Source organism: Myodes glareolus, chromosome 24 (genome assembly GCF_982192425.1).
Source record: "Myodes glareolus chromosome 24, mMyoGla1.1, whole genome shotgun sequence".
NCBI lineage: Eukaryota > Metazoa > Chordata > Mammalia > Rodentia > Cricetidae > Myodes > Myodes glareolus.
Genome location: NC_142049.1, coordinates 35,479,109 through 35,767,466, shown reverse-complemented (window position 1 = coordinate 35,767,466; position 288,358 = coordinate 35,479,109). Strand labels below are relative to the sequence as shown.

Here is a 288,358-nt window from a genome sequence, read left to right as displayed (position 1 = left end):
CTTTCTTTCCTTCTCCTCTTTGCAGACTGGACACTAGTTAGATTTTAGGGGGTGGGGTCTCCAAACAAGAGAACAGATGAATCCCCACAGCTCCTGAGCATTTCCAGAAATTCCCCCACAGTTCCCTTGTTAGAGAAACAGTGCACTCTCAGTGAGAAGTCACCTCACACAGACGGAGGAAAACCTCTTTTCTGAGTCAGGCACCCAGCCGTGATGGAGAAGTCTTGTCAGCCAATTATCTTTAAGAGGTGGGACCAAGTTAGGGTGTGACTTTCTGGGATCCAGAGAAAATTAATAAAGATTAAAAAAAAGGATGCTTAAAAGAAATTCCACACTAGCTCAAAATTGAGAATAATAGATGGTTATTTATTTAGGGGTCAACTCACAAATCAGAATCCTCTACTGGAACGGAGAAAAGAAGCCAAATCCCACAGCCAGAAAAGAGACTGGATACATGCGTTATGTCAGCATAAATAGTATAAGAGGCTGCACACCAGTGGGAGGGTAAATTGAGGGCTATTGGCTGTATGATTTCCTACAACACTTCCCCCTTTTGTTTAAGAGAGTTCTAAGCCCAATACAAAATTATATACAATAATAACAAATATATTCAATAATTATCCTATCCTATTGAGTTTAAGTCTTGTATAACGAACAACTTGGCTAAGTCATGAGAGGAAAGTAACTACAATTATTTAGTCTTCAACCCCATCAAAGACCCAAGAAAGGAAATAATATTACTTACTTGAGTAAGCAGGAAGTGCAAACAAGCAACTTCCAAAATGTGCAACAAAAGACAGAGACAACTGGCTACCTGGGCAATCACCCAAAGTCTCATTTGCAACGTTGAAGCAACCAACTTTGGCTAAGGCCTAGAGTAACTGACAGACCATTTTTAGAGGCAGGAAATTTTTCTAAACCATCTTACCCTGTCTTGGCAATATTTGACAATCCTGCTTATCCATTTCTGAATACTATGTACCTTGTCAGTGGTTGAGGCATGGGCAGTTCCTTGCTCAAGGCCAGTTCTGCCAAGAAGAAAACAAGCTCCAAGGGGAGTGCCTTCAGTGCTCAACATTCTCTCGAGAATAGATCGGTGCTGCCAGGAGCAATTGTGTCTCACTTCAACAAAACCCTAAATTATTTAAATGCCATATTCTACAGCTCTTTGAAGTGGTTGAAGATTACTTATCTATGCAGAAGACAATCTGTATGCATCTAAAGAACCTGATTAGTCTAACTATAAGTATGACAAACATAGATGACTATTGATCTATAATTCTTAATACCTATGTAACTTTAAGACTTCATATTAGAATATTATGCAATAAACAACTGTGCAATAAATGAGGACAATGACCTCAAGATGTAAAAAATGTGTAAGTTTCTTGACCAGAGATAGAAATATACACTGCAATATGATAAATAAATCCTAAAATTGTATCAATTTGCAAAAATGTTTTAAGCAGAGGTAGAAGCATGCATGCATGCAATATGACAAAATAACTTTGCCTAGGTATACAAATATGGTGGATGATAATAGGAACATATTCAATATAATTTAAGTTTGTATCAATATACAAGAATATATACCAATGTAAATTTCTTCTAAATAGTATCTCACAAGTATTCACTCTATTACTCACTATTATTATTAGTGTGAGTAAGCTCACACTAATCTATTATCCCATCCAATTTTTCCTTTTTTTTTCAAAGAGATCCCTGAGCCTACAAAATCTGCCCCCCCCAACTCCCAACCCTATAACCATTATAGTCAACCCCTAAATGATGTCCCTAACCCTGAAGACAAACTTTGGTAAGGCACCATATTCTAGAATTACTTCCAGCTTTCATGGGGGTTATGTTCTTTCTATTGCATCCTGTGAAAGTAAAATGATAGTTAAGTTCCAAGATTACTGTCTGGTATAATTGCAAATAGTTTCTGAGTATTTGGTAGGGTTTTTCTGAGGTTCCTATTTGGAGTTATGGCCAGAAAGTTGTAAAAAAAAAAGTGCACCATTTCAGCTAACCAAGTTGGAACCATTTTGAGCAGCTGGTACCCCAAAACAGGCCTTATAATAGTGTATCAGTAGTGTATCATGATGTCATATCAACCAGGTGGAGTTTTTGTTGTGGGGCCCCATCTTCTTTCTGGAAAATTCAAAGATTATGGCAGGAAAATTCATTGTTCATTGTGGAAAGCCTAAGCATTATTTATATAGAAACATACAGGCATATCTATTCAATGAAAGGTATGACAGAGACAAAAATAGATATGAAGAAAAGTAAATTTCTTTCTAAATTCTTTTTTATTCTGTTCCATACAAGACAGCTCTTGACATGAGACAAAAACTCTGAATTTTTCTTTTAACAACATGCTTGGATATAGAGAAGAACAGAGCCATTGTCCAACTTCAAAACCAGCTCTATATATTAATATATTTATACATATATATATAATATATGTGCATTTGTATGATTTCCTACAGCAAAAGATTCTCTTTGAAAAAGAGAAGCCCCTTGAGAAGGAGAATGACAACTCATCCACAATGGTGACAACCAAACAGGTGGTAAGGAAACCATATAGGGTTGGGACAGGGTTCTGCTCTTGCTTTTACAGAAAAATACACATCGTCAAAAATTCAAGAGACCCTGTATGTTTGGATGCTGACATAGGGAAAAATAACTATCCAGTAAGGAACATCAAGAAAAAGTAATATGACTTATGAGAACAGGTGATCAATGTGTGTGTGTGTGTGTGTGTGTGTGTGTGTGTGTGTGTATAGAGCTGGCTTTGGAGTTGGACAATGACTCTCTACTTCTCTAAATCCAATCGTGTTGTTAAAAGAAACATTCAAAGTTTCTGTCTCATATTGGGAGCCATCTGGTATGGGACAGAAGGAAGACTCTAGGAAAAATTTTACTTTCTCCATGTCTATTTTGTCTTTATCATATTCTTTATTGAATATATGTCTATATGAATAATGTTTAAATTTTCCACGATGAACAATAGCGTTTTCTACAGATCCTTTTCCTACAGTAATCTTGAAGTTTCCAGGAAGAAGATGGGGCCCTGCAGCAACAACTCCACCTGGTTGAGATGAGATTGTGATGCTGATAGCACTGCTATAAGATTGATTTTTGGATACCAGCTGCTGAAATGGTGCACCTTCTCATGACATTCTGTCCAGAACTTCAAATAAGAACTTTGGGGGAAAAAATCCTATTGACTGCTCAGAAATCATTACTGTGCTAGACAGTAATCTTGAAACTTAACCATCACTTTATTTTTGCAAGATCTCATAAAGAGAACATTGCCCCCATGATAGCTGGAAGCAATTCAAGTGGACGATGTCCCCTCTCCCCAAAAATTTTGTCCTTAAGGTTGGGAACACCGTTTAGGGGTTGCTAAATATTATTTGTATCAGGTAGAGGGTTGGGGTGGAAACTATGTAGGTTAAAAAAGGGGGGGATAATAATAGTGGGTAATAGAGTGAATACTTGTGATCTATTATTTATGGATAACCTACATTGGTATAGCTTTTGTATATTGATACAAGTTCAAATTATATTTGTTATTTCTGTTTACAGTATTTGTACACCTATGTGAAGTTTTCTATTAGATTGTATATATGCATGTTTCTACCTCTGTTTAGGACATTTTATATATTTGATACAACTTTTAGGATATATTTTTATTGCATTATATATTATTCTTACTTCTGAACAAGATGCTTATACATTGTTTACATTTTGAGGTCATTATAATCATTTGCTGCCCATTCGTTTACATATTATTTAATATTCTGACATGAAGTCTTTGTCCTTAAGTTATATAGGTATTCTACCTAGATATGTAATCTTCAACCACTTAAAGGATCTGTAGAACATGATATTTAAATAACTTAGGGTTCTGTTGACATGAGACATGATTGTTCCTGACAGCACCAATCTATTCCTGAGAGAATGTTGAGCACTGAAAACAATCCACTCAGAGTTTGTTTTCTTCTCGGCATAATTGGCCTTTGGACAAGGAACTGCTCATGTGCCTTGATCAATGACAAAGTACATGGTATCCAGACTGGATAAGCAGAACACAAGGAAAAGGACTGCCAAACCTTGCCAAGACAGGGTAAAACAGTTCTGAAAAATTTCCTGCCTTTGAAAATGATCTGTCAGTTACAGTAGGCCTTAAGCCAAAGTTGGTTGCTTCAACAATGCAAATGAGATTTTGGGTAATTGCTCAGGTAGCCAATTGTCTCCGTCATACACTGCTCTCTTTGGAAGCTGCTTGATTGCGCTTCCTGCCTACTCAAGTAATATTATCTCCCTTCTCAGGCCTTCAGTGGGGTTGAAGATTAGATAGGTGTGCTTACCTCCCACTATGCTTTATCCAAGCTTTCTTCCAATGCAAGATTTATACTCTTTTTTTCAGACTCAGAATTTTTAAATTTTTATTTATTAATCATGGTTATGTGACTGTATAATACATACATGCTGACTCAAATGCTGTGACTAATATGTGGAAGTCAACGAACATTTTTGTGAAGTTAATTGTCATCTCTCACTTTTATATGGGTTCCTAGGATTGAATTCAAGTCATCAAATTTTACCAACAATTGCATTTACCTATTATGCTACCTAGACTCAGTAATTTTAAGGTGTAGCAAAGTCGTCATCAGCATTATTTATTTATTTATTTTCCATTTAAAAATTTACACTTCCTTCCCTCCTCCCATTCCCCTCCCGCTCCCTCACTCACCCTTCTCCCTCCACCTCCCTCCTTAAGAGAGGGCAAGGAACCCTGCCCAGTGGGATGTCCAAGGCCCTCCCCACTATATCCAGCCTAGGAAGCTTTGCATTCAAATAGACTAGGGTCCCAAAAAGCCAGTACACTTAGTAGAAACAAGTCTCAGTGCCTTTATCAATGGCTTCTCAGTCAGCCCCCATTTTCAACCACGTTCAGAGAGTCCAGTTTGATCGCATGCTCATTCAGTCCCAGTCCAGCTGAATTTGGTGAGCTCCTGTTAGAACAGGCATACTTCTCTGTCTCTATCTCCATCTGTCACTGGACAAAGATTCTGTGGTGATATTCGAGATAATCATCAGTGTGGTAGTGGGGCAAGGCCAGTTTAGGCACCCTCTACTCTGCTGCCCAAGGACCTAGCTGGGGACATCCCCATAAGATTTAGACTCTTTTAAATAGAATGTTTATTGAAACATTTATCATGTGTTCCTTCTTTAATATTGTTTATGTTGTTTGCAATTTTATACTTGATATCTGTTCCTATAATATATTTTTATTGGTTTTGGATCACTCTTGTTTAGACAAAAGGGGGAGGTGATGGAGAAACCTTGTTAGTCAATTATCTTTAATAGGTAGGTAAAAGTTAAGGTGTGGCTTTCTGGGACCCAGAGAAAATGGGTGCCCAAGTTCTCTCTCTCTCTCTCTCCCTCTCTCTCTCTCTCTCTCTCTCTCTCTCTCTCTCTCTCTCTCTCTGTGTGTGTGTGTGTGTGTGTGTGTGTGAGTGTGTGTGTGTGTGTGATTCCCGTGGGGCACAACTGAGCATGGACTTCTCTTTCCTGTTTCATGAGTTTTCCCCTTGTAATAAATAAAAATATAACTATTTTATCCTTTAACTAGCCTGGTTATTTCCCGAATCGAGCTAATTTCTACATGGCTCCTTGAGGCTAATGCCCATGGAAGAGTTGACCCCAACAGAAGATTTCATTAGTTTGTCTATACGTTAAGCTTATGCATTTTACGTACAACGCCGTCATCCCTTTTGGGTATTGACCCAGGTTACACTTGGACCCATTTAAACAGGGACAGGAGACTGCAAGTCTGGCTGCTTAGGCAGACAGGAGATTTAACCAGCAAAGATATTACATTTTGTCAGAATTATTTTCATTATACCAGTGTTGTTTTTCTTTGACTAGCTGTTTCCCAGGTTCATCTTGCCCACCTGGCAGAATTGTTTTATCCTGGTTAGAGCAAGGAAACTTAATGGCAGGTCTAGGCTTAATGACGCTGGTGACCCTAAGCTGCTTCCCTTGAACTGTTCTTTAGTGGTATGTCTTAAGTAAGGGAGTCAGGTACTAATGGCTGGGTGTAAGTTGGGCCTATCTTCTTTGTTTTGGGAATGGAGTCTAATGACTGGTCAATCCTGGTAAATAAACATCTGCATCCTAGCACCCTGGATTTTTCTTGTGTTGTTACAACATACCTGCTTAGTAGACTATGTTTGGGTTGTTGTGGAGTGCTCTCTTAGCTAAATAAATTACACTTGTGTGAGTTAATGTCTCCTAAGCAAATATATTAGTTAATCTATTATAGTAGCAATTCTGTCACTGAAGTTTCTCCTACATGCTGGATTCTAGCAGAGCTGGGGAGGCAAGAGGCAAAATATAGTCTCGTTTTAATCCCTCTGACTATATTAGTACAGGTCTTCAAGTATGATTATTGAATTCCCAGAAGGTCACTTACCAGTCTGGTATTTCTAACTATTCTATAGTATTTTGATAAAACTTAAAACCCAAACACCTTTAAATAAGTTTCCTTTAAACATACATTTTTCTTTTCTTTAACCTAGCTCTTAGACTTACTCACAAGAAGCATACCAATAACTCTGTTGATTTAGGTATGGTTTGACAGCAATATATTGAACTTTGACCTTAGAAATTTTAATATCATTTATAAAGTCTCATCTTTTATGCACCTTATGTAGTTTGACTAAATCGTTGTAATTGATTTAAACTTCCTGGCTTTCTTTTCCATTCTAGAGAAACTTCCAATTATTTTGTTCTTTACTAAAAATATTTCCATTCTTGCATCGTCTAACATTTTCTTCTATTTACCAGTTTTCTTTCTTAAGACCTTCCTTAAGACATAGGAACATTCACAACTAAATTTGGCATCTCTTCTGAGAATCCTTTTTTTTGCAGATGGTGGGAGCTTATTAAGCAATGTCTATTCTCTCCTTGTTAGGTCCCAAGGACAAACAAAAATTTGCTTTTGCCAAAGGTCACCCTGCAGAAACCAATAAATTTATTGACCTTACTTATAGAGCATGCTACTCTAGGAGTGTGAATGACCTGAAAGTAAGGATCCTGGACAGTCTAATGCCTGATACGGCCTCCTCCTGGCTGCATAGAAAGCATCCCTTCTTCTAGTCTTCTCCAGCCCATGTACTCTAACTCTTCCACAAGGCCCCAAGGCCATAAGCCATTACAATTGGCTGTGAAGAGTGGCTGTATACGCAGAAGAAGGTCCAATGACCCTGCCTTTCTCCCCCCGTCTCTGAAAGAGCAGCAATAAATCATGAGCCCAGCGTGGTGATACTCTATAAGAATACACAGATGGTCTTATGACTCTGGCAGTTGTTTGTCTTAGAGGATAGCACTGTACCTTAAAAGAAAACTGAATCCAAACTGCATAGGGGATAATGTAGCTTGTGTATGTATTGGTAAATCATGGGGGTTGTGTAAGTGCCCTGAGAAATATTCTAGAAAACACAAGACAGTTAAAAACAGCTGTTCTCTTTCATCCAGCTGAGGGAATGGTCTTTCACATCTACCATAGCTTTGCTTTTGGTTTTGGAGGTGTGTGATAGGGAAATCAGAAATACATAGAAAACCTTATTAGATGTATGTCTACAAAACCCAATAGAATTCAACCAAGGAAGCCCTGTTAAAACTGTGATGCTGAAATTACTACTGTGAGCTTAGGCATATTATTCTATTTTATCCGTAGACTGACTGTCAAAAGCTTTTCTATTGCATTAGTAGTCATATTGGTAGTAGTAGTATCAATAATCTAAAGCACACAGAACGTAGAAGAAAGAAACCCAAGAACCTGGGAAGATAGGATGTTAGCCTGCCCTTTGCCTGTTTGTGTCATTATAACTGAAGGAACAACCAAAGCAAGAGTTTCCAGAACTTGATGCGACACAAGAGCAGAGAACATGCAAGGAACAAAAGAGTCTAGAGACAGGGAAGAAACATTATTTCCCAAAGAAAAACAGACCGTGAAATGGTGGGAAGACACAGCAAGCTTCAAGTCCCAGCACAGCCCAAGTCTCCAGCATCACAACTGTAGGAAATAAGATTCTTGCTCTGTAATAACAAATCCAAGGGATTAGTGAGAACGAAGCAGCTTTAATACATTGCTCTGTAGAAAGTGACGCTGGCATAGGGAGCAGGCAAAATGTCTGGTGTGCTTATTTGGCATAAGATAGTTATTTTGATGTCCCCACCATGAGAAATTTCTGTCCTCTTTCCCCATTGGCTGGAACTTGTATACTCCCACATTCCCCTATGCACTTGGCTTGGGACACAAAGATTTATCTATTGAATAATGTGAGTCTTGAGATCCCTCCCTTTTCTTATTGTGGACTCAGTCATTGAACAGACTTCCTGTAGCTTTCCAGCGCTCAGAATTCTGGGGCAAGTGGACACAAGCTGCTAGCTAGGGGACCTAGGGAATCAATGGGCCTAGTGCTTCTTGCTTATCTGTAACTCCGATGAACTCTAAGTGCCCCTCATAATAGAATTGGATCACAGAAATTTACTTCATAAATGCCTAAGCAGGTGATACCTCTTTGCGTCTAGCTGTTTCAGGTTCCTCCTGGCAACAGCTTATCTAGTATTTGGCAATCCATTGCTCAGGTCCCTGTTGGGATCTGTGTTTCTCTAAGTCTTGACCCCAGGTCACTGCAAAGTCAGATAAGTGGTCCAGATCTAGGCATCCCAGTGTCAGCTCCCATTGGTAGCTGGGTAGTGTTGGAATCACATAGCTGGGAAAACTGGGAAGCTCTTTCTCGCAACCAGCACATATACTACTGTCAAACAGTTGTCCGTATCGACAATAAAACCCACCTTGGAAGTCTGGCTTTGCCTCCCAAGTTTGATGTAAAAACACTTGGCAGGACCGTACTTGGAGTCCACTCTCAAGCTGTCATTCCCAGGTTCACATTAGATATCTGGGAAGGTGAAAACATTTGGAGAAGAGGATTAGAACATGTGACTGAATTTCTCTGTCAGGCCATATAAATCTTTCCTTCTTCAGGTTTCCTCGGTCTTGTTATCACGGCAGCAGAGAGTATCTGCCACAAGGAAACAGTGGCAGAGGCGTGCAGGCCCAAAATGGGAAAAGAGAAGAACAGAAGGAGGAATTTCTCAGTACCAGAAAGATGCATTCCTAAGTCTTACCACAAAGGCTGGAGCTGCGATCACGCCGTGGTGCTAGCTTTTTCGTTTATTGTCTACGGTGACACACTGATCATATTTCCAACAACCGTAGTGAGTTTCTTTTCTGGGGCTTTAGGACATTCTTTATGACTGTCTTAGGGGGCTGTTGCTGGGTCTGAACTGAGGCCCCCCACAGCCATGTTTTGCATCCTTGGAGCCGGCTCCATGCTGTCCTTCTCTGTGAGCAGCATTGCTTCATCAAAGATGACCTACTTCTGAGATCTGGGCAGCCAGCCAAGACACAGGAACGCGTGACTGAAGAGGAAAGAGCCTCATTTCTCTGTTTCATTTGGGGCAAACTGTGAGTGGTGTCTAGACGAGAGAGTGCACGTTTCTCTACTGTCTTGGGCTAGAGTGACGGTGAGCTCTGATCTGCACACTGCCTGGCAGGGCATGCCCAGAGCTGAATCCACCATGCTCTTCCCTTGGTCTTTCTCCTCCCTTCCCACCCTGGTCACAGTTCACCTTCCTTTCAAGTCAGTGCCTACCGTAATGTTATTTTTCTTCTCCTGCTTTCCCTCTTCCTATCAGACTCCATAGTTGCCCCTTCTCTTCCTTTCCCTCCTCCTTCCTCGTTGTCCTTCCCTTTGATTTATTTTTAAACTTTTCTTCTTTGATACTTCTGTTTGTGCCTTAGAAATCTACTGTGATATGTGGATCTTAAAGGAAACGTAGACTCTTTTTTGGAGGGGCAGAAATAGTTTTTTTTAGACAAGTGTAGTAAATAGGATGTGAGTTTAATGGAAAGAGAAATAACATTTTTGACAATCTTATTTTCCGCAACAATCCCATCCACCAACTCCTGCCACCTTCTCACCATCCCTCCCCCCACGCTACCTTCCATCAGCTCCTCAGAGAGGATGAGCCCTCCCATGGAGAGTCAACAAAGACTGTATCACTTGAGGCAGGACCAAGCCCCGCCCCCATCTAGGCTGAGCAAGGTATCCCTCCATAGGGAATGGGCTCCAAGAGAGTCAGTTCATGCACTAGGGATAAATACTGCTTCCACTGCCAGTGGCCCCACAAACTGTCTAAGCCACACAACTGTCACCCACATTCAGAAGACCTAGTTGGGTCTTATGCTGGTTCCCCAGCTGGAAATCTGGGGTCAGTGAGCTCCCAGTAGCTTGAGTCAGCTCTTTTTGTGGGTATCCCCCACATGGTCTTGGCCCTTTTGCTCATAATATCGTTTCTGCTTCTCTGTGACTGGACTCCAGGAGTTTGGCCCAGTGCTTAGCTGTGGCTCTCTGCATCTGCCTCCATCAGTCACTGGATGAAGGTTCTATGATGACAATTGATGCAGGCATCAATCTGCTTACAGGGGAAGGGCAGTTTAGGTACCCTCTCCTCTATTGCTTAGCTTCTTAGCTGGGGTCATCCTTGTGGTTTCCTGGGTGTTTCTCTAGTGCCTGGTTTCTCATTAACCCCACAATAGCTCCCTCTTTCAAGGTATTTTCTTCCTTGCCCTCCCTCTCTGTCCTTTGCCCTATTCTATCTTCCCGATCCCTCATGTTCTCCTCCCCTTTCTCTTTCCCCAGTCCCCTACCACCCTTTCCCCTCTCCCCATACTCTCCCCAATTTACTAAGAACAACTTATCTACTTTCCCTTCCAAGGGAAATCCACGTAAGTTTCTCTTAGGGCTCTCTTCTTTCCTGTCTTACCTGGGGTATCCTTTGTTTTATGTCTAATATCCACTTAAAATTATGTACATACTGTGTTTATATTTCTGTGTCTGGGTTCTCACTCATGATGGTATTTTTTAGCTTTACCTATTTGTCTGCAAATTTCAAGATGTCATTGCTTTTTAGCGCAGAGTAGTACTCCGTTGTTTAAATGTATCACATTTTTTTTATCCATTCGTTGGTTGAGGGGCAGCTAGGTTGTTTCCAGGTTATGGCTATGAGAAATAAATAATGTTGCTCTGAACAAAATTGAGCACATGTCCTTGTGGTATGGGTCTGCATCCATTGGGTACATGCCCAAGAGTGGTATCGCTGGGTTTTGAGGTAGATAGATTTTTCCCAATTTTCTGAGAAACTGTAAAACTGATTTTCAAGGTGGCTGTTTGAGTTTTTCACTCCCACAAACAATGCAGGAGTGTTCCCCTTAGCCCACATCCTTTCCAGCATAAGCTATCATGAGTGTTTTTGATCTGAGCCTTTCTGACAGGTGTAAGATGGAATCTCAGAGTTGTTTTAATTTGTTTTTCCCTGATGTCTAAGGATGTTGAGCAGTTTCTTAAGTGCCTTTCAGCCATTTGAGATTCCTCTGTTGAGAATTCTCTGTTTAGATCTGTATCACATTTTTAGTTGGGTTTCTTGATATTTTAATATCTAGTTTCTTCAGTTCTATGTATATTTTTGAGATCAGCCCTCTGTCTGAAGTGGGGTTGGTGAAGATTTTTTTCCCATTCTGTATGCTGTCATTTTGTCTTGTTGACTGTGTCCTTTGTCTTACAGAAGCTTCTTGGTTTCAGGAATTTCCATTTATTAATTGTTGCTCTTAGTGTCTGTGCTACTGATGTTGTATTCAAGAAGTGTTCCCCTGTGACAATGCATTCAAGTGTACTTCTCAATTTCTCATCTATGAGGTTCAGTATGACTGGATTTATGTTGAGATCTTTGATCTATTTGGACTGGAATTTTGTGCACAGGGATAGATATGAATCTATTTGCATTCTTCTACATGTTAACATCCAGTTATGCTAGCACCATTTGTTGAAGATGCTTTCTTTTTTTTCCATTGTATAATTTTAGCTTCTTTGTCAAAATCAGGTGTTCATAGATGTGTGGATTAATATGAGTCTTCTATCCAATTCCATTGGTACAACTGTCTGGTTGTGTGCCAATATCAAGCTGTTTTGTTACTATAGCTTTATTATAGAGCTTGAAGTCAGGTCTTGGGGTGAGTCTGGAAGTTCCTTTCTTGTATAGGACTGTTATTGCTATCCTGGGTTTTTTGTTTTTTATAAAAAGTTGAGTATTCTTTGAAGGTTGGATAAACAACTTTGCTGGGCTTTTGACGGCGATTGCAATGAATCTGTAGATTGCTTTTGCTAAGATTGTCATTTTTACAATGTTGATCCTAACTATTCAAGAGCATGGGAGATGTTTCCATTTTCTGATATCTTCTTCAATTTCTTTCTTTAAAGACTAAAAGTTCTTGTCATACAGGTCTTTCACTTCTTTGGTTAGAATTACCCAAATATATTTTATATTGTTTGTGGCTATTGTAAATGGTGATGCTTCTCTGATTTTTGTCTCAGTTCATTTATCATCTATATATATGAGGGTTACTGATTCTTTTGAGTTTATCGTGTATCCTGCCACATTACTGAAGGTGTTTATCAGTGAAGGAGTTCCCTGGTAGAATTTTTCAGGTCACTTATGTAAGTTATCATATCATCTGCAAATAGCAAAATTTGACTTCTTTCTTTTCAATTTGTATCCCTCTTGATCTCCTTATTGTTTTAACTAGAACTACAAGTACTATATTAAATAGATATAGAGAGAGTGGACAGCCTTGTTCTTGATTTTAGTGGGATTGCTTTGAATCTCTCTCCATTTAGCTTGATGTTGGCCATTGTCTTGCTGAATATTGCCTTTACTATGTTTAGCAATGTTCCTTGTATCCCTGATCTCTCCAAGACCTTTAACACGAAGGAGTGTTGGATTTTGTCAAAGGCTTTTTCAGCATCTAATGAGCTGATCACGTGGGGTTTTTTTCCCTTTCAGTTACTTTATATGGTGGATTACATTGGTGGATTTTTATATGTTAAACCACTCCTGTATCTCTGGAATGAAGCCTACTTGATCGTGGTGGATGATTTTTCTGATGTGTTCTTGGACTCTGTTTGACAGTATTTTATTGAGTATTTTTACATCAGTGTTCATGAGTGAGATTGGTCTGTAATTCTCTTTCTTAATTTCATCTTTATGTGGTTTGTATACCAGGGTAACAGCCACCTTATAAAAAGATTTTGGCAATGTCCCTTCTGTTTCTATTATGTGAAACAAATTGAAGAGTGTTGGTATTAGCTCTTCTTTGAAATTCCAGCAGAATTCTGTGCTGAAGCCATCTTTTTCTGGTCATTTTTTTTTTTTTGGTTGGGAGACTTTTGATGACCGTTTCTATTTCCTTATCAATTATTTGTCTATTTAAATTGCTTATCTGTTCTTGATGTAATTTTGGTATGTGGTACCTATTCAGATAATTTTTCAAGAAATGTAGTGACGAAGGATGCTTAAAAGAAATCCCAAACTAGCTCAGAATTGAGAAAAATAGGTGGTTATTTATTTAGATGTAGACTCACAAATCAGAATCCTTTATTGGAATGGAGAACAGAAACCAAATCCTGCAGTCAGAAAAGAGGCCAGAAAAGAGACAGGACGCATGCTCTACTTCGGCAAAAATAGTGTAAGAGGCCACACCCCAATGGGCGGGTAACTACTGGCTGTAGGACTTCCTACAGGAATGTAGACTCTTTGAATAGGCATATTTCTCTAAATCCAGTGAAGTCAGTCTTTACTTGTACTCCAGGATGATATCCAATAACTTAACAAAGCAGTCTATCAGGGTGAAGATAGGGAGAGCCATGCATGATGAGAAATTATGGCCATGAGACTGGGGATACATCTCAATATTTGTGCAGCATGTGTGAGGTCCAATGAACAATCCTAATCCCCAGCAGTATACACACATGTGCATATGTACACACACACACATACACACATCACACCCCCACATACACCCCCCCACACACATAAATATCTAATTGAGTACACACACACACACACACACACACATACACACACACACTCAATTTGTAACAGTGAAGATTGTAGGATACCCAAGTAGATACCAAAGACAGAGCATATAGAAATGAGCATGCCATGTCTATCATTAACAATGTAAGTTTACTTCTATGGTCTGTCTCCAGAGTTCAGTTAGCTTTCATTATTTCACATAAAGAAGACAGCATGGATGCATGCAGTCGGTAAGTGAGCTAGTTGATGCCCAATGATTTGATCATGATCTGAAGCAGCAACTATCTATTTTATTCCTAAAAATTTGCACTTGAATTATGGCAAACAAGAGCTGAATGGTATTCCAGTGGAATCATATTGTCTAACAGGTTATCTAAGGCCTACATTACATCATTTGAATGACTTTATATGGTGAACTAAATCAGACTATAAATCATTAACAATACTCATGTGATATAACCTTTATTTATTTTTGCAATTGGGATAGATATAAGATATGAGGTGAGTTTAGGTTTCCATGAGTAAGGTATCCCAAAAGAAAACATCTCTGAAAACCTGTCATTAGTTTCTGTATTGTAGCACATCAGATACCTTCTCTGTCTGTACTAAGGAGAGTGTAATGCCATGCTCTGTTGAATTAAAGGACTTTCTTAATGAATTCAACACCAGGTCTAAGGGGCTAGGCACTTTATCTAGGACCCATAGCGTTATTGGATTCTGGAGAAAACGTCATGATAAATCTCCTTCAGCTATAACCTCTAAGTTTTACAAAGTGCAAAAATTATCAAAGCCAATCTCAAATACTCAGGCTACTTGATAACGTGGTCACGTTAGGACTCGATAAGCATTTATGATGTACATCTCTCAAGAGCCCATTGCAATGCTTGTCTTCTGTCAAGCAGGTGACTAATTAAATTTGTGGATATTTGACTAGACATGCTAAACGCAATTGGCCAGATGGATCAATCATTTCCCATCATCGCTTACAACATCCCCTCCAACTTTGTGGCTGCATTCTCTTTCCACAGGCTGTGATCCCAGAGTTGCCAGAGTACATCTATATACCATGTATTGATTCATTAGAAAAGAGAAGGGAACCAAGAGAATGAGAAGAAGGTAGAGGAAAAGCAAAGCTGAGCATTTAGAATAGCGAACAGTTACTACTCAAAACATGCGATCAGTTCTGCGTGTAGCTAAGTGGTAGAATGTACTTTCGGCAAGAACGAGGCCTTGGACCTGATCTTCAGCATTATCAAAAACCTAAAAACAATGCTGTTAAGGCAGATTTCCAGGTTAGAGGGTGAATTAGAAGCCATGTCAGGATGAGAGACCGATTACAATTTGGGAAAGAACAGGGCTAGGACATCTTATCATTCTGTCATCTGCTTCTCCCGTCCCTGAATTGATTTGATCAACACTTGAGCAAACCTCTCAGCCTTTGGACTCAGGAAGCTTCCAAGCAATCAGTCTACCCTTGGGGCAACTACAACCTCCAAGACAGAGCCTCTGTGGTAGAAGTGTTTTAGCTCAGTGAACTGTTCTAAAAGCCACCTTACCAGAAAATACACTGAAGCTGGACCAGGAGTGCTTTTATAAGAGTCCCCATCCCAGGAACCGATGCCAGGATCACCGTCAGCACCCAACAGGGGAAAATGGAGCTGTGAGAGCTAAGCTCAAGTTCTTGATAGAACTTTGGGCACTGTGTAGCCAGCAAGGATTTCTGATCGTGCAGGAAAGCAGCATCTGTGGCTGGGCAGAATTTGTCTTGGTGGAACCACGGCCCAATACACAGAGTCAAGAAAACTCCACACATGAGAAAATAGGGCATGGGGGGGTCATAAGAGAATGGGACTGGTGAAAAACAACACAGAGCGAGCCTGGAACAGAACCCGGAGACAAAGTAGCAGGAATGCTATGTCCATCAAGAAAATAACGCTTAGGACAGTGATTTCATTACCTTACTTCTCACCCGGCTCCCATCCCATTGCTATAGCTATTTCTTATTTACATTGTAGGGTAGAACATTCTAATAGTCAACACCAATCCCTACTGTTCGCACCTATTACTGTTTTACCCCTTCTATTCTCCTTCTTCCCTTACCCTTCCCATACCCACGCTTCTTATCGTTACAACTCCCTGAAGTCAGAGGTTGATTTATGGTATCTGCGTGTTTATCTTTACCCTCCCTGTTAGTCTACCATTAAAACTGCCACAAGTTCATCCCATTTTCCTCTTTGCCTCGATTATTCTCACTTCTACGCATGCCCCTTTCTCTACTTCCCACTGAACAAACTATCACTTCCCACTAGTCTCATTCAGACTGCTTCTCTTTTCTTTTTCTCCCCCCCACTAATAATAACATATTAGTGTGTACAGTACTGCCTGAATCCCTTTACACCTGAAACTAAGTGCTATTCCATCCATCAAATTAACCAGAAGGAAAAGAGAAAAAACGCAAATTGATAAAAGATGAAAAGGGAGTCCATAAATAGACCCTAAGAGAATCATGAAGACATACTGTAGGATTTTTATATTCAATTTAAGTGGAAAATCTAAAAGGAATGAATGAATTTCTATAGGCATGTCACCTATAAAAGTTAAGCCAGGAGGAAAAAAAAACAATTCAACCACATCTCTAATAATCAATGATATCGAAGAAGTAATTTAATATCTCCTAAATGAAAAAAACATCCCAGGGACAGTGTGCAATTTTACTAGGTCTTTGAAAAATTAACACTAATAGTACTCAAATTATTCCATAAAATAGAAAGACAAGGAAAACTCCCAAATTATTTTATATATAACAGTATTGCCCTGATACCAAAATGAGACAAAGATATATAAACAAGAGTTTTTCAGAAAATCTTTTATTTCTTCCCTTCAACTCTACTTTTTATTAATTTGAGTCTAATCTCTTTTTCTTTTTGCTTTAGCTAACAAAACGTCTGCCAATCTTGTTTATTCATCCAAAGGACTTTTTGTTTCATTTGTTCCTTTTCCTCTCTCATTTATATTTTATTATTTTCTGCCCTAACCATCATTACTTCTCTCCATCTACTAGATGGGGTTAGGGTTGGTTTTGTCCTGATTCATCAATGACTCAAGGATCATCGTCATGTTGTTTGTAACGTTGAGGTATTGCTGGCATTTTGCTTTGTTTTGTTCTATGTGGGAACTTAGAATATGAAGTCCTCTTCTATGACTGCCAAATTCCTGTGGATTTGGACATGTTGTGTTTTTATTTGATTCCAGGAGCTTGGAAAGTTTCCTCGATGACATCTTCATCATTCCACCACGTGCTCCTGAATCTCCATGAGTTTTTGTATTTTCTATACATCCTCTTACTGGTTAATCAGATCTCCCCAATGAACATAATCTCAAAATTTCTCGATAAAGTAATGGTAAGAAAACACTCAAAAGATTATCAATCATAATTAACTTGTCTTGATTCCAGAGATACAGAAGTGATTCAACATTTGCATTCTAATAAACATAATTCGCCACATAAACAGACTCAAGGAGAGAAATCATATGGTCATTTTCTCTAACAATACTTTATTGGTTCTTTGGGAATTTCACATCATGCACCCTAATCTCACTCACCTCCCAGTCCCTCCATAACCACACCTCACCCCTGGAGCATCTCCCTACACAGAGAACCCTCCAAAATTAATTCAAAAAAAAAAAAAAAAACAAAACCCACCGCACTCCTCCACCTTTCCCACCTCTTCAACACTTTTTCATTCATCCTGCTGCCATTGGGAGCTGCAGTGGTCCAAGTAGCCCCACCCACAAATGTTCATTGCATTGATTCCTTGGTCTGGATCAAGGCCTCTGGCCTCCATTGTCTCTCATCCAAACTTCTCCAGGATATCCTGCCATTGCCTCAAGTCATGGAGATTCCGTGGCCATGGTCTGTTCACTTGTTCTAACAGGTAAGCTATTGGGTATAAGTTAGGGTGTGTTGGGTCTCTTGAGGACAGGAATTCGCACCCCCACTCGATCTGTTTTGCACCCTTGTGGTTGGTTGTTCTGAAAACAGGAACAAAAACAGGAACAATCTGTTGTTCTTAGCATTGTTTCTAAGGATGTTTACCCCTAAGCCATGTGAATTACAGTGATGAGCTTCCTGCTTTTGCTGGCTCAGCCTCCCCTGCTGAGGGCTATATATACTGTGTGAGAAAGTGGAATAAAGGCTTGTCTGCAGAACCTGAAGCTGTGTTGTGTGTTAATCCTGACGTCCCTCGCTCAGAGAACTACAGTTGCCTTGCTGGCATGGCAAGGGTGGGTAAACCTAAAGCCCAGAATGTAGGCCTGGGTAGTAGCTGTGCTGGTTGGTTCAGGCCACTGGGCCTGCCCCCTTTCAGGCTAGAGACAAAGCCAGCTCTCTTAACTCGCACACCATCGGAACCAATTCTCCCAAGCCTGTGGTGAGGGGTAAGGTCATCTTTCCCAAGTTTGGGGGTTGGAGGAATGACAGATTTCCTATGAGAGTTGAGACCAGCTCTCCTGCTGCACTGTCCAGTAAGGAACAGGGCCAGCTATTCCCAGGGCAAGTGAAGGGCAGGGCCAGCTCAGCACGGTCCTCAAATTTCAATGTGTGTGGCTCCTGTGGCCCTCATGATCACATGTGTTACGGACATCAACACAGACCTCAGTTGCAGCAGGGTCACACACCCAGACATAGCTTTAGGCAGCAGCTCAGACCCAGGTATCACTATGGCCCCTGGTCTTAATGCAGGCCACCTAGATCAGTATAACCCTAGCAGCCATATGACCCTCAGACACAAACATGATTTTGGTGGCTCACTGGATCCTGGGCATCCAAACAGCCTTCAGTGATAACAGGATCTTTGGACAACATCTCAGATCCTGGCTGCTGCAGGGCCATGGACCCAGACTTGACTTCTCCTGCAGCCTAGGCCTGGATGCTACCATGGCCCTGAATGTCAGTGCAGTCCACTTAGACAAGGATTGCCCCAGTGGCAGCATGGCTCTTGGACACCAACAAGGTGCCAGGTGTCAGTCCAGACCTATGGCATTGGCATGGTCTTCAGTGATGACAGGAGTCACAGACATCAATACAGACACTAGCTGCAATAGGACTATGGACCCAGACATGGCCGTACACCAGAGTCTGGGATACCAATGTCACAATGGACCTAAGTAGCAGCAGAGTGCACTCAACTCAGCATGGTCCCAATGGCAGCTTGACTCTCTGTCACCAACCTGGAGTCAGGTGATTGACCAGACCCTGGGCATTCTTGTGCCCTTTGGTGGCAACATGAGCTATGGATGTCAACAAATATTTCAGATGCAGTAGGATCATGGACCTAGACATGGTCCTTGGCAGCAGCCCAGACCCAGACATCACCCTTGACCTGGGTGACAAGGAGACTGCCCACATCAATCTACTCTTCCCTGCCTTCACTTCCTCTGTTCTGACCCTTTCTATAGCAAATGAAGCATTTTGCTTCTCTTTCTTTCAGTTTCTCCACCATTTGGCACCTTCCCACATGGCATCTTGTTTGTGGCTTGTGGATGTCTTTTACCTGCCTGAGCTGAGTGACCTCATCTGGTTATTTTAACTGAAGCGGAAAAAGCCTTTTACAAAACCCAACGTTCCTCCAGGATAAAAACATTGATAAGGCTAGGGAGGAGGGAACATATCTCAAAATATTAAAAGTCATATGTAATCAACCTATAGTTGCCATGAAATTGAATGGAGAAAAGGTTGATGTATTTCCTCTAATATCAAGAACAAGGCAAAGTTGTGGACTTTCACCACTTTCATTCTAAAAGCGCTAGAAATCTGTCCTAGTTAGGGTTTCTGTTTTGGTGATAAAACACTGCAAGCAAAAGCAAATGTTTGGGGAGGAGGGTGTTGACTGCGGTCTCTGTCTTTTCTGGTTCCTGCAGTCATTAAGTCCCAAAGAAATCACACAGAGGTCTACATTAATTATAGACTGATTGGTCTAGTAACTCAGGCTTTTTATTTACTTTTATTACTTATATTTGCCCATAATTCTTGTCTGTGTTAGCCATGTGGTTTAGCACCTTTCTCGGCGAGGCAGTCACATCTTGCTTCCTCTGTATCTGGGTGATGACTGCAGACAGAATCTTCCCTCTTCCCATAATTCTCATTGCCACACTGCTACTTCCTACCTGGCTACTGGCCAATCATCATTTTTTTAAAAAATAATACAAGTGGCAGGATAAAAGACTATTGTCCCACAGCAGAAGTGTCTATTTATTCTTACAGTTTATAGTAAGCCCATCATCCTGGAAAAGCAGGACAGGATCCTAGAGGCAGGAAATGTTGCAGAGACCACGAAGGAGTGTTGCTTTCAGGTTTGCTCCTGATAGCCTGTGGTTCCTCCTTTCTTATAGCACCATAGGACCATGGCTTAGCTATGGTGTCAATCACAATGGGCTTCTCCCTACTCCCATACCAATAACTAATTAAGAAAATATGCCATGGGCTTGCCCAATAGGCCATTCTGGTGAGGGCACTTTCACAGCCGAGCTTCCTTCTTCTCAAAAAGATTGCAGTTTGTATCAGGTTGACATAAACTATCCCCCAAATCAAGGCTAAGCAATATGACGAGTACACAGAAGGGAAACGAAGTAGCCAAAATGTCTCTGTTTGCAAAGGATATGGGCATATACATTACAGTTTCCATAGAATCCACCAGGAGGCTCTCAGACCTACAAAACACTTTTAGAAAACTGGCAAGTTATAAAATTAACATACCCAAATCAGAAGTCTCCCTGTATACCAAAGATAAACCCACTAAGAAAGAAATCAGGTAAAGAACTTAATCAGCCAAAAACATACCTTGGAAAAAACCTAAACAAGGAAATGAAAAATATAGACAGTGAAAATTGCAAAAAGAAATTGAGGCTGACCCTAGAAGATGGGAAGATTTCCCATGCTATTGGATTAGTAAGATTAATACTGTGAACATGGTCACCCTACCAAGAGCAATATATCCATCAATATAATCACCATAAAAATTCCAACATCATTCTTCATAGAAACTGAAGCAACCATCTTAAAATTCATATAGAAACAGAAAACACTTCAGATAACCAAAGCGACCCTAAAGAATAAAAACACTGTCAGAGATATCACCATTCCCAGTTTCAAATTATACTACAGAGCTATAGTAGTAAAAGCAGTATGGTACTGAAACAAGAATAGACACATTGATCAGTGTAACACAATTGGGGAATCAGACAGAAGCTAATGTACACTCAGTCTACTAACTTTTGGCAAAGATTCCAAAATTGGAACAAAAAGCCAATATCTGACAGATGGTGTTGGGAAAACTGTATGTCCATATTTAGAAGAATAAAGCTTGATACCTTTTTCTCTCCCTGCACTCAAACTAATTCCAAATGGATAAAAGATCTTAATTTAGACTGAAGACTCTAAAACTTCTAGAAAGAAGATGAGGTAGTCCTTTCAGGATATAGGCTCATATATCATGACCCCACAATCAACAAGTATGACTATGAAATTAAAAGCTTCTTACTACAAAGGAAGCTATTATTACGCTGCAAAGGAAGCCTAAGGAAGGCACAGAAAGAGGATTAGTATCTACAATGTAAAAAAAAAATCAAAAATGTAGACACCAGGAAGAATCAACCCAACTAAAAAGCGGGCTAAGGAATGGAATAGGGAGTTTCCAGACGAAGAGATACAGTTAGCTTAGCTAAGCAATATTTCAAAATGTGTCCATCATCCTTAAGGAATGAAAACTAAAACTACTTTGTGATTTCATCTTACTCTAGCCAGAGTGGCTAAGACAAAGAAAACAAGAGAAAGTATTGGGGATCAGGGAACCCTCATGCAATTCTGGGTGGAAGTGCAAACTGATACAGCCACTATGGAACTCAGTGTAGAGGTTCAAAAAAGGAAAGAAATTAATGGAGAGAGATAGGGAGGCAGGGAGAGAGAGAGAGAGAGAGAGAGAGAGAGAGAGAGAGAGAGAGAGAGAAGAAAGAGAGAAAGGATACTAGAACTAAACCCACCATATGAGACAGTTATACCATAGCTGGTCATATACTCAAAGAACTATACTCCCTAATACATGTTAATCAATATTCTATTCATAACAGCTAGAATAGAGAAACAGATTAGATTCCATTAATTAGATTTATTATTAACTAATAAATGAATAATGAAACATACCTATACACAATAAAATTTTACCCATATCTAAAGAAAACTAATGAAGTTTTCAGATACATAAATGGAACTAGGAAACATTATATTGACCGAAGTAACCCAGACCCAAAAAGATAAACACCAACACATTCTCATTCATGTATGGATTCTAGCATTAAGTCTTTAGATTTGTGGGTTTCACTCACAGTAACAGAAGAATCAAGACAATCAAACAAGGGCCATTGGTGAAAGACAGAAGGAGGCTCTTAAGGAAAGAGGAATTGTGGGTGGATAATAGGTAGATTCAGTAAAAATGCACTGTATACATGTATGAACATCTCAAAAATTAAAAATATTATAATAAAAATGTTATCCCAGTTAGAAAGGCTAGATCAACAAATCAAGCAATGAGTACTGGGAAAATGTGGGAATAGGAAAGTCCTCACTGACTGTTGCTGGGACTGAAAAACTGGGAAACCACCCGAAAAGTGTGAAGAATTCTCAAAAGTCTAAAATGTTTTTCTGCTATGTGGCCATTCCTTAACATATGCTCAAATGTGCTACTCCACAGATCCTTGCTCAGCCATATCCATTGCTACTCTATCCATAATAGCTAAGAAACAGAGACAAATGTCCTTCAACTGATGCACAGATAATGGAAAAGGGGGTCATATACACATTGGCAGACTATTCAGAAGTAAAGGAAGATTAAATGATGACATTTGCAGGTAACTACATGGAACTAAAAGGCAGTGCATTGAATAAAGTAACTGAGACACTGAAAGAGAACTAGAACATGTTCTCTCTCATCTGTGGTTGCCTGCTTTAAATCTCCAGATGTGGACATATGCCTGGAGTAATCGCACAAATCAAGAAAGTAAAAAGTGATTTGCGGGACACTAGAAAGGGGAACCCAAGGAGACAAGTGGTATGAAAAGCAAAGTGGCGAAAACTGGGGTATGAGATGCAGTTGAAAAAAGATAGGGTAGTCAATAGAGACAGAGAGCGAAGGAGAAGTAACATTAAGGATATGTTTTTAAAAAGCCATAGGGGGTCATACTGTTTTATCTTTACTTAAATTACATACAATACAGGTATATGTGCCTAAACTATATATAGTTTCAATGAAGCTGTTCTACTTGAGGAAGTAATCCTTCTAGCAAGAGCCACGGACTATGTGGCCAAGATCCCAGTGTAGCACACACCTTTAATCCCAACACTTGGAAGATAGAGGCAGGTGGATCACTGTGAGTTCACGGCCAGCCTTGTCTACAAAGTGAGTTCCAGGACAGCCAGAGCTACTACACAGAGAAACTCTGTATCAAAAAAGGAAAAAAGAGAGACCGAAAGATTGTAAGAGCCAGAGGACCAGGATGGCTGATGAGAAACAGTGTCTTCTACACCTGGCAGGCATGTTCTACCTATGAAGTCTCAATAACAATATGGTTACCTGTTCAAGACCCTGCACGATGACGACACCAGTGGATATGCCAGAGTGGACAGGAAAAATATCACACAGTCCCACCCTTCAATGAAGAGTGACAAGAAATCAAACAGCCAGAGGATGGTAACCAGTTTTTCTTCTGATAGGTGACCCAGTCCATTCTAAGTAGTCAGATCTAGACACGTGCACATATGGATAATATTAACTGGACTCATATGCACATGTGGATAATAATTGAAGTTGTGATTTTAAGGGAAGAATCAGAGGACTTAGCAGAGTAGAGGATCAGTGGAAATGATAGAAATATGTTAGTCATGTGTGAAATTCTAAAATATAAAAAGTTTTTAAGAAAGTGAGTAAGGAAATGTGTACTGGGAACAAGTTTATTAGACATTTTCACAGCTTTGATACAATGGGCCTTATGAAAGAAGCCTAATTCACCTACTATGGGTTAGATCATTTGAATCGCTTTGTCACCTAAAACGCTGCAAAAAATAAATCTCCAAATGCGGCAAATAGATTTTCTGCCCACTCCCCTATAATAATTTTCTCTGTGGCACAGTAAGCCAGATCAAACTGAATTGGAAAATTCAGCAGCAGGTTATTTGAGCAAAGAAACTCCTGGATGGGTTCTGCAGTTCCAGGGACTGAGGCTAAACAAGCCATACCCCATCCCTAACTGTGACAGGGAGACATTATAGGTTGTAGGCAAGGAGCGATCATCTGTCTGCCACAAGCTCGGTCTGTGCCCAAGTGTGGTCAAAACTTGGGCACTTTTAGGTGGAGACTTGGGTAGCTGGCAACTTCAGAGGAAATTAGTGGGATTTTAATTTTATTTAAATAAGTAAATCTTGCCTGAAGATCTGAGAGTAAAACATTTCCATTGGTCAGCCTTACAGATCAGGTAATGGTAACACACACCTTTAATCTCAGTAGCCTTACTAGTTTGCCATAGAAATCAGTCAGTGCATGTCTTTAATTCAAAGGGTGCACACCTTTAATCCCAGAACTAGACAGGATTATAAAATTAGAGGAGACAGCTCTCAGACACAGTCTCATTCTGAGATTCCTGGAGACAGGATCGCCCATTTCGAACTAAATGGCTGCAGGTTCAGGCGGGTACCAAAACTTTCATCTACAGAGAGAGAGACAGACAGACAGAGAGAGACAGAGAGACAGAGAGAAATGGGATTTTCTGGATCCTGCAGGGCAGAGTTGGAGGTTCTAATTGAATAGAGGCTAGCTCCACAAAAAGGAAAGCTTTAGTTAGCAAATACCAATTCCATATGATCTCTTCAGACTATCTACTTATAATCAACTCATTATAAGAGTGGTATTAAATTGCTACAAAACATGACAAAGATAATTTTAAAAAAACATTGTAGAATAACTTTCCTCATGAATATAAACACAGAAAACTATTTACATTTAGTAAATATGATTCTGTATTATCTAAAAGTAATAAGGAAACAATCATAAACAATGACCAAGCAGGCATGGGTTAATATTTGAAAGTTATCATTTTAATAAGTTAAAGATGGAAACGTATAAGGTTGTGTTAGTTGGCATAGAATGAGTATTGACAAAATTCAACCTTTTTCTCCCCATAGACAGGAGCAGGTGTGGGAAGTCCTTCTGTATATATGTTGCTTTTATTGGTTAATGAATAAAGAAGCTGCTTTCAGCCAATGGCTTAACAGAATATAGACAGGCTGGAAAAGATACAGAGAGAGAGTAGGCAGAGTCAGGAAGAAACCATGGAGCCACCAGAGGAGAAAGATGTGAGCTGCTAGCAGGAACCTTGCTGGTAGACCACAAGCTTCAGGGTAAAATATAAAATAATAGAAATGGGTTAATTTAAGATATAAGAGCAAGCTAGCAATGTGTTTAAGTTTTTGGTCAAGCAGTGATTTAAATAATATAGTTTCTGTGTGACTATTTCAAGTCAAGGAGGTCAGGAAACAAACTAGAGGCCTCCACCAACAAGGAGCTTCCTCAACTTCTTGAAAATTTCTAAAGATCTCGCAGCTAATTATTATACATAACAATGTAGACTGAATACATGCTCTGGAGACTAAAGACTAGACCAAGATGTTTGTTTCCATCACTGCTCTTCTGAATAATACAGGTGATGCTAGGCAGCGCAAGGAAAGTTTGGGAATAGAAGGCACACACAGAAATAAGCAGTCCTGTTTCCAGAAGGGAATGCCATCTTTTAATATGTAGTCATTCTGTCAATTCGGTTCCTCCAAGGAGTCCAGATTAATATAAAAGATACTAAATAAATGGGGCCAGCCATCTCTGGCTCAAACTTCTCTTTACCTCCCATATACTTGAAAGGAGTAGTCTCAAAAACACATAGCTGTGTGTCTTTTATAATACAAAGTGCTAGAAGTCACTGCCCCTCACTGATCATGGCAGACACCACTACCCTCTTCCCCTATGAAATGTGGGAACTCGCTTTCTTTTGCAGTTTTCCCCATGAGGGAGCCTTCCTCAAGCACCTTTGGCCTCCTTGAGTAATTCCTGCTAAGCGAGATAGTGGTGGGTAACCCTACCGCTCTGTTTGCATTGCTGCCATGCCTTGCAGTTTTTTTTTCTGTAATGCTCAGGATTTTCCTCAGGCAGCAAGATTAAAAAGATCCACTCTCCAGCCATCCCCTTCTCCCTGTTCCTAGCGAGCATTTGAGACTCTAGCTCAGCCCACAAATCCTAATCTGAGTTAATAGGTTTCTATCTTCCCAGACACATAAGATCTGCATAAATGTAGATGTGTATATTTTAAGGAACTAGGTGACAGATGTAGAAGGAAATTACACAGACAAAAATGAAATAAGATACTATTTAACCATTAATATCGCCAACAAAGAAATCGAGTGTGAGAAACAAAAAGTTGGAGAGCCATATAGATGACTTTCAGTGAACAAGCTGTCTCTCTTTGCTGAATAAACACCATAAAATCTTCTTGCTCTCCAGACATTTATAATACAGACCCAAACATATAACTCCAAGATGGACGTTGTCTATCAGGTTAGTGGTTCTCAGACTTTCAGAAAAAGACAAATTAAAAAGTTCAACTTTAGAACTCCTACTTTTAGTCACTATTAGTTAACCATGGGAAGAATTTGCTTCTACACTTCTGTGGTTGAGTAGAACAAGGCATCCCTTGCTTTCACGGCTGCCTGGTTCCAACATCAAGTTCCCCCAACAATAATAAAATACTAATCTTTAAAAAGTATGACAAGAAGGAGAAAATCTCAGGGTGATCATATTTTGTTTACTAAGAACTCAGGACACTGAAGCGCATATATTTTATGTATTGATTGAGGTTACTGAAACTTTGAGGCAAAGAGACTGGCATCTTGGGACGTTTTTCTGAAAATTATAGCAATAAATGTTAACGTATCCATGCCAGGTGATAATTAGAAGGTTTCCTTGCTCATGCCAAATTCTATTGGAGGCTTTTGGATCTCAACACACTACTTACATATAACATTGTGCTCTGTACATATCACACAGTATGCTACTTTTCTGGTACATCTATGATAATACACACTTGGGTGTTATTATTGTCCTACTTTTCTGTCCCCATGTTGGAGAGGCACCTTCTGATTTTGACAGAAAAGCTGCACTATGCAACAGTCGAACAGACCCTTCTCTGCAGGCTGTGCAGCCTCCCAGTGCTTCAGCATCTCCTACCGAAAAAGCAGGATCGTTGTGTTCCCAGTGTCTTTCTTGTGGTACAAAGCAAACCTTTCCTGACTTTGGCAGCACATGCTTCCAGTGGGAAGTAAACCTAGAACAGTTGCGAGAAAGGACTGCCAAGAATGACTAAGTGGGAAGGCACTCTATTCCAAGTTTCCTCTTCCTTTGCATTTTCTCCCAACCAGGGGACATTTCATCACACTTGCCAACTCACAGGGAGAAGATGGATCCAAACTGCTAAAATCACCAAGGAGAAGAATCAAGGTAGAATAAAAGGGTGAGCAATCCATTGGTAAGATCTGAATACATTTAGGACAGTGGAGATATAGCTAGAGGAGAGAGAGAGAGAGAGAGAGAGAGAGAGAGAGAGAGAGAGAGAGAGAGAGAGAGAGAGAGGGAGGGAGAGAGAGAGGGAGAGAGAGAGAGAGAGAAAGAGAGAGAGAGAGAGAGAGAGAGAGCTTAAGAAGCAAAACAGAGTGGAGTGGGCTTAAAATGTAGCTGTAGATTCTTGCTGTGGGGGGAATTGGAATCCTAATCTCAAGGAGTTGGAGGGGACATCATATTCCCTCTGCAAGATCTTTAATTAGAGTTGACAAATCAAGCCCAGGGAGGCACAAAATCACCAAAGGGACCTGTGCCACCAAATTCTTAATAGTCATCTATGGTCCCAGCTCCAAGTCCAAGCCCCACCACACACTACTGCTAATGGATACCTAAGCCCTCTAGCTCCTGCATAAAGCTGCTCTTGACTTCTGTGTACACTGATGGTGGACCATGGCTGACTTTCAATGCCTGTGATTTACGCGGTCCTTGGCTAGAACTCTGAGACAACACACGAGACCTTGAAGGGAATTCTTGGAAAAACCCTTCCTGTCTGGAATTTTGAAAAGCTCCTTCAGAGTATATCACAGAAATATACTTTTCCCTTTCCGATAGATAGTTTAGTTTCTTGGCCTTGGTGCCTAAACTAGTGATTTTTAACAGTCTTTCTGCTCTACTAGCTGAAGAAACACAACACATTCCTCATCAAACAGCAGAAAATCCCACATGGTGGGGGAAGGGTGATGAAGCGCTCTTTGATAGGACTTTTAGACTTACCCCATAACTCAAGTGCTGTTCGAAATCAATCCCAACTGTGAGAGAATGTATGTGTTCATTTCAAATTGTGAATCTGATGCGAGAACACATATATTTTTACCTTGGATGGGGTGGATGTTCATGTGTGCTTGCATGCAACTGTGTCTGCACACAGGTGTGCATTCATATGGAGGCAGAGGTCCAGGTCAAGAGTTTCCTCTAGTCGTTCCCTAACTTGGTTTTCGAGACAGGGTCTCTCACTGAACATGAAGTTTACCAATGGGACTAGGCTGGCTGGCCAGTGAGTTCTAAGCTTCCCCTTCCTACTTCTTCAGCTCTTGGATTACAGATATGCACCACCACGTCCAGATTTTTTCTGTGGGTGCTGGGAACCCAAACTCAGGTACTTATGTGTACCTGGAAGGCTGTTCATTAGTGGAGTCATCTCTTGAGCCCTTGAACATGGATCTTATTGCAGTGTCCAATATGAAATACACAGTATTAGGTACACAATAATAAAAATTCAATAATGAAGAGACAAAATATTTGTGGAATGAATTGATTGATAAACATAAAAATTGGTTGTTATTTAAGGGGGAAAGCCCAGCCCTGGAGCTAACCAGGCAATGCTTTCTCAGCCCACAGCCAAAGACTCAGGTATAGATGACTAATAAAACCATGGAATTCACACCAGGTATCCAACACACAGATTCTGGGCCATTTCTGTTCATGCCTTGTTTTGTTGTTACTGTTGTTTATCTTCACATTTTTACAGTCTAGATGACTACCTATACTAAACAGAAGCGTCTAGTTAAGGTGGGAAGTTGCACTGTGAGATAATTCTAGGATGCCATTACCACACTTAAGCAGCCCCAAAACTAATTGGCCAGAACTCATTGCAGTGTTTGAGGGGTTTCCTAGGGGTCTGAGGTTGTGAATGCCTACTTGTCCAGGTCTCATTCAGTCAGAAGCTAGGCTCTGACAACCTCTGCTCCCTCGGGGTCCCAAATCCGCTCCCTTATTTCCTCTCCCTGAAGTTCATTGGTGTGTTTACTAACTCCACTAATCCCTTCATGTGGGACATAACTCAAATATCAGAATCTTGCCTTGTACCAGAGGTCTGTAGAATAGAGTCTGTCCTGGTAGAGTGAGGGCTCAATTAAATATTCCAGGATGAGCTAAAGGGGGGCTAAAAATCTGAAGGTAAAGACACCTACTCACAAACAGGTTCCGTCTATCCATGTTTCTTTATTCGTCTCTCTTCAATCCATTATTTCTCATTGTTCCACCCGTTACTTGTTCTCCTTGTTCTACATTGTTCCTTAGTTCTACCTATCACAAATGCTTACAGTCCCATATACCCTTAAAACCAGCAATTCCCCAGCCCTAATAAGTTCCAGGACTGGAAATCTTTTGCCCCATAGAAAATCAGATAAGGGTTTTCACACACACACACACACAGAGAGAGAGAGAGAGAGAGAGAGAGAGAGAGAGAGAGAGAGAGAGAGAGACATGCATGTCCAGTGAACTCCTTAATGGGGAAAGTTAGTTAAGAAAGAAATTAAATCATCAGGGAATTCTAGAGGGGGAGATTAGTGTGTTATGCTACCTTTTTAGGTGGTAGATAAAAGATTTATTTTCAGTAAAATTATGAATAGGGCACGGATTGTATTTTAAATCAGCGGGCTACTTTTTTCCCTCCCAGCATGCATAGAATCAGGTAACTAAGCAACCTACACAAAGAGTCGTGGAGAAGCTAATGGCTCCTGAATCTGATAGCACATACACCAGACACTGCAGTTTCTGTGGGACATACACAGTGAATTTCTTGAACTAAAATCATCACTAAACTGAGGTGAAAGTGAGCATAAGGAGTAAAGAATCTTTTAAGTGGGGTAAAGCCAGAGCAGCAGCTTGGGCAGGTAGTAATTCTGTGTCCTTGGAGATCTTTGAATAACCAAGATGCAATAAGAACACTAAATACTGACCAAATGCCTGCTGACAGAGGTAATTGCAGGAAGGCAGATTTCTGCCTTACCTAGGGAAGAGGAATGGCCTAACAGTGGGAAACGGTTTTCATGTAGCACAAAAGCTTAGGAACCAGTTCCAAGCTGTGGGAATTAATCCCCAAATAAGTAGCAGAAAGGGTGTCAGCTACAGAAAAAAAAATCAGCAAAGGACAGCCATTTTATTCACAAAGCAATAACTCTAGAAAGCCTTGCTTTTTGGCTTAGCCTTTACAGGATCGAAAAGATGGCTGAGCAATTACTGTCTAATGTTGTGGCTTGTTGCAGTAGTTTCCCTGGCATGTAGGCTTCCCCTAGCCTTCCCAGTCCATTAGAGCATTTATGTGTAATCACATCTAAGTGCAAAATATTGGGGATTTTAGGTTGTTTTGCTTTCAAATTTCAGTCCTTGCACATCTCTCCCCTGTTTGCTTCCTACACCCCCTGAATCCTCTGCAACCTTACACAAGTTCAGTGATTCCTGTGGTCCTTTTCCCCTGTCACGCTGGGACAGCTGGATGCTGAGATGCACCTGTAGGAAATCACTTGACACTGACTTCTCTCACTGTGGGAAGAGGAAGATTTATGGACATGTTAGATATCTTTACATTCTGAAATAAGTAGCATCAGACAAGTAATTTGGGGTTTGTTTGTGTAAGAAATCAGTAAAGTTTGTGTAAATCACTATCAGTATTATGATTTCCAGATTAATCAGTCTCTAATACAGGAAATACATAAGTACATCTCACACATATCTATTGATTATGTTGTTAAAAACCAGGATGTAAACTTTCTTGGTAACTAAATGGGAAAATACTTTTTTTTTTTTTGATGCACAATAGGAGCTGAGGATGGTGCTAAGCTGTTGATAATCAGGATGGAGATATATGAGGTTGATCTCATGGGGATGGTTGACAGCAATGACTACTACAGCCAAACCTTTGGATGTGGGCTTTGAGAAAATAAATGAAGGCTAGATAAATTAGAAAGACAAAACAAAGACTATTCGGAACTTGCTGTAGCAAGAGTCAGACATTGCAATTCCACTGGGCAGAGACTAAAGGCAGAGCGGAGTGGGAGCTTACTATTATGGAAAGATTGTAGGTCTAGGAGTGACCTTATTGGCAGCTGTTGACTTGGGAAGGGATTAGGTAGGCTAACTAGATGAAGGCTATAGAACTGATCAAATACATGTAGACGGTTGTGGGCTTCTCTCAGCTGGAAGCAGGGACAACATAACGGAAGCTTCTATAATTAATCAAGCCATGGCCAATGTGAACTCATTGTTATGGAACTAGTGTTCAGCTTCATTGACTGTCAACAGTACATGAACAGGCTCCCTGAAAGCCTGGCACACGGCAGGATTTCTTCAGGTGTGAGTGGGTGTATGTGCGTATGTGCATGTGTGTAAATAGAGCCTGATGAGTCTATTCAGTGATTTGTTTGTTTGTTTGTTTGTTTGCTTTGAGGTGGGGATTATCATTATTTGGCCTGGGCTGAACTCAAACTGGTCAGGTCACTCAAACTGGCCTCAGAGTCACAGTTAACACCCTGTTTCATCATCTCCAGTGCTAGAATTAAGAGCCTGCTCCACTGATTCTGGCCACGTGCTGTGTGTGGCCCTCTTGGGGTGTTTTGGCTGTCATTTAAGGCTCTAGTCTTCCTACTCAGAAGTCCAGGGAGACAGCTCACAAGGCGCAGGGTGACAATGAACCCCACTCTTGGGTAAAAATCTGTTTATCTTTGTAGATCTCCCATTCCCACCCATTGATATAGTGGTTGATCATAGTTATTATGAAAGGCGTGACAAGAACAAAGATAAACTCTTAGGTATAAATAAAAGTAAATCAGTCCGGGGTATAGTTTTCCTTATAATACCACACCTACCTAAGTTTCAGGAAGTGACTTTCCGGTACTTCCTGTTTGTTCTGATGGTAGCTTTCATCTGTGTTTATCGATTGATTTATGAGCATGTGTACAAGCACTGAATGTGTGCGTGGTGTGTATGGTGTGTGCCTGTGTGTATGAAGATAGACATCAATCAGGATGTTGGGCATCTTCCTCTATCACTTTACATCTTGTCTTTATGAAGAGATCTCTCTCCCTGAACCAGAAGCTCCTTCTTTTGCCTAGACAGTCAAAGAGTTCCCAGGATCTGGCCATGATTCTTCCCCCTCCTCAACTTTGTCATGCTGGGATTTTGTGTGGGTGCTGGAGACTTGAGCTCAGTTTCTGTTCTCTCACAGAAAGTGATCTTACCTACCAACCTTTCTTTGGTGGGTAACTGATCATAGTTTGCCCACATAAATGATTCCCACACCCATGTGCATGTGGGCAACACTAATTAGACTTAGTCGCTCATAAAAATATGTACGGAGAGAGATGTGTTGGGGACAGGGGAAGTTGGAGGAAGGATGTGAACATGTGTGTATGATTAAGATATAGTGTATTGTGTATAGACACCGAATTTTCAAAGCATAAAAATATTTTAATTACATTTCTTTATTATCTGATAACCTAAAAATGTAAAGTATCATATATACTAATGGGCCACCAGGGATATTTTGCATACAGCTAAATCAGGTTAATATACCAATATATCTATGACCTCAAATGTTGACCATCTAGATGAGAGGTACGCTACACTATATTAAATTTCTTCTTGAAATTGATGGCTATAATGTTCCAGAAGCATTCTAAGATATTGGGCAGGGTTGTGACCCAGTGCGTCTTCCAGGCTGTTCCGTAGCATCTCCTACTCCTAACCTGGAACCATCGTCCAGTTCTCTGCCTTCTATGTATCTGACCCTTCTCAGTCTGGAATCCACTCATTCAGATAGAAAAGACCTAGAGCGACTTCAGAAACGATGATAGACCAGAAGCTTTGGCCATGTTACCTCAGAAAGGAGAGAGGCAAGGATAAGCAAAAACGTGACTCAGTTCCAAAGAGAGAAGGAAAGAGGATGGTACCATGAGGAGCAGAGCACAGTTGACTCTGGTTCCAACCATGCAACTGCTGGGCCAGGACACAGAAGAGACACATCAAATGGACATTTTTACTTTGTTCTATTAACAAATGCTTTAGTTGTTTATTTTCTTTATACGCTTGTATATTGGAAATCCTTATTTTTCTTTGGAGGGAACTGTATTTTTCCTTTGCTTCATATCTATTTTTGCTCATGTTTTGATTCTGTCTTCTCAGTACTGTTATTATGTTTATTGCTATGGGTTCACATTCTTACACTCACCTAATTTGATTACAAGCGCTCTCTTCTTGCAAAACTTCTCACCATGGCCTTCTTCTCTACTCTTTCTCTTTGTCCTTTCATTGATTTCGCTTTGCTTTTGCTCTTACCCCTCTGCTTGCCCTGGCCCTCTCTACCTCATCAATTTCCTATTTCCACATTTACTCTAAATAAACAATTAGCTTCATGGCACATTCCATTAGTTACTGCCATCTTCTGATTTAAGGTAGCTATATGTTCGTGGGCTTTTATTGTTTTGAAGTGGACATATCTGTCTGGCACAATCTTGGTAATGCTGCTGCTAGTGCAGTGGGTTTCTCTTCTCTGAGTGTTCCTGGGGACAGAGCCCTCAAGAGCAGGCTGCTCACTAAGAAGATACAAAACTAAGCCTGGAAGATATATCCAAGCTAACAGATGTAGACTGCAGTACAGACACTCAAGGACAATTGAGAAGCAGGGTGGTGTGACTTCTCTAGAGAGTGTGGCTTCTCCTCTACTTAGTTCAAAACACTGACTGGATCAAAAGCTAGAGTCATGTTTCGAAGCCACTAGAAAAATGATCAGTAATGTTAAAACTGACAACTATAAATAAGCTCATGAGTAAAGTAAGGAGATTGTTTAAGGATGTGAAGAGAAGGCCAATAACATAGAGAAGAAAGGCAGGCAAATAGATGAGAAAATCTGCAATATAAATGAGACAATCAGCAAATTAAAGGAGAAATGCAGCAAGGCCCACTTCCACTGCCTTCTAACAACCTAATTCTGTTGTCTCTATCTCTGTGTTGAAAGCCTGCATGCTGCACAGATGAAGGGCACACCCTGTCTCCCTCCATCACCTAACTTCCACCATCTCACCATCAGGCAGGACATACTTAGAAATCCTGTCTATTCTTCAGGCAAGAAGCTATGCCTCTGCCAATCCTGGCACTCCATCTCCTTGCTGCCAACTCACATGGAAGCCTTGGTGCTGAGGTTCCCCTGAATACAGTGGGATTCCCTCAGAAACCCCACCCACAAATCCGGATCAACTGGATGGTGTAGGAGGTCCTTCTGACTTTGTGTTACTTTCATTGGCTAATAAAGAAACTGCTTTGGGTCTATTGATAGGGCAGGAAACTTAGGTAGGCAGGGAGACAGAACTGAATGCTGTGAGGAAGAAAGCAGAGACTGAGAGACACCATGGATCCACCAGAAATAGATGCTGGGAATTTTCGCCGGTAAGCCACTGCCATGTGGCGATACACAGATTAATAGAAATAGGTTAAATTAATATGTAAGAGTTAGCCAAAAAGAAGTTAGAGCTAATGGGCCAAGCAGTGTTTTAATTAATACAGTTTCTGTGTGGTTATTTAAGGACTAAACTGGCCAGGCAGCCAGGATGAACAAGCAGGCCCTTTCACTGCAACAATTCGATCTATGATTGAACTTCAAGCATTGTGTAACTGAACCTAATTCAGCCAAACTGATATAAAAGCAACCAGAGATCCAAATGCTTATTTAATACAGAAATTCATATCAAAAGGTGCAAAAAAATGGACAAATTCCAAAATAAAATGACATGATAATACACGTCTCCCAAAAACAACCATCCAAAAGTAATGATCCAAAGGGAGAGGACCTTCAATAAAACTCCAGACCAACATTTCAAAATAACAATTATAAATATGTTCCACGAAATCAAGAACACAAACTCTTGTTTGAAATTAAAAGGACTAGAAACAAACTCCTGAATAGAGAACAAAAGGAAATAAGCAAATAGAAATACAAAAAAAAACTAAAATTAATCTGGGAAGAAAAGTTCAATGAGTCAAAATAAAAACTCAGTGGAAAGTCTCACGAATAAAGGGGTCAAATGGGAAAAATAACACCAGGGCATGGAGACAAGGCAGAAGGACTGGAACATTCAGGATTAGTTGGTTAACATAAAGAAACCCAATGAATGAAGTCTACAAAATCCATGGGAGACACGAAAAGACCAAATCTAAAAAGATATGGGTCTGGAAAAAGAGCAATTCCATGGCAAAGGCATAGAAAGTCTTTTCTGTAAAAATCAAAAAATGAAGACAGCCCCTCCTCAGAAGGAGTCCATTTGCCCAACAGTTAAGGCAAACAATTGTCAAGTGGGACTTCATTAGCTACACGCTTCTGCACAATGAAAGGAACAATCAACAAGGTAAAGAAGAAGCCTACAAAATGAAAAGGATCATGGCCAGCTACGAATCTGACAGAAAATTACTACCCAGAATATACAAAGAGCAAACAAAATAATATTGTCCGAGAGGAGTTTTGATGAGGGCCCAATGAGGATGGTGTTGAACCAAACCTTGAACCAGACCAATGACTCATTGCAATGAACATTTTGCTGGTGGGGCTGATTGGACAAAAGGGTACTCTGTGTGATACACTGCCATTTCCAATGCCACTAGGATGAATGTAGAGCTGTTGGAAAGGTGGAGGAGGGAGCAAGGTAGGCTTCTTGTTTGTTTATTTTGTTTTGAATTAATTTGAAGGAGGTTTATTGCAGGGGTAAAGGACAGATATATAGTGACTGAAAGGTGAGCAGGATTGGGGTATGTGAAGTGAAATTGCCAAAGAATGAGTAACGGTTTATGTTTAAAAATAAAAATCACATGTTCTCCTTCATCAGAGGTTCCTAGCTCCAAATTTTCAGATGATTTTTTCTTAAATTCACTGAGGTGGGAAGATCCACCCTAAATTGTGCATGACCGTGCCATGGACACAGAATACAGTGCAAAAGTGTGTGGAACACAAACAGTAACAGCACCTTTTTCCTTCCTGTGGATACAGTATGGCCCATCGCCCCAAGATCCTTTGGGACTAAATGGGTTTGTGTTACGAACTTGACTGAGTTGAGAATGAAAACACCTCCGGGCGTGTTTGTCAGAGTTTTTACAGACATGTGACTTCATAGGCACCAGACCACCTTGAACACGAGCGGTAGCGCCGAGTGGGCTCAGGCTCCTGAGACTAACTAAAAAGAAGACAGGAAGCAGAGCACCAACTTCGTCTGTTCCGCTTCCAACTCTCGACACCTGCGATCAGCTGCCTCCTACTCCCGGAGCTCTGCATTCACATTCACGGTCACGACGCACCTTCAAACGGCAAGCGAACACACACTCTTTTCTAGCTTGTGCCTGCCAGGTATCTCAACACAGCGATAGGAAAAGTAACCAATATGCCAGCTCAAGATGGTTAGGTGCATGAGGCTTTGTGGGGAAGGCAGAGAGTATTTGGTGTGTACGATAACCTCTGCTCCTACTGCTTTGTTTAGCTGTGGACTTGAAGCAGCTCTAAAGTTAATATCTACAGGTCACGTCGTGTGTATAAAGGACCACAAGCACAGCCTAGGTAGAGCTATGCAGCTGTGAGAGGCTCAGCAGGAAGAGAAGCCCAAAGACCATTACACATTCGGAGTAATCTGGCTCAGCTTTATTTCTGCTGTGTTTGGCTTATGCACAATAGTTGACGTATTAATCATGGAGCTGATTTAGTGTGAAGAGCTGTAATTTTCATAAGGCCTTCATTTAATCTTTTTTAATCTTTTAATCTTTTTTAAAAAGATTAATGTAGTCGCGGGTATGAAGAAGCAGATATTGGAAACCCATGACTGCAATGTTAAAAAAATCTTCAAATTGACCCAAGAAGATTCAGAAAAAACGTGTGGAGACATAAAATTGCATTTATTGAAATAACCTCATGACATCCTTTGCCTTTTGCTTAATAGGAAAAGGAGGAATGAGAAAAAGACCTCTTTGGAAAGTTTAATTCTGCTGTATTCGTCAGGGTTCTCCAGAGACACACAATCAGTAGAACAGCTGATTTGATTGACAGGTGTTGGGGGTGACCGGAAGTTGGATAGATGACAGATGAATGGAGGTATTATGAGGAACTGGCTTATGTGCTTATGGTAGCTCAGAAGTCTAACTATCCAATTCTTACATTTCTGAGGGCCTGAGAACCTTGTGATTTGGTGTTTGATGGCTGGAGCACTTAACATTTAAAATTAACCACCACGTTTATTTTCTCATGCTGCCTGTAAGAATTATCCATTGTGGGGTTCTGGGGTGTGGTGGTTTAAACGAGAAACACTTAGACACTTGGTCTACCATTGTTGGTGTTGTTCCTGGAGGTTATGGAACCTTCGTGATGTGCGATCTTCCCGGAGGATGTGCATCACCAGGTGAAGGCTTCGAGGAACTTCATCCTCATTCCCAGTCTTGCTTGCTTCCCCTGCCTCTTGTGTGAATAGGAAAATGTGCCCTCTCAGCTCCCAGCACCTGCTGCCGTCCCACGCTGGCCCCACCGTGATGGGCCCCAAAGCCAAATGACCTACTTCTTCCTGAAGTTGCTTCTGATCAGAGTGCTTTACCATAGAAACAGAAAACATTACCAATACATTTCTATTTGCTTTTTTTTTCCTGCAGACACTGACATTTAGTGGAAATTCTTGAACTATAACCTGTGATGATGTAAGAGGTATTATATATGAGTGACCCACAAAACACTGTGTTCTGTTTATAATAAATACAAAAAGAGATGATGAAGAAAATTCCTCAGAAAACTTTTATGTATATTGTAGCCAACTAAATATTAGAACCCACACAGTAGAGCTAAGGTGGCCCTCAACAGACAATGTCTTTTGCAGAGGACTAGAGTTGAGTTCTCAGCACTCCCAGCAGGCAGCTCACAACATCTGCAATTCTAGCTCCAGGGGAGCTAAGATCCTCTTCCATGGACACCTGAGGTACACACACACACACACACACACACACACACGTAGCACAATTAACATAAACCCAGAGACACAGATTGGGGTCCCCAAGGTCAGAAAAGCAAAGAAGCCAGCTTTGGTTCTTACCTCAACCTCAGTCCGAAATGGCAATCCTGCCTCCAGGAATCTCAGAATGAGACTGTGTCTGTGAGTTGTCTCCTCCCATTTTATACTCCTCTGTAGGGTTAGGATTAAAGGTGGAGATTAACCCACTGGGGTTAAAGGCATACACTGCCTGGTTTCTGTGGCAACTAATGTAACTACTGGGATTAAAGGTGTGTGGCACCACTACCTGGTCTGTAAGGCTGGCCAGTGGGGCTGTGTTACTCTCTGATCTTCAATGGCAAGCTCCATTTATCAAAGTATAAATGATATGCCACTGCGATTTTATGTAGATAAAAGCACAGCCCATGCACCACGGATACCCCATTGTTTTAATCTTAAGAAGATGAAAGGAAGAGGGTAAATTCATTTCTCATCAAGGATATTATTTAACATTGTTCCAGAAACAAGAAAGTGATCTGTTGTCTGAAAGAGAGCTGTGCATCATTTCACGGCGGGGGGGGGGGGTGTGTGTGCCGTGGAGCTCGGTCTCTGTGAATGATGTGCTATTGCCCTCTGGAGCTCCAGCTATAATTAAGGAACTGCACAAGCTGGAGACCATTAAGCATTCTATAATGGAAAGTGGGGAGAGACTCGCAAGACCCTGCTCGTCCCTGAGGAGCTGTACCTACTTAATGGTTTCTGAGAACGGAGAGAGGGAGGAAGGGAGGAACTGACAGAGTGAGGCGGGGAGGGAGGATTATCCTCACTGCTGTGACCCATGTTCCTGTAAACAGCAACTCACCCATGTTCCTGTAAGTGTTGTCATTCAACTCCTTGTTGGACAAAGCTATATTTAGGTGAAATCATTTGTGACATCTGTCACCAGTCTCCCCAGGAGAAGTTCATACATGAGGAGGAGACAGCACATAAAATATAAACTCTACTTCTTTTCTAATATCGGTTGGATGGTATTTAGCATTTCTACTAGCTAACTTTAAAGTCATATAGGAAAAAGTGGGGAAATAGTTTAAAAATATGTAAAAAGGTAAGGAACGAGCGTAGCATCAGCCAGCGTTAGTTTGGAGATAGCTCGATCTCAAGGTGCCAGGATGACTGCTGTGACCTAGTGGGGCATGCGTGTGCAGAACAGAGCAGCACACACTGAGTGTGCAAACAAGGGGGGATTAATGGATGAGAAGCACAGACTTCTACAAATGAAATTAGGAAAGCAGGAGAAAGTCAGGAAAACAGGTTTAGATCAATAACTTATGCTTTTCAGAAAATCTAAAACCTGAAAGTTTACAAATGATAAACAAGCCATAAGCTAACCAAAGTAAAATATAAGAGCTCTGTTAAAATATCTTGACTTGGAGACTATCTTTCAGGGGGTAGTTAAACCAAGAAGGCAAACACACACAACGTTGGAAAGGGAGAGGGGAAAAAGAGGAAGACAGGGAAGGAGGACAAGCTTCTGTACATTTGCAGGAAGAAAACATTAGGTGGTGTTCAAAGATGCATGACTGATAAGGCTACATACATGTATGGAAACAGCTAGCATAAAAGAAATAGATACTCTTCCACAAGCTTCAGGATATACTGCTCACTGGCCAGACTGCATCTGGAGTTTAGTTATTCTTCACACTGAAAGATACATTACAGAAGCAGGCATGTCCACAGAGTGTAAAGAGCTCCCAACCTCCAAGAGGGGAGCTGGGCCTTGTAACACTGTGTGATCCTTCCTTGACATTAGCCTGCAGGTGTCTTTGCAAATGTAAGAAATGACACATGCACACTACAAGTCCTTGAAGAATCCGTGTAATCACAACACCTTAGGGATAGTCTTATATCTCCATTGCTGCAGTTTGTGTAAAGTGCCCCAAAGCCCACATGTTGAAGGATTGGCCTTGAGGTAGATGGTTTTGAGGTGATGGTGCCCTCAGCTTTTCAGAGATGATAGGAGAAGATAGCATTTCAAGCATCTCAAGTGTGACTGTAAGGAACAAGGCATGGCAGACTTTGTTGACCCCTCATGGGAGGCCTTGCCCTTTCTGGAGAGTGGATGAGAGAGCAGGAGATAGGGAAGCAGGGGAGGGGAGGGAGGGTGGGCTGTGATGGGTATGTAAAATGAATAGATAGCTTCAAAAAGAAGAACAAATCACGGTTGCTCGTGGGGCACAGGACCCCTGCCTTGACAAAGTTCCTAATACATTCCCATCATTCCTTTCCCCAGAAGGACAGGTAAAGACTCTTTGTGGCTGTCATTCAGGGTCTAAGGTTGTGGCATTTTGAGGCAATGATGAGTCCAGACCTGAAGAACAGGTGTGGATCTGGCCAAGGAAGGGTGAGTGACAAGAGCCAAGCACATTGGTGGGCTAGTGTTCTGCGGAGCGATAGGGAATGCAATCTGCTGTCCTTGCCTGCCATTGTCGTATGCAATTATTTATGAAGCAGACTATTGGGCCCAGAGGGGAAAGACAGGCTACTGTAATCTCATTAGGGACAGGCCATTGTGATCTCATAGTGATCTCACTGGAGACAGGCCATTGTGATCTCATAATGATCTCATTGGGGACAGGCCATTGTGATCTCATAGTGATCTCACTGGGGAAAGGCCATTGTGATCTCATAGTGATCTCACTGGAGACAGGCCATTGTGATCTCATAATGATCTCATTGGGGACAGGCCATTGTGATCTCATAGTGATCTCACTGGGGACAGGCCAATGTGGACAGATCTCACTGTGATCTCATCGTGGATGGGTTATTGTGATCTCATTGTGATCTCATTAAGGACAGGCCATTGTGGACAGGCCTCATTGTGATCTTATTGCAGGCAGGCCATTGTGATCTCATAATGCTTTTCAGGGGCTTTGCAAAGCATCCCTGCTTAGACAGGTAGCTCAGAGTTCTCATGAGAAAACAAGATGTTGATCAGAATAGTATGTAACAGATGTTGATCAGGATAGTATGCTGCAGGGGTTGATCAGGATAGTATGTAGAAGGTGTTGATCGGGATAGTATGTAGAAGGTGTTGATCAGGATAGTATGTAGAAGGTGTTGATCAGGATAGTATGTAGAAGGTGTTGATCACGGTAGTATGTAGAAGGTGTTGATCAGGGTTGTATGTAGATACTCACTCTGATGTCCAGATTCCAGGATTAGATTTTGTGTGTGTGTGTGTGTGTGTGTGTGTGTGTGTGTTTGTGTAAGAGAGAGAGAGAGAATATGTGTGTATGAGTGTGCATGAAAGAGAGTGAGATCAGGAGAGAGAAAGAATATGTGTGTTAGGTAAAGAGAGCCATTGACATTTTGAAATAGTTCCTTTTCATTGATATTTATTTATTTATTTGCTTTCAAGACAGGTTTTTTTTTCCTGTGTAATAACCCTGTCTGTCCTGAAACTCACTTTGTAGACCAGACTAACTTCAAACTCACAGAGCTCTGCCTGCCTTGCCTCCTGATAGCCAGGATGAAAGATGTGTGCCACATCCAGTTTCCTTCTTATTTTTTAAAAAGATAGAAATCTCTGTAGTTGAAAAATCTGTAATTATGGTAGAAATTTCTGATTGTGCTTCATCTTTTTTTTTCTCTATGTCACTATTGTGTTTGTTTTCCTATTGCCATAGGATTCAAGACCGTTGCAACATAGGAGGGAGAAAACGTGACTTAACTGTGGACATACAGCGTGAACAGCTAAGACGCATTAGCCTGTGGGCAAAGGGGGAGGCCATGGTGGAAAATTCTAAGCGGAGTCTGATTAGAAACGAAGAGAGGGAGGATCCTTGTGAAAGCCGAGTTGAGCCAGCACAGGGCAGGACTGGTTGAGAAGACAGTTCAGAGGAGATAGGCTTAGTCAAGAGAGCATCTTTATCATAATTCAGTGGCAAAAGCAGACTGGCACTCTGGAGAGAAGTTCACGGAGCAGAACACAGCAAGTGCAGAGGATTTAGACTATTGTAATCAGGGAGGAGGAGAAAACTAGGCAGAGGCAGAAGAGCACCTTTTGAAGCCCTGGGCATTGCTGCAGAGACAAAGGCGAACAAAAGGGTTGTGTTGATACATAGGAAGAGTTTTATTTGATCAGACTGTGATAATGACCTGCGGGCTATCGGAAGCTTGGAAAACATGAAATCAGTCTTGTCAAACCCAGAGAAAGTCAGAATTAAGAAACAATATAAGGAGCCCAGCATTCCTGCCTCAGATAAACACCACAAAAGGAACTTCCTAAAACCCAGCAAGAGATTCTTTGCATTCTGCACCTATCCCTCCTTGGCATGTCTTCTGTCTTCTTCAAATGCACCGATGTCTGTAACAAAGTTTATCATTAGTGTTCTGGAAGGGTGCAGTGGTTCAGAAACGATATTTTCACAGCAATGGTAGCTCCACCAGTGAGCTGACACCAACCCGTTCCTCAGGTCTCCACAGCCAGTGATTGCTGCTTCCAGGAGACACGAGTGCCTCCGGCATTGCTCACAAAAGCTTCCCTTGCCTCAGTTTTCTTGGATACACACACACTTTACTATGTATACATAGTCCCCTAGCAATGCTATTTTTGTATTCAGTTAACTAATGTTTGGAGATTCTCTCATTTATTATTTACTCTGGTCGCCGTAATAGAGAGATGGTACTTCAGGGGTAAATGCAATCTACCCATCTATAGAGGATCTGGAGAAGCAGCTGCTACATGATATGTATCTGAAAAGTGATTGTCTTCAGGGAGGAAGCGGGGGGCTGGAACGCCCACCTTCCTGCCATCTCCTGGGGCCCCCAGGCTCCTAGGAGGATGAGACCCACGGAACTACCTCCTATGTAGCAGTGTGGGGAAACCTGGTTGTGGGAGAATCAAAGTGGCATTATTAGAAATGAACAAATTTCTAGCCTTCGCTTCTCCTCTGCCTCCACCACCTCACACTACTCTGAGAGCACAGCATAGAGCCTTTCTCGTTGTAAGTGCCATTTGCACTCTGTACACACATCTGTTTTTTTAACTAGGTGAAAAGAAAAGACATTTGGAGGTATTGCAAAGGGGATTCTACATGGACCTTGGTAAACACTTACTCAGTAGTGGTTGAGGGAATAGTGTCCTTGCTGGAGCCAACAGTCCTCTGGGAAGAGGCAAAGCCTGGAGCCCTATGGTGGCACGCATGTATAAAAGGTAGTCAGTGCATATGGTTCCTCCTTATTACCACATAGCAGAGCAGAGGGGTTAACGCAGGTAGTGGACATGTGCATTTATCAAGAGCAGTGCCTCCAAAATCTTTTAAAAGTTTAAAAGTTTAGTTTCCTGGTTCACACAGAAAATATTGTGAGAAACAATTAGTCTCCTGAGAACACAGCTTTGATGGCCTCCAGGTACGCTAGTGGCAGAGTAGAGGAACCAGCTTGTATTCCTGAAGCTCAGGGGCTGAAGTCAGAACTCATATTTAAAACATGCCTCAGAACTGGCCCATCATGTTGGAGCATGGACCGTCTCAGAATTCTTTAAAGAATAACCGTATTTTCATTGCCAGGTATGTTCACTTGTGGAAGTCAGGTTTCTACTCAGAGACTGTCACCATAGCCAGCACATACGAATTGTATCTGTGGCCAATAGCATCATGCCTAAGTTATCCCTCGCTGCTTAGAAGACAAAGTGGATGTCCAGCTGGGCTCTCCATACAGTGTTAAATGTCCTTATAAATTGCATGAAAGCGAAAATAATTACTAGAAGGATCACAGGATCCCACCCCTTTAAATGAAATAAATACCTGTACTAACTGTGACCCAAAAGACCCAAAAGACCCACGGAGGTCTCAGTGGACTGGATGATGCTAGGTTGCTCTCTGTCCTTCCTGCCATGCTTTGAGAAGATACAACAGAACTTCCTGTACAGGCCAACTACCACAGGCACGCTATGATGTAACTATTGTTGTTGAGTTGCATACACACACACAGAGAGAGAGGGGGAGGTGATGGGGGGAGATAATGATTGGAGTAGCCTAATGTTAATAAGTTTGGTATTTTTCTATTCTGCTTTCCTATTGTTATACTTCTGCTGGCCTTCCCTGTCACCTGGGTACCCTGTCTCTTTAAGAGACAAGCCCCGCCCATCCCCAATCTTCCTCCCACTTACCCTCCCCTCTCTTTCTTCTGAAGAGGTAACCGCTACCTCTCTCTTCCCCATCCCCTCCCTTTTCTCCTCTCTTTCTCTATCGCTATTCCTCTCTTCCCTACATAATACCCTTACCCTTATACCCTTCCCAGTACCCATTAAATAAGCTCTATACCCAAGCTCTCTCTACATGGCCTATCTGTCTGTCTCCCACCCACCACAGTCTCCCGCCCACTAGGGGACCTATGAATCTTCCACCTATCCTCAAATTAACCTTGAAATGATCAGTACCTCTTTGATCTTTAACCTATGTTCTTCAGCTTCAGAATCCGTGTCTTCTGCTCAGACCACTGGAGCATTTATTCTACATTGTGGAAAGAACGCTTCCTGCTACTAAAATTAAAAGTCAAGCCAGCAAAGGTGTAGCTCAGCGGTGGATCACACGTTTGTCATGTTCAGAGGACTACGTTTGCGCAATAGCTTGTTAAAAATAGCACAAAAACATTGACAGGGGCTGGAGAGATGGCTCAGGGCCAGCGCCTGCTCTGGATTAACTCACAACCGTCTTATATTCTAGTTTCAGATTTGACACCCTTTCCAGGGGTATGGTCAATAGTCAGGATGTGGGTCTCTTTTCTTCACATTCCAGAGGGTGGGAAGGTGTTGGGCAAAGAATTCAGTTTTGGTCGGACATATTGCATGACAGGGTAACTACAATTAATAATAATAAAATAATAATATTTCAAAACTACAAGGAGGGAAAGCTTCAGAAGCCATGGGCTGATGTGAACTACCAGAAAAGTTATGGAAGCCCAGAATACTGAGCTACTCGGGAGTACCACAGACATGGTGGCATCACGTAGACCCATGACCCATAAAAGTGGGGGAGGGTATGAATTTGGCACTGAGTTCTTGGTTTATGATCTCCACTACTCTTGTCCTTGCTGGATGATGGTTCAGTGACTAGGCAATCTTACTGTGTACTCAAAACCCTTCCTTCTGCCAACCCCGCACTGAACAAATGGCTCCTGGATTTTTAGGATCTGAAGTCTGGAACTCCACTAGGCAGATGTCGCCCAGTAACCTAGTACGATCACATTGAATCAAAGTGGGTTATATGGTGGTTTGAGGGAGAGATGCCCCTCATAGGCTCAGACATCTCAATATTTGATCTTGAGTTGCTTGTGCTGTGTGAGGAATTTCTTGAGCCTTTAGGAGATACGGCTTGCTGGAGGAAGCACATCACTGTGGGTGCGTTTGGGGTGTTTATACCGCTGTTCTACTTCAAGTTTGCTTTCTCGGCTTCATGTTTATGGTTGAAGATGTGATCTCTCAGCCTTCTACCCCAGCCACTTTATGCCATTCGAACCGTGGCCTGAGACCCTTCTCTTCAGCAGTAATAGAGCTAAAGTTGTCAAAAACCAGAACCAAGCCATTGTAGTCACAATGTGATCGGCTGGCTTACAAGGCAAGTATAAATCCCAGTATCAAAGGATGTCAACAGTTAAAGTAGAGAATATTGATTTGAAAAACGTAGGCTATACTGTGGGAGAGGGTGGATGTTGATGAGAGTGGCAATGTTGAACTCTGCCAAGGCCAGTGATACATCTTCACTCTTGTACCTCAACAGTGTCTTAATTATCTTCTGTCATTATGGACTCGCCCTTTAGAATCATAAGCCAAATGAAACTTTTTCTTCTATAGGTCACTTTTGGTCATAATGTTTTATTACAGCTGCAAAGAGGAACTGACATACTGCTAATCACCGAACCACACTTGTCTTCTACAGAATGCCATAAACTTAAGTAAGGTACTAGATACTGGGTAGAAGTGATGTACAAGAAAACAGTAAAATTTTAAATAACTAACATCACCCACAAATTGGGGGGAGAGCTGTTTTGCTCAGATGCACAGAGGAGAGCAAAGAAATTAGAGGATTGGAAATCTAGGAGGCATAGAGTTCAGGTCATATGCAAAGTGAGAGAGGCCTTGTCAAGTTTGAGCTTGGAGTCTTTCAAACTCTTTTGTAAGTTTGTAGATATTTTATTATTTTTTTTGAAATCAACAAAATGGGTAAATTCTGAATTTCTTCTCTGTAAAATATGGGCCTTTAAAAAGCAAAATAAAACAAGATCTGCTGGTGCATGCCCATAAGCCTAGCATTTCAGAGTCTGGGACAGGAAGATGGTGAGTCCACATCAAGCATAGGCCCTGTCTCAAAAAATAAAAGCTTCCAAATAAACCAGGTACAGAAAAAAACAAACAACATATATGGAAGCTATATAACTTGAACTCATAGAAGTGAGCCTAAAATTATTTCTGTCAATGATTGAATTATTGATTGGGGGAATAGGGGAATGTTGGTCCAAGGATCCAAAGTTTTGTTTAGACAGGAAGAGTAATATTTTGAGATATGTTGTATTCGTCTGGTGTGGTTGATAATAAAACAGATTTCAAAATGGCTAAAGAGCAAATTCTGGAACGTCTTACCACAAAATCTGATTAGCTATGTTGGCAGCAGTCTTGCCCATCAGCTTGACAGCTCTGGAATCGACTATCACACATACCCCTGGATGAGTCCATGAAAGACTTTCTAGGAAGGGTAAACTGAAAGATGAGAAATCTGCACACTGTTGGGTCTGCTCCTATTAAGAACACTCTCTGAAACAATTCGTGTTTGGTGCTGAGAGTGGTTCAGAGAAGAGCAATGGTAAGAATGAGTTTTCCTCCTGGCTGGCTCTCCAGTTTCCAAAGTTGATTAAAAGAAATTCTTTGGGTATGATGAAATATACTCAGAGTTGAAGGTGTAAGCTTTTCAACGAGCTATGTAAGAAAAATGAATCTAGCACCCCTGACTCATCTCCTGTAAGGAGTGAGGAGTGTAGTAGTTAACTCTATAAAGGGCTAAAACTTGCTTGTGTGAAAACAAGAAATGTGACCAAGGAGGACATTACAGTTTGGATGAAATGACGGCAGAAAGTATGAGCTCAGAAACAAACTTTGCTAGCTTCAGATGTGTATAAATAATCTTTAACCTTTTAAATGTGTCCTGAGAATCTTCCCTCCAGTAGACATGTAGGGCTGAAATTGTCAAAAGCCAGACCCAATCCGTCGTCATGCCATTAGCTGACTTACAAGGCAAGTAAAAATTCCAGTATCAAAGGATGTCAGCAGTGAAAAAAACATTTAGAAAAGAGGATGCCTTGGAATGGAGACATAGGAAGAAGCAGATGAGGCCAAGTGTGTTGAACTCTGCCAAACCAGCAGAGTTTGCTGCTCTACCTCAAGTATATATTAATTACCTATCTGTTTCACAACTTAGCTCACATGGACCTTGATAACTCATCTGCCACAAGGTATCACTATGCTACCTTATTATATTATGTCCATAATTTGAGGACATTATGCTGATTGGACCATATAAGCAGGAGGCAGCAACTACTCTCAAATTCTTGGAAAAGCTTGTGTGCCTACAAGGAATGGATATAAATCTGGACATATTGGCATATGCTCATAATCACAGCATTGAGGAGGAAGAGACAAGGAGTTCCCTAAATAGTTAATTCCACTTTCAATGAGATACTCTGAAAATGGAGAACGAGGAATTCATGTGAAGGTCAGAGTGAAAGCAGATGTGAGTGGGTGCAACAGAAGGAATCATGGCTACCAAAGTGTTTGAGTCCATCAGAAAGTTCGGCCTGGCTTTAGCCGTGGCAGGAGGCATGGTGAACTCCACCATGTATAATATGGATGCTGGGCACAGAGCTGTCATCTTAGACCGATTCCGTGGAGTACAGAACGTCATGGTAGGGGAAGGGACTCACTTTTTCATCCCTTGGGTACAGAAACCAATTACCTTTGACTGCTGCTCGCAACCACGGAATGTACCAGTCATCACTGGTAGCAAATATTTGCAGAACGTCAACATCACACTAAGCATCCTCTTCCAGCCGTTGGCCAGCCAGTTCCCTCGTTATCTACACCAGCATTGGAGAGGACCATGAGAGGGTGCTGCCTTCCATCACCACAGAGATCCTCAAGTCGGTGGTGGTTCGCTTTGATGCTGGAGAATTGATCACCCAGCAAGAGCTGGTCTCCCTAGAGATGAGTGATGACCTCACAGAGAGAGCAGCAACATTTGGGCTCATCCTGGATGATGTGTCCTTGACACATCTGACCTTCGGGAAGGAGTTCACAGAAGCAGTGGAAGCCAAACAGGTGGCTCAGCAGGAAGCGGAGAGGGCCAGATTTGTGGTCGAAAAGGCTGAGCAGCAGAAGAAGGCAGCCATCATCTCTGCTGAGGGCAACTCCAAGGCAGCCGAGCTGATCGCCAACTCCCTGGCCACGGCAGGCGATGGCCTGATTGAGCTGCAGAAGCTGGAGGCAGCTGAGGACATTGCTTACCAGCTCTCTAGCTCCTGGAACATCACCTACCTGCCAGTGGGGCAGTCGGTGCTTCTCCAGCTTCCCCAGTGAGGCCCCCCTGCTTGCACCTTCTCAGGTCATGGCCTCTATCATTCTGAATACACTTTCCTTCTGCCCCACCCCAGAAATCACTGTGAAATTCCATGATTGGCTTAACGTGAAGGAAATAAAAGCAGAATCACTTCAGATCTACAATTACCAAAAAAAAAAAAAAAAGAGAGAGAGAAGAGAAAAGGAAAGAAAATGGAGAACAATAGAAATAAGAGAACTGGTATCCATTTCTGACTCACAGACACCTAAGCATGAATGCATGCATGCACATATACAACCATGTACATATTATTATACCACATATGTACATATGCACACTGGTCATAAGAAGAAGAGGAAGGAAGGGAGGGAGGGAGAGAGAGAGAGAAGGAGGGGAGGAAGGAAGAAAGGAAGTGTAGTGATATTTCATTTGTATCTTAATAAGTAAAGCTTGACTGAAGATCAGAGCATAAAAGAGCTTCACTGGTCACTCTTACAGATCAGGCAGTGGTGACACACACCTTTAATCCCAGTAGCCACATTTGTTTGCCATAGATACCCAGCAGTAGTGGTGAGTGCCTTTAAACCCAGAGGAATATAAGACAGAAGAGACAGCTCTCAGAGAGTCTCATTCTGAGGATTCCTGGAGGCAGAATTACCATTTTGGACTGAGGTAGAGTTAAGAGCCCATGGCTGTTTTGCTTTTCTGACTTTAAGGTTGAACCCCAATATCTTTCTTTGGATTTTTATTAATCATGCTACAAGGAAGGAAGGAAGGAAAGAAGGAAGGAAGGAAGGAAGGAAGGAAGGAAGGAAGGAAGGAAGGAAGGAAGGAAGGAAAAAAGGAAGGAAGGAAAGAAGGGAGTAAAGAAGTAAGCATGGACAAAAGGAAGGGAGGGAGGGAGGAAGGGAGGAAGGAAAGAAGGAAGGAAGGAAGGAAGGAAAGAAGGAAGGAAGGAAAGAAGGAAGGAAGGAAGGAAGGAAGGAAGGAAGGAAGGAAGGAAGGAAGGAAGGAAGGAAAGATTTTAAAAAAGGAAGAAAGGAAGTGACCAAGAAGTTAGGGCCCAAGTTAAAGTAGAAAGCCTAATGCTTTCTGGTCATATAGATGATTCAAAGCCAGGCTGTGAGTCTAACTATGGACTATATCCGTGTCACTCTCCTCGAGAGTGCTGGTGTTTGAGGCACAAATTTCACGCACATAAAGGTTACTTTGACACTGGCTATAATTCTTAGTAACCCAATTTCAAATTTCCTGCTCTTTATTTGTAGAGGATACTGGCTTTCATTCAAAGTGCTTTACTCTGTTGTTGGCTCCAAGGTACTCTTAAGATGATAAATTTCGACATTCCCAAATAGTTTTACTTTTCTCAGAGAGGAAGTTGGTCCAAATTACCTACTTTTCCATTGTTGAAAGAACAAATAAGCTTCATGGTTAGTCTATGCATATCTGGACTCTCAGCATCAGCTCTGATACTTGTGTTTAAAAGAAGGAGATTATCTGAGTGATACTCCATGAAGTCATTGGAAGTTCCTTGGACAACCTTGATCAATAACTCATGCCCCTCCCCCAAGGGGGAAGGTAATTTCTGCTATGATGATATCATGCACATTAGAGGCTCATGAAATGAAACTGACCTGAAAGTCTCCTCCCTAACGTCAATTTTTCATGAAACCAAGGAAGCTTCCAAAGGAGGGAAGCAACCACAGTTTTACCCAGGTATATTGTGTATGGACCACAACAGAAACAAACATTGTATGATACCCTTAGGAGTGCATGTCTCAGTTTTCCATTGCTATGAAGAGACACCATTACTAAAGGAATTAAAAAAAAAAACATTTAATTTAGGGCTTACCGTTTCAGAGAGTGAGTCATGACCATCATGACCAAAACCGTGGTCCCAACTCCATGACAGCAAGCAGTTATCTGAGCCATGAACCCACTGGCAACTGGTGTGATTACCAGAGACACAGCCCCAACTACACAAATTGGAGGAAAAGATAGGTAGACAATAAGTAAGAACATACTTCAAAACACAAAGAACAGTACAGCACCTCCAAAACCTAATGGTTTTGCAACAGCAAGACTTGAACACACCAACACAGATGAAGCAGAAGAAAATGACCTTAAAAATAACTTTGGGAAAATGATTGAGGCCTTTGAAGATGAAATAAAAAATTTTCTCAAAGAAGTAAAGGAAAAGAAAAACCAAAAAAAAAAAAAATTGGAAGAAATCAACAGATCCCTTAAAGAAAACAAAGAAAAAGCAAACAGGTGAAAGAAATGATTCAAGACTTGAAAACCAAAAAAAGACAATAAAGAAAATACAAACTGAGGGAATCTGGAAACAGAAAATATGGGTAAATGATCAGGAACCACAAATGCAAGCAAAAATCTCAAAATGCAAGAGATGGAGGAAAGAGTCTCGGGCATTGAAAATGCAATAGAGGAAAGAGATTCATTGGTCAAAGAAAATGTTAAATCTAATAAAAGCCTAACCTCAAATTTTCAGGAAATATGTAACACCATGAAAAGACCAAACCTAAGAATAATAGGAATAGAAGAAGGAGAAGAAGTCAAACTCAAAGGCACAGAAAATATATTCAACAAAATTATAGAAGAAATCTTTCCCAACCTAAAGAAGAACGTGTCTATGAAAATAAAAGAAATGATATACTATAATCCCCCAAAAATAAAATCATAAAAATAGGTCATCTTAGTATTTTCTTCTTTGTGAATGCAGTGGCATTTCTTCCTAATAACATGAATTCAGTACCTTGGAAAATAAAGTTTCTATGGCATCTTCAAATATTCCAGAAGCAGTAATAGTTGGACAGTGATTTATAGAAAGTATTATAAATAGTTTTAGAAATATCCTTAAAAAATTTCCCCAGTCTCTTGGCCTCAAGTTGGGAGAAACTGTAGAAGTTGGGTAGGCTTCCAGAACTTTGAATAAGATTATCAGAAATCTTGATTGATTCTTCTTTCCATGACATAAACCTTGCCTTATTCTAAATGTTTCTTCTCTGATCAACCCCTTCTCTCCATGTTTTCCTAAATGCTACTGATTATCATGGCTTAGGAGTTGGCCAGATGAGCCATCTCTGTTGTTGCATCTAATATAGAGGTGCTATGTGATCACATAGTTAGATGCAATACATCAATAAATGGAAGAATGAATACATGAGAGAAAAAAGCAAGGATCACTTACTTCTAAGTCTGAACCTAATTAAAAGACTGAAACTACATTTCTGGTGACTTGAAAAGTAATTTGTCACTAAGATAATACGCAAAGACTTTGAGATGATCATGAGTGAAGTACGTTGCCCAAGTATGTGACTTATTTCATGCAAGAATGTCTTTGCCGGGGACACTGAAACTCTAGACAATAACATCAATTGATGATCTTTCTTAAAAGCACATTTGGTGTGGGAGGTCCTTCTGTATATGTGCTGCTCTTAATGGATAAAGAAGCTGTTTTGGGTCTGCACAGGGCAGAATAGAACTAGGTGGGGAAAACTAAATTGAATGCTGGGAGAGAGAAGGCAGAGTCAGGAGAAGCCAGGTAGCCCCGCCAGAGACAGATACTGGACAGAATCTTGCTGGTAAGCCCCAGCCATGTGGTGAAACACAGATTAATAGAAATGGGTTAAATTAAGATGTAAGAGCCAGCCAATAAGAAGCTAGAGCTAATAGACCAAATAGTGATTTAATTAATGCAGTCTCTGAGTGATTATTTCCGGGCTGACCAGCCCAGAACAAACAAGCGGCTTCCTTTCTACAGCACACATTGAGCAACTTCATTTGAGCTGGGATAGTAAAGGGGTAGAGAGGCTTCCATATAGCCAAAGAGCCAGGCTGGTTGTGAAAAGAGCTAAAAGCCACAGTCAAAGGAGTCACTTGGAGAAGAGGAGGCATCGTGGGAACATAATAGAACTGACAGCTCCTCTACTGTCTCCTGCCACCAATGACACATAGATAAGCTATGGATGCTATCCTGGATCTCACCTTCCACCCTGTGATGGTTATCAAGGTTCATGGGAACCTGAGCTTTGAGGAGTCAAGAGTAGCAGAACGTTTAGGTGAATGTGTATCTGACTTTGTTGTAGGGACCTATGTGACTTTATGTTACTGAATCCACATAGCAAGAAGGGTTGTGTGTAGACGGCTTTGTGAATGAGATGTGCCATATGTATAAAGAGAAGCTTCCTCTCAGTACTGTAGTCACTGTCTTCCTGGCATGAGGCGGGCAGTGGAGTATGCATAGGCACTGTGGAGGAAGATTGTGTGGGTGCTGTTTGTTAACTGTCACTGGGACAATAGAGCCTGCAGCTCCTGGGTACTTATCTAGTAATCAACCTTTTCAGTTTCCAAGCCCTGGTTTCATGCTTTCTGTGCTAGCTTTTAATCTGTGGGATTAAGATACATAACTTCACAGAACATCACCACAATCCATCTATCTGGAAGATGTTTCAAAAGTCTATCTTCTAAAAGGCGGGTGTGGTGGCATGCACACCAGCTTTGGAGGCCGAGGCAGGTGGATCTCTTTGACTTTGAGGTCAGTCCAGTCTACATAGAGAGTTCCAAGAGAGCCAGGGCTACATAATGGAGAGACCCTGTCTTGGATAGTTTTGCATCAACTTGACACAAGGTAAAGTCATCCAAGAAGAGTGAACCTCAATTAAGATAATACCTGTATAAGGTCAGGCTACAGGGTAGTCTGTATGAAATTTTCCTAGTGATTGATGGGGGAGGGCCCAACCCATTGCAGGCAGTACCATCCCTGGACTAGTAATTTTGGGTACTATAAGAAAGGAAACTGATGGGGGCTGGTGAAATGGCTCAGTTGTTAAGAGTACTAACTGCTCCTCCAGAGGACCCGGGTTCAATTCCCAACACCCACATGGCAGCTCACAGCTGTCTGTAACTCCAGTTCCTGAGAATCTGACATTGTTAAACCAATGTGCGTTAAATAAAGTTTTTTTTTAAAAAAAAAAAAAGAAAGAAAGAAAGAAAGAAGACTGAACAAGACATGAGGAGCAAGCCAGTAAGCAACACCCTTTCACGTCCTCTGTATCAGCTCCAACCTTAAGGTTCCTGCCAAGCTTGAGTTCCTGCTATTACTTCCCTTGATGGCGAGTGTGATGTGGAAGCATAAACCAAACAAACCCTTTCCTTGCCAAGTTTCTGTGGTCATGAGCTAGAGTCTCAGGTTGAACTCTGAGCTTTGTAAAGCCCTGTGTTCTGTGTAAACCTAACTTCCAGAGTGAAGCGGTCACCTCCCTCAGGCAGATAGAACAGAGCTGGCTTACAGGTTTACCAGACATCCTGGGCCTTCCTCTGCTATCTACATACTCTGGGACCTTGTGCAGGTCAACGGAAAGGGCTGGCCAGTTGTCCCCAGTATTTCTGTCCCACTGCTCTGCGACTCCAGACAAGTATGCGTGAATCACCTCACTCACCACCTACTCCTTTTCATCCATCTCGTCTCCCCTCTTTCCTTCCCTTCTTTTTGTCCATTCCTTGCTCCCTACTTCTCTTCTTCCTCTGCCCTGCTCTCCTTCCCTTCTCTGTCTTCTTGTATTTGTCCTTTTTCACATCCCATTTTATCAGCAACATGAAGCTCTCCTCAGAATCTGGCACAACTTTGAAAAAGTATAACAATCTAAAAGAAAATTACGAAAGAAAGAGAAAAACAAAAAAGAGCCGGATGTCCTGGTTTCTGGTTTGCTGTGCTCGGTTAGTTTGATTAGAAGATGTCAAGCTTGTTGCAACGAAGTAAGTTTATCCCAGGGCCTGGCAATTTCTTCCTGAGGTAACATATTTGGGCCAGGGTATAACATTTATCACCTTTAATTCCTATTATTAAAATCCCTTTGGAATTTATAAGTTGCTGTATTTGGCAACTGTGAGGAATGATTCTGTCATCTATGATATTGGTCCTTGTAAGTCTTTAACCATTGGCCTGGGATATTTTCTGCAGATCTGGCCCACTTCATGTATGCCTTAGTTAGGGCTATGCTGGGATCTAATAAGATGGGGATCCTGACTATTGAAATTCTATTTACTTGAAGAAAAAGGGAAGCCTTTATTGAAATCTGCGTATTCATTAAAATTAGGATATTTAGGTATTTCATCATACTTTCTTTAAAAGTTGTGATTCTCCCTAAAACTTACGCATAGAATTGTGATATGATGTAGTAATTCCACTTCTTGGGGTATATCCTGACGAATTTAAAGTAGAGGCTTCCTTAAGCTGTTTGAAAGGATATTTTACAAAAGACAGCAGTGAGAGTCAGTCTTACTAGTGTGTTCTGTCAGTGGAGGAACACACAAACCAAACATGACACACATGGACAAGGGAATATTATTCAAGTTCAAAATAGTAGATGATTTTCACACGCTGCATGAACTTCTGTCAGCATGCTATAAAACAAAAATGTCCGAAACCCCATATATATGCATGTATGGATGGATGATATATAAAATACATACATATATTTGTATATCAATTATATTTATGTAAATTAAAATCTAAGGTCTCTGAATGAAGGCAGAGATCTTTCTGAGTTCAGCTTATTTTAACATAACAATTTCTACTCCTGTCAATCTGACTGCAAACATCACGATTCCATTTTCGTTTATGACTGAATTAAATTCCAGAGTATATTAATAGTATCTTTTTTATCCATTTATTTCTTGATGGACATCTAGGCTGGCCCACTTCTTGGCGATTATGACTAGTGCTGAAATGAATATGAATGAGCCGCTCTGTGGTAGGACTTAGAGTCCTTTAGGCATATTCTAGCAATGGTCATATGGTAGTTATATTCTTAGTTTTTAAAGAAAACTTTATATTTCCAAAGTGGCTGCAAATTCTGTAATAGCTGTGCCAGTTTATATTCCCCTCGACAGTATATATAATATCAAAGGCTCTTCCTTCCATGCATTCTTGCAAGTTTATATAGTTTGTTTTCTTGATGATAGCCAAGTTAATGTATTGGTTCCAATGTGTTGTTTTCCAACAATTATTGGTCATCAGTGTTTCTTTTCTGGAGAATTGCATTCAGTTCTTCAGTCCATTTGCTGATTGGATTACTGTGGATAGTTTAGTGTTTCATTTTATATGCATTTATATATTCTAGATATGACCCCTCTTTTTCATGATTCGTTGGCAAAGACTTGCTCCCATTCTACAATCTCTTTTGATGTTTGCTGTGCTGAGGTTTTGTCATTCCAACCAATCCCATTTGCCAGCACACGGGATGACTTCCTGAGTTGTCAGAATCTTTCCAGGAAGTCCTTGCCTGAGCTTGTGTCTTGAAGAACTTTGCCTACGTCTTCCTCTTGTACTTTCAAAGCTTCAGGTCTTACATTAAGGTCTTTGATCCATTTTTATTTGAATCTTGCACAAGATGCAATAGAAAGATCCTTTAGGATTGCTTTAGGATCTGTGGTGTTCTACTTTATAGAGGTTCCCATAGGCCCAAAGAATTATGTGTGTTCTACATCTATTAGATGGAATATTCTGTAGATATCTGTTAAATCCAGTTGATCTGTAGTATTGTTTTGCTTTGAATTTTCTTTATTGGTTTTTACCCAATAAAGGAGTGGTGTATTCTAGTATCCCATTATTATTATGTTAGTATTCATCTGACCTTTCATAACTTTAACATTTCTTTTATGACACTGGGATAAGTGTTTGCTAATGCTAACATTACAGCTTCTTGTTTGATGTCCCCATGTACTAATTTATAGTGACTTTCATGAGCTTTGCTTTATAATTTTCCTGGGGTGGGGTAGGTGTAGGAATTTAACCTAGAGCCTTGTCCTTGCTAAGAAAATGCTACCATCAAAACTTACACCAATGACTCTAACACCAAGCACATGACCATCTTTTGCTTTGTATTTTTGACACCTGGCTGTGATAAGGTCTGGAGACTTCCTGTCTAGAAATCCTAAAGGGTTCTTATATTTAAATGTCAGTGTCTTTCTCTTGGTTTGGAACATTTTCTATAATTTCATTCAATGAACTTTGCCTTTGGGATTTAGTGAACCTTCCCTGTCTCTGCATTCATAAGTCACTGGAAGCAATATCCAAGTTTGTGAAAGTTTTGGCCATATTCATTATTACTTTTTCTTTAGTGTTCCCTGCTGTATGTTGATAGTTTGGTTTTTAAAAACATTGGTTGCTTCACTTCCAGAATTTCTGTTTCATTTTTTTTCAGATTCTTAATTTCAATTTAATTCTTACTCTATGTTTTTGAGGCTCTTTTCCAAACTGCTGTTTAATGTATTTTATTCATTTTCTCAGCTCTTTCTGAATTAATCACCTGATGCATTCACCTGTTCGTGTGAGTCCTCTCTCTGATCCCTCATGCTCTGAAAAGGATTCTGCTGGGTAACATGAGGTCCGGGCTCATTGGGGTTTCTGTCCCACCTGGTCCCCCAGCCATTTAGTCCCAGAGAAAATCACACAGAGCTCTCCATAAGTTATAAACTGATTTGCCCATTACCTCATGCTTTAAATTAGTTCTTATAACGTATACCAGCCCATTATTCTAGAATATGTTAGCCACACGGCTTGGTACCTTTTTCAGCAGAGCAGGACACATCTTGTTTCTTCCATGATCTGGGAAGGACTGCAGAAAGGGCTTCTCGCTTCCCAGACTACTCCTGTTCTCATCTGCCCACAGCTGGTTTACCTGCCTATACTTCCTGCTTGGCCAATCAACATTTATTTAAAACATGATTGACAGAATACAGACAATTCTCCCGTACCACTGCTGAGATTGCAGGGATGCCACCCGTCCCATGTTTATTCTTTTCTCATGCAGTCTGACTCCTGTTTCTGTCCTCTGACAAGGTGCCACATGCTCATTGCTGAGTTACAGAATCTTCCTGTCTGTGTACAATAACACTATCAGTGTTTCTTTAAAGAGATCAGGTCTGGAGATCTCCTTTTTCTGCCATCTTGCTGATGTCATATTATTCTCTCCACCCCTTTTAATATACAGCAGTGTTTCATTACCTCTTCAGAAAAAGCAAAATCTCTAAATAAAAATACATTTATTTACTCTGTCATATAGGGCTTCTCATGCTATGGCCTCGGCAGGCTCTTTGATTCCACTCTCCCTGGCAGGGTGAACAGCAATGCCTGACCTGAACTTTACTGTTCTAGTCACATCCCCAAAGTGAACATCTCTCCAGCTCCTCAGGCCCTTTCTCTTTTTCCTGGTGAAGGGTGTTTATTTAGCACAGTGTCCTTATACCTTAAGAACTGAAGAAGAAATTATACATTGAATGGAGTCTTGCCAGTGAGGTTGCTATCTGTGGTTGGTTAAACAAGAACAAAGGAAAATGTCAGTGTTTCGTCAACAATGAGTTTCTTCTTTCCCTTGTCCATTTGATGACGGTTCATCATTTCCTGGGTGAATCTAGATATACATCCGAGATATATTTTTCTTGGTACTGTGATGGCTAGCATTACATCTGAAGTTTAGACTTACTCTTCTTGAGAGACCAAAAGGTAAAAATTGCCTCTGACATATAAGCCCCTCATTTATACAGGCTATGTGTGCTCTAGCTTCCCTCTTCCCCAGATGTTGAAGATGATTCTTAAATTGACTGATCTCATAGAATTTGCTAGTCTGGCAAGATATTAGGTCATAAGATTGCTATTTCTGCTTTTATAATCAATCTTGCTTCCTCTGCTCACAAAGACGATGAGGACAACTGCAAGACATGTGTCTTAAAATTAGAACCTGCCTACATGTAGGCAGAATACATGCAATCTTGTGGGGTTTGTCAATAATCCACAGGCTGATACTGCTAGGGCCTGGGAAAGAAATAGTGTCAGCACAAGGCTCCCCCAAAACATGTTCACAGAACAGAGGAGATTTATTTGCTACAGAACAAGGGATAAAAGTCAGAGACAGGAGAGGAAGGACAAGGGAGGAGGGAAAAGGAACAAAGAGAAGGGAAAGGATTTTTGTCCCAGGGAGATAAAAGACATCCTCTGAATAGAGAAGAAGCAGTCTTGACCTTAGGCTAACATGATATTGTATAGCAGTTTCCTCTGAGATTGAAATAAACCACACTTCAGGAAAGCTCCTTAAACCAGAAAGTAAACAACTCAAAATAGCTGCAGGAAGTCCCTGAAACTGGCCAGATTCACTAGACTGGTCCCTCTCAAGAGCAAGCAATAAATATTGTTAAGAGTCATCTTCAGACAAGCCAAGTTTCAAAGATTTTGAAACCAGACCAGCTTCCTAGAAGAAGCAGAGTCCAGCCAAGCTGCCTGGAAGAGGTTTAGGCCAACTGAGTGACTTTCTGACCCACTGAACTGTCAGTAAGCTGTGCAGTGTGCTTCAGGTTCCCCACTTTTATCAGCTGTCACCTGAGCTGGGTTAAGCTTTGTGGATACAGCTGTTTTGGGGTCATTTATGTTCCTGTAAGTAACCCCTCAGACATACTCCTGTAAATAACTCCACAAAACTCACTGGTTTTTTGGACTTTGTCAGTATCCATACCTGGTTGTGAGCTCCCTCTCTGGGTTGAGTAGACATGTGTACTACTTCTCCCTGTGAAAAATATTGTCACACAATGCATTATGGGAACCTGATTAGCTCTGAAGCAGACTGGGTAGCTAGGGAGCTCTCTATGTTTGCAACTGCTTAGCTCAAGACGTCTATACTGGCTAGCCTTTGTCAATTTGACACAAGCTAGAGTTACTCGAAAAGAAGAAACTCAGTTGAGAAAATGCCTCCATAAGATTTGCTTGTAGGGCATTTTCTTAATTTATGATTGACAGGGAGGGTCCAGCCCTTGGTGGGTGGTACCATCCTTGGGCTGGTGGTCCTAGGTTCTGTAAGAAAGCAGTCTGGGTAAGTCATAGGGAATAAGCAAGAAAGCAGTACCCCTTTATGGCCTCTAGATAGTTTCCTGCCCTGCTTGAGATCTTTTCCTGATTTCCTTTGATGATAAACAGAAATATGGATGTGTAAGCCAAATAAACCCCTTTCTTTCCATTTTCCTTTTGGTCATGGTATTTCATAGCAACAATAGAAACCCTAACTAAGATAACATCCATCATGTTATCAAATCATGTAACTCTCCCGAAACAGAGATTTGATTCTTGTGGATCACTTGCTTGTACAGTGCTAAGTCTGCCCAAATGTGTGCTAAGTCAGCTTCTCATGGCCTCCTATGTCCTTATTACTCAAAACATGAATTCAAAATCTTGATTTATGTCTTGAAATTGGTCACAGTGGGAGCACTCACACATGGAAACTGGCAAGTACTGAAAATCTGAAGAGCTCTCAGAGAATACTAATGGTTGGACATATGTCAGCATGCTCATACAGAGCCTGCTCATACAGAGCATATGGAGATTATAATCTACTGTCTTTAGTTACGATGTGGTTAAAGTAGCGAGGAACATTGCAAAGAATACATCATTAATGATGATTCCAGAACGACATGCCAAGAACAGGAAGTAAGGTCACTCTCCACGTGAACTCTGCCAACTCTATAATTATTTCTTCAAGCCAACTTTCTTTGGGCTACATAGTGTTCCATCATTTGGATGGTTGAAAATTTTTCTATAATTGAATTATGTATGGATTTTCTTAATGAAAATGATATTACAATAAAGATGTAGCAAAAGTATATATCCATAGCAGGGGTATAAAGATTATCAAAATTCTAACTACCACTTGTCAAATAGCTCATCCAGAAGGTTACAGGCATTTAAATTCCCTATAGCCATCTCAGTTCACTAAAGCATATCAAATACTTGGAATTAGGGCAGACAGAACAATTGCCAACCACCTCCGGCCCCTCTCTACGCAGATTCTGCTTTCCAATTAACCTGGGAGTAGTCTGAGAATCTGGCAGTCTCTGTTGTCCCTGGCCTTCATCTACTCTCGTTTCTGGCATTGGCTTTACAAAGAGTTCTCCCTAAACTCTCTTCTATAATTTCCCAGCACTCTAATTTTAAGAGCTAGCTCCAAACATGTGACTTATTAGATGTTAGCAATGGGTTACATGTATTTGAGTCGGTGGCCAAGGGGCTTCAAGGAAACACAAACCAACTCAGGCTATTTTTGAGACTATTGGTTGCTCTCCACAAACTGATGGTGAGGTCCTAATGCTGATGACAACACTTACATACCTCATTAAACACAGAGAAGCTAAGCTTCCCCACGGATAACTGGTGTTTGTGGTACTGGAAGGCAAGCTGCACAGCAGAGGAAACTGTAAGCACCAACCCAGCTAGTTAACTCTCCTTCCAGAGGCCCCTGGATATGGCAGCAGCATCCTCCCAGCTATTGGCCATTTGCACTCCTTTCCAGAAGCCCAGCCTATAGCAACTGAAGCAATCATAGATAGACCTAGAGATGGGTATCTCTGTGATAAGACAAAACAAGGTTCAGCTGCTTCCAGGATGTATGGTCTTGGGTGGGTCTATAGCCTCCTAGGAATATATAGACAGCCATGCTGTACTGGGAATTGATAAGAAGATAAGAGTGCATACATAAAGAGCTATTTCACTGGGAACTTTATTTTCCATCTACATGAATTCTGGGCATGCCTGGAAAGCTGAGCAGGTACAAGTCCAGAACTCAGTGCTGTGCTACAGGTCCTCATAAGCATCCATCAACCAGATGCAACCCTGAACATACACACCAGGCAGCAAAGCTCAGATTTCAGGAAGGGGCTGACGTGGGTATGCACAGATCAAAATGACAATGGCAAGGATTCCCTTCTGATGCCGACTTTCTAGGAAATGGTAAGGCCTGAACATGAGGTAGACCTTTCAGTGTTATACTTTTCTTTTGAAATATCCTTCCTCAGTAGAGAGGTCTATGGACTCCTCTCTGCCGACCTTGAAGACTTGGGGACTCTCTCTTCTCTACTTTGCATGACCCCATACACAACATGTAGGAAGTATCTTGGACCACCATATGAGAACACGCCCTGAACAGTCCCAGAACTATATTGAAAAAGCCCTCTGCTTGCTCAAATTCTGTTCTACTACTGTCATGACTTTCTTAGCTGTAGTCTTAGCTTCCATCTGATGTTTGAAAGGAAAAACAAAAAGTTTGATGGAATGGTGTAGGAGGTCCTTCTGTCTTTGTGTTGCTTTCATTGGTTATTAAAGAAACTGCTTTGAACCTGTTGATAGGACAGAACTTAGGTAGGCTGGGAAAACTAAATGGCATTCTGGGAGAAGAAAAGAGTCAGAGAATCACCATGGACCTGCTGCCAGAGTCAGACTTGCTGAATCTTTGCTGGTAAGCCACTGCCACATGGCGATATACAGATTAATAAAAATGGGTTAAAGTAATATTTAAGAGTTAGCTAATAGTTAGAACTAATGGGGTAAGCAGTGATTTAATTAATACAGTTTCTGTGTGGTTATTTCCAGTATTAACCAGATCTAACATATGTTCTCTGTGCTGAAATAAAAATGAATAATATGAGCAAAGGAAATGATAAACATAAAAATGTCATATTGGCAAACAGTTTCTTATTTTAATAAGGAGGCATGCAAAACTGTAAACATTATAGAAATGTAAACAAGCAAACTTTGAGTAGGTAGCCTACTACCTACTCAAAGATGGAGTATTTCTTTTTTTTAGGTTGACACAATAATGTGTGTATTTGTGTGTGTGTGTGTGTGTGTGTGTGTGTGTGTGTGTGTGTTTCTTAGTTGGGGTTCTATTGCTGTGAAGAGGCACCATGACCACAGCAACTCTTATAAAGGAAAGCGTTTAGTTGGGGCTGGCTTACGGCTTCAACGGTGTAGTGCATTAATGTCACGGGCAGGAAACATGATGGCATACAGACAGATTCGTTGCTGGAGAAGTAGCTGAGAGTTCTACATTTTCATCCACAGGCAGCAGAAAAAGACTGTGTGCCACATTGAGTATAGCTTGAACATATGGGACCTCAAAGCCTGCCCTAACAGAGACACATTTTCTCCACACTTCTTCCAACAGGGCCACACTTACTTCAACAAGGACACACCTCCCCAAAATGGACCAAGCATTCAAACGTATGAGTATATGGGGCCAACATATTCAAACAATCACAATATAATATAATATATATTATATATTTGATTATAATTATAACACTCTGCATTCTCTTTCCTTCCTCCAGCCCCTCTTAAGTTGCCTCCCTCTAATCTAGTCCATGGCCTCTCATTCTCAAATTGATAACTTCTTTTCCATTATTATTGTTATACAAACACATACACACACACACCTACACAAATATATAAATACAACCTAGCGAATTTGGTTTTGTTGTATGTGTATATGGTTTCAGGAATGACCATTTTTAATCAATTAGGGGGCTTATCCCCAGGAAAGGCTAATTCTCACTCTCTTGGCCGTCATTAGATGCCTCTGGCTCTTTGTCTAGCAGTGGGACCACTTGAGATGTTCCCCTTCCATGTCACAGTGTCTGTTTATATTCCCACTGTTTTCCCCTTGTTTATGAAGCTGTTTCTATAAGAGACTGTTTCACCGAGACGTCCTGTTATTCTGGCTCTAACCATTTTTCTACCCCTTTTCCACAATGTTCCCTGAGCCATAATTGTATGTAGGAACTATGTTGCAGGCAATTTGCTAGGGATAAGCTCCTTACAATCCTTAGCTCTCGGTGCTGCATTCCGTTCTAGTCTTTTGTGGTGGTTGCCCTTTATGTAAAGAGACAGATGGTGTCTGTCTATGGTGACAGATGATATTTTTATCTATGTGTTAAGGATGAGATTTAGAATGTGGTTAGGAATTTTGCTGGTCAAGCAAAGTGACAGTAGTGGACTCCTTTTTAAGATCCTTGACCTCATTAGCCCAAGGAAATTAGCTAAGGTTCTAATACCAGGCATGATTTCCATACCATTGAGTAGGACTTTAAGTCAAGTTAGACAGCTGTCAGTTAGCACTAACATATGAACGCCACTTTCATTTTTGTGGATATCTGACCATGATGGCCAATGTTGTGGCTCACAGTCCTCCCAGGTGGGTGAGACTATGAACTGTCTTAAATTATCCTGAAATGACACCAACCTACAAACTTGCTCTCGAACTCAGGCCACCCTCCACACTCTATTGCATACTATATACATCCCTCCCCCACAGGTACATTTGTACACTGAATGAGACACATACTGACGCACGTTCCTGTGCACATACCCCAACACACTCAAACACACATATTCTCAAGTGGGACATTCACACTTATACACAAGTTCCTGGACTCTTATGTATCTATTCACATCCACACTCATATATACATACACATGTATACACAACCATAAATAACACACACATGTTCACCCACACACCCACACACACACACACAAAGCCTTTGTAGTTAAGTATATTCACAGAATCCCTTGTCTACTGTTCAGTAATCTCTGCCTCTTCTCTTGCAGGCTTTTCCTCACCCTGGCCCCTACTACACCTGTTCCATTGAACATGCTCACTTCACATTGCAGACCTTTGGCTTTACTCTGCTTTTGTGCATATACATTACTCTGCACTCCACTTAGATGTCATGGCCTTCCTGCATGGTTTTTTTTTCAAAGTTTATTAAATTATAAAAGTTTCCATTTCCGCCCCCCTCCCAACACCCTTCCACTCCCCTTCTCCCTCTCCTCCTCCCTCTCCATCCCTAAGAGCAGTCAGGGTTTCCTGCCCTGTGGGTAGTTCAAGTTCCTCCCCCCTCCCTCCAGGTCCAGGAAGGTGAGTATCCAAACAGACTGGGTCCCAAAAAATCCAGTATATGCAGAGGAAACAAGTCCCAGTGTCATTGTCAATGGCTTTTCAGAAAGACTCCGGGCCAGCCACATTCAGAGAATCTGGTTGGATCACGTGCTCGGTTTTATAGTTTCCTTCTCCTAGCTTTTGGAAGATTTTTCCTAACCTAGTTTCTTGCCCTGCTCCCGTCTACCCCAGCCTATGACCAAGACTCTGTGGGGTATATCAGCTGCTCTCCCTTACAAAATGAGAAGATTTTATAATTCCCACCATCTTGAGTGGGAATGAGATGCCACTGCAGCTGGCACTCTGTTCCAAACAGTTCCCCGAACCTCTTTAGTTTGATTTGAAAATTATCCCCCAAAGCCCAGACAAGACCCAGTAACCATGCAGGACAGAGAGAGCCATTTTCCCCTGCTCGCTAAGACTGTGCTCTGCACATTCTCCAAGCTCCCCATCCCACTTGGGATGTTTATTCTTAGCTCATGCTCCCGCCTTCACAAGCTTGCCTGCGAGACCTTGGAAACCTTCTTGCTTAGAAGGAAGTTTCTATGTGCACATGGAGCCATGGAGATGGACTTCAGTAATGAGAAGTGGTTCATGGGGCGGAGGTCCACAGTCAATTCCATGAAGCACGGAGGATGAAATGTTTCTCCGCTCCATTTGGAAGGCCAATGTGATGAATAGAAAGGACTTAGATGTTCACTGACTCTGGGGAGTGGGTGGTTATGTCTAATGCATACTGGAGACAAAGAGCTTTATTAAACACACCATACATTTTTTTAAAACAAAAAGAAGTATACTAATATAAAACAAAACTATCACATCAAAGTTAGGCAAGACAAACCAAAAGAAGGAAAGGAGCCCAAAGGAAGGCACTAGAATCAGAGACCCCCTTGTCCATACCTTCTGGAGCCTCAGAAAAACACTGAGTTGAAACTAGAATACCTAAGCAGAACACCTGGTGCAGTCCTGGGCAGGTCCTACGCTTGCTGCTGCTTCTGTCTCTGAGTTCACGTTAACTTTATTCAGTTGGTTTAGAGGAACTTCTTCTTCTCGTCCCCTCTGTTTCCTCTGGCTCTTACACTCTTTCCGCCTCCTTTTCCAAGGGATTCCCGGAGCTCTGAGGAGAGAGAGCTGACAGAGGCATCACATTTAGAGCTGTGTGTTCCAATGTCTTTCTCTGTGTGTGATGTCTGGCCGTGGTCTCTTTAATTGTTCCCACCTGCCACAGGAGGAAGCTACACACTGACCTAGGAATATAACAGAATATCATTAGGGTCATTTGATCACTACTTTTCTTTTTGTTGTTACTACTATGTAATTTCTTTACATAAAGAAATGTAATTTCTTTACATAAAAAAAATACTATGTATTTCTTTTTGTTGTTACTACTATGCCAGTAGTATTTGGTTTTGCCCTAGGTTTCTGGGCTATCCCGTATCTCATTTTTCTTTTGCTGGTCACTCAAGCAGTATCAGGTATGAGTTCCATCTCGTTGAGTGAACCAAAGTCCAGTCTACAAACACATGGGCAAGAACGTCTAGAGAAGATTCACAGCTGGAGTAAGAAAAGGATTGCATGTCATCCTACACCCAAACTGTCTAAAGTCTTTGGCCTTAAAGTGAGCATTTCTGTCCTTCCACTAATTTAGATATTTTTTAAATGTGCATTATTCATGGGCTCCATAAAATATGAAATATTTGCACAGATTTGGTCAGATCAGAGCCCAATGTAATGTCAATAAGAATATAAAGTGATATAACCACTGTTTGAGACAGTATGAAAGGACCTTAGACAGAAACAGAATTTTTATGTTCTCCAATAATGCCGATTCTGAGTATCTACACAAAAGAATTGAAATGAGGACCCCGAAGAGATAGGTGCACACTCACATTCTTCTCAGCATTGTTCACAATAGATCAAAGGTAGATGTAGTCCAAGTATCTGTCTACGGGGAAAAAAATGGCTAAGAAGAATGGCCTCTATATACGTAAGGCTCTATTATTTATCTGTAAAGAGGATCAGAATTCTGATGCATACTACAATATGGATCGACCTTGAGGACACTATTCTGAGGAACCTAGTCTAAGGGAGAACCTCCCAGACTTCACTGCAAGCCTGGTGCTCAAGCCAAGTCTCACCCTTGAGGACATCTGTCTAGGAGCCTGGTTAAGCTGCCTAAGCCATAAATCCATTAGCGTGAACCCCAGCTCGGCAAGTAAGAATCTCAGTCCAGATAGCATCTGACTTCTCTGTCCTAGACCTCAGTCCACGGTGATTTCCTCACGCAAATATGTACTCTCAGCTCCGGTAGATTCTTTCCAGCACTTTCTTACCTATATGAGGGAGAAATGTTCACACCTGGGCCACGAGAATCTGTAGCTGGCTTCAGGTTATCTGAACTATTGGAAGTGCTTGCTCCAGAAGACCAGCCCTCTCCTGTGTTGACTCCTCCTATCAGCTGAAGAAGGAATTCTAGCTCAGAATTGAGAATAATAGAGGGTTATTTATTTAGGGGTAGACTCACAGATCACAATCCTCTGCTGGAACAGAGAACAGCAACCGAATCCCGCACCCAGAAAAGAGGCCAGGGGCGTGCTTTTACATGGATATAAATAGTAGAAGAGGCCATGCCCAAGTAGGCCGGTAACTTAAAGGCTACTGGCTGAAGAAATTCCTACAGCAACCAGCAGCAGACACTCCGGGAAGCTGTTAGGGGCACACTGCCCCCCCCCATCCTGTGAATCCAGCAATACTTGGTACCCAGGAATTAAACCTAGCTCGAAGTTCTTCATTCTTCAAATGCCCCCTCCCATTCTGTCTTGAGACTTGGCAATGAGTCTGGATAAATCTTTCTTAATCATATGTCTACTGTCCCTGATAAATGGGCCATGGACAAGAAACAAGTGCAGCTTAATATGGAGGCGTTTGGAAGCAGAAATGGATGGCAGTGAGCCTTAGCTGGGTCATTGCCCATGCTTTATGACCGAAGATTAACCTTAACTCATGGGGCTTTGGCTATACTGTGGGTAAAGTGAATTTGATAAGCACTTAATACAAGCGGATATTTGAGGAATGCCCCACCTCTCCACCTCGGTGTGAAGCTCAGAGTAGGAATTAGACTGAGGTTACCTTGAAGGAGTATGGTTTGCAATGCAAATCTCTTGTCCTGGGTGGAGAGGCAAATCCTCTCCTGACCCACAGGTGAAGCTTCCATGTACACATGGGGATAATGGGCATCACCAGGCAGCTAGTGATGCCAACGAATTTAGCTTCCTATGGCTGTACCAGCAGAAGGTCCGGGAATGCTCACAATCTAAGAAAACGGCTTTATTGTGGCCATGGTGCCTGAGTCCCGACTAAGGATGAATCTTGATAATGAATACTGCTCGGTGGTGAGGGAAGATCTTCAACCAGTCACAGAGCACTTGATGCCCTGTCCTCCGCTGGCTGGAAACCTGTGCTGAGCACCTCTTAAAAGGACTAGGAATTGTATGTAATTGATGGGGCAGGGTAGCTACAACTAAGACCTAAAGGTGAACAATGCTTGTGAAGAAGGAATAGAAAGGGAGCAAAAACAGGTTTTCAAAGTGGGAAAGTGGCAACCCTAGGAGAAGCGGAGAGATGGAAGAAAAGTGGAAGTGAGCAGTGACCGGACCTAGTTTATATTGTGGTTTGGGAATGATGCGCATTTGCAGGGACTCAACCAAGAGCCGAGCCTGCATCGAGCTAGTGCAGGCACAAGACATGGTGAAGTGTGGTCACCAATGTGCACAATTCCCGTGAGTCCTTGGTGCCGGGAATGGTAGTGTCTGTTCACACGCGATGCCCGGAGCAGCTTCTTTCTTTTACACGCAGGTTGTACTTGAAGCTGCCTCCCGAGACAAAGTATTGCAAGATCCTAGCAATTCACACTTGGTGTGAACCTCGCATCGAGAATTAAAAGGCTGCTTGCTGGCAACACTGGGTGGAGAAGGAAAAGCTAGTGAGCCTGAGGATGGGGCAGGAGTGCCTTACCCCACTGGAGGGAACTAAGACAGCATAACAAAGGGCCTGGGGACCAGGCTGGCATTGAGATCACAGAGGAAAAAGAAGCCATTCAGCAATAGTCTCCCAAAGATGGCAGCTGGAGAGATTGTGCTGCCGAGTGTGGGATGAGAAGGTGTGATTGTCTTCTTGCCAATGTTCAACTTGACTCGGGGTTGCTAAGTCCCCTTCTGGGGAACACAGAGGTGTGTACACACCTATTTGCATGGACATGCTGGAGTCAGTTTTACCATAAAATATCTGTTTGTTTGCCTACCCTGTCGCTCAGGGTAAGATAGTGGGTGATCTTGCTGCAGCTCTGTATACCTCCCTGGGATCTGCTGGATCACTATGTCAGGAAGGGATCCCCTCTTCAAGTACAAAGGGCTCACAATTCTGGAAGTGCAGTCACAGACAGGATGGTAATTTGGGGGCCACCAAAGTAGCAGCAGAGTAGTTGAGGGGAGTGTTGTAGACTCACAATAAGGGCTGCCTTCCTGCTTGGGTGAATAAACTCCAAGGAAAAGCCTTATAGAGCACTGGTAGATAAAGAGATTTGAAAGGTTCTTGCCTGTTCCGAACCCACAGTGGACTAGTTGCCTTCTTACTTCTTCCTGCTTTCCTTCCTTTGCTTGGACAGAGGAGACACAAAACTGGTGCATTCTCAGATCAAGCTTATTTCTAGAGGAGACATTCTTTTTTTTTTTTTTTTTTTTTTTGGTTTTTCGAGACAGGGTTTCTCTGTGGCTTTGGAGCCTGTCCTGGAACTAGCTCTTGTAGACCAGGCTGGCCTCGAACTCACAGAGATCCGCCTGCCTCTGCCTCCCGAGTGTAGAGGAGACATTCTTAAGCATGGAAAACACCATATGGACCCTGTGGGTCGATGGGCATAGGAACTTATTTATGGTCACAAAACTGCAGAAGCAAAAGAAAGGCGATGGAGAGTCATGGGCTATAACCAAAATTCCTAGGAGCCGTCCAAGACGGGTTGGGTCACAGTTTCAGTGAGGCTCCTTTTAATGTAGTCAACACACAGGCCCGCGCCAGGGCTTTCAGAAGAGGACACGTGCCTGGAGTTCTCATTTTATTTCACAATGAGTACCATTCTCTGTCTAGCTACTTTGAGTACCAAAAATCTAAATGTAGGGAGAGTTACTAGCTAGACCTTAGCCACCCGTGCTTTAGGAATGGTTATGGCTTCTTTGTCTGAACTACTGGAAATCAACAGAATTTTTGGGTCTGGCCTACCTCACTCAGTAAAGCGTTTTCTATATCCATCCATTTGCATGCAAAATTCAAGATGTCATTGTTTTTTACCGCTGAGTAGAACTCTAATGTGTATATGTTCCACACCTTTATTAACCATTCTTCTATTGAGGGGCACCTAGGCTGTTTCCAGGTTCTGGCTATTACAAACAGTGCTGCTATGAACATAGTTGAACAAATGCTTTTGTAGTATGATAGGGCATCTCTTGGGTATATTCCCAAGAGTGGAATTGCTGGGTCCTGAGGGAGGTTGACTCCCAGTTTCCTGAGAAACCGCCACACTGATTTCCACAGTGGCTGCACAAGTTTGCATTCCCACCAACAATGGATGAGTGTTCCCCTCTCTCCACATCCTCTCCAGCATAGGCTATCATTGGTGTTTTTGAGTTTGGCTATTCTGACAGGTGTAAGATGATATCTCAAAGTTGTTTTGATTTGCATTTCCCTGATCGCTAAGGAGGTTGAGCATGACCTTAAGTGCCTTTTGGCCATTCGAAGTTCATCTGTTGTGAATTCTCTGTTAAGTTCAGTACCCCATTTTTTAATTGGGTTCATTAGAGTTTTAGTGTCTAGTTTCTTGAGTTCTTTGTATATTTTGGAGATCAGACCTTTGTCTGATGAGGGGTTTGTGAAGATCTTCTCCCATTCGGAAGGTAGCCTTTTGGTCTTACTGACAGTGTCCTTTGCTTTACAGAAGCTTCTCAGTTTCAGTAGGTCCCATTTATTCATTGCTTCTCTTATTGTCTACGCTCCTGGGGTTCTGCTGAGGAACTGGTCTACTGTGCCTATATCTTGTAGACTACTTCCCACTTTCTCTTCTATCAGGTTCAAGGTGGTCGGATTAATGTTGATGTCTTTAATCCATTTGGACTTGAGTTTTGTCCATGGTGATAGATATGGATCTATTTTCATTCTTCTACAGGTTGACATCCAGTTATGCCAGCACCATTTGTTAAAGATGCTTTCCTTCTTCCATTGTATACCTTTAGCTCCCTTGTCAGGTGTTCATACATTTGTAGGTTAATACCCGGGTCTTCTATTCGATTCCATAGGTCGTCTTCTCTGTTGTTATGCCAATACCAAGCTGTTTTCAATACTATTGCTCTGTAATAGAGTTTGAAGTCAGGGATGGTAATGCCTCCAGAAGTTCCTGTATTGTATAAGATTATTTTGGCTATCCTGGGTTTTTTGTTTTTCCATATAAACTTGATTATTGTTCTCTCAAGGTCTGTGAAGAAGTTTGATGGAATTTTGATGGGAATTGCGTTGAATCTATAGAATACTTTTGGTAGAATTGCCATTTTTACTATGTTGATTCTCCCAATCTAAGAGCAGGGGAGATCTTTCCATTTTCTGGTATCCTCCTCAATTTCTTTCTTCAAGGACTTAAAGTTCTTGTCAAATAGGTCTTTCACTTCCTTGGTTAGAGTTACCCCAAGATATTTTATGCTATTTGTGGCTATCATGAAAGGTGAAGTTTCTCTGATTTCCCTCTCTGCTTCTTTATTCTTTGTGTATAGGAGGGCAACCGATTTTTTGGAGTTGATCTTGTATCCTGCCACATTACTAAAGGTGTTTATCAATTGTAGAAGTTCTTTGGTAGAGTTTTGGAGGTCGCTTATGTACACTATCATATCGTCTGCAAATAACGAAAGTTTAACTTCATCCTTTCCAATTTGAATCCCCTTGATCCCCTTATGTTGTCTTATTGCTATTGCTAGAACTTCAGGCACTATATTGAAGAGGTATGGAGAGAGTGGACAGCCTTGTCGTGTTCCTGATTTTAGTGGAATGGCTTTGAGTTTCTCTCCGTTCAATTTGATGTTAGCTGTTGGCTTACTATATATTGCTTTTATTATATTTAGGTATGATCCTCGTATACCCAATCTCTCCAACACCTTTATCATAAAGGGGTGTTGAATTTTGTCAAATGCTTTTTCAGCATCCAATGAAATGATCATATGGTTTTTTTCTTTCAGTTTATTTATATGATGGATTACATTGATAGATTTGTGTATGTTGAACGAGCCCTGCATCTCTGGGATGAAGCCCACTTGATCATAATGGATAATTTTTCTAATGTATTCTTCGATTCGGTTTGCCAGTATTTTATTGAGTATTTTAGCGTCAATGTTTATGAATGAGATTGGTCTGTAATTCTCTTTCTTGGTTGTGTCTTTGTGTGGTTTTGGTATCAGGGTAACTGTAGCTTCATAAAAAGAGTTTGGCAATGATTCTTCTGTTTCTATATTGTGAAATACATTAAGGAGTATAGGTATTAGCTCTTCCTGGAAGTTCTGGTAGAATTCTGCATTGAAACCATCTGGTACTGGGCTTTTTTTTGGTGGGGAAGTTTTTGATAACACCTTCTAATTCTTCGCGACTAACAGGTCTATTTAGATTGTTCACTTGGTCTTGATTTAACTTTGGTAAAGGGTATTTATCTAAAAACCAATCCATTTCTTGTACATTTTCCAACTTTGTGGCATATAAACTCTCGTAGTAAGATCTAATGATTCTCTGAATTTCCTCTGTGTCTGTTATTATGTCCCCCTTTTCATTTCTGATCTTATCAATTTGAGTGTTCTCTCTCTGCTGTTTGATTAGTTTGGCTAGGGGTTTGTCAATCTTGTTGATTTTCCCCAAGAACCAACTTTTTGTTTCGTTGATTTTTTGAATTGTTTTCTGTGTTTCTATTTTGTTGTTTTCAGCCCTCAGTTTGATTATTTCCAATCTTCTACTCCTACTGGGAGAGTCTGCTTCTTTTTTTTCCAGAGCTTTTAGGTGTGCTGTTAAGTCTCCAATATATGCTTTCTCCGTTTTCTTTAATTGGGCACTTAGTGCTATGAACTTTCCTCTTAGAACTGCTTTCATTGTGTCCCATAGGTTTCAGTATGTTGTGTCTTTATTTTTATTAAATTCAAGGAAGACTTTAATTTCTTTCTTTATTTCTTCCTTGACCCAAGGATGATTCAGTAGTTGACTGTTCAACTTCCACTTGTTTGTAGGCTTTCTGGTATTCGAATTGTTATTGAATTCTAACTTTATTCCGTGGTGATCCGACAAGACACAGGTGATTACTAATATTTTTTTTTGTATCTGTGTAAGCTTGCTTTGTTACCGAGTATGTGGTCAATTTTTGAGAAGGTTCCATGAGCTGCAGAGAAGAAGGTATATTCTTTCCTTTTTGGGTTGAATGTTCTATAGATATCTGTTAAGTCCATTTGATTCATTACCTCTAGCAATTCTCTTATTTCTCTGTTGAGTTTCTGTTTGATTGATCTGTCCATTGGTGAGAGAGGTATGTTGAAGTCTCCTACTATTAGTGTGTGTGGTTTGATGACTGTCTTGAGTTCTAAAAGTTTTTCTTTTACATAAGTGGGTGCTTTTATATTAGGGGCGTAGATATTCAGGATTGAGACTTCCTCCTGATTAATTGTTTCTGTTATGAGTATGAAATGTCCATCTCCATCTCTTCTGATTGATTTTAGTTTGAAGTCAATTTTGTTAGATATTAGAATGGCCACACCAGCTTGTTTCTTAGGTCCGTTTGCTTGGAAAACCTTTTCCCACCCTTTTACTCTGAGTAGATGTCTATCTTTGTGGTTGAGGTGTGTTTCTTGTAAACAGCAGAATGTTGGATCCTGTTTTCTTATCCAGTCTCTAAGTCTGTGCCTTTTTATAGGTGAGTTGAGTCCATTAATATTAAGTGATATTAATGACCAGTGGTTGTTGATTCCGTTTATTATTTTGTGTGTGTGTGTGTGTGTAGTAGAGTTTGTGTGTTTCTCTTCTTTGAGTTGTGGTTGTGAAGGGTCGCTAGATGTCTGGGTTATTGTAGGCAGTGATGGCAATGTTGGATTCCTTGGGTTGAGATTTTCCTTCTATTACTTTCTATAAGGCTAGATTTGTGGCTACGAATTGTTTAAATTTATTTTTATCCTGGAATATTTTGCTTTCTCCATTGATAGTGAACAATAGCTTGGCTGTGTATAGTAGTCTGGGTTTGCATCCATGGTCTCTTAGTTTCTGCAGTACCTCTATCCAGGATCTTCTGGCTTTCATGGTTTCCATAGAGAAGTCTGGTGTAAGCCTGATAGGTTTACCTTTATAAGTCACTTGACCTTTTTCCTTTGCAGCTCTTAATATTCTTTCTTTAATCTGAATGTTTTGTGTTTTGATTATTATATGGCAAGGGGACTTTTTTTTTTTGATCCAGTCTATTCTGCGTTCTGTATGTTTCTTGAACCTTCATAGGAATATTGTTCTTTAGACTTGGAAAGTTTTCTTCTATAATTTTGTTAAATATATTTTCTGGGCCTTTGATCTGCAGTTCTTCTCCTTTTTCAATCCCTATTATTCTTAGATTTGGTTTTTTTATTGTGTCCCATATTTCTTGAATGTTTTGTGATGAGAATTTGTTGGATTTGCTGTTTTCTTTGATCAGAGCATTTATTTTCTCTATGGTATCTTCAGAATCTGAGATTCGTTCTTCTATCTCTTGTATTCTATTGGTTATGCTTGATTCTGTAGTCTCCGTTCGTTTACCTAGGTTTTCCATATCCAGCCGGTTCTCGTTTTGTGTTTTCTTCATTGCCTCCATTTCAGTTTTCAATTCTTGGACTGTTTCCTTTACTTGTTTGATTGTTTTTTTTCTTGGTTTCTCAGGGTATCATTCACGGATTTACTTAGTTCTTCAAACTTTTTGTTATATTTCTCATCCATTTCTATACTCATTTCTTCAAACTTTTTGTTATACTTCTCATCCAATTCTTTAAGGGAGTTATTCATATCCTGTTTAAGGGACTCTATTGCTTTCATAATGGCACTTTTTTCCACTTCTTCTGGGTTAGAGTGTTCAAGTCATTCTGTTGTAGGGTCGTTGGGATCTGGTGTTTTCATGTTGTTTTTCAGATTGTTGGAGGAGGTCTTGCCTTGGCGTCTGCCCATCTCTTCATTCAAATGCTCTCTATTGGTACTTCTGTTAGCGGGTCAGGTTCCCTTGTTGGGCAGGGAATTCACTGATAGAATGCCTACCTTTCCTCAGGCAGGCTATTGAAGCACAGGCACTCCCTCTTTCCGGGATGCACCTACAGAGCAGGCCCAGCATGCAAGGCAGCTGAGCTGGGGAAACTTTATGGCCCCAGTGGGAAGGGAGAAATATAGGAATTTGTACCTGGATGGAAGCTGGGATGGCAGGCGGGAGAGTTTAGCAGGGTGGAACCAGCACTGCTGGGTGACCTGGGAGTCTATGGGGTCGGGGAAAGTCCGTGTTCCTCCTCGCCGGTCCCCTGCCACGGGCCTGAAGCAAACTCACCCTTCCGATGGCCCTCTGGCTGGAAGCTGGGATGGCTGGCAGGGGAGCTAGCAGGGTGGAGCCAGCAGTGCAGAGTGACCTGGGAGTCTATGGGGTCGGGGGAAGTCCGAGCTCCTCCTCACCGGGCCCCTGCTGTAGGCCCGAAGCAAACTCACCCCTCCAATGGCTCTCTGGCTGGAAGCTGGGATGGCTGGCAGGGGAGCTAGCAGGGTGGAGCCAGCAGTGCAGAGTGACCTGGGAGTCTATGGGGTCGGGGGAAGTCCGAGCTCCTCCTCGCTGGGCCCCTGCCATGGGCCTGAAGCAAACTTACCCCTCTGATGGACCTCTGGCTGGAAGCTGGGATGGCTGGCGGGGGAGCTCAAGCCTAGTGCTCTTAACATCCGAGCTATCTCCCCCATGTTGTTCTATCTTACTGTTGTTGTCATTATTGTCTCATTAAAAACTTAATTAGACCTCTCCTGTCTTTTACATGTCTTCAGGTAGACCAACATTCCTGAGGGTTAAATTTCTCACCAGGTAATAAAGGAAGCCCAAGTAAAGTATCTTTTAAAATAGTGATAGTATATAATGTTTCAGGTAACTTAAAATGTCAGGTCTCTATTTAGAGCCAAGAATAAAATTCATTTTTTTTTAATAAAAAAAAGAGTAACTTTGCTTTCATGCCTCTCAATAGAGCCCTGGTGCCTCCACCTTTTCATGTAGTAATTTAAATCCTAAGAGGGCCTGTCCTTTGTGTGCTAAATAAATAAATAAATGGATAGTAGTTTCCAAGGTAAACCCTAAAAAATGGACTCTTTCTGTAACTGTCTTCATGACAGTTAATTCCTTTAACACAAGAGAATCAGAGAAACCTGGGAGGGTTTCAGTGAAGCTCGAGGTCAAACCTGTCTCCAAGATGCTAGGACTGGAGTCAGAGGCCATGTGTGCCTTCTAAACTCCAGTGCTGGCGTCAGAGGGCATATCAAGAGCTGACCGCCATCCTTGTGGAACACGCACTTCCAGGCACAGGAGCCTACACTTGGCCCTTTCCAGCAGTGTAATACAAAACGTTCAAAAGTTGAGGATCAAGGTGTCCGACAAGCGGCTTTTTGTTTTTTCCTAAGCCTGTCCTCCTGGATTCCAGATGGCCGATTTCCTCCCACATCTTTCTTCTAGTTTCTCTCTGGGCATCTATGGTTCCCCATGGTGTTCTAATCCATAGTCAGGTATTTTATATATATGTTTGTGCAAACCACTGCACTTCCCATGGTCTTTTCTATAAGAGGGTGACTATATTGAATGAGGACGCTTCTTGATTATACGGCAGCCTCATTGTAACCAACTCTGTCTCAGTCCATGTGCACCCCGAGGAGGGCAAGGTTGACAAGAGCAGCGCACTCTCACAAGACCAAGCATTTTGAGAAGTGCCTAAGCCCAGAGAATGACAGGTGAGTGCAGGGATGATAAGGAGAGAGGCTGGAACATCCCAAGTCTCAGGAATGTGACTGATCACATGTCTAGAGGGAAAAGACTAAGCATGAGAATCCATGTACTTGTTTTGTCCCATGGCTTGGTTCCTATAAAGCCTGCTGGCTAAAGATAAGAGGAAAGGCAGTGGTTTTTGAGGATGCTAATCTGCTACCTTCTCCAGTCACTGACCCTCTAAATAAAGACTATTTCTTGATGTTTCTGTCCTCCCACAAAGTCCCAAAGAATCACACAGAAGGTCTACATAAGTTATAAAACTGATTGGCCCATTAGCTCAGGCTTCTTATTAACTCTTATAACTTATATTAGCCCACTATTCTTATCTATGTTAGCCACATGACTCAGTACCTTTTTCAGCAGGGAAGGTCACATCTTGCTTCTTCAGTGTCTGGACAGGACTGGGGAGGAATGAGTTTCCTCCTTCCCAGAATTCTCCTGTTCTCATCGACCCGCCTCTACTTCCTGTCTGGTTGTCCCACCTATACTTCCTGCCTGGCTACTGGCCAGTCAGCATTTATTTAGAACATAATTGACAGAACACAGAATTGTCTCGCACCAAAAGACCACCTTTAAGATGTAGGTCCTGTCCCTGTTCATTGATTTTTGTGATAAATAATCATCACAAGCCTTCTGTTTATGTCCATAGCAGTCCCCTTGACAAAGCTTCAAGAGCCTGAAGTCTTGATACATCCCAGCAAACACACACACACACACACACACACACACACACACAAATGTGCACGTGCTTGATAACACATTCATTTTAGCAACTTTCCCTTCATCAGTACCCCACTGTCTAGCAGCAATGTTCCCTTAGGCGGGAGTCCCTCGTTCCTGCAAATAGCATTTCTCCCAAACTGGCCAATCCTCCTATCTATCCACCTTTTCTTTGCATCAGCTGCTTTCTTACTTGCATCTGCTCCTCCAGGAAACCAATTAACCAATAATGTTATCACAAACAGAAACTCCACTTCGGCAAAGTTTGGGGCCTGTGTAGCCCCTCAAACTCTTCCCAGCAGCCGCAACAGAACACACACTGTGTTCTAGGACATGATGCTGTACAGCATGCAGCCCTTTTGCAGCACTCAAGGCTGTTTGCTGAGGGTTGTCCTTTAGGTGTCTGTCTATGGAGAAAGTGCACATAATAGTAGTGAAGGCTACTGGCACAGCAGGGAGAACCAGTTTTATGTTAACAGTAAAGGCAGATTCCCTGAGTCGTTTCCTCCCTTCCATCTGCAGATGGCATGGTGTGATAACTAATTGGAGATTACTTTGGGACCGTCTTCGCAGAGTCTATTGTCCAGAGTTAGATGCCCTTGGTTTAGAAGGAAGGGTGAAGTCAGTATCATTCTCACTGTGCAGCTGTCAGTATTTTGTCTTCTCGTGGCTCGAGGCTCCCCATGCAAAGAATTGTCAATAAGAAACCCAGTGCACCTCACAGTCACTAATTTTTTTTATGAGAATGATAGCAAATATTATTATTAAAGTGAGAAATGATATACTAAAATGTAATATAATCTTTTCTGTGAGACATCAGAAGAAAATTAGGATTCTGAGGAGGGGGAAAAACGAGAAGGGAGGAGTAGGCAGGAAGGAGCAGAAATCTGTGACGGAGGCTCCCTGATCAAGCATCCTTGACCCAACTGCAAGGGGGAAGCTAAGGCTCTACTCCCCTGTGACCATCAGGCTGGAAGCACAGACGAATGAAGAAGGGAAAGAGGAGTGTGGGATCGTGCACTATTCTGAAAAGATCTCTTACTTTTGAAGAGATTGGAACTTTTGCTACACCTCACAGCCAAAATGAATAATCCAACTTGAGGTCACTTGAGACTCAAGACTGCTGTTCTACTCTGTGTCCAGCCTGTTTGTTTAACCTGCCTGAAGAGAACAAGGCACAATCAACCCCATTTGACTTGAAATACTCACATAATCAACTTTTAAAAAGTAAGTAAATGCATAGCTACAGTCTTGAGGTTATTTACTCTTCCATGCCCCTGACCCAGGTAATACATGTGTATTAAAAAGCAGCAAATACAGAAACTGAAAGCAATATCCTAAAATCTAGCACAAAGGTTGAAAGCATCCATTTGTGGATATTGGTTGATAAACAATGGGATATGTTATCTGGGCCAGTTGAAGCCAGCCAGTGACTTATTATTTCTATAAAGTGGTCCGTTCCTTCTTTGGTTGATGCTTTTTATGCTGTTCAATAAAGACTGACTGAAACCCTTTATTATGGACAGAAGATAGACAGACACACATAGGGATGAGACACAGGAAGAAACAAATTCACATCACTGCCTTCAGGCAGGCACAGATTCAGGCTCACACAGCAGACAGGGAATGGAAGACATAGGGAGAATGAAGTAGAGAATTCAAATCTCGATTCACTCTTAGCTAAATGATTCCAAAGGAAACTTCTTTTAGGTCTTTTCTTAAGGCTACACCAATGCATTATCAGTAACTTGAACTTAATCACTAACACATTGTAATCCAAAACCAGTGAAGGCAAAGGGGAGAATGAAAACAGTGACAATGGGCAAGTCTTGCTCACTAGGGCAGACACTGGGGATGGGTAATAGGAGGACCTCTAACCTTCTTTCCTCAGAACAAAGGACAGTTTGGTGAGATGATGTCATCAACCCTCTGTCTTCAGTTCCATTAAATCCTGCACCTCATGGCACAGTTGAATCAGCCCCGCTGAGCTTTCTTTTCACAAAGTCCCCTCCCACAGAGGCACAGTATCCAGAACTAAGTACAGGCAGGTGAGCAGCTCTTGGTATTATACAGGCTCGGACTAAAGATGACTTTGTAATAATAGAAGAAGATAAGCAAGCATGGAGCCCTTATAAATATATTATCAAGCTGCAGTGGATTTATCTCTGCTTTTAAAAAATGATTGAGCTTTTCTGGTTCAGAATAGTTGGAACAGAACACATCCTGAAGCTTTATTTTCCAAACAATACCCCTCCATGCTCTGCTTTTTTCTTTATGGTTTAAAATCCCAGAATAAGGAAAGTAAAAACATTTAGAAATTTCTTGTTAAGGACAGAACTCCTTACCAAAAGATTCTAAACTGGGAAGATAGTCCCTAATCAAAGTAGTGTCAGGTCAGGGTGCCTAATCACATTGCCCTTACTTGGTAAAGGTAGAGAACATGGTCCCTAATCACAGTAGTGTCTCACTTGGTGAAGGTAGAGGATGTGGTCCCTAATCACAATATGTCTCACTTGGTAAAGACAGGACTCAGTCCTTAATCACAGCAGTGTTTCACTTGGTGAAGGCAGAGGATGCAATTTGCTCTCCTGAAGTAATGCACACACTTCTTGAGCTTAAGTCTGACACTCAAAGTGGAAGAGGTATCGGTGGGCAAGCGGGCAGGAAATAGGCTGCATACAGGCACGCGAACAGACAGCGTTGCTAGCTGAGAGGGTCACCTGTGCTTTGCAATATTTTATGAGATGTTCATTTATGGCTAGACAAAAAAATAAGGAGTTTCTCCACACTAGTCCCTATTGAGCTGTGGAAAGACAGGAGGCAGGTGAGGTACTGACTTGGGCCAGGATGTTAAAGGATCCTCTCTGCACACACGTATTCTTGTTGTTGATGGTTGTGACTTTGTAACCGGGCATCCCTCCATCACCTGGAGGGACAAGCTCTGTAGGAAGGATTGCATCGATCATTTTTGTTTTTCTTAAGAGATATTTGTCAGGTTCTTACTTTAACATTACTGGAGGGCATCAGGTGCCCTTGAGAATCTGGAAAGTCATATGGGTGATGGTTCCAGAATCTGTGTACTACTGGACAAGTCCTGGGCCTATGGAATCAGTTTCTGGATACTCAGACTTCAAATAAAGTTCCGTGTTTGTTCCACTTGCCAGCTGATTTCTGTCCCAGGAACAAGCCTAGAGAAAGCTTCTAGGCTCTGTTGGTATACTAGTTTTATGCTAAAACAACACACCTGAGAAAATACATGGGGCATGCATGATGTCTTTAGGGAATGTGTATTGTTTGACATTGAGTGTAGACACATAAGGGACCTCAATTCCACAGACCCTTGGAATGGCAACACCTTTTCCAAGGCAAAGCCTTTTCATGCCCCCCTCCAAGTGAATGTTGGCATTGTTTGTAGAAAGTATTGACTACAGCTTTCTTGTTCCAGCTATTTCAAGCCCGAGACTGTTCCCCTAAAAGCCCTCCTACTGAGATTAGCTAAACCTGTCTTCTCCTTCAGCTGTATACAATAAATCTACCTCCTCAATTCAGAAGCATAAAGTAACTTGCTCTGCAGACCAGCCTGGCCATGAGCTTAGAAATCTGCCAGCCTCTGCCTACAGAGTACTGGGATTAAAGGCAGGCTCTAAGTTTATTTTTAATTCCTTTTCACAAGCTGGAAACTTCACTGGATGGGATCGTGCCCTGAGGTCACCACTCCCTTTATTCCATGTCTTAATCCATTTATCTCCTTGAACACAGGATTTAGCTTTATTCCACTTCTTGGTGCCCCTTTTCTCATTCTGTAAAATTTTGAATTTTAGTTGCTCAGCTTGCTCCTTCTCATTATAAACCTTCATCAGAGTTAACACTAATAATTGTATAAAGGAGTCTTTTAATGAACTGTGGTTCCTTTGAGAAGAACACACATGTACTCTTGGGTATGCATTTTTGCCCTGAGCACATTTCGCTATGCTTTTAATAAAATCCTGATTCTGATTCATATCAGGTAGTCCTGACTTCTCCTCCCTGATTTAAAGTTATGAATCTTGGATTTTCCTAAGGTTCCCAAAAATCAAGAGAACTCAGAAGACCGGGGCTGGTTGTGTAGAACTGTACTTTTATCCCCTCAAAGGCAACATGATGCCTTTCTGCTGAGGTTCTGTAAGCATGATAGGTACACGCTATAATCCTTCCCGTCATTAACACTTAATGTAGCTGGCCTTGTGTTGGGTTGTGAACTGGGGAATGTATTGCTCATCTCTGTAATCTGCCACGGTCCATCCCTGACAAAATGCACACATTCCAGGGTAGGAGCATGAGGATTAGAATTATTAAGCAAAAGGAACATAGATATTAGAGAAATAAAAGACAGAAACACAGAACAGCAGGAGGAGGGAAATTCAGTAAATACTTCATGTGGGAATCCCCTCTATTTGTTATAAATATGTTTTATGACCATTGGTTAAGAAAGAAGCTGCTTCGGCCTATAGCAAGGCAGAATATAGGTAGGCAGGAAAACTAATCTGAATGCAGAGAGAAAGAAGGCAGAGTTAGAGATGCCATGGACCTGCCAAAGGAGAAAGACGCCAGAACCTAATTGGTAAGTCTCAGCCTCATAGCCATACACAGATTAATAGAAATGGGTTAATTTACGATGTAAGAGCTAGCTAGAAATACCCCTGAATCATCAGCCAAACAGTGTAGTAATTAATATACTTTTGTGTAATTATTCGGGTCTGTGTGACTGGTAAATCAAAAAGCATCTCCATGTACAAATACTGAACCACCCGCGTTTCTTTTCCACATGCTTATATACTTCACCCCAAAAGGGAAGGAAGGAAGCAACAGACTTCATTAACATGATATAAGGAATAGACAAAGTATCCTGCAGGCAGCTACTCCCTGGAACCTCCTGCCAATCTCCTTTGAAGGAGCAGAAATAGCAAGGTGGAATGGATTCACCTCTATACTCAAAATACTAATAATTAACCACCTGTTCTCAACAACTTTGAAAGAACAAATATAAGTTCGAACTCTCTGACCTTTGGTCAAGGTGGGACAGGCTCCATCTGTGGGCCTCCACAGTAAACTAAAGGTCTATCTCATAAGAGAGATCAGAGAAGTTAAATTTAATGACGAGAAAGAGGCAAGAAGAACTGAAAGAAAATTATTATTTTTATGAGGAGGAATTAGAGATGAAAATAAGTATGTTGATAGTATGAAAAAGAAAACATCATTAAAGAGAGATTAGAATATAAAGGAGAGAGAAAGAATTGGGGTATTAGAAATGAAATGAAGGAAGGGCAAGGTGATTTCTTTTGCAAAGGCCATGTCTGTAAGGGCCATACAAAAGTGAAAAATAAATCCAGTTTTACTTAGTGGATTAAATAACTGCCTTTAGCTTGGCTCTCTCCTGAACCCCAGTATATTATATTAAAGTAATGAATTGGGGTGATGAAGAACATTTGATGTTCAGGGTAAGAGAGTGAAACCATACCAAGAACAAAAGAAAAATGCCACTGAGAAGTACAATTAGCCAGGAATGCACTTCAGAGAACCCTAGAAAGCAGAGGTCTGGGGGAGGGTGCAGTGGTTGCTGGAGGACCTTTCCCATAAATCAGCAGGAGAAGTGGATCCAGGGGCCTGAACATTGACTGTGGGAAGCAGAAGAAGTGGACTGTTATGGTTGTAGGGTGTGTTTCCACTGAGAATGGAGGAATCCCTAGCCTTTGCCTCAGGTGAGTTCCGGAGCATGTGTCCAGGTAAAGATACCCTCTTCGGCTACAGACTAGATACTCTGGTCATTGTATGACCCAAATAATCCATGGTAAAGACTCAAATAGACTCTTATTTGTGAACTCTGCTGTAGTAGTGAGGGGGCTGCTTGTTCTTTCTGGCCACCTGGCTAGCTTACACCTGAAATAATCACATAGAAACTGTATTAATTAAATCATTGTTGGGCCCATTAGCTGTAACTTATTATTGGCTAACTCTTACATCTTAACTTAACCCATTTCTATTCATCTGTATATCGCCATGTGGCAGTGGCTTACCAGCAAAAATTCAGCATGTCTGTCTCTGGCTATGGCTCCATGGCATCTCTCTGACTCTGCTTTCTTCCTCCCAGAATTCAGTTCTGTTTTCTCCATCTACCTAAGTTCTGCCCTATCAGGCCAAGGCAGTTTCTTTATTCATTAACCAATACAGGCAACACACTGCCCACATCACTCTGCCCTAGATTTGATAGACACTGTCAGATGGCTTTACTACGTTCAATTAGATTTTGATGTTTGATTTCTTGTTCAATATTTTATTTTTATTTTTATTTTAATGAGTGAAAAATTAAACTACCAGATGCTTGAATCACTGTGGGTTTTCCTCAAAAAGCTAAATAAGTATAGATCTACATGACTCAACCATACCACTCTTGGACTCTTTGTCTATTGAAAACTGCTCCTCCATGGTCATCTCTACTCTATTCCCAGTAGCCAGGAAATGGAAACAGCCTAGATACCTGTTGACTTATGAATGGATAATAAAAATGTTTCCACAATGAAGCATTATTCATCTATAAAAAACAAACATCCCACACTTTCTCTTATTTGTGGCTGCTAGCTTTTTGTAAGAGTGTGTACTCTCAGGTATAAAACATGCGCTTTTCATAGGTTCCCAGCAAAGGGTATATGATTTGTTCCTTTTCTTCAAAGCTTCCTGTCAACTGCCTTGCTGACTTTCTACTCGTAAACACAGGCTCCGTAAGTGATTACACTCAGTGCATATGTGGTCACCCATGCGAAGTGGTTTGGTTTTCCTTAAGTAAAAAACATGCTGATCTTGTCGTTTTGATCTGTCTGTAAAACTATGTCAGAGCCTTTGAGGAGCTGCTCTTACCCTCCTCAGCCTGACCACTTCAACCTGTGCCTTAAACCTGCTCCCCACCAAGCCTACTCCATCTCTGTCCAGCTTGGAATACCTTGCTTGCCTTTTGAATAGACCAGCCTAACAGTGACAACCACTTCGCTTTCCAGACACGTGACCAGATGACTCCAGGCACTCTCAACAGCAGCTCAGCTGTCAGCAAGCAGAGTGCACCAGGTCCTGCAATAGGTCAGGGGGTCAGGGAGCTGGAGAAACAAGCTTACTGGTGCTGTGTAGCTTTGCAAGGTCAGGCAGGCGTCAACGATCTCACTCCACTGTGACACGGTGTGTCCTGAAGCTGCAAGGGACAGCGATAGTCTCAGTGTTGGAATTGGAGCATCCTCATAATGCAGTGAACTGATGTGGCTCCTTCATAGTGATGAGACACCAGGAGCTATGGGACAAGGTTAGGTGTGATGTCTCATGCAGGGATAAAGGGGACGGACCACATAAAATTGTAAATGCATGGCGGGGATTTCTTGAACTTCCATTTTCTTTCAGCTTTATGGAAAAGTGCTCACTTAGCATGTTTGCTTTCCTGGTGAGACACAGAGAACATGCTTATGACAGTTGGTTTCAGTTGTCAACTTGACACAATTTAGAGTCACCTATGAGGAAAATCTCCATGGGGAGCTGTCCAAATCATGTTGACCTGTGGGCATGTCTGTAGTGGAAGTGGGGAAGCACTTATCTTTATTTCTTTAATCACAGTATAAAGCCACAGACGGGGATCTTTACCTGTACAAGAGTCAAGAAATTAGGGTGAGGGCAAGAAATCATGTGTGGAATCAACGTTCTCTGCTCTTGACTGCAGGTGTAACGTGACAAGCTACCGTGAGCCTCTGCAGCTTTGACTTCCTCACAACATGGGTTTTGAGCTGAAGGTGTGAGCCGAGCAAATCATTTCTCCTTTAAGCCACTGTGGTCAGGGTATTTGATCATAGCAACAGGAAGGAAATCTAAGACAATATGATCCTCTGACATTTCACAGAGTGCCTTAGGCTGACGCCTTGTCGATTTCCTTTCTGCCCACCAAGATCCCACGCCTTCCTGTGAGAGAACTCGTAAGAGCAAAGGAGAGCAGAGCCTGCTTGGTGGGTCACTCTTCCGCTCTGCCAATGGCTTGACTCTGGGTGGAGTCTTTCCTGGTGCCTCAAATCTGAAAAATTCACCTTTCTGCCACCTGCAGACAAGGGCCCTTTTCCCTGTAGATCCCCAAGTGGCACGATGTTCTCTGTAACCGCCTGCTTGGAAGCTGTTCTTCATGTTAACAGAGACATTTCTGTGTGCATGCTGGGATATCTCATTCCATCAGCAAATCTTCAGCTATCCTACATGAGGTTCAAGGCCCGGAAATGATCCTTGAACAAACAAGAAACCGACAGGCAGCTCATCTTCAGCAAACCTCTTGCATAAGAACAAGTTTCAGAAATGGATCTTTGTATTTTCCGGGGTGCTGGTGGTCAAACTCTTTCTCTGCAGACAATTTTTACTGTCTTTCCACCCCAAATGGGATCTCAATTAAGATGTAGCCCACTCACATGCGAAAGGATTTCTGCCTTTACTGAATCTTTGACTTTGACCTGGCCTTGGATAGGTACGGAGCCCTACACATTATGAACCATTTTCTAAGAAGCGTTCAGTCACTTCTCAGAAACTCATGTCCCCGGGCCACACTACACAGGAGGGGCTCATGGCAAAAGCCTAACTGTGGAGTTGAGTGAGACTTCTATGAAAACAGAGAGGCAGGTTATCTCTGACTTGAAGGAAACTACTTCCTCTAACTTGCCAACTTCTCCCTATACAGTGACTTTTCCAGAAACCTAGAGGCATTTGTATATGTGTGAGAGAGAGAAAACAAGAGAGTGCATATGCTCTGAACAGTCACTTTCTTGCCTGCTCGGCAGCTAGTTTCCTATTTTCCCTCTTCGACATAACCTGAAACAATACGGATGAGTCTGGCTGGCTGCCTTTCATTCATTAAAACGTTAATTTCAAGAAGCTTATGAGTTTCCTGGGTGAGGCAGGTACTGGTTTTAGCACTAAGGATGCTGAAGTGAACAGTACACAGATCCCTGCCTGTCTGTCACATGATCAAAGCAAGAACCAAGGAACCTGCTTATAAGTTAGTTATAGAGTTTGTTGAGGGATGGCCTCTCTAAAGTTGATCAGTGTCAGACAGACGGAACAGTGGATGAGTGTGTAAGGGATCCTGCGAAGTACAGAAGGAAGAACCCAAAGACTATAAGGCCGAGCTAGCATCTGCATAGAAGCAGTTTCCTAACGCTAGTGGACTGCCATCTGTGGAGGGTCAAGGAGAACTGGCATGCTCGTGGCGAGTAGTCCTAGGACAAGCAATGAAGGAATCCTGGGAAAAGCAGTAGAATCTGGTCACATTTTGAGACTGAGTCAATAGTATTTCAGCCAGACTTGGATGAGAACAGAGTCAGAGGCAGTGGGGGAGGAAAGAGATTGGGATTCAGATGTGTGACTTGTTTGCTTCAAGTGTAGTGGGAGTGAGATTTCACACTAGCAATAGGCCGCAGATGTGGCCATATCCAGATGTCATGCTCACTTCCCGTTTAATAGGGAGCTTGGAAGCCTACCGAGAGCTAATTCCTTGCCAAGTTCAGTCATCCGCATTCCTTTTGTATGAGACTCGGATGAATATTCTATTACTTGAAGTTATTCTGTTCATTGAGCGCTTGAAGAAATGAAAAGGAAGTCTGGCCAGTAACTGTTGGGAAAGTAAGACATCTCAGCTGTCTCCATCCCAGAGAGACTGAAATTTCAGGTCTTGTCCTAGGGCCTAGACTTCTTGTCTTCCAGATGAAGGGAGGATGGGTACATGAAGCGCTGTGGGAACTTCTTTCGATTTTAATAGGATTTTTAGAAGATCTATGAGAAAATAAATCTGTAAGACATTTTTTTTGTGTGTGTGCATGGAAAGGAGCTTGAAACAGATTTTAACAGGCAAAGAGACTTAGAATCATCATGCTATACTCCTTGTTCCCACTTGCTCTACTAAAACACCCAAAATATTCCTTCTAGAATTAACACTAAGAACACATCTCTCCTTCCCAAGGAGCTTGCCATGGCTCTGAAGTTTCCAATTCATAAAATTAATTTCTCACCGTGATTTGCAAACATTCTGTTTGATTTCTCGGGGCAGGTTTACCCACAAAATGAGGTGCACAACCACAGCCAGGAATAAACTTGGGGTGTGATTTTTGTTGCTTTACGTGCCCCTTCGCCAGTGAGTAAGCATTCCTGCGCAGGAGATGTTAGCAGTCACACAATAGTGAGTAGGTTGGCCTGATTCCCGTCGTCGTGGGGTTTACAACCTTGCAGGGAGAATTTCAGCTTTATCACGTGTGTTTGGTGACACAAACGAGACAGACGGAGATGACAGGGAAGGATTCTTTCTGCAACTGCCAGCTAAGATGAGAAGCTTGGCTGATCACATTGGTCAGGGATCCAGGGGGTCTCAGCAGTCTAGATTACTAACAAGACCCACCTGAGGCTTACCTAGTAGGTAAATAGGGTTTTAAGCCCATGAAATGTCTCCTACACCTAAAAAAGAAAAAAGTGCGTGCCCCGTGAGCTCAGAACCTTCATCTACACATTTTCTGACCAGCATGGGGAAGAAGTGTTCATCAACTTGGGTAGATACGTCCCCTCCTCACTACTCTCTAACAAATATTTAGTATTTCTTTCATTATAGAAGTGAATATTAAGCTACTGTGGTATTAACAACACTGATGGATTCGGTGCATGCTTGCTTATAGTTGAATTTAATAAAAATGAATAGTGCTTTGCTCTAAGCATGTCCCATAACATTTGGGATAAACTTACACCAAAATTATTCATGGTCCCTTTGAAATTTAAATGTAACTGGTCGTCTGACACTTTGTCTGGGACCCCCAATTTCTGGGTACTCTGTCCCACGGGCAGTCAGTCATGGCCAATCATATTATAGTTGTTGTAATTATCGTGAAATATTATGTGTACAAAATTGCAACAGTTAATCAACCAAGAGCGATATTATTTAGCTTTTTAATGAGGCACATTTACTGCCGCGTGGCAATTTTATTTGTCTTTAAGAAGCTATTTTACTGTTACAACATTATTGCTTTCCAATGTCGTGTGATGTATTTTATTTCACACACTTAGAAACATGAATCTGAGGAACAGCGAGATAAGCCAGTGAGTAAAATCCCGAGCTGCGCAAGTCTGGGGACCCGAGTTCAATCCCCGGAACCCCTGTCAAGGTGGGAGACGAGAACAAACTCCACAGTCGTCCTTCGGCCTCCATGTGCCTGCAGGGACATGCGTGCTTCGCTCCCGACACGGCATCCAAACACGGCAACTGATGATGAGGATAAAGGTAATAATAACAACTTCAAGAAGAGCAGGAGTCTGGGACGGAATGAGCATCCCAGAAGGATAAACTCCCGCAGTGCGTCTACCCTGCAGGCAAGAGCCTGGCCGATTCTCTCAAGTCACCCTGACATTGGTTCTGGCGTGTACCTTGGATTCAGCCAGAGGCTGTAGGGCCCTGCTCTATCCCAGAGAACCAGAGCCCCAAGTTTCATAGGCCTAACTTGAGCAGCGAGACAGCAGGCCCTGGAGCCTCATCAACCGAGGACGAGCAGTCTTAGAAGACTTCTGGGAAGCTCTGAAGGTGTTTGCTTCCCTGAGGTCCCACAGGCCTCCCCACCTAGAGCCAGGAGCTGCCTTAGAAGCTGTGGTGAGCACCAGGCAAAGCTGTATGAGAATGAGAACAAGGCTGGAGACTAAGCTGGAGGGATATTTAGACAGGACATTTGGAAAAAGAAAAAAGCCAACTTTTTCCTGCTTCTCAGCTGATAGAATACATGCAGGGGCATAGGACAATTATTCTAGAAAAAAAATTGAGAAATTATTCCATAGAAACTCTGCCACCTGTGCTGTGCCTACACCATAGAGAGGTCTACAACTCTGGAGAGATCTCTGTGTGTAGTTTCTGGAATCCTGCAAGAAAACCTCTCTCCCCTGCTTCTCTGACCTCCACACCCTTTACTGTTCCTTTGTTTGGCTCAAACTAACTGCCTTCTCCCAGTGCCATAGGTGTGGCTATTCTGATCAGCTCACCTTACTTCCTCTGCCCATTCCAGGCCCTTCCAGCTCATTTCTAGTGCGACCCCACCCAAATCTGCATGCCATAGATGATACACTAAGCTTGGGACATGTCCTGTGTGTCAGTACCATAGTAAGCTTGGCCAAAACAGCCAGGAGTTGACCAAGCACCTAGTCTGGAGTGGGGAAATGAAATGAATTAAACAGTTGATACTCCAGGAATCTTGATTCAGAAGTACTGTGAATGCTGAGAGCAGGATTTGAAATCGTTTTCCCCAGGGAAAGGCCCATCAGCTGCCTATCCAGACCTGGAAATGGGCATACAAGTAACATACAGACCGAGCAGGCTATTTAAGATCGGATATTTAAGAACACAGGCCCACACCACCATACTACGACTCACACCACCAACTAATGAAGAAAGAGGCCGTGAATTTGAAAGAGAGCTAGGTGGGGTATATGGGAGGGTTTGGAGAGGGGAGAGGGACGTGAGAAATGATGTAATTATAACATAATCTCAAAAAAATAAGAAAAATTGAAAAGAAGTTATGTGAATCCTATGAGAAATAGTTTATTTATTCTAAAATTTCTTTTTCACATATACTTTGTATGTCTATGTTCAAACAAAATTAAGACTTGCAAAGTGCACATGGAGTCACGAGGGTCTCCAGCACTGTATGGTGGGGAAAACTCAGAGCCCGGCCTGCTCAGGTTCAAACGACAGACTGACCGAGTGAGCTGAGGTCATTCTTGAGAAGCAGCAGCCGTGAGCATCACCCGTTTACAAAAATCAATGAAGTGTACACATTCTCCACCAGCTACTGTGAGGGACAAGGGTAGTCCATCAGTACAACCAGGAAGAGAGACAAGTGCTTATGGTGAGCAATAATCAGGCCACGGAGGAAGCAGGGCTGAGATGTAGACAGGCGTAAGTTTGTCACACCGAGGCGTGCAGTTAGCGAGCATGTCAATACCACATTCTCACCTAAAGGAATAACGGCACTGTCTCACACACAAAGCTTATGCCTGCGACTCAAGAAGGCCATATCACTATCTTCTGCATTTTATATCATTTAGTTAAAGGCATAAGTTAACCTCCCCATGCTAGTGTGGGGGGGACTGGGGTGATATACTATGTTTTTTTTCTTCTTTCTATGGCCAAAAGTGCCTGACAAGAAGAAAGACTGATGTTTGTTTAGCACATCATGGTTTTCGAGGTAGCAGCATCCATCCTGTCAGAGACGACATGGTAGAGTTCAAAGTGGCGGGAGAATGTTGCTGGGACTTCTTTGAATTTCAGCAGATTAGGAACTAGAGTTTGGACCAGAACCAGCGGGGATGCAACCAATACTCACATCATTCACATTTTTCCATCTTGACTCCACCTCTTAAAGGTTCCACAACCTCCCCACACAGCACCCCCATTAGAAGTCCAAGTGTTCAAACCCATGAGCCTTGTGGGGACTTTTTCTATTCAAACCGTAGCTGGGGGCAGTTGAGAAAAGCAGTCTAGAGGTCTGCATGCTTCTCATTTCTGGGGTCCTCCGTTCACAACCTGGGTTCGCTCTGCTCTGCTGAGTGCGCCGAGAGTATACGGACCTTTTTAAATGGCAATTGAAATAAATGTTGGAATTGCACTTTGTATGTATATTCAAGAAAACGTGTGGATGTTATCTCAGAAATGGTATCCTTATTTAAGGAGATCTTTCTGGTGCCTGAGACTGGGATCTTCCACTCTGGTGGTTTCTTAGCCAGAAGACAGGTAGGGAAGCTAGGAGGGGAAGTACTGAAGGAGGGAGGAGGGGCTCAGCACCGCTTCTGCCACATACCAGCAGGGAAGCTGTAGACAGCAGCCCCACGTGGCCAGCCCTCTGAGAAAACCAAGCCAAAAATAGCTCAGAGCCTCACACTTCATGGAGGGCAGAGGCACGATTTTTCATCCTGTGTCGAGAGTGGCGTTCCAGGGGCCCCGAGCACAGCAGTGAAGAAATCAAAGCAGCCCAGAGGCTTTGCCTGATTTTAATATGTGCACCAGACAACGCCAAATGTTTGGGTGCTCTCTTAACTCGATCGCCTGTCCACAAAGTCTGCAATGTGCTTATGAGAATCGTAAGACAGCCCTTGGGAACATTTATCAGAGGAAGGTTTGGGGGACAGGGAGTCTTCCCCAGAGGCCCCAAGACATTCTGCTTTGTGAACACGGGTTCCCCAGCAGACAGCGCTTGAGAGCACAGATACCCCTGGGATAGATAGGCAGCTGTATTTTTAGGTGTAGTCAAAACTCCAGTCCCTTTGTTCACATGTTACATTGTAATATTCGATTTCCTTAGAAGCAACAAAGCAATGTGTGTCAACCTCAGCAAAAAAAAAAAAAAAAAAAAAAAAAAAAAAAAAGTCATAGTTTGATCCAGGGCATGATTCAATAAGAAAGAAACCAAGGGGTGAAATTACCTGGTGGAAGTGAGAAGGGAACACAGAACACACAACAAACCCGCTTAGGAGTTTATTAGAGGCGGCATGCACAGGCCCAGTGAAGGTCGGTGTGGAGAGACAGAAACGGAGAGATCGCTGAAGATGGTACATCCAGCTTTTAAGGGCTGCCTAATGCATGCGCACAAGGGGTTGGCATGGTTACGTGATACACAGATGAAGGAGCTCACGCATGTGCGCAAGGGATCATGCAGCTGTGTCATACATAGATGATGAAACCATGCTGCACGTGGGTCATGCGGGGTCCTTTAAGATTCTCAGGGCCGGTAGGCACTTCTGTCTGAGGGCTTGTCTCCTCGTATGTGGCCCTGGAAACCGGAAGTGTCAGCCATGTTATATGGCTATATAATGAAATGAAACGAAAAACTGGGATAGGCATCTAAAAGTGAGCCCCTCTTTGCCTTCATAAAAGAGCCATGGATCTTTAAAAGACCTGGCCAGGCCTGATGGATGGCATGGGTGTATAAAGAGCTGGCTTCATCCCTCACCTGCGACGGAGCAGTACCAGCAACTAAGCATGACCAAATCAGCTACCTCCCAGAGCCTCATTCAGGGCTTTAAATTGGCCCACCCCAAGGTCTACCCCATCTATACTCTGCTATGGAGTTTGTAGGGTTGGTCCTTCAGAACCATAGCTGCAGGATCTCCATGATTGTGGGCAACGGCAGGATATCTAAGAGGAGTTTTGGTGAGGGTTCAGTATGGATGGTGTACCAGAAGACAGAGACCTTGAACCAGGCCAACAACTCAGTGTGGTAAACATTTGTAAGTAATGCAAAATGGGCGAACTGGTACACTGTGTGACACACTGCAGCTTCCAGTGCCACCAAGACAAATAAATAGGCGATGGGGGAGGAGAGAGGATGGAGGAGCAAAGTGGGTTTTTTTTTGTTTTGTTTTGAATTAATATTTTCAAATTTTCTTTTGTGGGTGGATGCTACAGAGTTGAGTGGCATATACAGAGGGAGTAGGAAAGGAGCGGGATTGGGTACATGATAGGAAATTTAAAACTATCAATAAAGATTTTGTTAATAGAAAAGAGTGGACCAGGGACATTATGAATAAAGTGAAGGAGGGCGTGCAGTCTAGCTCAGCTGTCTGACTTGCGTGACTCAGCTATTATCATAGTATATAGAAACCTGAGGTCTCTATATAGATCATCGGCGTTCTTTCTTTTATTAGGCCCCACTTGTAAACACAAGCTTAAGACCTGGAATACAGAACTAGGGTTCCTGTCTTTTAGGTGTAGGTGGTCACAGTGGCTATGATGGCCCTAAGTCAGGGAGAATATTTGGGCCTGTGGCACAAGACAGGTTTGACCCATTATCCAGCAACCCAGAGGAAGCATAGTGCAAGCCTTCGTTTCCCTCCAAGGCACCTAGCACATCATGGTAGGAGATGCCTCATGCCAGGTACACTAGGTCTAGGTCAGCAGCTGTGACAGTGGCTCAGGCCAGGGGATGGATACCAGTCTTATCATCACCTCTTTTTCATAAGCCTAAAGGGAATGGTTGTCCTGGAAATAGGCAACCTCTTTTTCCTGCAAAATCTTGAAGTGGAATTTGATAACGATGATGGTCAGGCCTGTCTCCCTCAGGACCTTCCAGTGTTGATAACTTCCGGATTGCTAAAGCTCATGAAGTTGAGAGGCAGCCCAGTCAGGCTTCTGAAAAAGGGCTGAAAATTCCAGGGGAAAATATAGTTCACACCAGAGAGAAGCATTATCGTCCACCTCCCTTCTTCCAATGCAACGAAAAGACATCTCAGTGTTTTACTGTTTGTGAGACTTCTGACTACCGCATCTTTGCCAAAGATGGCCAGCCATATCATGCAAGCTCTTCGCTTGCTATAGTCGCAGAGGACAGAGCAAGCCCTTCAGAACACCGTTGGGGCTCTCACATCTCTTCCCACTGTGGAGTCACGTTCACCCCTACTTAGAAGGCTGTAGGGATCTGCCAGCTGCTGAGCCCAGGTCCTTGTTCTGAGTCCCCTGTGCATGAACTGAGATCCGAGGGGACGCCAGTGTTGTCCAGAAATGAAGAGAGCGTGGTGTGCCCAATGAAGATACTTCTGCGGGTATGCTGGCGTTTCTGGCTGCCATATACTGTACCTCATTGGCCATTTCACCAGAGAGGAAGCTGGAACCAGCAGATACCCAGGAAGACCCCGAGAAAGTCCTGCGACAGTGTGTGGCAGAGCTGGGCTCTCCCTGAGCACCCCACTGCCTGTAGGAAAGTTGTGTGTTGCTGGGAAGCCAGCCTGCAGGTCTTCCCCCTTCTCATTCATGGCGCAACTCACGCAAAACACGTTTCAGTGGCAGATGGTCTGAGAATTTATCTCCCTATAAAATTAGCACGGCAACAAATGTGTCTGCCCTGCCTCGGAAGCTCAAAATAACCCATTAGAACCCAGGTGGCCATAAATCTCTGTCCCACGTTATGGCTCACAGGAGTGGGAAACACATCAGGCTTGAACTTCGCAGAGAAAAGTCCCGCTATTTTTAGCCCCCACTTTTTCTCAGAGAAAAACGACATTCTTCCAGCCTGCAGACTCTGGGAGAGCTGCCCCAAACAGTTTAACTAGCCTCCCTAGACACACTCCCAGGCCAGACCTTGGACCCACGTGCAGGCTTTATGTCCTCTCTAACCATTACCTCCTCATGGCTCAGCTCGTCCATTTTTCACTTGTTGGCTGCCTTCTTTTTACCCCTCCCCTTTTCCCACAGAGGGGACCATATTCTTCATGGTTCATTCAGAGTGGTTTTCATGATTGCCGTAATTCATTTTCATCTTTGACATTAAATAACAGTGTCATCCCACAGCCCTGAACAGATATATTCTTGGGGTCTATTTATACATAAAGAAACAAATAAGCCAATAAATAAATACACAAATTCCACCAACTTCCTTGTGTGCTGGCTTTTCTAAGGACACATTACTAAATAGTGCCTTCTAGAGCCATTTTCATAAAAGAAGGTTTCGTGTGGTATATACCCTGTCATTTTTGAAGTTTTAAAAATTTATCCAAAGTCCCCTTGTAATGGTTTAAGTAAAAATGCTGCAGGTCCCCGAGTGGCGTCAGGCAGTGGGCAGTGGGTCCCTAGACTACGGCAGGCCAGGAAGGCAGCTGGGTCCCAGACAGGAAGACACCTGGTGGGTGAGAGACTGAAACAGATAGGCATACCATGCAGAATGAAGTTTGGATATTTATTTAGTGGGTTATAGAAGAGAAGAGAAGGGGAGAAGGAAGAAGAGCAAAGAGAGTGGGAGAGAGAGAGAGAGAGAGGGAGAGGGAGAGGGAGGAATGGAGAGAGAGAGCGAGAGAGAGAGAGAGAGAGAGAGAGAGAGAGAGAGAGAGAGAGAGAGAGAAGCAGAGGGGGGAAGGGGAGAAGGGAGAGACAGAAGCTGCCTCTTTGAGAGAGAAAAGGAAAAGGACTCCAGCTGCAGGCAGGAAGATCTGCCTGTCTCAGTGGTGGATGGGGGAGGGAGTGGGTGGGGCTTGTCTCTTAAAGGGACAGAACAGAACATTACATTCCCATCTCTTTTTTTATATATAATAAAAAGGCAGGAGGTTAGGTTAAAGGAATTGGGCAGCAGATTCTCAAGACTACTTCCTGCTTATTTGTGGGCATCGTCTTGGTGGGGGGAACCTGAGAAGGCAGGGTGCTGGTCATATCCTGGCATAGCTGGTCTCTTTGCTCCTGTCTGGTGTTTGTGGTATAGGAATGTCTGGTGTCTCTTATACCTGTTTAAGGTATTGGCAGAACAGAGGACAAGGTTAAGTTAACAAAAAAATATTTTAGGACCAGGGAATTGAGAGGGGTGTATCTGACCTTTTTAAGGTAGATCCTTCAATTTGCTCCCTGGAACTCACAAGAATTCTTTGTGTTTGTGAAAACGTAAGTTATATACAGTACAGACATATTTATATTAGACAGAAACATAGCATCGTATTTATATTAGAATGACTGTGACAGATATTTTTGCATAATGGAAGTATTTTAAGACTATGAAAGGCAGCATGAGAGAGAAATTTGATACCTTGTATTTGTCCTTACACCTTTATAACTTGTAGGTATACATCTTAATAACTTGTATTTGTAATTTACTGAAATTTGTTTGGTGAGGCTGTCCTTTTAAACTGACAAAACCTCTCAGCTGTCAAACTACATCAGAGATCTTTGAAAATGATAAAATCTTACTTGAGTTACTGATTAAAAAATGACAGAAAACTTACTTGGTTGGCGCCAAGAGCTACTCCTCATGGTCCTCCATGTTTGCTGAGGGTCATATTTGTCTTTGGCTGTTTAGTGCAGGGACTGCCAGGCTCAAGAAGATCATGTGGGCTAAGAAATCTGTAGAAAGACAAGCCTACCTGAACCTGAGCAGCTAGGCTATGAATTCCAACAATTCTTTCCACTGACTGGTGATCTTCAGTTTAGTTGAAAGGCAGTTTGGCCCAGTGGTCAATGTTTGGCAGTTGAACCAAATTGCAGATGGACATTGTGTTGGTGTGCATTTGTCTTCTCTCTTCTTTGGAGGAATTAGAGTGCTGCTGCTAGGAACCAACCTGTCTCTATTTGTTATGAAAAGTTTTTTTTTAATAATTAAGCATTTAAATGCCATATTCCCCAGATCTCTAAGCAGTTGAGGGCTGTCTACTGGGTACAGCTACAGTATCGAGAAGCTGGACAGTGAATGTTGCCTGATCATTTTTACGTCCTTTAGTATAGAAAAGCAGAAATATCAAGTATGTAAAACTAAAAGACAGCTCTGTCTAAATCAAACCATTGGCCTAGAAATGCTAATTCCTGTGGTCAAAAAAAATGAAAACAAAACAAAAAACAAAGCAAAACACTAATTCCAGAAGTATTTGAGAAGATGGCCATGGTAAAAGATGAGTGACATTAAGACTGAGCTGTTAAACAGAGCCAATCCCTTCTCCTCTACCTGAGCACAAAGGGTGAAAAATGATGAGAGCAGAAGCACTTCAATTCGGTGAAGACTTGGAGGACTGTATGCTAGTTTAACCAAGAACCAAAGGAACTGAGAACTCTAGTTGCAAAGCAAACCTAAACGGAGTCTAAAATTTGCCTTGGATGGAAACTGTGACTACACTCACGGGATCCACCGCGGGTGGCCATGAGCACACAGCTCAGGTTAATTCACTGGTTCCTTTGGCAACCCCGGAGGCCTAGTGTATACTGATTGGGACTGGGTTTGGTTGAGAAGGGTTTTACCCATTCCATCTGGTGTCTGAGCCATCCCGCCAAATGCCCAGTGAGGACTGGCAGCTACGCTTCTGCCGACGGAGGCCAGAAAAAGCAACAGCAGTGTAATTGTGCTGCAAACACTTGCCACTTCATTATCCCAAACACTGACCCCGAGCCGGGTCTAAAGCAAGTTCACATTGTTCCAAAGAGTGTTTATGTCTTTAAGTACAAACACAAGACAGGATTCATTTAGTGAAAAGCAGGAGACTGACATATTAGACCTAGCTACATTGACACGGGAAGGAACGGTGGCAGGCAGGCAGAGCCTCTGCAGTTGTCTAAGACAGATGTAAGTAATGTCCGTGCACCAGGGAGTTCCACATTATGCAGAGCAGAGGGACCTCCCCAGAGATCTATCTCCCTTGTGAATAAGATGAAATGGTGGGCCGGCAGAAGGCTAGCAGGGGCGACTGCCTTCCTTACAATCTACTCCATTGCAGTCCAGCAATTCATCTCAGTCAAAAGGAAACCAAACTGGTGGTACCAAGTCCCGATCCACAAATGCACAGGCCCTTGAGTGTGACATGTCTCCTCTAGGTGTACTTTGCTGCAATGGCTGGGTGCATGCTGAAGAAGTGGGTATACCCAGGCCTGTAACTTTTTTTCTGTCCACCTGTCCTTGACTTCTCCCTTTCCAGTCAGTCATTCGTTATAAGGAAAACCATCTAAGTCAAATGATTTTTAGATTTTAGTTTACGTTTTAAAGCTATACCCCTTTGCACAATAATTCATTTTAATTTTCAGTTGACTCTACATCCACAATTTTGTTTTTAAGTCTCATTCCAAATATTCTATCATTATTAGGTGACTGCTAAAACCTGATTTTTACTTAGGAAAATGTAATCATGGTGCTAAGGATGTTTCAATATGAAACCAGACTATGCAGAATACATATATTTATAGCAAAGGGGATTATTAGTCTGGTTGACAGTCACAGGAATAAAAACTTACAAAGGCTGTCTGTTGCTCAGTCTAAAACATTAGAAACCTCAGCATGAAGGGACCTCCTCGGTCTAAGGCAGAAGCCTGGAAACCTCTTAAAGTTCTGCTGGCAAACCTGGAACCTGATGTCTACAGAGGTAATGGCAGAAAGCTGACCCTATTTGGGAAAGAGCAAGTGAGAGCTTGGATTGGAGAACCCATTGCTTGAGTCCCTGGTGGGGTGCTGGAATGCCATCGTGGGGAGCACATGGTGGAGCTCCCTTCATGAAACAGGAAGCAAAAGACAGTAGAGCCTGTGTTCCTACACTCTCCTGGGGAATGTCCCGATGATCTAAGATCCTCCTACTAGGCTCCCTTCTCTCAAAGGAGCCCCACTTTTGAAGCTGCTTTGGGAGACAGTCAGAATTCAAACTATAGCTTGCCTTCACCTCCAACAAAAGGATGACAAGACTGAGTGCTGGGAAATAGAACACACCTAAGGCAGGAGGAGAAAGGCATTGATGTGGACAGCCCAGCGAACTTGAATTAGCAATGATCCCTAGACCATTATTAAACACATATCATGGGGAATTATTCTACTCTGAAGAACTCAGGTTCTATTCTAAGAAGAGCTAATAGCCTGGAGGGGTTAACAAGAATGGCTCAGTACAAGGAAGGAAAGGACACAGCTCAGCATGAAAATCGGACTGCGGTGCTGGGCATGAGAGATAGAGAGCACCCTGCACAGGTCAGGGCATGGAGCCGAGACAATTTGGAGTCTTAGGGTCTCAGGCAGGCGTGATCTGTGATGCTGGAGTGCTGCAGGCTTTGAAAACAGTGTGACCACAGAGGACTCATCACTCAAGTACTGTCTGCTTTCAAAAACCATGAAAAGAAGGTTGGTTTGCTCTTTTACTGAATATATTCAGAATATTGGGAACCCATTTCGACACAAAATCATACTGAGAGATCTCAAATAGGAAGGACAGATGTGGCACAATCAGACTTCATTTTATTTTACATATTTTATGATAGGAATGTTTTGCCTCCACCTGTGTCCATGAACTATGCTCATGTCTGGTACCCGTGAAGATCAGAAGAGAGCCCCAGATCCCCTGGCTATGGAGTTACAGAGAATTGTGAGCTGCGCTGACATGTGGAGCTGGAAATTAAGCCCAGGCACTCTGCATGCTCTTAGCCACTGAAGAATTTCTCCAGCCCCACAATAAGGTGCATATCACAGTTTCAAGCATATGTTTTGTTTTAATTGCATCTAGACCAATGGTTCTCAACCGGTGGGTCATGTCCCCTGTTTGTCAGAACCCCTTTGTGTTGAACGACCATCTCGCAGACAATCAGAAAACATGGATATTTATTTATATTATGATTCATAACAGTAGCAAAATTACAGTTATGAAGTAGCAATGAAAGTAATGTTATGGCTGGGGATCACCATAACCTGAGGAACTATATAAAGGGTTGCATCATTTGGAAGGTTGAGAACCACTGATCTAGACTTAAAGTTGAGATCCTCCTGCCTCAGTCTGCTGAGTACCAAGATTACAAATGTCCATCATTACACTGGCTCAACTATATTTCATAGAACTATTTTTACATGTGTGTAGTGATAATTAACAATAAGGAGCCATACTTTGCCTATTATTCCTGAGAAATGATTTTTTGATTCGGCACTGGGTTAGGTAAAGAACCTCAGGAAGCTGATGGAGACAGGTTCAAGTGTAGTAGATTTACTGGACTACCCTTGGAAGAACCGGAAAGAGCATGGAAAAGAAGCAGGATTGGGTAGAGAAATATGATCATGCCATGACAAAAAGCTCAGTCTTTCCTACCAAGATTTCTGTGCTGTTCAGAATGGAGGAAGAGAGCGAGGCCTTGGCATGCCGAGGTAGACTCCCATTGGGGTGTGAAGTGTGCTGGGAGAGCAACCTGAGCAGCAAGGGCTGGGTCTGGTTGGCACATGATCTATAATGGAAGTTCAACTTTTATTATGATTTGTGGTGTTGGACTGGAATCCAGGGTGTCATGAATGCCAAGCAAACCCTCTCCTGTCATATCCTTTACACTCAGACCCTCAACTTTTCACTGTTCTTTGTTTTTCTGTCTAAGAAGTTCTGTGCTAGAAATAAGGTAACATTTTATATTGTCGACTTGGACTAAGTTTTCAAATGGAAAAGGGGTTCAAAAGAAGAGTTGACAGCTTTGAATTACCATGTTGGATCCTGAAGTGAACATAGATCCCTTTTGTGGCACTCATACCTATTTTGTGGGAACATTGTGCTGTTTCCAATGATGAGGCTGTAAAACCCTATGCTTATGGAGATGGAAACCTACTATATTCCATGAATTTGATGGACAGGCCCACAGACATGTCAAATAAAGAGTCTTCATTCTTGAGTAGTCTCAATGTATTTTTCTTTTAGCCCCCTCTTTTTTTCAAAGATGGGGTGTTTCTATGTAGCTCAGGTTGACCTCAACTTAAAATTCTCCCGCTTCAGTGTCTTGAATAGCTGGTATCATACATGTGCAACACCATACCCAGATTTTTAAAAATTAAATGTATTGAATTTATTCTCTGACAATATCCACGTATCAAGTATATTCTGATTACTACAATCCCATGCCCCCACCCCTTCTCTTCCACATTCATGTTTTTTTATTTTGTTTTGTTGTTTTCTCCCCCATTCCCCCCCCCATTTCACTAGATTGCTCTGTGTGACACTGAATTTGTAAAAACACACATACATACACACATACGCCCAGGATTGAATTGTCACCCCACCCTGCCAGATCTAACGGTCTCGTTCTTGGATTCTAAGGGCCATATGCCACACAGCCTCACACCGAGGTTTTAAGGGTCACACACCCACTGCAGCTAGACCCCACTGCACTGTCATCTGCCTCTTGATTTCAAAACTAAGTCATGGGGAGCCAGAGGCAGCTTTGTCCCGGGCATTAGTCAAGCAGCACTGGGTCTCCACGGCCGGCAGCTGACCTTTCACGGCACCCTCTTAGCGGACTCCATGTTTGGATCTATGATATCACTGATAGTTCCTGAAATTATTTCACTGACCTTCCAAAGGTTTCCAAGTTTGTCCCCTTAATTATCAGGGATGTCTTCAATGAACATAACCGGATATTTTCTTCAGGTTGAGTCCCCAAAGTTGGGTGGGGAGGTGGCTCATCCAGTAAAGCACTCGTGGTGCTGGCACAAGGATTAGAGTTAAGATCCTCAGAGCTCACTTTTAAGCCATGCAGGAGTGTACGCTCCAGCTGTCCATGCAGCAGGTGGAGATGGGGGATCCCCTGAACAAGCTAGATAGTTAGATGACCCCAAATGCAGAGTTCAAGGCTCAGTGAGAGATTCTGCCTCAATCTATACAGCGGAAAATAATAGCAATAAACCATATCAACCTTGATGCTATACACACACTTCCACAACTGTCTCTGCAACTGTGTATACAAGTTATTCATGTGTGGACATGCATACACACATATGCACTTTATACACACATGTACATATGTAAAAAATTAATTCCACAAAGTGGATTTATTAGGCCAAAGAGAAGGGGTGTGTTCAAGCTCCTTCACCGATAGGGTGTTCTCTCTCATTAGGCTATGAGCATTCAATCCATCCAATCTTTTGGCAAATACTCACTTGATAGTTGTTCTTCATAGTGGTCATTTGCACAGTATATCTCTTTCTCCAATAGACTAGGCGTTCCAGTTTTAATTCTCACTGAATACACCAATATTTTTAGGCAACTGGCTGTTGTCTTTGGAGGTCTTACTGTCATTTTCGGTTCATAGCCATCCTTGTTAGATTTCGTCAGCAAATAAGCTGCCCCGGAATTGATTGATGATAGCATTCCAGGACCAGGGCAGGGCTGTGTCCTCATCCTAGCTTCTCCTGCTTCCTGGCAGTGGAGAGATAGAGGGTCTGCAGGAATGGCATGCTAGAGACTTCAAATAGCCCACATGGAGATGCTGAACAGAACTGACAGATCCACCACGAGCAGGTGAGCCAGTGGTGTTGAGGCAGAAGCATTGAAAGGTACAGTCCACAAGGCCATTGGAGAGAAGGCAGGGCTAAGAGCCAAAACACAGACAAGCGCTAAGGGATCCCCTTCAGATATTTGATTATATTTAATTTCAAGCTCCTCTACCTATACAGTAGCTTTTAGTTAAAAAATTCAAGATGACCTTATAGGAACTGTATATGAAGACATGAATAATTTATTCCTACATCATATATGAACATATGTGATTTTCTAATCACATGTGATTACAAGTAATATACATATGACTATGTGTTATATGTGAGATTTTATAAGCAGCTCTCTCTGATTCTTCATCCTTTAAGCATAAGTTAAATTCTGATTGTAAAATGGCATCTTGTGTTTCTTCTGTTCATGTTATCTTTCTTGAACAATTGTACATTATTTAAAGTATCAGAATGCCATAAAGCATCTTCCTATGTAGCTGTCCACTATCCCTTACTGATCTTAGCTGGGTTTGTGTTTATTTCTAGGATTGGCTAACACTTCACTGTATACATCAGATAAAAAGAAGTCCACAACTTCTTAGACAGAATTTTCTTTAGTATTTTTATTCATTCTTGAACCACTTTGCTAATTTCAGAACCTCCCAAATAAAGAAACTGAAAATGGTCTGCATTCACAGAAACTGTTCTATCTTCAGTATCTTAGTTTTTCTTAGTCTCAGTGTCATGGCAAGTGAGACCTTCCTACCCTTCACTAGACACATCTCCCTGATGAGACTGTGACTTTGCCTTCTGGTGAGACCATTCACTTCTTCCTCTCATTAATCCGAGAGTCTTTTAATTGTGAGAGTTCTTGTAGGATTTCCCGAGTATACAATTATATCATATCAGGTGATGTTTATCAAGTTTCTGCCAGTCCAGTAATCCTTCATTTAGAAGTTCATACATTGCATCAGCCAGAAAATCTGGACACTATTAAACCAAGCAATGAGTTATCACAAGTAATTGTTCTTGACTAGGATTTTAATTGGAATATCTTTAATTTTTATTTATAAGCTGATTCTCCTACTCACCCAATATTTGCTGAATGCATTTAAGATGTTAGATTCTGTGCAGTGCTAGGCATAAGAGGCAAAATGACTTAGTACCTGCCCTCTGAGAGTTCGAATTTGTTGCTTTTGATTCTGAAGCAAGTAGCCATACTGTGCAGCGGTCACTAGCTCGTTCAGTTACTCTGATGTTCAAAGCAAGGCACGTCCTCAAGAACAGGCATCCTCCTGTAGTGAGCTGATATACTTCCTCCTTAGATGGCTGAGAGCCTCTCATTTGGCTCACTTGAATTTCCAACAATCTCCCCCAGTCAGGTATGAATAATGGTAATTTTAGTCTCTCACCTTCCACTAGCCACTGCTTTCAGATATTGGAAACTTTCACGTTTTATCAGGATTTGGTAATGTCTTTCAAGTGCCACCTTTTGGAAAGGACCATGACCTTTATTTACCCCATGCTGTGGTGCTTTGAGATAAAGGCACTTGGCTGGAATAGACTGCAGTAAATGCCATGAGCCATCTGCATCCCATAAGCAGGCAACTGGCACAGCCATTGCAGTGTTTCCCTAACTTGATTTGCTAGGCAAGTCTCCGAAGTGTATGCCCAGATCCTTCTACTTGCCAGGAAACCCTATCCTCAGAGGAAAGAAGCAAGGCTGTGAGTGCAGAGCGTCAGGTCATTTTGAAGTCACAGATACTCAGATATAATATGCTTATGTTCTTGTGGTCCTTTGCCAGCAACACATCTTACCAACTTGATGCTCTTCAGATGTGTGGCTCGCAAGAGCAGAAAAGAAGGCGGCACCAGGTATGGGGGGTGGATACGACAGGAACACAGAATAGCTGTTGCCTTTGATCCTCCTCTGCCAGTGTTAAAGCTACCTCCCACTACTCACTTTAGCCACCCCATCTCACAATACCCAGGAATCCCTCCCAGCTCCATCAAGAAACCCTAGTGTGGGGGGCAGGGGAAGCCCCAAGTGAACAAAGTCCCAAGTGAATGTGCATTGTGGACATGAATACAGAAATGTCAAGGACCCTAGCCTCTGACTCTGCTGTTTTACATATTGCTAGTGATTGATAGTGTATGACAAAAATGCCCACCGCAGCGTCTTGCTCCCTGGATGTTTACAGCACGCAGACCGCTCCCTCCAGAGACGGCTCCTACTAAGATTACCTAAACCTGGCTCCTTAATCCAATTGTATACCATGCACCCTGTCTCCTTGTTTCTCTGTATGTAGTAACACTGCCTCTGTGTTCAGCTCTATATAATGAACATACTGTACTTCTGAGTGGTGACACTTCTCCATTAGAGAGCCTAGCCCACTTGACCCCAGCTTCCATCTCTCTGTCTCTCTCTGTGTCTGCCTGTTTCTCTATGTCTCTCTGTCTCTCTGTGTGTGTTGTGTGTGCGTGTGTGTGTGTGACTTCTTTGTCCTCTCACCATCCCAATCAGGGCAAGTCTGGCTGTGTCTAGGGTCACAGCACTGTACAAAGGGTAGCTTTCACACAGTTTATAGGGAACTGGTTTGGTAACTGCTGGGCAACCTTTTATATGGGAGGTTATTGATACTAGGGCTGCTTAGAATGTGAACAGGAGTCTCTCCTTTGCATGTGTGACTTTAGTTTTAGCTGACGGGAGGCAGCCTTACTAGACTGAACCCCAAACTAAGGGAAGACACAAGGGGACAAATCCTATGCCTTGGTTTGTTTTATGTTTCAAGAACTGAATGCCTGAGTCTGGCTTGTCTATAAAGAACAGAAATGTGTTCCTTGCAGTTTTGGGTGCTGGAAGTCCGGTGTTAAGGGTTCTGTGTCTGGCGAGAGCCCTCTTGATGCATCATCACAATGGGGGCTGCTTACTGGGCAAGAAAACAATGTGGTCTTGAAAGCCCCTTTGGATTACGGTGTTAATTCATCCAAGCTAGAGCCCTTGTACCCTGAACATATCCCACCAAAGCACCTGCTGTGGCTCTCTTCCTCTGGTATCTAGCATGGTGTGGGTGGATATGGGGAGATCTCCACTGCCTGTAATATAGTGTATTGATCTCTTGGGAACATCCCATTCTACTGGGCATTTTTACCTGTGGATTCTCAGGATGCTGACCCCTCCCTCCCTAAGCTGTATCGTCTAACTTGGTAATAACAATGATAGATTCTACAGAGTATTGATGAATAAAAGTAAATACAAGGTTATGTTTCATAGCCAAGGTCTGTGAGTCTCACCTAAGGGGCAGCATCGATTGTTGCTCAAGTTAGTGACTAACCTCGGCTTCCACGCCGACGAAGGAGATACTTGACAGGAACTACATTCTGTGGCCAGCTCTCCCCCAAATCTTTATCCTGTGCTCCTCTGCACTTCAGTGAGAGGTGACAGATACCCACTGGAGGAGCCCGAGACACACCCCACTTACTTCCTATGCCAAGTGTGAGACAAGGTGGCCACGACATGGAGGAGAAGTTGAAACAGCAGAGCTTGCCATTGAGAGATTTTTATCATTTTCCTTCCTCCTTTCCCTTTTGATGAGGAGACGTGATAGCTCATCAGACAAAAGCCTACAGGGAATTACCAAGAATATCTAAGGTTTTGGTTAGTGGAGTCTGGTTGTTGCCATGGCCTGGTGCAAGGAGCCAAGGGTAACAGGTCACTCTGCGACCCTGGCTGCAATACCACTTTCTTCAGTGTCTTGCATAAAGGACTTGCAAAAAGAAGTGACCACGTGGTGTTCGGAGCACACTCACGTAGGCTGCGCACAGCATCATCACACAAAAGTGGCAACCAGACACACTCCTTGCAAAGCGGAGGTTGTTTATTGCTTGTGGTGATTTTAGCAAGAAATACACATGACACTGGAGCTGCCGTACATGAACTTGAACTGACATGAACTTAATGAAATGCCTGCACAGCACTGAGTGTTGGCAGGAATGTCTCACGAGTTTTTCATGAGCTTTCCCGTTCCTTTCACTGTTGGTAACATTGAAAGTCAATAGTGGATTCTGTCTCAAAGGTCACACATCTTCCCTCCCCTCTGTCTTCCTTCCTCCTTCCTGGTCCTGTGGTCCACGCCCGCCACAGCCACCCCAGTGATTGTTGTCCCAGTTGCACATGTATTCCTGCTTGCAGAGAGCGAGGGCCATGTGTGCTGAAGACACAAAGCACATTTCTTTTTCTTACAAAATGAGATGAAGAAATGAATCTAGACACATTTCAAGGGCAACTCTTCTTTAACCTTTATATATGGATAGACAGGTAGAGACATATGTTCTTATTTTTCTTCAGTATAACTCTACTTAGAACTTCAAAAAATAAACTTTCTTTTTTGGTACCTCTGGTTTCCTATATTTTGTATTGGAAACATTTTAAAAATACATCTTCCTATAACTCTTCTGTGCAAATAAACATAAATAACATTAACATCTGTTGCATAATAAAAAGGCCATTTCAAGGATTTCTTTGTCACCACAATCAGCTGTGACCCTTTGGAGGTGATGCTACAAGGAGCCCGTGGCTTTTCCCTGTAAGCTGTGCAGGTCCTGAGCTGGCTGCAGGGGACTCGACAGGAATTCACCATCCTGCTTGTTCATCTGTAAACTACTTGTGAACAATTGCAAGACGCTTCCCAGCCCACTGGACAGCGACAGGGAAGAAATCCAGTTGAGCGAGCCCAAGCTGGGCAGGTTCAAGAGTGGCGATAAGGGGGCCGTCTGGCTAGCCCTGGTGGCCTTCCTCCTGGATCCCCCAGGATGCTCTTCTGAAACAGCCTCCCCAGGCACGGATGATCTGGATGCCTGCGTGCCAAGTCCTAGCAAGTTGGTCTCTTTTAACGGCATGTTCGCATCCACTGAGCTGGGCTCCCCGCTGGCCTCTGGGGAGCAGCCCAATTGTTGTGCAAGCTGGGAAGCTTGAGAGGTACAATCCTTGGGCAGGGACGCGAAAGATCCCAGGGTCTTCCTTTCCGAAAGCTCAGTTTCTGAGTCTCCAGGCGGCTGTCCCTGAGCAGAAGACTCTTTGGGAGCCCTGAATTTGTTGGAAGAACTATTGGATGACTGGCGTGCCAGCTGGAGATGGGTGGGGAAGAGGCTCCCCTGGAGTGCTTTGAAAAACAATCTAGAAAGAACACGCGAAGACGAATCAGATTCAAAACTGGGCCATGGCTGAACTTCAAGAGGCTCACCCAGGCCCAAAGACAGCAAGGGCCAGGGGTGTGCGCTGTACCCGCCGTCAGCTGGGGACACCAACGGATACTCACCTGGGCAGCAGTGCAGCCACGGGCGTGATGAGAGAAGCCAAGTAAAACTTGACTTCACCCAGTAATGTCTGCATGGTCCAGTAAGGGTTAGACGGAGGGTAGCAGACGGCACAGGAGGTGTTGTAGATCAGAGCCACGGAGAAAAACAGAAAGATACTGAAGCCACAGGCTAACCAGTTGAGCCAGGTCTGAAAGGAACCGGAGGGAAAGGGCTTTTACTTCACTTTAAGAGTGGCGGCCGTAACAGCAGCATGAGCGTATTGGGAATAGTTAGTGGGGTGCCCGCTTTCCGGGTCTTTGAGAAGACCCTTGTTATCGGGGACTGGTTGGTCTTAGTAGAGCAGCCTGGGACAGGACTGTGAGGGCAAGAGGTAAGAGAAAGGCAGGGGTGAAGGCGACAAGAGGACGGGTAGATGAAGATCTGCTCAGAGGGTGGGTTGTCCCCGGAAACGTGGCGTTGGGTAGGTGTCATTTGCCTTCTTATCACATAGCTAGGGTAGCTTTGCAGCTTCCTGGATGGAGAAACCACCTGCTGGAAAGTGTGTGGCTCACAATACGGGTCCCTTTGGGAGCGCGACCTCGCCTGTGGCTCTCACCCAGGTTTTGGTTTCAATACCCAGGTGCAGAAGGAAGGTGAACAGTGCTATGGTTGTGACAGGGGTCCCCCAGGTAAAAACATCCACATCCGAGTCATAGTACATCTGAAAGACAAGCAGAATGGCAAGTGTTGAGTGTCTGTAGGTGCCCAGAGGCAGCTGAGGGGAAAATCTGTGCCGGGTCCCTGCTTACCAGGTAGGGAATGAAGAAACACACCAGGCTCTGGAAGGCGGCATCCACCATGTTTAACCAGAATGCTTGTGGCCTGTACTCCTGGGACAGAGAAACAAGGAGGATTACAGAGAAGGGCTTGTCCCCTCCAGGGCATTCTTGTTGTGAGATAATCTTTTTGTACACTGTGAAGAGGTGTCTTTGCCAAAGCACCTTCTGATTGCTTTACTAAAGAGCTGAAAGGCCAATAGCTGAACAAGAGAGGATAGGTGGGATTTCTGGAGAGAGAGAGAGAGAGAGAGAGAGAGAGAGAGAGAGAGAGAGAGAAGAAGAAGAAGAAGGAGGAGGAGGAGGAGGAGGAGGAGAAGGAGGAGGAGGAATCTAGGCGCTTGGATTTCGTTAGCAGTCTCAGCACAAGTTGGATGTGCCATACTGAGAAGGGGTAACTGAGCCTTGTGGCAGAAGGTAGATTAAAAAATATGGGTTAATTAAATTATAAGAGCTAGCTGGAAACATGCCTAAGCTAAAGGCCAACCTCTCATAATTAATAGTAAGTCTCTGTGTCATTCTCTGGGGGCTAGCAATTGAAAGACAGTCTGACAGGAAAGCTGGCTACGCATTCCTGAGCAGGCGATACCTAAAGCACTGGAGGAAAACTCCCTGTTTCAGGACCTAAGAAGAGCACAGCTCCAACATGGTAGAAGAGAAACCAAAACCGTTAGGCTTGTAGAGCTGTAGGCATCTGAGCCATGGGGAGCCCTTGAACCCAGGGCACGAGCCCTATAGCTACATGTCAGCAGAGGTCATGAGTTTGAGAGGGAGTCCAAAGGAAGGATGGGGAGAGTTGGGGGAGGAAAAGGAAGGGTGGAAATGATGTCAATACAGTCAGGAGTCAGTACGTATGAAATTCCCAGGGAGGGAGCACTGAGTACATCGCTGTACAAAAGAAGATCTGAAATCTTTGGCCTGCTCCTTGAACTGCCCCCCAGTCTGAATTCCCTGATCTGGGCCTTCTAGGCTTCCACTCTGAAAAGATTTTATGGTAAGCACTTTAGACTCTTACCAACGAGTCTTAAGTTAGATGATGGATATTTTCTAGTAGATTTTTAGACTTATATATGTCATAGTGCATATAGACATATATGTATATATTACATATACACACATATATACATATATATGAGTGTTTGCCTACATATATACAGGATGTGTATGCACTGCCCAGAGTAGCAAGTACTCTTAGCTACCAAGCCATCTCTCCATCCCCTCATGATGTTAAACAAAGAAATTATTACTCTGATTTTGATATGGTTTTAGCGTGTCCCCAAGAGTTGATTCACAAATTCTTAATCCTCACCGTAAAATACTGAGAGAGCAGAAACTTGTTGAGTCTTTGGGAGACAGTTAAGATAAACCACAGAAGTCCCTGCGACTGACTTACGTGAAAGAGACTAGAAGAGACACATCCTCCCGACTGCCAGTCCATGCCATGTTTTCAGACTCCCTCAACATCAAAATCACCACCAGATACAGCCCTTCAACCTTGGACCTCCAGAAAGTTCCTTTTCTTTAAGTAGCCTGGCTATAGCGGTTTGAATGGGAATGGTCCTCATAAGTTCATATATGTGAATGCTTGGTTACCGGTTGGTGGAACTATTTGCGACGATTTGGGAGGTGTGGCCAGGAAGGAGGTCTGCCTGCCACCATGGTGGCTGTGCACTCATTCTGAAACTTTAAGCCCCCAATAAACTCTCCTGTAAGCTTCCTTGGTCATGGTGTTTTGTTGTAAGGATAGAGAAGTAACTGTTTTAGGTAACTGACTCAGGTATCTTGGCATATCAACGCCAAGCACACTGTGACCGTCTACACCCATGGCAGAAATGGCCTGATACAGATAAATGGAAGCTCCAGTACCTGGATGACAGAAATCTGTATTTAAAGAAAAAGCAACCAGGACTCCATCATCCCCTCAGCAGCACCCTAGTAAGTCCTTATGTAGCTAGCAGAGGCCTTGTTTGTCTTGCAGGATACACGCAGGATTCAGGAAGGGCATTTCCGCTCACCACTTAAAGGAAATGCTGGTGACATTCTCATTGGTTACCTCCCTCTACATGACAAGCTTACAGTCCCTTGTCTCATGGCTGGCTGAGGACAGTGAGCCAGCTAAGATGAGAACCGTGTCAAGAACACAGGTACCGCCCAGAAAACCCACTGTCTCCTAACCTGTGAAGCCTGCACCTTTGGAAACTCAGTGTCAGCAGAGTAGCAATAGGAAGGTAACTTGAAGCAAATACATTCTGAGTTAGAGCTAGTATAGAGGAGGCGGGATGCTGCATTCTTTCTGCACATGTAAAAACTAAGCTGGCCAAAGAAGAGCATGCATGGTTTACTGTAAGGGCTGGGTGGGACAGCTGGCCACCGGTTTGCAAACATGTGTACTGCTCATGCAAGCATACATTTACATCTGTCTGCTCACTCAGTGGTTTCCCTTTGAGTCTGTTGTTTGAATCCATGCTGAAAGTAAGTGACACTTTGTTTTACTTTGCTTTTGCTGGTTTTAGAAAAATTATTATCACCTGTGATCAAGTCAGATGTGATGTGATCTTTTGTTGGGGACCTGGAAATAGCTGAGGTAGAAAAGATTTTCATTCAACATACTTCCTGAACACAACAGTTTTCACCTAGAATGTTCCTTAAAGGCTCAGGTATTGAAGCTGGGTTCTCAGAGTGGTCTTGAGGGAGGTGATGAGACCTTCAGGAAGTGGAGCTTAGTATGAAGTCTTTAAGTCACTGGGGCCATGTGGCTGAGGTGATGCTGAGGTCCTGCTTGCTTCCTCTTTGCTTCGCGGTTTCTGACATAAGCAATTTGCTCCAGGATGTGTTTCTTACCATTGCCATGACGACCAAGCACTCCCAGCAGAAGCCCAAATGGAATTTCCTAATCCTAGACTGCAAATGTCATAACCATGTATGCAGAAGAATCTTTTCCTCTTCTAAGTTAATCGTCTTAAGTATTTTATTATAGCAATACAAAGCTAACACAATGTATTACAGAGTCTGACATACAGCATCCAGTCTACAGTTTCAACAGTTTTCTAGAGTGTTTATTAGTAGGGATTTGGGGGAAATTTCACTTTCTGGAAGGTGTAAAGGGGCTGGAGGCCAAGAGACAGAGGCAGAGACACCAGCGAGCTTACCTCCATGTTCTGGCCACTCTTGTAAAGCTGTGGCTCTCTCAGCAACATGTCCGCGGGAACGTCTCTATCCAGCACCCCAGTCACAAGCTGGGGAAGCGACGAGAAGAGCAGATTAAAGAATATCAGATACCACTGGTCAATCATGGCAGAGGCGGAGAAGCCGCAGAAGAACTGGAACCAAAATAAGAGGCCCACAAACATCTGCAACAGAGGGAGGGGGCGCAAGGACAGGTGATTGTTTTGCAGGGCAGAAGGTCAGATGATTGTTTTGCAGGGAGGAAGGACAGGTGATTGTTTTTTTTAGGCGGAATGACAGGTGATTGTTTTTTTTTAGGCAGAAGGACAGGTAATTGTTTTGCTAGGCAGAAGGACAGGTGATTGTTTTGCAGGGAGGAAGGACAGGTAATTATTTTGCAGTCCAGCAAAGACTCATCTGAAGGACTCAAGATCTCTGCAGAGACTTTTCTTGATTAGGTGGCCAGGCCGTGATTTCTTCTAAAAGACGTCCTAACCTCGAGCTTTGTTGGTGGCCTGCTCACAATCCTCTTCTGCCGCAGTCTCCTGCTCTCAAGAGACCAGTGGCAAGAATCTGAACTCCCTGGAATGTAAGAGCTGGTGCTGGTCAAAGTGAAAGAACTAAGGTGTGGCTGGGGCTTAGGATGGCTTACATTTTAAGAGGACCTGTGGCTTCTCCCTTGGAGCCTTCCATTGTTCTATCTTCCCAAACACCCACCCTAGAATACATCTGTATGCCCATGCACCCCCCCCTTTTCTTTCTTTCTCTCGTTTCTTTGGGGGAGAGGAGCTGGGAGATGAGGTTTAATTATGTAGCCCAGGATAACCTTGAATTTATGGTCCTTCCATCTCCACCTTATCTTCGAAAAGGAACAGTGGACAATCATCAACGACTTCCAAAGAGGAAGACACACATGAGTACAAACAAGAGCAAAGGCAAGAAAGGAGCAGCAGAAAGCTTCAACAACCTGCTCCACAGGGCTGGGAGTTAGCCAGGACGTCTTTGCCCTTCCACCAGCTCCGAGTATCAGCAGCTGGAATGCGTTTCCCTAGGGAGTATGGCAGTCCAAGGCCTGTTGTAAAGCTGAGGCTTAGATTGTGAATGTCTCCCAGAGGCCCCTGTGTTAAAGCTTAGTTCCCGGCTTATGGAGCTATTGGGAAACAGTGGAAGCTGGAAGAGGTGGCGGCCAGTCAGAAAACACGAGGCCAGTGAGGGCATTTCCTTCAACAGAACATTGGTAACCCAAGTCTCTTTGCACCTCTGAGAGCCATGAGGCAACCATTATGAGCTGCCTCATCGCAGACACAAAGGAAACAGGGCCAAGTGTCTATGGGTATAACATTCAACACCATGCACCAAAATACCCAACCCAAAACCAAACCCCAAACGAAAACTTTCCCCTTATGACTGATTTATTTCAGTTATTTCCCCCAGAGGGACACAAAACTGACAAGCACACAATGTATTTTCACACTTACGGTAATTTAGCATAGATCATAGCATCCTCCCTACCTCAGTGTCCCCATCTACAGCCATACCAGTGAGAGCTACCCAGGGAGGGAGAGTGCGGGGAATTAAAGACTTCTTCATAAGGCCCCCGGAATATGGCGGCTATTGTCAGAGGCATATTCTCCCTAGCTAAACATCCTCATTTCCTTCTTTGAGGCCCGAACTCGAGATGTTCTTAACATTTACAGAAAACTGAGGCTGGAGGTGTGAAAGTGGTCATAGCATGGGGAACCCATTCAACTTGTTCAAATGCAGATGAATCTGGGCCTAAGGTCCTGGGGGCCAGTCTCCAAAGGCCATGCCGTACAGTGAGTGAATGTTCCACTGCACACAGTGAGGACCGGGTCTAGGTTCCGGAGCTATAGCTCTCCATGGCTTTTGAATGAGTTGCTTTTGACTTTACCTCTCTGAGCTTTGTTTTCTTGCCTTGAAAATGGCTTCTAAAGATCAGGAAAAAAAAAATGCTAGTTCGTGTGGGTGGAAGCTATGACTAAATCCCCCAGGCATTGTTTTAATCTATGACTTAAGTTTCCTAATAGGCAATGTTCCCCCTCCACATCAGCCACTGACAGACTTGGGCTTTTCATTGATTTTCTCCCCTGCCTTCCTCCCACGGCTCACTCTTGCTCACCCACCATCGTGGGCTCAGCCTTATGAGTCATAGGAGAGCAAATGGAGTCACAGGGAGCAGGAAGAAAAATACTTAGATAATTGAGAGCCCCCCTCATAGTGCCGAAGAGCTTTATTCCCAAACCTCTGTTACTATAGAAACTGTTCTTCTCTGCTCTTTATTGGAAAGGCCAATTTATTCTTCAAATTAATGACTCTCCTGTGAGGAGTGATTACCCTTGAACTGCTCACGTGGACGAATGCATTTAACAAAGCCCTGCATCTTCCATGAGGAAAACCAGGCAGGCGGCTCTTTCCCCTCCCTGTGCTCTCCAACAAGGACAGGCTTAGCTTGCAGGCAGGGGGAGGCTAGCTTCACCTCAGGCTGCCACTTCAGACTCTTATGCCTCTCCAGTGTTAGGAAGCTTGGAGCATGTTGCTCTCGCTACCTTCTCAATTCGACAGACTTGAACTGGGAATTACAGAGATCGGTGAGCTTAATTCGTAGTTGTGGGGAATTAAAAAAATGTACCCCAAAGAAGTCAAACAGACAGGATCCTCAACTTATGATGCCTCAATGAGGATTTTTTAAGCTTAGGAAGATGGTGTGAAAGCAATATGTGTTCTGCTAAACTTTGAACTTCGATTTGGATCTTTGCCTGGGTTTTATTCTCTTAGGGAATGCTGGTGGCGGCCTTGGGCCAAAGCTCCCAGCTAGCTGGTCATGAGGCAGCCATGCTCCAGTGGGCTATGTGTGAAACTAAGATACTAATTAACCTAAGTGTACATGTATTTTTCACTTGTGATATTTTCAGCCTGTGATGAGCCGTTATAAGACCACGTAACCCTCCTCTAAGTTAAGGAGGAACTACGCTGGACACACCACTACGAAGGAGCAAAGGAAATGAGGCTGCATTCCAGTCCAGCCTGCTCCAAAGGGGTCATTCACTCCTGGGGAGGGAAGCTGGGAGCCTCTAGGTTCTGGGTATGTGAGGCCTCGCCAAATTGGCAATTCAATACTGGGTCATAAAGAAAGGAGAAAGGCCTCCCAAGGGCAGAAACAGAACAATGGTTTTGGATGTGGTCCCAGGTGGAGCTCAATCGGAATTGATTTCCAAATCTGCTCAATTAGCCATGTCCTGATTGGTTGAGAACATCTGTATTCGTTTGCTAGGAGACATTATAAAAATCAGGCAAGTAAGGCGGTGGGAGAGATTAGGAATGGGAAGGTATGTGTCAGCCTCCAGAATGAACTATTAGGAACAGAAGAAAGAGCTGTACTGACATCAACTTACGAGTTAGCATGAAGGTTTCATATGGACAGAAGAAAATTGAATTTATTTTATTCTTTTCCAGTAGAGCACAGGATATTCTTGACACTGGGAGTTGCAGTAAGATTTATGGAGCAAGCGTAGAAGGTCATTTATCCCAGGAGGCTAGTGTGTCTCCTTGTCGGGTCCCTCAGCCTCAAGCTGCCAGCGGCAGAGCCCAAACCAGTGGCCCCTCAGGAGAGTGTCTAGAGATCTTAGAAATGAGTCAGTGTTCCGTGATGACCCTGTGGGCCGTTCTGCAGACCCATGGAGTACGAAAGTACTAAGACTAACCATGAGGCCCATGTGGGAGAGATCAGGAAGTGCCGGCTCTGTATTCAAAGCCCCCGACGAGATACAGATGTTCACAGCACATCTGGCCTAGGCATCTTCTCTTAAATGGAGCTACCAACTAAGCTTAGCTAGAAGAACGTGTATCTTCTCTGAGTCCAGGAGAGTATGGAAGCCCCTCCCCCCTTTTAAAACCATGTTCAAGGCCTTGCTTGGGGATTTGTACAAGGGCTGGTCTGAATATGTGTCTGAGAGACATCATTCAATATCTGAACTATATAGCAAGATCAAGTGATTTTTCTGATTGCAAGGCCACTGAACACACTTCTCCTTTAGCATTCCTTGACTACAGCAGAGAAATCATTGTCCCACTGTGGACACACCACAGAAACATAAGGATACAGGTTGAGAAGTAAAGAACAGATTTAGATGTCAGATAGCAACACAGTTTTAGCAAATATAGACTTGATCCCTTGCCAACTGCAGGTCTTGTCATTGTGCGATTTTACAAAGTCATATATGAACATTTTTGTGTTGCCTGTTGTTATCAGAACTTTCATCCTCAAAGATGCAGCTGCTTTCATTTCCCATGAGTTATTTTTCAGATATTATAGGGTAGAGGGCCAGGTTATGATCACAGACATTCATGCAAACCCAAAAGGATGTGGTAGACATGAGACTCTGGTGGTCTGTTGACCTTATGCAGGATTCCACCCTACAAGCCTTTTGGGGGTAAGAATGAGGGTAGGGTGGTCACAGAAGCCTTTTATGTCTTTCTTTCTCAACTGTGAGTCTGTAGTCATTGGTACAGAGCAAAAGTAGCTATTGTAAGCCTTTTAACTGAAAAATTCCAAAGACCCAGGCCAAATACCTACTGTGTTCTTGTAGAAGAAATATAGCACCATGTTGGCCAGTCTGGAGTAGCACCAGTGTCCATGGACGAGTAAGAGTCTCTCCAGGTATCGGAACCTCGGCACCGCAAAGTCGCTGGCCATCACAGCCTTGAAAAGGAAAATAATTCTCATCACTGCTGATGAAGAACAAAGGCAAGGCAACGCCAATCTGGGGAGAAAAAAAGCCCAGCTTCAAACACGGGGCTAAGTGTGGGCCTGTGGCTCATTAACTCCTTCAACTGAAAGGGAACTCGAGAAGCACGGATGCTCAGAGATGCCACCTTCTAGAACCACTCAAGGCCTCGAACACTAGATATATGATTAGTGAGTTTAAAAAGACTTCAATTTTCCTCTTCCAATATTGTTTCCTATCAAGCCACAAAACACAGAGATGCACAGAATTTCCCCCACCTTTCTCCCATCCCCGGTGGTACTTATTTCTCTACTGTACTCAGCTCAGTAGAGAAGAGCTAAAGATGACGCACTAATATTTATCAGAGGGACTCCCAGACATTCTGGGAGTTGCATCTTAGACTACGCTTCCAGATTAAACCATCATGATGCCGTGGTTTTTAAGGACCGACAAGAAAAACCATCTTTACATGTCTGGCCCTCATGCACTTTGTTCTCACATAGCGTCCTCTCCTTTGCTGGCATCCAGACGTTGAACCTAGGCATGTAAGCGGCAGCTGTGTGTGGGCGGACCTACTCTATGCCCCTCCCTTCCCCTCTTTCGGTCTTCATCACTCTTCACTCATGAAATTGACAGGGAGTTTGTATTTGACTCTTCTCTGTCTTTTCACAATGCCCCACAACACCACACATGTGGAGAAGTTCAAGGAACTTGACTGAATGAAAGAAAAAAAAATCCATGGGAGATTTCTCAGAGTGGCCAGTTTTCTCTACTTCCCTTAAGGAAGCGCTAACTAGCACAGTGCTTGTCAATCCCATATGCAAAGAACCATGACCACAAAACCGTTGGTCTTCTGTGTTACAGACCTTGATGGTGAGAACCTGGGGGGAGACTTAGCTGCTATCACTTCTCTCAGCCTTGAGGCAAGGACTCAGTGTCCCATCCATAAGACTTGTGAACAGAGTCATGTGAGCAGTGATGGAAACAACTGGGGCCAAAGGGCAGGTGGCGCTGAGCAAGCAAATTTCTAGGTAGGATGTGTCTGGCTATTTTTGTACGGACTTCAAGCTACACGCAATGGAGGATGTGTTATGCAAGGTGGTCAGACCTGTGCTGATGCCCCTGTGGCTTGTATGTTATTCCATTGAGTGGGAGAATATTATCCTGGTCTCTTCTTCTGCAGCATGGATATAAGAAATCTGGCCTGAGTCCCCATGGATATGTCAGAATAGGTAGGAGGTCACCAGCCCAGCCACTGCTGGGCAGCCACCTCAGGCCAGGAGTTGGAAGGATGGCAGAACTTCGGTGCTGCAGCCTCCATGGACTCCGCTGCTCCATCATATAGTGGGACAGTCCCTCGAGCCAAGCTCTGGCAGAGCAGAGTACAGAGTGAACAGCTTCCGCCACCCCGTCTCTAACGGGACATCTGGGGAAGCAGAAAGCCTCGGCAGAGGCTATCACTACATAGCGACAGGCCCTGCGCCTGCACTGGATTTGGGTGGGTAGGAAAGGCAGTAGCCTGGAGAGACAGGTGAGCTTCCTCAGGAATTGTCAGCACTTGGGGGTGTTTCCAAAGACAGCCTGAAAGTCTACATGGTGGCCTACTAATCTCTTTGTTTTTTTCAGCTCTTGGGATCTATCCCAGAGCCCTGTGTATGCTAGGTAAGCACCCCCTTCCTGAATGGTGTCCTGTGTTCCTTTTCAGTGACTGCCGCCTTTGAGTGAGCTCCTATGCTAACCCTGATGAGGACAGTGACTACGTCTATTGGCGTCTGCTTCTAAGTCTGTCCAGGCAATAGCGGAGTCTCATTGATTTTCTAAAGAATGAATCATGGGGTAAATGACTGAAGAGTCTAAAAGCACATGAAGCATTCGGTTCAGAAATGGATGTTCCATTAGGCGTGTATCCGTGGGAACAGAATCTGCAGACTCAAATAACGGTGGATGTCGAATATTCAGTAAAAAATATACTGAAAGCGTAGAAATTGTTCTCTCTAAACAACACATTACTACTATTTACATAGCGTTTTGTTGCATTGGGAAGACGACATCATCTGGTGGTTATATAAAGCAAATCAACGAGTGTGTGTAGGATTCATGCAAATATACCAGTTGACGTGGGAGACTGGTGGATTCTGGTGCTGAAGCAGTTTCCCCTGGATACTGAGGGGCAACTGTACTGTGCTTCCAGCAGGGACCCCACCATCCAACTGCTGTTTGATATCAAGCCAGAAAATGGATCTTCTTTGCACAACCTAGCATACAGTGAGCATTCCATAAATAGTCTCTGAGTGATCCAACCAGTGCATAAATGGTGATTAACATTATGATTTTTAAAAATCCACTAATAAATTCTTTCCTAAAGGCTTTACCAAAATTTAAAAAAAAATGTGACTCAAACTTGCTCAAGTGTTGTAATTTATAGTGCTATATCCAGAAGCAGTATATCTAAATTAACTAGTGTCTTCAATTTCTGGAAAATTCAGAGCTGACACAAAGACAAATGAGAAGCACAGGCAGAACTTCCACGGCAGTCAGGGTGGCTACACTCCATTTTCAGAGTGATTTTAGGTCCCAACAGTGTCACTAGGCAGCTTTTACAGAGCACAGCTACCGTTGAGCAACAGTAAACAGAAAGGCCTCCTGGCATGAGACAGGGGAGGCAATGGCTCACCGTGCCTCTTGAAGTCAGAGTTTCCCCAAATAGACTTCTGTTGACACAGGCTAAGGCGTTTGTGGCACATGGCTTTGTTAACAGAATGACATTCTGCCTCTGCCTTCACAACTACTTGCTTAGCAGAAGGTGAGCACTGGCCCATACTTGAGGCAAACCCTTCAGCTTCATTGGAGCCCAGAGACAGGCTGGGACAATGTGTGCTATGATGGGAGAAGGAGCCAATACACGACAGTCCAACTGGTCTTTTACCTGCATGCCCTCCTGGCCTGAGATCCCCACGCCTACATCTGCCACCTGGATCATGCTGACATCGTTTGCTCCGTCACCTAAAAACAACACAGGCAGCAAGAATCATTGATTTTAAGATGCAGAGACTCACACGGACACATTGAGCCTCTTGGGTCCCTGCTGGGCTGAGTTCCGTGATTAAGATCAGGAAAAGGGCAGAAGAGCAACTTCCTGAGAAAACTGAGACGACCAATTGGAATCCGGCACAGTACGACGGGGAACTGCCAGTCATATCAAGCTGGTCCAGAAATCAAACTACCACCGAGCCACCATCTTATTCAGTGGGGTCTATACTATCAGGATTCACAAAGAAAAGGCCTTTAATGTGACGATGTGATTGTACATCATCTTCATTGCTATTGTAGTGTGTGACTCAACCCCTGAAGCTGGGCCTCAGGACCTCTCAATTCACAGTCACCTTAGCAATTTTCTGACTGAATCAAACATGTTCTGTTCTGTTCAGCCTTTGTGCACACTGATTACCTCAGTGAATAAACCAATATGTGATTTTTGGGTCTTTGAGGCATAAACAGAAATGTCTATTGTACCATGGGGCTGTGGACTGATTAATGTGAAAACAAAAAGCCAGAGACCTTGACATCTTTGGGCTGTCAAAACACAAACACAGTCATTATAATATGAGACAATAGTAGCCCTTTTTGGAATTAGGTTCAGAACAGGCCAAGGTATAGCAGACATGCCACGCTGTAAAAATAACAGATGTAGACATACAAAAGTCAGAGCAACTCATATTGTGGCTATAGGTTGCCCCTTTTATTTCTTCTTTGCCCCAGTACTGGCAATCAAACCTAGGGTTTATAAATGCTACACGAATATTCTGCCACTGACCCATCTCCCCAGTCCTGTTTTTATTTTTTATTTTGAGACAGGGCAGGATCTCTTTGAGTTTGTCGTGATGACCTTAAACTTGTAATCTTCTTGTCTCAACCTTCTCATTCACCGGATTCACAGGTATGCCCCAGGTCTGTGATTTTACTGTCCTTTATTGGGCCAAACTCAATGGATGATCAGTTAGTATTTGCTGAATTCAACTTTTGTGAAACAATAGCAATCTCTCCAGCATTCCATGATGCCCCCGTTCCAAATGTATGATGCACAATGGGGCTCTGGAAGTCTAAACTCTGGGTTCCTAAGACTGGGGCATATGATCTGAAAAGATGATATGACATTCTAAGGGAGATTAGCATCTCCCTCCCTGGAGGAGATGCCATCTTCCCTCAGCCTGGGCCAAGGGCTTCAGGATGAACACTCTGCTCATGTCTCCTAAGCTTGTGTTCTCGCCCAACTGTGCAACTGTCCTTCATGGATGCTATGGTCTCCATACGTCTTAGGGTGTGCAGACTATGGGTACCCAGGTCTCACACTTTACGCTGGCTTCTTCCTAGCAGATGAAGTACCCACGGGGATAGCGGGTAAAACCCCAGACTTTCTGCCAATGATACTTTAATTATAGGTGACTGACTAATTCGTAAAGATACTATATCACTGAGCCAACTACTTCCCCGGAGCAGGTTATATTTTTAATTGGTGTTGTGAGAGTTACTGTCTTCCTGGTCCTCACCAGGGGGTGGCTGAGCCTGTGCTGCAGACTATAGCCAATTCAGAAGTGGGAAGAGAGAGTTCCCTAAGGATGTGTTAAGTAACCACCACCCTGTCATTGGGGAGAAATCTAGAATGTTCTCCAGCCACAAGTGCCTGCAAAGAAAAATGAAGTTAGATACTGTCTTTAACGGATGCAAAGCTGTGCTGTCTTGAACTGGATTTAGTTAATGAAACACTTGTCTCAGAACAGTCAGCAAAGTCAACTAAGAAGAGTCACTGAGGCTTCCGGTTAGTGCAGTCTGGGTTCCCCGATCATCATAAAGCCTTGACCCGAGGAGGCATGTGACAACTCAAAGCCCTGAAGCCCTTGAAAAGGGCCTCTGCTAAGTTAACGTGTGCTAATACAAGACCATCATTGTGGCTGGACTGTGAGAGGCGGGTGGGTGTCTAAAAGTTTTGTCTCCCAGGCCTTGGCCTACCCTCCACCCTTTCTTCTTAAATTAGCAGTTGCTGATCTTATAATCGTACCTATATCTGCTGCCATATCTTGCTGCTTATTGACAGATGCTTTATGTCTGGAATTCTCTACTTTAACATTGTAAGTAGAAAAAAAAGGTGACTGAGGCTTCGCTTATTTCACGGTGTTAGGTGGAAGAGGATCAGAAATTCAGGTCACATGGAGAGGGTTTAGTTGAAGAAGGAACCTGAAGGAGCAGGCCTAGATACTTGCCTATGGCCAGGGTCATGGCCTTGAGCTTGCTCCTCACCAGCTTTATCACCATGCTCTTCTGCAAAGGCGTTGACCGGCAGCAGAGGACAGAGCGACACTGCTTGGCCAGGAAGAGAAATTTGTCCTCTAGACTTTTTTCAAGGGCGTAGGCCAGACTTCTGCCATCGATCACAAGGCTTGGGCTGGGGCTGGAGCCGGTGGACGGGCAGGCTGATTTGAAAGAGAACCCCACGCTCACATTCATTTCGGTATGCTCAGGGGTGCTTTGGGAGATTCTGGACTGCACATAGTGGAGGTATTGGTCCAGAAGGGCTGCGCAGGCTTCCTGAAATTGACAAGCAATGTATTTCAGTAATGTCACCGACCCTGGTTATCTGCCTCCACACTCCAAGCTGATGTCCTTCGAGGGCACTTGGCTGTCGTGAATGGCTCTCTAGACCTCCAGAAAAGGACGTTCAGCTAGAGAGGATGCCTTCCTCCACAGGAGAGAAAGAACTTAGCTTCCACTAGATTATACTTTATCACCCATGCAGCTGTGCTGAAGTTGAAATGGAGGATGCTCATCCTCATAGGTGTGGCTGCATTACTGCGCAACCTCACATGGTCAGGCTGAAGGCTCAACCTGTGTGTCTGTACCATTCTCTGGGGCCTTTACCTAAACCTTGCTGTCTCATACTGATCCATCAATGGTGGTACACAAATCTTTTTCAAAGGCTTTGCTGGATCATCCCATAAAGAAATAAAATCTTTAGTGTTCTCTCTAAATTCTCCATTTCCACTTGGGAAAGAAAAAAAAATTCAATTACTGTGGCTCTTCATTATTCATGCCCTTTCCCAAACTGGATATGAGTTGCAGGAAGAAGTCTATAGTAATAGACTTCTGGAGCAGGAGCTGGAGACCAAAGAGGGAGCTCAGTCGCGGGAACAAAGTCTGAAAGGCTGTGGTCCTCCTGCATACAGACCACGCCCTGGCCTAGAGCCCAGTTCCTTGCAGTATCCTGTGGGCCTTCAGCTGTGGCCAGTCAATATTCACTGAAGCCTGTTACATCCAGGAACTACTGAATCTGAGAAGAGATGGTCAGTGCCCCTAGGAAGACTTAGAAGGATGGACAAGCGCCTGGACATGAGGACTGCCAGTCACAGATGGGAACATACAGATTTGTGACTGCAGATAGATACCTTTGCCGGAGGACATGCTGGTAGCTGGGGAAGACTTAAGAAGTGGATGTACAAACCCCAGGAGGTACCTGATCCTAATATAAAACACTGATGCGGCTAGTCCTAGGTGAGAAGCAGCAGGCTTACCCCTTCCAACCTCTCCCCTAATGCAGATGTTGTATCTGGTCAGATGCGCAGAGCAGCTAACCATGGAATCGGAAGGAAAACAGGAGCATTCGGATAGGGAAAGGAGATTACCATAAGAACGCCGAAAGGTGACAATTATTCCACCGGAAGCCTCTGGCATGGCCCAAGGTCTCAAAGAATTAAAAGTGGATGCTAGAGACCTGGAACTCTGGAAGACACCCCAGACTCTGGCTGTAGGAGGGAGGGAGGGCATGCTAAATGCTCAGACAAGATGCAGGGAATCTCCACTTTTTTGTTTTGTTTTGTTTTCCTGGTTTCTCCTAGACCCAATCACATGGGATGTGTATGCTGGCAGCAAAGAGGGCCATATAGGGATAAAAGGTTCGGAGGAAGTGGAACCTGCCTCTTGTCTCAGGCACTGTGCTGTCAAGAGGGCAGTGTAAAGATTGCCCTTCTTCTCTGTCCTGCCAGCCCTGGGCTCACATGCAGAAGGAGGTGGAGGGAAACAGGAAGTAGACAGGAGTAACATACACTTTGGCCTTCTTACCAGAGGACAGGAAAGGGAACTCTTGGAAAACTGAAAGTACTAGAAAGATGGTCAAAGAGGGAGACTTTAGCTGGCTCTCAAATGGTACTTATGAATTTGTGGGTTCACTATATGATGTGCACACACGGGCATAATCCCGAGGGCACAGCAAGTCTTGAGAATAACACTCTGACATAACCAGCGCCCCTGCTCCATACTGATCTCCAAAGAGCAACATTCAAAGCCAACACGAGAAGCAGACAAAGGCTGAGAAAACCACACATTCAGAGGCTGAGCAGAGCCTGAACTTCAAATCAGACTTGGTCGATAGATATCTCGCTTCCAGAACTCCATACTCCAGAGAATTAAAAAAAAAAAAGGTGAGAGTCATGACATACTATCCATAATGCAGATGACAAAGGCTCACACTGTCTCAAGAACCCGGAAATCCTAACTCCTGGGAAACATCCATGAGCAGAAGGTGACTTTGACACTGGAATAATCTAACAGGGACATTAAAGCAGCCATCATAGAAAAGCTACGAGCAAGCATTAGCATTCTGGAAATTGGTAGCAAAACCGTTCTCGGAGAAAGACTGTGAACAGTACACAGGAAGAGTATAGAGAGATGCAAATGCAATCCTAAATACTTTCCATAGCATCTTCGCCCTCCAAGAGGTGGACAGTAGCACCGCACTCCTTAAGTGGGACTTATTTCCAAAGAGTTCAACATAGAAAAGGGTGGGATGGAAGGCTGTATTCCTTGTGAGACACACAGAAGTGGCAGACCCCAGGTCCTCAGCCACATGACGGCATGACTCCACAGTGCCACAAAATGATGATACCTCATGCCCTCCACACAAAATTCTTGACTCCATTCTAGTCCTAACTGCAACGTTGGGTGGATTTCAGGATCACATCAGTCTCGAAGCAATTTCATCAGCCTTCTTCAAAAAATACCAAGGACTTGAAGGACAAAGAAAGTCTGCGAGACTCTCACAGCCAGGAACGTTCAAGAGAGCTTTGACCAACAGATGTCAAGTGAAATCCTAGAACGGGATGGCAGGTGCCAGGTAAGACCATCTCATACAGAAAGAGCTTCCGTTAGAGCGCGTGTTGATATTGGTGGGTATAACAAATGCTCTGTGCGCCCCTAAGATGGTATGATACAGGAGTGCTCCCAAGACTTTTCCAAACATTTCTGCAAATACCAACCATTCTTTACACGGAGTTTATTTTCCAAAATCAGCACTATTCAGATTTCAGAGTAAAGAGGCAATAACAGATTAAAAAAAAAATCAGTGAGCTTGAAACACAAACACACCACGGTCAAACTGCTTAAGACAAATGGCAAAAAAAAAAAAAAAAAAAATCCCAACAGCAGCCACCCAGAAGCAATCACTAGCAATCACTGGTCATTAGTCAGCAGGAGCTCAAACACTGCACTGGTTTCATGAGAAACCACGTGTCTGGATGGAAGTGGACTATGTTGAGGGAGCTGAAAGAAAATAATTGCCATCTCAGTCTCCCATTCTCAGTGAAGACATGGTTCCAGAATGATACATAATTAAGACATTTCTTGAGGAAAAACACAGGATTTGTTGTTGATGGACCACCCCTAACACAACCGCTTCCAATACAAGGGATGCAGTGAGTCAAGGGAATTCAGGAGGAAGTTCTGTCTCCTGACCCTGAAGACACAAAACTGAAGCATCCCGTTTATTAACTGGAGGGTACTTTGGAGAAGAAAGCAACGGATTCAACCCACTGTGGTATCAATGTTCCTTTGGTTATTGAAAAGCTAACAAGTTGGATGAGATGAAATATTATTTAGCCAGGAAATATTATTTAACCAAAATGGAATCAAATCAGGAATCAGTAGCAGGTGACTAGACAACCTCCTAATATTTGGAAATGAAACAGAACACTTTGATATAATCCACAGACCTGAAAGCAAACATAGGAAATGCTTATAAAAATATCTTGAGCTGTATGTAGCTAAAACTTCAAAATTGTGAGGTGCAGATATTTTGCGTATATTAGAAAAGAAAAAAAAATGTTTGGGAACAGAAATAAAAGCAAGTCAGAGGAGGAGAAGAAAGAAGAGAAGAAGGAGAAGAAGAAGACAACCCAGACCATCATCAATAAAAGTGAAAATAACCCAAGAGAGAAAGATGAATCAAGGCAGCCCAAACCTTGGTTTTGAAGAATCAGTATAATTGACAGTCTCACTCAAAAGTAATCTAAGAACAGACACAAAACACCAATGTCAGAAATAGGAGAGGGAGTGTCACTGAAGTCCCACCAACATCAAGACAGCAAGGAGAACACATGGCTCTCGGGCAGGGTCCCAAGGTCTGGGCAGCTGATGATCTGGGTGTGGAACACAGAAGGAATCCACGATTACCCAAAGAGGCCTTCATGGCCTTCAGCTCCTAAGGAAGGCAGAGGAAAGGATCTACACAAAGGGAGTCTTGGGCATCACCAAAAACCTGTGGATAGCTTAAAGAGATTTCAAGTGGAACTCATAGGAGGAACCAGATCCTAGATCAGGGAGGTGGTAGGAGTAGGCACTTCTTGCAGTCTTGAGGATTTAACCAAATAAATATGAGTAGACAAAAGAAGTGCCCAGAGACAGCTGATAAAACCAGAGAAGTTCGTGCTAAGGAGATCACTGCCTTGGCTCCACATCCTAGACATGTAGGACCTCGTAAAAATAAAAATTCATGATAGGAAAAAGGAAGATGAACTCACACTAATAAAACCCAGATGTACATTCTTTTGGTATTAAGAAATCCCCAGACCCAGCCTCTTTCCACCCAGAAGACATCCTCTTCCAGGGTCTAGCCTGGTAAGTGTAGTCTTCTCCCTTCATCAAGGGAACTTTACTTCGCCACAGCCAGAGATCATTATGTATAAACGCAGCTAATCAAAATGCAGAGCTGTGAAGCCCAGTCTCGATGGATACATTTTTAAATACAACTCTGGAACCTAAGACTTGGGGAACATAGGGAAAAGGGACAAACCAATCATAAGAGCCAGAGAACAGGGAGTTTGCTGGGAGATTGTTTCTCCTCGAAATATCAGAAGCTTGTATCAGAATCACGAAGTTTTATCAACAGGACTGCCTAAACATGAGCTCAACAGGACCACAAAAGACAAGTTAACATGGATGGGGGAAAGCCCAGAAGACCTCATCCTAGAAGTTGACTACCAACAATTGAGTAATGCTGAGAATGGGAGAAATATGGATGTAACAAGAATTAGTGAAAAAAGAGGCCATAAATTTGAAAGAGAGCAAGAAGGGGGGCAAACAAAAGGGTTTAGAGGGAGGAAAAGAAAGAAAGAAAAGATATACTATTATAATCTCAAAATATACAATATTTTAAAAAAAAATCCCAGAAAAGTCCACATCTCTCAAGACAATGATAAGAACGTCCCAAGTCTCAGAAATAGGACACATGCTCAGAGGGATGCAGGGCAAGCATCCTCCTCACTGTGGCCACTGGAGGTGGAAGCCTCGTGGCCTTCCTACAGAGCTCTACCTTGGGAGCCTAGAGGACATGCGGCCACGTTGGGACAAGGCACGGCCTCTCTGGAAGTTGCATACCTGAGAATCAGCATTCAGTGTGATGACTTCCTCATCATGGTCCAGCAGCTTGCAGGCATAGGCAATGTTAATGGCTGTTTCTTGTTTGTCACCCGTGAGGACCCATATCTGCAGGCCAGCCTGTCGTAATTTAGCAATGGTCTCAGGAACACCGTCCTGAAGGCGGTCTTCTATCCCAGTGGCACCTGGTTAAATGTATGACATTTCACAATGGATGACCTCTTCACAGTTCCTGGGGGTATAAATGCTGTGTACCACACATTCCAAAGACAGATGTGGCAATACCAAATACCTAAGACTTTCTTGGGGCTCACTTGTCAGGTGACACGAAATGGCAAAAAGTCCCTCTGGAAGCAAGCTAAAATGAGCCATCGTTTCAGGACTGCGTTGGACACTTACCATAGCTGCTGTCGTGACTCAGTCAAGAATTTACGTAGAAGGAGTGAGTGCGGGTCACCAAATATTATTATGTACGCTCACAAAAACATACCATACTTTGAAATCTTTCTGACTAACAAGCAGCTAACTTTCATATAATCTGAAAACAGAGACTATGGAGGAAGGAAATTCCCATATGCCCAAGGGATTAAAAGAAAAGTCTTAGTAGTTACTGACAGTTACCTATCTCCTATCCCCGAGAAAATTTTCACCCATGAAATACAACATTTGTGCTTAACCATGTCAACTATTTGTTAGTCGAACCTGTAGTATGAGGGCTGGCTTGTTGGGGTTTCTGTCCCTCCCAGTACCCCAACAGCCGGCAAGCAACAAAGAAAATCACACACAAGACTCCATAAGGTTATAAACTGATTGGCTCATTAGGTCAGGCTTCTTGTTAACTCTTATAACTTATATTAACCCATTATTCTCATCTATGTTAGCCATAATGGCTCCGTACCTTTCTCTGCTGGGCAAGTTACATGCTGCCTCTTCGGTGGTCTGTGTAGGAATGGCTGAGAGAGAGCTTCTGCTTCCAGAATACTCCCAGTCTCTTTGCTCTACCCCTACTTCCTGTCTGGCTTTCCCGCCTATACTGCCTGCCTGGCCAATCAGCGTTTTATTAAAATATGATTGACAGAATACAGATAATTCTCCCGCACCACGAACCAATGGGAGAAAGACTCATTTTTTTTTTTTTTAGGCAACATCATTACAAATGCCTTATCCACAACCATAAAAAATTTAAGAGGCAAATTCCTCTTACTGACTTTATTAAAAATGTGACAGGTTGAACATCTCTAGCCAGAAAAAGGTGAAATTCGAAATGCTCCAGAATTCCAAACTTTCATATCTACCATGCTCTCTTGTGATGGATCACCGTCCAACACAAGGTCTCAAGCATCCAAAACTACCTCCAGGCTATACATAAGGTGTAAGGTCTAAAAATGCAAGGTCACGGTCCCTAGATTTGTCACTGTGCATGCACAAGAAAGCAAACACTTGAAACCAAAACACTTACTACCCTAGGAATTTGGGGTGAAGGACAATCAACCTGTATTCTGTGCTAACATGTGCCCATGTCTGCCTTTCTTTCTCATCTGAGTACACTCTGATAAGATGGTTTCTGTCTTCCTATCTTGAGAAGGGAGCTGTATCCTGTGACTTGCTGGGCTCCAGTCCTGGAAGAGGCTCCTTGCCATCCCTACTTGGAGTTCCCCGTGCTGGGCCACAGCTAGTGGGCTGCATGTCTGTGCTACAACTGCCAACAATGCTTTCGGGTGAACAGATGGATGGAAGCCCTGATTCCCAATGGGACAGTGTTAGGAGGTGAGGCTTTAGAGACGTGATTATGAAGAAATGAAGTCATGAAGGGTGGGTCCTGAGTACCATGATGCATGGAAACACTGGCCTGAACTCTACCATGTACCCACATGACAATAGCTAGATGTCAGGTGGCTTCTGATGGAAGGGGAAGAGAATGAGAGGTTGCAGATGACATTTAGAGGGACCAGCAAGAATTCTGGGGAAAAGGAGCAGGATGCTACAGCTGAATTTGGTTTCTGACCCAGAAAAAGCAGTTTAGGAGCTCAGTACGAAGTTAGCTCTTACTGCTGAAAGTGGTTCCTTTATTATAACAGAATCACATAAATAAAAAGGTTTAGAAAGAGGAACTCGGCTTAGAACGTTAAGGGTCTAAGCAGCTTGCTCAGTGAGGAGTCGCAAACCTTCCTCAACTTTTTGCCCTTTGGTGAAGTTATTCCAGGTGAAGTTGTTTCAAGCTGAGGCTCCATCACTTAAAACATAAACTTTCCGGGTGCTAGGAGGTGGAAAGTTGTTAACAAATGTTGGATTTTTACCTATTGCCATAAATTCATGGAAAAGATCAAAAGATGAGTTGACCTCACCTTCAGGGTGAGGCTAAGGTCTACAAGGGCTGTTCTAACTTAGGGTATGTTAGCAGAGACACGGCACCAAGACTGGGAAGTGGCAGATGCCCCTCTTCTAGAGACAGTTTTTAGAAACAGGACCAGTCAGGCCATCTCAGGTATGAACGCTATCCCATGAGATCCGTCTGCATGTGTGGGTGAGTGCAGGAGCCCATGCCACGTCACAGTTGGTGCTTCATGCCATCTCTTCCTTCCACCTGTGCAGCTACCTTCCTCCCACAGCAGATAAGAAAACTTGGATACAAAGATTAAGTGGCTTGTCCAAGCTTCCACGGTTAGCAAGTGGCAGAACCTGGACTTGAGAACCAAACCAAACTCCAAACGGAGAGAGACAGCAGGGAAGGGGCAGTGGAGCAACTCACAGCTGTGCTTTCGTGACTTGGGAAGGGAGGAGATACCATCTGCTGTGCTTTAGGGTGGGTCCGACACCAACTGTGAGAGTGTTCCAGGAAGCAAACCACTATCTGGGAAGTTAGCACTGTCCAGGAGAAATTCCATCTCAGCAGTCATTACCTCAGCCATGGGAGGAGAGCGCCTGGGATCGAACATGTTGGTCCAGAAGAGAGAGTCAGCTCAGTACCTCTCTCCTATCTTTCTAGCCATCAATATAGAACATTCCAGAGAAGGCTTTCTGGGGTTTTATGTTTATTGGGTTTTTTTTTGTTGTTGTTGTTGCTGTTGTTTTGTTTTGATTTTTTTTTTTTTTGATACTGCCTCACCCGCTCTCCCTCGTCGACCTGACCGATCTCAAACTCATATCCTATGGCCTGTCCCGCCTGCATCCTGGAATTACAGGCATGCACCATCTTGTCCGGCTGCTGTTTCCTTTCTGGAGTCTTGTAATGATAGCGGTTCCAATTCCGTAATCAAATTAATGGCTTAAAATAGGCAGAAAAAGTTTGGGGAGGGGGGCTTTGTTTAATTTTCTAAAGATAGCATTCACAAAGTCTCTGGGTTCTAAGTCCTGTGGCTTTCTGTGTACAACAGGTCGATCAGACACTATGGACAAAGTATGTGGTTGTATTCTGTCTAGAACACATCATGCTATTAAATATTAACAGCAGCTATTATAAGAGATACGTATATACAGAAGCATAGATTTCCTGATTCCTCTGCCCAGAATAAAAGGACAAGGGAATACATTCTTTCTTAAATAAGAAAAGGTGACTTCTCCGGAGCCTTATGCAAGCCCAGTGGAATCTGACTAACATTTCACAAAATGAGGTGGACATTACACGGCTAGCTCCTCGGTGAGCACCCACCATAGACACAGACATGGGACACTCAGCTGAATGCCTGCACCATGTTAAGAAGAAATGTTCAAATATTGAAAAACTAAAATATTAAAATACGTACCAAAGTAATAAGTACCTCAATGCCTTCCCATTAATTAATTAGATTTTACTAGATGTAAATAGGGACAAAGTAGGAAAGATGAGCCATTTTCATTTCATCCCAAATGAATCAGAAATATTTATAAGATGCAAAACTCAGCATTTTCATGAATGTTCATGCAGACTGCCGGGGGGGGGGGTGAAATCTTTCCAGCTGTCTATTGTCAAAAGGCTTGATCCTAGTAGCTATGACTGCTACAGGCAGCAAGAACACAGTGAACCTTGAGTGCCTGGCGCATATGAGTCCCATGGAAAGAGCCTGCAGAAAGTGTTCCTTCCAACCTGGGGACAAGCTAGCTGCAAGGCAGGTGGCTCCACAGACAAGCTCGGCACAGTCCAAAGCAAGAGAAGCAGCTGTGCCTCTATTCAGTCCAGGACCGCCACACACAGCACTGCTCTATACCACAGGAAGCAGGAAAGCTAATTACCCAGCAGGCACAAGTTCGTCTCCAGGCGAACCGCAGACTGGAAGAGGAGCTCCTCCCGGCCTTCCACAGATGCCTCTGCCTCTATGTGGCTCTGCAACCAGCAAGCATATTCTTCTTTGCTCAAAACCTGTGGAGGACACACTGTTGAGAGCTGCACTGGGTGCTGTGCACGGGAGGGACCGTTGCCCATGTGTGCCCCCCGAAGGGCCTCCTCCCCCCACACTCACCCGCTTGGCAATGCACAATGTGCGGAGGCCTTCCACGGCGTAGAGGTTGAGGTAATTCTGCGTTTTACTCCGGATCTTTTTCTGGTGCCTTCCTCTGGCGTCATCTAGGTGAGAGTACAAGTACAAGAGCCAGTGAGAGCGGCCCGGCTGAGCTCCCCAATGAGGGTCTACTTGTCATATTGATTGTAAGTGGTGTGCAGATGGCCTAGAACCCAAAGTCAGCCAGCTGTTGCTTCAATAAAGCAACTCATCAAAACACAAGTTTGGGGTTGTTTCGAAAATCCCTTGTTTCAGAAGCAGAGGAGAAGAAAACTTCATCGAGAGTGACTTGGCATGTTTTAGTTTAGTCTACTTAATAGACGTGTATGCTAACTTATAGATGAAAAGTTGACTGACCCTAACTCCTTTGTCTTCTCACAACATCCCCCACTATTGCTAAAAGAACTCCACATGGTATATAAATCATACGTTTACTAAGCACACACACATATTTTACACACACACACACTCCCTATATTAGAAATTTAAGTGTAACCGAACATTTTGTATATCATATTTTCTAACTCTGGCAATCCTGAGTCATGAGACATGAGACATCGGGACTCGGGGAGGCTTGTGTCCTATTCGAGTTCACCCCACCACAAGCTGGACCTGGTCAGCAATTCATGAGGTTGACATAGCATGCAGGAGGCTGACATTGAGGTGAAAAACCTCGTTCTGAGGCATGAAGCAGAATATAAAAGGACAAAGAGTACCCTCAAGACTCTGAAATGTCTCGCAGGCCAGTTACTTAGAGGGAGCTTCTTGCAGTCAGTAATGAACGCAAAGTGTTGTCCTGGATTATTTTAGCGCTTAAATTTACCGAAAGACAAGTTCAAAGACATCTTAACTTGGACTGCCTTTTACTGGTGCATCATCACTCTTGAAAGTTTCCTGGGCCTCTGGTCACTGTTTTAGCTTTGAAGTTAAAATACAAACCACCAGGCTCTTCCATTGTCTCTGCAGAGGAGCCTGTGGCTGGATTAACAGGAGAGTCAAGGGGTGCAGTGACTCTGATCCACCACAGTGGTTGAAAAACAAACAAACAAACAAACAAACAAACAAATACACATCATTCCCCAAACCGACTTTTTGAACTTAAGTAGGCTAGGTCATTCAAGATTTGGAATAGATGGAGGTAGGGTTGGCCATAGGCATCCACTTCTGGGGGGACACTGAGGTGTAGAAAGACTATCTACACAGAACCTGGTAGAGAAGAGTGCCTACCCTATCCAGCAAAAACTGCTCATTGGACTGCCCCCACCTCAGACACACGGACACAAGACTGTGGCACTTTGGAGAAACCTTTTCTACACTGTCCAGCAGCATCAAGGCAGGGCAGAGAGAGAAAAGACAGAGTTCCAGGGCTCAGAGGACCTGTTTCTAGGAATACTGGGATTGCTTGGTCGGTGGTCTGGTGAAGATATAAGATGCTGGGAAAACTCAAGCTCCACAATGCCCATCACCAAGGATCTGGAGAATCTAAGGAGACTGCACTGTGGAATGGGTGTGCATCACCCATTAGTCTGGCCATATCTGGGACCAGGGCCAGCAGGGTGCTGACTCAGGCTAAAGTACGTTCTTAATGCATGTGAGGTCATGCAAAAGCCTCTTCTTATTGATATTCTATAGCAATCCCTGTCCTTTGCTACCTGACTCCCAACGGAAGGACTTCTGTGTCTGTTGTTCAGCTCCCTAGATGATGGAAAACTTGTTCGCTCGGACACAGAAGCAAGGCTGCCATTTGCTGAAAAGAGCTCCACACAGAAGAATGCGGAGACTGCACCAGGGCCCTGGAGAGGCAGACAGAGTGCCAGAATGACAGCTCCTGCCACAGTGTGCAAAGATGGTGCGCATGTTCACCAACTTCCAGACAGCAGGACCAAGAGAGTTGCAACCGGCCAGACGCTGGGAAATGCTGCTGAGGCTCACAACACTAGGAGCCTCCCAAGGGGAGTGCGGATTCTCTTCTTGATCTCAATGTGTGTTTTCACAAAGCGCTGAGCATTATTTCTTTGCTACTTTAGAAATTACATTTTTCTGATAAGGACTTTGATTTCATTAGGACAGGGAATGGGAAAGGTGATTCTCTCCTCACTGATGGGAGAAGGAGAGCCAGGAAAATATTTACTCATGTATGAGGTAGCAGCATGTGAGTCCCTGTTCCTTGTTCTTATCCTTGTTCTCATCCTTGTTCTCAGAAAAGGACAGCGAAGACTGAAGGTTGCATCTTAAAGACCATGCAAAGCTATGACTCCACCAAACCACAGGCAAGGGAATTTTCAAGAGTGCAGACAGAGGAATGGGTAAGGGGTTCTGTTTATGTTTTCAGTCCACGGCATTTAGTCAGTGTGTCCACGGTTTCCTGGGAGGTAGGCATTGACACACTGAAAGTGAATGACTCATCCAGGGTCACAGAGCCAGGAAGCCCACTTGAGCAGAGAAGTCTGCGAGGGCTGGGTGCTCTATACCAACATTACACAACTGCCCATCATGGCAGGCAAGATAAAAAATTTGGCAGTGTGCTGTTGCAAGGAACCACTTGTTTTTTTGGGTCTAAGAATATGCTGCTTTGGAAAAGAGATCCTTTTTGTTTTTCACAGAGGATGAGAACCTGTGGATTGCTTCCAGACTAGTGTGACTTCATGGAACAGGACCTTCTGAAAGGTTGCCTTGAACACCCCTCAAAAAATTACTTCACCCAATAAACAACAGGAAGCAGTTTGGAGACAAATAACTATGCCCATATTCCCAAATATTGTTTATAAATGTTTGTTTACATTTAAAGGGGGATATGCTATAGAGATGGATACTTTGCATTGGTATGACTCTTGCTTTATTGATACAAATTTAAGGTCAATTTTGTTATATGTATATCTATTTATGCTCTTGATTAAGGTATTGTGATTGTGTAGCTCATTGAAAAATGCAAAGTATAATTAAGAAATACAAGTTAATAGATAGTCATCTATAAAAGTCAAGCTTATAGTCATGTTAGTTAGATTTTCTAGATATACGGAGATGTATTTCAGTTAGATGGGTATTCTTCAAATCTTTCAAAGACTTTTAAAATATGGCATTTAAAATGTTTAAAAACTTAAGACTTTTCATGACAATGAGACACATCTGCTCCTGGCAGCACCAAACTACTTCAAAAGGAAGATGGGCATCAAAGAGGTTCCTCATGGACTTTGCTAGCCATTTGGGCAAGAAACAGTTCTTGCATGGACTGCTTAACTGGACATGCAGGACCCACAGAGAAATGACTGCTGGACTTGCCTAAAGGTGAGACCATCCTTTGGGGTTCCTGCTTCATGAAAAAGTCTGCCAGACATTCTGAAAAACAGGAGAAAGTGACTGACAAACTACTAATATAGGCAGAACTGTCTTTGAAATTTCCTGCATCATGGAAAAATCTGCTGGATACCATGAGCCTGTAGGTTGAAGATGGATACCCCAATGGAACAGAAGAACTTTGGGTGACTGTCCAGGCAGTGAGATATTTCTATCAATTCTAGAGTTTTGGAAGTTGCTACAATGTACTTTCTCTTTACTTAGGTAATATTATATCCTTCTGGAGTCTTTGATGGAGTTGAAGAGTTTATAATTATTATTATAGTTTTCCTTAGTTATGATAAAAGATAAAGTAGATATAATATTGTAACTGTAATTCTTGCTTGATACCTATTTTGTTATATGTAATTTTACTATGTTAAAGTTAAAGCCTTCCTTTTTATTTAAACAGAAAAGCAGAGGTGATGTAGAAGTCCCCTCTGTGTGCTGCGTGATTACCATTAATGAATAAAGAAACTGCCTTGGCCTGTTGATAGGGCAGAACTTAGGTAGGTGAGGAGGACTGGACTGTATGCTGAGAAAAAAAGGGCGGAGTCAGAGGATGCCATGGATCTGCCCCTGGAGATAGATGCCAGAGATAGATGTGCTGAAACTTTGCTTGTAGGCCATGACCTCGTGGTGATATACAGATTAATAAAAATGGGCTAAATTAAGATATAAGAGTTAGCCAACAAGGAGCTAGATCTAATGGACCAAGCAGTGATTTAATCAATAGAGTTTCTGTGTCATTATTTCGGTTCTGGGTAGCCAGGACAAACAAGCAGTTCCTTGCAACAGTGGGCTGACACTGCCACACGGCTCCTCCCACTCTGTCACATTCACTACCACTCAGCCAGTTCATGATGCTTTCGGTGAAGTGTTGGGAGCTCTTTGAAGAAGGTGGGTGGGTTATATCCATCTCAGAGTCCTGTGTACCTTCCTGATATCACCATCTGTTCACAGGCGGAGTGGCCTGGCTACTGGGTGTTGCTTCCTGATGACAGCGAGCCATCTGTCATAAGTTTGCTCCTCTCCACACCTGCCTCCCTTTTTCAGACTAAAAGCTCAACAATAAATGCATGTACATGGCCACATGTCCAGATGGGTGAGTTCATAGAGACCCCAGTGCTATATGCTAGGGCTGCTCTTCCTGGTGCCCTCACTGCCTCAGTCTTAACTACCCACTCTACTTACACATCCTGCCTCCACAAACCAACTGTAATATTTCCCAGAGGAAGGCAGAAATGCACACAAACAAATTATTTTTATTTGCCCTACTTGCTATGCAGCACTTGAGAATTTGAGATATAGTTGTCATTACCTGGGCCTTCCAGGATGTAAGGAGTTTGAGCTCTGCTCTTAATATCTGCAGCAAACTGGAGATGGCAGCTTCTTCCTGAGGCCCACGATAGGGAGCAAAGAGGAACAAGGCATGTGGGTGCAACCTGCCCTGTGTTAGGGCTGCACGACAGAGCGGAAGGGGCTGTAAGTCTCCCCAAAGGAGAGGTTAGGTCCCCCAACCTTGACCTTAAAGTTGGTTCTGAATAGGTCTTGAAAAGACTAAATACTCTCCTGCCTTGCAAATGCTGGACAAGATAATCCTCGGGCAGACTAAGCAGCCACCATTCCTGGTCCCCTGCCTGTTCCTTCTTCACCCTCTAGTGAATGTCCTGACAGCGCCCCCCACTCCCCGCCCGAGCGCGCAAGTAATACTTCTTCCGCTGTGGCATATTAGGAGAGAAGGAAGGACATGGCAGCAAGCAGTACACAGTGTCCAGTTTATTTAATGACATCTGTTTCTGAAACAGCCTTAGCATGGGTGGACATTAAATGTCTTTTAGAAGTGGACCAATGGTAACGCAACTTGAATGCTCCAAAGGGCCATAAGTTGAAGGCTTGGTCCCACTGTTTTGGAAAAGGGTGGATGTTGTCCACAGACTGAACCTTGATGGAAGGTCATTAGATCACCAGGGATATGCTATCAAAAAGACCAGTAGGCCCTGGACTTCACTTCCTTCCCCTTTTGCTTCCCAGCCATGAGAGCAGAGGTTTGTTTCACTAGGTTAGCCTACAATGACACCCTCATCCCAATGCTAAGAGGGATAAAGTCGACCAACTGTAATGAAACCTCTAAAGTTTGAGCTGAAATAACCCTTCTCTTTACAGAATGGTCTTCTCAAACGTTTTGTTGTTGTCATGGAAAGTTGGCTAACGTAATCATTTTTTGTGGTTTGTCTATACAGTTGAGATGCTCTTAAACATATTAAAATAAGCACATACAGGCACAGAGCATACATGTGGCATGGCTGTGGCTTCATCCATGAAGTATATTTCCTTGAGCAGTTTGGCAGGGCTTACTGCCCTCCATCTAGGATAGGACAGACTGCTTCAGCTGACCTTTGCCCCACCCCACGTGCCAGTGAATTAGTTCATTCTCTGATAAGTTCACGCCTATAAAGTGTATCCTAATTAATGTGCCCTGCCTCTCTAATCCCCCTCCCACTCCCACCATGTGCCTTTCTCAGTACAGTGCCTTTACTTTTAACATGATGTACGGTAAAAGGGCCAAGTGGAACAGGAAACCAACCAATCACTGAGCACCCTGACTCTGAACCCAGAGCCAGTGAAAGGCACACACCCTGGATCTGATACCTGAGCCAGGGAAAGAAATACCCTTATCCCTGAACCCAGGACCAAAGAAACATGCCCTGACTCTGAAACCAGTGCTTAAGAAGCACACTTTGTCCCCAGAATCAGAGCCAATGAAAGCAATATGCCTTGGTCCTAAGATTAGAGTCAAAAAGCTAAAAAAGACCAGTGAAAGAAACACAGTTTGGCCATGAAATCAGAGCCATCTGTGCCCCTGATCAACTACACTAACCAGTCCCTGAGATGGGAAAACTAACCAATCGCTCTTCTCCCTGGGAAAACTCTGCCTCTAAGAAGCCCTATATAAACCTCTCTGCCTGTTCAGTTAGAGGCTGCCGTTTACCCTCCCTGGAAGAGGCAGCCACTCTCCTGGACTCCTCCTTCCCAAATAAATCTTTTTCTCAAAAGAGTGAAGATTTTCATTCACCAGCCAAGAATAGAAAAACCTGGCTAGGATGTCCCTTAGTGGACTGAGCTGTAAACCTTACTGAGATGCTCTCGTAGGGGCGCTGAGCAGAACTAAGCAGAACGGAAGAACCTTACTGGGGTGTTCCCTAAGGGGGACTAAGCAAGGCTGAGAAGAAAAAGGAACAACGTTTTGCCAGAGCCGGAGAAGATTGCTACATTTCTATGTGGGCTTCCCCTTTAGCAGAGTATTAGCAAAAGAAGTCAAATCTTGAACTCTATCAACAGAGTCTCACAGCAGGTGGCACACCAGCCGATTCCAGAATATGGAAGTCAGGAAGACTTCAGGGGTGTAAAGCAGCCGAGCCTGGGCTGGACCCCTTGAACCCCAAGCAGCATTAAGCCTCCACCTTCCTCCTGACTCAGGTGCAGTGCTGACAGACGGAAAACCCAGTCTGCTTTACAATGTGGCCTTTGCTTTCCTGCTGAAGGTGGGGAGCATTTCTACCTGGGTAGAGTTACAATCTCTTTTGACGGTTAATTGCACTGTGGTACTTAAATCACATTTTAACCTAGAAGGAATGAAGAGAGATTGACAAGAGGCTGCTTGACCCGTTGAGAACAGAGGAAAGGGGCTGTTAGGTCCACTTCTTGGGACCACAGCCTTCTCTCAAACAGCCTTGTAAACTGGCTGAAGACCCTGGGTAGACCTCAAAGCTGCCCCAGTTTGACAGCAGGAAGGAAACTTCCAGAACTTCTCATCTAAAATGCCCCAAGCTTCATTGTTCATATTTAAAGTATGATGCTAAAAAAATAATAATAAAATAATAATAAAAAAATAAAGTATGATGCTTCCCAAGTGATCTCCAACCCTACTATGCTAGAGGGCAAAAGACAGTTGGGTCAAGGAGCAAAAGCCCCAGAAATTCACAGCAGTATAAAACCTTGGCACTTGGAGCCCTGGGATCTCCAGATCTCTGGATCTCCAGAAACGATCCATGAAAATTCCTTTACTCAACTGGATAGGGTTTCTCAAAATGCCCTCCCTGACACTGGGGTGCCATGGGAGAGGAAGAGGGGGGTTACCTGAGGAGCATGGCAGCAAAAGATCCATAATCACCGAATCGGCCCCCTTGGTGTACACAATAATCTCATCAGTCAGCGGGTGTCGGATCACCACTGACATCCTCTTGCGGATGGAGTCGAAGCCAAGCGTGTGCAGCAGCTCGAAGGTGAGTCTGCCCAGGTGGGGCAGCTCCACGGACACCTGGTCGTGACGTCGGTCCACCAGCGTGCAGCTGTAGGCTCGGGCTGCATACACCAGGGCAGCCTCATCTGGGCTCTCAGCCTCATAGCGCAACTCCGGGTCCTGCTGCTTCATCTGCTCCCCAGGGCGCTTCTCTGGACTGCAGTCTGGGGTCCAGCCTTCTGCTTGAGCTGCCTGGCTGCTGTAGCCATTGCTGGCCATGGCCGGTGACACTTGCCCTTGCTTCTCCTCCAGCCTGAGGATCACGCTGTCCTGAGACAGGCTGGGAAGGAAACCAGATGCAGACTTGTGGCTGGACTTACTGATGGTCAGGTTCCCAATACTGCTACAACCGGAAGCCAGGCGACTGGGTGTGAACCTCCGAAGGAAGTCTTCTATCGTCTTCACTGGGGACTTCAGCTCCGACCTCACTCTCACCTGCGGGAGAAAGAGTTCAAAGTCAGGTGAGGAAAATCTCAGTGACCCTGCACTCTTCATAAGCGCCTCAGAGGAGCAAGTGGCTCACTGATACCTGGCACAAAATTGGGCCGATCTCCTCCACCCACACCCCAATTAAAAAGCCACTTGACGAGCATGGTGCGTCAAACCTACAACCCCAGTATTCAGGAGACCGAGCCAGGAGAATCACAAATTCAGTCTTGGCTACTTAAGAGACTATTCTTTGGACTTGTGTCCAAAAAAATATACAAATCAGATGTCTAAACCCAAAAGAATATATATATATATATATATATATATATATATACACAAGAATATATATATATATATATATATATATATATATATATATATATACACAAGAATATATATATATATACACACACGTATATATGTATATATGTGTGTGTTTATATACAAGTCACCTGTCTAAACCCAAAAGAATCTTTCTCAGCAGATTAATAGACTGATTCATGATCCAAATCACTAAGAAGTTTTAACAAGCATCACTAAGACAAGAGAAAGAAGCCATAAGCAGAATATTGTTAAAGGTTCCGAAGACTAACGGCAGAGCAAGGGAACCATACTTTAAGAGCAAATGTTGAAACAACAAAAAGCTGAACTATGCCTGAGCTCCAGTCAGACCAAATCCAGCATGGAGGGAGGGGCATGAAGCCCCACCTCTAGGTCAGAAGCCGTGGGCAACAGATATCTTTCCAGAGAGGCCAAGAAAAATCGCTTTTAAAGGTGTGGCCCCTGCTAAGTTGACCGGCCTCCAGCGATGGCCGTACCTCCAGGACTATATGGGCAGCACAAATTGTACTGGATCAGATTTTAAAATGGGGTAGGGGAAAGACGCACAAAAACTGAGAGCGTAGGGAAGTGAAGTGGATCTGGAAGGGGTTGGAGGAAGGAGTTAATGTAGTAAAAAGACACAGTAAGAATTCTCAAAGAAAGACTATAATAAAAAAAAAATACACAAAGAAAACAAGATGGGGCCGGGAGAGGGGGCAAATGTTGAAACAAAGCAAAACTGAACTGTAAGGATTCTTAAAACTTTATCACCGATCCTTGGGGACCAAAGCTGTGAATTACCACAGTAATTTCCAGTTAGACTAGGCACTAGGAAAAGTGAAATCATGAAAAGAATATTTTTTTCGGGGGAGTCCTAGAGTATTTCAATTTTTATTTGATTCTTTTGGTTCTGGGGACTGAGTCCAGGATCTCATGCATGTTAAACCTACTGTCTGGAACCATACTCCATGTCCATTAGAATGACTCCGTATACTATATGTCTGATGGGGGATAGGCCCATACTTCATGCCCATTTGAATGGTTACATATACTATATATCTGAATGGGAGATAGGCCCATACTCCATGTCCATTAGAATGACTCCATATACTATAAGTCTGATGGGGGATAGGCCCATACTTCATGCCCATTTGAATGGTTACATATACTATATATCTGAATGGGAGATAGGCATCACCATGCAGCTCACGGTAGCTCCAAAAACTCCTGACCATGGCATTTCCTGCCCCCACCCCAGATGCAGGAACAGAAATGCATCTAGAACCATGTTCATTTGCAATCCAAAGATGGATGATTAAATATTCTGTACCCTCCATGGAGCTGACAGCATATGTGACTTTCAAAACCTGCCACAGTTACCTGGGAGTCTCTTGCTTATTTGACATCTGCTATATGGCTTTTCTCTCTTAGGCCAAGGGTAACCTAGGAAACACTCAGCCCTCCAGGGATGTACATGGCAGAAGACTTTAATGCTCCGTGATAAAAGTTCCCAAAGCCAGGTAAGGGATGCTTAGGAAGCTTGTGCCACAGTTCGAAGCAGCTCCTGCTCGGAGCTGACAGTACGCACTTGTGGTCCAAACTACACAGAACTGCTCACTTGGGACCTTCCAGGACCTGTGGGACCTCACCGGACTGAAGCAGTGAGAATCAAGAGCATAGCTTTCTGATATACTACCCCAGGAGGAGCACTGTTCCACCTTGCTCACCCCACAGGGGTTCCATTAGTGGAGGCTGCTGAAAGAGCCGAGTCAGGAGGCTGGCGGAGGGAAGGTCTGGAGCACACACTCAGCCCCGAACAGCCTTTCCATCCATTTCTTGCCTGAGATGAACAGGCAGGCTCACGGGCATTCATTAAGCAGCCTGAATCATGACCACAGTTCTCAGAGGAACACTTACGGCACACAGAAGACCTTTTCATATAACCCTCCTCTCTCCAAAAGACCCTTAATGCTGGACCAAAGCAAACCCAACTTGGGTACTGCTGTTTCCAAAACCTTAAATAACCTCTGACTGAATCGTTCTCGCTTACTTCACCTTGTGGGACGATGATGAATGTATTAATTACTATCATCTTATATCTTTTGTATATAAGAACTTGACTCTGAGACCTTCCCATATATCCTCCCCACCCGTCTATGGCCCAGATGACATACCCAAGCACAGTGATGGAAATAACCTGTCTAAAGTTTCAAGTCAGGATGAAAGCTCACAAATCTTGTCCCAGAATCTGTACCCCAGCCATCTTCATCATCCCTCTTAGATGGTTCTGGAAGCCTGAGACTCTCTGGGTAAGTCACTTTGAGTAACAATTCTCTGACGCTGCCCAAAGCCATGAAGTTCTGAAGTGCCAGGGCAGGTGGGGCTCCTCCAAGTCACATGGCCACCCCAGAGGCTAGGTCCTCACTGGCCTCTGTGTACACCCCTTCCATCCTAGGCCCAAAAGGTGTTTGACAAGCTGTCCTTCCACCTACTGCGGGCTGATGGCCACTCTGCCCCTCTAGCATCCTCTTCAGCCTGAGGCACCACCCGTGAGCAGCTTCTGGCAGGACAGTGAAACACACTGACTAAGAGTCCCCGTGCAGGCCTCAGGGAGCGTCAAGGACACCGTGGGGCGTCAGAGATACCGCAGTGCTTGCCTTTTGTCGTGGCTGATCCGGAGACGTGACCACCACTGTATTACAGATGGTAAGTGCAACAAAGAAGTCAAAAACATCAGAGAGCTCAGGTGAGAGGTGGGCCAGAGGGTGCTCCTGGTGTCTGGCAGTGGCCAGGTACCTGTCACACTCGCTCACTTTCTCCAGCAGCTTGGGGTCAGGCGTAATGTCTTTCTCCTGGGAAGAAAATAGAGAGTGCATGGTGAGTCTGACCTGGTAACCTGCCAAGTGCTCCGGTACTTAACTGTTTAAGCAGACTTGAATTTGTATAAGGTATGGATAGAATTTCATCACACTGTGGGCATACCACTTTCCAGCTGTGCTTTACATGTGACTTCAACGGTATAACATACTTCCATAGTGAAATAAATTGATATATGTGAATATACTTCTTAGGAGATAGTAAGATATACTCCCAGTCTAGAAAAACTCAAAACTTAGGTGGTCTGTATTTCATTGCCCCACAAAATAATATCTACATTCTGAAAATCATGTCTCCACACTTCCTTGAGATATCATCTCCTTACATTCAAATAATTAAAATATTTTACATAATCAGTATAGTTTATAGAAAATTGACAATAAATTGACAGTTTTCTCTCAAAGTCCATCATATGAACTCTTCCACAGCTTAAGATTGTATGAGAGAAAAGTGGATATGGGAGCAGGGAAGTAGATATCTTAACTAATTAATTAATTAAGGGAGCCATTTTAGGTTTTGCAAGAGACTTGACTCTAGAGGGGTTCCCAGGTGTCCAAGTAGATGTCCCCAGCTTGTTCCTTGGGCAGTAGAGGAGAGGGTGCCTGAACTGGCCTTATCCCATAGCCACACTGATGAATATCTTGCATATCACCATAGAATCTTCATCCGCCGATAGACGGAGATAGAGATAGAGACCCACATTGGAGCATTAGACTGAGCTCCCAAGGTCCTAATAAAGAGCAGAAGGAGGGAGAACATGAGCAAGGAAGTCAGGACCATGAGGGGTGCGTCCACCCACTGAGATGGTGGGATTGATCTAATGGGAGCTCACCAAGGCCAGCTGGACTGGGACTGAAGGAGCATGTGATCAAACCAGACTCTCTGAATGTGGCTGACAATGAGGGCTGACTGAGAAGCCAAGGACAATGGCACTGGGTTTTGATTCTCCCACATGGACTGACTTTGTGGGAGCCTAGTCTGTTTGGATGCTCACCTTCCTAAACCTGGATAGAGCGGAGAGGACCTTGAACTTCCCACAGGGCAGGGAACCCTGACTGCTTTTAGGACTGAAGAGGGAGGGGGAGTGGGAGGGAAATGGGAGGACGTGGAAATTTTTAATAAATAAATAAGTAAAATTTCAAAAATAAAAAAAAAGATTATATGAGAACACGAGAAAAATCATCGTCAAAGTAAATGAATGTACTATAATTATCTGGGTACCCGTTGCTACTGGCTACTTAACTTACACCATCCTGCTGGTATAAACAGCATACTGGTAAACTTGTTATAGTAATTGTTGACTGAATAACTAAATTGCTAGGTCAGAAAGTTGAATATTCATGTACTCGTTACAGACTGCAGAATGCTGGAAGGAAAATACGTTCCAATGCGGTTCTCCTTTTGCCTTCCAGACCCGTCTTTCCACATCACAGATCTGAACCCAAAGATTAACATCCACAATCCTAGATACCTGGACTTACATACACAGTAGCTTCTGTACCAGTCAAGAAAATCTCCAAAGAATGAGACAATTCAAAATGAGCACAAAGGATTTCCTCTCTGTTCTTCAAACATTGCAGAAGTCAAAGGATCTCTTCGGGACCTGTTACATCAAGAAATTTCCCAGCCTAATGGCAGTGGTCCATAGACACATTAGCCACCGACAAGAAAGAAATTTGCTTTGCGCTCATCTAATTAAAACTTTATGGGGCAGGTAATTTGGATCTGCCTTTTCACACATGCCATCTTGTTCCAGTGTTTTGTTCCTTTCATTTGACTAGCCTTCCTCTTTGTCACCTCTTTAGGTGGCTCGCCTGGCAACCACCCAGCAGCAGACACCATGGCACAGAGGCATAAGAAGTGTTTCAGGAAAGATACAATGGTAGAGAGAGGGATTGGCCAGACTGCTTCTGTTTGTGGAGCACAGACAGGCCTGGGCTTATGTGTGTGATTAAAAAAGAATTTTGATCATCAGAGAAAATGAGAGTGGGAAGAGAGCAGAATGATGGGCTCCCCCCTCCCCTGGCAGGAGAGCCCCACATCTCCTGAACTCACCATGGGGCTGCTAAAGGCAGTGTGCTTCGACAGCATGCTGACTCTCTTGGCCTCAGCCAGACTGCCTGTGCGCCGGTGGCATTTGATACTCGGGTTCTTGAGAGTGACACGGATGCTTTGGTGGCTTCCGGTGCTGCCACGGTGGGAGGCTGGGCCCAGCTTGGACACCACTTCCTCCTCTTCTGAGTCCACCTCTTGGTACCTGGCCAGTCGCTGGGCTATGGGGACAGGGACACAATGGAAGACATCATGGGGGCAGGCATAATCAATACAGCATGGTGTAGGGTCTATGACGGGCTGTCCCACGGGACACCCTATCCACACTCTCTGATGACAAGACTGTACCTAGTGTTTCACTGACAAGGGGCTTAGCAAAGTTACTACAACATCCCGACTTATTTGCGACCTCCATGAGCTTACTGAGTGGACAAACCCAAAGGCAGCAAAACATTTTGGCTTTATTATTATGTTTAATGACAGAATCTTTCACAGGTAAGAAGACTGTAACATGAGGAGGCCTGCTTGTTGGGGGTTTCTGTCCTGCCCGGTTCCCACAGCTGTTTAGTCCCAAAGAAAATCACCCAGAGGTCTCCATAATTTACAAAACTGATTGGCCCATTAGCTCAGGCTTTTTATTTGCTCTTACCCCATTATTCTGATCTATTTTTACCATATGGCTCGGTACCTTTTTCACCTGGCAGGTCACATCCTGCTTCCTCGTTGGACTGGGAGGAATCAGCTTCCTCCTTTCCAGAATTCTCCTGTTCTCATTGCATCACCTCTACTTCCTGTCTGGTTTTCCCACCTAAACTTCCTGCCTGGCCAATCAGCATTTATTTAAAATATGATTGACAGAATACAGACAATTCTCCCGCACCAGAAGACCAAGTCTCATGTCAGAGAATTGAAGGAACTTATTAAGCTTACACAATATAGGAGAAAGGAGATGAAGGTGGCGCCCAGCTCCAAGGGATTCCAAAGCTAGAGTCCTGTCAAGTATGTCACAGTAGCTACACTGCCTTACTAAACCAGGCTTGCCAACTGACCTTCCCTCCCTCTCCAGCTTATATGGGGTATTGTCTACTAAAATGCAGGGTAGTGTGCAGGCCTAACAACACAATAGAGTTCTTGAGAGATTTTCTGCTCTGGGGTGGCCTGCCTCACTGGGGCCCTCAAGACAATGAGGCGTTCTTCATGTGAAATGGAGGGCAGGCACCATTGTAGGTGCCTGGAGTTTGGCCATGTGGGCAAGGGAGCTGTCTCCATGCACCGGTCAATGGTGAAGTGCTTGAGATGAGCAAAGATCACACTCTTGAGACTGCACAGGCTGGCTGTGTGTAACCAGGACTGGACCCAGCCAGGGAGGCTCTGTCCAAGAGGATCTTGACTATGATTCTTAGCTTGAGTCTTTGGGAGCCACTGCCCAGGAGGACCCCCACATCTACACGGGTGCCTGAAGAATGGCATGAAGAAGAACTTTCACCACTGTTTCTTGCCAGTGGCTCTGAACAAATCTTCCCAGGTTTGCTAGGTTGGGATGACTCTCTGAGTCATGGATGAGCAATAAGGAACCTATTCAAGATTACTCCTCCAAACCAAGCATTTAACCAGAATTCCAAGTGCCAGCAGAGCATTAGGGCAGCCTAATATCAGGGCACTTCTGAAAGATGCCCAAGGAAGTGGGTACCCGTGGTATTAGTAAGCCGCGTGAGCAATTCAGTTCTATTAATCATCAGCCTTCCTTCAGCGATGAGAGAAACAGGGAAAGGGAAGAAATGCCTGCCTGCTGTCATCAGGCACTTCTCCATAGCAGGGTGCCAAACAGCCCACCTGCTTACCGATGATGTAAGTCCCAGTGTGCTGGCTGGGCGGCAGGGAGGAGCAATGCCTGGGCATGTGATTTTGCCACTTTCTGGCATTATGTATTGACTTGGCTCCAACTCGGTGAGGGACAACCTATAACTCTCTGAAGCTGTGGAGCCAGGCAGCAGCCACTGCCGCCGTACTGTGGGCTGAGGCTGTTTCTGACTTGCCAGCTAGCTGTGCGTTATCCGGGCACGAAGAGAGAATAATATGCTCATAGTCTCTGTGGATGGATATGGCATGTGAGCCGTAGTTCAGATTTGTATTCATAGTTCGGGTCAACCCATAGGATGGACCAACTGAAGATGATATTTATCCAGTGTTGGCACTTCTGCACATCATGTCATGAAGATACATGAAGACTGTTTCATTCCTCAAAGGCTTTAGCGTGTCCTTTGGAGGTGACAGAACCCTTTAGCCTTATCTTAGCAGTTGACTTCTATGAAATCTATGATTCTGCCCTCATGGGATCTCAGATCTCAACTTTATTTTGTTAATTGTGCTATTAATATTAAATCTTTGAGTGACAAATCATAACTATACATATCTACCGGGTACAAATGTTTTGTTTTGATACCCATATAAAATGTGCTATCCGTGCACATGAAGCTAATTAATAAATGTACCACCTCACTAAGAGAAAACACCAGCACTGATTCAAGGCACTGCTGTGTGGAGGATTTCAGACTTGCTCCCATCCACCTGAAACTGAGCCCCAGCTGCACAGCTTGCTGCAAACACATACCGGGAACATACTCCGGTCACAAAGCTGAGCAGCTGGGAAGAGGACAGGAGGCAAGAGGGTTCGAGCCTAAGGTACAGACAGGGGAATGGGGTGAGGAAAGTAGTCAGAGTAGATGGAGAAAGACAGAAAATAGCACCAGCTGTTTATTTGGGGTGCGAATAAAAAAATGTTAAACAGCAGGTAGATACCTAGGCCTTCTGCTATAATAACACTATACAGAGGAAGACAGTGGAAGATAATTCTTAGGTGCTAGAGAAACAGTTCAGTAGCGACATCTTTGGCTATTCACTGACTCCTCCATTTTACCCCCCATTCTCCATGGCAGTGTGTGTTTCTTTGTAGTTTCTATCAAAAAGGGAATTCTGTTGCAAAGCAAGGAAGCTTGAAAGTGGCTATTATCTAGAAATATGGCTGTTCTGAAGGCACCTTCATCGCATCTCCTCCTGGCAAGGGGATCAGGAAGCTTTTCCTGCGCCTTCCTTTAGCAAGGAAGGAGGCAGCAAAGGATAAGGAAAGAAGAGGCAGGAGGCGGGGCTGCCCGAGGAACCAGAAGCAAAGAGACTCATTTCTCTCAGTCTCCAATGGACATTGTGTTCCAAGGCCAAGAATGCAGTGTAAAGTACACAGTGCCCATCTGAGAATTTTTTAGGCGATAGCAGGAAGATAGATGAGTGACAACAGAAAAACCTCTCTGTCCCTCTCTGGGACAAAGTAAAGCCACTGCAGAAACTAGCGCTTCAAGGATGCTCTGCCAGGCTGCTGTGCTCGCAAGACAGAAAATGAGCCAGAACAGATGCGTATCATTCCAGACACGGCATCAAGCAGGGCAATGTCAGCTCACTCTATAAATAGCACCGGGCTCCCAAGTGATCGCCAAGCATTTATCCTTCCTTGAAAACCAGCGGGGACTGTAGCCTGTGAACAGTTTCTCCTGCCTCCGGGCCATGCAGTTTTGAAGAAAGCAGTATTCTCATCCAGGCCACACTGGACACCTCTGTCCCCGCACTCACCATTGGCATCATGAGCATATTCTATGCCAGACACGGTGCATCTTCGGAAGACCATCTTGTTCTCAGTTAAAGTGCCCGTTTTGTCTGAGAAGATGTACTGTATCTGCCCTAAGTCTTCCGTGATGTTCAGAGCTCGGCACTGCATCTGTGAGTCTGTCTCCTCGTCATATAGTTCTATATCTTGGTTAATGAAGTATACTTGGCACACCTTGACAATTTCAATTGAAACGTACAAGGAGATCGGGATCAGTACCTACAAGAAAAAGTCACACAGGATGGACGACTATGAGAACCGGGGAGCAGTGGAGGGAAAGCAGGGGAGTTAAATGACAAATGGCCAAGGAAACAGGAACTGTACTGTACCTTTAAGAGCTTACATAGGTTGCCTTAAAGCCACTATTGGAAAAGGATTAGAGAACTGGCAAAGAGTTTAAACTAGAATAGCCTAGGCTGGTGCAATTGCAGAGCGGAAATCCACTCCTATGTCTGGAAGGATAACGACGGCCTGGAGACTAACTTGTGCTTGAGAGGGGCTAGGAAAGGAAAGAGAGAAGAGAAGAAAACAGGCACAGTCAGAGTCCTCACAAGCAAAGTCACCTATGAGTACAGCAGCTCCCCCTCTGGTTTCCCCTGGGCCCCAGTGGCAGGAGCTGTCTATCACCCAAGGATGTGTCCACGGTCTAGGGGACAGCCGTGGAATAAAAAGAGTTGTTTCAGAGGCAGGACAATTTTTGTAATCTTGTGCAATAGAGAGCAAAAGGAAGACGGATTGAGAACAAATGCCCAGTTAAGGTTTCAAGTCCAGTCTTCTGGAATTGAGTGTTTATTTGTAGCCTCACGGCATCGAACTGATATTTACGAGCCCAGAATATCATATTCTGACTAACTTGGTTTTCCTCCTGGAAAATTAATTATGCTAATAAGACAGAAACTATTATCCTAACACAAGGCTAGAACAAAATTTGCATTTACGAAAAAGGACTACTTTGTCAAATGAGACTGTTTTCCCACTGTAGAAAGCACTGGTAGTAAGAGGCAGGGATATCTTAGGTGAGGTTGGATATATTCTCTGGTCATGCTGTTTTCAGAGGGCTTAGAGGTCATCCTCACTGCCCCTTAGAGCTCTGGGGCTGTCCTTCCTCTTTAACAGGCCTCTCTAGGAGCTGCCTCTCAGTTACAGGCAGGGAGGTGTGTCAATGCATGCGGCTGCTACTGAAAACCAAGACTGACACAAATACCATCATCACAAGAGAGGCCATCTGCAGAGACACTGGGAATGGCCTAGCTTGGGGTCTGGCTCACAGCAAAGCATTCAGCTTGGTTCCCTACTTTGCGGGGAGTACTATAGTGACATTTCACTTGCATTTTAATAAATCAACTTGCCCGAGGATCAGAAAAGTAAAACAGCCTTATAGACCAGGCAGCAATGGCACACACTGTTAATTCCAGCAGCCACTCCAGCTTGCCAGAGAAACCAGGCAGTAGTGGTGCACACCTTTAATTCTAGAACTAAAGAGGATTATAAGACGGGAGGAGAAGACAGCTCTCAGTCTCAGTCTCATTCTGAGATTCCTGGAGGCAGGATCACCATTTTCGGACTGAGGTTGAGGTAAGAGCCAGTGGGTGGCTGCTTGGCTTTTCGAATCTTCAGGTTGAACTTCAATTTCTCTCTCTGAGTTTCTATTAATGGTGCTTCAGAGTACTACATGAGTATAACACACTTGAGTCTGGGATATTAGGTGAGGCGCACAGTGGGTGTTCTCCATTAGAGTCTGAAATTTTCATGTAAATCTAAAGATTACTCCCCGACAAAATTTCATTTTTAAAATGATAAAAAAAACCTAAGGGCATATAGTTTAATGGTTAGACACTTGCCTAGCATGTATGAGGCCTTTCTTTGATCATAGACTACTACCTACTACTACTACTAACAACAACAACAATAATCATAATCATAATCTTAATAATAAAAACCAAGGAAACATTGGCAAAAACTCAACCCTCACACCATTTTAAGAAAAGCAAAGGAGGGCATGAACCTGAAATTCTCCAAAGAAACAACTTACAAATAGAGAATAAAAGGCAACAAGTATTTGTGATTCTTCAAGATGAGAAGTTTATAGGAAATTCTTCGCAAGGCTTTTGAGTTCCATTGAGGAAAATAAAGTAATTACCACACAGCACTGAATACTGTTACCTGCAGAACAATTATCATTGTCAAAAAGGAGTAAAGGGCGGCTGTGGCTGGGGACAGAGAGCTGCCGTCAGACTCAGGAACATCAAACAACGCTTTCTTCTCTTGGTAGCGCCGTACCCACAATCCATGCCCTGTGCACATTCAAAGACAGGCATCATTCATCAGACAGGAAAGAGAGAATGCTGCTTGGGGAAAATTAAGACAAATTTAAGATTGTCACTCAACATGGCATATTTGGTTGACCAGCTTTCTTTGCCATAGAAGAAAGCACCACATATAGTATTCTTGGACCCATGGGCAGATGGCGCCTGGCTCAAATTGAGAGTTTCTTAAATTGTGTGTGGTACTACGCACCTGTAATCATGTCGCTTGGAAAGCTACAACAGGAGGATCAGACATTGTAGGCCATTCTGAACAACATAGCAAGAACCCACAAACCACACCCCAAGGTTTCCTGTTGATGATGCGGAGTGTCACCACTGGTCACGCTATAGAAACTGTCTATGTGCTGGGAGAAAGATTTCACCATCAGGGTGCCACAAAAACACAGAGTCCTGAGCCGCTCAGTGAAAAGGCAGTAGGAACTCAACACTGCCCACAAGGTTCTTGGAAATTGCACTTTGTCATGTTACAGATTCTGAGAAGTCAAGGGTTATGCATGTTTCTTCCTAATCTGAGTCCCAAACGTATCTGGCTACAAAAACTTTTTGGTGTTCTCCATGGCTCTGTCTTTAATCACCCGAGCCCATGCTTCTAAACCATCCAAGCAGTAATCAATTCAGAAAGGAACCTTACTCTTCAGAGCCCATCCGCCTCCGAGTGGCCACAATGATGCTGATGCAGACACTCCTGGGATCCGCATCAGTGAAAAGGGTGCATTTGACCTTTCAGGTGCTGGGTCTGGTAGAGTCAGAATAATCCCCGCCCCCAAACCCTCCTGCAGGCTGTCCAGCAATCTACTTCGGGGTGGGCGGGGGGGGGGTGGGGGGAGCTCATCTTCAGAGACTTACCAACCGCTGAGAATAGAGACATACAAACGAGGAGGAGGACACACCAGAGGACATCACAGTTCATTTGTCTCTCGAGCTTGCTGCGCTTGTAGCGGGGCCCGCTATTGTTCAACAGGGCTTTGGTTTCATGTCCTGGAGGGGAGGATGGAGGGATATGGAGTAACTATCTCCTGAACACAGGGGCCAATGACTGGATCCCACAAAGCAATTATGCAGGATTACCGCTTTCTAGGAACCTTGCACAAAAGAGGATGCACAATGAATGGACCATTATCACAATTGTGACATGAATGGAAAGAAATAGGCAAAAATGCAAAAAAAAACCCCAAAAACCAAAAAAATAGGGGGGGAGGTGTGTGTAAAAATAAAAACACCAAAAACTCTATTGGGTTGAGGTACTATTAGAACAATCCCTGCTTTTACACTCTTCTGTTGGCATAAATTTCACGATTTTTTTACCATGGGTATTCACAACCCTTGGGATCAGAGAGCATTAGAAAGAAATGTTGAGCAGCTTACAGCACAGTGTGGCCGTGTGCGGTCTAAGGCTTAGCCCGTGCCTACCTGCGTAGATCACAATGCCAACCACCGCCTCTGTGTTCCTGATGGTGCAGCCTCGAAGCAGCAAGTTTTCCTTATGCAGCCCGGCCTTCTCCCCATTGCTGTGGATGCTGTGGAGGAACATGGACCATAGCATGTCACATGGCTGCACAAGTGCTTCCCGACGGACCCGAGGAAGCTTGGCGGCTGGACAGGGAACGGTACAGAAGTTTCCCAGCATGGATCCTTGTGGGTCTCCACAACAGCTGAGAGGAAGCTTCTCAGTCAGCAACTGGGCACACAGAAGCAGCCCCAACACGGCTTTTATCTGCTTTGCACAGGATTAACTGGGGGTTGATGACAGAGGGGACCAACTTGGTAGTCACGGGGCAGACCCGGTAAGCTGATAAGGACAGTCTGGTTGGATGGTGGCTCACACATCGACTCTGCCAGAAATGCGAACACAGTCCAGTGCCTTGTGTTATCACATAACTCACAGGCCTTGAGAAAGGATGCTATTAATTTTGGCAACATTGTATTTGTCTGTGCACATGGTATATGCATGGATGCCAACATGTGCACATAGTTACCCACATGGAGATCAGAGGAGCACATCAAGCATCCAGACTTATTTCCTTGAGCCAGGGCCTGTCCCTGAACCTAACTAGCACTTATCATTCCTTCAGCCCGGCTGTGCGGACAGCAAAAGCCGCTATCCTGTTTCTGTTCTCAACCTCCTCCTCCCGCACTGGCGTCACAGGTGTGTGTGGCCACACCTGATTTTACATCCTGGAGATCGGAACTCAGGTGCTCATGTTTCCAAGTTCTCCAATCCACTGAGCCACCTCTTCAACCCCGATTTTGGTAACACTTTGCTTCTGTTTTTATAAAGTTATTAAGATATTTGCCTATTCAATCTGAGGTGTGTTTAAACCCACGCGCGGTCCAAACTGTTTCAGTGCTGGATAGATCCAGAAGGACTGTCCAAGTTGAAGTTATTTACTTTAAAACTTGTCCTCCTGGCCCAATGAGCAGTGTTGGCTAAAAGAGTTTGCACTAGTTTGGCTGGGATAGACCCAGATACCCAATATCCAGCCACCTGCCACTGTTCTATACCCACCACAGGCATCCTTCTCTCCACCCTCATCCCAAATGTCTCTGCTTGGCAGCTAAGACCTCTGAGTCTTTCCTTCCTGCCAGCTCTTACAGGGACACAGACACATGAGCTGCAGAAATAAATACCTTATCCAGTGAAGAAGATAACCTAAGCAAAACCAAGCTGAAATGCTTGGTGCATTTAAAGCTGTTGCAATTAATACAAATCACCCCAGTGTGAGCTTGCCTTCAGAGCATGTAGAAAGGACACTCAAGGGACTAGCCAGTCAGTCATGTGCCAATCGATGGCTCACACCAGCAAACCCAAGAGAGAGGCCCCAGACTGAAGCTAAGCTTCAGTCTCTGTCTGGGCAGCTACATACAAAGCCCTGCCCCACTACTGCCCCGGAGAGGGAACTCCTATGCCGTATCTCTCCTGTGAATGTTTCTCTAAGCACAGCTGGACACGGAAAAGACTTCTCTGCAGAGCCATGAAGATGAATCGCCCCAGTCATAATTTCTAGGAACAAGATGAACTCAGCAGAAAGAACAGGTATTTCAGATTCAAGGTCGGGGACACCAGGGGTGAGAAACTGTCTGTAGCGAACAGGTAGATGTTTTCTTCTTGTTATCTCCTGTAAAATACAATGTATAATTATTTACCCTGTACTGTTTTTATAAGTCACATTATTTAGAGTTTATAGGAGATATGCATAGTGTATATGCAAACAGTATGGCATGCCATTCTATATAAGGGATTTGATTATCTGAGTTTTGGTATTCACAGAGAAGAGTTCTATGAATAACTTCCAAGATACTGAGGATCTAAGGATATTCTCCCCCCCCCTCTCTCTCTCTCTCTCTGTGTGTGCGTGTGTGTGTGTGTGTGTGTGTGTGTGTGTGTGTGTGTATGTGTTGTACAGTGGATTAAATCCAGGTCTTCAAAATGCTAGGAAAGTACAACTTAAAATCTGAGCAATACACCTGACTCCTACACTATGCTTTCAAATCAAACCAACTGGAAAGAGAGCTTATCACCAGAGGTTGAGCCAGCCTATATAGGGTCCATGGCTACAGGAACAGGCAGCAGATGTGGGAGCCCAGACACACTCCCATGAGAACAGGACCCATATTAGAGGGAGAAGAGCATTGCCCAGTGGGTCCAGCCCTCAGTAGCTGGTGGGCTGCCCTCAACTCCAGAGGCTGGGTTCTCTCATCAACAGTAGAACAGACACAGACGTTCCAGAGATGCTCAAGAGGAGAGCACACCAAGCTGCCATCAACATCCCCTTCTTGATTATAGGCCCAACTATGTTGTCCCACGAGTCCATGTATGGAAGTCTCTATCTCCAGGACCTCAAGATATGACAGGGTCTTTAAGAAAGTAATTAGGTTAAATGAGGTCATTAGGACAGTCTCCAACCCAATTACTTACACGCGTACACACACACACACACACACACACATATACACACACGCACGGATGGTGACAGGAAGACACAGGGACAAGCTGGCCAACCACAAACCAAACAGTGAAAGATTGAAAAATGTCAACCCACTGTCACTTTGGACTCAGCCTTCCAGGCTGCAGACTGAGCAGATAAACCTGTCTTCAATTCTGCCCTTCTGCAGTACTCTGTCCTTGGCAATCAAGCACATCCTTTCCCATTTAATCTAGGCTCCTTGGATGGACTGGTCTAGTGCAAGTCTCTAGGCTTTGTGACTTGTCTAAATGTGCTCTTCTAAATGAAAACTTTATGAAGAACTGACTGATAAGATCTAGTGATCCTGAGAAGCCGCAGTGCTCAGCAGATAAATGTCCGATTCAGCCTTTTTCTCTCCAACTCGAACTCTGACTCGTTTACTGTTGGGAGCGCTCATCTGCATTGTATGAGAAAGGTGAGCACTGGCGACCACATCCATGCTAACAAGGCCCAGGCATAGGGGTGGAAAGTCACTTCGTTGCACAGACACGGGGGGAACGAGGCTTTAATGTTCAGACGATGTCTACCAAGCCCTGCAGTGCAAGGGGCATCAGCTTGCATAGTCTTCAAGTCAACTTGCTCCCCGGGGTAGCTAATCTGCAGCACTCAGCCACCAACCTGTCCACAGTGTGTGATCTGGACTCCTGTCTTGCTTTTGTAACAGCTCAGTGATCAGACCTCCATGCTATAATTTATTACAAAATAGCTTAAATTTTTTTAACCCAAAGCATGTTTTCACCATGTCTAAAGCACTGCCCAGATTCAGGTTTTACAAATTTCTCTGCAGCACCTGCAGTCCAGTCTCCCTGGCTTTGTCGTCCACTTCTCGGGACATGCACACACCTGTGAGCGCATGAGCACTATGCTCCTCTGGGAATAAACTTTGCAGGCTGTGTGCTTCCTTTGAAGCTTTCCATTCTGGGCAGCCACACCATGGAAATGCCCTTTCCCCTTGTGCTGGTTTTGGCATAAAGGAGTCCTCTTTTATAGTGTGGGCTCAGCTGTACAGCCTTCATGGACATCCTCTCTTCTAGTCCCCAAGCCAGGATCCTCATGTCTTATTACATTTTGTACCCTGTTGTCCCCCTCAGAACTTAGTAAATGCTGGCTGCTGCCCCAACCTTGGCTCTCTCTGAGTTGGGTTTATTGGGTGGGAGTTGGGAAGAATGCCAGGAATAGATGGGAGCAACAGGGGACAGGGAATCAACTTTCTGCGCCTCCTTGGTCAGGGAGCACTGACCGACTCTGTCCGTTGACCGTACAGAATTCCACCTAGGAGTCATTCCTGCTCTTGAGTCCATGTTGCCTTTTGTGCTGGCAACACAACTGCTTTTGATCCAGTATCTACGCTATGCCCTACAGGTTCCTAGGCTCCTCCATCCCTGTGCAGATAACTGTCCTCTTACTTCCATAAGTATGAGAACTCCACCTGCGCCTACAAGCACGCTGGCTGGTACAGGCAAGATGGATAAAATGAGAGATAATGGATAATGTCTGGGATGCTGAACCACGGGCAGACTTCTCTTTGATATAAAACATTGGTCGAGTTTTGGCTCATCTAATTTGAATACATGTGAAAATTACCAAACTGCTTTGTGCCAGTGTTCCATTCTCGGAAGGGATAATGATGTCTATTACGGTCAATGAAAGCACCGCAAACACTGATGAGTCTAGTTGATATGATTACAGCTCACTTTAAAGTTTCTTTATTGCCACTGAAGCGCTTGGACACGTTTCACACAAATCTGCACACTAGCCGAGAGAGGAGAAGGAACTGAAACAGTTCAACTCTTAACAATGCTTCTGCTGTTCTAGCTCATGGGAGTGTGGTGGTTTGAAAGAGAATGGCTCCTATAGGCTCAATCCCCAGTTGGCGGACTGTTTAGGAAGGCTTAGGAGGTGTGATCTGGTTGGAGGAAGTATGTGGTCCCGCTCTTTCTGCCTTCCGGCCTGAGGATGCGGATAAGAGCTACTGACCACGGCTGCTGCACCTGCCTGCCACCATGCTCCCCACCATGATGGACATGGACAATCTTCTTAGAGCCCCAGTTAAATGATTTATGTTGCTTTGGTCATGGTTTCTCCTACAGCAATAGAACAGTAACCAAGATATGAGGTGACAACAGTCCTCGCTCTGGCCATCCATGGGAATATGGCGGCTACCTCAGTAAGCGGGCTGCATTTTCCACAGGCATCCAGCAGGCACCCAGGAGCTGTGAGGTTGTAACCAGCTCTACAACATGCGGGAAGGATGGCTCTGTGGACACTTACGTGGGGGCACGAATGGCGACTGAGAGAGCAGAGTAACTAAGTTCCACTTACAGGGGAGGGATAGGTTTGAGGCAAAGAAACCACTCAAGGCACACGCACACACACACACACCAACAAAATCTCTGTATTATAATTTTAAAAAGCAACAACACAGGCAGATATGTCAATTATAAATGCATTCAACATCAAGGCACCCAAATAAAGACACAGACAGACACAGGACAATCTGAACAGGGAAGCAGGGAACTGGCTTTACAATTTGAAATGAATATTATATCGGACAACCAACCAGACATGCAGTGTCTTTACTTTTATGGGCAAATGCAAATACTCAACTGGATTATGGTTTCAAAGATCATCACATATGGGGCCGAGGAGTTTTGGTTCAGTGGTTAAGCCTGCTTACTGCCTTTCTAGAGAACCTGAATTGGTTCCCCAGCACACAGTCAAAGCTGTTCAGAAGAGCCTGTAATTCCAGCTCCAAGAGATCTGGGCTCTGTGGGCACTCTCCCCAAACACACACAGCGACACAAATAAAATAAAAAATAAGCACATGCGATGAAGTTAGGTAGCTGAACAGAGGCGACCCGAGCCAGCTTTCTCTCTGCTCATATTGAAGGGCAAGGCTTAGCCCTACACAGGAGAGAGAATTTGGAGACAGTGGTAGAGAATCCTGGTGTCTCCAGCTTCTGAGGACCTCATTAAGGCTGAGCAGTAGGGACTGATTTAAAGAACACAGTGCACTTGAATTATGAAGCCCCTGATGGTCAAGCTGCAAAGTATTCCGTGTACTGCAGTAGCCACCCATTTAAAGTACAAAATTTAGTCTTTATATATTCAGAGCTGTGAAATCACCAGCAACTAATTCAGATAGGCTTCCTCCACCCACAGAGAAACCCTGGGACCACGGCCAGTCATTCTCCTCCCTAGGCGATGCTGCTTTCCCCAAGCCCGGAGAACTTCTGATTCCCATTCTGTCTCTACAGACAGCCCTGTATTTCCTATCAATGGAATCACACAGTGAGGCAAATACCCCCCTCTCTATACAATGGCGTCTAAATCATGAGATACTTTACACAGGTTCTTTCTCTTCTCAAGTCAACCTAGGGCTGAAGGAGCAACCATGCTACCTACAGAATTGGCCAGAGTTCATGAATGCAGGATAATGTTCCTACAACTGCCAAGGGGTGGGAGGCTAAAACCCAGGGTTATGTCTTCTTCATAATAATGACAATAGATCCGAGTTTGGATTAGCCGGTCTATAAAAGAGCAAAATCTGTAGGCACACATGGCAGTGGGATTGGAGGCAACCATAGCTCCCTGGATAATAGCTTCAGTCTCATAGGTGCTGAGAGGGAGGTCACCCTGGGAAGATAATAGGAGTTACCTGATTCCCAAACTAAGGAACAGGTCCTATAGCTGATGTACTTCATATTAGGATCAGGGTAGGCTCAGGCCTCCATTCTCTGGGGAAGGGATCCAGCACAATCAGGTCTGCTCCTGCAGAAGGTACACCCCTCAACGCAGGTACCCTGGTGATACCGCCTTACCTGCATCCATGCCCGCCCTTTCTGCTATTTCCAAGAGCGGTTTCTGCCTGACTGGCTGGGGTAGAGCTTCTCACTCCGTCGTGTCTCAGACTTGCAGAACCGTTCTAGGATGCTGCTGCCTACAAGCTGCCCCCAAAGAACCGGCCAAAGGGAGCACTGGGGGAGGGGCCCACTTTGTGCCATCGAGACACGCTGCTGGGGTTCATCCCAGGACTGTGAACCATGTTGCACTTTCAACTTTCAAAACTGTTACATAAGCATATTTACAAGAGCCCAGCCTCAGTCATTTCATTGCAATAAAGTAACCAACTACAGAATAACACAACTACAGACTCAAACCCACCTTCCTATCTGCTTTTGTTCTTTCTGATACATGCAATACAGACAGTTCCAGTCACTTTGTCAACTAATCTCCCTCCTAGGGACAATCTCCATTCTCCTGGTCCGTCTCTCCTGTTGCTCTGCATTCCCTGTAGTGGTGATGGTAACACAGTTGGCAGAATGACAGTGGTCAATATTCAGCAGGCGCTCACCATTCTGAAAACCTCCTTGTGTTAAATGCGCTTTCCACAAGGGCCTACGGGCTGTCCTGAGATGATGCCTGCTAAACCACGGACCCAAGGTCATCCAGAAAGTCTGACCTGCAGACCTGCCAACTTCACTGCTCTGAGGACTCCAAAGGTAGTTCATTCCCTGAAGGTCCTCGGGGAAGGGATGAAAAGTGGCTCATGAAGGAGTCCGTACTCTTTAGCGTGAACCTACCCCTACAGCAGGCAATGAGTATATGAGGAGCTATGTACATGTGAGGGCTGTGTCATTAGGAGCCTCCTCCAGGACTCAGCAGGAGGCAAAGGAAACAGAGCCCAGGGGCTAAGGCAAAGCCTTCAGGAAAGAATTCACCTTCTGTTCATTTTTTTAAATCGAGTTGGTAACATGCAATTACCCCATGGGAAGAAAGCACATAGGACATATTCCCTAGAGAGTGCCTTCACCTCCTTTAACCATTATTGAATATCAAGACTCCTTATTTACCTAGTACCTGCTCTCTACAACTGACTTCACCTGGGGATTCCTAGAGGGCCCGGGATGGTACTGCATGTGTGAATTCCCGGGAGCTGGTTAAGCAAGCCAGTAGAAGATGGGCCAAAGTCAAAGACTGGAAACCCCACAGCAGACTGGGTGTGTGCTAGATAAGCATTAACATGTCCCTTTAGGAGCTTGACCTTGTTGGTGTCTTAAGGAAGTAATCTAATGACATCCAAATTCTGAACTTCAGGACAAGTCTGGCAAGGAGCTGCTTCATCTCCAGGTCCCAAATGCATTTGACTTTTTCCTGTGAAGCTTTGGGTACTACACCCCAATGTCCCTGTGTGCCTGGGTTGGGCACAGGCCTACAGCTGGATACTATCAGCAAGTCAGGGACTTGCACGGAATTCTTCGAGAGAAGGCTCATTTTCAGAAGTCCCTTTATGAGGGGAGACTGCTCTGCACTGGACAAGGCCATGACATGGACGCTCAGGGAGCTAAGTCTGTGAGTTCTACTCTCACAGCGGCATGCATGCCACGGTAGCCTGAGCCCTGTGTCCTTAGATCTTTATTACCTGCTTGGTTCTCCATGAGATCATTGCTAACAGCCCTGCCGTGCAGTTCCGCCATTCCCTGCCCACGCTGCTCTCATCCACTCTTTCCCCCCGACACTAGCAGTGTTGCTATTATTAGGAAAATTTCCAAACAAACGTAAGAGCAGACCAAATGGTAGGGTACGCTCCTGGGCTCCACGTACCCACGACCCAGCTTCACCAAGTATCACGACACACCGCCACTCGTAGGCCATATTGCCACCTTTGGTCTTTCTGCTGCATAGGAGCAAAGAAGGTGACTGAGATATTGTGCACACCAATCTCTTTCATCCCAATTAGAAGAAACAAACACAAAGGCAGTCACTGTTACTGTTTTATAGTCAGTGCACTGGCTAGGACCAGCACGTAACAGGTACTCAATAAAGTGTTCAATGGCAGAATGAACAAGGAGGAACGCATTCCTATCCAGGCTCTTCCTACCTGGCCTCTGCCCTCTGACTTCCCTTGCTTTGAGGCCATGTAAAATGGTCATAAGTCTCTTATCCCTTGTCATGTTCCTTAGCCTCTCAGAGGGAAAACCAAGCGCTCCTTAATAATACTGCTGACAGGATCTTAGAAACTAGCTCTGAGATCAGTCAAAAGTGGTATATGTGGCAAAGAATATCCAAAAGCATGTCGTGAGTCATGTCACGAGTCTGTGTTTCTGTGTGTGCATATGGTTGACTAATAGAAAACTGAGAAAACTCTAAAAGATGCATCATACTCACATGCAGCCACGAAACCTACTCAGGTTGTTGTTTGGCTTCTCACACTCGATCACGCCCGTGAACATCAAAGGGTTGAATTCTGAGACCTGAAATAATGGCACACACACATTAGAGCAGTGTTTTTCTAGACCTAAAATAATACCGCACACATTAGAACAGTGGTTCTAGGCCTGAAATAAGAGCACACACACATTGGAGCAGTGGTTATAGACCTTTCTAATACTGGGACCCTTTAAGACAGTTCCTCATGTTGTGCCATTGCCCCAACCATAAAATTATTTTTGTTGCTACTTCATAATTACAATCTTGCTGTTGTTATGAATCTTAATGTAAGTATCTGTGTTGTCCAATGGTATTAAGTGATCCCTGTGAAAGGGCCATTTGACCCCCAAGGGATAATGATCCACAGGTTGAGAACTTCTGCATTAGAGAAACCTAGGCTCTGGTCATTCTGATCAAAGGCTCCTGTTATCTGTCTCACATTCATGGTAGAAGAACCATCATAGTTTCTGGTTGAGTCTCAGCAGAATGCCATATACTATACAGAATGCCCAGAACTTAATGAATGCTGTCTCATTTTTACAATGAAGAAAAACTAATTGTTTTACCATGAACAGCAACTAGCAGACTTGTACTGGCTAGTGAGATGAAATGATTAATTAGTTCTAATGCAAAATTAGAGATTGATGTCATAGCACAGCTAAGGAAAAAGGATGAAGTGGGGCTTCTTGATGCATATCAGCTCCTTTCTATGTCTCCATAGCAATTTAAAAAAGCAATTCCTCTTTGAAAATAGGAATTTATGCCAAAATCTCATTTCCTTGAAGTTCTTTAAAGATTCTTCACTGACCTTTGCTGGAAAGAATTTAAACAGCCAAGTGTGAGCCAATAGTTCAGCAATTTCATTGTGATTCTGCTCAAAAAGAAATGACAGTTCACTGTAAAAGAGGTGTCTAGATGGATGTTTAGATGGATGCTAATGGCAACTAGCTCCTCTAAAGAGGTCAGAAGGAAAAGAAGGGACACGACAATAAAGGAGAAAAATGGAGTAAGCAAGCCTTAAAGAGCCCAATGAAACCGAGGAATTTCTTTTTTCTTTCTTTTTCTTTTAAAACCAGCCTTCTGGTCATGTTCATTGGATTATCTCTGCCAAGTGTCACAAAACAATAAACCGCCGAGCTCTCTTTGCTCTCATATATCAATCACGGGAAAAACAGGCTGAAACACCACAGAAACATGTAGACACTACTGGCATCCGTCCAGGCGTTCATATTTGTTCGAGACCCAATCTCACCCAACCTTCGCCTGCTCTCCCCCTCGGGCGGCAGCTGTGAGGGCACCTGTTGCCCCTGCCGTCATCATTGTTCCTTCTACTTGCTTGCGTCTTTTCCAGCTGTAACTGAGGTGGTGGGCTCACCCCTGGTGACAGTCTGAAGTCACATCCTTCACACATTGACCTCTGCATTCCTCCCAATAGCACCGTGACGCTCTTGGTTCTGTGTCCACAAATATAGCCCATAGAGGTGACCACTCAGAAGTCGCGTCTTACAGTTTCCCAGTGTGTCCCGTGTACACGTAGGACAACTCACTGGCAATGCTAGCCACAGTGCAACAGCTGATTTTGAAATACTCAATTATTTCGTTCATTCATTTTGCAGTGCTGGGGCTTGAACCTGCGACCTTGCTTGTGCTACAAGGCATTGAGCCACCTGAGCTCTGCCCTTCAGTATACGGAATTCCATTTACAAACACTTTTTTTTGAAAGTCTCAGAGTCATCATTAGTCTCTGTCCCTGACAGAAATAGCCTTGCATTCCATTTGCAGAGTAAGGCTCTGCTTCAGCGTCCAGTGTTTATTTAAAGCAGTATGCATGACATCGAAGCCAGTGGACTGCTTTTTCCATAGCAAACAGCGGCAGACGCAGTGTATGAGAAGGCCATGAAGGGAGTGGCCTCTGCAAAATGCCAGGAGGATTTTGGCATACAAGGCAGGTGTGACTTAAAATATTCCATCTCTGTTTATCATTCCTTCTCGCTAAGAAAAATGTAATGTGCGCAGCTTGGAAACAGTGGGGTGTTCCATCCCTGGGGCCTCATCACTGCATCTGAGATGTTCTGCCCCAGCTGTGTGCCTTGGGAAACACGCATGCCCAGGGCACGGACATCTGACTTCATTTGGAACTGGGGAAGACTTTCAGAACTGGAGGAATCTTCAGAGTGTGTTACAGGCTGAACTGTACTCTCGTGCATAGAATGAGCTGTTGGGGCCAGAACCTCCAGGAATACAGGATGTGCTTGTGTTTAGAGACAGAACCTTTAGAGAACTAAGCTAAAGAGAGGCCATGAGCACAGGGCTAGCCCAGCAAGGCTGGTGTCCTTACAATCAGAAGCAGATATGACATAGACGTATAGGGTGAGGGTAGGAAGGGTAACCATGAATCTACAGGGAGAAGATGACCAAAAGAGAGCTCATGGGAGACGGCAAATTGCTGACACCTTCAACACAGACTTCCATTTTCCAGAACCACAAGGAAATAAGTATCTGTGGTTTCAATACTCAGTCCACGGCAGCCCCACCAAACCACACCAAGGCCACTTCCAGTTTCTCATTTAAAATCTCTAGTATTACTGCCCAGCCTCTGGGAGACCCTAGCACACCTGTCCAGCCTCTGGGAGACCCTAGCTCACCTGCCCAGCCTCTGGGAGACCCTAGCACACCTGCCAAGACTCTCGGAGACCCTAGCATGACTGCCCAGCCTCTGGGAGACCCTAGGTGCCTATCTAGTCAGCATATGTGAGTACGTAGACATTTCTGCCTGGATCTACCCTTTTTGCTTTTTGTTTTTAATTAGTTTTGTTTGCTTTCAATTTTCTTCTAGGAACTGAGCCCAAAACCTTGATTATGCTAAGCACCTGCTCTGTTCTAAGCCACACTCACAGCCAGGAAAAATTAATTTTGAAAGTTCCATCATTTCCCAGCAGGGTCACATAATCACCCCCCAGTAACACACGTTTGATAACACAAATGTCACGTGTTGTGCTATGTGCTGCACTCTTGCATAACTCTGCCGGCGGAGATTTTTTAAGTATACCTCATTTTTAATTACGTGTCTCTATGTGGGTGTTATACTTAGGAGTACAAGTACCCTCCCATGCCAGAAGAGGGCTTCAGAGCCCTTAGAGCTAGGGTTATAGCCTGATGTGGGTTTTGGGAGCTGGACTTGGGTCTTCAACAAGAGCAGTGCATGCTCTAAACGTCTAAGCTTCCCCTCCAGTTCCCTCAGTTTTGTACACTACTTAGAATTTGTGATCCTTAAGTGTGATGACAAAGTTCACCGGGTCCTTGCAGTAAATGAAGCTGCCTTGGCTTATGAGACACCCAGCTTCGGCAGAGATGGACAAGTCATTGAACATCGATGCTGCTATAACATGAGAGCATGCTTCACCTAATACAGCAGAAGCTGTGCAGTAGATTCTACGAGATTTCCCTAAAAGAAGGATGCTACTTGTGACGGAGGCTCACTACCACAGAAGCAGTACCACCTATAGAGTGATGCTTACATGTGCAGGCCAGCCTTGGATCGAAGCTGCAGCCTTCGGAAGTTTGGCCACAAATTGCCAATATTCTGGGATTAAATGCAGCTGATACAGGAAGAGCTCCTGCATAGATACTACGTATCTCACTAGCTGATTAATGCGTCAAGTGCCTGTTACTCTTCAGCTAGCTCTGAGGTTTCAATGCGTGAGACAACACAGGTGACCTTATTGGTTGGAAAGGAAGAGGCAGCCTGGTGATGCAGCTGAGAGTTCAGCAGCCCTTCTCTTAAACTTGCAGTTCTGCTAGAAACTCCATCAGCCTTGGGAGACAAGTCACCAAAGTAGGTGATGTTCAGGGATAGCCAAAGCCCCAAAGCAGGGTGTTCCCCTTTTACTCCCCCCCCCCACCTCCCTCCAGGTAGACCAGATGTATATGCCGATGCCTTGGCCTCTGTCAGTCACACAAGGGGACAAACCATTGAGGGAATTACTTCAGGGATTAGTTGAATGAATTCCACTACTCACAGATGCGAATCTGTTGCCAGGCCTGCAGTGGAAATGGCTGGAATGGGTTGGGAGGTAGGTGTTTATCTCAGGCTTCATTCACACACAGTCAACCAACCACAGACAAGACAGAACTGAAAATATACAGAAAAAAACTACACCTGGACAGTCCTTTTCTGCCACTGTCCCCTAACCAATACAGCATAACCATTTATATAAGGCTCATACTTTATTAAACCTTATAAGTTACCTAGAGATGATTTAAAGTATTCAGTAATATATACTGTATATATACTACACATCATATCCGTTACATTTACTGTATAAACGTGTGTTATTTATCACGAGGGACATGAGTGCCTGCAGATTTTTTTAACCTCCGGATATGGCTGGGGAGCCGTGGAACCAATTCCCACAGACACCAAAGTAAGTAGGCATTTCACACTTGCCTTAATCAAATTCCTTTCAATTATTCCATGAAAGCAAAGCAGATTTTCTGCATCTCACAACAGTAGCGCAGTGACATCCAAAAGGACATTTCCAGTTCATGGAAGTGTAATGGGCCAGTCTATGGTGTCAGCTGACGAGGGAGGCGGGGCCAAGGTTGTCAGCTGTTGAGGGAGGTGGGACCAGTCTATGGTGTCAGCTGACGAGGGAGGCAGAACACAGAGGTGCACACTGTGGGCCTCTGCTGCTCTGCTGCCTGTTAGGAATCCTGTCTAATTCCATAGAATAGAGAGTGAAGCCTCCTGCCATGGTCTTTTCATGACATTGGCCCTGAGGGGCCTGCGGAAAGATGTGCTGGAACAGCACCACATTTGGCTAGCAGAAGGCAAAGCCCTTCTATCTGCTGCATCTGGGTCCTATCCTAAAAATGCCCTCTGTGTCATTTATCACCATGCTCCTAGGCCGAAAGGAACTTCAGGTTCTTCCTCTACCACCAGTTTTTTTTTAAATAGTATGTAATTTTATTCAAGTGCTTTGACCAGGAGGTCCTAAATTGCCAACATCTCTAACTATACAGCAGCATTTTCATGGCTCACCCAGATATTGTAATAATTACAATTATGCTTTTAGACTTTTAATGTATATGGATAATCCGCCTGTGTTTATCTATGTTCCATATGAGTGTGAGGTAGCTGAGGATGCCAGGAGAGGGATTACGATACCGAGGAACTGACAACTTCGAGTCTTAGTGTAGAAATGGGGGATTGAACAGCAGGTGCTATTGATTGCTGAGCCACTTCTCCCACCCTGAATCAAAACTTCACATATTAGAAACAGAAGAAATATTGCTAACTCTTTTTATGAGGCTACAATTACCTTGGTACACAAACCACACAAACACATTACTAAGAAAGAGTATTACAGGCCAATTTTACTCGTGAACAATATGCAAAAATACTCAATAAAATACTGGCAAACTAAGTCCAAGAACACATCAGAAAAATCATCCACCATGATCAAGTCAGCTTCATCCCAGAGATGCAGGGATGGTTCAATATATGAAAATAAGTCAATCTAATTCATCATATAAACAAACTTGAAAAAAAACCCACATAATCTTCTCATTAGATGCTGAAGAAGTCTTTGACAAAATACAACATTCCTTCATGATAAAGGTCTTGGAGACAGTAGGAACACAAGGAAAGTACTTAAATATAATAAAGACAATATACAGCAAACCAACATCAAACTAAATGGAGAGACACACAAAGTGATCCCATTGAAATCAGGAACAAGACAAGATTGTCCATTCTCTCCATTTCTATTCAATATAGTACTTGAGGTTCTAACTAGAACAGTAAGACAACAAAAGAAGATCAATGGTATAGAAACCAGAAAACAAGAAGTCAAACTCTCACTATTTGCTGATGATATGATAGTTTACATATGTGACCCCAAAAATTCTATCAAAGATCTTCGACAACTCATAAACACCTACCGTAATGTAGCAGGATACAAGATTCACTCAAAAAAAAAAATCAGTAGCCCTCCTGTACACAGATGATAAATGGGATGAGAAAGAAATCAGAGAAACCTCACAATTGAAACCTTTACAATAACCACAAATAACATAAAATACCTTGGAGTAACTCTAACCAAATAAGTGAAAGACATATATGACAAGAATTTTGAATCTTTGAAGAAAGAAATTGAAGACATCAGAAAATGGAAAAATCTCTCATGTTCTTGGGTTGATAGAATTAACATAGTAAAAAAGGCAATCTTACCCAAAGCGATCTACAGATTCAACATAATGTCCATCAAAACTCCAGCAAAATTCTTCACAGACTTCAAAAGAACAGTACTCAACTTCATATGGAAAAGCAAAAAAACCCAGGATAGCCAAAAAGATTCTATACAATAAAAGAACTTCTGGAGGCATCACAACCCCTTACTTCAAACTACTACAGATCTACAGTACTGAAAACAGCCTGGTATTGCCATAAAAGCAGACAGGAGGACCAATGGAACCAAATCCAAGACCTGGATATCAACCCACACACCTATGAACACCTGATTTTTGACAAAGAAACAAAAAATATCAAATGGAAAAAAGAAAGCATATTTAACAAGTGGTGCTGGCATAACTGGATATCAACATGTAGAAGAATGAAAATAGACCCATATCTATCCCTATACACACAACTCAAGTCCAAATGAATCAAACACCTCAACAGAAAGCCAACCACACTGAGGCTCATAGAAGAGAGAGTGGGAAGTACACTTGAACACATTGGCACAAGAGACCACTTCCTAAATAGAACCAGCAGCAGACACTGTGAGACACAATTAATGAATGGGACCTCCTGAAACTGAGAAGCTTCTACCACCAGTCTTAATGCCACCTCTGGACATCAGTCCCCAAGATGTTCACTCCTGGTACAAGGCCTCTGCCTGGCTTCCTGCATTATTAGGTCTTACCACTGACCACAGGATTGGTTGGGTCAGGCTATCTTGATCACAGAAGTATTTTTCTGCTATCTTGTAGAAACCAAACTACATTCCAACACAGTGGCGATGCTCTGACCACCTGCCAGGCCCTCACTCCTGCCTCAGGGACAGGAATAGCCGTGCTGTCCTTGTCTACTTGTGGCGTTTTCTTAGTCCTCCCTCTGCTAAGTTGTTAGCTCCCCTGACGCTTAAACTGTTGTCTTTTCAGAAGCCTACAACAGCACCCTATAGACCGTAGGCCTCCTGCTTCAATGGAAAAGGCTGAGAAGACCCGTGTCTCCTTCACTAGACCACAGTTTCCCTGAAGAAAGGAACCGTGTACCTTGTGGGCCAGCAGAGAATATGTGTGCACACATGGTGAAGAGGTAATGCTTGCTTATTCTACAAAGAGCTCATGTACCATACACTTCCGCATTATTCCAAAGCTCTGTCCTGGACTCATGGGGCTCGGGGATAGAACCCCCAAACAGTTAACAGGCTTTGCCTGGCTCTGGGGAAGGTATGACTGCCTAAGAGGCTATGAGCTCTTCCCCAGCGTTCCAAATACCAGTCTTTCCTTTTACGAGACCGAGCATGTTTCATCTCACAAAAATGTAAGATGATTTCTCCACAGCTTCTAATCTCGTTCTGTACCTCTTGACAGTGTGTGAAAAGTGCTGAACTAATTTAGGCGAGCATTTTAACCCAAATTGATGGAGTAATTACCCCACTCTAGTTCTGCACTTGGAATCCAATCTGGGTTCCACACAAGCCTGGCAGTGCTGTGGGAATTCACAGGAGGCTGGAGCTCCAATACAGATGAGGAAAGGAACTTCGCTGCCAGCGTTGTTTTGACAAGTCTAAAGTCTATAACTTGTTAAATAAGTCGTCTGTCCAGTCTACTGTGGCACTGCTGGCATGCAGTGGAGATTCAGACCCATTTGTTAAGTAAATACATGTTCAAATGGTATATATCTTGTTGGGGGTACACTACTTCAAACATAAAGAAGAAAGTCAGTGATCATTTTCCAATCAGCTTCGTAGGTTTAGTGTTTACACTAACAGCTTATGCCCAGATGCAACTATTAAACAGGGCCCATTGAAATTCAAGATACAACAACAGTTTTTAAGATTGTGCTATTTAACGTCCTTGAACACACTCACGTATAAGAAGGCTGGCAGGGCAGTTTCACAAAACCAGCAGGTAATCCGGTATGTGACAGTTCTGTGTGTGTCTCACTATTTCTTGACAACACTGTTTCCAGGGCAACGGAGCAGAGACTATGAGAACAGCTCAGGACACCCGTGGTCTTTCTTCAGGAACAACTTCACACATGTCTGTACCATAGATGGCTTCCGTGAAGCCCAACACTCCTGACAGGTCTTGGGGAAGGCATTCTGGGCTATAGCATGTCTCTCTTCTGACTGCAAATCTTTTTGTCATACACCCAAGCATTAGAGACTAAAGGGACATTTCTCTGAGAGTAGAAAGCCAGCTTTCCCCTCCCTAATTCTGTTCCGAGTGTGTAAAAACCTTTTCCTCCCAGCTCTCCCCAGCTTTTCATCCTTTGTTCGCTGGCCCCCTGGCTGCTTCATTTAGATGGTGGCAGAACTCAAAAGGCTCCGAGTGCTGTGCGCGAGCCTGCCTTCTCAAAATCAAAGCCTTTCTTTTCCTCCTGACCACAAATAATTCATGCTGCTTTAACGGACCGGTCGTCGGCCAAACCCCGCATCGCCTCTTATCAAACGTGTTTAAGTACATCGAACACTGATTGTGCATTTAGATAGCAAGCAATGAACGCTGCTTCACACGGCACTGAAATGAGGGCTGTTCTCTAAGGGAGCTGACTTGAAAGAGCCTGGACTTATTCCAGCATGGTGCCCCACAGAACGTGTGCTGCAGCGGCGCTGCTGAGTTAATCACGCAGCCAGGGCACAAGTCCAGGCTCCACTCCGGTGTCTGCCTCACCGCCATCGACTGCGTTGTGCCCTTTCCATTGCTAACAGTGGGAGGGAGGACATGAGCAAAGTCAGGCTGAGCGCGGTGAGCTGAGTGTTTCCGAGATCCCTGAGCACACAGCTTGGTGAGAGGAAAGGCCGTCCTGCTGGGAGGGGCCTGATAAACACCCATGGTTTTGGTTTTCGTCTCTTTTTAGTAAGACCATGAAGAGCTGTACCCCAGAGGATAAGTGAATTGAAAGTAAGATTTCCAGCGAGTGACAGGTACCTAGGGGTAGAAAGCAATGGACGCCTCGAGTTTACTTTTAAGAAAGCAATCGGAAGACATTTTTCTCGCATAGTTTCCAAGGAAAATTAGCATGAGGGATACAAAGAGAAGGTCAGTCAAGGCATTCTTATTCTAACCTGGAGAATGATTGCCTGACTAAATGGCAGCTGGAATGTGACATTCTAAGCCACAACCAGACAGCTCCTCCATCAGATTCAAAAGAGAGATTAGCACTGCAGGCCTAGGCAATGAAGAGCAGAGGCCCAGCCCCACGTGAGAGCATGCTGGGACAGAATATTAAAGTCACACATCGCAAAGACCAACATTAACAAAAGGTGACAAGGCATCAAGCCAGGACCCTCCAAAGGCAGAGACTCAAGAGATCTGAGGTCCGGGCTTCCAAGGACCCCTGTGCCTTAGTGGTTTCCAACTTCTGAAAGTACAGGATAAAAACCTGAGTAAGACTAGTGAAACACTTGGTATAGCCTGGGGGGCACGTTCACTTTGGCTGTCAATGTAACAAACAGCCACAGACTGAACCCCAGAAAAGAACACAAATCTAGCACCCTGCTGTTCTCCAAGCAGAAGAGAAGGTATGAGCTTTAAGGCAACTGAGGTTCCGTTAGATAATCCGTTCCACATTTGCCCAGCTTTAGGAAGACAGCATCCCTGACTTCTGGCCTTCATCCAGCGTCAAAATCAACACTGAGAAGACTGAACCTCTATGTGGTGTCATTTTGACAGCGTGTGGCTACACTGAGCTCACAGGGACAATCTAGGACCATCTCTGCATCTTGGAAGAAGTTGACTAACCATTTAATCTTGTTTCAAGCTCGATTTTCCCTGCCATTGACTCAGAATATTAATAGGTTCAGAGGATTGGGATGTGGACATCTTTGAGAAGCCCTCTTCTGCCTAAATCTATAAAGAGAAGGCCCTAATGAATAGTCATGGTTTTGATGAGGTCATAAAGAACTACAGCCCAGAGAAGGAGGATCTGAAAGGAAGATTCTCAGCATGAAGACTGCAGCCCAGGTCCCTTAGAGTATTGAGTTAATTTAGTGCAAATTGCTACACAAATAAGAGTCAACTGGGAGACCAGAAAAATCTCAAACCTGAAATCGGATTAGCGTAATTCTACAGAGAGCACCCAGAGAGAGCCGAGTCCCCTCTCTCTGTAGATACATAAACATGCACACATATGTACATATGTACGTGTATTATCAAAGTCCTCAAATTATTATAGAAATCAAACTTCCAAGAACAGCTCAGAGGCATAATCAAAGTTGAGAGTACAGAAAAATAGAGAAGCCAACACACACGCACGTGCGCGCGTGCGCGCGCGCACACACACACACACACACACACACACACACACAGTGAAAGCTGGGATAAAAACAGGAACATGACACTTTCAAATAACCTTTGCTATGTTCATGCAGCCAACGATAAAAATGAAACTTTGGAAGTGCCAGCAGTGAAAGTGGGGCCACGCCGTTTAAGAGTCCCCAAACTCCAATTCAAAACTTAGGAGGCATTCATTAGATTTGGGATATATAAAAGTCATGAACAATAAGGCTCATCAGAGAAATTCATGTAGACCAAAGCATGGGATGGGGGTCGACAGGCTAGGAAGCGGGGGCAGTGTGTAAAGAAGCTGGGGACTGGAGAAAAATCACACACGTACAAGTGAGTGCCTTGGGACTGCAGGGAAAGAAAGCCGAGGATGAGGCAGGATGATCATAAGGCACAGAAGATTCAACCTTAAATCAAGATAAATGGACAGAAACCATTCCTAGGCACATGACGCCAGCACACTGAGGGCTGGTCAGGTTTGTGGTTTGTGACTGTGCTAGCAGGACACAGGGTTTACGATGGGAGAAGCTATCAGAACCAGGAACAGCACTTTGAGTCTCTGTCTCGAACTAGTCGTGAAACAACAAAATCCTGAAAACTAAGGAAAATAAACCAAACAACCAGAAAAGGGAAAAAGGCTGGGGAGGTGACTCGGAGGGCAAAGGCGCTTTCAGCAAAAGCCTGGAAACCTGAGTTCCAACTCCGGAGCCGACATAGAGGTGGAAGGAGAAAAAACTGCTCCAATAAGTCATCCTCTGATCTCTACACACGTGCTATGACATACTACACTCATGCTATGACATACTACACTCATGCTATGACATACTACACTCATGCTATGACACACTCCACACGGGCTATGACACATGCCTCCTTATCTCTTTCATACATAATGATAGTAACAGTAACACATAAAAATACAACAGATTTCAGAAAAATTGCTACAGAGGGTTAAGACTAAAAGTACAAAATAAAGGAGTTCAAAGAGAAGGAAAATCCATCTGCATGGGAGAGCTAAGACACTGAAAATGAACCCAACAAAAAAATGGTACCTGGGGGCCACTAGGGTGTCATCGTGAGCAGGCTGGTCATGTTGCCTCAAAGGCTTCCATGAAGATAAGATCACATTGAATGAATACCTGTGCTCAGAGAGAAGGGAAAGATAGAAGGAAGTATAGCATTCTTGCACTGTCTGGGAGAGTACAAAAATCCACATGGAAGACGGACAAGGACGAGCATGGTAATCTGCAGCGTCAGAACAAAAATGGCAGCAGCAGAACATCTGAAGGAACAATGGTAAAGCGCTCAGGCCAAAGAAGGGAAAATAGTTTAGGCAGCACAAATGAAAGGCACATACTTTACTCCACACACAGAACAAATGAAGAAACAAACAAACCGAAAACCTATCAGTAATAAGTGATCGCAGAGGTGGCTCAGCAGTTGAGAGCACTTGTTGCTCTTTTAGGGGACCCAAGCTCAGCTCCCAGCACCTCCTTGGCAGATGGCACACATCAATAGTGCCAGAGGATCTGATGCCCTCTTTTGGCCTGGTGAGGGTACCCCAAAAATATAAATCATGTTTTAACCTTAAACAATATATAAGTTTTAAAATAGTCAATTTAAGATATTTTCATGGACACGCAAAGATTGTCAGACTGAAATTTGTTTTAAAAACCCAATAATATGTTTCTTTAAAAAAGAAAAAAACATCAAAAGGTACCAAAAAACAAGTTGAAAGGCATAGGTAGGTAGGTAGGTAGGTAGGTAGGTAGGTAGGTAGGTAGATACATACATACATACATACATACATACATACATACATACATAGACAGACAGACAGACAGACAGACAGACAGACAGACAGACAGATAGATAGATAGATAGATAGATAGATAGATAACTGACACAGAGTAACAGAGAGAAAGTCAGTGTATCCGACAGACAGACAGACAGACAGACATATAGATAGATAGATAGATAGATAGATAGATAGATAGATAGATAGATAGATAGATAGATAGATAACTGACACAGAGTAACAGAAAGTCAGTGTATCCGCACCAATATCAGACACTATTTAGAATCGAAAGACATTTCCATGTTTAACACACAGTATGTATCTGAAATGGCAGCAGCTCACTTTGTTAGGACAATAAAGTTCTAGATTTACATGAAGTAAAGAATCATATACATCCTCAGTGTTATACACAATGGAAAGCAAAGGGCAGTGTAAACCACTCCCCTAAAACCAGCTCTGACTCAGATGGTTTCACCAGCGAAGTCACCAAGGAATGTGAAGGAGGAACCATACTCCTTCCAACAAAAGCTATGACTTCGTAAAGCTGTCACCTGCTTGCACCCTCTCCATAGGAAGTGACATGTGGTCTTAGCGTTTGTGGTGCTGTGAGGAGACACCGTGACCACGACAACTTCTCTAAAGGAAAACATATACTTGTGGTGGCTTGCTTACAGTTGAGAGATTCAGTCTATCTTTCATCATGATACAGGCAGACACGGTGCTGGAGGGGTAGCTGAGAATTCTACAGCTTGTGCAGGCAACCGGAAGTGGTCAGTCTCACTGGACATGGCTTCTGCATATATGAGACCTCAAAGCCCACCTCCACAGTGACACACTTTCTCCAACAAGACCACACCTCCCTTTGGGGACCATTTTCTTTCAAACCACCACACATGCCTTTCTAACTATTGAAAATAAATCCTTAATGTGGACACACTGAACCCAGCTCAAATACAAAGATATAAATATAGCTACAGTAGTTTCATCTATTTCCATATATATTATATGCATAACTACTATAATATACATTATATATTAAGCTAGGAAGGAGACCCATTCCAGGAGTTCATTGTCAATTTAGCAAGAGCTGAATCAGTATCGCTTCACTGACATGGGAGAGAAATGCTGACCGTCTCAGTTGAAGCAGAAAATGTAGAAATTGAAGGATACAGTTCAACTCCAACTCACGCTATCTGTTATCGGAATAAGAACAAACGGCTTGTTATCTTGTAAAAATATTCACCAGCAGGCCAATTCAATCTCAATGTCACGGTACAAAGCTCGGTTTCCCTTTGAACGTTCCGCTTCAGATTTTCAGCTTTAACATGGGACAACATATCCTCACAGCCATCGTGATCTTCACTTTCAGAACAATCTTCAGCGTTCACACTCAACAACTTATTTAAAAATAAGCCTCAGATGACTTTGCTCAATCATGAGATAATGTGAGATTCTGAGCACATTTGGGATCAGCCAAGGTAAGCCATGATGTCCTGTGGGTTAGGTGTATTATGCAGCCTAGACTTAAGGCATGTTTAACCTGCAGCAAGCCTATTAGAACATAGCCAACTCCATCAAAAGTTGGGAAGCATCTACATTTTGGTCTGGCATTTGTCCTCTCAGTCAGCTTGCCTCCTGCCACTAACCCTACTAGCAGACACCTTTGCCCTAAGTTTCAAGAGTCCCCGCTCCTGACGGAAGATGCTTTTCCTGAAGAAGCTGCCTTTAATCGCACTCGGCTAGACTGCTCAGAGTTGTCTATGCACCAGAAATAAACAATCTGGAAAAGAAACAGAGACAAGGTATCCGATTTAAAATAACATTGAAAAGAGTGATTATCACTGAGAATAAATTGACTCAAGGGAGTGAAGTGGTTGATAAGTGAAGGCCATGAACATCCGTGGAAGAAAGGAGAGAAGTCACACGTACAGGAAAACACAGCCTGCTTTTCTGGGCGGCATGACTTAGCACTGTGGTGGTCCCTTTACTGCCTGTGATGATCTATAGTGAAGCCTCTAGACAAGCCAGTAAGACATCATCTAGACTAAATAATGGAGATGAGAAGTCACACTGGAACTCTTGGCAGCACTGTTCCAAAGGCTGGATGTCTAGAAGACTGAGAAAAAGAAGCCAGCGCCAGGTAGTGGCGCATGCCTTTAATCCCAGCACTCAGGAAGCAGAGGCAGGTGGATCTCTGTGAGTTTGAGGCCAGCCTGGTCTGCAAAGTGAGTTCCAGAACAGCCAGAGTTACAGAAAAAGACCCAATCTCAAGAGAGGAAAAAAAAAAAGGAGCAAGCATGCTGAGCACTGGCATCCACCATTGTCTGTTTTCTGACTATGGGTGCCATGTGACCAGTTGCCGGAAGTCCCTGCTGCCAGGACTTCCCTGCCATGACGGACTGATCTTTTGACAGTAAGCCAAAATACACCCCCACTCCCTTAAGTTGCTTCTGTTTGGGCATTTTTTCCCCCACGACAGAAAAAGTAACTGAGGCACTACTCAAATACCTCTCCAGACACAGCACAACCTGTCATGATGGCACGGGAGTTTTGTTTCCTGTTTTCTCTGAAGGGAACAGGCCAATCCTCACATTGATGCAGAATTGCAAGGATGACAGACAGAGAGAAGAGAGAAGCTGACTTCAAAATTCACTCCAAAGAACCACAGTAATCAACGCACTGTGGCCTTGCCCTAAGGCTAGACTATAGCCCAGCAAACCAAACCAAGCAAGACCTCCTTGCACACAACATAGTCAGATGATCTTTGAGATCAGTCTGTGACTGGGAAAAAGGGAGCTCAACAAAATTCTGCCACGTCAACTGAGTTTCTACACGTGAAAGAATATTTGCCCAGCGTTCAGGAGGCAGAGGCATAAATCACTATAAATTCAAGGCCCTCCAGATACGCAGTGAGTTCCGAGCCAGTGCTTCACACTGAAACCCTGTCTCAAATGATAGAAATCAAGGAATTGGGTAGATGACCCTGTCTGAAAAGATAAAACATAAGGTGATTTAGGAAGATACTCAGGGTCTACCTCTAGTGCACACAGGCACACACATCAACATGAACACACACATAGACTACACACAGAAGCAAACAATGTACCGTACTTGGAGCTCCACATCACACACACACAAACAACAATTCAATATGGATTGGTGATCTAAATATGCGTTGAAACCACAGAGCAATTAGTAGCATGTTTGTTACTATTCCTGAAGTATGTTACAATAGTCTCTAAATGTAACACAAAATGCACAATCAACAAATGAGCAAAAGGACTTAGTGATGGCGAAGAACTTTGGTCCATGAAGGGATGCTGTCATCAGAATGAAGAGGATTGTTCAGGACAATAGACTGTAGTCACATGTCTACTAAGAATCAATAAAAAACAACCAGAACATGTCAGTGGAAACAAAACCAACTCGGTGTCCCACACCTTTAATCCTTTAAGAGGCAGGAGGATAGCTGTAAGTGCAAAAAAAAAAAAAATAAGCAAACCAAGAGTCAAGAATTAGAAAGAGCAAACAGGCCAAACTCAACTGGCTGCACCCAGCATTGGGAGAACAGAGATCACCAGCTAAATCTCTCATCTGTCAGAACAGCTACCACAAGAGTAAAGTCGGTGTCTGCAAGGAAGTGGGGAAAGTGGAGCTTCTGGGGGCCTCACAGATGAGAGTAAACAGGCAATTGTCAAAGGCTCAACATAGAATCACACATGATAGAACTGTGCTACTCCTGGTAACCCAAAAGGTATTGAAAGCAGGAACTCAAAAAGACTGGCTGAAGTGCTTCGGTGGGTGAGTACTCACAAGATGATACTAGGGAGAGCCCAGAGGAAGAGGGACAGGAAAGACAAGGTTCTGGTGGGAAGGCCCAGCCCACGTGGACCATATACAAAGCAGAACAGGGGTGAGTGGGGCTTACTAGGACTCAGGGGAAGCTCCAGGGAGAGAGATACCTGGGCCTTCCTTCACTGAGAGAGGGCCTGAAGAGGTGTCCAAGCTGGCAAAATCCAATCCCTACCCTGAGTGTAAGAGCCCAGGGCCACAACACTGCAGGGACACCAAGAGCTCCACCCAGACCCAGGAAGCTATGTCAAGATAAACTGTCCACTAGACAGAGATGGGGCTCTGACCATGGCTGTACGGGATTCCCTTGATGAACTGAGGTCCGAAGACCTGCTCACTGTGAATGGCGCCATTCCCTAGGCTGAAGATCCAGAGTGGTTAGACAATGGGGAATATGAATGGAGCATTAGTAGGCATGCATGCATTGGTTTCTGCGAACTAGGGACCTAGTGTGACCGCCCTGTCCTGATGCACAGACTCGGAGCTGTGAGTTGAATAAATTTCTCCCTGAAGTTTCTTTGGCCAGAGTGTTTTGTCACAGCCATAGGGAAAGTAACAAGGATCGTTCCCCATCGCAGAGAATTAATTCTAGCTCCTACAGAAGAACAATGCATTCATTATATTGTTATGATGAGGCCTGGGTTCAACTGAAACCTTCACCTTCTGGAGTCTGAGTCTCTCCATCCCCAAGGAAGCTGGACCTAGGACACGGCTATGAGGAAAAGAACATGCCGTTGGCTGTGTCTCTCTCACAAGCAGACCGTAGAGTCGTGTGTGTTGTCTGCAGTTGTAAAATAGAGCCGTTCACAAGCCCACACCTGCCATACCTGCCAGGCTGCTAAGGGTGAAATTGAAGGCAGGTGGAGAGCACACAGTAGTCAGGGAGGGAGGTTGGAAGGTTGTGGGAGTGGGGCAAAATCACACACTCACTCTGCTTCTTCCTCCCTCACAGCATCCACCGCAAGGTCTGCCTTTGCTCAGAAAGTCTACCACAGAGTAGAGGAGACCAGAGGAGACTCGGGAGGCCTTGTCCATTCATAACAAAAGTCCTGGATCTGGGGGATGAGAAGTGAGTTGGCTGCAACCTCAGAGCCACGTTGCAGCCAGGCTTCAGCCCCACCCACTGGGCTTGCTGCCTGGCTCCCCTCCTCCTCATCAGAGCACCATCCCACCCTTTTCCACGTCTGCTCCATTTGGGGTTTATTGTGGGAACACAACTAGAAACAAGGTGGCCCTCGAAAGACATCAGGCAGAGTGGTCCTCCTGCCAGAGTCCTCAGCTGGAGTTTTAGAACCACTCCCCGACTTTGAACTTCTCCCAGTGTATCCAAGAAAACATGATTGGACAGCAATCACATGCATGTGAGGGTTAAGCGCATGAGTACGCTTGAGTGCCCAAGTCAAACGCTGGTGTCATGTGTGCCGGTCCTCTCTAAGGAAACGAGATGGAATGTTGGCTCCCAGCTAGCGATGAGGACACAGCAACACAGCCAAAACTGATTCTGCACCGTCAGCCAAAAGATGATTTACTCCAGCAAACAGGTTCCTTCGACTTCATAGAATACAGTCGGACAGCAATGAACTCTTTCTACATGGATCAATTAATAAGCAAGACAAATAAATCATCCCTAAAGACACTAGTATAGAAAGCTTCCAAAGTTATTTATACAAAGCTTTTCAAAAAAGCACACTTTTGTAAAAGACGGTTTAAGTGTGTGGTTTTTCATTCTTTTCTTTTTCAACAAAAGTGTCCTAGTGAATTATGGGAAGAGCAGAAAGTCAAGGAGGACCGGCAGGTTGATATTTCTCTAGTGTCTAGTAAACACAGCAATAAACATGGACCTTTATTTCCAGGTGGAATCCACCTCTGTCAACACGACTCTCACTGCAAAGATCCTGTCCTGCCCTACTCACGGGAGCTATGACACTCCCGGATTACTAAGCAACAAGGGACCAGTATGATTCACCCATCTCCTGCTCCAAAGACCTAGTGAGCAAGGACCCACAGCCCTGACCAGGTCTCACCCAATACCGAGACTTTGGGGATTCTGCATTTGCTTCTGGAACCGACTCTCTGTGTCCCAGCACCTGCCCCACATAGACAGTGACAGGGTAGATTCTTCTTTACTTCTGTCTCTTCACCTGCAGGTGCATATTAGCTGTCCTTGCAGCTGTCAGTGGGCAGCTACCTTGTCAAAGAGCCTCTTTACGACAGGTGCCGTGCTAAGTGTGGGTGACAACACATGACACCCCCCATTTTGCAGGTATTAAAACAGAGGCCCGGGGAGATCAAATAACTTCTCTAGATTGGATCCTAGCCAGTGCAGGGAGACAGATCCCACACTTTACTCCGACGGCTGTACCAGCGCACCTGTCTTCAAGTGCCTCTCAGCCAGGCTTCTCCGTAAGCTCTGTCAAGACCTTCCTTCAGAAAGACAGGCAGCCAGAGGCCACAGAAGATGTAGCTTTACATGCACACCCTAAAGGCTGGGGCTGCAGCGGCTCCAGTCCACCGACCCAGCTCCTCCGTCCTAAGAACATGCGGTTCTCTTCTGACAGCTCTCAAAAGGGGAGTTGAGTGTCCAGTGCTAAGCACTGAAGGCACAGACATTCGCTGCAACCGGAAGGAAACCCTGTGGTGTAAGAGTAGCCAGGAGCACCAGGCCTTTTGTTTCTACTGTTCGGGTCTCAGCAACATCAGCAGGCTTTGGTCTGAATCAGTTCTGCCTACCAGCTCAGGTTTCTTACCTCGAGCCAAACAGGGTTTGGCCTTTGGTTTCTGTTTTTCCGGTTTCAATGACAGGGCTGGACACTCCAAAGCATTCCATGAATCTGAGAGAACGGAGATGCCTCAGGGAGCTGCATGTGGATACTCTCTCTGGCCTGCTTCCAGATGCTTCTCTTAGCTACTACGTCCTCTGCTCTGACCATTCCTCAGGCTAGAGAGAGGTGGGAAGTGAGATACACAGCAGGGGCTGTTGTCCACACCACGGCCACACCTCTATTGGTGACATAGCACAATGCAGTCTTCGGAGCCCTAATGCATAACGTTGCTCACTGTGGGGCTCGGGTGCTCTGTTGGCTGAGTGGCAGCTACTACTTACCATCCTGGTCTGCCCAACTGACACCTCATCTGCCTCTCCTGAATATGTAATGTGCTGTGAACAGGCCACATGGGGCACCTCAACTATCTAACCCTCTTCAACCTCAGGGGGTTCCTCTATGGCTCCTACCCCATGGGGCAACCCTGTTTAACTGATAACTATTTATCCCAACGGAAGGCCTGTTCCCCACATCCATCAGGGAATCAGACCCCTGGAACCCAGGCCTCACTATTCTGCAACCCTGGAGCTCCAGTCTGTGGACTCAGCTGCGAAAGGTTCACACTGCTTCTGCCAAAGCACTGCGAGCGCAGCCAGGTTGGGGACCAGAGCCACCAGTTAGTGAGGCCCCGAGTCACATTGCATTGGTCATAGAAAGTGTTCTAGAAATAACCTACTGAGGGTCTTGCCAATATTCTAAATTACTGGAAACACCTCCTCACATCAGTGGCCCCGAAGTGCGCCCCACGTGCGTGTGTTTGTGGATGAAGGTATGGATATGCGTAGACACCTTGCTCTTCCTGGATTCCTGGCATTAACAGCTCCCTTAGACACGCTGTTCTGCACCGCAGCGTATGGCAGTCCGATTCATGCATAGTAATCCAATCACCTTCTACCTGTCCCGGGCTAGAGAGCCGTTCCTCTATCTCATCGGGGAGCTCTGTCTACCGAAGCTCTTGAGCCAGAGTTCTAAGGTCAAAGCTATTATTCAAGCATGACATTCTGGCCGCAGCTGCTGGAAAGCATGGGCTGACTGCAGAGACAGAGACTGGATGCCATGGTGTACCCACTCTTGAGAGGGCGACCGAGGAGCCAAGCCAGGCTCTGTGTGTCCAAAGTGCAGGACAGACCGGAGACAGCACATAAATGTGTAGAAAGAAATAACACAGATAGAGAGTGAGCAGAAGGCACACGCGGTGAGTGTCCTTGAAGCCTCAGAGCTCACTATGTGACCATGGCTGGGTTCGCTATGTGACTAGAAGTGCCACTTGACCGCTGTACAAGCCCCTGGCTTGTAAGACAAGGAAGCAAACACACACAGCCTCAAGCATGGACCCTTTAGAACTCAGGGCATAGCCCATCTCGAACTTCTGCATCGAAGGTTCATTCCTGTTGACTTATCAAGAGCTAGAGGGGCTCCTACATGGGTCAAGGAACTTCCTGGGATAGACAGGCTCTGATCTCACGAGCCGTAGCTGGTATGTACCTACGGCAAAGAGTGGCCACTCTTATAGGCAAGGTGACCCTGAGCCCAAGAGGCTCAAGTGGGACTCCAGATGCAGGACCTAGCTGGATTGTGAAGGGACTAGGTTGTTAAAGGATGCTGTCTGTTAAGGACAGCCCAGTGTCAGCACTAAGCCCTTCCCAGCTGCCCATGCCACAGTTAACAGTGGACATTGGGGGAATGGTACAATCAGAGGAAAATCGTTCCCTTTGTTGAAAACAATTCTCGTGCTTCCTGATGCCCTTATTTTACAAATGTGGACTTATAAACACAGGCTTTTAACGGGGCCGTGGAGCAGGGTTCAACAGCACAGATGTACCCACTCCTCAAGCCCACTCCTCAAGCCCAGCAGCACCTTGCCTACCTCCAACGCCAGGTCAGGATTCTACTGATGCTCAGCAGATTTTTTGTTTGCTATTTTTTCATTAACTGTGGGAACGAAGCAAGCCAAGGCCTGGCTCTTTCTGTAATGTAAAACAAACACCAACTAGGAAAGCATAAGATACCTCTTCCAATGGAAATTAATCCTCCTTCAAGAAAATTCTACGATCAAATGCATGTTTTTAGCCTGAGTTTGAACGGCTTTCTTTCACTATTTCTACAGAAAATATTTGATGAAAAAGAATGTTTGTTCTGGCTACTAATAGCTTTATTTATACATTTGACACACATGTATGTGCAAGTGTATACATGTATGTATAAGTGTATGTATAATGCATGTATGGGTGAATGTATAAGTGTATGTATAATGTGTGTGTTTGTGTATATATATACATATATGTGTGTGTATATATACACAATGATACACACATTGGCACCACACACTGCCAATGAACTTTCTGGGAGACTGAGCCATCTCTTTCAATGCCAAGGTTCTCCTTTACTGTTACTGAAATTTCCAGCCAGAAATTCATCAAGAAAAATTGTCCTCCTTGGGGAGCACAGCACTTGGAATGAGCTCCGAGAGTTTGTGGAACTGACCACCCCAACAGCGCACGGTGTCTACATGCACAGCGTCAAGTTCTCTCTGCAAACGCACTGTGCCGGTCGAGTTCCGCCCCTTTCAAAGGCCTAGGGAGAACCGACAACCATGATATGGCACAATGTATTGAAGAACTGAATGAGTTAAAATGAAGTATTAAAGTGGGCCCAGACCCACTGTGACTGTTGTCCTTATAAAGAGAGGAGAAGAGGTCACAGAGGAAAAGCCCCATGAAGACACAGGGAGGAAGTGGCTACCCACAAACAGAAAAGAGAACCTCCGAAGGAGCCAGTCCTACCAAGGGTAGATCTTGGACCCCTGATTTCTGGTCTCCAAAGCTTTGAAAAAACAACTAAGGTTTAAGTTCTAGAATGTGTCATTGTTGGCTTTAGTAGCCTGAGTAGATGTGGGTAGGAGATTTCAGCCACTCCACCCATGACTTCCAGCTGTGATAGATCTTAGAGCGTGCAGCTGACACATGCCGGCAGGTGTCTCTACTCCCAGACTCCTCCAGACTGAAGCCGAAAATAAGCAGAGACGGGCCCTGCGGTCTGGAAGCTGGGGTGTAAGCCCAGGGTATTATCAACACCGTCACACTGCACATTTTTTTCTCCAGACTAGACCCAAGCTGCCCTTCTCCTCTGTTCCTCGGAGTGTCTTCTGTTAAGAATGGGATGACTTTTCGTGTGCCTAGTCTATGTTGGAAGGGTCAGCACCATGCAGGTTCCACAGAGACGCAGTTTTGAAATGCCTGATACATCCGGTAAGCACAGTCTTGTTTTCATCAGAGTAAAACCCCAGCAAAACTGTTCCCTCGCAGGACAAGAAGACAAATCCTCTCTTAGAGCTGCTGAGAACTCCAGGAGGGGTCAGCCACCCCTGACCTCAAATTCTACTCCAGAGCCTTACTGATAAAAACAGCATGGTATTGGCATAAAAAGACATAATGATCAATGGAATTGAATTGAAGGCCCAGGCATAGTTCCACACACCTATGGACAATCCCTTTTTGATGAAGAAGTCAGAAATACACACTGAAAAAACAACGGCAACAGCATTTTCAACAAATAGTTCTGGTCAAACTAGATGAAGCTGGATGCCTGCAGGTAGAATAATCCAAATCGATGCAATCTTATCACTAAACTCAACTCCAAATGGATCAAAGACCTCAACACACTGAACCTGACAGAAGAAGAAGTGGAGAACAGCCTTGAACTCATCAGCCCCTGAAAAGACTTCCTGAACAGAACACCAATAGCACGGGCACTAAGATCCACAATTCATGGGTCCGTGGAATGGAAAAACTTCTGCACAGCAAATGACACCATCATTCAGACAAAAGGTGCAGGCTACAGAATGGGAAAAACAACCAAATTTAGGAATGGTGTACAGATCTAAACAGAGAGTTCTCAAAAGAAGAAACGCAAATTACCTGAGAAGCACTTAAAGAAATGTTCAACATCTTTAGTCATTAGGAAAATCCTATTGAAACTAGTGTGAGATTCATCTTACACTGGTCAGAACGACCAAGATCAATAAAAACAAATGGCAAGTCATGCTGGCAAGGATTTGGAGTAAGGAGAATCCTTATCCACTGCTGGTGTATACCCAAAGGAGCCTCCATCTTATTACAAAGGCCCTTGCTCAACCGTGTTTATTGTGACTCTATTAATAATAGCCCAAAATCGGAACAAACAAGGTGTCCATCAATGAATGAATGGATCAAGACAATGTGGTGGTGTAGGAGGCCCTTCTGTCTTTGTGTTGCTGTCATTGGTTAATGAGTAAAGTAACTGCCTTGGCCTAGTTGACAGGGTAGAACTTAGGTAGGCAGGGAAGACAGAACTGAATGCTAGGAGGAAGAAAGGCGGAGTAGGGGAGAGAGCTGCCATGAAGCCACCAGAGACAGACATGTTGAATCTTTCCCGGTAAGCCACTGCCACGTGGTGATATACAAATTAATAGAAATGGGTTAAATTAATTAAGAGTTGACCGATAAGAATTTAGAGCTAATGGGCCAAGCAGTGTTTTAATTAATACAATTTCTGTGTGGTTATTTCGGGGCTAAGCTAGCCAGGTGGTTGGGACAAACAAACAGGACCTCTCCTCTTACAATGTGGTATAGTACACAAGGGACTATCACTCAGCTGTTAAAAATGAAATAAAGAAGTTCATGGGTAAATGGATGTATCTAGAAAGAATTCATCCTGAGTGAGGAAACCCAGACCCAGAAATGCCAAATATGGCATGTGTTCTCTTACATGTGGTTGTTAGCTGTTGAGCCATTAATAAGCAAACTTCAATCCATCTGAGCACAAAGACTAGGTATAGAGTAAGGAACCAGAGGGGAGGCATGTGTTTCATTATTGTTCTTTCGATTCCTGCTTGTTTTCTACCAAGAGACAGAAAAAGCATGGGTCTGGGGGGAGGGAAGGAACTGGGAGGAATGGAGGAAGGGGAACCATGAGCAGATATTGTATGAAAAATCAGCTTTCCATCTTCTTTCTCATAATACCATATTTTATTTAATGGTTGTTTGTTTTCCAGCCCAGCCACAGCTTCCCTGCCTCCTCTCCTTTTAGCCCTTCTCCAACCCCCTTTCACCCCTCAATCTGCTCCTCCTGCACTTCTGCTTAGGAAAAAGCAGGTTTCCCATGAGTATCAGCAAAGCATGACTTATCAAAGTGGCAGCAAGACTAAGCTCCTCAGCATGCATCATGGCTGGACAAGGAACCAAGCATAAGAAGTAGAGTTCCAAAGTCAGCAAGAGACAGTCCCTCTCCCCACCCCCGGGAGTCCCAAGAGAAAACCTAAGCCACACAACTGCAACATACATGCAGAGAGCCTAGTTCAGCCCCATGCAGGCTCCCCAGGCTGTCTGCGAGCCCCCTTGAGCCCAGGCTAGTCGACTCTGTATATTTCTTGTGGTGTCCTTGACCCCTTTGGCTCCCCACAATCCCCTCTCCTCGTCTTGGGCAGAATGCCCCGAAATCTATTTTCTTACATTGAAAACCTATTTTCAATGTAAGGAAAAAGTGTCAGTGAACCCTTGGCAAAGCATGCAGCACACCGTGGGTGAAGGGGGTACAGTGGGCACTGCTAGAGAGTGAAGGGATTCTCCCACTTTCCAAGAAGATGCCAAGTGGAGACTGTAAGTATCCCCTAAATGTTACCAGCTTGGTCTCCTGCCTTGTGCCACTGGCACCTGATGTAATCTTGAAGACTCTGGGCCAATGGGAAGAAGCGAGGTCAATGAGAAACAGTAGGACTACCAATCCCTTCCTATCCCTTCTTCCTTAATGGCCGCAGGTGAAGGATTTTTCTCAGTGTGCATTTCCATCACATCTGCTGAACCACCAGGTCATGGGCTAACACCTCCCAGACTATCATGAAAAGAAGCAAGTTTGTTTCATTCATTTGTTGTCTCTAGCACTTGTTTCAGTGAAAGGAAAGGAGCCCAGGCTAGCCTCAGATTCACTATGTAGCTGAGGATGACTTTGAACTCCAGATTCTCTTCCCCAGACGCCACAAAGTGGGGGACCTCCTGGGACAGACAGTCTGATTTTAACCTCAGAATCTGACCCTGCATAACCCTTTCCAGCTTTCCACATAAAATGACAATAGTCCGCAGTCCGCAGGGTCTCCCTGAGCCAAGGCAAAGACAGACTTCAGCGTCTGTCCTGGAGAATTTCCTGCCTGGTGGCCAAGGCTTCTCATGCTTGATAAAGGCCGGATGAGCAAACCAACCAACTATTTGAGGTTTTGTCCAAAACAAACCTAGATCTGTAGGCCTTTGAAGTTGACCTAAGTTAGCCCTTCCCACACAAATAAAAGGCTTACTTTCAGCCCATGGCAGGTGCCACTGATGAAAGTCTAGGTGAATCAGAATTATGTGTTCTTTAAACTTGAAGACAAAGTTTAAATTAGACATTTTTGCTTAGTAGAATCTTTGGGGTGGGAGGCTCATTGGGTTACTGACTGTTGATCTCAGGGCTCCATACGTGCTAATTACCCACTAGCAAAAGAGGGGGAGAAGACAGAGGAGTGAGGAAGGGAGGGACAAGAGAGAGACAAAGACCCAGACAGAATATCTTTAAATAGTTCTGGGCAAGTTTCTGAGCGAAGGGCCTTTGCCTTGGTGTCCCTCGGTCACTGATCTTTGGAACCCGGGGGAGGGCACTTCTTATCACAGTGACGCCCACACTCCTCGGCAGAGGGCATTCTGACATGTACACTGAAGGCTGCTTTCCTGGAGCTGCCAGGCTAGAGAAGTCTGGTTTTGTTCCCAGTCTCAGCATAGTTAAGACTCTCAAGAGGGTCTTAAGTCGCTTTTCAGCACAAGTCACCCACTAGCGTAAATAAAGAGAAAGGCTCCAAAGGGCTGGAGAGATGACTCAGCGGTTAAGAGCATTGCCTGCACTTCCAAAGGTTCTGAGTTCAATTCCCGGCAACCACAAGGTGGCTCACCACCATCTGTAATGAGGTCTGGTGCCCTCTTCTGGTCTGCAGACAGAATATTGTATTCATAATAAGTAAATAAATAAATATTAAAAAAAAGAAAGGACATTTTAAAAAAGAGAGAGAGAGAGAAAGGCTCCGAATTTATCAAATTCTCACTACTAAATCCAGTTCTGTTCTCAGAAATCACGGTGGTCCCATCCACACTGCAGTAGGTGGGAGTGTTGGTGCGAGTGTTTCCTGAAGTCCGTTTCATAGCTTGTAAGGTCTCGTTTACACCCCCATCATCAGGAAAGGCAAATACGTCCCTGCATCTCATTGCCACCATCTCCCCTACCTATGGATGGGCGAGACTCCAAGATGCACTGTCACCAACATGGAGACTGAAACAAAGCTTTCCTTTTGGGAGCTGCATGCAAAATAAACAGGATCATGTGGCCAAACTCTGAGGGAGGCTTTTCGAACTCAGAAACAGAATGGCTTAACCAAAAAGCAGTGAGCTTCTCTCTGCTATGCTCTGTGGACACGGGGAAGTTTCGGCCTTTTGGGTACTCTGCTCACAAAACCACTGGAAGACAAATGACACCAGGCCAGAGCCTTCAACAAGGAACAGCGTGTTCCTCCGTCCACTCTGTAGTGGATGGACAATCCGGGCACAGTGACCTAAGGCATGTACTCACAGCCATGTCAAAGACAAGACTGGAGGTACCATTCCTCAGAACGTTGTCTGAGAAGTCCACCATTTCTAGAACACAATGTTATCAGTGCAGAACATTCTGGAAGTTAAATTCTGTAAGCCGAAGCAGGAAAGTCACAGGATGGATCCACCTAAGCTACACGGCAAGATCTTGTCTCTGAAAAGGTAACTGATACAAAATACAAAATAATTCAAAACTGTCTGTCAATGAAGCAAGGTATTAATTGTGCAATGCACTCATATTTGAACAACCTTATGTACACACATACTTGTGTTTACATACACAAAAAAAAACATATGCCTCACACCCATTTGTGAATGGAAGCTAAGTATCAACAGGGACAGGTCCACTCAAGAAAAACCATCAGAGCACATTCCTTCAGTAAATCAAGCAACAAAGAAACCACACATGGAGGGGTCTTCTTCCTCAGAGCCCCAGCCTCTGGCCTGCCCTGGGGAAGGCTGGCCAGCCCTTCTCCTCCACCACCAACTGAAACTCCAGAGCCCACCTAGAATCTCATGACTACTTCTGCTGTCTTGTTTATACATACCACGTACCACTTCAGTCTTCCTCCTGGGTCACTTATTTACAGAGCTGATACTGATGAATGCGGTTTTGAGGCCTAACAGATGCTCAATCAATATCTGGTGAATCAATCAAAATTTGCAAAGGGGAGTGTTGTTTATCCGTTGAGATGTTTAGACAATGCCTGATTCTGCAGAGCTAGCCATGCAAATGTTACAGGGGAGGTAGATCTTCTTCCCTGGACCGTGGTGGAACAGGTACAGCTTCAGACCAGACCTGCAGGTCTGTGTGAACATAGACAAAACCGGGATGCTTTAGACCCTCCCTGACAGTTCAGACAGAACCCTTTGCTCCAGCTCCACCTGGACTAGCAGTTTGGAAGACGGGAGGCAGAACAACCACCTTTGCCTTATCTATTTCACCCTGGTAAAGCACAATGAGATAATAATTATCTCATAGGATTCATTGTTTAAAGTATATAATTTTTAAAATACCGTTTACTGTACTTCAATTGTAACGGCATATCAAGGTTTGGCACCTAAGAGAGCAGAAGAAATGTGACTCACAACTATGAATGCGATGTTTAGCCCTGGGATTCCTTCCTTCCAACTTCAAGTTGTAAACCAAATCTTTCTTTTTAAGTCAAAAACCACAAGTTTCATTTGACAAAGGCCTGATGGTGGAACCATCCCCCCATGATGGATCTTCATCCTTACGTCAGGTCAGGGTGGGTTTTGCTCCTCACCTCCTGCCTGTCTAAAGCTCGTCAACCATGTACAGTTTTATCCAATACTCTTTAGTATATAAACACATTTCCATCACTCAGGGAGTGTGTAGGTCTGTGTGACTGTCTCAGAGAATAAGTATCCCAACCTTCATCCTTGCCTTCAGATTAGGTGCAAGCCCCTCTTTCTGGAAGCATCCCTTGACAGCTGAGGATAGGCACTTTCCAACCTCAGGGCCCCAACAGGAGCATCAGCCTGGCCATGAGTTTGTCCTGTTACCTTAAATGACTAGGCCTGACAGTGTCTCCAAACACACGAACACTTCATCCAAGATGTAGGAGAGGTGCTATCTTCTATCTTGTCAGTAGAGGGCGATGATGGAAGGTGGAGGAGTGTGATGTGTGCGTGCGTGTGTGTGTGTGTGTGTGTGTGTGTGTGTGTGTGTGTGTGTTCACTATTCAGCCCACTCCAAGTTTCTCCAGAACTTAACCACACTTTTCTCATGGTTCAGAGTTTCAGAGTAACGAAAAGTAAAACCATTGCAGGCTTTGTCTCACGCTAGGCTGCTTCCCCCTAGAACCTCACCTGGCCTCTCCTCCTCAAAGGCTAGGCCTAGAAGGACTAGAACTGTCTAGAAGGTTTCTATGTATCTTGATTAGGGCCCACTGCAGCTGCTAACACTGTCTACCTGAGCAATACATAGACCACAGCCATCTACAGTGCCCAATGATCGGGGCAACCCTGGTACCCGGAAAATGCCCAAGCCTAGCAATTCTCAGTGACCCTCTGTGGTAGACTTCCAGCCAACTCCAAAATTACAGCTCCTCAGTAGTCCCCCTCCCCTAACTATGGCAATCCCCCTGCAGAAGGCGGTGTCTACCCCTCAGACTATACTGCCTAATCTCACATTAGTTCACGTCTGTGCTGGAGGTGCAGCTCCAAGGCAGAACCTCTGACCTGTGAGCGGGGTACCCTGTGCTCCATTACGAGCACATAAAAATACTTGATGGATTTTCCCTGACGTGATCATGTATGATTTATCTCCTTACTGGACTCCAGTGACATAGTCATCCCCTATCGTGTGTTATTCTTAAAGAAATACAAGTATAAAAACCGCTTCTAATTTAAGTTTTCCTGCACTCTATGCCTTCCAATTGACCATCGACCAAACTGGCAAAACATTGCTCTAAATCTTACATGAATCAGGATGCAGACCACGGTCCACTCTTGTCTTTCTAATACTTAATAGGGGGAAAACCCCACTTAAATGAGAATTTACATTGTAATGCTGCCATGGCAGGTTTGATTTGTCAGTTCTTAGGTATTTAAAAGCCAGAGATTTGTAGCTTTTTACTTTCCATATGGAAAATAAATACGAAATTTCAGAATTATAGTATCTAAGAAGTAATTCTAAAACTGAAAAAATACATCAGTGAGAATCAAAATATGAATACAACTTGACAAATTTTGTTATCAAAGAACCTGCTACTATAGAGTCAAAGTTATTAGTTGTCAATCTGACCCAATTTCACTAAATTATGATTCATTTCTATTTGCTTCCTCAGGTCTCCCAAGAGCAATGGTTCTCAACCTTTATAACGCTGCGACCCCTTAATACAGTTCCTCATATTGTGGTGACCCCACCTCCCAAACATAAAACTATTTTTGTTGCTACTTCATCACTGTAATTTTACTACTGTGATGAATTCTAAGTATTTTTGGAGATCGAGATTTGCCCCGGGGTCCTAAGTCACACATTGAGAGCCACTGCCCTCGAGGGTGATAGAGAACAAACACTTATAATTGTTAGTTTCCCAGCGGTGGCAAGACATCTGACAGAAAGCCGTACGAGGGCCTTTGTCGCACTTCTTCATGGCGCTCATGATGGCACACATGTGAAGCAGCGGGTCATGCGGTACCCACAGTCAGCATGATGGATGCCTATAGTCTATTGACTTTCCCCTTTCCACTCAGTTCAGAACCCCAGGCCATGGGATGGATTGTCCACAGTTAAGGTGGGTCCCCCATGTTGACGAACCACATAATCCCTCACAGACATCCCCAGCGATTTGTTGCCATAGTGATTCTAAATCCCATCATGGTAACAACATCAGCCATCACACCATCTTTGAATCTTAAGCATCGTTAAGAAACTTAAACACCTGATTTATTTATACAAAGCATGATGGCGCTATGAAGCATCACAGTTGCTTTCGAGATATGAGGAAGGTTAGGTGAGTTCAGAAGTTAAGGAGTAAACCACATGAAATGAATGGATTCTTGGGAATCAGCTACGGAGTCAGTCTTGTGATGATCCTTCCCACCGTGACACACGCGGACACTCTACCTCAGTTCTGCATATTATCACATTTCCCTCAACCTCACACAGCTCACTGAGGTCTGCCTCAACCTCTACACACTGTGGTACTTCAATGCTGGCCTTTGGGTCTCACCTTTCTGCCTCCTATTAGACCTTGAGAACTGGAAGGGGACCTGGGTCCCTAGCAGCTATCAATGCTTCAGTATTAATCCCACACACACACACACACACACACACACACATTTACTTGTTCTGGGAACACAGTGGACCAGGTGGGGAAACCTGGATATAAGGCCGACTCACTGCCAAGACTTACTTAAAACACTACTCTGCATGTAAACACATACAACTACTGAAGTCAGGAAAACATAATCATCAGGCAAGGCCAGGAATTGCATGGAGCCCCTAACAAACAATCTGTGGCTTTCCTGGCCCGGGATGAGAATACTCCATTTAAACCAACAAATGTATGTGTGTATGTGTGTGTGAGTGAGTGTGTGTGTGTGTGTATATACATTTATATATATATATTTATGTTTATGTTATATGTTTATACATATATATTAAGTTTTTATGTCTTGTTCTGTTTCTAACAGTGTCTTTTTACATAGCATACCTGGGCTTTGAGCTTTTTATTTTGTGCCTCAGTTTCCAGAACAGCTCGGAGAATAAGCATGCATCACTACATAGAAGTGATTTTTAAGCTTTAAGTCTATGGTCCCACAAAAGATATTTGGTAGAAAATCGGGGGAGGGCTGCTTTTTGCTGTGGTTTGATTTTTGTTTTTTGGTTTATTTGTTTTCCTTCTAATCAAAGATAAATGAGGAAATTCCGATAGAAACAAGAAAGAGCAGAACAGTAAGGCCAAGGCTTGAAAGAAAGTGGAGTCCATGGAGGCAGCGGTCTCCAAACTGCGTGTCACATGTCCCAGCATTAAGCTTCCTTTATGGCCTTCTGCAGTTGTAAAGAGGCATCTCTGCCAGTGATGGTGAGTGAAGGGAATTGCATGACAAGGTAAGAGCAGGAGGCAGGGCTCCTGGCTCCCCAGAGACCCCAACCAAGGAATCATGTCATCTGCAATGCCTGCAATACTTTCATGTAGATCCACACACTAGCAATTGCTAAAACCAGCCCCATGGGCCCTAATTCTAAGTCCCCAAGGAACTCTGTCGGGAAGTGGGTAGGATGAACCGAGGTGGCAGGAGAATTCCGCAAGGACAGCCTCCCTCAAATGCAGGGACTCACTTCCTTGGGTCATTTTGCATAGCATTCTCAGTGAATGCAATGGCCAGACCTGAAGGAGTGACTCAGACAAGCAATGCAGGAGAGAGGCGGTAGGGTCAGGAGGAGGCTCCCCCACTTCCTCTCAGACATTTCCTGATGTCTGAGGACTTCCTGGTGTCTTGTTATTTCACCTGTTGTTAGCACTGAACATCTCTTCGCAGACTTAGAAAGCGAACCGTTTTTTAAGAACACTTGTGGGAAAGTCTCTTGGGGACTCTGCATTTCCTGGCCCGTTTGTGGGTAAAACTTTCCTTCTTACTCTTCGTTCAACCCCACTCTTAGTTGTTGCTTCACACATCTGAGGGAGAACTCAACTTTGGAAGCCCTGAGGCTGAACCGGGAGAGTCTCTGGAAGAGATAATGTTCCCAGCCTACACGGAAACAGGCTATGACCCCACTGTGCTGCTATTTGGTGACCTAGCATAATGACTCAGTAAATGCTAACTGTTTCAGAATGTTCACTTACAGTTCTTCAAAGACTAAATACCATTCAGAGAAACTCATTAAGTGTCTAGCAGATATCACAGTCAGAAAGAGTCCCATGCTCGGGAGGGGGAGCGGGCTGACCGTGGGTTTAGACAGGAGGCTGCCAGTCCCTCAGTTTCTGTCTGTGAGGAAACCGGCCCAGCACAATGACGGAGGCTTGCAGGGGAGACAGAACCCGGTGGGACTCCGGGAATGGGGATCACTTACCAGCTCCGAGAAGCCACGGACCACTTGCCGCCGCTTCAGGTTGGTCTCTCCATCTAGGTTAGCAGTCTCGATGTGGCACAGCCCGTCAGGGTCACTGGATGACAGCAGCAGAATGTCCGCGGGTATGATCTCATTGCAGCGAAGGTGGACAAAGTCGCCCACTCGGATTTCTTTCCAGTATCGATTCACATACTTCTTCTCTTCCCTAGTGAGAAGATTAACATGGATTAACACGCTTGGCCAGATCCAGCCACGCTGAATTTGGCTGATGAGTATTTAAGGGTCCATTCAAAGTTTCATTTCGACTTTTTCACAATAAAAAGATATCTTCAAAAACATAATTAAGGCTATACATGCACATGGCCAGAATAGACGGAACCATGGGGACAGAATATGGATTCAAGGCTAATGAGACTGGAAGATAGGGAAATGAAAACTGACTGCTTAATAAGCCAGGGGGGCTGTTTCTAGGCTGACAAAACGTTCAGGAGTTAGATAATGGTGTGGGCACTCAACACTGTGGATACCATCAATGCCAATGGCTTCACCGCTTGAAGCAGAGTTAAAATGACCACTCCCAGACCCGTGCCCCCAAAGAACAGAAAGCAAGAATTCAAACAAATCATCTATGTCCATTAGGTATAACATCAGCCACGATATGGAACCAACCCTTCCTTCCGCTGATGGACAAGCAGGCAAATACAGTGCACACGTGGTGGAATATTTCCCGGCACTTAAGGAAGAATGCTAGAACACAGAAGAAGCCTGAAGGTCTAGATGTAAGAGAAGATTCACACACAGACTCTGTGGTGCCTCCACCTCTGAGGGACCTAGCAGACATGTACAGAGGAAAAGATAGTTACCAAAGGCTGGAGGAGGAAAAGCAAAACAAAACAAAAAAATTTCTTCATGGATACAGTTTCTACGTGGTGGTGGTGGTGGTAAAGTTTTGGAAAGAGTTATGGTGTTGGAACTGTATGGTAACACTAACGGTACCAAACTATATACTTAAAATAGTTACAATGGCAAGTTTGGGTGTGTGCCACATTTTTTATTTCACAAATGTAACTTAAATGTAACTGTAATCTTTATATTTATTTACCTGAAATAAAAAAAAGAACACAATTTGAAAACTGCAAACCTGGTGAAGCCAGAATTGCACTGCAGCTGTCCGGCAAGACTCGCGGTGTTGAGAAGAGCTGGCCCCAGAGCTCCTGCAGGGCCGGGAAATGATCGCTAAGCAATCGTGTCAGTCACTGTGCCGCATGCCATTGCTGGGTCTGGAAAATGGTTGTGAGGCCAGATCCATCCTCCCTAGCCTAATCAAGATGAAGCCCATGAAACAAGCCATAATCCCCAACCTCATCAGCCTTCAGAACCTGCTGGTTAGGTCATTCACATGACCACTGGATAAAGCAGTCCACTAATCCGACACAGAAGCTGCTGTTAACAATGCCTTGGAGGTGGTTTTGGTCATTCGGTGGTAAGCATAGAGTGTGGAGAGCTGGCCGTGAAGACTTTCAACTGTCTTAGCTTCCACACGGGACTGGAGAAAAGCCACAGCAACTTCATGGGCTGCCACCTGCCACCAGTGCCAGCTTCTGCTTCTTCCCTGCTTCCTTTCCCTTTCTCTGTCCTCTCATCTGTCTGTCTGTCTGCCTGGGTCTCTGTCTCTTGCCCAGGCTGGCCCCCAACCTCTGGAGTCCAAGGACTTCCTTCAGAAACCCAAGCAGCTGGAAGTTCAGGGCCATACCACCACCCCCGACTCCGCCTCCATTGTAAGCCTCTATTTTCGTGTGTTTTACCAGTTCAGGCTCCACCAAATCAAATGCGTACAAAGCACAGCATGGGCCATTATAAAATAAGGTTGAAATGCAGCTTCTATCCTTGAATATTTGCGCTAAGAGAGAGAGAGAGAGAGAGACAATTGCAATCAAGCCCACATAGTTGACCACACACCCCACACAGCAAAATATGCTTCCCTCTAGGTCCCCTGTAATGATCATGTAGACCTATTATTTTTAGCCCAGGAAGCGATTTGGCATGCTGCTAACTCCAAGATCCCCCTCCCAACTCCCAGGGGTGGGCAACTCTGAGAGAAGGCACGGAAGTGATGCTCTATCACCTATCTTGCTTGCTAATTGCCAGTCTGATTGCTTCCAAATGTGGAGAAATACGACCTTGTTAGCAAACAGATTAACTATGTTAAGTACATTTACAATTCTTTTTCCAAAGGCCCGATCCTGAGTTTATATGATTAGAAGCATTTTTAGTTTTTCTTCTTCATCAACACCATTTCCGAGTTTCTACAGAAAGTACAAAGAAATTTAAAGAGCCAGTCCTTTTGAAAGACATTTTACACCAAAGAAAATGGCAGTGAATGTCCTCAGGTGCATGGGTAAGGTTTTGATCCAATGGGACCCCCAGATCGGGTGGTCTTGAGATCCATTCCAGGACAGCGATGACAGAAGACAGAGAGGCTCGGTGGCACACTCTTTTGTGGGTTTGTACACAGTATTGAAACTCAGAATGCTTAGCGTCGCCTCCCCATTAGAGGTTACTTTTACTTAGAGCGGTAACAGAGAGGGCCATGTGCATACTGAAGGAGATTCCCCAACAGAGCTACATAACAAGGGCACCATGAAGGAGCCACAGGACAGGCTGTCAGCAAGAACAGCAGCCCCTTTTCAGGATGCCTAGAAGAATAAAGACTCAGGAAAAGGCCCTGCAGCCACAGGAATTCTTGTCTTGGACAGACTCTGAGAAACCCAACATTGGAAACCGACAGTACACAGGACACCATATTGATGCCATAGACCAGGGATCCCTCATATAATGCAAGTTATATTCCTTTCATGTTTATCAGTCTTTCTTTTGGGGCGGGGGGGGTGGTGGGCGCAGTTTAGAGACAGGGTTTCTCTGTAACTTTGCAGCCCGTCCTGGAACTTGATCTGTAGACCATGCTGGTCTCGAACTCACGAGATTCACCTGTCTCTGCCTCCCTAATGTTGGGATTAAAGTCATACACCACCAGCACCTGGCTCATTCTTTTTTTAATATCATAAGCTGAATTGTGTTCCACCAAATTTTTATGTTGAAGTCCTAACCCATACTACCTCAGATTACATTTGGAGATAAGGTATTTCTATCTAGAGGGAACTGAATGACAGGGATGTGGTGAGTTGCTATTTATGTCTGAGCTGCGTCACTATAACAAGCGAAGAGGGAGCAAAGATGTCCACACAAGACAATATGGTTGGATGGCCATTGACCGATCAAGGACATATGCCTCCTGAGTGCGTGGCAGCCCACATAGGTTAATAAAGCACATTAGTATTTCAACAAGGTCAGCTCAATGCCAGACCTCTGCAACAGCAAGCTAAATGCACACCATCACGTAATGTCATATAGCTACTGCAGCGCCATGGTGTGTAATGCATAATTTCAGGTCTGCAGCGATGCTGCCACAAGCAAAACTGCTGTCCTGCAAGCTGCATTTAGCACACAAGAGACAACCATGTATGGGATGGTAAGTAATGACGTCACTGGTCTGTATGTTTTCTCCACCACATCTTATATGTTTCTATGTCCTTTCCCTCATGTTGGAGAACCAAGCCCACGGCTGCTTTACAGCTGAGCTAACCCCCCAACCTCTCTGTGATCATCTTAAAGTACACATCTGCTTATAAATAATGTCTACTCTACAACTGGTTCCTTTGGCAGCAGCTTCACACACCCATGGTTCCTATGCCTCTTGACTGCTTCAAGATACCATGGGGAGTGACCAGTCTAAGTCTACATAATGATGTGCAGGTCACTACAAGGGTCCCACATGAACAAGATGTCCTGATGATGCCTGTGTGGGAAACATCCCCACGATTAGTCATTCCGTGACTCCCTTCCTCAGGACCTTGAATCTTCCGTCTCTGGTTAGGAAAAGCTCACAGGCCGAATTGCCAGAAAAGGGTGAGCAGAAGAAGCAGGTTGGGTGGGGCAGCACACTGTGCGATTTATCCGCATGTTTGTGCTCTATGGCTCCATCTCAGGGCTCCGGGAAAGCACTACAGAGAAGGCAGAAATAAATCCACTGATGCACTTAGGACAGAAACACTCTTCTTGAGGCTTTGGCCAGGTGACCTACTTAGGTCTGCCTCCGCATTCCTCACATTTTTGTGCTCAGTGCTCAACCATTTTCCTCCGCAGCAAACATCCCAGGGGTCATGGTACTCCATCTCTACAGATGTCTTTAATCTAGTCTACCCAGAGAACACTATTCTTTCTAGGAACCAGGGCCACCTGAGAGGCCTGGGTTATGCTTTCTAACCCTGTGCTGTCGCTCAGTGGTAAAGAATGTGTCAAGCAGGCATGAGGTCCTGGGTTTGATCCTATCCCACAAAGGATAACAGAAGAAAATTAAATAACTCATGAGGGTTTGCAGCAACCATAGTCCGCAACATAGCAGACAAGCTCATAGCAATTTTAGAAGTGACAATGTTTTTGGTTTTTTTAAGAATAAAAGAATATAGCACATTGAATTCTTTTTAAAGACAGTTGCTACCCCTTTGTGGCAGCAGATTCCAAAATGACACCGGTACACAGGACCATGCAATGGCTTCTGTGGATGGGTTGGAGTCAGTCACACTCATGGAAGCCAGGTTACCAATCTTTGTATTATAAGCCGACGCATAGGACAACTTCCAACGGGAGGCGGGCCTAGACATATCAGTATTCTGAATCCATGTTTACTACCAAAGACGAGAATGCATACAAGGGCAAAGAAGCGGTCACATGGTCAGGACCTGAGGGTGCAGCTCTCACCAGTCAGCATGATAACCGAATACCTTCGACTGTCTTAATCAGTTTTTTTGTTGCAGTGAGTGAATACCATAGACTGGATGATAAACAAACCACAAAGGTTTATCCAGCTCATAGTTGTGGAAAGTAGGAGATTCTAGTCCAATGGGCAGTGTAGGAATTTACAAACATACAAGGCAGCACAGGGTAACAGGGGAGAGGGAAAGGGATCCAAGGACTAGAGCCAAACTTGGCCTCTGTGACAGAGATGGTTTGGAGATAGCCCAGAAGCTCCTTAATCTGTGGAGAGAATTCAGTGTCCAACCTCCTAGTCACTTACAATGAGGATTAAATTTCCTTGTAAGTTTTGTGGGATCATTGGAATTCCAGCCCAGACAAACTCAATGGGAAGAGGTGGACAAGAATATCTTTTCCTAAATACAGAAGCCCTGTAACTTTCTATGTAAGGAGAGCTCATACTTTCTGCCTGGCAAAACTCAGAGAGGAGGCGCCAGCTAATCCCTTCAGGCTGTAGAAAGTGTGAGATCATGTTTATGGAGTGTTCAGGAGCTTATATGTGTGACATTTATAACACGGTCATAAAAAAACACACATGTCATCTCTAATTCCTACACCAAAGGTCCTCTTGCTCTCCCTCTCCTCCCTTTCCCTTCTCTTCCTCCTGTGTTTTTTCTCTTTCTTCTCCCCTCTTCTCTCTCCCTGGCAGCCCCATAGTCTATATAAACCAAGCAGCAAATAAGAAATGTCGCCAGCTCTTAGTTTTATAATATCTATGCCTGAAAAAGATCTACCTTATGAAAAGGGAGTGTGGTCCACCAGAGGGTAAAATGGCACCCAAGCCAAAGGCCTTGACAGTGTACACCCTTGGAGTGTGAGCTGGCATAGGGTCACTCACCACAAATCATGGGCACTCCAGAGGAGGTTAACCAGCTCCTCCCTTAGCTGAGTTCTCAGATCAAGATTAATGAAGGGCCTAACCTAAGTCCACCAAGCCAAGAAGAGTTTCAGAGAGGGCTTAAGGAAAAATAATGGATGTGATTCTTGAGACTCATCCACTGCCAGTGACCGGAGAGGCCATAGATACTAGAGGATAACCTACTGATACTTTTCTAGACCAATATCATTTCTGACTATTCTAAATACTTAACATTATACCTATGGATAAATCACTCCAAATCAAAGAAGCTTTTTCTAGCAACACATGGGGACCATCACAGAGACGCACAACTCATCAAATAACAGAGAGCAAGTAACTGTGGGGTGGTTGGCCCCAAATGATAGATCTGCAAGGTAGATCCTTATCCTTATACATAAGGTTCAGGGGACACTGGAGAAGGGAAGCTGGGAGTCTGTAAGCCGGAGGACCAAGACACCTGCTGCAAAGCAGCGGCTTCTAGACACAACAAGAAAGCTGCACCATTGCAGCTCAACTATATGGACTCCTAAACAAGACCAGCATAATGACTATACCAGCAGACATGCCAGTGAAGTCAGAGAAAGTCGTACAAGGCGCCATCTGTAGATAAAGGGCTATAGGCAATTGGTGACATCTGAGAGAGGAAGAATCACCCAGTTTCTTCGGTGGTCAGCTCTCTGATAGGCTACTCAGTCTCAAATGGTCATTCCTAAGTACATGTGCAGAGGAGCAACCCTAGATGGCTCAGCAGCGGTTTTGGTGGTGGTGTTGTCGTTGGGTTTTCTTGTTTTGGGCGTGTGTGTGTGTGTGTGTGTGTGCGCGCGCGCGCGCACGCGCGCGCGCGTGTGTATATGTAACAATAATGAAGAGGAGGCCATGAATTTGAGGGGGCACAGGAGGAGTTGGAGGAAGGGATAGGGGGTGGAAACGAAGTAAATGTTGTACTCATGTATGAAATTCTAAAGAAAAGTTAATAAGAAAAATAAAAACAAAAATAAGAAACTCTAAGAAAAAGAGAGAGACGGTTCATGTCCATTGCCAACAGGACTGGGCTTCGAGTTACCTAGGAGACACACCGATGGACGTCTGTGGGGAGTTTCTAGAGACGTTTAACTGAGGTGGGATGACCCTCCTGTAGTGTGGCTGGCAGAGGTGAGCCTTGAGTACAGGGTTAGAGAGTCTTAAGAGGACAGACAACCCCAGACTACAGCGATGAAAGGCCAAAGGCAGGTTCACACTGAGGCCAGGGTTGTGGGCAGCTAGGAGGCATTACACCATCCAATGAAGTCCAAAGGGTGAAGAATAAGCCCACATTTGGAAGGTGAGCATAGAGTTCTATGGTACCCACCCATGGTCCGTGGGCACTGAGAGCAAGAGAGTGCTGTGCATTCTGCCCGGAAACAGTGCCGAGGGAACGCAGACGGGAAACAGTCCTGGAATGTGTGCGTGGAATTGCCACATCCTCTTGCTTTTGGAAACTGTAATTCCCAGCGACTCGCCCATGGACACAGAGGGTCATCTCTGCAAACATTCCCGGCATGCATTCCTCTCCCTGGAGACTTACTCAGCACTCAAACGCATCAGACTGTTTAGTCTCCCAAAAGGCACAACTATTCTTCAGAAACGGCCCTCTGTGTGAGGACTCTGTCTACTCTGGTGATCAGTGCTTTCATTTGTGCTGTATAGCCAACACCAGCTAGTCTAGACAGTGTATATTGTAGTCTCTCCCAGAACTGAGACTCCATCATCTTAGTACTAGCAAGATTTACAGCTAAAAAGTGAACACAGCTCCCTGCCTACCATGTGGGAGCCGACACACAGTGTACTCTCCAGCCTGCATCTTGGGAAACCCTCTCTTGGTCCTACCCATAAATTCCCACTTTCTCCCAGAGAAGTGGATCTTAAGGAGACTGAGGAGTCCAATGAAAAGGTCCATGTTTGCTTGGAGTTCACGAGGGCAAAGGAGGTTTGACCTTGAAAGTTCATCTGATCTGATGGCCTAAAGAAAGGACATCTCACAGAGACTTTGGAAAATGCTACACTCGTGCAGCCAGAGACTGGCGTGGACTGAGAATACACATTTGTCATGCCTGCTGAAGAAACCAAGGCAGCTGGAGTAAACACTGCTGTGTTTGAGAGGCACACAACAGCAGCCTCTAGGCCATTTGTCAAAATGCCTACACAGTTGTACACAATCAGAGGGGCCTCATCCAAGGTCAAAGGACACTTCGTGCTCTAAACTGGCACATATGCCCTTTCAAGGTCTGAGCAGACTGGGAGATTAGCCGTGATTCCCGGGACCACACATGTCCAGAACCATCTGAGCTGTGGCTATGGAAGGACAGTTCTCTGCTGTGGCCTCTGACTGCAGGCACTTCCTCCTGGCCGTTTTCTTACTGAGTGGGAAGAGTTGGAAAGCCCTCCTTTCTCCTGGGTTCAGGCTGAGTGGTAGGAGCTCCGTCCTAAGATAAATCACGTCTCATTGCAGGATGAAGCCACAGATATGGGTTTGTGTTCTGTGCAGCAGATATGCTCACACGGTCCTTCTGCAGGTTTATATATTTATAAACCTACAAAGCTCCTGACTTTGGAGTTAGCAATCAACTATTGCTAACGATGCCTCCCATCTGACCCGTGTTTTCACTTAAGGTCATAACAGTCAGGTGAGTACACATTCTCTTCTGACCTGCTGACCCATTCCGAGCAGGCCCTGGATTCCGAACGCCTCAGCTTCCCGATCTGTAAGAGTCGGAGCTAGTTCCGTCATCCGGAAAGCCTGACCCTTCACACCAGACTCTCCACACCTCTTCACTTCTATCCTGCACACTTTTCCCTCTCTTGGTACCGTGAAATTAAGTAGGGCCACAGTCATGCTGGACTTCACCTTCCAGGCTACTCTGTGGGTGATTTCTCCCCAATATTGACATTAAACAAAGCATTTTGCTTTAACTAATAAAGTCAAAAACACCACAAATGAGCCACGAGTTCCAGCTTACATTTGACTTCTGGTATGGAATTAAACAAAAGCTGGATAGCATAGTGTTTATGAGAAAGACTACAGTTCCTCACAGAATTCAGTGGTATAAAGCACGCAGGTACAACGTCAACATAATCACAGAAGTATGGCTACATGGCTTGTGTCTTTCCTTCATGCTATTTCATCACAGTCTGTGTAAAAGCAGGGGTCTTTTATAGGCATCACAGGGGCTTCTGATCTCTGTATCTTGTATTTTCTGCTAAGACATCCACGGTGACGTTACACATTTAATAACCATTAAAGTGGATGCATTTGTTAAACCAACAAAATGCTGTTGGCCAAGCACACCTGAACGTGTCCTATTTTATAAGCAGGCAGATGCACTTTATATTCTGCAAACTGCATAATGCCCATGCAAATGTAAAGGTTAAAGAAGGGAGGGGAGAATCGATAAAACCCACAGAAGATGCACTTAAGAAAAGGAAAAGCCCACAGAACTGAGTCCACCATGCAAACCAGCTTCCGAGGCCTCCCAAGCACCCTGAAACAAACTGGTCCTTTGGCTCAGTGAGAGGGCAATGCATAGGCCTTTTTAATCAAACAGAACAAGTCTTTGAGACAAAAAAAATATATAAATTCAAAAAGATAAAATCCAAATGCCTTCAGAATTGTGAGGGGGTAAATGCTTGCAAAATGCCATTGTTGGATCATAGAAATTTACTCTCAGGAGAGAGAGACTACCATCAGACATGTCAGAAATGGAATTCACACCACAGAGAGCAACCTTCCAGAGTCTGATGACCCAGTACAGGACGGGATAACAGCTGCCCAGTTCAGTTCATCCTGGATGCTGAGCTCTCATAGATCCACGGAAGGTACGACCATTCGACCAGCATCCGGCTCCACCTGCTGACCCTGATGAAGCCCATATTCATGATCTCTAAGTGGATGCTGGTTTGGTCCCCTTGAGATTGGGCTCCCAAATTACAACCTTCATCTGCTGCCCAATAAAACTGCCCTTGCTCTCTTTCAACCTTGTCTGTGATCTCTTGCTTTACAGAGTCTCGTGAAGTAAGCAGTGACTGGGGCTCCAGCATTGAGAGTAAGAAATCCTCTCATGGGATTTACTTTCAGATGATGGGCAAATAAGTGTATTATATAGGCATGTGTGCCTTTTTTAAAGAGAGGAAAACAGAGAAACAAAGAAGCAGAGATAAAGAGATAGAGGCAGAAAGAAGCAGCAATTGACATTGTGAAAATTACTTAAATGCTATAAGCTCTCATTCCTCAGCGAACAGGGAAATGGGAAGCCCAGAATAAGAGGTAACAGCTTTAGAGGGTTCCGCAGCTTCAGCACTGTTGATACTCTGAGCGAGGTAGTTAGTTCTGTCTCCCCCCCCCCCCACCCCATGTCCACTGATTCCCAGTGCTGGATACATTGAACTCAGGCCTCACGCATCCTAGACTGGTACTCCACTGCTGAGATACAGACTGTCTTTCTACTTTTCACTTTGTGTCAGAGCTTCACTAAATTACCCAGGCTAGCTTTGAACTTGTCATGTTTCTACCTTGACCTCCCCAGTAGCTGGGAGCCCGATAGCAGTTGACTGCATATCACAGGACACCGAGCAGCACCCATGCATTTAAAAGACACCAGCACCCTCCCCTCTCACTACAGAAGCCAACTGTGGAAATTGCCAAATGTCCCTTGGGCATCAGAATCAGCCCGGGTTGAGAGGTCTTGCATTGAAGCACCCTACACCAACACTCTGGAAAATGAATCATTACATAAACATTTACAGGAGCAACCTATCTTTAAAACCACGTAGGTGAGAACCCAGCACTGAAATGGGATGGGCAAAAGCCATAGCAAAAACCTAAGCCAAATGTATTGTGTAACACCCAGGATGACTCTCCCTTTGACCACACATCAAACATCTGTTCCTTCAGCCCCATGTGCATTTAACTGATTCAGAATCCAACACCAAATCAGACACAAAGACGGCGCTTGCCATGACTACTCTGAACAGAGCCTTCCAAAGGTACTAAAAATACCACCGTTTAAACTATCAGCGTGAAATGCACTTTCTGATCTCATGCGGAATCTTTAAAAGCTGACCTCACAGAGAGAGAGTGAGGAGGAGGAGGAAAAAATGGACACCACCAGTTGAGAAAGGTAGGGGAGCTCAGAGAGGCAGAGAGGAGAGCGGCGGACACAAGCTGGTGGGGAGGCTGAAGGAGGGAGAGTTTGGTAGATATGGGCTATGTTACGATTAGATAAGAGAAATGAATTCTATCTTCTACTTCATAGCTGCTTGACTCTGGATGGCGGCGACACATACTTCAAAAATGCTAGGAGAACAAACTGGACTTCCCACCACAAAGAAGTGATAAGCGGATGAGTAGATCCATATACTCCCTCTGAACATGATATATTTATTATCGAAACATCAGATGCTACCCCGTGAATAGGCAAAACTTGTACATGCTAATTAAGAATAAGTAAGTAAAAATAGGGAAGAAAATCACATTCCTAAATTATTTTCTAATACATGTGCCATAAAAGCAATACACCGAGATGAATAGGAAAACTGAGCATAGAAGCACAGATCTACAGTCAATAGAGAAACGGATGCAGGAGGCTACTGAGTCTGAGCCCAGCTTAGGCTATGGGGCAAGACCATAACTCAAAGAACAAAACAAAATAAAATATTGAGAAGGGCTGGATACTCCAGAGTGAAGCCAGAAAGCTCTCTGCAAGGTCCCAGAGGTCGAGCAGACATGAGGGCCCTTAGCTTCTTGGGAAGCAGGCTAGGAGGTCAAGTTTCCCAGTCCAAGAAGAAAGTAGACTGAAACTGCTTAAAGAACAGAGTTATGCACTCCAAGGTGACACTCAACACCCAGGATAAATAGGATAAATCACTGTTTCCTAGGAAACAGTCCAGCCCAGGAGAGTGAAGTGATGCCTAAATCAAGACTGCCTGCAAATTCTGTGAGCTTTCAAACACAATGTGGTTGGTCGTCAGGAAGTGAGGAATTCTCAAAACACTCTCGCCAGGACCTCACTTAGATGTCCAATCTACACATCCCATGAGTTCATCCGCATACATCCTCTTTACTTTTCTTTGTTCCCTTTCTGTCCAGCCACCCTGTGGGAACACTTATACATAAACTAGAAACCTTTCTCTGGGTTTTCCCTTGTGAATAATTTTCTATCAAGTGATCATCTCTTTCCCGCCTCCCTCCCTGCACACCCTACACGCTACTCTTGCAATCTGCTCTCTTGGCATGATGCATGGTCTTCTTTCTGTGAACCATTAAACGTGCCTGATATTTCTGGTCCATGCTCTTGAAGCATCTGGTGCCGGTGAACTGTTCATGGCATTTCCTAGCTTCCTTGTTTCCTTTATTGTGAGGGGAGTCCAGAGCATTTTCCTTAAACACAAGAAAATGTCAAAACCATCTGATGCTTACTCTCGTACCACAAGGTGAACAAGGAGAGCACTACTCTTCCTCCTGTTTTGACCAAATACCCGATGAGAAACAACTAAAGGAAAAAGGATTTTTTTTTTGGTTCATTGTTTGTAAAGGGGTATTGTGATGGCAGGGAAAGAAGTCAGCTGGAGCGTGAGATGCGTGAGGTGGCGGGACACACTGTGTCCACAGTCTGAGTGCGGAAGGATGGCAGACAGAAAGAGAACCTGAGCTATGTGCCTCCCGGGCCTGCCCCAAAAGAGACCACTTTTTCCAGTGAGGCTCCACCCAGTAAAGGTTCCAGAAATGGCGCTATCAGCTGAGTTATTCAAACCCGCGAAGCTATGAAGGATATTTCACACTCAAACCACAACGGTGCCCAATGCATTTTTCCTGGCCAACCAGTCCTTTAAACGCTAGTGATGAAGCCATCCTTACCCCTAGTGAACGGAAATGCCCCTTCCCTTTGTATAGAATTTTGTGGCCATCTCTATGATGCTTTAGTAGCTTTTCTCTGTTTTTTTTTTTTTTTAATGTCAAAACCACACTTGTTTGACCCAACAAGATAGCTGATTAGCTCCACTACTACTCTGGGAATTGGGAAGAACTTTTTTGCAAACTGAATGAGGTCCCCCTTCCCTTTGGGTGGGATGTTTCTGAATATAGTTTGGAGTGGGGTTATAATTTCCTCAGCTTGCACAACCTCCTGGGCTTGATACCTAATACTGGAATCAGAGGTTTCTCTCCCATCGCTAGTTCCCAAATAACCACTCCAGAGGCTAAATATTACTTATAAATGTTTGGTCAATGTCTCAGACTTACACTAATTAGCTTTTACAACTTTAATTAACCCATCTCTGTTGATCTGTGTATTGCCACGTGGCCATGGTGTTACCTCATTTTCTCTATTTCCCTTGCTTTCTTGGCAGCTGACTGGCATCTCCCAGACTCTTCCCATCTCTGCTTGGATTTTCTGCCTGGCTCAATCTTGACTTGCCATAGGCCAAAGCAGTTTTATTTACCAACCAATGAGAACAACACAAATTCACAGCATCCAGAATGAAATCCCACAACTGTAGTGAAAGGAGCCGTGGGGGGGGGGGGAGTAAGGTTCCCGCCACCAGGCTAGCTTTACACGAAATAATTACATAGAAACTGTATTCTTTTAAACACTGCCTGGCCCATTGTCTCCAGCCCCTTATTGGCTAACTTTTACATATTAATTAACCCATTTATAATATTCTGTATATCATAATGAGGTCGTGGCTTACTGGGAAGATTTTAACCCATGTTCATCTTTGAGAGGAGAGCCATGGCGTCTGCCTGACTCTGCTTCTTTCTCCCAGCATCCTGTTCTGTCTATTCTGTCTATCTAAGCTGCTGTCCTTTCAAAAGCCAAAGCAGTTTCTTTATTAACCAATGAAAGTAACACACAGACAGATGACCCTCCTACACATAACATAATGCTGTAAGAAAACAAATACAGTTTTCTTCCTAGGAGTCGCTGGGTGCTTACACCACCTCCAGAGTCAATGAGAAAGCAAAGATTCCGACAAAGAGAAAAGCTGGGAGTGGATGGCTATGTTCTCTACTGGAGAAGCCACAGCACCGTGGAAGCTTGGTGTGTTGGTTATAGAGAGTTAAACGAGGGAGACGGGGTTATTGCACACAGCAGAACAGGGAGGCAGCATTATTGCATACAGAAACATAAGGAAGTGGAATTATTACATACAGGTAGATCAAGGAGGCAGGATTCTTACATACAGAGAAACAAGGAGGCAGGGCTATCTCACACAGCTAGATTAAGGATGCAAGATTAGCTAGTCTTGGTAGAAGCGGTCTCAGTAGGAGCAGTTTGCAGGCCATAAACATTGCAGGAGGAGGAAGGGATGCAAGACGTCTTCTGCACACGTCACAGCATCCACACTTGGACCAAATAGGAAGGCTTGTCCATTGCTCTCTGAGTCTGAACCCCAGGGAGAAGGAGCTGCCCTTTTCTCCATGAGTCTGAGGTTCTCAAGTCCTGGACGGACATGACTGTGCCCATGTCAACACCACACATTAATTCAGGACTCAGCTGACTGGAGGCCTCTTCCTCCCCTTCCGTAGACCCAGCACTGCAAGTGTTTATTCCTCAGAGCTGCTTTTGTTCCTTTCTGTCAGAAGCACTTTCGCCATTTCCCCTCTAAGAGTCTCTGCATTTCTGTAATATACTAGGAGGTTTGGCTCAGCTAGCCTGAGTACGATCATCTGACACCACGCTCTCCAGAGGCTGCCAGGAGCCGTGTGTCAACAGTTCCTGTTCTTGCTTATCATGCCCGGGCTCTGTGGGCTTTCTAACATGATGCCAGGTTCTTTCCCAGAGCAAGACGAAGTGGCTTCCCAAGCATAGACAGCTAGAGCTTCCTCTGGGTTTTCGCGGCAGAGAAGGAGGGGAGTCAGCACAGGGACAGAGTGGGTCAGCCACCCTTCATGAAACCTGTCCTAGTGACAGCCCCCTAACCTCTGCAGGATCTACTTCCCGAGAGTGAAACCAGGGCTCCCCCATGAGTGATTGCGCTCCAGGTGTCTACAGTCAATAAATCTGACAGGTGCTGCCCACCGATCTATATGAAGGCAATGTCTGTCTGAGAAGCCAGGACACACGGCATCCCAGGTGTGCAGTGACAGGGGAGAATGGTTAGTCCACACCACAATCTCCCCGGAGATCCTGCTTCCTCCAAATTACAACTTTATGTCCCAGGACTTCGTGACAACAAGGGCCCTCCCTCTCCTCTGCCTTATGAGAAGACTGACAGAGGGACATGGGCTTTCTCACACACAGAGGAGCAGCCGGGATCAGCGACAAGATGCTTTCTGAGGCTTGCTGTTGTCCCAAACTGAACACACCCCTTCCAACCCACCCCAAGCAACACTACCCTAGGCGCTACCTTCTCACCACGGCACAGAATTAGACATCATAAATGCAATCTCTTTTAACAAGAAGGCTTTCTAAAAATGACATCAGAGCAGTATCTCCTAGTAACATATTTCCTGCGAGGGTCTTAAATCATGGTAGGCTACACCATTATGATCACACTGGGGTCGTAAATAAACAGAGCGCATCACGGTGGAGGCAGGCCCTGGAGGAGAAGGGTTGTTCCATGTGGATCGAAACATGCTACTAAAATGCAATTCCTGCTGACACCACTTGTGGGGTGACAGGACACCTTCTGATTTAAGTTTGAGGTCACCTCCCAGGTTCCATCAGTAAAGTAAGAGAAGTGACAGCCACCCAGAGAAGTGGAGCCCATCGATTACATGCAGAGAATAAGCAATAGTGCTGGACCGAATAAGCTTTGCTTCCCTCTCTGCTGGTGGCCCTCTTCTAAAACTGAAGGTCAAGAGCAGGAAACCCCAAGATGGCTACTGCAGATTTACGGTTCCTACTTCCTCCTCACTGTGTCCTCGTGAGAAGTGTTGTCCTTCCAAAGAGGAAGATACTGAGAGTCCAAGGAGGCAAACACCGCACCCAGGAGTCATCGAGAGCCCCCAGATAAATTAACCCCCATCTCCGAATTTTAGGTTATCTGACTCGAGAGAATGCTAAGAAATGCATGGGGCTAAGCTGGGCTTCTTGCCTTTAACTTCGCAAAGCTCCGTTTCCCCTTCCTTGGAGAAAGTAAGTGGGAGAGAAGTGGTTATGTTTCGGTGTCTTAGGTCACGGCTCAGGAACGCAAAGACAAGCCAGGTGTGACGGTACCCACCTGTCATGGTAGCGCTGAGGAGACGGACTGAAGGAGGGCGAGTTCAAAGCCAATCTGGGCTACACAGCACAACACTGTCTCCAAAACCGAAAGGTAAGCTTATGTCTCCTCCTGGGTTCTTCTGAGGGAATGACTCAGTGAGGGGCCTCCTACCACATCAGAACACATGGAACCTACATAACAGTGCCATGCATGGTGGCTCGGACCTTATGTGGGTTATACAGAGCTGTGCATGGTGCCTGGGACCCCCCGGGACAATGCTGGTCGACTGACTCTCACACTACCACAGAGGGCTACGTCCTTGCCAGTCACCTTCAGCTCAGTTTATTATTTTATCAATTTTAACATTTTGATCGACTTATAATACGGCTTCATTCTATGAGGCACAATATAATACTGTAATCTGATAATGATCACGTTGGCAGAAGACAGCGTATCCATAGCCTCAAAAGCAATTATTTCTTCATGGTGGATGTGTTCAAAACCCCCTCCTGTCAGCTCCTTGGAAATCTGTAATGTGCCCTTACTAGCTACAGGTGTCCCCTGCGTAGAATGCAGCACACACTTACACCTTCCTCAGATAAAAACCTGTGCCCAGCCTTTCCTCACTCACGCATAGTCTGTTTGGAAACATAATCATGGTGACTCCACAGTGACTTAGCGCTGAAGGCTTGTACTCAGGAGTAGGAATTGCCTTGATGCTCTGGGGTTTCTATCTGTGCCAATCACCATGAATGGCCACCGGGCTAGATTTCTAAATCCAGTTTTAGCGGTGTTACTATCCAATCTTAATGCCCCAGAGCTGTGTTCCCAAAATGTGCTGGAATAGGTACGGCCACTAGAATTTTCAGCTAGAAGCATTTCTTCAGCTATCATCCTCAATCATTCATTCCAGAGCTCCGGTGATAATACGCACTGGGGAGAACTGGGCCCGTGACAGCGGCGCTTCAGAGCTCATCCCCATGGGCTCAGCATCTGTCCCTTGGTGGTGAGTCATAGAGATAGCCGGAACCCTGTCTGTGTGTGCGCCCACTAGGCCTGGAATCCTGAAGGCTCCCCAGAGGGATCGGGATGCTTTTATATACGCCCCAATGCCCTGTAGATGAGTCACCAAGAAGGAGCTACCCCATGGGCACTGGGGAACACGCCTTGTACTAAGGGGTCCATCCGGAAGTGACCCTCAAAGTCAGAGGGCATTAGTGGCTACAGCCACATGCGTCCTGGACAGGTATGCTCTAACCCAAATCTACCTGCTTCCTCTGGTCGGGCTTGCTAGGCAGAGGTTACCATTTGTGGCTGAAGAGAGCAGGGCCAGCAGACATCTGAATTCCGACTGGATAGGTTTCCCTCTGGCTGCGGCTCGAGGAACGTTCCTTAATCGTTTACATTTTAGATTTTTAAATGATTAATAACTGTCTATATACATGCATTGTCACAATGTGACAATTTGATATCCACAGTGCAATGATAAAATCAAATTATTTATCGTCTCCACCACCATACGTCTTTGTGTCTCGGGTGGGGGGGGAGGGGAGGCATGTAAGATCTCCTCAGCAATCTAGAAATAGACATTAGATGTCGTCACTCAACACGCTGTGCAGCAGATAACCAAACTTAATCACATAGTCTGTTTGAAATCTTACATACTTGGACCAACAGCTAGTCTCAAACTTTAATCACATTTATTTATTTATTCAGGGTGTATGGAAGTCAGACAACAACTTATGGTATTCAGTTCTCTCTACCTTGGGGGCTCTCCCTGTAGTGAATTAAAGTCTTCGGTCTCAGGGGCAAGCACCTTGAAGCTCTGTGCCTTCTAGACAGCCCTAAGGTCAGTTATACCCCCTTCTTCCTCCAGTCCCTGGCCACCCCATTCTGCCTCTCCCTGTTCCCCATCCATACTAGGTACCTTATTCAGAACATCAGAAAGGATTTTTGATTTCTGATGCTACAGAAGAAATGCTCTTACCAAGTTTCACGTGGCATGTGGCAATCAAAATGAAAGCGTGCTGAGAACACTGTATGAAATTACCTTTGTGCTGTGCACATGGGGCATACAAGAGAAATAATTAATAATGATATCTGTGCTTAGACTTGGGTCCTAGCTCAAGGAAATTCATTACGTATATGTAAACATCCAAGTCTGGGGGAGGGGGTAAGTCTGAAAACTTTTGGTCCTAAGAATTTCGGAGAACGATTTTCCAGCCAGTCTAGAGAAGCAGTGTTTGTCTATAGCCAGATTGCCTCACAGATGTTCTCTAGCTTCTTCTGCATTATAAAACATTGTAGAGTGTTTGTTTTGTTTTGTTGCGTTCATAAAAAGTATTTACAAAATGCTCTTTGTACCACACTAGGTGAGCCCTGGAGAAGAAGCCCTAAGCAGCCCTGTTGAAGTTCCAGGTTCTGAACCCTCCCCCCTCACACACCTGCCCACACATCTTTCAAAGATTCTGTTTATTCTCAACTCAAGTCCCTCTTTGACTTGTCTCCCACTTTTCAAGTTTTGTGTTGTTGTTTTTATTTTAAACTGCAATTTTAGAGATTCTCTCGCAGACTTAAGATGTCTTCAGTCTCGTCTAGTACCTGACTCTTCAGCACTGGATGACTGGAAGTCGGACCTTAGACTCTACCAAGGCATGGTGCCTGGGGCAGATGACCCCAAGAGACTTCCTTCCCACAAGTACTTGGCACCCGGACAGGTGGTTACCGGTCTGCTGGTAGGAAACAGGGACCTAAAGATACCCCTTCAGTACCCAAGCCCCATATTTCACCCTGGGCATTGGTGTCTCTGTCACACTCTCCAGTGACGTCTATCAATCTGAAAGTGTGTTGTATAGAAAGATCACCCTCTGCCACAACAGGCTCCTATGCAGAACGAGTATGACACTTTGCCGTGGTGTGCCTGGCCTTTGTAAAGACACGACCCCTCACAAAGACAATTGGACCACAGATAGGAAGCTAGACTCTTCTCAAGGCAAGGGAAGGCCCCCAGCTGGCTGTCTCCTCTTCTTATCACTGAGAACACATAACCTGATGGCAAACCTGTCTGTGCCAACCAAAGTGGGTGCTCTTGGCCTCAACAGTCCTGCCTAGTAGAAGAACTGAACCTCAAAGCCGATAAAAATTCCAGTCTCCGTGGGGCCAACTGTACTCTGGAAGTACCTGGAACAATGTGTTCTTCCTGCTTCAGGGCTTGAGTCCCAGTAAGGGCCACACCCAGATCAAGACCGTGTCCTCCTGTGAAAAGGGGGGCAGCAGGCACTGCCAGCACTCTTTGACCTCTGGCCAGGAGTCTGGAGGGTCTTGGGACTGCTATCTAGGTCATCTGTTATAGAAAAAAGCCCATATGAGTGACATGTCAAGGGAGGACACTTGAGTATCAAATGTATGGGAGGGTCGGGTATCAGATGACTTTCCATAGCCGGTCTGGACAGTCTGCAGACAAAACAGCCAGGGGACACCAAAACAAAGGGGAGCTTCAAATCACCTGCAGATAAAGGAGCTTTTCTTCTGCTTGCGAAGTGCTAGATTGCAATCTGGCTCAACAGCATCCAGATTCCTATGGCCAGAGAACACACTCAGCTGTCTGGGGGCACAGTCCAGCCCCCAGGACATCCTGACAGCTTGCCAAATCCCCTCTCTCAGATATGACTTGCTCCCTTAGATCTCCAAGTCAGAAAGAATAATCCCACCTGGAAGTTACATTTGGACCAGCAGGTCGCCTGGCATTCACCCGGCTTCACCAGAAAAAAAGTGTATCTATCCTTTACAGACGGATGGCTGAGCAAGACTTAGGTAGCCAGAACGTTTGCGTAGAGCAAGAGCAAAACAAAATTCTCAACTAAGTGACACCAACATGCTCTATAAGGAAATAAAAGTCAGGGCTCAGCAGCAGCAGTGTGAGTGGGTTTGATCCAGACCACCTGGAAGGGCAGATTCATAAACACACTCTGAGTCCTGAGCCCTAATTTCTCAGTTTCTGACCCTCTCCCAGCACACAAGTCAACCGCAGAACGATCAGCAACAGTTCTTCATGCTTGGGGACGGATGCTCAGGCCGCTGCTCAGAACCCAGCCAGTTTTACATATTTACCTGACAAGGTATTCTATTCAATTATACGGGTTAATGGGATATTTCCACAAAGATTTGTACTGAGATATCTTCACATCGGGACACTTACTAAATACATCACCTCTAATACTTTGTAAAGATTTTTTTTTTTCAAAATAAGAATCTTGTCAGTATGACATTGAGCTTCCTGGGGTTAAGGTAGGGCAAATAAGGTCATCACAGGAAAAAAAAAAAAGTAACGATCACTCAAAAGTGGAACAATTACATCACTGAGAGAATATTTTTAATAGATAAAATTAATGTATGCAAAAGTAACTCTGACAGCGAAAAGACTGAGTTTTTACAGAACAGATCATCACTGCAGCTTCTATGGAGGCTTCGGCGCCTGCAATCTTCCAAAGCTTTTAGCTCTTTCTTTGCTTATTTAGACCTCCAAGAACTTTATGCCCAGACGATTCTTCCTTCCTTCAGCTCTCTCTCCTCTCTCTCTCTCTCTCTCCTCCCACTTCTCCAGTGTGCTATATTAACTATGAAATATGCAATGCTGTGATATATGTGTGCCATGTGGAATGAATGAGAGGATCGAGCAAATTAACATATCCACCACCTCAATAGTAACGAAGGGTCTTTCTCCCTAACAGTTTTGCCCACCATCTCTCCCTCCGCCCTCAGCTTCTGCTAGCCTTCACACAGCTCTCGGCTGCTCTGAGCACCACTGTTAAGGATTCCACCTGCACGTGAGACAGTAGGAGTAGGGGGATGTCTCGCCACGCCGTACTTATTGCACACAGTGCATCCTCCTCTAGAAAGATGTCTCTCCATTGCTCACACAGCGCATCCTCTCTGGGTCCACCCTTGCTTGATGCATGACTGGGTCAAAGGATAATTCAATTTTATCTTATTTTATTCTTATTTATTTTTTAAGCTGAGATGAGACATATTTGTACATCCTTGAACAGGTGTGTCATTCCCGCACTTAGGACATCCTATTCTTCCTTCCTGCATTATTCCAATTTTGTAACATGTTAGACCAGAGAGGGCACCATTGTAAGCCTTTATGGAATAGCTATGCTGTTCTCTAGAACTAATCTACAACACCACCAACGGTGTGTGCGAGTCTACACACATACATACACTCACACACACACACACACACACACATAAGCGCACACACACATACACACATATACACTCACCTATTGGATGGCAGTGGGACTTAAGGTCATGGGAAGGGGTGTTAACAAATCAGAGTGTTCATGAAACACTTGAATAAGCAAAGGGAGAGTGAGCTACTGCTGCTGCCCCCTCCACTCTGGGGAGATCTATTCACAGCGTCTTTGGATTTGGGGAGTCTGCTAAGGGTAGAAGGAAACTTGGCCCAATTTAAACAACTAACGTTAAACAGTTAGGTGCCCCAAGGAGACAAGGCTGTACGCAGGATCTTCATAAAAGTATGTGTCAATCCCCACTATGCCCAGTACATTATGGTTTTTAATGTATGCTTCTAAGGAGCAAGGCATTCAGTCAGCAGTAAACCATGCCCCAAATACGCCAGCCAACTGCAAAGCAGAAACCAGAGTCACAGAACATGGAAGTATTTCTCCAGGCTAAATCCTGGCATGAGATGACTTGAGATGCACAACCCACTAGGTCTTTGATTAAGCACACTCAAATGCAGATCAGGTAATAAGAACAGTTCAGGGTTTGCACCACAGATAACATGTTTCTGTGTACGTTGTGTGGCATACAAAAGTTTGTGAGCCTCTAAGATACACAAACCCCCTCTGCACAGGCCCACTCCTGTTCAGTTCCCAGGCAGCAATGCCAACATCTGTGCTTCCATTTATCAGGCCTAAATTTACCGTGGGTTGTACTTGTCCAATATGGTGGGGAACAATTGCTTTGGGGGAACACCTTTCTGTTCTGTGCAGTTCTCTGAGGTCCCTGCATCTTCAATTAGGCTGATCTGTTCTCTCTCCACAATTCTACACAATTAGGCACTAGAGGAACTATATAGCTCACAGGTTAAAGCCCCAATACCTACTTCTACTAAATACAAATTTGTTTATCTAATGGATGGCACAAAAATCAATCCTGGCTATTAAGTAGCTGGTTGCTGGCACAGGGCAGAAGGCTGGACACTTCCTGTACTCCAAAACCAAAGGTCTCATCAGCACTCTTACAAACAAAGAGGACATGAGCTCCACATGACTAGGTCATATGGTCCACAAGGCTCAACCGAAAACACAAAACCGCTGTTGTTCACATGGAAGGCTTGGTAAAACTACTTTCCTGTATTAAGTTAGCAAAATGTTGCTCGGGCCAGAATTGCTTGAGACCTCTCCATCTGGATACTTTCCTTCTTGGACAGCAGTACAGAAACTGTAAAGTACACTCTGAAAATGGCAAGCCCCATCTTCCGGTGCTCCTGAGGCTGCCCCATGCTGCAAGGGAGAGCGCTGCTGGCCTGCGGACCCTTGAGTCGCTGCTTGAATCCCCAGAGAAGCTCGTCAATATTTACCATTGGCCTTCCTTGCCATTGTACCGGATGCCCACAAACTTAGCAGCCAAACTATTCAAATGATCCACCTGCAGTTCTATAGGCCATAATACCAACAGATGTGTTCATTCAAGAGACACACAGGGTTCCAGATGCTCAGGCAGAGTTTCTGAGTCTCTCCCCTCTTCTGAAGGACACCCCTGTTCCCTAATGTACGCCCCATGGTCTCTCTTTGAGCTAGTATCTCCCTGTTTTTGTCTTCCATGCTGTGAGGACCACTGTGACTGACTATACTGATCTCACCGGGACATCCAAATAATCTTTCTATGGGTAGCTAACACATTAACACCTCCCTTCACTCTGCCACCCAAACAAGACACTCACAGCTGCTGAGGACCTGGATGTGCATGTCTTGGGGGCGGGGGTCACTATTGTGCCTAAAATGAATAATTAGCAGAATTTAGGTAAATCTATACCATACACACAAGCAGACATGACTGGTGCCTACTGGAAGAAATTGTTAGTGTATTTTCCCAGAACAAAGTGTTTATCTGAGGTTACTCCATATTGCCTTAGCTATTGTTATATGTCTCCTAGGAATGATTTCATATACACAGAAGCAACTTCAGCATCTGGGAGTTTCAGTGTGAGGGGTTGGGATCAGAGTCCTTGAAGAAAACCCTGCAGAAACTAAGGAACAGCTGTTTTAAAAGAGAAATAGTGACTCCACAGTTTACAAATGAGGGCCAGACAATTTTCCATCTCAGATACATTTATACCTGGAGATCATTGAACTCTTCCCCGTGTCTCCCATCCAAATACTTAGGAAAAGAGAGAGAAGAGAGGATGCATTCAGAATGTGGCCGACATCTATAATACCAGCATTCGGGACCTGAGTGAGGCGGGTCTTGAGCTTTAAGACCAGTGTGATATTCATGGCAAGTTCCAGGCCCACCGGGACTGCAAAGCTGAACCTAGTCCAGGAAAAAAATTAGAAAGTAAAAGACACAAGGAGAGCAAACTTATAATCTTCACAATCTCTCTAGCTGAAGGTCTGGGAACTAGAAGCAATGATGGCTGACCCAGCTCCTATTTGCTGAAGCCATTTCCCCAATTTGCGAAGCCTAAATGTTAGAAAACATGCACAGGACACTGGTACATGAGCAACATTAGGAAATGTTTAAAGGAAAAGACTGTGTAGAGCTAAGTATAGCATCTTACCATCACCTAAACACAGCAGTGGACTAAGGACTAAGACTGACTTAAATCTGTCCCTGTGCACGGTAACCACGGCTCTTCATTACACAATGAGAACAACGTGAAGCCTCCCTGCAGAGCAAAAGTGCTGCCCAGGCCTGAGGCTCATTCCCAGCATGGCATTTGTTTCTGTCAGGGTCAAAGTGGCTGCGCTATCCCAGCTATCCCAAGGGACATACTGGAGTGGCAGGTGGCTTAAAGAGGGGAGAAAGGATTGCTTCGACGCATCCAGAGCTGAACTTAGTTCCCAGGTGTGAAAAGAGTCCCCGTGAGCAAGCACCGGCTTTTGAGCGGGGTGTTACTACATCACCGTTTTCACCCCCTAGGCGATCAGCCTGAACCTTTACTCTAGTATATGACAGACATTGTGTAACTTTGGCAGAAACTCGAAGAAGCTTCTGGAATGTGGAGGGCTAAGCTTGACCTCAGTACTCACTCTCAACAGAATTTCTCAGGCTTTGAAAAGGGCCCCCAAATAACTGAAGACATGAAGCTCTTGAGTGGGCAGTAAAACCCTGATAGAGACCGTAAGGTCCGAGCTGCAGAAAGGCAGCCATGGAAAGCGGACACTTGACGGCTGCAGTGTCCCGGGGCTCTGCAGATGCTTCCATGTGGCAGGCCTGGTGGTGGGGAAGGGGAGAGACTGGAAAAAGTTAGCCGAGCATAGGGTGACGAAGGGCCCATAAGTCACCAGCTGGAGAGGAGCTGGAGAGACGGGCACAGAAGACAGCACATGTCTAGGGCCAAAGACAGCACATGTGTGGGCGGGCATGCAAACTGTGCTTTTCATTCTTATTTTCCTCAGGAATGCATTTCCTTTTAAAACCGAAGAAGAAACTCCCAAGAAGCGTCAAAGATTAACTGGAGAAAGCCATGTACTTCGCCAGAAAGTTGATGGAAGCTTTTAAGAATGAGTACGTGAGAAATATATACAAGAATCAAGGTTTTTCATTTTTGTTTGTGCATTTAAAGTCCATTTAAAGTAATAAAAAATTATATTTGTGTTTTAAATGCTTCCTTTTCTTCATTTTCAATTTCTTGCGGGGGAAAGCTTCAAAGTCCTTCACATTCCATATGTACAGCTTGTGCCTGTGAGCAGGCTTCCCAGCAAGGAAGGCGGGCCAGGAGGGGCGTATGGGCCACATTCCATCTGCAATCATCTCATCTGGAATGACACCACTCAACTGAAGAGGGCTTCCTGCCCAAAAGTCCCCAAGTAGAGGACCGATGAGATACAGAAGACAAACAGATGGCCCTCGTACCTGTGGCCTTTCTCCTCAGGCTCGCCTCTGCAGTACAGCCACCCCGTGATAAGATCAAGGCTCTCCCCCACCCAAGGGGAAGTGAGCTCCCCCACCTCCACCATGGGAAGCTGTGAATCACCCACCCAGGCCATAGCCAGCAAACTGTCTGAAAATTTAATCCCAAGGCTTTTTATCTTTATATATATATATATATATATATATATATATATATATATATATATATATATATATATATGAAACTGTATGAACCAGCCATGACAAGCTAAATAGAAACAGACCACCCAAAGAAAGTTCTTTACTTCTTTAACTTCCAACCATTATCATCGGCCCGTGTAGGACTCAGCCATCGATAAATTTCATAGAGGCCTGAGTCTCAGTAGTTTACCCTGGTTGCAGGAAGGACCATAAACTAAGATTACCTGAATACCACCCAAAGAACAGAGCATCCAAAGGAAATGCCTAAGGTGCGAACTGCTGTAGTTAGGATTACCTGTCAGCACACACTCACCAGGACACGCCTAGACAAAGGTCAGCCAATCAGGGGTCCTGAACCTTAAAATCCCTCACCCCCACCTTTACTGCTATAAAAACCCAACTCTAACTGAGCTCGGGGCTCTCTGTTTATTCAAATACATTGGACATGTTTACAAACTTGCATAAAATAAAGGCTCTTTGCTTTTACGTACAGGACTAGGTCTCCTTGTTGGCTTTTGGGGGACTTCATGGATTTGGGCATAACAATAACAGAAAGAGTACCATTTATTCTGAAGGCTTGTCTGTAAAACCCATATTCCGTGCAAGGACTGTAACAAGATGGTGGCGTCTGCTAGGCCCTGAATTCACTTCCCACAATATACAAATGTAGAAGTCCAGTCATCTGATGAGAGAAGATGGCAGAGAGTTCCTCTATCGCTCTCTATGGTCCAACCCCAGCAGTGTCAGGGAGGAGAGAAGAAAAAGAATCTTCAAAGATCTTCCACACCTCCAACCTTCTTGTATGACCTGCTGCCAGAAGACCCAAAGACCTGGATCCACAGCACAGCTGGGATAAGAAGCAGAGCAGTTACTGAGGGTTGGTTTTAAAGTAGGAGTCCCCCAACTCTGGGGAGCTTCCTTACTCCAGAGGAGTCCGAGGTACCTGTAATGCTCAGCATGTACACTGAACTCAGTCTGAGGGCAGAGGTATGGTCTGATGGTTATACCTGTCTCTTACATCGCTTCTTTAAATCTGAAATGTCCTAAGAAATAATTCTTGTGTACTTGTTTTTCAAAGCATAGTGAAGCCTACAGGGTCCTGAGTGCACTGGCTAGTCTGCAAATGCTAACAATATACATTGATGGAAGATGGCTAAAGGGAACAATGGCCAAACCAAACTCAGACCGTATGTCCAGCAGGGTTTCATCATAGCTGCCTATAAGACCCACAAAATCAATTGACTGTGTTTGTACCACACAGTACACGGATTAAGCAGTTCAGAGCACATGAACAAGGCCAGGCATGACCTGATTCTGAATCTCTGGAAGTTCAGCGGTGACCATCAGGGAGGTAAGAATGTCAGAAAACAGGTAATTCCAAGAAAGCTAAGCGGAAGGCATCCTGCATCCTCCCTGCTACCCAAGCCTCACTATACAAGTGGCGTGATCACGATCTTACTGAGTCCTAAAATCAGCTAGCTGTGCTGGAACTAAGTTGCATGTATTTACTTATTTATTCATGGCAGGGCTGGGGAGGGAATCTTGTGCGGCCGGGCAGGTACTCCATCACTTGGGTCACATTCACAAGCCCAGTAAGCTATGCCTTTAAAAATGCTTTTTATTACATTTTATTTATTGATATGGGGAGACGGGCATGGATATGCTACAAAGTGCAGATGGAGGTCAGAGCACAAATTTCAGGAGTGAATTCTCTCCTTCTACCATGTCCCAGGGACCAAATCCTGTTCATCAGTTATGGTGGCAAGTACCTTTACCCACTGAGCCCCAAGCTGCACCTTTTCCATGAAGATCTGGAAGCATTTCAGCAGGCAAAGCTCACAATCTGCCAGCCTGCCTGGAGGATGCCTTAGCAAGATTTTGTGTCATGGGATATATTAAAGCTAATAAATACGTGAAAGTTACGTTTCCAGCAATAGGAATATGCTGAACATACGCCATAGGGAAGTAGGTGTGGGAGGCTACTCTATCCAAGTCCAGAACACTCTCCTAGGGAGAGAAAGAAATCCTCAAAATTACCACCGCCTGTGAAACATAAGGGAACCTCTGAGAGAAGAGCAAACTTTGCTCGCAGACCGGAACGTGCCACCAAAATAAAAAATTCCTCACAGCAAAAGGCACAGCTGGAAGAAGAAGAAACAAGAAGACGGAACTAAGAGAGAAATCATCAGGTGAAGAAGAAGCAAAGACATCAATGAGCATCGTGAGGCATGCTGGGAGACCTTCAGTACCCGCCAGTATGGAGATTCCACACTTGAGTGATTCCACTCGTGTAACACACTGGCTCTCTCTGGCCCAGCAGAAAATCAGCATCCCTTGGAGATGGTGCTACTATTTTTACTTATTTCTTTATTTAGAGACAGTCTCACTACGTAACCCTGGCTGGCCTGGGACTTCTGCTATTTTTAAAGCATTTGTGGCAGGACCATAGGTCAAATGTGATGTGAAAACTTGAAAGGAAATAAAAAGCACTCCTTGTGAGATCATGGGGAGATGCCATCGGGACACGTGGTGCTTGACCTGACATCCCAACATGCACGGAACAATCTAACCCATTTGACCTCCCGGGGCTTCCACACCCCACCTGTCCTGCCTCACTGGACCTGGCCTACTCTCTGTGATATCAGGACTGAGACAGCTAAGAACGCCCCAGTGCCAGAGGAAATGTAGGCATGCTACTGGAAGCTGTAGGCAGGCTGAGTGCTACTGCCCTAGTGGATACACAGCTTCACATGGGGTGCTAGAGTCTCCCTTAGCACCTATTCTCATACCCTTCCTCAGCATTTGTTCCCCTCTGAAATGGATCAAAACATACTTAGGATGGTCGTGTATTGACTGTGTGTGGGGGGGGGGGGAATCACCCATAGTCTTACCCATCTGTGAACTCTGGGAATTCCAAAGCTCACTGGCATGACAACCTGTGTCTATGATGTAATTGTAAAAGGGACGGCGGGCTGCTTCCCACCGCCCGCCCAGCTAGCTTAACACGAAATAATTACACAGAAACTGTATTCTTTTAAACACTGCCTGGCCCATTATCTTCATCCCCTTATTAGCTAACTCTCACATATTAATTAACCCATTTCTAATCATCTGTGCAGCACCACGAGGTGGTGGCTTACAGGGAGGATTCTAACACACATCTATCTTGGGCAGGAAAAGCATGGCAACTGCCTCACTTCCCTTTTTCCCAGCATTCTGTTCTGTTTACTCCGCCTACCTAATTTTCTGTCCTAACCCATTTCTAAGCTGCTGTCCTATCAAAGGCCGAGGCAGTTTCTTTACTAACCAATAAAATTAACACAGAGACAGATGACCCTCCTCCATCAATAATAGTGGAACAAATGTTATTGGAACAATCAACCACTTATTGAATTTAAAGCCTACTCTACAGGAGGGGAACACATACCCGGTACTGCAAATCTGGCCAATGACACATCATTTTGGCGCTCACAGGTCCAGGTATGAACCCACTACTAGTATTTAGCTCAATGGGCCTAGTATTAAACTGTTTCCTAAATTCCTCTCTCTCTATTCATAGATTAGTGCAGCTCTCAGACTTTATCAGAGAAGCTTATTGATGCAGTCCATCGTGGTTAGCCCAGAAACATATTACTGGTGAAAGTAAAAAGTGTAAGGGTCAGCGAAGGACTCAGTCACAAATGATGATGCATCTGTATTACACCCTCATCTCAATGTCTTAGAGACCAAAGAGGGGGTACCATACCCTCACATCAATGCCTTAAAACCAAAGAAGGGGTATCACACTCTCATCTCAATGCCTTAAAAGAGGGGGCAGAAACATTCATTGCAAGGACAAGGGACTGGGAGGACCAGAATGAAAAAAATGTCTTCTGGATATGACAAGACCAGTGTACTCAATTTATAGTAACTGTGGTTTACCTGTGAAAGACCTGCATAAGATCAAGCCAGCCAATATTCCGTCATGAAATGAAATGGGGTCCCATGAGTTCCAGGCCCTAAGTGAAAAGTTGTGGACATTTGATGGCATCTAGGGGAAGGAAAGTCAGTTTGTTTGTTTGTTTGTTTATCAATCTCAGTGACTGGTCCCACACCCATAAGTATATATATGGACAGCAAAAAAAAAAAATCAGTGATATGTTAATTTTCTCTTTTAAAAGATACAATGTGAAATTGAGGGGTACATGAAGGGCGTGTTAGGAAGGAGAAACAGGGAGGAGTTGGGGATCCATCTGATCAAAACACACCTTACAAAATAAGCAAATAATCAGTGAAAATGTTTAATACATGTGTACATTAATATTTAACAACTCAATTATAAGGCTCAGTGGATATTTCCTAAGTGCACAGCTGGAAGCTATGGTCTGGGCTTGATTCTCGACACAGCCGAAAGCTAGAGGTAAAATCCAAACTATCTTCTATGCTAGTGCCTTTTCTTTTCTCACTGCTTTCTTAGGTTCTGAGTCCTCTCGGGCGAAGACCCTGGTATCAATCACACTCAACACAACAAAGCAGGAAACAGGAACCAGCACTCAGCCTCTCGCCTGCCACGGAGAACTTCTGTCGTTTGATATCACGCTCTGTACCCGGAACACAACTGTTTGCTTCTGCTTTGTACTGTGCAGAGCTGTGTTCTACTGCCGCACAATCACTCTAAGGAAATATTACTATAAAAATAAATATATTTCTCCTTTCATTCACCGCGAGGGAAACTAGCCAGGGCACTCTGAGCACACCCACAAATCTCTTTCTGGAACACTTCACGTTTGTTCCTGAGCCTGTATGAATGTTTGGCTGATGGTATCAAAGTCCTAATTTATCTACAATCAACCTGATTCAAGTACAGAGGAAAAAGTACTCATTTTGTTCCACTTTAAATTAAACCAAGATTTGTCCATTCATTTATTTATTTTACTTTGGGGCTTGTCTTTATTTTTCTCTCAACACAGAGGAACACACTACTTAGTATCATTTTATCTTGGCAGCCAAACACATTATTAGTCTCTGAACTGGATTTTTTTTTTCTAGAAAAAACAAAGCATAATTCTTTGGTTGTTTTTTTTTTTTTATGACAGGATCTCCTCCAACTCATTACTAGCTGAGGATGACCTTGAACTTCTGATCCTCCTACTTCGACTTCAGAGTGAGGAGATTGTTGGTATGTGCCACCAATGATGGTTTTGTTCAAGCTAGGGATTAAAGCTAGGGGTTCGTGCATGGGGCCAGAATGCTAAAAAGTGAGCAACATCCCCAACTCAGCATGTTTTATTATTATTATTATTATTATTATTATTATTATTATTATTATTTTATTATTTTTCAGCAGTGACCACAGCTCTACTTCTGACTAAGATGCCATTAAAACGTGGGCTCTCCCTACCCCCACTGAACAAGTGACACATAGGAAACTATAGAAGCATAGACTAGGATCCTATGGTAAGAGCAAGGGCAGAGCTAGGTTGGGCCCGTTTCATCGCCTACAGTCTGCAAACTGTGGCAGAGGACAAGGATCCTGGCAGTACTCCGATCCTCACTGTGGAAACCACAGAGCTTCTGGGCCAAAGAGAGCAAGGAAGTCAAATTTGCAGGATGGAGTCGCAGAAAGTACAGTCTGGGAGTCTTCAGAGGGTCTTGCCGGGACTCTGGCCAAGTCTTTACAAAGAAAGATGAGGAAGGAAAGAGGAATAGCCACAGCCAGAGAGAGAAGCCTGAGTTAAGCACCTCAAAAACATCCATAGTTCTCACCAGGCAGGGGAGAAAAACTTCTCAGTTCCCAGGTTAGCAGGTGATCCAGTGGCTATTATCTCAGTAGTGGGGATATGTTAACCCTGGAGAAAGGGATACTTGGATCCCATCTAGGAGAGGTGGAAAGGACGCCTCCATAGAACCCCGCTGAGTAAATGAACTGATCCTAACACACTCTGGAGACTACAGCCACACTCCCCTGAATGTACCCAATCTTATCTGATACCACTCAGCAACCTGTATAGGAACATGCATAGCCACAATTTGTGAGGTATAACCCACCATGAGAGACTCTAATCAAGACAACAACAAAAACAACAACAAAAAACAGCAGGCGTGCAAAGAAGCAGGAAAATGGGCAGGATAAAAATGACCAACAAAACAGCTATGTTCAAAAAGTCCGTGGGAAGATTCAAGCGGGGACATAGAGGAAAAACCAAAGGTGTAGATCTGAGAACTGTAAAGATGGATGAGATGAACAGATTATAAAACCAGGGAGAAAGAGAGAGTGTCCTGAACCGGAAGATGCACCGTGAGATCACACAGGAAACAGACTGAAATCTGTCGGTAGCAGTGGGGTTGGTGCAGCTGGAAATAGAAACCAGGGTGGGGCTGAATCATTTTTCAAAATTTTCAAATAAGGTGAAAAACCTACAACCATAAATTCAGAATGTTCAATGATCCCAAGTAGCAGGGCAGGGACTAGACCCAGGCTCACAAAACTGCCAGAAACTGAATTGTAAAAAAACAAGAAAAGAATGATGTAGAAGGAAGGAGAGAGATAAAGGGAAGGACCAACCCTCATGAAAAACAGTGAAGTGAAAAACAGACTTAAAAAAGTTAGTGAAAGAAAATGATCAATTCTATAACTCTCCACCCAAGAAAAAAATGTATTTTAAAAACAAGAGAGAGAGACAAAGACATTTCTAGACTTATCAAAATGAACATGAGTAATTAAGGGCAAACCTGTAAGTAGGAAAAGCAGGATTAAAAGGTCTCAAGAGAATCTGCAGGTGCCAGGAAACAGAGGGTACCAGACTGGAGACGGTGTCATCTAACTGGTTTCCCTGACAATGGCCAATGATCAGCCTTCAGCACCCAGGGACATGGATCCAAACCCATTAGTCCTTCACCAACACTATCTGGGGTAAGTGGGACTCTGTGAAGTATCCATTTCCTTGCGATCCCTGGGGATTTCCAAGTTGTAAAGCTGGCTTGACAGGAGCCTGTTACTTCAAACAGGCTATTGCACACTGCCTTTGGGAATCTTTGCGTCTACAGCATGATGAAAATAATTCCCTTTGAATTTTCCAGGTGAGAAGATAAAAAATGGAGCCTGCCGTGTCACACAGGACAATGAAGTTTGTCGGAGTTTGGGTCCAGTGCTGAAAACAGATGACAATACGCACAAATATTTGTATTTCTTTTGCATGTACACAATGTGCCTTTGAAACTGGAAATATCCATCTGGTTTGTAAACAATGAGTTTGTAAGGAAGTTCTCTCCAGGGACCAAAATGTCCTTTTAAAGAAAACGATGCTACAATTGAGTTCCAGATGGTTTACTTCTGCTTAACTGGACAGAATGCCCCTCTGCTCTCTTTACCCTTCAGCAGTCCTTTACCTAAGCCACAGGGAACAAGGAGATTTAATGCCACAAAACCCAATTTTCCAGCACAGACATCAAGGTCAGAGGTAGACGCCCACGAAAGAGTCCAGTTAGTTTTAGGGTACTGACTAAAGGAGATTAGCAGTACCCTAAATGATTACTATGACTTCCAGCCTCAGATCAGGTGACTGTGTGCAAGAGTTTTGACCCCCGGCAGGGCATATCCATGTTCCAGGCTCATTTCTCTTTGCATATGTACACAGCCTTCTCATTCCACACGGGGTGAAGGTAGTAGCACTAGCTAGTCCAAGGTTCTGATCCTAGTACTCCCAGGTCCCTACGGAAGGTCTATTCCATGGGCTGTGGAACTCAATGACAAGCTGCCAAGAAGTGAAAAAGAAAACTATTTAAAAATGGTTATCAAAAAGATACCGGTGACAATCTCCAAATCCAGATGTCTAACTTGTTGGAAAACTCAGTCATTACTGCAGCTACATAGACCCATCTCCCAGGGTGAACTGGCGTTTTCACACAGTGACTCCAACAAGAAGCCAGGGCTCCTGTGTAGCCAGCTGGACTCTCAAGGTCACACCCCCTCCTGAGTCCTGATTTCCCGCAGAACCTCTCACCAGTTCAAAACTTTCCATGACAAAAGTGACCAGGGAGTAAGAGGGAACATTTTGGACGGAGGGTGTGCCTCAGTTGTGAAGTGTTTGTCTGTCATGCCCCAGGGACTTGGATTTAAATATATCAGCTTCATCAAAGCCAAAGATCATGCCCAAAGCATTGGATTATTTCTACTGGTTATTATAGGAATGCATGCTAAAAGCAAGCTAGGATGTATTTTAGAAAAAAGGAAAAAAATAAAAGAGGAACATTGCTGAGTTTAAGTGAGCAAAACGTTTGCATGTATGAAAAATGTCTTTTCCCGGGGAAATCAAGATTGTCAGACATGTTAAATAGCAAACATCTTTCATTTCCCAGCCACTGAAGGGGAGCTAGGAACTGGCTGGTGGGCTTAGACTGATATATTTCTGCATTAAATGGAATAATACCTTTTTGTTTTGATTTGTATTAGTTCCAACTTGTGTCGACATATGGAAACTACCTTTTCAGTAACAGGTGGAGAATCCAAGACTTCATTTAAATTATGGACTGTGGGAAAGTTTACAGAAAAGGAGGAAAATGACGCTGTAAAAAAAAAAATAAGTTTGCGGCAGAGGACCTAGACTGCCTTTAAAAATTAATTTATAGGAAAACCAGAAAAGTGAACTCTACTTGTCTCTTTACTAGCAATGATATTCAAATTTTAGATTTAAAATAGTTGTAGTTGGTGAGAATTTGCAAAGCAATGAAAATTATGAGTGAAATAAACCTCATGCCGCTCTCTGACCCTACTTTGATTTTCCCCTCCGATGTTTCCTAGAGAATAAAACGGACTGCACAGAAATTGAAGCAAAGATTTAAATTTCATGATGCATGGCATAGCACAAACAGAGAATTCAAATCCTGTGTATTTTTTTTAAACAGTAAAAAAATAACAGTTTTCCAAAATGTTGTAAGTTGACCAGTAGAACATTTTGAAAAAGTTAAGAGTAACCATGGTCACAGATGCTTTTCTAGCGCTGTGGTATCAAAAGATCGCAAATTCGAAACAGTACAAAGGGTCTCACAAGAAATTAGCAGATGAGACAATCGTGAGGGTCTTGCTTTTTTAAACTATATTAATTCTTTTAATTCTTTCTGCTGTGTTGATAATCGAACCTGAAACTTATGTGTCTGGCAGGTCCTCTACCACTGAAAGCGAACTCAGAACCCTCGGTGACTTCTGGGCCGTGTACAATATTCAAAGTCCACATATCTAGATCTAAGATTGCCACGCTTGAAGACTTCTTGTGGGAGCAAGTGAACTCCAAAAGCCAGGTAAGAGAGTGGAGGTTGAATCCCTCTTGCTGCTCCTGTTTCAGACTACTTAACATATGCAGTCCTGGCTTAGAACTTGATAATAGAACTTGATTTAAAAAGAAAAAAATCTGGCTAAAATTTACAAGTTATTTCATCTATCCAATCCAGAGCCTGAATTTTCCTCTACTCTTTTCTTTAACCATGCAAATTTGCACACAACTGACCCATAAGTCAACATCACACAATGTACATGTTTAATGAAGCATTACGTGCTAACACAAGTATATGTACGCCAATCTGTAACAAATGTAAAAGCCAGGCATAGTATATACCTATAGGCCCAGCACTGGGGAAGTCAGAGCACACACTGTCAAGATTTCAAGGACATATTTAACAACGGGACAGCCGGTATTATGGGAGGGCCAGTCTCACAAATTAATTCATAATCAACTCAAAGAAACTGGAAAATCGAATTCCGCAATTAGGAAGATTGTTCCAAGAATATGCTAGCATTCTGAATGGAAAGAGGGAAAAAAAACACCAGTAAGCAATGTTTGGAAATAAAATTTCACTTAGCCTGCTTCATGTACTTACTGTGGCTGTGAATGATGAATCCCTTCACAATAGGCTATGCACTGCTATCAAAAAAATCAAATATTCATGCATGTTATAGGCCTGTCTATCTTAGTTTCATTCCCTCTTGCTGTGATAAAGTACTCTGAACTAAAGCAACTTAGGGGAGAACGGGTTTATTTTGACTGACATTTCCGGGGTCCAGTCCATCACTGAAGGAAAAAGACTCAAGACAGCCGGTTGGTCACACAGTATCTGCAGTCAAGAGGAAGCAGAGAGCGAAGAATAAATCTGAGTGTCGGTGCTCTGCAAACTTGGCCCACACATCCAGTCCTAGAACCCCTGCCTCGGGAACTGTTCCATCCATGTGGGTGGGCTCCCCTGACCCAAAAATAACATCCTACAGACACGCCTACAGATCAGCCCAACTCAGAATTCCTCACTGACAATCTCTTCCAGGGTGATTCTACACTGTGACGTTGATCATTAAAACTAACCTTTCTTACTCCTAAAAGAAAAAAAGAAACATGTTCACCTAGCATGCGGATGGTCTGAGCAGGGAAGTGAGGATGAGAAAAATACTAAGAGCCAAGAAGAAAATGAAGGTGCTTTCTGAAGGACTTAAAGAGGTGGAGAACGCAAAGCCTGAACATGACATTAAATGGAAACATTCCTCTATATCAGGTGGATGGAGTTCGCCTCAGGTGGGAGAATTAAATCGGGCCTGGAAGGAAACTTGAGTAGCCGTTTTCTGTGGAAAAATTCGCATATAAAAAAACTAGAGACCCAGTCTCAGCGGGGAGATTTTCACCATCACATGTCACCAGCTTCATAGATGTATTTTCTGGTTGTGTATGACAACACCAGTGGTTAGAATTTAAAAAGGATTTACAAACTTAGGTGTGGTATCTGGTATCCACACTGATAAAGTCATTAAAGGTAAGAAGTGTTAACTGATGCGGAAGAGAGCGTTTAATAAATGCTTCCCGGGACAGCTCACTATATGAAAGGGGAAAATATTGTGGTGAGACCCAGGTCATGGCTCGTGTCTGCAATCCCAGCACTCAAGAGGATGACGCTTGAGGCTCACAGAGATCCGGTCTAGCCTAGGTCTCCAGAGTGAGGCCAATGTTAGTCTAGACGACAGACCCTATTTCAGAATGGGAGGGAGGCATATACCTCATAGGTAGAACCCTGTTTAGCATGCTCGAGGTTCTACATGCAATCACGAGTGCCATCAATAACAAGTTGGAAAATTAAGACACAAAATGATGAGAAAGAAATAAGTGGGTAGCGTTAGGGATATAGAGAACTTTTCTCGAAGGCATGAGTGCACGTGTCCTTTGCTCAGTCTCCTGTAAGAGTAAGGGAGGTGAATACAGGATCTCCCCTGGTTAGTGTATGCCAGCTTGACACAGCCCCAAAAGAACCTTAGGATGGGGTTTTCTGGATCATATTGGCCCATGGACACATCTGTGCAGTATTTTCCTGATTGCTAATTGATAGAGGAGAGGCCCACAGGCAGAAGGCAGTACTATCCCTAGGCAGGAGGACCTACGCAGTCAAGAAAGCTGAGCATAAGCTAATGAGGGCCAGAGTTCTTGAAAGTGTGAGCCAGACAAGCCCTTTTCTCTGCTAAGTTGTCTTTGGTTAGAGAGTTTGGATCACAGCAACAGAAGGCAAAATAGAACAGGGTCCCCCAAGGTTTCAAAGACTGGTTCAAGGTTTTGTTTTCCTAAGCACAAAAAAATGAAAAGAATATAAACCTTGAACATAAGCAAGTTTTCATATTTAGGTGTCAAAAATATACTTAGTGGTGGTAATGATGAAGCGGGAAACGTGGATGTACTGTGTCCACACACCACTTGTACATTAAACAACAACAACAACAATAATTAAAAAAAACAAAACTGTTTTAAAACCCAGAACTGGAGGCATGGCTTAGTGGAGGAGTGCTTGCCCAGCATGCACAAGGCTCTGGGTTTGATTATTACTACCTTCCAAAATGGTAATTCAGAAATATTTTTAAGAGGACAAAGAAACAGTTGTTTTCTTTAAAAAAACAAATATGACTAATAACATTAAAGGAACAGTGCTCACGCCCCCTGACTAGAGATCCAGTCAGAGAGAAGACAATACCCTGTTTGTTTTGGAGGCAAAGCCTTGATTTAGGGACTAGTGAAAGGCCCTGAGCTGGAGAGGCCTTCTACACATTTCAACACCCAGACATCTCGTTCTGAAGGGGGAAGCTTTGCTTGGACCAAACAAGAAATCACGAAGATTTGGGGGCCAGGGAGATGGCTTGGCACTAGGCGTGCAAGCCTGACAATTTAGGCTTGATCCCCAGAACTCACATAAAAATCTGGGTGCACTGACATGTACCTGTAATCCCAGCACTACTGTAGAGAGTCAGAGAAAGATGATCAAAGTTAGAAGCCTGTAGGATGCAAGGTAGCAGCAAAAACCGGACCCTACCTCAGCAAGGCAGAGGAGAAGTAGCTCCTTGAAAGTTCATTGGACATGTGCCACATGCTTCCACGTGTGTTATAGTCCACGCACTTGTGAAAACACGCACTCACTCACATGTACAGGCACATACAGATACACATACAAACATACCCACATTGGTACACATACACACACACACACACACACACACGCACACATGCATGAACACACACACACATGCATGAATACACACAAATTCACACACAAATTTGTCTTCAGGATACGGCCACCATGACTACTTAGCCAGTAGTGACGTCATTGTGAAAGTCTTCTAAACAGAAACTTCAAAGTCTTTTTAAAAAAATATATTACATTTCTAGTTGGCCGTGGTGGTACATACCTTTAATCTTAGCACTGGAGAAGCAGAGGCAGGCAGATCTCTGAATTTAAGGCCAGCCTAGTCTATAGAACAAGTTCCAGGTCAGTCAGGGTTATACAAAGTAACTCTCTCGAGAGAAAAAAAAATCACATTTCTGAAGAGTATTTTATGACTCAAGAAATATACTCATAGTGATCTGAGAGGGATATAAAACACATACACACCAAAACTGGAGTGGAGTCAGTGGCAGGAATTATTTCATGGAATAATCATACACTATAATTCATACTGTATGGTGCTAAGTCTTCAGCGGGAAACTGCTGCCCAAACGAGTGACCATCAATAACAACCTGGATTGATTGCTGTAATCCACCGCAATTTTCAATCCACGAAATTATAACTGTGGGAGACCGTGTGAGTTTTATTTGCATGTTTTGTGTTCTGTCCTGTCCTGGTTGACCTAAGATCGGAGTGCCAGGAAGATCACAGGATCTGATGCTCCTTTGTTCACCACACAGCAAGGCTAGGGGAGGTATACAATATCACAGTTTCTGGAGGAAGCCAGGCTTTAAGGCTCAGCAGCCCTGGAAACAATCCCAGGTCTGCCTCCCACCAAGTGCAAACCACAGCCCTCCGGCTCTCACTGCCACTTTTTCTCTTTGCCTCTTGCTGCCTTGCACAGGCACCCTTTAAGCTTTGTATGGTATATTTTCAGTTCGCAGCTGAAGACACTGTGTTTGTTCTGTTAGTTTTGAGAGCATCTCACTCTAACCTCGGCTGCCCCACAGCTCCCAGCCCCTGGGATTACAGGCTCAATAGATGTCTGCCTGTGGTACACCAATGCTAACCAAGCTGAATTGCTAGTTCAGGAAAAAATAAAAACAAATTAAGTTCCTAAGAGATCTTTCCCCGCACCTAGCTTTCCATCTATGGCCACAAACTCTACATCCATGAAGTTATGAACTATTGAGCCTCCATGAGAATCCCTGATACGTCTGGGGTGTGCAAACTTAAAGATGTTAACGAGCTATTTACGGATATATTTTTTAACATATTAACATATAAATTCTGAAGCCTCAAAACTTGGGCCTGAGTTTAGAAATCCTGTATTGATAAATTGAGTTAATAAACGTCTATCTTCAAAGACCTAAATGCAAAGTAGGGTAAAACAACTCCATAGCTCGATGGAGGCTCCTGTTTTCCAGGTAGGGTCCTGAAGCACAGGAAACAACAGTAAGGAACAGACAAATGAGATTCCATCAAACCAAAACTCTTCTGCACAGTCCAGGGGAGGAGAGACTGAAAAGACACCCACAGGACGGGCAGGGTCCTGCCAACTCCCACTTGACAAAGGCTTAATAACCCTTAAGAATTCTTAAGGCACTCAAAGAATTTAACAAAACAAGGAATCTAACCAAAAACATAGGCAAGTGACCTGAACTTTCCTAAAGTTCAAAGAGTCAACCAAGATGAGAAAATGTTCAATATCATTAGCCACCTGGTAAATGAAACCAAACCAGAAAGAACTGCCATCTGACTCCAGTCAGAACGGCTATTATCAAAATCAATAGGTACTTACATAAAAATAAATAAATGCTGGGGAGGAGGTGAGAAGGATTTCCTATATAGTGTTGTTTAGAATGTAAATTAGCGTAGCCACAATGAAACACAGTATGAAAGCTCCCACCTATCCCCCATAAAATAAAATGACTCAAAATAGATTTACCATATGATCCCGCAATCCTACTTCTGGGCATATGTCCAAAAGAAATGAAATCTGCATATCAAAGAGACACCTGCCTTCCCATGTTCACTGCCGTTCTATTCACAAGAGCCAAGAAAGAGAATTACCCAAGCTGCCCGTGGGCAGATGAAGGGATGAGGAAAGTGTAGCGTACGGACGCACAGTGGAATTCCACTCAGCCATAAGGAATGAAAGCCGGTTACCTACCTACCGCACAGCGGACAGGATGGGAACATTAGGCTCAGTGAAATAAGCCAGAGACAAAGCAACAAGCAGCACCTGCTCTCACTCCTGCGGCGAGACTAAAAGAAACATGAAAGGTGGATTGCTAGAAATCGGACAGGGGTGGGCAGGATGTGTGCATGCGTGAACCTCATTAATATCACGATTAATACAAGTGGATAATCCAATTTAAAAAGGAAGATGGTATAGTTTCCTTTGTGTCTTCTTTACATAAAGTATTATTAGTAATAACAGTAAGGTGTAATTTTTAAGGTCTGGCAGTTTATGAAGGGTAATTGCATACATGACTTCATTTAATTTATATTTTTTTTTGAAAATTCAGATTCATTTTTTACTTACGTGTGTATGTGCCTGTGGGTACATACGTGTATACGCAGGTCCCTGAGAGACCAGAAGAGGGCTTGTCAGTCCCCTGGAGCTAGAGTTACAGACACTAACGAACCACTCCACAAGGGTACTTGGTGTCAGGAACCAAAGGCTTGTCCTTTGAGAAAGCAGTAAATACTTTTGCTTTTTTTAAGAGTTATTTATTTGTTATGTACACAGTGTTCTGCTTGTGTGTATGTCTGCACGCCAAGAGAGAGAAGCAAATCTCATTAAAGATGGTTGTGAGCCACCATGTGGTTCCCGAGAATTGAACTTCGGGACCTCGGGCTCAGTGCTCTGAACCTCGGAGCCGCCTCTCCAGCCCATAGCAAGAGCTTTTCATGGCTGAGTTATCTCGCCAAGCCCGGCTCCTATTTTTTCACAGGAGTTATACTATATCAATCTAATAAAAGAGAAAAAAGTCAGAAGGTAAAGATGCCTGCTTAAGTTCACACAATTGAAGACAGAAAGCTTGAGCCCTCCCATGCCCCCATAAACTGGCACCTTTCTGTGGGACTGAAGTCTCTAACTAGGCATTATTCGAAATCTACCATATTGTAGCTCAAACGTTAAAATTTATGTTGCTAAACCAACTTGTTTCCACTCACACGCTTTCAAAAAATATGTAACATATGCAGAGCACAGAAAACATTACTCAAATTAATTCAGCTTCTGTTGATCTTAATTTCCATGAGGAAAACAAAACATTTCCATATCAAAAATGTTCCGATGAATTCATTCTTGAATGCAACCATATGCAAATTTGGTTAACACATTTCTCATTCATTACCATACAGAACAAGCAGTGGGAAAGCTGGCGCACATCTGTAATTCCCATTTTCAGAGGACGAGGCAGCGATGAGGCAGGATGAGCACAAAGTCAACGGATCTATAGAGGATCTGAAACCAGTCTGGGCCCCTCAACAAGACCCTGTATTGGCAAGGAAAAAAAAAAGTCCCACATAAATAGTGTTTTAAAAGTGATTTAAAACACTAACTTATTACTTCGTTATGTATGAGGGATTAACCCTTTTTTTTTTTTTTCTATAAGGAGCTTGAGTCTTTTCTACTGCACCTGTTTGTCCCTCTCTCTGCCTAAGGAAGAGGTGAAGATGCATTCCAATGAAAGCTCACGTATGAAAACAAGGGCTGGGGGTTTGTTGGCATGGACCTATAAACCAAAGCCTTGCAAAGCAAATCGATTTGTGTCTGGACGCAGACTCCAAAGCCAGCCCTTCCTGCTTTCAAAGGGAAAGGCTCACTAGAGCAAGTACCTAAAAAACTGGTCAGCCGTCCTCCTTTCTTACCCCTTAACAGCTTTTTCTTGTTTGTCTTTAGGAGGTCAGTTACCTTTTGACCACGGTGCTAACTCAAGTGCCTGTGTATCAAGAGGGGGAAAACATTGAACTTACACCGTATTCGGGGCTGGACGGCAAGGCATCAACAAACCCAAGGAGAGGGAAGAGTTCTAGTTGCAGAATCTGTATCCAAAATCTGAATATTATTTTATATAAATGTTCTTTCTTTGTTTGTTTGTGGGGGGGGCATACTGTGTACCTTCAAACTTACTATGTAAACTAGGTTAGCCTTAAACTCACAGAGATCCACCTGCCTCTGCTTTCGAGGATGCTGACATTAAACATATTCATCATACTGACTAGCCCTAAATGGTATTTTCAACAAAGAAAAATCATGAAACCAGGTATTGTAGCCTATTGATGTAATTTCCAGAATTCTAGAGGTTGAGAAACCTGGTTTTACTATTAGGTTGGGCTATATAATGGGACCCTGTCTCTCCCTCCCAATTTGCCACTCCATAAAAGGGAAAAAAAAGAAAACATTAATAAGAAATAAAAATAAACAAGAAAGTATAATTCACAGGGAAAGCAGTCTGGGGACAAGCTCAGAGCTAAATTTACGAGGCAAAACAATGACGTCTAAAGAACTAAAAGTGTAAGGAGCTAAAAAGAAGCATGGTGGTCACATCTCCTGAAACAGACCGTATCAGTGAGGAAAGAGAAATCCAGAAAGGAACCAAGTGGAGATTCTGGAGCTAAAAGGCAATGGAATGAGAAACTGAGGGACCCTCGGCAGATTCCTCATGGGAAGAGCCAAGACACAGTCACGGCCATCAACTGAGGCTGCAGAGAGAGAGAGAGAGAGAGCCATCCGTCCGCAGACCCATCCACAGACCCCCGGAAACACATGTGGTAGCATCATGCGTACAGACGCATGAACAGTTGGAGTCCTAGGAGGAACATGGATCTGAGTGCCTGAAAACATGAAATTCTCACAGCTTGGTGGACAACTTAAGAGGAAATAAAATATCTAAATTGATGTTGTCAGTGCCTTGCTCTTTCTGAAACAGAATCTTACAAAAGTATAAAAAAAAAATATCTGCCTTCCTCTCTAAGGGACACCAATAAACTTAACAGCCAATTTCTGGCCAGAAATAATGGAAGGCAAGGGGGAATTGAGTGACATTTTCAAAGCATTGAAAGTAAAACTATCAGACACTAAGTCTATATCTAGATACAGCTATTGAAGTAGAAAGGAATAAAAATTGAGAAATCGCCACTGGTAGTCTTTGCTTCAAGCAGAAGGGGTTCTTTGAATAACACGGAAGCTTACAGGACGGTAACTTGGACATAAAAAGCTGCTGGCCACCAGGAACCGTTTGCTACATAAACAGAGGACTGGAAACGTACCTCTTAGCAATTTCACGAAGCAATATGGAGAAGTCACCTTAGAGGTGTCAAGATGTCGTGTGTATGACACCACAGGCAAGACGAGGGGCTGGCACACAGAGCTTCCAAGAGCAAAGCCTTTCATATAACTGCAATCAAAGTGGCATTCGTCTGAAACAGATTGCTACAAACTAAGATATTAGTTACAATTCTCAAAGTCATCACTAAGAAAATTACTCAAAAAGCGGAGAAAAAACAAAGGGTTGAAATTGTATTCTAGGAAACGCATTTAGCAAAATAAGGCAGGGAAACAAATAGATCAGCAGAAATGGTACAGCAGAAGCCAAAATCTTCAGTGGCCATGCACTTACAATTCCACATCTTTAACTCACATGTTTGGTATAAATGGGTCAAACACTGCTGACAAGCAGAGACCGGGTTGTTTGTAAACACCATACATCTGTATGCTCAGTGTAGAAGACAGAAGGCATTCAAAGCCAAACAAGATGAAGGCAAATGGTTGAAGAAACAGACAACATGCCCCAAGTTAACTACCCGGGCCATCTGAGAATGAAAACTGGTAGTGGAGACAAAGAACACTCTGTAATGACAAAGGAGCCCCTCTATTAGGAGGTCACAGTAATTACAAACCAAATGCACCGAGGAGACTCGAAAACATGAAACAAATGACAATTCAAAAATAACGGAAGTTTTCATGCCCCTACTTTCAATTAAAAGAAAAAAAATGATCAATTGGCAGGAACTCAACAAGGAAACAGGATGAACGAAACGGTAAACCAACCAGCCTGATGTAGCCTGATGCAGCCCGATGCAGCTGCCGACCCCTCCTCCAGACAGCCGTGGATTCGCGTCCTCCACATTGCACCCGCAACACTGCAGTGCGCTGACCAGCCGAGCATTAAAGCCACCGCGGTCAGTTTGACCTGCGCCTTCTTTATTGGAGTGGATTTGTAAAAGGCAGCCACAGCAATAGCAACTTCGAGGAAAGCACAAATATACGGGCATTATTAAATAACCAAGGACTCGAAGAGGAACTCACAAAAGAAACTTGGATTCTGTAAGATGAATGCAAACCGTGATACAGCAGAACTAACAGAGTGCAGTCAAAAGCGGTCTCTGGAGAAATTAATATCCTGTATTTAATATCACTTGTATTGTCATATGCAATTGTAAGAATTTCCTTGTAATTAAAAACTGTTTAAATGTATTTCAATAATGAGAAGACATCCCCACAAATAAAAACACCATGGCATTTGTTTTCACTGCTTTGAAAAATCACCTATTTTGCTACTTAAATATTCAAATACATTAAAAATTACTTCCCTGAGATAGATTAGTAGTGAAATTGCTTAGCCAAAAGAAAGATCTTGTGGGATAAGATAGCATGTCTCTGACCCCAGTACTTAAAGTGCTGAAGCAGGAGGATTGTGAATTCAAGGCTAACTCCAGCGACATGTCCAGGCTGTATCTCAGAAAATAAGTAACCACAAAAGCAGATCTTTCTGTGGCTGGTTATAGCAAGCAACCTCAACAGCAAAGCTGTGATCAACACGAACAATTCTGGTGATTGCTGTGAAAGGGGACGGAGCAGTAGGCACAATAACTGCAATCAGCCTGAAGGAAACAGACACGGGGAAGGGGCGTGGGAGCCTCTTGTGTTCTCGCCTTTCCAGTTCGGCTTGTTGTTCTGCAAGAGAAAACAATGAACTGTGCCTTTCACGGGAGAAAACCTATGACATTTGTTCAAATCTGCTGATGGGAAGGAAAGACACTGGTTCAGAGGTCGTCAGGACAATAGAGCAAGGCCACGAAGGAGGATGACACCTCCTCCAGTGTCCACAGACAGATCAGTGGTAACAGGAAACCAAACAAGAAATCAGTTTGAGGCCAGCAAGGTGGCCCAGGGGTAAAGGCACCTGCAACTAAGCCTCATGACCTGAGTTGGATGCCTAGGACCCAAATGGTTAAATGTGAGACATAACTCCTTACTAAGTTATCCTCTGCTCTTCACCCAGGAGATACAGCATACACACAGCGTGCACGCATGCACACACACACACACACACATGTACACATGCACATATCTTGTATACATAATTTTTTAAATTATTAGATGTATTAGTTTTTCAATACACACACACACACACCATCTTTTATGTGGCAGGTGTTTCTCTACTATAGCAACCAGGCATGCAGCCACACACAAAACAAAGTTCTTGCTCTTGTGAGTTTACATTCTTACACTGAGAGAGGTCTGGGAACCAGCCAAGTGCACAAATCTGTAAAAGGGCAGGGTAGTGGTATGTGCTATAAAGATAAATAAAACTGAGTAAAGCAGAGATTATGTAAGAAAGGAAGGTCCCTCTGAGGACAAGACATTGGGATCCATGGAAGAGCAGAGTGGGTGTCAAGCAAGAGCTGGAGGAAGGTTCCAGCAAGAACAGCCACAAAGGGCTCTAAAATGGAGCTGGTCTTGGAGTAGCATGTGCAATAAAGAGGACACGGTGTGGTGGAATGGACAGTAAGGAGCCAGGCAGCAAGCAGTCAGGTGCAGGGTCCTGTGCATCAAACAGAAGCCTGGGTCTTATTCCAGGGAGATGAGAAGGCCCTGGCAACTTCCCAGGAGTACTGGGATGTGTTTTCTGTTTCCAGCCCTCACTCTGGCTGAAGGGTAGCATGTGTCGGACTCTAGAGTGGGAGGTATGAGCACTGAGAACAGGTTGGAGGCCAATGAGAGGCCTTATCATGGTAAGAACAAGACAACGGTAGTGGAGTCCAGGAAAGTGGAAGGTGAAAGGCTGCTTGGGCATCCATTAACATAGCTGGGTCAGCAGAGAAATGAGGCTTGAGGCAGACAGACACAGGAGACTTCAGCAAGAGAGTGTGTGTGGCCTGAGCTCCTTCGCCTTCCTCTCCTGCACCTCAGACTACACATGACTGTCCTACAAAGTGCTCACGGGAAGTTCTTGCTGTCTCTTTAGGGATCCCAAACCCTCCAGAATGACATGGAAAGTGGCCTGGTGCTACAGCATTTTCCAGAGTCAGAATCAGGCTTGGGTAACAATGATCCACAATACTAAAGAGAACGATGCTGAGTTGGAAATCTTTAGAGATTTCAGAACTGGCCCTTGGGATTCCTCTAAGAACCACCCTGCAGGACCTCTCCAATCTATATAAAAACCCAACTCTCAGCTCAGAAGGAATAAAAGATAGCTTGTTCTACTGCAAAATATGAGTGACTATAACCAGGGAACACAGACTTGGGCCATTCCATCTTCCATCTTCCAGCACGGAAGCAGTTTAATGAAGTTTTTGTAGAAACGAGTTTTATAGAACAAGGACAGCCATAAACCAAGATACATTTTAAATACTTTTGTGGGTATATTGGGTGGGTGGGTTATAGCAAAGCATAGAAAAACCCTCAGGTGGTATCTGACAGCATTCCTTGCCCTTTGGCAAGACACTATGGATCTGATTACATATAATAAAAAATGTATATTTCTTAGTCACAGAAGGTTAGTTCCAATATGTATGTAAGGAAAGAACGGCTTGGGGGCGGGGGGCTAAGAACAGTTCACGAAGAGCTGTCATTTGCTGCTGGACCTGCAATACCCCAACCTCTCCACATCACTGCAGTTCTAATCAGCCTTCGCAGACAGCTTTTCTCAAGGAATTCTTGTTTGCATTCACATGTTCCCCTCAGTGTGACCTCAATAGCTAAGGAGCGGCCTGGAGGATGCTTCTATTCTTCCTCTCACATCATCTCAAAGAAACAGCCTGCACGCTCCCTCCCTTTTGTCTCTCACTTGATTCTGGAGCCTTTCGTCCAAGCTCTAACCTTACAACCGTTTCCCTACATCCGCCCTGTGCCACAAAGCAACGGCGCCTTAGCATGGTTTGCTGTCATTTTATTTCTGCCATCGCATCCTTTAAAAGACACGAGTAGTTTTAAGTATGTATGTTACCTAATGAGACCTCCAGAATGTAATTGCCATGGGAATCAATACCACAAATATAAGAATGTTCACTTTTTAGAGCTGTCAGTGAAACCAGAGAAGCAATTAGCCGAGCTCACGGTGCTCCGGGGAAGCTCTCAGTACCTTCCAGGATGCAGCCTAGAGATGAGCCAGACTGTACTTCAGTATTCAAAACCACAATTATATTTGAAATGTGGAAGGAATCTGCAATGAAACACAAGTAAAACACCTACCACCCACTTCCTCCTACCACCCACCGCCTCCCCAGCACACAGTAGAGAGGCTGTACGCTGGGACCTGTCCAACAGCCCCTCCACTGTGTCTGGCCATCTGGGTCATCTGCTCACGCCCTCTCTAATTCCAAAGCTGTGTGTGGTTTGGGGAATTCAGGGCTTTGGGGGACTCCTCCCTTACAAGGTTCTCCGCATTGCAGTCGTACATTTTTGGACAATTACTATAACTGGAAGGGGTTCTTTGTGTTTATACTTTCCCCCAAAAATGCTGGCTCCATTCATGAACAGTTAATCTACTCAATAAAAATATTCAGGGAGAACAGTTTCTAATGGAGTGGGGCCACATCAAGACAATCCAAAACAACATACTGTGTGCAGACAGGAAAGGTTTCTATCAAGTTTAAAAGATTCACGCATGCTGTGTAAGACCCTCAAAACACTTGAATCAAGGATGGTCTTTATAGATTCTATTGAATGAATACACCACTTCTGAGTTTCTGGAACTCACAGGATGTGCCAGTGATTGGATCCAGAATAGCCTGCACTCACAATGTCCTAGATATGTATAGGAAACAGCAATGCCACGTATGTCCTAATAACCATCCAAACACCTGTCATTGATAATTCATTATTTGCTACCAAAGGAGAACATTGAAAGACAAAGGGAGGAAGGGAGGAATGGAGAGCAGGAAGGAAGGACAAGAAAGAATAGACCACTGTAGAGATTTTCAGGTGTCACTGACAGTCTACGGCGACTGTGTTATGCAGTTTACGGTGCCTCGGTAACTAATGTTCATCAACATTGTGTAATCCAACAAGAAGATAGCACAGACACAGGGATTCCCACAGGAGGAAAACAGCCATGTGTGAGAGAAATCGAAACTATAGTGACACAGACGCAAGCCAAGGGACACCGATAAACAGGCCAGTTTTCTTCCGCAAGCCTTCTGGGAACCTGGTCCTTCCAGTAATGGCTGGCAGACTTGCAGGGTCCAGAACTGAATGACGGCTTCTGGTGCTGCGGTAAGGCAACCCTAAGACTCGCATTCTTCATAGGTGGGAATCTGAGTGGAGCTCTTCCCAACCCAGACCACAGGCCTCACTCCAGCAGAAGCCCTGGGGCACACATTGCTGGGGCACAGCATTACAAAGATTGAAGCTGCACATCCTTCACAGGTGACATTATTCATGTGCCTAAGGGAGGAGGGCAAATGAGCAAAAGATGGGACTTCACTGAGATGCTGCAGGGATGTCGCTTAGTAACCAGCCAGGGAAGCAGAATACTAGAAACTGACTGGACAGAATCTGTCATTTGACTACACACCACATCTGCCAAACATCTGCTTCCCTTGAAGCTAAGAAATATATATATGTTGTTGACTGGCTAATTCAGGTTATTTCGGGGTAGAGCAAACACTTAAAATCTAGTGTTAGCAATTTCAATGCAAAACAGAAAGTTATCAATTATCTGCTGATTAGCTATCCCACAATGCATACCTACTTCAAAACGTCGGGCTACACATCATCTTCATTCACTGAAAAATCAGCTCAAGAAAACATTTGAAATTGTACACTATCTGCCAGACATGATGGCATGTGTCTGTAATCCCAGCACTCTGGAGGCTGAAACTGGGCAGCCTAGGCTACAGAGCACATTCAAGAGACTCTGTCATGGGAGCAAAAGAGACAGTTCATGCAATATGAAAGTTTTGCTTTTCCTTTCTTTTTCTGAGATTCAGTCTTAGCTGACTTTGATTTGCTATATAACCAAGGGGCATCTTGAACTTTCGATTTTCCTGATTCTGCTTCCCAAGAACTGGATTACAAACCTGTGCCGCTATGCCTCTGTTGGGGATTGAACCCAGGCCAGCAGCATATTAGACTAACACTCTACCAACTGAACTGCACCACTATATATATCTAAATATATCTCAACTGGGATTTATATTTACTGAAATAAACTTACACCTAAGCAATTCAATTAAAAGAGGAAGGTAAATAAGTATTCCTCCAAAGTACACAAGTGGGCAGTAGCCAGTAAATACATGGGATGCTCAATATCATCAGCATTGAGGATATTGTGTGAAAATAAGTCACAATAAAGGATTAATTCATATCTCATAGGATAGCTGCAGTCAAGAGGTCAGGTAGGCTTTAGCAAGGACACGCAGAATGAAACCTCATCGGCCGCTGTCTTATTACCCAACAACTGTAACCCAAAAATATTAATAGGAATAATTCCCCAATTAAAACTACATGCTATTGTTAGTAAAAAGATGGTATCTAACAACTGCGTCCCTCCACATGTCCATTCTACAGAGATGCCCCACATGTTAGTCACTTAGCAGTTGCTTCAGTCAACTGCTTGTGACATCAGAGTGCTTGTGTCCTCTTGGAAGCTCTTCATGATAAAAGTCCTAAAGCATGAGGCAATGCTGGCAATTTGGACACGCAAAGAGAAGTCGTAGCACGTTCCATTCTATGAAACGGTGAAAGCTTATTATTGTTCCGTGTCTATAAGAGAATAGCAGGACATACAGAGTTGTGGACGACCTGTATTCCATGCATCAGCTGTGAGCCTTGGAACATGTGTCTACAAATAGGCAGGAGTGACTATATCCCAATTTAACACCCCTTCCCATTTCTTAACACCCCTGGACTATTCCTGGTCTATCTTTCCCAGGTGGATTTCCTTGTCTCTTTGTCTGTTCTCTTCCCTTTTGAACTTCCTTTTGATTGGTTGGCTGGACCATTTCATACTTAAAGGGTTTGAGTTGGCAAATAAAAAGCTCCTGATCACAGAAGCAACAGGACCAGCATGGAAATCAGCATATTCAAGGCACTCACGTGGGCACCCAGAAGTCAGGCCATCGCATATGGATGCACTACAACCATGATCTGCCTACCTATTCAGGCACTGGAATTTCTCCAAAGCCCAGCACAGACCCCACCTTCTTCAGGCCATCTTCCTCAGCAGAGTAGCCAAAATTACTTGCCTCCTGTTCTCACAAACAGTCTTATCTATGCCTATCTACTGAGCAGATATGGGCATAATGCCAAACCAATGGCAGGACTGTCCTAGAACTTTCCAAGCCCTGGTTCCCAGGTGCTATTCCCCTCAGAAGTCCTGGGACAGAGATAATGCTGCATTCTTAGAATCACAGGAGAGCAGGGTCCACCTATCTGGCCATCAGTGAATGCATTTGCCACCCTCCCGGACTCTAAGACTCTCAATGACAGAGGCCAGGGACTCGCCTTTAAGCCCATATAGCAAAGGATATGGAACTTTCTTCTCTTTTCTTAAATATTATTATTATAATATATCAGGTACAATGGTAGATGCCTGCACTCCCAGGTCCTGAGCAGACACAAGCAGGGAGATTGCAAGTTCAAAGCCAACCTGGGCAACACAGATTAAGTCAAAACACAGTGGAAAAAAGGGAGGGGGGAATTGCAAGTGTGTCTCAGTGATAGACAACTCGTGTAACCTTGTAAGGCCCAGGGTTCAATCACCAACACCTCAAAGTATATATCTAAAGTATACAACTAATATTCTGATTTGCATCTATTCAGTAAGACAATTTTACTAGCAACAGGAAGGTTAACATACCCATCATCCCTTTGTATCATGGTTCTGCTTTCTCCACAAATCTGCTCTTTTAACAAATTTCCAATATTATACACACAATAGTACTGCAATTCTGACTATAATCCCACATGTTGCCTATCAAATGCTTAGACCTAGATGCCCTGCTCTCCTCCCATTTTAACACAGCACCATCCACGGTAGCCAAAATATGAAATGAACCTAAGTGTCCAACAACTGACAAATAAAGAAAGTGTGGTTTTTATGCTTACTGAACTACTACTCAGCCTTTAAAAAGATGGAAGATGTTACGTCAAAACATCATGTGTTATCCTAGAGACATGTGTCTATTCCCAACAAAGAAAGAAATCCTGATATTTGCTACAAAATAGAGGAGCCCATGAATCAAGCCAGACACAGAAAGACAAATACCATATAATATCACTCTTACAAAGAATATTTAAAAGCCAACCAAACTCAGATATACAGAAACAGCAGAAAGGAGGCCCGGGGAAGTGGGAAAAGCGTACTGGGAACCTGCGACAGGTAACCACAGGAAGGGAAAGCCAAGGAGAGGCTCTCAAAGGCACAGAGACAGGCCTATGATCTGTGCATGTAAGAGGGCAGACCTCCCGTGATCCTCACTTAGAGCTGCCAGGAGTCCACTTCAGTTGGCAGGAACAGCTATCCTCACGGAAAAGCCCTTTCCGCATGTGCCCAAGCAGACACACAGGTTTGCTTGAGGAGCCATAGTCACTGACCGGATCTGATTCGCCTACCAGAAGCTGTGATTCGGGCAGAATATCCCTTACTCGAAATGCTTGGAACCAGAAGGGGTTCGCATTTAAATGCTTCTGCTTTGGGGATATGTATGTGTGTAGTCACTATACTGTTGTGCTCTATATTGAGAAAGCCACCCGCCCTGGTTTCCTTTCTCTTGCTGTGTGTGATACATACTCTGATCAAAAGCAACATGGGGAGGAAAGGGTTCATTTAGTTTACATTCCATGTCAGTTTGCCACTGAGGAATGTCAGGGCAGGAAGTGAGGCAGAAACCATGGAGGAAGTTGCCTCCTGGCTTGCTACGAGCGCATGCTCACCTTTCTTTCTTTCTATTTTTAATCTATTTATTTATTTTACTCTATGCGGACGGGTATTTTACCTGTGTGGATGTCTGTGCGGCACATGCATGGAGCGCCTGCACAATCCAGAAGAACGCAGCAGATGCACTAGAACTAGAGTAACAGGCACTCATGAGCTGCCACGTGGGAGCTGGGAATTGAACCAGGGTCCTATGGAAGTGCATTCAGTGCTCTCAACCTCTGAGCCATCTCTCCAGCCCCTCCGCTGGCTTTCTTACACATCCAAAGATGGCGCTACCAAAAGTAAGCCAGGCCCTCCCACATCAGCCTGCCATGGGCATGGCAACAGACCATTCAGGCTGAGATATCTCTTCAATTGAGGTGACTCTGGTTGTCAAGTTGATAGTCCAAAGTAACCAGCAAAGCACCCAAGTCTGAAATCCAAATGCATATATAATTCCCCTAGAACATACAGCCTAAAGGTAATTTCATTCAATAACTTTATTCAATAATTTAGTGCACCTTCACTTTGACCATGGGCTGTCAAATGAGGTCAGTTGGAAATTTTTCTACTCCTGGCATTTCCAGCAACTTTATCCACAGCCCATGCTTGTGGTCACAATACTCATGGGGTTGAGAGGCAAAGCGCTTGAGCTCAGGGTTGAGTCTAGCCTCCAGCGTCGCCAGCATCTCAAGGGTAAAGGGGTTATGCTTTGGGGGTTTTGGACTAATGCTATTCAACTACAGTTGGACTTTTTACAATTCTCAGCAAACATACTCAAAAATCAAAGTACACATTCCTCTCCAATAGCATCCGAGAGGCTTGGAGGTACACTGCTCATGCCCTAGGTTTCCTGCCTACAAACACAGGCAGAAGACACTGGAACACTAGCCGTCTGCTTAGCCATCCCTTTCCTTCAAGTCAATGGAGGACAGGTGCTGGACTATCACTGCCAAGTGATAGTGACACTGTTGTACCCTAAAAGTCATGGTTGTATGACTTGCTAACACACAATAGTTCGAAAACCCACAAGGCCTTTCTCCACCGGGCTGTACTATGTCTCATTACCACCTCAGGGCTTGGCTTAGTTCTCCAACTATCCTTTTCATCTCCAGTCCAGGAGAGATTCTTGTTTAAATTAATTGAACGACTAAGTGTTATTACTCAACTTCAGAAAGTTTTGAATTCCTCTCCTCCAAGGACTATTCAGGCCCAGCCCTGCTTGGCTTCCAAGATCTGGCAGGTTCACAGTGTTATGGCTGTAAATTTGATGCCCTACATCATGAAAGTCCCGATGCCATAATGGCCCTTGGGGGTTTGGGGCAGAGGCACCTCTCTAAGAATTGTGGATCTTGATAATGGGTGACATGACCATAACCTGCTTTCCTGAACAAATAAGAAAAAGACGGAATACTCGAGAGAGCTATTACCCCAACCTAAGCAGGCTTTCTCGACTGATCAGAGAGTTGCCTCTGAAAAATCCTGCAGGGAAAACTTCCTCACCCTGCTGCCCTGTGTGCAGGGCCCGTCCACCTCTACCCATGAGCTCTGCATTATAAGAATGTGCCATAACACGACAGTATTTCTCTATGAGTTCTGGGTCTCCCAGTAAGGGTGTGATGTATTTCCCAGGGGCCTGCAGTGGTTCATATTGCCTTTCTTATTAGTAGTTATAACTCTGGCATCAAAAGCAGAGGGCTGCGGTATTCCTAACTTAACACAGGAAGAAGAAGCTGTGCTGAGCATAGAATAAGCTGTGCTGAGTGTGTACATTAGCACATTTCCTGAGACTAATGATTTATTTGACTTGCTTATAAAGGTAACGTACCAGAGTCTGTGGGATGGCTCACTGGGCAGTGGAACTACCTGGAAGCTGAGTTTAAACCCTGGGACCCATAAGAATCAACAAGTTGTCCTTTGACCTCTGTAGAGTATGCAGAAGCATGCGCACTCATGCACACGCACTAAGAATGAAGTTTAAAACTTTAAAAACAGTAAAACACAGGCAAATATCGACAATGGCTCAAAACTCAACATTAGCAAAACAAAGAATGCAATTTGAAAGCAGCCAAGACCTGAGAGAGTTATAAAAAAAAAAAAAAAAAAAAACAAGGCTGAGACAAGGAAGGTCAAGGGAGTCATTCTCCCAGCTGGTGCAGTAGCTGTGGGACACAACACAAAGGGCCCTGGATCTCCATGGGCCTCCACTGGACCCTTCTGTAAGCTGTGCTGTGGTAGCTTTTGTCACTTACACAGGCAAAGATTCTGATTCTGACTTCTTGTGCCCAGGTTGGATCCTCAGGTCCTACAGCTCCTCTGACCCTCCTCGCCTCTTTATTGCAGACTCCTGAATTTCTTCCAAGGTCAAGTTGTTGTATTTACAGGGAGGGGCGGGTTAAAGTGAATTAATACCATCTTGTTCTAGCACCAAACGTCTCTATTTTCATTGTTTTTCTGTGGTGAAGTGACAGCAATAACAGCTCCAGCCCTTGGCCATCTACCGCAGTCTGGGGTGGGTCACTTGCATTCCAAGAATCGTCACGCCAGCCTACACTGGGGAGTGCAGAGGCTTCTAAGGTCTGCAGCTCCACAGAAGTTAACATCCCGAGATTGGAGGAAACCGGAGGAAACTCTTCAGTTCAAGACATGCAACTTACACTGGGTGGTGGACCAGCCTGGAGAAACGGATCAGCACTTCCTGTGAGAGCGCATGAGCTCAGATAAGATCCCCAGCACCCATGTAACCGTGGCGGTATGTATCTGTCACCTCAGCATGGAAGGGCAAAATATTGGCTGTTTTAGTTACTCTTCTATTGGCGTGATCGAATACTATGACCGAGACAACTTGCAGTCGAAAGAGCTTATTTGGGGCTTAGCATTTTCGAGGGTTAGAGTCTATGGCCGTCACAGTGAAGAACACTGCAGTAGGCAGTAGCTGAGAGATCGCATCTTGAGACACAAGCACAAGGCAGAAAGAGCTCATTGAGAATGGCAGGGCACGGGCTTTTGAAAGTTCAAACCCCTCCTCCAGTGACTTCAAGAAGGCCATAGTGCCTAGTCATTCCCAGTTTCATCAACAGAGGTCCAAGTATCCATACGTTTGGTCCGACAGGGGACTATTATTAAAACCACCACACTGGTGGGTCCTTAGGGATTGCAGGCCACTCACTCCAGCCAATCAGGGAGCTCTAGATTTAAAGACCAACTCTGTCTCAGAAAGTAAGGTGGAGTGTGAGAAAAGAAGACATCAAAGTCCACCTTGGGCCTAAGGGTGGCACACACTCACCTGAGGTTCCAGCTCCAGGGGTACCCTATACGCCCAACCTCTATGGCACATACACACACACACACACACACACACACACAATTAAAAATAAATCTTTCAAAAAATGAAGCATTTACAGTAAGCAGTAAGAGGTTGGCTAGGCATTAGCTCCGTACAGACAGAGGGACGCTCTCAGGACATCAGGCAGGTACGTCTCTCTGTGCACTGATTTGTCGTGTGCATCCTGTGTCCCAGGAAAAGCACATTCTTAAAGCCTGTGATCCTTCCAGATTCCTAACTGTACAGCTGTTTCCAACATTCCTCCAAAATCCCTCACCCCCCAGACTCCCTCTCCTCTCTTCATTCATACAGTAGAACCCACACAGAATAAGGGTCCTTAAGCACTGAGCCTTGTTGTTCCCTCTGAGTGTGATCATCAGTCATACAGGCATTTGAGAACAAAGAGTACCTTGGCCTGGTGCTAAGGCTGTCGTGTGTGTGTCATGTACGTGTTTGTATGTGTGTGACATGCTTTGGTATCAAAAACAGAAAACGGAAGGAAAAAGGGTTTCTTCACACCCTTTGAGATATAATCTGAGAGTCACCAATGGAAAGACAATCATGGCTTATTCTTGCAGAAGCCTCTTCTCATACCTGTTGTGAAAAGCGCAGATGAATCAAGGAGGTGTTTGTGTATCCATGTGCACAGCACCACGGGTAACAGCCCCAAACCATAGCAACTTGGCTCAGCTCAAAGCTCAGTAGACAGACAATGCGGTATAACCATAATGCAAAACACTATTTGGTCTTAAAGAAGCAAATGCTAACACATATACAATATAGACATTATTCTAAACAAAATAAGCCAGTAACAATAGCACAGACGCTGTATGATTTCACCTACACAAGGTATTTCAATATTCCCAAAGACATAAAGTAGCAGGTAGCTAAGGGGGTCCAGGGGAGGTCGGAAGGAGCTGCCAGTGCTTCACGAGCACAGGATTTCAGTTGGAAAATGCTGTGGAGATGGAGAGTGGTGATGGTCACCCAGCAATGTGAACATCTGTACGCTAAAAATAACAAAACGGCAAATGCTGTTTAAGTATTTTCTGTAGTGAAATAATTTTTCAAGGAAAACACAGTAAAGACCATGCTCAAAGAACTAAGACTCTTGGTGACAACGGCAAGTCCCACACGCGCATAGTTTGTGTTGTAGGCTGCGAGGGTGTGGTGCTTAATCTTGGCAATCAATCTGATTGGCTCTGGAGTCAACTACTGGACAGGCCTTTAGGCAGGAGGGTCTAAGAGGGTAGGTATCTCCTGGAGGGCTTTAATGAGGAGGAAGCTCCTTCCCTAGAGCAAGCACATTGCCTTCAGACCTCATTGTAGCTGAGCTGACAACTGTAAGGAAGGCTCTTCTGCTTCTGACCCTGAAACATGTACCATAGCACAGTCAAGTCCACATGCACACGCACGCGCACACACACACCACAACACAAACACACACACACACACATACAGGGAAGTAAAACTTTCAAAGAAAAAAACATGATCTAAGAGGAAGAAACTCCAGAGAGGTCTTCAGGTTGTTTTAATTTTGTTTCTGTGTATCTGCAAGCATGTACAGTGGATGTGCACGCGTGTTTGAGTATGTAGAAAACCTGGGTTGAGACTTCAAAGGGTAAATTGACCCTTATACGTTGAAGGAAAGTTTCTCACTTAATTCAGGGCTCACAGTTTGAGCATCTAGCCAGCTTGACCCAGAGACTCTCTGTCTCCCCCTCCGACATCCTGCGATTACAGGCATCACAGAGTTCTGAGGATTTGAACTCCAGCCCTCCTGCTTGCTGGGCAAGTGTTTTATTTGTTGAGCCATCTCTCCAGCCCAGAATCATCTTTCACGCATACACTCTCTTATGTTTCAAGTGTGGTGAATCCACGCAGCGGCTCCCACTGAGAACACAGGCAGGGCTCTCAACACAATCTGGTGGCCAAGCTCTTACTTGTCTAACATCAGAAAGAATCTGGATTTGAGTTCCGGTACTGCGAAATCAATCAATCAATCAGTCAATCAATCAAACACACGATTAGATCGTTTTTTAACTCGGAGTGCCTCTGAAGAAGAAGAGGCCCCCAGCCCCACGCCACAGTGGTCGGAGAGGGGAGGTACTGTCATCACTTCTCTGTAAACAAGCACGAGAGGCAGAACAAATGGATTTAGGGATGGCCTGTGTGCCGGCAGGCTCCAGGCATATGGCCCGTCTCTACTTTTGCAGTGCCTGACCTGGAGTAGTGAAGAGCGTCTGATGAAGGTGACCAGGGATGAACTCAGATCCTATGTTTGAAGCCCTCAAGCGTGTTTTCAAAAGAGCAATTTGTTCTCGAGTAACTAGCGAGCACTGGGAGGGGCAGTCCTATCAAGGCCAGCAATGTCCGAGGTGTCACAGCATCGGTGGCTAAGGTAGGACTGGTAAAAAGGAGCAGATTTAAGATGCTACTGCAGGCAGGAGTTGGGAATAGAGCTGGGTAGTATAGACACGAGCTTCCACTTGGAGCTCCCTTCTCCAAGTCCCTTGGTGCATTTGAAAGCATTTGCTACTGGGCACTACCAGACACTTCCCTGAGAAGTCATCAGGAAAGGAAGCTGAACAGGGAGGGGGGGCAGTGAAGCTGGCAATGGGAGTGATGGGTGTAAAAACAGACTGGGTTCTCTCCTCCCATGTAAGGAAACGCCCACTCGGCAAGGCCCAGCACACACCAGCCACAGCCTGTCCAAAAGCAACTTCTTGGTCCTGAGCACATAACTCCAACTACATACTGTAGAGGGATATGTGCTGAACACAGACCACAAACTATATACAGACTATACTGGAAGGACCAGCTGGCCTTCTACTGCACACGAGAACACACACACACACATTACAAACCAAAGTCATCAGATCCCAACCATGAATCAGATTGTCTATGCAAAAGCAATAATTGACAAAGGAGAGGAAAAGCAAGGAAAGGAGAAAGAAGGGAAAGAGAGGGGGAAGGAGAGAGGGAAGGAGGGAGGAACAAATGGATGTTAGGAAAGGAAGAAACAGAGGGAGGAAGGGAAGGAGATAAATTATAGAGCTAGGCAAAGTGTTGGCCTAACACACATTTGAGAACCTGAGTTTAATTCCCAGTAACCCCCTCCCCAATTAAACAAATTCTACTACGTGAAAATTGTTCAGTGAAAGTTACAAGGAGAAATACAAACCAAGAAAAACCTCACACATGCCTATCATGGAAAAAAGGAGTAAATAAAATAATGAGAATAACCATTATAATACAAAATGTTATAACTTATGTTTCTACAAAACAGATCTGAGAGACAAGATATATACAATAAAATCACACAGTTTAATAAAAGCACTTTGTTTACTAAATAAATGCCACATATGTGATCTTAAAGGCGGTTCTATATTTGGCCTTTCTACTCTGCTCACCGTTTAGTTTGCTGTAAAGAAGCTTTTGAATTTAATAAAACCCTGTTTGTCCATTTTTACTACTGTTGCCTCGTTTTAGGAGAAATTACCCAAAGATCCTTGCCCAAACCCACATCCTGAAGGGTTTCCTCTGTCTATGACCTACATAAGTCATTTGGAGAAAAGTTTCCCCTAGTAAAATACCAAGTTTGTTTAGAGTACATCCCAGGGCAGCTCCTGGGAGCAGCACTCTCTTCGTGTTCTGTCTCCTTCAGATTGTTTTCAGTTCCCTGAGTCAGGAGATGCTGTGAGCCACTGTGTGTTGTAGGTGACTGAGGTATAGGTCTGGGATTTTCTCAGTAAGGCGACATTGACTTTTTGTCTTAATAGGGAAAGATTCTAGCAGTGCCTGGTGCAATCTCTAACCAAGACTTGGAGAGAAAAGTCCAGAGAAGGGTGTAGCCACACCTTCTGACTTGGCAAGGGTCAGCAGAGTCTCCAAACTGCTCTTCCACGTACGTAGGAGTTTGGAGAGCTGGACTGCAGAACAAGCGCTGGTATCTGGGCTGAAGCAGACCAGAAGGCTTACGTCTTCCACCCTCCTGAGTCACTGTGACTCACTGATCTAGCAGGCCCGCTTGCCTGATGTGGGCAGTCCTGGGAGAGGCATGTGCGGTAGAGTCAGGATACAAGGGACCAGCTCACATCTCAGCTTCAGGGATACACAACACTTGCCACCAAAGTCCCTCAGGTCAAAATGTGACACAGACCCTTACCAGGAACCAAAGTATGACTCCCGAATGGCGCTGTTCCTAACAACAATCATTAGAAGCACAAATACAAAATGCCCAAGAGTGAAGTCAGAACAGGCATGTAGCTCAGCTGTGAGAGCACGTGCTTGGTCTGTACCAGGTCCTGAGTTTAGCTCCCTGTACAACAAGAAGAAAAGCATGTCAACAAATAGTAACAGCTGGGCTTAGTCACACACATCTGTAAACCCAGCTCTCAGAGGCCAGCCAGGGTAGCGTAGTGAGACCCTGTTCCAAACAGACATACAATAGTGAAGAGGCTTCCAGGATAGCCAAGTCTACACAGTGAGACCTTGTCTCAATAAAATGTTACGCTTAAAATCTTACAGGTGACTCCATTCCTATGTGACACTTTGGGTTCCTGCCATTTTATTAACCCCTCTGGTACTGAATTCCTTTCTAGGTGGTGATTCCCCTCCACCTACCCACACACACACACATGCACACACACAGGAATACTGCTTAAGGAAGAAAAAAGAGGGCTGGGGAGTTTCCCTGTGGGGTCTGGTACTCAGCTCACGCTTCCAAACCTGTTGTCACCCCAAGAACTTTCTAGGAAAGCCCTACAGTGCGCACGCATGCTTCAAGCCTGACGCTGAAGTTCAAGTAAGGCCAGTCTCTGAGCTGTTGGCATCCCCTCACTATGGAAAAGCTTGCTGGTCTGCAGAGCACACATGCCTTCCACGAGGCTTCCCATGGCATCTTTGTGAGGAAGCTCCCTCGCTGCACAGCTGGACCTGATTTATATTCCTCTAAGAAGCCAGAGACTTTTAGGGTTTTGATTTTTATAATTCTTCTTAGGCAAAAAAAAAAGATTATTTTTCAGAGCCAGAAGGTGACTCAGTGGATACAGGTAGCAGCCACTGAGTCTGACGGTCTGAAGTCATTGCCAGATTCCACATGGAAAAGAGGAGAAAACCAACAGGCAAGCTGTCCTGACACACACACACACACACACACACACACACACACACACACACACGCAAATAAATAAATGTTAAAAAAAAAACCATCTCAAAGGCACCATTAAGTGGGTCAGAGTATTAAAATCATATGTTTTTAAAACAAAAGCAATTAGGCTAAGGAAGACAGATTACTGTCAGCTCCAGGAAAGCCTGGACTACATAATGAGTTTTGGGTTCTCTAGGACTACAAAAGGGAGATTGTCTCAAAATGAAAACAAAGCTATATTTACTAAGTAAGTTACCTTATACACAACACTGTTAATTTGCCAATCCAAGCAATGCCTTAATTTTACTTTTTTAAAGGATTTTGTGCCAGATGGTGGTGGTCACACCTTTAATCCCAGCACTTGGGAGGCAGAGGCAGGTGGATCTCTGTGAGTGCAAGGCCAGCCTGGTCTACAAGAGCTAGTTCCAGGACAGCTAGGACTGTTACACAGAGAAACCCTGTCTCAAAAAAAAAAAAAAGCAAGAATGTGTCTCAAAAAACCAGAGAGAGAAAGACAGACAGACAGAGAGACAAAGAGTAAGAGACAGAGAGAGGAAAAAAAAAAGAGAGAGGGAGAAAAGAAAAATTTTGTGTGCAGTTCCCACGGCCATCCTAGGATTGTGTGCAGTCTTCAAAGTCATCCTAGGATTGTGTGCAGTCCCCAAGGTCATCCTGGTAGTGTGTGTAGTCCCCAAGGTCATCCTGGCATTGTGAGCAGTCTTCAAAGTCATCCCGGGGTTGTGTGGAGTCTTCAAAGTCATTCTAGGATTGTGTGCAGTCCCCAAGGTCATCCTGGGAGTGTGTGCAGTCCCCAAGGTCATCCTGGCATTGTGAGCAGTCTTCAAAGTCATCCCGGGGTTGTGTGTAGTTTTCAAAGTCATTCTAGGATTGTGTGCAGTCCCCAAGGTCATCCTGGCACTATGTGCTATCCACACTCTGTATTATACTCATGATAAAACGACAGAAACTAATGAGAGCTTTGTCTTCACTCTCATTAGACATCTAGATCATCTAGATGAATATCGAGATTATGTTGCAGTGCTGAAGACTGGTCACGCTGTGACGTAAAGGTCTTAGTCGTAAGGAAATTCCTGGACGGCTAGGACTAGATACACTGACCTCTTCAAACGTCCACCTGCCTGTCAGGTGCTCTTCTCTCCACTTTTCATGTTCGAGCCCTTATTCCTCACAGTGCACGGACGGGCTTCTATCTGCACTGAGATTATCAGGGTGTAACACTCCCAGGTTTATATGAGGAGAGTGACTGTATTAAGCAGCAGTTGCCCAGCACCTACTTGCAGCAAGGGTTCTGCTTCATAGAGATTCTAATTATCACTGGCGAACTTAATGGAAGTAAAAGACCTCCTCATTACCATGCGAAACCAATTTGGCCTACAAAGTATTCCGACACCTAATATCTCCAGGGGAGGAATGGCCAGAGGGTGTGCGCAGGGCAATGTATACGAACTGTACTTCAGCAAGATGCAAAACAAGTGAACACTGAAGGCTAAGGGCGTTCTAAAAATGTGGAAATAAAAATAGCATCTGCATTTTTTCCTGTAAGTTATTTCACTCTGCTATATATAGCAAGGAGGTCTTAGACAAATAGACAAATAAGCCTTCTCAGCTCCCCTGTTCCCAGAACTCAGCAGGAAGAAACTGGCCAATAAACTGTGAAGGGCAAGAACCTGCAGCTCCCACCATCTCAAGCTTCCCTAGCCAAGGAATATAGATGTGTGGGTAAGTCTTGTCTCTAGAATACTCTTCTAAAAATGCTTTCCAACATCTGCCTGAATGGTCTCGGGGAGGGCACCATCACAAGAAGAACAAAAACATCACACTCAACAGTCACAGCCAATGAGCATCAAGTCCCAGGAACTATGGAAGTCACTGGAATAACTGACTGCTGGCCACATACCAGAGAACGTTGCCCCTCTAGGACACCTGACCACTCTCAGAAGGAAAGACAGAATCTCTTCTGTGATGGTCACCATAATGAATGACGGGATCAAGTTAGGCCATGGGAGCTTCAGCCACAGACGAACTGCATTAGAAATAACAGGGGCATCTATTTATCCAGTCATGAAGTAGGAAATACGTAAGATGAGCCTGAAATAAGGATCATAGGAAAGGGTTGGAGGTGACACCGAAAGAACTCTGAGGTCAAGTCAGAGGTTTTCTATCGACTCACGAATATCCGTTACAAGAATATCTACAGGGTGGGGAAGGCGTATAGCTAGGTAGCAGGGCGCTTGCCTACCATATACAAGCCCTGGGCTTAACTCACGGATCCACCTGCATGAAGGCCGCTTTTAGAGAGGCTTGATAGAAGACAGCTAGCGTGGCAACGGGAAATAACAGAGGAGGATTAAGTAGGATGGAGGCCTGGAGGGCAGGGTAGAGGAAAGATGGGGCCAGAGAACTAACACTGAAGTCTTTTGGAAAACCTACACGGAAAACGTATTACTATAAGAAGCTTCCTAATACATATTTACGGGGGGGGGGGGGAGAAACACACATTTAAAAAGGGTTTAAATGAAGTTGGGGGGTGGGGACTCTCTGAGACACCATGGGCTAGCAAGTAAAAAGTCGAATGCCAGGAATGAACTATTTCTTTCGAAGTTGTTGGTCAGTGGGATCCAAGAGACTGCTACCCCTGAACTACAGGCTATTGCTGTTGATCTTGATTACCCTGGAGAACATGGTGGTAAAACTCTACTGGGAAAATATCACACTTTCAAGCCATAGCGTATAGAGAAATCAGGTTGGTACTGAACCAGAAGTGTCAAGCCTCCTGGCTAGCTCTCACGGTGTTAGGAGGAGTCATGTTCACTTACCTACCTGGAAGTGTAATGATGACCAGCCGGGGGCACCACGCACTCGCTGGCACAGCAGCGGCACAAATATCAGGAGACTGGCCAACTACTTTATGGCTGGATTTAAGGTCCGTTCCACAAGGTGTAACATACGCCTGCCACTACTAACGGGGCCAGGAATCTGAGGCCAGGCATATCATAGAGCTTAAGAAAGAACCCACTGTTATCACTCTGGTAAAGACAGACGTGGTACTAAACAGACTGCTGTTGGCTTGCTACACCAATCTATTAGTGTGTCTCTCAACAGTCATCAGAGAAGCTGCTTTTTGCAGTAGGTGGCGATTCACACAGAAGCCCCAAATTGTCAAGACACAAAGAGAAGGAGATTACAGAGTGCACAGCAGTAAATGAGACGTGTGTATCCCTTATTCCTTCTGTCAAGGCTCGGTCGTCATCTCGCTGAGGGGGAGGGGATGACTATGTGGAAAAACTGTTTTCCAGCCATCACAGGGCAATTGTGCATACTAACTGAAAAAGGCCATGGCAACACATAGACACGATTAAGACAGACAAGATCCCAGCATGGATGGAGGCAAGGACTCAAACCCTTAGATGAGGAGCTGCTGGCAAGTGAGGAGAAGCAGAATCCATTTCCTTCAGGGAAATGTCTCCTGGGTGATGTGGGATTTCCCTCTGTATGGTGTGAATATCATTGGTTAATAAAGAAACTGCTTTGGGCCTATAGCTGCAGAGCTATAGGGGAACAGAGCTAGGTAGAGAAAACTAAATGAAATGCTGGGAGAAAGAAGAGGATCCAGCGAGGGTAACGGTAGGGAACAGGGAGGAGTAAGAGGAGAGGACATGGGGCTGGATTTGATTTAAACTACTATATACTTGGATGAAAATTGCATTCAGTAAAATAAAACCAAAACACATCCTGGGAGAAAGTACGTCGCAAGAGGTGGACTTTGAGAGTTGATAGTCTCACCCCACTTCTAGTTGTTAATGGACATGGTCATTTGTAGGCAAATAATTTTTTTGCAATTTGAGTCGAGAATCATACTGATTCAACGACAAGCCTGTATGATTTTCTCAACAGATACAGAAAATTCCTACATCCACCACCCCCACTCCAAAGCTCTGTGTGTGAAAGTATGTGTATGTATGTGTGTGTGTGTGTGTGCGTGAAAGAGAGAGAGAGAGAGAGAGAGAGAGAGAGAGAGAGAGAGAGAGGTTTTACACATACTATTTACCATGTTGCAGAAGTCCCTTTATGTTCTTACCTATGAGTATCGAAAAAGGGTTTTTTCAACCTGGAAGTGTAGCTCAATAGTGGAGCACATGCTTTGAGTACAAAAGGCCTTAAACTTAATCCTCTGAGTAAGTGTGTGTTTCTGCGTGTGTATGTTTATTTTTATACATGTATAGAATGTATAAAAAACAGAGCTAGTGTTCTAACTCTGATATAGCACATGCCTAACACATGCAAGGTCAAATCTGGTACCCAGGAAAATACACACACACACACACACACACACACACACACACACACACACACCATACTTAATGGTGAAACACAATATTACCTGGAGGATCATAAATAAGACAAGGAGAAGTCAATTTCTGCCATTTCTTATACAACACTGTCCTGGACTTCTGGTCAAGCTCATGAAACAAGAAATGTAAGAGACGTTTGGAATGAAGAAGTAAGGCTATCTGTAGATGTAACAACGTAAAAAAGCACAGGGAACCCAACAAAGCAAGCTCTGCCAATAGCACAAGTTAGCAACGTGTCACAGCAGAGGATGCGTGACCCAAGCACCTGAATGCATTCGTAGAAAGACTGTTTGAGATGCAAAACAAAAGAAAATGTAGCTTATTAATGTTTTTGAAGCTGGAAAGAAAGCTTTCTGGAGGAGCACCCAACACCAGGAAGAAAAAATACGAATGCATAGCTTTGTGCAGATATTAGCTTTTATCTGGGCCTTTGCAGTGAAGCCGGAGACATGGGGAGATGTTAGCATTAGCTCAAAGTGGACACGTGGACCAAGGGGCCTAAGGAAGAAGCCCAGTGGTAGAGTAAGCCCTGGGTTCAATACTCAGCACCACACAGGGAAGTGGGGGGAGGGGAGGAGTAATAGGTGGGTATACAAGAATTCTACACTTTTTTTATAACTTTCCTGTGAATCTAAAATTATTTCAATGTAAAGTTAATAAACTTTAGCAAACAAATTGTTGCTCATTGAGAGAGAACAGAGACAAAACACCAAGCCCTTCTCTTTTTTTTTTTTCTGTTTGAGCTGCACAGTTAAAATCAGGACTCCCAGGAAGCAAGAATGACATCACCACCATTGACACCCTCCAGCAACTCAGGAGGTGCAGGATGGACCCGAGCCTTGCCCTGTCACACAGCAGCAAGGAAATGACACTTGTCTCTAAAGGAAGTGCGGACAGCACCTATGAATGTGGTTTCGCCTGAGCGAGTGTAAGCCTGGGCCTGACGCAGCTCTACGGAAGTGTCCAGAACAGCCCTGCCACTTCATAACTGTTTCGGTAGCAGCACGCTAAGAAAACAGCAGGAGTCATCAGTGGTGTGCAAGCCGCAGAGAGCCCGACTGCTGAAAAGAAACTCTAAGGCCAAAACAAGAGAAATGAATCGTGGAGGGGTTACAAGAGGAATCTACACATTGGAAAAGGCTTCAAAATTTTCCAGCTAATTGCAATCAGCAGACTTTATGTAAATCCGATTCAAACATACAAAGGGAAAACTGAAACCATTTGTACGACCTGTGAACATTCTAGCACAGACTGGGTAATTTAATAACTGAAAGAACTTAGTAACAATTTTACTGATACAATGGTATTTGTAATTTTATTTATTGCAACTTTTTTAAAGAAGCATTTACAGATGAAATGTCTTGATAACTGAGAGTTACTTCAAAAACTAAGAGGATGGCGCTACACAGCTGAGGTAGGAGGGTTACATTTGTGAGACCACACAGCACCACACCAGGAGACCCTGTCTCCAAGAGAGAACCGAATGGGTAGCTAGGTGGGAACACAGACAAAACAACTCTGGTCACAGGACAGTTGCTTCAGATGCCACAGAGGCTTTGGATCCACAGACCTTGGCTCCCTGATAACACTATTTCCCTGGATTACACTAGAGTTGTAAACAGTTTTGCCACCCCTTCGGAGTTAATTACCATAAAAAGAAAGGAGTTAATTACCATAAAAAGAATCTGGGCTTCACTGAGGCCCATTAAGACAAAGCTACTTCCGCCCAGTCAAAAAACCCCAAACTACACCCACCCTACTGTCTCCTTTTCAAAAGGTAAATTATGGCAGGTATCCTTGGGGGTAGGATTGGGGGATAGAAGGTGGGGGACTGTGGCCCAGGGATTCAAAGCTCTGGAGAGGAAGAGGCAGGCTCACCAGGAAAGGAAAAGGAAGACACACAAAGGGAGAAGAGGAGCAGGAGGGCAAGACGTGGAGCATCATGGAAGAAAAGAAAAAACATTTGGAGGTTTTGGTTAGGAAAGCATCCCTGTCTCAATTCTCCTGAAATAACAAACCATGAAGCTTGGGGTGTACAGGTCAGAGGTGATCCTGGCTCCCTGGAGCAACAGAGAATAAAGGAAATGGAAGAGAGTAATTCCGGGGTGGGTAGATGGGTGGATGGGAGGACAGAAGGACAGACAGACAGGCAGACAACTAGATAGAATTCCAGACTGTTTTCCCAATTAGTGATCGGAAGACATCCCATCAGATCCACACCGGGTGCCCAGAAGAGTCAGGGCGAAGTGTATGTCAATACACCATGCAACAGACGGAAGATAAAATCAAACACAAGCGTGTCCTAGTTGTAGAACAAGCCCTTAGGATGTGTGAGACTTGGTTTAATCCCCTGTAGCAGGAAAAACAAGATAACTCGAGTAGGGTGAAGGAATGTGATAAATTAGGTAGGGTATGAGGGAGAGGGGGCCCAAGCGCCAGGGTTTCACATGCAGGGGAGCCCATCTACTATACACTCGACTTCAGGCATGGCTGCCCCAGGTTAGCCTATCAGTACCTGGTGCCTAGCTTCTCATGGCTGGCTTCTACAGTGCCCACAGATGAAGGGATGAGAATGCTGTCTCCAGTGTGTTAGACTGATTTTAAAAAGGCGGCTGTAGAGAGATGGAAGTAAGAAAGAAAGAGAGGTTTGGTCCCACCTTAGATAGGACCATGTTCATTCACAATGAAGGGAAAGACAAGAGGTGGCCCCTTATACGGGACCAGAAATGACTTCGGTAATCACAAGGGAATCTGGGAAGTGTAGTCCTTCAGCAAGAAAGTACCTCTGAAAAAATAGATGAGTTTGGGGAGAGAGACTAATTTTTATTCCCGATTTTTATTCTTCTGTTATCACCAATCATATAGTAGTCTGTATATGTGGTCAAAGTCAAGCCTGAAACAAGTAAGTCAAAACAAGTTTAATGTCAATTTGAAGTTCCTTAGTGTAAAACAATATTCAAAATTCAAACCGATACCTTTTAAAAATTGGTTATAAAGAAATAAATGCTTGAGTAAGTGGGTTAAATTTACAATACACTTGCATGGCAGGACACCCCCAAATTCAAGCAGTTCCCGTGGGTGCACCACAAGTTATCTTGGATGGAGCCCCATCCCACCAAAGTACATTGCTTGACAGTCTCATTACAGGACAAGTGTAGGGAAATAAGGCCTGCCAGAAGCCTACTGCTTCTGCCTCAGGCGGCACAGGCCTGACCAGCTCTAGCCATGTAGGCCAGACCAGGAAAAACCTTGTCCTTATCTAAAGATGAATTACTCCTCACATCTCACATGACAGGAGAATGGATTCTCTTGTACAACGAAAGACTTCAGAATCCCCCATCCTAAATGGCTCAAACTACAGAGAGGCAAACAGCAATTTCTCGGCCCTCAATGCCTCCCAAACCAGCACATGAGGCTGCTGTGAACAGGAAAACCTTGTACCTAAGCTACCACCCGACTGGTATGGGACCTGAGTGACAGTTCAACTTGTAATGCCCTTGACCCTGGCATTCAGTTTTTCCTCTTAGCGGAGGGTAATCTCGAGGACTACACCGTAGCCATCCATGCTCCTCCATCAGAGGAGGATATCAGACACTTGGATAGGACAATCGCAGCTAGGGAAATGTATCCAGACTTCTCAAGCGATGTCTCTGAGGATTGCTTTGATCTGGAGAGTAATAAACGATTCAAAGAGCGCACAGGCTTTGGCCGTGATCCTTTTAGATGTTTTCTAAGCAAAATTCCAAAAGTCAATACTTGTTAATTTAGTTTGCGTTTTACAAATTACGTCTATTTTTTAAAAGACTGAAAGTAAGAAATAAGCTGACTGCTGTCAGTACGTGGGGACCTAGGAATTTGTCCATGGGCAAAAGGAGCAAAGAGCTGGCTTTAGCCTTTCTTGTTTGTTAATTCAGTCTAGACTATAAATTATTTATTACTGATTTGATATGACGGACTACTTTCATCTTTCATCTGTTGGCTGAGAGTATGGGATGGGAATGTAGCAATTTTTAAAGGGTTCTATTAGTAAGGTTAATTTTAGAAAATGTAAAAAAAATATGACTCTTGACATGGCACTTGCTGACTTAGGTAGTAACTTGGGATGTTCTAGAGTGTTCTAGCAAAGAGACGAGACAGTCACTATCGATCAGAGTTATGTTTTTACACTGGAAATTGAAAATCATTTCTTTTGGGGGGAATACAACTTAGAATTAAACTGTCACTACACAGTCTGACATAAAATGTATTTGCCATATAACCTTGGGGTATAGGAATAACAATGATGTTAGCAACATATGTATTGTCATATTTTCAGATATTAGACATGTTCATTTAAGGTAACAGTTCCGAATTTTTAAAAAATTAGCTTATCAAAGCATTTTAAATATTAAGTAATAGCTGGCATTGTTAATATTTGTAAATATTTAAAGCAAATATATGATGTTCATCATATGTGAAAGCAATGAATACTACTTAGATACTTTCTGCTCAGCAAGGATAATCACTTAGATACTTTTTCTGCTCAGATGCATTCCTTGGATGCTGACTTTATCTGACAAAGCTTCCAGGTGCTTGTTCCTTAAGCAGAAGTCTGATGTAAACAAACAGGTAGGTCCAGGCAGTTGTAGAACTGAATTTAAATCATGATAATTTTGATGTGTATGTTTTCCTCATGTCTCTTTGTCTCTGAATATTCGCCCATAATGATGGGGACAATTATTGCCTCCTGACTTAGGCTCTATTTCTATGACAACTGTTAAGTCTTATCCTGGGGAAGAGGCGACCCTCTTCTGAGGCACTCTAACTGCTGCCCTTCTGTTAGTAGCCTTGAAGCAGTTCCCAAGAGATCGAAACCCTCAAACCCCTAAAAGCAATTTGGATGATCTTTAAAGGGGCCTGATGAGGCATGGCCCATCCAACTCATCCCTCTTCTTGTCACTATGGACACTGTTACTAAAGAGGCTAGACTGAAGCCTCCTTTGCATCAGTTCGCCTCCCTGGTATCACCAACTCAGACCAGCTTAACATCTTTCAGGACCAGCTCGACTCCTGGACTGTTGCCTTCAACACTCCAAATTCAAAAAGGATTAGATCTGACTGCTGCCAAGGATGGGATCTATGTCCTCCTCAAACAATACTGCTTCCAGGCCAACAAATTCTAACTGGCTCGAAACGAAGCCTAGAGATACAGAGACTAGAAAAATTTCCTCTGGTCCCTACCACTCTTGACTCGCTTTCCTCCTTCATATCCTCATACCTAGTTTTCACCCTGGCTATTAAATATTTTACTGACTGAACTTGAGCCTACACTCAGACAAAATTTTCCAATGCTCTCGCCCCACAACAGCTCTATTTATTCCAGATACATCTGCAAAAAGACTTTTTAGATGTTCTGGAGAAACTCTGCCTAAAAGAGACTTTCATCCTTATTACCCTGAGCCAGATACAGTTCTTTAAACTAGTCCTCTGTTTATTCCCGTTCCTCTTTCTGGTGCTCTGTAGCTCCCTGCTACTTCGGTTAGCTCGGTTTGGTGCAGCAGTCCTGGCGATGAGGCTCGTCACTATCACCTTGAATCAACTCTATGCCCACCTTCTCCCACCTCTGCTTCTCCCTATGCCTCAATCTTCCTGGGAAATCGCTGTTTTACTCTATAAGCAAATCACCCACTTATAATCCTCTAATAATTATTTCCCAAGCCTCACCAGGAATGTAGGACAGCAACCACCTGACCCCTCACAGTGGATCAAGTTAAGACTCTCCCACAATTGCATGACCAGAGGACAACCTATTCGATGGACCCAGAACTACCCACTTCAACAAAGACCCTCCCATCAGAAAACAGCTATAACACCCCTGTCCTGCATTTTTATATGCCCCCATAGGAATGGCAGTTCCCTGCTGAAGGACACACTTCCAAGATTGCTGCCCCATAAGGGACCACCTCTCATCTTCCGCTGTAGGCATTTTGGCCATCTGCACACAGGGTGATAAGACGCCCCTTCTCTATGAATAAACATGGTCCTACTGAAGGTCAGAAAAAGCCTCACTTTCTTTCTGACTTTGGTCTCTCTCTTCAATTCCCTCTTTTTAAATTAACACCTGCAGATTCTACACCCAAGACCTCAACCAACACTGAACTAAAAATATGTCCGTGGATCCCTTTCTAGTCCTTGTTGCCTAAACAATACAAAAGAACAACTCTTTACCAAGTGTTTCCAATATATCAGGTATCAAGTCACCTAGGGTTGACTTAGAGTATCCAGGACAATGTGTGAAGGTTTGAAATAACTCCACACTTTACATAAGGGACCACTGTATGCATTGTTATTGGTACCCACATAATTTCTGCTGTACTGTAAATGAAGACTGCTCTTTTGTTCCCAGCTGCCCAGACCTGAATAATCACACAGAAACTATAGTAATTGCAACACTGTTTGGCTTGTTAGCTCAGGCTTTTTATTAACTAACTCTTACATCTTAAAATAACACATTTCTATTATTTTATATCTTACCACGAGGCTTGTGGTTTGTTGTCTCTTGCTTCTTGGGTGGCTACATGGTGTCTGCCTGACTTTGCCTTCTTTCCCTCTCTATCTCTGCTTGGATTGCCTGCCTGGCTCTATTCTGCCCTGCCATAGGCCAAAGCAGCTTCTTTATTAACCAATGGTAATGAAACATATTCACAACATACAGAAGGGAATCCCACATCATCTCTTCTTTTCTGTCTAAATAAAAAAGGTTTTAACTTTAACATAGTAAAATTGCATATAGCAAAATAGGTATCAAGCAAGAATTACACTTACGATATTTAGTCTATTTGTATCCAGCAAAGTTAAAGAAAATATTCTATTATCTATTTTATCTTTGTGAGTCTAAAAGTTTCATATCTAATTTATCTTTTCTCATAACTAAGGAAAACTTTAACTATCTGTCTTCAACTCCATCAAAGATCCCAGAAGGACATAATATTACCTAAGTAAACAGGAAGTGCATTGTAAGCAACTTCCAAAACTCTAGAAATAGCAGAGACATCTCACTGCTGAACAGTCACCCAAAGTTCATCTGTAACATTGGGGCATCCATCTTCAGCCTAATGACCCATAGTATCTGGCAGACATTTCCATGAAGCAGGAAATTTGAAAGATTCTTTTGCCTAGATTAGCAGTTTGTCAGTCACTTTCTTCTGTGTCCTGCAGAATGTCTGGCAGACACTTTCGTGAAGCGGGAACCCTGAAAGACTGTTTTATCTTCTTTTGGCAAATCCAGTCATTTTTATGTGAGTCTTGCATGTCCAGTTTACCCAGTATGTCATCAAGCAGGACAGGCAAGAGCAGTTTCTTGCCCAAATGTTTAGCCTTGTCACATTGAAGGCAAATTTCATAATGAGTTAATTCTTAAGAGAATTAACCTCTCTAAAGTAATTGGCACTGCCAGAAGGAGACATGTTTCACTGTTGAGAAAAGTCTATGTCCTTAAAACATTTTAAATGTCATATTCTTGTAGGTCTTTGAAAGGTTTGAAGACTACCTATCCATCTGAAATCTATCTCTGTGCATCTAGAAAACCTCACGTGACTGCAGTTTGACTATTAAAAATGACTATTAATCCATAATTTTAAAGTATACATCACATTTTAAATGAGCTGTATAAGCATACCTTACACAAGAATGGAAATATACATATAACAAAATTGACCTTAAATTCGTACCAACAAACCAAAGTCCATATCAATGTAAAGTACTCATTATTATATCATATTACCATCCCCCTTCTCTTTAGGAAAGAGATTGACTGTGATTATTAATCACTTATATTATTGTCACTTATATCAGTTACTATATACATATGATATATATATCCTACATATAATCATTTATATTATATATCACTTACTATATTCTGTTCTGCCATAGGCCAAAGCAGCTTCTTTATGAACCAATGATAATAAAACATATTCATAGCATAAAGAGGATAATCCCACATCAGTACACTTCTACTGTAGATTGCCATCACAACATAACAGTGGTGCTAGCCAGCTTAAGACAATCAACCCCTGGCCTAGAGACAGATATTTCTCCAGCCTACTGGTGTGGCTCAGGAGAACTTTCTTGAGTCTGCAAACCTCTGGAGGATGGGATGTATTCAGAACAAGAACAGAGGCTGATGACAGCTGCTTAGGATGCTTTGCCTAGAAATATGCATGCAAGATGCCTAGGAAGAGAGATGCAAGGTTTCCGGAATTGAACTTGACAAGTGCCACAGAGGATCCTCAGAGCAAGGCAGGCACTCAAAAGTCTGTCACTGGGGAGCAGACATACACAAAAACATACACAGAGTCACATGTCATTAATCCACCTTTGAGGACAGGGTCCCTGGGAAGAGCTCTCATGCTTTTAAACAACATACTGGCTCTCCACTATAGTCCCAGCTACTTGGTGACTGAGGCAGAGGGGATACTTGAGCCCAGGAGTCATGGCCAGCCTAAGCACCAGGCTGAGACCACCCACCTCAAACAAACAAAGCTACTCTGATTGAATAAATACCTCCTTCACACTGTAACTGAAGGGACGGCACCTGGAACAGGCACAAGACAGGCCAGACCTCAACATTTCACGGTGGCCTGTGGTTTGCTGCGCTCATAAGAGCACTAGCCAGACTGACCTGACAGGTTTCTTCCTGGCTCCCTCAGTGCAGTGTCCCATGGGTCAAAGCTCACGTCCATCCCTAACCTGCAGCACCAATTCTTCCTGCACCCTTCTGGTCACACGGTAGTCCCAGGCTCTTACCTGTCTTCCCTAAGGGGTGTCTCCTGATAGTCACTCAGCAAACCAGGGCCCAGAAGCCCAGCTTCGGGCTTCTCTCAGGGATGGAACCCAGCTTCTACTTCCTTTTACCCCAAGGGCCTGATAACATCAATCTCAGGCTTCTGGGAAAGGAAGAATTTAACCTGCCCTCCCACAACAAGAAAGAGAAGTGGGACATTAGGTTAAGTGCCCTTCTCACAGCTGGGAAGGGGGGAGGTGCGATGGCAATTTTTGCATTGGGTTGGTGATGAGGTCAGAGAGGAAGGTGAGATATCATCTTCGCAAGCCCACTAACTTCCCAGGGGGCTTCCATGGTGGCAGGGCTATTCGCTCCAAGGGAAACCATTCAAGAATTTAGCTTAGAGGTAGGGAGGGCTGGGAATATCATAGTCCTCTCTGGAGGCTATACTGGATGCTCATCAACAAACTGGAAACCTAAATTTAGGTGGATATAGTTTCACGGTGCCAGATTCCTGCCTCAGATTTCATCCATTGGACGGGGCTGTGATCAAGGACCAATTCACACACAGGCAGCACTTAGTCAACTGAAATTAAACTATTTCCTAAAACTTAAGCATTTCTGCAAAGGAAGCTACCAGAGTGTTCGGCTGGGTGGAAATGGGAACTCCGTGTACACAGACTCAGAGACAAGCTAAAGTCCCGACTTCAAGTGTGCAAGGACAGATACATGACCAACAGGAGCTGGAGACACTGTGGGCTTTTGTACTAAAGATTTCCCACTCCCTTGCTAAGGCTTCTGGTGAGCAGGACTCAGGAAATTCCACAGCCCTTGCCATTCACATCACCATGTCGGGTGGCTGTCCAGTGAGCATCTTTCCAGGGCAAGCAAGGGGGTGTTACTCAAATGTGGGCCATCACATAAGAATCACATTCTTTGCCTGGTGGTGGTGGTGGCGCATGCCTTTAATCCTAGCATTTGGGAGGCAGAGGCAGGCAGATCTCTGTGAGACCAGCCTGGTCTACAGAGTGAGTTCCAGGGCAGGCTCCAAAGACACAGAGAAACCCTTTTTTGCTACTTCGTACTCATTCCTAGGTCTCTTCCAAGACCTGTGGAGTCTAACATGTTTGAATCTGATACTTTAACAAACTCCCCAGTAGTTCTTACAGGAAGTTTGAAAAGCATAAGCATAGGACGATGGGAAACCTGTTGGAGCCCCAGCACTACTCCCTCCGCAGTAGCTGCAAGGGACTGAGCTTCTCTGAACTTCAACACTGCCCGGGCAGTGAAAAGATTCAAGTTGGCCTAGGCGAGTCAGAAAGAAATGTTGAACAGAGCTTTAAAGATTTCGCCATCACTTTCCTCAGTTACTGGGTACAGAGCTCCAAGATGACCTACCTCTATGTGGATGGGAATAAAGGGGGATGGTGCCCCAGGAAACCCTGGCTGACATCCCAGGCTTAAGGTGTGAGAACAGAAAGGTAGGAGACTTCCACTGGAAGGTTAACTCCCTGTCACCAACCTGGAAGCAACTCTGCCCCCCAAGGCCCCTTTCCATCTGGAAACAAAATTCTTATTAAGAAAACCAGCCGGAGCCTGGTGGTGGTGGTAGCACATGCCTTTAAGCCCAGCACTCAGGAGGCAGAGGCAGGGGACTCTCCGAGTTAGAGGCCAGCCTGGTCTACAGAATGAGTTCCAGGACAGCCAGGACTACACAGAGAAAGAAAACTGACCAGTGTGGTCGCTCAGGACTATAAGCCCAACACTGAGGTAAGAAGATCATCACCAGCTCAGTAACAGTCTGGGCTACATACAGAGCTATCTCAAAAACACTGAGGAAAAGGGGAGGAGAAAGACAAGAAAGGAAAAGGAGAGAGGAGGTAGGGGAGCGGGAGGGGCAGGGAGAAATAGCCAGGAGACTAACAAATGGTACTCAGTCTGTGGCCAAATCACAGTTCACTTAAGTGGACGGATTCTTGTTTGTGCCCCGGACCTTCAATCCGATCTATGCCAGGTGTATCAGAACTTTTCATCCCAAGACAGCTCTTATTTAAGCTGGAGCTGTATATTCCTGTGTGTTAAACACCAGGGTGGCTGGCTAAAGACTGAGGACCGGACTTCAGGTGATCACATCTAGGCACAAGGTAGAAGCAGTTGGGGATGAGGCTGCCCAGATGCCAACCATGGGTTTGTTTTGGCTTAGAAGCTAAAGGGTTAAGTGCTAGTTTGGGATGGGGAACCCCTTGCGGCCCCCTGCATCTAGGGCGCCGAGGCACCTTTGAGGTTAAATGACTTCACAGGGCCCAGGCTGCTCCTTGGGCCACCCCGGTCTCGCGCACATCACACCCCACACCAACATCCCAGAGGTGCTCGAAGCCACGTGGACAAGAGAGGCTCACCTGCTGTAAACAAGGCAGCCCAGGTTGTTGATTTCGTGGTCTGAACGGTGACGGCTATAGTCCTCCCACAGGTCCTTGATGGCTGTGACCGCCAGTATGAACAGAACAGGAGCCAGTGCCAGGCCCGGCTGGAAGGCGTTCACCGCTGGTACAAAGTTGAGCAGAGCGATGAAGACGAAGTACACGTTGGCCAGGCGGTGGAACTGCTCGAAGAGGTTCTTGGGCAAGAAGGACAGCAGCGTGTACTTGGTGGTCTTGAGGCGGTTGTCGACCAGGTGCTGAGTGCAGCCACGGATTAGCAAACGCTCCCCCTTGGAGACTCCGGCCGCTGGATCCTCGGTGCCCAGGGGCGGTAGCAGGTTGGAGCGCACCGTGCGCGTTCTGCCCTCCCAGCGCCTTCTTCGAGGACGCCCCCGCCGCCGTCCCGGAGGTGCGCGCTCCTCGGTCGACGCCGCGGGGTCCGACTCCATGGCCGCGTGTCACCGCGTCCAGCTAGTCACTCGCGCCAGCCTCCTAGGTGGTCATTGCTCGCCGCCCGGGCGCGGCGATACGGGCTCCCCTCCTGTGGGAAGCACAGAGACCGCGCTCAGCGTGCCGCGCCCCGCCCAGCCCGCGCTGCCCGTCCGGGCTTCGAGGTCTGCAGTCCCCGCTGGGCGGGAGGGCGCGGGCGGACGGGCGGGCCGGTCGGCGCTCTGCCCCTCGCAGTCCCCTCCCGCCACCCTGGCGGCCTGGGGCGGTTTCCGCCGAGGTGGCTCCTGCGCCCCGCCCTCGCTCAGCGCCCAGATTCAGATTGGGCGGATAGCGGGGAAACAAAAAGAGCCCGCGCTAGAAACTTTAGAGCGCTTTACTTTCGTTTCCCTGAAGAAGCATCACTTCAGTCCCCAAAGTTTTGTCAACGCACTCTGCGTCTGAGAAAACGGGGAGACTTCGGGACTGAGAGGCACGATGCCACATCCGTGCCTAGCTCGCGCGCTCTGCCTGGAGTAGGCAGACTTGATTCTGGACCAGGAAATGGTGTCTGGAGAGCTGGGCAAGACACCTCCTCGAGTCTGGGACTTGGAGTTAAACTCCAGAGTCCCAGGCACACCAATTTTCCAGTTTTCAAAAGCTATTTTGAGGAGACCCTTGGCGCCTAAGAACTCTCCTTGAAGTCACTATCCCTCCCCTTAACAAAATTCCCATACCCTGCTGCCCAGCCCATTAACTACTTTCAGTTATAAATTTTTGGTGAACCAGACGCTTTCTTTTTCTAGAAACACCATCAGTTTTCATTACTCCCCAAATAAGGGTCCTTTTCTTAGTTCTTCGTAGACGGGACGATTATAGTGTACATTCTAAGAGAGACGTTTGAGTCATTGCTTCCCCGCTTGGTGGACAAGGACTGAGATCCCCTAGGGCATCTCTGAGGTGTGTGTCCCGATCTAGAAAGAGTCTGGGCAGTGAGGGAGGCTGATAGACAGCTGAGAGAATGGGAGCAGAGGCTTCCTTCCCTCTTGATGGGAGACAGGAGTTTGTCTATGGGAATATTGGGAGATAGGAGCTGACTTTAGAAGGAGCTGGGAAGTACCCTATGGTGAAGTAAGGGGTCATAGCTTGCACTCTATGTGTCTCTCTGCAGATACAGAGTTGGGAAATAGGGATAACTGTAGTCTGGGGTGGGGCATAGCTGGGGAGCTAAATGAAAAGCAACTTTGGGGCACTCTGACTTTTAACCTCTTCCTGTGACTGGCCAGTCCCTCCTTTTTCTCCCTGCATTGGTTCATTTTGTCATCTACCTCAGCATTTGCTGGCCCTGTGTGCGTCCTCTGAGAGTCTGCTGACCTGTTCCTGCCCTGGCTTTCCTCAAATCATTTGTCTTCAATCCCTCTTTTTGGATGATCCCCACTTTGTGCGTCCTGATTTTCACCATCCCCAGCTGTAGGAGAGGGTCCCATGGTTGCTGTATCCCACAGTATTCACGAGAATCCAGGAGAAGAAAATAAAGCAACAGATCCCCCCTAAAAAAAACCCTGCCATCTATCAAGTAGCCCCACCCACCCCCAGTAAGAGAATTAACTTTGAAGGTAATTTCTCTTTGAAGGAAAACATTGGGTTAAAGTGTCTGCATTTTCCAAAAAGAGCTTTGAGAGTGGGCCCGCAGCACCCGAAGCTAAGGATTAGCAGCAAATGAGTAGACACACCTTTAGCTGGTTTCCAGTCCTTAATACCGATGACTTGGTTTTCAACTCTGTCATCCAACCCAGTGGCGTTGCAAGGCCTGGCCAGTTCCCTCTATTTCTTGGCTGTTTCTTGTCTTTACAAGTATTCCCGGACTGTCCCGAAGCCCCTACCACCTCCCAAAATTCTTGCTACCCCCAGTTTACACTGTCAAAGTAGTTAGTTACTTGAGCCCTTCATTCCCATTCCCTGTCCTTACCCTGTAGCTCCTAGGAATCCCCCTGCTACTTTAAGAGTCAAATGCCACCTCCTCAGGCAAAGGTCCTTTGAGGCTCTAGGAGAACTGACACCAGTTAGTTTAACTCTGTCCCTTCAGGTCCCTGCCCACCCCAGGGTGAGAGATCTCTATTCTTTTTGGAACAGACAGTGTCTCTCCTGTCTACATTCCATGCTAACGTTCCAAGATTCTGTGAGTCACACTGCCCCACCAGTCTGGAATCATCTCTCTTCACAAATCCAAATTCAGTATTTCCAGCTGGACTTACCTCAGCTCATCTCTCAGAAGTTCTGCACACACACACCACACACACACACACACACACACACACACACACACACACCCCACAATCCTAGGTTTTGTAAGACTTTTGAGTTTAGATGGTGCCCACTAGACTAATTCATAGAGTCTAGCCTGTCCAGACATAGGTAAGGCTGTGATATATCCCGGCCAGCACAGTGCTGGACTTGATATGGACTGGATATGGCTGAACCTTTAATGACACTAGGTTGCTGGGTCCTGGGCAGATCACTGGAACCATCTTGTTCAGCAAGCCTCTTTTCAACACTGGCATTGTTGTAGGCAGCAGGAATGAAATGAAAAACTGTCAAAGTCAACAAACATTCTTGTGCCACTGACATCCGAGGAAAGAAAACAACCCAGAAGAAGTCCTGAGAGCCTCCCAAGAGCCGGAGGTGGAACCCTGTAGGGGTGCGGGAGAGGTGAGAGACAGGGGTCAAGAGCAGGGCAGACTCACTGCTCTGCACAAAGGCCCCAAAGCAGGACAGCTCTGGAATTAAGTTCTAAACAAGTAGGGCTCAGCCTGTCAATCATTCAGAAACCCACTGTCCTTACCCGCCCCCAGTCTGTTCTGGAGTCAATGAGATCTCCAGGAACATATACTCCGTGTATCCCAGTGTAGTGACCCTGCAAAGAACACACTGACATGCTGCACAGAGCACAGGACAGGTGTATGTAAGTAGAAATCAGGAGGCTTGCTGACAGCCCTGAATATAGGTCGGAGGCTATGAGCCATGCAGACATCAAGATTAAGGGGTCACAGAGGTTTGGTTCAATCTAGAGACCTGTATGTACATCCAGAGCTAAGCAAGGGGGCAGAAATGTGAGATTAAGTAGACATACTAATCTCAGGGAGAATTTTGACTTTTATAGTGAAAGCTAAGGGAACTCTCATGCAGGTGTTGAGCTCCGAGGAATCGTGTGATGGGACTCAGGGTTTCAAATTTTCCCTGTTTGCTGTGTGATTGAGGGCCAGAGTAGTAGCAAAGGGAGGCAGCATATGTAAGAAGTCACTGTGGTGTGCAGAACGGACAGTGGCTTCGGCAGGTGGTGATGTAGGGGGAAAGGGGGCTTCTTAGAGCCAGAGGGTTTACTATTAGGCTCTAAAGGAGAGAACTGCAAGTGGAGCTAACTTCTGCCCATGAGGCTCTTGGGGCTATTGTGGCGTTCGAATCCACTGGGAAAAAACAAAGACTTAGACTCAATTCAAATTAAGATGAGATGAATTTATGTTTACTGCTAGCAGAAGGACAGCATCCTTAGAGCCAAACGTGTTGTGCAGAAAGGAGGCTAAAGGGAGGGTTTGTACAAGTTGATATCCAAGGTCTGCATTACCATTCTTGATGGAATCCACAGCAGGACAAGACTGGTTTACTCCCTCCACTGTTTCTGGTTTCCATTGTATAGCATGAAGGTCACTTCACCCCAATTCCATAACAATAAGGAAGTTTACAAAAGCAAAAAAACGTCCTGGCTAAATACCCCCCAAACCAAGATCACCATGTATCCTATTCTTAATCTCACCTGCAGGGCACTGGGACCTCATAGGCATTTGAGGGTAAAGGTCAATGGTCCTTAAGGGATGTAAGTATTAGATTCCTTTAGCTATCACATGGGGAGTTGTGTATAAATTGTTATGCAGGTTTGAGCCATCTGGAGGAAGTGACTTTAATGACTGAGATAGAGCAGACAATCACACAGTGCCACCAGGTTAGGGCTGGTTGTCACATTCCCACAGGACAAGGCCACAGGAACAGAAGTGAACAGGAAGGGCAAGGGCACGGAGAATGGTTTGCCAGTCCCTGTGCAAGAAAGGGTGGGAGAGGACAGAGTTGTCAGCATACAGGGCATCACTGCCCTTTGAAAAGGACAGGGGTCATCCCTGTATTTGTTGTGGTTGCACAGAAGCCACGGATTCCCCAAGACAGAAGCATGGGCTGAGAGGACCTAATGTCATCTTTTAATGGATATAGGATGGGTTCTAAGAGCAGTGGGATCAGGAAAGGCAATAAATTATCATTTGGTTTGGAAGTTATACCAGCTGTCCCTATCAACAGATTTTCCATTCAAGGATTCAATCAATCACAGGTAGAAAATATTTGGGGGAAAGTACCTTTGCATTAAACGTGTACAGGTATATTGTTTTGCTATTTTTCTCTAAACAATGTAGTTTATTCATACATATTAAAAAAATCTAAGGATGAGTTAGCATATGGAGTATGCATAGATTATAAGGAACGATTAGACAATTTTCAATACGAGGGACTTGAACATCCATGGCTCTGCTATCTGTATAGAGACAGAAATCTGGGGACGAATTCTAAAACTAGTACTCCACAGATATGGAAAGGTGACTCCGTATTATAAAGTTAAGTTAGCAAAGACCTTTTTATAATCACAGGGGGTTGTTGTTGCTTTGTTTTGTTTTTTTCCAGTAGCCTCTTGAGAAAGTTCAAAATTTGAGAAAGTAGGCCTGTGCTATTCTGGGGCAGTTAGGGAAATAAAGAGGCCACTGAGCATCAGTGTCCTGACCAAGCAAGGCCAGTGTCTAAGCTAGAGACTGGCAGGTAGTTTCTCTCCACACTAGCTTCATACCAGAGTCATCCAATGAGCTTCTACTGTTGCTATATTATATATAGGAGACTCACTGCTAGAGCAAGTAGCCAGGTAGGCATGTGGGCTCTAGCACCATGCTTCTTAAAGACTTCTTGGGTGATGGTCATGAGCTGCCAGCTTCAGTCACTTCTGTTCTGTATCTGCAAGGAGCATGAGCCTGCACCACAGTCTAACCACTGCACTGACAAGTAGAGGAGCAAAGGAGGACAGTATAAATGTTTGGAAGAGTCTGGCATTGCCAAGTTCCTTATCTCTTATAAGTAGCTGGTATTGGGACAGATGATTTTTCTGTCTCTGCAAGCAGTTCATGTCATGAACTAGCAATGCTTACTGTATGTTGGTGATGGAGTCCTAATGCTGTGACCCTTTAATACAGTTCTTCATACTGTGGTGACCCCCAACCATATAATTGTTTCCATTGTTATTTCATAACTGTAATTTTGTTAGTTATGAATAATAAAATGAATATCTGTGTTTTCCAAGCATCTTAGGTAACCCCTGTGTATGGGTGACTTGATGCCCCAAAAGGGTCTGAGACCCACAAGTTGAGAACTGCTGCCTTAGTACCTCTGATAGATTAGGGAGTGAAGGCAGAAACTCCCAAAAACACTTCAAGAAGCTCATCCTTCGACTGTTGTTCCTCCAGAACGGTTCCTGTGAAGAACAGCACTTGCACACCCACAATCTCTGTGCTTCAGAGGCAGCGGCAGGAGGATTTCAAGTTGGAGGGCAGGAAAAGGCATGGTAGTTCCTGCCTGTCATTTCTGCACTAACTGGACACAGAAGAAGCAGGAGTTCAAGGCCAGCCTGGGCTAAGTAGCAAGTTGTAGCAAGTTCAGGACTCACCTTGTGTGAGACCCTTTCTTTAAACATCTGAAGTAAGCCAAAAAAGAAAAAAGAAAAGAAAAAAAGAAAGAAAAGGAAGGAAGGAGGGAGGAATGAAGGAAGGAAAAGGAAGGAGAAAAGAAAGAGAACAAAGAAAATAAAAAGAATAGGGTTGAAAACAAATTGCATGAAAAATCTTCCAAAATCCCCAGAAACAAAAGCAGTCGAACAGGTCAGGCTCTGAGAAGGGACTGAAGGGAACCAACCTGTGACACTGGAGCCTTAGCTGATGATGCTTCAGCCACAGACCAGAGAGCCAGGGAAGCAAAGCTCTGCAGACAAAGAACAATAAGGATAAACGAGCATCCTTTATCTAGAAATAGGAAAGTAATGATATAGAGCATTGGCAAAAACTGAGAACCTCATTAATACTGAACGCTTGAGGGGATAAGGGTTAGAAGGCCTCTTTAACACTGCTGCTGCTGGTAGAACTACCTGGCTAGTATTTGACTCAGCTAGGAAACTAAATCCTCAAAACTCAATATTCTCATTCCTAAGACAATAGACAAAGGAACTTTACACATTCGTGAATGGTATGTTTTATTCATAAAATGATAAAATGATCTGGTCAATGTATTCTCAAAATGACAGAAGCTTACACAACACAAGTAACTAGGTCTATGAGCAACAACCTGAAAGAATCTTGAAACCCAATGTTGGATGAAAACATAATTCTAAAAAGTCTACATGCAGGGCATTACTGTTTTAGAGATCGCAGCTATTACCAGCAATACTAAGAAGAATATTGCTATTTTTATGTGATCAGTTCTCGTAAACTAAAATGAGCTTACTATAGAGTAGAACCACCACACTCTTGGGCACTTATCCTAGATCAATTAAAACTAATGTATACAAACAGCTCTATTCATGGTAGCCAGGAACTAGAAACATATCAGATCCTTCCAATAGGCTAATGGACAGCAAATCCTGGTACACATACACCGTGCAATTAACTAGCCAGCTGTAAAAGCAAGCTGTGGATACACACAGCTTGGATGGGTGCAACACGAGGGGGGCAGCTTGTTGGGGTTTCTGTCCTGCCCAGTACCCCACAGCCGGCAAGTCCCAAAGAAAATCACAGAGTCTACATTAGGTTATAAACTGATTGGCCCATTAGCTCTGTCTTCTTATTAACTAATTCTTACATCTTATGGTAACCCATAATTCTTGTCTGTGTTAGCCATGTGGTTCAGTACCTTTTCCAGTGGGGCAGGTTACATCTTGCTTCTCTGTGGTCTGGGCGGGAATGGAGGAATGGGCTTCCTCCTTCCTAGCCTTCCCCTGTTCTCATCGCCCCGCCTCTACTTCCTGCCTGGTCAATCAGCATTTTATTAAAATACATGATTGATAGAATACAGATAATTCTCCCACACCAGATGGGTCTCAAGAGAAGGCTGCTGAGTGAAGAAAGGCTATCTCTACAGGCTGCATGTTGTGTGAGTTCCTTAATACAGCATTCTTGAATATCAAGCAATAAGGTTGAGAGTAACATGCTGATTGCCCATGTTTATGGTGATGGGAAGGATGAAACCGTCTGTGGCTATACATGGATGCTTACCTCAGAGCATCCTTGTGATAGAGCTGTTCTGTATTTAATTGTAAGAATGGGGTGCTGTTACAGGAATCTATATGTGACAAATTCATGACACACAAGCATATGGGTGGATGGCACCGACTGATAAAGCTGATAGATTTCATTAGTTATTACTTAAACATATTTATATTTTACAAATTTTGTTTAAAGCTACATTTAACTAATATTTATATTGAAGTTATATAAATAGATGAACAACATATTTAAGTGTAATGATACATCTGACTTTTCAGTAATCATTAAACTTACTAAAATTAATAATATTAATCTTCTGGTTGTTATATATGTATACATCATTGCTAGACTTCATAACTAATGATTTCTAATATATATTGTTCGGAAGACAAGCCACAAGAAATAGAAACACAAATTCCACTATCAATTCATAATAATATAAAGGATATATCTTAATATACGTTTTATCAATAAAGGTATTATTTCTGGTGTTCTTTAGGTAGAATTATATGTCTGGAGAAAAGAGCCCAGAAGTATATTTTTCTATATGATATATAATATAAATATATTTATATTTCTATAAATATAAAGTATATATTTCTTTGTGATAAATGTGGTTCCAAGGTTATGACATCAGGAAAACTGAGCATTTGAAGAGGAAAGTAAATAAATCATTGAACTGCATTTCAGATGTATTTGTTATTTAACATGAGGTTTTTTAATTTAATTTTTTATTTAAATGTGTGTATGTGTATTTGTCTGTGTATGTGTGTGCCTGCATCTGTCTGTCTGTATGTGTGCGTGCATGTATTTGTGTGCCTGTGTCTGTCTGTATGTGTGTGTACCTGCATGTTTCTGTGTGTCTCTGTGTAAGTGTGTACACACGTGTGGGAATTCTCATGGAAACTAGAAGAGTGAATCAGATGCTGTGAGCTGCCAGATAGAGTTTCTGGGGACTGAATTCTGGTTGCCTTCTTCACGAACAGAAAACACTTAACTGTGGAGTCACTGCTCTTCCACCGCTCCCCCCTTTTAAGAAAGGGACGAGCTGGAGCAACTCATGACAGCCTTTGCCTGTACGTCCTGTGACAGTGGGTTACAAAAATCCTCCGGCACATTCAACTTCCTTTAACATGAAAAACATCAAAAGCATGTATGCCATCTTCGTTTGTAATTTTAAAATGTCCCACTGTTCATGCTCACTGATCATGGTCCTACAGGATTTTCATAAAGCATATATGGTTTGCTACTAACACCCTGCCCCCTCCTAACTTCCCCTTGCCCCTTGTGCTTCGCATTAGGCCCCCTCCTTTCTCTAGAAACTTCACGCTCACTTTCCTGTCATACGTACAATCTTTATTCTATGTATCTACACAACATGTAAGTGTCACATGAACAAGAGAAAGACCTGAACATTTGTCTTTCTGAGTCTGGCATGATTCACTTAACATGATGCACTCCTCTTCCTTCCTTATGGCTAAAATTCTCTCTTTTATAAACCATTCTTTTCTTTTTCCACTTCTCTATTGTTGGGTTTCATAACACAGCTGTTGTGAATAGTAGTAAACATTAGAGAATACTGATCTACACGTAATCTCTCTTTAGTAAATACTGATCTACACGTAATCTCTCTTTAGTAAATACTGATCTACACGTAATATCTCTTCGATTTCGACTTGAAGACTTTGAGGAAGATACTCAGGAGTGGTACGGCTTCATTGTAGGGTAGATTTATCGATAGTTCCTTGAAAAGACTCCATACTGGTTTCCATGGTGACTGGACTAGTTTACATTCCCACAAGTGAGTAAAGGTTCCCTTTTGTGCACATCCTTGCCAGTATTAGTTACATTTTTCACTTAATGGCTGTTATTCTGATTAGGGTGAGAAGGAATTATGATATAGTTTTGATTTGTATTTCTCTGACGGCCAGTTGGGTTGGAAATTGTTCATATGTCTATAGGCCATTTATATTTCTTCTCTTGAGAAATTTCTTCTCGTTTCATTAACTCATTTATTAGGTTGGTTGATTTCTTGTTTAGCTTTTAAAATTGTAGAAGGCACAGCTCACAGAAAGCATGGGAGGAACTAAGGAACGCAGGCCTATTTTCTTCAAAGGAAGGAAATGACTGACCCCTGGTCACCTGGAAGGCAGCAATGGATGTTGTCTAACAACCTAGTGACCTTTTTGCTCCTCTGTGGAGCCAGCTTTCCTGAATCCCTCAACATCCTGAGCATTGTTTAGGTCCTCATCCTGATCTTACTCTCTCTCAGGGAATAGCATCCTTGCTTATGAAAGAGATCCAATATATTTTGTATCCTCCATCAATAGAATTTATCCTTCTGCTTGTTACAAATCCTTCCTCCTTGGGCCTTGCCCTGAGCATTGTTTATCCATCAGCAGAACCCATGCCTATTGTAAAGGTCACAGGTGCTTTGCTACTTTGCTAAGGACTTTCTATGTAGCTCTGCCTAAAGCTGTGTTTTATTGATTGTCATGTGGAAGCCTTTGCCTCAAGTTTGACTCTGCCTGAATGTGTAAGAAGCATAAACTCTGAGATCAGACTCTAGAAGTTCTGACACAGAGCCTGCAAAATTGGTGCTGACTTGAGTTCCTGTAGTGGCGTTTCACTTGTATTTTAATAAATAAAACTTGCCTGAGGATCAGAAAAGGAAAACAAGCACACTTGCTAACCTTCTAGACCAGGCGGCAATAACACGCACCTTTAATCCCAGCAGCCACACTAGTTTGCCATAGGATCCAGCCGGTGCATGCCTTTAATCCCAGTGGTGCAGGCCTTTAGTCCCAGCCTTAGAGAAGATTTTAAGACAGGAGGAAACAGCACTCAGTCTCAGTCTCATTTCGAGATTCCTGGAGGCAAGTTTGCTACTTTCAGACTGAGGTTCAGGTAAGAGGCAGTGGCTGGTTATGAACCCCGATTTCCCTCTCTGACGTTTTATTAATGGTGCTTCAGCTTCATTCCTCACATCACTGGATTGCTTTCCTGCCAGTGTGACAGTTGCAGGGTTCCCTGACGACAAATGACTTCTAGAATCTCCATGTGAGATGTACAGTTAGCAAGATTCTTTTCCCATTCTGAACACTGTCTCTTCACTTGATACTATTTCCTTTGCTACACAGAGACTTTTTAACTTCATGAGATAGAAGTTTGTCTATTATTGACCTTATTTCTCAAACACGAGGAGGCCCATATAGAAGCCCTGGCCTATGTTTATCTCTTAAAGTGTTTCCTCTCTCAGCTTTAGTTTCTGGTCTTACATTATGGTTTTTGATCCATTCAGAGTTGATTTTTTTAAATTTTTGCATAAATAATGGCTTTCGCTATGGCATTTAATTATGAAATTCAAGTACCAGACTTGATCCCTCCTGTGTAGCAGACATCCAATCAGAGAATAGCTAGTTACCCCCATAACAGACTTGTACCAGTGGGTCCATCTTGCTTGGCAAGATATCGCTGATTTTTATTATTATTTTTTTACAGAGTGGAAGATAAGGATTAGTTTCATCCTTCTGCATGTGACTATCCAGTTTTCTTTGCACCATCTACTGAGCTGTAACTTTATAAATTTATATGCAGGTCCTCTCTTCTGCCCTACTGATACATTCATCTGCTTTTGTGCCAGCTTTGAATTGCTCTGTAGACTAAACGGAAATATGCTATGATGACCCCTCCCACATTATTCTTTCTACTCAGGATTTCATTGATGTGCGGGCCAGTTTTGGGGGAGGGATGTATGTGCGCGGACTTGTGTGTGTCGACTTGACACAAGATAGAGTCATTTTGGAAGACAGAATCTCAGCAGAGAAAATGCTCCTACTAGATTGGCCTGTGGGAAAGCCTGCGGGGCAGTTTCTTGATTAATGATATATGTGGGTGGGACCATCCCAAGGTGGGTCATGCCACCCCTGGGCAGGTGATCCTGATTGTATAATAAAGCAGGCTGGGAAAGCCATGAGGAGTAAGCTAGTGAGCAGCTCTCATCCATGACTTATGCTTCCGTTCTTGCCTTCCCATCCTGCCTAGAGTGCCTGTCCTGACCTTCATCGGGGAAAGAGTTATAAGCCGAAGGAACCCCTTTTCTCCCCACGATGGTTTTGGTGAGGGTGCATCATCACAGCGAAAGTAACCCAAGTTCATCTTCAAGGCACCTGTTTCCAAATAAGGTCTCACTCAGACACTGAGAGTGAGGACACAAACTTAGCTAAGAGGAAGCAACCGGTTCATTAAATGTTTGTTGGGGAAATGCTCGCTGTGATCAGACTATAGGAGAAGAGTCAGGAGGAAGAAGGTACAAATGCTGAGGGCAGCTCTCGGGTAGAGTATATGCTCACCCTGTGCAAGAGCCTGTGACTGTCCTTAGCAGCTCCTCCCTTCAATCCGATTTTATCTAACAGAGTAGTGTTTGGATAAACAATGAGTTTTTTGAAATGCAAAAGCAGGTAGAATATATGCTATTTAAAATGGATTAGATGAGGAAAGTCTTTCCAGTGAGGACAGAGAAAGCCTTCTCTTCAGACTAGCCAATCTCATTATCACAGAGAACTGATATTCAGGAATTATCTTCAGACACTGAACGAAGTAGGGATGAACAGAACAAGAACAGATTGCCTCCGTTTGCTACCTAAGGACTGTTTCTAAGTATAACCAGAGGAGCATGCTTGCTTCTAGAGGAAACTTCGCTGGAAGTTCCACGTTATTTAAGCAGCTGGAACCTCAGAAAAGGCACTGCAGGCTTCTGCATAGCATCTACCTAAGTCTTTGGTGACAAATGCAGCAGGTCCATGTAGGTGGACATTGTCCAAGACCTGGCGCTGTGAAGCTGCTATATAAAACACAAACTCCAGGGCCTTTGGACTGTTCTGAGTGCTACAGGTGTGGTGCCTCCTACCCACCCCCATTTCAGCTTTTAATGTCAGAATGAGCATCCTGAATCATCTAAAGGGATCCCAGGAAGGTGATGGACAAAGAACAGAGCTAGATCAGTCAGAGGGGGGGCTACTTTGGACCCACAATACTGTAGTCCACTCAGACTGAAGCAAGACAATCCCAGTCTCAGTTCGTTAACTGTCTGCAGATTAAAACACAGGTTTCAAGGAAGAAGAGACGATGTTCCTGCATACAGATGTCAAGGAAAGTGTGAGAGGACACTGTAAATCCTGGTAAGCAGCTGCTAAGACATAACCACACAAGACAGAAGCAATAGAATCCAATCTCTGCAGCGAGGGGTGGTAGCAGAATGGGGAGAGAAAGAGCAAGGAAGGAGGAGGAAAAGAAAGACAAGAGAAAATAGCAGCAGGAGGAGGAGGAGAAGAAGAAAGAGGAGAAAGAGAAAGAAGAAGGATGGAGAAGGGGAAAATTGTCAACCTATATGAGCCAAGTTTTTAATGAAAGGACAGGGAATTTTAAGCAACCACTATAAGCATACTATAATGGAAAGAAAATTGGAGTGCTAATCAATTTAAAAGAAGGCGCATCTGCAAGAAAACAAGAACAATGAGAAAATCCAAACAGAGATTTTAAAGCTGAAAATAACCATGCGGCAAGTGAAGATGTTACTTGGGTGGGTTGAACGGTGGATTAAAAATGCTGACAGGATGTCGATGAAGAGATGGATATAGATTATCTGGTCTGCGTACATAAGTGAGTGGGAAAGCACTTTCCTAGCATGTGTGGAAGTCCTCTGTTCTGGTCCCATCAGAAAAGCAAAAGAAACCAAGCAAGCCAAAACAATGTATGCACCACATATGCACGTGTGTATGTATATAAATTATTCCGTCTGAATAGCGGAGAGAAGAGCATTTGCAAAACAGCATTGTGCATACTCATGCGTGTGTGGTAGGGAGAGTGAGCTGGGGAGCGCAAGCATGTGTCGTAGAACAGAAGGAGGAACACATGGTAGAAAGATAAGCTTCCCTAAACTCTGGAGAAGCTCAGAAAACTCTGGGCAGGAAGGATAAAGGAAAACACAAATAGACTCATTTAAGTCTAACTGCTGAAAGTCAAAAGTAGGACGAAAACAAAACCTGGAAAGCAGACAGGAAAACAAACCCACTGAATAGAGGCAAAGACTAGAGAAAAAGCGGGGGAGGGTTCTAGAAGACCAAGGAGTGATATATTTCAAGTGATGAAAGACATACCCACCAAGCAACGTCCATTACTGGGTCGTGGTGGCACCTTTAACCCCAGCGCTTGGAAGGCAGAGCCAGGCAGATCACTGAGTTTGGGGCTAGCCTGGTCTACAGGAGTGAGTTACAGGACAGCTAGGACTGCACAGAGAAGTCCTATCCAAACAGTCCAAGAATAAAAATATAAATGTAGGTTCCAGAAAAAAGAATGTAAAAGTAAAGAAATATAAAGCTGTAAGCCTAGGAGAATGAGAGCAGGCTGTCAGCGGCTTAAGGATTAACTGTTAACAGTGGGTTACTCGGCTTTACAAGGGGCTTCTCTGTTTATGAGGCTGAAGCATCCCTCTACAAACTTAGGAAGCTTTTAGATGTCACTCCCCACCCCCACCATGGCCACTCATAACCAGAAATTGATGTGAGCTGAGGTAGCTTTTAAATGATGGGATGGACATGACTTCTGACTTTTTGGTTTTATATTTTTCTCATACTCTTCCCTGCCATGTGAAACTGGCAGTGTCAGCGGAGGTACAGAGCCTTGGTAAACATCATCAAGGAATGCCAGGGGAAAACAGCAGGCTAAATACAAGCACTAGCTTAATTGAAAAACTCTGTTAATGAAAATAACAAAGAAGGGCAATTTGTGTCTAAGTTTCACCTCAAGATTGTAAAAATTCCTTTCTTATTGCCTAATGCTTGTTGCTTCTTCCTCTAAAAAGGGAGGGTTCAAAAGCTGGCCTTTGCCACAGCCTTACAAATCCATCTCTGGCCGTGGTCTCAGCTAGCTGATAAGCTTTTTGTGCCCCATGGAGATTTATTTCTTTTTTTTCCCTCAGGAATAAAGTTTACTTTTGTTTTATTAGACTTTGGTGGTCTATTCCCATCATTTCATGATCCCCTCCCCGGCCCTGTGCACAAATCAATGTCTTGAAAAGTCATTTTTTAAAAAAAGTCATTCAATAAATCTATAGCCAGTAAAAAAAAAAAAATAAAAAAAAAAAAAAAAAACCTCTCAAAAATGAAGACAGGCCAGCAGTGACACACACTTCTAATCCCAGCTCTTGGGAGTTGGAAACAGAAATATCAAGAGTTCAAGGTCATCCTTGGCTGTGTAGCTCAATGCCAGCCTGAATTCCTTGCCTTATCACCATCACCATCACTTATCATCATCATCATCATCATCATCATCATCACCATCATCATCGTCGTCGTCACGGTAAGAACAAGAATAATATACATAAATAAAAACCAATGTTAATGACGAAGCAAAGACGTTGTAAGATGTATGGAAGGCAGCCAGACTTGGGGGCACAAGCCTAAAATCTCAGGACTTGGGACGCTGAGGCAACAGGCTCCAAGTGTTTAAGACCAGTCTGAGACATTTGCAGAAACAGTGCCTCAAAGAGGTCTGAAGATAAAGAGGACAGTCACCACCTGCCACCTGAGCTCATAAAGAAGCTGCCATGCCCCAGAGCAAGGAAAATGAGCGGAGATGGAACCCCAGATCGAAGGACGGTGAAGCACACCAAATACCATCGGTAAAAACTGTTGGAGATTCCAACGTTTTATTTTGTGCTGTTACCAAAATGAAGTGGTAGGCTTAAGCAAGTGTATGCCAATTTACTACATAGCTCAGAATATAAGGGAAAGCACAAGGAACAGAAGTTAAGTGGAATTACAGTTATTACCGCAATCACCAGGTTTGTAAATAGCACCAAGAGCATATATGAGCGACTCTGTGTGTGGCAAACTAGACAGATGGAACAGGTACACACAAAGCAGCTTACCAAATAATTGGCGTGTTTGTTTTGCTTTTTGAGATAGAGTCTTATTCTAGCCCAGTCTTTCCTGGAATTTACAGTGAGAAATACTATATCCCAAGTGCACAAAGAGGTACAAATGGCTTCATCAATAAAAGACATGGATTGTACTTCTTGACTGGAACAGGGCACCCCTACAGTGCTCAGGCAGGCTTTGAACTCAGGTCACACGCCAATCTCAACCTCTCAAGTAAAGATCCTAAATTCAAAATAAAAATCAAGGTTCTCTAGGTTTTGATACAAATGTGCAGGTACAAAAATGGCTAGAGTAATAAAGGATGCCAAGTGCTGGTGGGTGTGGAGCAGGGGATGGTGTGGAGCGGAATGGTGTGGCGCGCATGCAAATGGAAATAGTAGTTTGCAGCATTTCGGTTGAATTCTGCAGATCGTTCCCATGTCTGGCCTTAGACATTAGTTACGGAGAAATGAAAACACATATATACAAAAGGGCTTGTTGCCAAGCATTGTGCTTCATGTCTATAATCCCAGCACTGCGGACATTGAGAGAGGATGATAGTCATGGGCTTGAGGCTAGCCTCTGATGCACAGCGAATTCTGGGCAACCCTGGGCTATAGTGGAAGACTCTATCTCAAAAAAGTAAAACAAACAAGCAAAGACTTGTTTATTACAGCTGTTTTTTGATGTTTGCTTTTTTTATTTGTTTTGGAGACAGGGTTTCTCTGTGTAGCCCTACTATCCTGAAACTCGCTCTGTAGAACAGGCTGGCCTAGAACTCACAGAGATCCACCTGCCTCTGCCTCCCCAGTGCTGGTACTAAGGTGTGCGCCACCACTCCCTGGCTTTACTGCAGCGTTTAACACCGTGCCTGGAAGCCAGAAACCAGAGCATTTTCTCAGTCACTGAGTGGGAAAACAAATGTATCAAGGGAAGTCTCTGTTTTTCTCTGGTCTCACACTTCAGCCAACATCATGTGTGTGTGTGTGTGTGTGTGTGTGTGTGTGTGTGCGCGCGCGCACACGCGCGCATCTATGTGTCTATGCATGTCTCTATGTATATATTATTTAGCGGTTTTAAAATATATGCTCATAAACATGGGCACATTTCAGAAGCTTATGTTGAGTGAAACCCAGGGGGAAACATTCAGGACGTGTGATTCTGCTTTGTTTCGGTTCAAGGTCAGGGAAAGAGCAGTGGCTGCTTGTGGCATGGACACGGTGCTGATTTGTGAGATCAGGAAATACTCTCACTGAACAGAGTCTGTGCTACAATTTTTTCTCTCTGTGGCGTGATAACCTCTGGAAGGAGGTGTGAGTGGATGGAGGGTGTTCCTGGGCATGGTCATGCTCTGTTGCTTGCAGGCATTTAGGCGGAGTAATCCTGAACGGTCCATTCTTTCCGTGATTACTGTCCTGAAAATTTCTAAATGCCCCACATCAGGAATAAGTTGGATGATGTCATTCTGAGAGACGATGGCAAGGAGCAGAGACTAAGGCACTGACTCTGGGCATGGTGACAACATTCATGCATTCTAATTGTCACGGGCAAGTTTTGTCTCCTAAGATGGAATCCCAGGTGTTCCCTTGGCTCAGCCTCTTGTCCTTTGCTTTCCTTTCTACCAAGGATGCTTTTGTGATGGGGGGAGTGAGGAGGGAGCTCAAAGCCAGCAGGGATGGAGGGGGAATAAGAAAGTCTAGTTTGAAGACTCTCTCCTCATCGGTCTACTTAATATTTCCTTAGCAGATTTCTCATTTCTCACATCCACGGAAGTCTCTTCACGGGGCCTTCTCAGGGAGAAGCTGGTCTAATTGACTTAATGAAATAAACTTCTTACACGGGTCTCTCTGAGATAACATGTTATTGTTTCTTTTAATTACAGACTACATGGAAATGGCTGGCTCATTCTAGGTTCATTAAATGAACACCCAGAGAAACCAAATGCTGCTAAGAAAGCTCCCTTGCTCCGCTTGCTCCACCTCCTGCCCCTTTTCTGCCACCCGCTGCACCTCATATAAATTGGCTCAGTAGGTCTGCTCTACCTGCCTTTCTAGCCACCTGGTCCAGCTCTGAAAGGCATTTTATTTGACACAGCCATACCAGAAGGAGAAAGGGCAGTGGGCCTCTCTATGAACTCCTCACTGGGAGACACATGGCTTTACTTCGTCGCTGTTGCAATGGTTCACACACTGACTGATCCTCTTGTCTGCAGGTCTGGAAACATTACCACTCTGGGGCCTGGGAGTCTTCTCAGCCACTGACCCCAGAGTCAGCACACTGAACTACATCAACTTTTTGTGGGCTTTAAAAAATATATTTCCTTTTGTAAGTGATGTTTTGTTTCTCTTCAGTCCTGGGTCTACAAAAGACTAGGCTGCATCCTCAACTTATACTGGTCACCAGTCTTAAACTTTTGGCTGTGCCTGGTGTTCTCCCAGACACCACCTATTCTCTGTCACATAGTCTGTGGTAATTCACACATGCTCTCCAGCTGTTCAGACACCGCCAGTGGGTGTCTCTCCAAATTGCCTTCTCGACCTTTTTAAAAAGTTCATTCGTTTTGTTACAGGTTCTGGGTAGCCTAGTCTAGCCTTTCATGTGGTAAGGTACATGCCATGCCTGTACACGATCAGCTTCTGCACATGTGTTCGAGACACCGCTGTAAGACCTCTTAAATGCTTGCCTGCGGCAGTGAGCCCTGAGAAGCGGTGTGGTTCCTGACCACTGGGAAAAGATTACTCTCCCACGAGCTTCAGCCAGCTCACCTTCTTGCAAATTCTGAATAAGTTACGTTTAAAAGAGGCCCTTTTACACAAAGAAGACATAAACCCTCTTGGATAATAAGTTGAATTAAAAATTAGTTCAAATCCTCACTGTAATCTCTTAAGCTAACAACAACAACAACAATAACCAAAAAAAAAAAAAAAAGGAAAATGCAGAGGAAAAGAAAAACTAGAGGAAAAGAAACAGAGACAAGTTCAGAGAGGCGGAAGACCGGCTGTTCACCTCCTCTTTCAGCCTACACCAGGATACAGGTTCCTAAAACACTGCTTTCACCGCAGCCCACACAGCCCCAGCCTTCCTTCTGCAGTGTGTGCTTGTGTTTTGAGAAGGTCTCATAACCCCCAGGCTGACCTGGACTGCACTATGTGGTTCAGGTTTGCCTTGAACTCCTGACCATCCTCCTGTCTCAGCCTCCTGAGTGTTAAGATGGTCGAGGTGGGCCACCGTACCTGGGTTTTCCCCGCTTAAACGTCAAGTGCGTCCTGTTTCCTCCACAGGAGCAAGGGTGAGTTACTTACTACTCGTGACATTTCATTTCAGTTTGCTTCAGCGGCAGAATTCAGACCTGCTTGGCTAAAGCTCTGCCCAGGAACTGTGCTCTCAGCCCAGAGGGTGAACCTTCGGAATATGCGATTTAGACAGAGTTCCTCCACTGTTCAAAGTCCTCCTGAACTCTCCGCAACCTTTTCTGGGGTCTGTAAACTAAACCCACTTCCCAAGTCGACATCTCCCTGACCCTACGTGTTGTCTCTTTCTCGTTCAAGGAGCCCACCGCCTCTCGGCACCTACTCCCCTTATTGTTGGGGCTCTCCTCCCGCTCCTGGACAAAGTTTTCCCTT

General features: G+C 44.0%; 1 protein-coding gene and 1 pseudogene across 2 annotated transcripts; one reads left to right on the top strand and one right to left on the bottom strand.

Annotated features, from left to right (window-relative positions):
• Positions 1 to 48,234: 48,234 nt before the first annotated feature.
• Positions 48,235 to 49,070, top strand: LOC125400819 (prohibitin 1 pseudogene; annotated as a pseudogene).
• A 57,128-nt stretch (positions 49,071 to 106,198) lies between these two features.
• On the bottom strand, positions 106,199 to 269,696 carry Atp10a (ATPase phospholipid transporting 10A (putative)). Of its 2 annotated transcripts, none has more exons than XM_048434731.3 (21): positions 269,033 to 269,696; positions 193,206 to 193,410; positions 160,986 to 161,071; positions 152,263 to 152,369; positions 151,699 to 151,830; positions 150,689 to 150,819; positions 148,492 to 148,744; positions 144,874 to 145,091; positions 142,599 to 142,793; positions 139,029 to 139,626; positions 131,517 to 131,620; positions 131,290 to 131,416; positions 127,081 to 127,265; positions 121,641 to 121,965; positions 119,309 to 119,385; positions 116,232 to 116,357; positions 111,622 to 111,708; positions 108,446 to 108,526; positions 108,253 to 108,357; positions 107,657 to 107,844; positions 106,199 to 107,514 (listed from the first exon to the last, which is right to left on the bottom strand). In XM_048434731.3, exons 1-21 carry the CDS (start codon positions 269,500 to 269,502, stop codon positions 106,899 to 106,901), a joined length of 4,416 nt encoding a protein of 1,471 aa, XP_048290688.3. In that variant the 5' UTR covers positions 269,503 to 269,696; the 3' UTR covers positions 106,199 to 106,898. The 2 variants fall into 2 exon arrangements, with proteins under 2 accessions (XP_048290688.3, XP_048290687.3); XM_048434730.3 differs by having other exon boundaries at positions 111,622 to 111,822; positions 269,033 to 269,695.
• Positions 269,697 to 288,358: the final 18,662 nt, after the last annotated feature.

What these genes read in the sequence shown, in the direction of transcription:
- Atp10a (XM_048434730.3), bottom strand. Translation starts at nt 269,502, where the DNA reads ATGGAGTCGGACCCCGCGGCGTCGACCGAGGAGCGCGCACCTCCGGGA. An exon ending in AGTAGGTTTCGTGGCTGCAT is followed by an intron (nt 152,370 to 160,985) that starts GTGAGTATGATG and finishes GTTCCTCCACAG; the next exon opens with CATCCACAGCAATGGGGAGA. An exon ending in GTATTGAAACCAAAACCTGG is followed by an intron (nt 107,845 to 108,252) that starts GTGAGAGCCACA and finishes GGTTCCTTTCAG; the next exon opens with ACCTGGCTCAACTGGTTAGC.